This window comes from Budorcas taxicolor, chromosome 6 (assembly GCF_023091745.1).
Source record: "Budorcas taxicolor isolate Tak-1 chromosome 6, Takin1.1, whole genome shotgun sequence".
In the NCBI taxonomy this organism is placed as follows: Eukaryota; Metazoa; Chordata; class Mammalia; order Artiodactyla; family Bovidae; genus Budorcas; species Budorcas taxicolor.
The window spans coordinates 97,147,600-97,426,154 of NC_068915.1; the positions used below are offsets into that span (position 1 = coordinate 97,147,600).

General features: G+C 43.0%; 3 protein-coding genes, 1 non-coding gene and 1 pseudogene across 6 annotated transcripts; 1 reads left to right on the plus strand and 4 right to left on the minus strand.

Annotated features, from left to right (window-relative positions):
• Nucleotides 1-6,885: 6,885 nt before the first annotated feature.
• On the minus strand, nucleotides 6,886-7,763 carry LOC128049553 (growth hormone-inducible transmembrane protein-like; annotated as a pseudogene).
• Nucleotides 7,764-22,531: 14,768 nt separating this feature from the next.
• On the minus strand, nucleotides 22,532-27,738 carry HNRNPDL (heterogeneous nuclear ribonucleoprotein D like). 3 transcript variants are annotated; one of them, XR_008199583.1, is made up of 9 exons: nucleotides 27,151-27,726; nucleotides 26,186-26,354; nucleotides 25,928-26,089; nucleotides 25,330-25,461; nucleotides 25,067-25,181; nucleotides 24,368-24,538; nucleotides 23,977-24,068; nucleotides 23,500-23,604; nucleotides 22,532-22,791 (listed from the first exon to the last, which is right to left on the minus strand). XR_008199583.1 is itself a non-coding variant. In XM_052641614.1 (8 exons), exons 1-7 carry the CDS (start codon nucleotides 27,582-27,584, stop codon nucleotides 23,998-24,000), a joined length of 1,254 nt encoding a protein of 417 aa, XP_052497574.1. In that variant the 5' UTR covers nucleotides 27,585-27,724; the 3' UTR covers nucleotides 22,532-22,791; nucleotides 23,977-23,997. The 3 variants fall into 3 exon arrangements, 2 of the variants coding, with proteins under 2 accessions (XP_052497574.1, XP_052497575.1); XM_052641614.1 differs by lacking the exon at nucleotides 23,500-23,604 and having other exon boundaries at nucleotides 27,151-27,724; XM_052641615.1 differs by lacking the exons at nucleotides 23,500-23,604; nucleotides 24,368-24,538 and having other exon boundaries at nucleotides 27,151-27,738.
• A 793-nt stretch (nucleotides 27,739-28,531) lies between these two features.
• Nucleotides 28,532-64,990, plus strand: ENOPH1 (enolase-phosphatase 1). Its single transcript, XM_052642076.1, has 6 exons — nucleotides 28,532-28,824; nucleotides 53,563-53,664; nucleotides 55,396-55,598; nucleotides 57,371-57,503; nucleotides 60,347-60,470; nucleotides 63,899-64,990. Exons 1-6 carry the CDS (start codon nucleotides 28,741-28,743, stop codon nucleotides 64,036-64,038), a joined length of 786 nt encoding a protein of 261 aa, XP_052498036.1. The 5' UTR covers nucleotides 28,532-28,740; the 3' UTR covers nucleotides 64,039-64,990.
• Nucleotides 64,991-84,995: 20,005 nt separating this feature from the next.
• TMEM150C (transmembrane protein 150C) lies at nucleotides 84,996-201,728 on the minus strand. Its single transcript, XM_052642047.1, has 8 exons — nucleotides 201,705-201,728; nucleotides 106,025-106,121; nucleotides 104,893-104,946; nucleotides 104,732-104,764; nucleotides 104,197-104,264; nucleotides 93,639-93,766; nucleotides 90,706-90,883; nucleotides 84,996-87,179 (listed from the first exon to the last, which is right to left on the minus strand). The coding sequence occupies exons 2-8, from the start codon at nucleotides 106,102-106,104 to the stop codon at nucleotides 86,971-86,973; spliced, it is 750 nt and encodes a 249-aa protein (XP_052498007.1). The 5' UTR covers nucleotides 106,105-106,121; nucleotides 201,705-201,728; the 3' UTR covers nucleotides 84,996-86,970.
• LOC128050120 (U4 spliceosomal RNA) lies at nucleotides 111,732-111,868 on the minus strand. The gene has a single exon (XR_008199631.1). It is a non-coding gene; the product is annotated as a U4 spliceosomal RNA (small nuclear RNA).
• Nucleotides 201,729-278,555: the final 76,827 nt, after the last annotated feature.

Here is a 278,555-nt window from a genome sequence, read left to right on the forward strand (position 1 = left end):
CTTCCCAACCCAGGGATCAAACCCAGGTCTCCCGCATTGCAGGTGGATTCTTTACCTACTGAGCCACAAGGGAAGCCCTGGAATACTGGAGTGGGTAGCCTATCCCTTCTCCACTGGATCTTCCCGACCCAGGAATTGAACTAGGGTCTCCTGCATTGCAGGCGGATTCTTTACTAGCTGAGCCATGAGGGAAGCCCCATTCAATTCGCGGACAGCTCCAAATATTAGTTCTTTCTTAAACAGAGTAGAATCTCCCTTTCCGTGATTTTATGTATCCCAGTCCCAGTCTTTGGTTACAGAGAATAAATATAATTATGCCTCCACATAACAGTCCTTGAAATATCTAAAGATGATTACTCTAGTTCCGATAGCAGTTTTCTTTTTCTACTTTAAATATTCCACAGGCATGGTTTCCATTCTTGGAGGATTAAATGGACCATTTAGGTTATTGGGGTAGACAAAAATTGGATTAGATATTTAATAATTTTCTCTTCCATTAACTAAGAGGAAAGTCAGCATAGTTTTAGCTTGAGAAAACCCATCTGTTATACCCCACAGGGTTATTTTATTAGTGGGTAACTGACCAAACAAACTTAATTATAAATCAATGGGGTAACAAAAGCATTATGGTACAGTCCTAGGATAATTTACTTTGTGGCTAAAATCTTGCTTTGGAAAAATAAGTTGCAGAATCTCAGAATGTCAGCATGGACTCCAATGCCATATTTCTACTAAATAAAAGGTCTAGTATGAAAGTAAAACAAAACCCCCAAAACTTGTTTTTTCCCTATACATCTGAATTGTAAGAAGTATATTTTTGAATTTATTTCACAAAATTGTCACGGGGAAATACAGACAAAAGGAAAAATTAACAAATTAAAATAGTATTTTCTAACCCATTCACCCCTTTCCCCAATGCACATCTAATATGAAATTTAGTGCTTTTTATGCTGCTGTTTTGTGCTTAGTAAATTTTTATTACATATTTTATCAATAAAAATGTTTTAATAGAATGATACTCTGATGAATTATCAATTTTTTTCCTGTAGCTAAATATAAAGTAAATTTAAATCTTTGCTTAATTTGATACGGAGAGCAGGAAATCCATTTTCAGTGTTTTTCATTTTATTTCTATTTCTCTGAAATTATTTAATCAGAGTCAATTCTTTGTTCTGAAGATTTGGTCACATTTTGCCCATATCTAATTTTACCACTGAAAATTTTGCCACTATAATTTTTTTCTTTGTTTGGCCTCGTGTGGGATCTTAATTCCTTATCTAGGGATTGCACTCAGGCCCTCAGCAGTGAAAGTGCAGAGTCCTAACCACTGTTCCACCAGGAAATTCCCTATAATTTCTTTTTATGATCATAATTTCTACCAAATAAAAATTTCCCAGTCATAATTTTGCATACCTAAATTTTGTCAAAAGATTTCACTCTTTTGTTAATATTTAAGTTTTATTTTCTAAGGGTCAACATTCTTATTAATACAGATCTGAATCTGATAAAGTCTGACCCAAGCATGTTAAATATTTCAACTTAGAACTGGTTAAGTCAGAGAAAAAAAATTAGTATTGTATTACATACCCTCAAAAATAATAATTCACTTGATGTGGCCTTATCTGTTTATGATATCAAAAGGTCGATTTTCTTCTTCCAAATAAAGATTCTAAGATACATTCAAGATTACTTTGAATGAAAAAAATGCACCTTCTAAAACAAAACATTATAAAATTATACAAAGATTATAAACATTATAAAACATTGTAAAATAATGTCGTGGATTACTAGGTACATACACTTCATTTCAGTTCAGTTGCTCAGTCGTTTCCGACTCTTTGCGACCCATGGACTGCAGCACGCCAGGTCTCCCTGTCCTTCACCAACTCCCGGAGCTTGCTCAAACTCATGTCCATCCAGTAGGTGAAGCCATCCAACCATCTCATCCTCTGTCGTCCCCTTCTCCTCCTGCCTTCAATCTTTCCCAGCATCAGGCTGAGTCTCAGTGTAAGAGAAAAGTATGTCACCAATAAAGAAACTTGAAAAATTGTAACAAGGCCCTTATTTCATTTACTTCTGATATTTCATGAATACCAGAGGATGAATTGGACAGTTTGTGATGAAATTTAGAAAGCTTTTTCCATGAAGCAAACTTAGACATCTTTGCTTGTGTCTCTGTCTTCCAATCCTCCTTCACTGTGTTGAAGAGGTATCAAGTTCTGCGCAATTTTTGGTTAAATTTTTTCCAAACTGACTGGACTCTCCAGGTAAGGAGTTCCTGCTCACAGTTTCCCGGTCACTAGATCTATGACTCGTCCAGCTTTGAAAATGATCTCAGGCAGTTCGTGTTTCACGCGCTTTATTCATGCGACAAATAAAGCAGTGAGACACACAGTACCCCGGCTTCACACTACTAAAGAGCATTGTGAACGAAGTGGGTTTTTTAGTTACTAAAACACTTTAACGGGGACTTCCATGGTGGTCGAGGGGTTGGGTGTCTGCCTGCCAATGCAGGGGACGTGGATTCGATCCCAGGTTGGGGAGGATTCCACATGCTGAGAAGCGATTAAGCCCACATGCTACCACTTGAGAGCATGTCACCACGACTAAGAGGGTGACGGCAGTCAAAGATAAATAAATATTTTTAAAGAATAAAAAAGAAAATGCTTTATATACACTAACATATGTAAAATAGATAGCCAATGGAAATTTGCTGTATGACTCAGGAACTCAAACTGGGGCTCTGTAACAACTTGGAGGGGTGGAAAAGGGTGGGAGGTGGGAGGAAGATTCAAGAGGGAGGGAACATATGTACAGTTCAGTTCAGTCTCTCAGTCGTGTCCAACTCTTTGCGACCCCATGAATCGCAGCATGCCAGGCCTCCCTGTCCATCACCAACTCCCAGAGTTCACTCAAACTCATGTCCATCAAGACGGTGATGCGATCCAGCCATCTCATCCTCTGTCATCCCCTTTTCCTCCTGCCCCCAATCCCTCCCAGCATCAGAGTCTTTTCCAATGAGTCAACTCTTCACATGAGGTGGCAAAAGTACTGGAATTTCAGCTTTAGCATCATTCCTTCCAAAGAACACCCAAGGTTGATCTCCTTTAGAATGGACTGGTTGGATCTCCTTGCAGTCCAAGGGACTCTCAAGAGTCTTCTCCAACACCACAGTTCAAAAGCATCAATTCTTCGACACTCAACTTTCTTTAATATCAATAACCTCAGATATGCAGATGACACCACCCTTATGGCAGAAAGTGGAGAGGAGCTAAAAAGCCTCTTGATGAAAGTGAAAGAGGAGAGTGAAAAAGTTGGCTTAAAGCTCAACATTCAGAAAACGAAGATCATGGCATCTGGTCCCATCACTTCATGGGAAATAGATGGGGAAACAGTAGAAACAGTGTCAGACTTTATTTTTTGGGCTCCAAAATCACTGCAGATGGTGATTGCAGCCATGAAATTAAAAGATGCTTACTCCTTGGAAGAAAAGTTATGACCAACCTAGATAGTATATTCAAAAGCAGAGACATTATTTTGCCGACTAAGGTCCGTCTAGTCAAGGCTATGGTTTTTCCTGTGGTCATGTATGGATGTGAGAGTTGGACTGTGAAGAAGGCTGAGCACCGAAGAATTTATGCTTTTGAACTGTGGTGTTGGAGAAGACTCTTGAGAGTCCCTTGGACTGCAAGAAGATCCAACCAGTCCATTCTGAAGGAGATCAGCCCTGGGATTTCTTTGGAAGGAATGATGCTAAAGCTGAAGCTCCAGTACTTTGGCCACCTCATGCAAAGAGTTGACTCATTGGAAAAGACTCTGATGCTGGGAGGGATTGGGGGCAGGAGGAGAAGGGGACGACAGAGGATGAGATCGCTGGGTGGCATCACCGACTCACTGATGGACGTGAGTCTGAGTGAACTCCAGGAGTTGGTAATGGACAGGGAGGCCTGGCGTGCTGCGATTCATGGGGTCACAAAGAGTCGGACATGACTGAGCGACTGAACTGAACTGAACTGAATGACTACTGAGGGCTTCCCAGGTGGCACTAGTGGTAAAGAACCTGCCTGCCAATGCAGGAGAGGTAAGAAACTCCGGTTAGATCCCTGGGTTAGAAAGATCCACTGGAGGAGGGCATGGCAACCCACTCCAGTATTCTTGCCTGGAGAATCCTATGGACAGAGGAGCCTGGCGGGCTACAGTCCATAGGGTTGCAAAGAGTCGGACATGACTGAGGCGAATTATAACGCATGCATGCAATGAGTACTGATGTTCAGCATCTTTTCATGTACTTTTGGACCACTTGTATATATTATTTGTGAAAATTTCTATTTGGATTCTTTGCCAGTCTTAAAATTGGGTTATTTGTCTTTCCCCCTAGCTTTGAGTTGTATTTCTTTAATACTCCAGTTATGAGGTTTTTTATTTTTCATCAGACATATGTTTTGCAATATATTCCCATTCTGTGGATTGTTTTCACTCACTTGATGGTGTACTTTGAAGCACAAACATTTTTAATTTTAATAAAATATAATTTATCTGTTTTCTTTCCTGGCTGGACCATTTATTATTTCAGAAATAAGCATCCTATGTAAATTGAAATGGTTAGAATAGTTATTTCTGGATTACTATAATAAATACTTGTCAAAACCACCAACCATGGGTGGAGGGAGGTTCAAGAGGGAGGGGACATATGTATACTTAGAGCTGATTCAAGTTGGTGTACGGCAGAAACCAACACAACACTGTAAAGCAATTATCCTCCAGTTAAAAATAAAGAAAACACCAACCATCTCAATAATCATACAGTTATTTCATTCATAAGAACTTCCAAAAATAACCCTTGTATCAAAGAAAGACTTACAAATTGCACAGGAGAGTTAAGTAATGGTCTATGGAGTAGAGAAGGAAAATTCTGCTATTCGACACTCGAACAAAGCATTTTTCATTTCTTTTTTTTGTAGACTCATTGTTTCTTTTTTTATTTTTAATTGGAGGATGATTGCTTTACAATATTGTGTTTACTTCTGACGTATATCATCATGAATCAGCCATAGGTTTGTGTATGTCCCCTCCTTCTTGAACCTCCCTCCCAACTCCCACCCCATCACCATTACATTTTTGATTGATACAGCTCATGAAAAAAGCCTCACTTTGCCTTCCTTTTTTTAGTGATTCCTCTGAGATGGAATTCAAGAAACCAAATCTGAGGGGAAAAACTGCTTTTATAATCTCAAGTGTAATACAAACAGGCTTTTTGAGAAAAAGATTTAAAAATTGAAGAGAGGAGAAAGGCAAGCATGTATTCCTTTAAACATTTCAATAAATTTGCAAAACTATTCAGCAGTTATGCACATATTGTTTATATACTTTTAAATTTAGTTATATAGTTATAACTTCTTAACTTATAGTTATACAGTTGATATACAATATTATATATTACAATATAGTGATTCACAGTATAATTTTTAAAGATTAGGCTCCATTTATACTTATCATAAAATATTGGCTATTATTTCCTGGATTATACAATATATCCTTGCAGCTTATTTTATACATGATAGCTTGTACCTTTTACTCTCCCACTCACATATTGCCTCTGCCCCTTCCCCCTCCCCACTGGTAACCATTAATTTGTTCTCTATATCTGTGAGTCTGCTTTGTATACTTACAAATGCAAGAATTTTCATGCTTTGAATATTTTTTCCTGAGTGTTTTAAGGATATTTTGTTCTAGACGATTCAAGACTTCAACACACATATATAATATATATTGCTGTTTTTCAGTCACTAAGTCATGTCTGACTGCATCTCCATGGACTACAGCTTGCCAGACTTCCCCACCCTCCACTATCTTCTAGAATTTGCTCAAGATCACATCAAAGGGGAGTCAGTGATGCTGTCTAACCATCTCATCTTCTGCCGCCCTCTTGTCCTTTTTTTGTTTTTAATAAATATTATGTAAGAGGAATTCTCCATATATTTAACATTATGGACTCTCCTAACAGTGTGAAACAATGAGAAGTCAAACATGACCACATCTGTGTTGTAAGGAGAGTCCTGAAAATCGTCTATGTCTTTGTTTTCTGCTCAATGCTTCTGATAAGTTAGCATATGTACAGCCATATCTTATTTTCAAACATCCAGACTCCCTCCCTGGCTCATCACAATTACATATGTTCCAAGTTCTAAGTATTCACAGAAAGACCACAGCTGACCCTTTGCTTCTCTCTTGTCCTTTTACGAAACTCTTATGTCACTTATAACATTACTTGTTAATATCCCACACTCAAAAAAAAAAATGCAGGCACACAAGTTTCCTAAATTTCACTTAACCAAATAAAGTTAAAAATTGATAAAACACTTTAATGCCTGCAACACAAACCTGTTTTCACATTCATCAGAACATTTTAGAAGTATTCAAATATGAGAATTGGAAATGAGTGTGCTATTTGGAAAAGAACTACTGAATTTGTTCTCCAGAAGAAAAAGCAGACCTGAAGCATCACATTGCTGTAACACCTGAAACATGTTGGCAAGTTCTTGTCTTCTAAACTTCAATGAAAGCTGCTTGCACAAACTATGTGTCTGCATGTGTGCTAAGTCGCTTCCGTCCTGTCCTACTCTTTGCAACCCTATGGACTGTAGCTTGCCAGGCTCCTCTGTCCATGAGATTCTCCAGGCAAGAACACTGGAGTGTGTTGCCACACACTCCTCCAGGGGATCTCCCCAGCCCAGGGATTGAACCTATGTCTCTTACATCTCCTGCATGATGGAGGCAGGCAGGTTCTTTATCATTAGTGCAACCTGGGAAGCCCCTATTTAGGGAAAATCTTCCCCTATTAAGCCAGATATCTGAAGTATTAAGGAAGTCAGAAGCTGAGTCACTTCACTTCTTTCTGTTGCCTCCAGTTGGTAGAATACTGACAACCAGCATAAATATATTTAATGTCTCCATGTAGATTCCCAGCATTGAGTTGATAGGGTCATCTTTTTGAACTATATACACTGGTACTACTTCTGCACACTTGATTGATTCCTGTGTATCATACATAAGAAACATGCTGAAAAGAACTAATCTACCATAAATTGCCACCGAGTATACAGTGGCAACAGCCACCATGGTAGGTGGAAGAAACACAGATCCCAGTGAGAACACAAAGAAAAGATCTAGGCCCATGTCCAAGGATGCTCTCATGTTCAGAAACTTCTCATTGGGTGGACATGTGGCCAAGGTGGAAAGGTCCCCCACAATGCCAGCAGTGTACCCCTCTGCTCTGATGAGAAGAGGCCCTCATAATATTTTGAGGAGCCACCACTGCACTAATCACACCTTATAGTAATAACCAAGCAAGATGTTTTGGGCCTGGGTTCCAATAATATGATACTGACTGTACCAGCATTCCAGCTCCAGTTATGGCTGCAAAAGTTGCACCAGTCAACACTGAAGAGCCTTTCATCATGAAGTTCTTGAGAGAAGGAGTTTTGTTCACTGCCAAAGCAGACGAAGCTGTTAAGCCAATATTTCCTGCTAAGAGTTAATACATACAATGGAATGACTTCTTTCACATACTGAGGCCAAATTATAGCCTTTTCAATGGCTTCAATCTCATTAGACATTCCCAAGTCATCAAAGCACAAAGCACCAAGACCAACAGCAGCCCTTCCAGCCATAAAAACATCTTCTCATCTGACCAGTTTTAAATGTTTTTCCAATGATGGTTCCAAAGTTGCCTACTTGAGTTCTTGGCCAGCTTTCCCATCAGTTCAGTCATTCAGTCCTGTCCCACTCCTTGTGACTCCATGGACTGCAGCATGCCAGGCTTCCCTGTCCATCACCAACTCCCGGAGCTTGCTCAAACTGATGTCCATCGAGTCAGTGATGGCATCCAACCATCTCATCCTCTGTCGTCCCCTTCTCCTCCTGCCTTCAATCTTTCCCAGCATTAGGGTCTTTTCCAAGGAGTCAGTTCTTTGCATCAGGTGGCCAAAGGATTGGAGTTTCAGCTTCAGCATCAGTCCTTCCAATGAATATTCCGCACTGATTCCCTTTAGGATTCATTGGTTTGATATTCTTGCTGTCCAAGGGACTCTCAAGAGTCTTCTCCAACACCACAGTTCAAAAGCATCAATTCTTGGGCACTCAGCTTTCTTTACAGTCCAACTCTCACATCTATACATCACTACTGGAAAAATCATAGCTTTGACTAGACCGATCTTTGTTGGCAAAGTAATGTCTCTGCTTTTCAATATGCTGTCTCGGTTGGTCATAGCTTTTCTTCCAAGGAGCAAGCGTCTTTTAATTTCATGGCCGCAGTTACCATTTGCAGTGATTTTGGAGCCTAAGAAAATAAAGTCTCTCACTGTTTCCATTGTTTCCCCATCTATTTGCCATGAAGTGATGGGACCAGGTGCCATGATCTTTGTTTTTTGAATGTTGAGTTTTAGGCCAAAAGACCTCTCCTTGGATCCTTGCAAGACTTTATTTCCAGAGCTCTGAAGAAGTTGATTTTGACAACTTTAGCCACTGTTCTCATTTCTTTTATGGAGTAGTGAGATCTTGGATGGCCTCAATCTGCTATTCTGGCACGGCTTCCATTAATTCATCTGTTATATATCCTTTCCTCTTTTTCTTTTAACTAAAAGTCAATTTAATAATGACTATTTTAGTACTTAGACTCTCTAGGAGAGTTGGAAAGCCACACTGGGAACTCTTATCCAGGAATAATTTCCAAAATCACACCGCAGAATGGGCTCCATAAAGCTCCCCTTGTTTCTCCTGCTGCCGCTCCTGCCGTCCACGAACCTGCTGCTTTCAGCACTGACGCCATCAATGCTGGAATCTGGATGCTGCTGCTAATACACCACTGCTCTCTTGGAAAAGGAGTACCACCATGGCGGCCACCTGTCCTAGTACTGATCCCACTGAATCAATTCCATTCACTTCTGTTTCAACGTCTGCTATAGGAGAACTCTGACTGATAAGGGTTGAGGTCGTAAATCTGTGCACCGGCTGTAAGAGAGGATGGGAAAGTTTTTTTATTTTTAGAGAAACTTTTTCTTAAGACTTATTTTCCTGTGGACCATTTTTTGCATTTATTTATTTATTTTTATTTACACAAAGTTTAATTATGATCAGTGTTCTTTAGAGATAAAATTATAAAGTGACTCAATGTATGATGTGTAGTTCTTTTCTTCCATATTATTATTTTTTAAAAATTTATTCCGTGGACCAGACTTTAACAAAAAGTCTTCACTGAATTTGTTGCAGTATTGCTTCTGTCCTATGTTTTGGTTTTTTGGCCTGGAGGAATATGGGATTTTAGCTCCCCAGTCAGGAATGGAGCTCTCATCCCCTGCATTGGAAGGTGAAGTCTTAACCACTGGACCACCAGGGAAGTCCCAGAAATGCTGTGTTTAATGGTAAAGCACTGGGCATGGCCTGGAGTTGAGCAGCAGGGATAGGTAGGTGACCTCAAGGAATCTCGCATGGTGAAGAAGATGAGGAAGGGGGCCATCAGACAGAAGAGTCTCCTAGCCTCAGACATGGCAAAGCCCAGAACAGCACAGGGGAGAGTTGCTGCTTCAGGGACGGGTTCCTGGCATAGTCAGTGATCAAGCTGCCAAAAACTACTCCAATGCTGGCTCCTGAACCAGCCACACCAACTGTGGCAGCTCCAGTGCCAAGAAACTTGGCCGCTGTGTCAATATCCCGGGAGATAGCACTGGTCTGGGACTCCCGCCTAGCCCCCTGGCATGGGACACTGCTGTAGGAAGGCTGTTCAGATAGGACCGCTGGCTTTCTCAGGAAGGAGTCAGACACAAGCCTGATCAGACCCTTTGGACAAGAGTAGATCGGTCACTGTTTCCACTTTTTTCTGAATCTATTTGCCATGAAGTGATGGAAACAGTGACAGATTTTATTTTCCTGGGCTCCAGAGTTACTGTGGATGGTGACTGTAGCCACGAAATTAAATGACGCCACCTGATGCAAAGAGCTGAGTCATTTGAAAAGACTCTGATGCTGGGAAAGATTGAGGGCAGGAGAAGGGGACTACAGAGGATGAGATGGTTGGATGGCATCACTGACTCAATGGACATGGGTTTAGGTGGACTCTAGGAGTTGGTGATGGACAGGGAGGCCTGGCGTGCTGCAGTTCATGGGGGGTGGCAAAGAGTCGGACATGACTGAGAGACTGAACTGAACTCCTTGGAAGATAAAGCTATGACAAACCTAGACAGCATATTAAAAAGCAGAGACAACATTTTGCTGACAAAGGTCCGTATGGTCAAAGCTATGTTTTTTTCAGTAGTCTTGAATGAACGTGAGAGTTGGCTGAATGCTGAAGAACTGATGCTTTCAGACTGTGGTACCGGAGAAGACTCTTGAGAGTCCCTTGGACTGCAAGAAGATCAAACCAGTGAATCCTAAAGGAAATCAGTCCTGAATATTCATTGGAAGGACTGGTGCTGAAGCTCCAAAACCCTGGCCACCTCATTTGAAGAGCTGACTCATTGGAAAAGACCCTGATGCGGGGAAAGATTGAATCCAGGAGGAGAAGGGGGCAACAGGATGAGATGGCATCACTGACTCAGTGGACATGAGTTTGAGCAAACTCCCGGAGATAGTGAAAGACAGGGAAGCCTGGTGTGCTGCAGTTTGTGGGTTCACAAAGAGTTGGACAGGACTTAGAACTGAGCAACAGAAAGAGCAGATAAGAGCAGAAGGAATGAGTAGTGCCTCAGGGGTCTGCATGTTTTTCAATCTCCCAGCTTTAGCTCTAGGACTTGGAAAGGTGATTTTTTTCAGTAGGACGTTAAGTGGTACTTTTTGCTTCTCACCAAGACTTTTATGATGGGAATTCCCCAAATATGGGGAGGCAGTCTCCATTTTCCATAAAATCCATACTTGTTCAGTCTCTCAGTCATGTTCCCCTCTTTTGCAACCCCATGGACTGTAGCTTGCCAGGCTCCTATGTCCATAGGATTTCCCAGACAAGAATACTGGAGTGGATTGCTATTTCCTTCTCTAGGGGATCTTCCCAGAGGAGGGACTGAATTCCTGTCTCCTGCACAGGCAGGCAGATTCTTTACCACTGAGCCACCGGGGAAACCCATACTATGTCATAATTAAAGAAATAGTGATTTGCATTTTAAATGCTTACTTACCATTTGAACCACCTCCACTACCCAGTTATTTATGTCATTTATTTTTTGAAGATGTGGGACATTCTAATAGCTGAATTTCCCACAATCTCGATTTGGATCATTGCATCCTCATGCTAGTTTAACACGTGTCTCTATTTCTCGTATTTCCTGCTTACTGGTGGTTGGATCTAGATATAGCTGTATTAAGGATTTTCTCTTTGTGGTCAAATATTTTGGTTTCACCATGATGCATCTTTGTAAAGATTTCTCAGTATTTTTTGTTACTTACAGTTTGTTGGTATACTGAACCAGTAGATTGTCTTCCAAAGCTTCTGAAAAAAATGTCAGCCATTTATCTCTTCATTGCCTTTTATTCTGTGCTGGGTCTTTGTTGCTGCATGGGCTCTCCTGTAGTTTCCGGGGAGCAGGGAATACTCTAGTTGCGGTGAGCAGGCTTTTCGTTGTGGTGGCCTCTCTTGCTGCAGGGCTCTAGGGCACACGGGCTTTGGTAGTTGTGGCTTCGAGGCTTTAGATCGCGGGCTCAATAGTTGTGGCACATCGGCTTAGTTGCTCTGAGGCATGTAGGATCTTCCCAGATCAGGGAGTGAACCCACATTTTCTACATTGGCAGGTGGATTCTTTACCACTGAGCCACCAGGGAAGCCCCATATTGCCTCATAATTCTAAACTTCCAATTAAACATATTATATCTATCCACTGTGTCCTTAATGTCACTGGTTCTCTACGGCAATTTTCTTGTTTTTGTCTTTCCATACTACATTTTGGATTGTTACTTCTTATTCATCCTTCAGTTCTGTATTCTTAAGTTGTGCCCAATCTGTGGTTAGACCCACCTATCTTTTGCTTTTAATTTCATTTATTGTGCTGTTTTGTGTAAGTCCTGTTTGATTCTTTATCAGATGTACTGTCGTGTTTTTATAGTTTCCTCTTCCCTGGAGGTATTTTCAAGCTTATATATTATTTCAACATGATAAGCATGGAGGCCTGATGATTCCTGGAATTGTACACTGTGTGTGCTGATTGTCACTTGTGCTGGTTTTATTTATGGGTCATTATGTTTGAATAAATATTTGTAGAAACAATCAGAAACCCAGGATGAAATAATGATTTTCATTTGATTCTTTCAAGCTCTTGAAGCTCTTTACTTTTCCTGCTGCTGCTGCTGCTGCTGCTAAGTCGCTTCAGTCGTGTCTGACTCTGTGCGACCCCATAGACGGCAGCCCACCAGGCTCCCCCGTCCCTGGGATTCTCTAGGCAAGAACAATGGAGTGGGTTGCCATTTCCTTCTCCAATGCATGAAAGTGAAAAGTGAAAGAGAAGTTGTTCAGTCGTGCCCAACCCTCAGCCACCCCATGGACTGCAGCCTTCCAGGCTCCTCCGTCCATGAGATTTTCTGGGCAAGAGTACTGGAGTGGGGTGCCATTGCCTTCTCCATTACTTTTCCTAGCACTATCTTAATCTAAATTCTGAGATTGAAGTTGACTTAACCACCCAGATGAGGAACCTAGGTTATCCCTCACCTGGAAAGTGTAGCCCTTTGCAAGCCATTAGTTTAATGGAGCAATGGAGTATCAGAGTCTCCACTGAGGATTGGACCTACATTTTTGGCTTCTGTGCCCTTAGTCCAGTGAGGCCATCAAACCTAGATTTGAGTGCTATGTTTGCTTCTCTAGGTTTTAATCTTCTGTCAGATTTTAGCCAGGTAAATCTCCCATTACCTTTTCTTTTTTTTAATTTTTTTAATTTTTAATTTTTTTAATTTTTCTCCCATTACCTTTTCAACTCTTCCAGTTCTATTGTTATTCAGTCGCTCAGTCATTTCTGACTCTTTAAGACCTCATGGATTACAGCACACCAGGCTTCCTTGTCCTCCACTATCTCCCAGAGTTTGAGTCGGTGATGCCATCCAACTCTCATCCTCTGTCATCCCCTTCTCCTGCCTTCAATCTTTCTCAGCATCAGGGTCTTTTCCAATGAGTTAGCTCTTCACATGAGATGGCCAAAAGTACTGGAGCTTCAGCTTCAGCATCAGTCCTTCCAATGAATATTCAGGGTTCATTTCCTTTAGGACTGGTGTGAACTCCTTGCTGTCCAAGGGACTCTCAAGAGTCTTCTCCAACACCACAGTTCAAAAGTATCAATTCTTCAGCATTCAGCCTTCTTTATGACTGACTGGAAAGACTGGTACATGACTACTGGAAAGACCACAGATTTGACTAGACGGACTTCCCTGGTGGCTCAGACGGTGAAGCGTCTGTCTACAATGTGGGAGACCCGGGTTCGATCCCTGGGTTGGGAAGATTCCCTGGAGAAGGCAATGGCACCCCATTCCAGTACTCTTGCCTGGAAAATCCCATGGATAGAGGAGCCTGGTAGGTTGCAGTCCATGGGGTCACTATGAGTCAGACACGACTGAGCGACTTCACTTTCACTTTTCACTTTCATGCACTGGAGAGGGAAATGGCAACCCACTCCAGTGTTCTTGCCTGGAGAATCCCAGGGACGGGGGAGCCTGGTGGGCTGCAGTCCATGGGGTTGCTACGAAACGGACACGACTGAGGGATTTCACTTTCACTTTCACCTTTGTCATCAAAGATGTTCCTGCTTTTTAATGTGATGTCTGGGTTTGTCTGTCACAGCTTTTTTTCCAATGTGCAAGCTTCTTTTAATTTCATGGCTGCAGTCACCGTCCACAGTGATTTTAGAGCCCAAGAAAATAAAATCTGCCACTGTTTTCATTTTTTCCCCATCTATTTGCTAGGAAGTGATGGAACTAGATGCCATGATCCTAATTCTCTTAAGACTTAAATTTTTTTTTTATCCTGCTTAATTTTCTTTAGAAGGGTTGAACTATTTAGGCCATAGTTGCTGAATCCAGAGGCAAGTAAATACTTTTTGAAAAATTATACATGAATACCTCATTTTATTCCACTTGTGTTTTTCCAGATGTTATTAATCCTTTTTTTCTAATGGAGTTTGTGGCAACCCGGTATTGAACAACTATTGGTATCATTTTTCCAATAGCATTTGCTCACTTAGTGTCTCTGCATCACATTTTGGTAATTGTCAAAAGATATAAAACTTTAAAAATTACTTTCATATTTGTTATGGTGATCTGCCAACAGTGTTCCTCAATTTAAAAATTGTAATTGTTTTGGGCATTGGGAACCATGCTCATTTAAGAATGCAATCAATAAATATGTGCTTTTTTTTTTTAATAATTAAGTTTTAGCTGCACTGGGTCTTTCTTGCTGTACATGGGTTTCTCATTACTGTGGCTTCTCTTACTGAGGAACATGGGCTCTAGGACATGTGGGCTTCAGCAGTTGTGGTGGAATCTTCCAGGACCAGGGATCAAACCTGTGTTGCCTGCATTGGCAGGCAGATTCTTAACCACTGGACCACCACGGGAGTCCTAAAGTGTGTGTTCTGCTTGCGCCACGGACTATCTAGTCCCCCACCTCTCTCCCTCTCCTCAGGCCTCTCTACTGTTTGAGACACAACAGTATTGGCCAGTTAACAACCCTACAGTAGCCTCTAAGTGTTCAGGTGAAATCAAGAGTTACGTATCTCTCAGTTTAAACCAAAAGCTTAACATGATTAAGCTTCATGAGGAAGGCATGTCCAAAACTGAGATAGGCTTTAATAGTGCACCTCTTGTATCAAACAGCCAAGTTGTGAATGCAAAGGAAAAGTTCTTGAGGAAAATTAGAAGTGCTACTCCAGTGAACACATGAATGATAAGAAAGCCAAACAACCTTGCTGTTGTTACGGAGAAAATCTGAGTGGTCTGGACAGAAGACCAAACCAGCCACAAGAGTCTCTCAAGCCAGAGCCTACTCCAGAGCAAAGTCCTAACTCTCTTCCATTCCCTGAAGGTCGAGAGAGGTGAGGAAAGTGCAGAAAAAAAGTTTGAAGCCAGCAGAGGCTGGTTCTTGATGTTTAAGGAAAGAAGCCATCTCTTGTGATCTATAAATAGCCACAGCCTGGAGGATAGCACATCTATTGACAACATGGTTTCCTATTTTAAGTCCACTGTTGAGAGAACTACTCCTCAGAAGAGACGATTCCTTTCAAAGTATTACTGCTCATTGACAATGCCCTGAGGAGCTCTGATGGAGATGCACAATGAGATAATTGCTATTTTCATGACTGCTAACACAGCACCCATTCTGCAGCCCATGGATCAAGGAGTAGTTTCAAGTCTTACTGAAGAAAGCCATTTGGTAAGGCTATTGTTCAGTCACTCAGTGGTGTCTGACTCTTTGGAAATCTATGGGCTGCAGCATGCCAGGCCTCCCTGTCCTTCACCATCTCCCGGAGCTTGCTCAAACTCACGTCCATCGAGTCAGCAATGCCATCCAATCTCATCCTCTGTCGTCCCCTTCTCCTCCTGCCCTCAATCTTTCCCAGTATCAGGGTCTTTTCCAATGAGTTGGCTCTTTGCATCAGGTGGCCAAAGTATTGGAGCTTCAGCTTCATCATCAGTCCCTGCAATGTCCATCCTCGTAAGGCTATATAGCTGTCATGCTTTGTGATTCCTCTGATGGACCTGGGCAAAGTCAATTGAAAACTTTGTCAGGAAGATCCACCATTCTAGATGCCATTAAAGAACATTTGTGCTTCATGAGGTCAAAATGTTAGAGGCGAGTTTGCAAGAAGTTGATTCCAGCTCTCATGGATGACTTTGAGGGGTTCATGACTTCAGCAGGGAGATGTGGTGGAAATGACAAGAGGGAATTAGAAGTGAAGTCTGAGAATATGTCTGAATTACTGCAGTGTCATAGTAAAACGGAAGAGGAATTGCTTCTTACAGATGAACAAAGAAAGTGGTTTCTTGAGATGTAAACTACTTTTGTTGAAGATTCTGTGAAGTAAAAAAATTTAGAATATGTCATAAACTTAGTTGGTAAAGCAGTGGCAGAGTTGGAGAGGATTGATTCCAATTCTGAAGTTCTACTGTGAGTTCAGTTCAGTTCAGTTCAGTCGCTCAGTCGTGTCCAACTCTTTGTAACCCCATGAATTGCAGCACGCCAGGCCTCCCTGTCCATCACCAACTCCCAGAGTTCACTCAAACTCACATCCATTGAGTCGGTGATGCCATCCAGCCATCTCATCCTCTGTTGTCCCCTTTTCCTCCTGCCCTCAATCCCTCCCAGCATCAGTCTTTTCCAAAGAGTCAACTCTTCGCATGAGGTGGCCAAAGTACTGGAGTTTCAGCTTTAGCATCATTCCTTCCAAAGAACACCCAGGACTGATCTCTTTTAGAATGGACTGGTTGGATCTCCCTGCAGTCCAAGGGACTCTCTAAATGATATTAAATAGCATTAAGAGCTATAGAGAAATTGATCATGAAAGGAAAAATCATTCAATATGGCAAACCTCATTTCTGTTCCCAGCCTTCAACAACCACCACCCTGATCAGTCAGCAGCCATCAACATTGAGGCAAAACCCTCCAGCAGCAGACTACTTGCTGAAGGCTCAGATGATGGTTAGAGCTTTTTAGCAATATTTTTAAATTAAGGTGTACACATTTTTTTAGACATAATGCTATTACACACTTGGTTGACTACAGTGTAAACTTAAGTTTTATATGCACTGGGAAACCAAAGAATCTGTGTGACTCACCTTATTGCTTGAGATAATCTGAAACAGTACTTGTAGTATTTCCAAAGTATGCCTGAGTGCCTTTTATAACTCATGAAGTTATATATATGTATATCTGCATACAGTTTACACTACAGGTAGGAGTGCACTCATGCACAGAAATGTAAGTATGTATTGCAAATTCAAAAAAGAATAGGGTATGATCTTAGCAGTGATTTAATTTTGAGAAACTCTGACATCTTCACATAGTGCTTTTTCTCCTTTCCTATGGCAACTCCTAAATGGAGTTCAACTGTGATGGTTGCTCTGTTTTCCCATGAAGTTGTCAAGAGAACAGCAATTAATGCCTGTATCACTTCCTGGTTGAGAATGTCTGGTAACTTTCCTGGCAGCCAGTGGTTAAGACTCTGTGCCAATGCAGGGGGTGTGCGTTTGATCTCTGGTCATCAGGGAACTAATAGTGGTACGACTACTCCCACCCCCCCCCCCCCCCCCCACGCCAAGAAGGAATATGTGAAGTTATTCATGTGAAGTTACTCTTAGTTATGACAGGCTCTAAGTCCTATTTTTACATAATTGTAACTAAAAAATATATATATGAAAAAATAGACATTTTAAATGAGATCAAAGGTGTAATTTGGGGGTCTGTTTATTTCTGGTCATTCAAATGCATAATTTTTAAAAATTATAATTGTATCTGTACAAGTATTTTATCATTTTTCCAAATTATAAAAAAATTACATACTAAAAAGTGACTTTTCTCTTTCCTATCTCCAATGATGTACTGAGTATATAGTTCTTAAACCCCAGAGAGTAGCAAAAATTATTGGACTTGTTTTCAGTATCTTATTAAAAAAATTTTTTTTTACATCTACACACTGCTTCCTAGCTGTTTTTAGTTATGCTGGGTCTTCGTTGCTGCACTCAGGCAGTGAAGAGAGGCTACTCTCTAGTCACGGTGTCTTGGAGTTTGGGCTTTAGGGTGCAGGGGCTTTGGCAGCTGTCATATGCAAGCTTGCTGCTGGCTTTTTGCAACTTGCTGGCTCTAAGGCACGTGGGCTTCAGCAGTTGTGGCACGAAGGCTCATTAGTTGTTGCTTGTTGGCCATAGAGCATGCAGGCTTCTGAAATTGCTCCCCTGCACATGGAATCTCCCCAAACCAGTAATCAAACCTATATCCCCTGCATTGGCAGGCAGATTCTTACCCCTGGGCCAGCAGGTAAGTCCTATTTCCAGTATTTTAAAAGTCTCACGTAAGTCACGAGGACTTCCCTGGTGGTCCAATAGTTAAGAATCTGCTTGCAGAGGTAGGGTTCAATCCCTGGTTTGGGAAGATAACACATACCACAGCGCCACTAAACTCCTTAGCCACGACTGCTAAGCTGACACTCCTAGAGTCTGTACTCTACAGCAAGTCAAGCCACTACAATGACAGGTCTGCACCACAGTGAAGAGCAGCCCCCACTAACTCCAAGTAGAGAAAACCCTCAGGCAGCAACAAACGCAGTGCCACCAAAAATAGTTTTTAAAATCTTGGTTGAAAAAAATCACATATTAAAATATACGTGTAAAAGCTAATGGAAATACTTATTTTACCTGGCATCAATAAACTGATGGTATAATGCTGAGTATCACTGTACATGTTCTGACAGCCATATGCCTTTAATAGAAATGTCACTACATAATAATGAGAACAGTATGTGACACATAAGCCATTCAACATGTAGGCCATGAGAAGGCTTTCTTGGTTATGAAAAATACTGCAATTACACTATATGTTAGTCTTCACTGACACACCCTCTTGGCCCCTCTGTATGGCCTACGAAGTTCTTCTATGTATCAAATGTCTTGGTTCAAAGGCAACCAAAGTTATCAGTCAATCCCATAGGATAGCTCTCTCACTGGAGTAAGTAGTTGTTCTGGTTTATCTAGGCCCATTTCATCAGAATAAATCAACTGTAATAAAATCTTGCTTTCTTACAAAAGATCTTGGCACCAACTTTAGTAAGATCACTCCTAAACACTGAACCTAAGCCTCAGAGATGCCTGATAGGACTGTAATAGATCCCAAAAGAAATGAGTTAATTTCCTAGTAGCTAACTCCTTCAACTTGAAGAATCAGGATTATTTTCCAGAGGTTACTTTGCAGGCAGGGCTGGGCATTCCTCTCTCATCCACCACCCTGTGTATATGTTCACCAGCCAACAAACAATTTCTGAGTAGATACTTCTAGAGAAACTGCCCTTGGGCAACCTCATCAACAACAAATACTGGCAATTACCTGCCAACCTAGTGGTTACTTCCAGCCATCTTCCCTGGTGGCTCAGATGGTAAAGCATCTACCTACAATGCAGGAGACCCAGGTTTGATCCCTGGGTTGGAAAGATCTCCTGGAGAAGGAAATGGCAACCCAGTCCAGCACTCTTGCCTGGAAGATCCCATGGACAGAAGAGCATTGTAGGCTATAGTCCATGGGGTCACACAGTCAAGACACAACTGAGTGACTCTACTTTCACTTTTACTTTCTTTCCGTGGTTACGGTTCAGCTGTTTAGGATCTGGGTTCAATCCTGGTCAGGGAACTAAGATCCCACAAGTCAATTACAAGTGTATCTTTTTCAGAAGTGTTTATGTATCAATATCTATTTCTTCTGTTGTCTGAAGAGAACACATTTTTTGTCATTCTCAAAAGGAGGTAATTACCGGCTAGGCCAGTGGTTACCTCCAGCCATCTTCCCTGGTGGCTCAGATGGTAAAGCTGCCTACAATGCAGGAGACCCAGGTTCGATCCCTGGGTTGGGAAGATCTCCTGGTGAAGGGAAAGGCTACCCACTCCAGTACTCTGGCCTGGAAAATCCCATAGACGGAGGAACCTGGTAGCCTGCAGTCCATGGGGTTGCAGAGTCGGACATGACTGAGTGACTTTCACTCACTCACTCAAAAGGAGGTAAGCATTCAAACAGTGTGAGAACTTGTCTGTAGTAGTATATCTCATGTATTTCTACCATGTGCTGTTTTTTGATAAACCAAAACCTTAAGCACTGTTACTTGAAATTTTTAAGAAATCGTACATCACTGAATATTCCTTCCCCAATCACACCTAAACCCTGTCACCCTCTGAAATTATGATCTATCTCCCCAAATAGGGTTACTCCTGAGTAAACAAAGTCAGAAATTTAACTGCCATTTAAAGGAACACAAACAATCTTTAGAATGTTCAGCATTTCCCTGAAATCCAGACCACCAGCAAACTCTTCCCTACATTTTTATAAAATGCAGTGGTTGAGCAAAGGTGATTAACTATTTTCGCTTCAACCAAAACTGCTGAAATCTCACATCTAATTTTACTATTTCAAGACAAAAATACATTAAATCTAAATTAAAATGCCATGTGCAGAACAGGGCAGCCACAAAACTAGAAACCACAGTAGATGGCAATTCTATTAAGTTGAAAGTGAAGCGAAAGGCACTCAGTCATGTGTGACTCTTGGCAAGCCCACGGACTACATACAGCCCATGGAATTCTCCAGGTCAGAATACTGGAGTGGGTAGCCTTTCCTTTCTCCAGGGGATCTTCCCAACCCAGGGATGGAACCCAGGTCTCCCACACTGCAGGCGGATTCTTTACTAGCTGAGTCACCAGGAATGCCCTGTTAAGTTGAAAATTCTGAGGTATATTTTTACAGAATGCCATTTCTTGATTTTGCATTACGGGTGGAGAAACCCAAATGGTAGAAACACACCATTAGTTCTACCTCCTGTAACTAAAAACTGCATTAAAAATGCAATTATGTAATTAGCCAAACAGTATCTTATGGCTGACATTGTATCGAATTTTGACAAAGGATCCAGTTCCCTTCACCATTATGAAAAAGATACATGGGAGAGAATGGAATGCTGTTTATCCATGTTAGTATCTCAATGAACATCTTAATTTAACTCTTAACCATGTAAATGTATCTCAGACTACAGAATATTAACATGCTGAGCAATAAAACTGTTAAATTAAGGTGTCTTTTAGGGTAAGGAGCAACACACACAACTTGGTCAAAACTACTCAGGAAGTATATTTAAGAAAAATACAGGCTAATTATGTCTGTGATAGGTACTTCATTTTTCTAAAAGACCTCAGACAATCTCTAGATGTAGTGTATTTCTTCAAAATCATATATATGAAGACTTGACTGAAGAGTATGGATTTTGTTTAAAAAAAGCTTTTATTCATTTTTGATCAGGGAAAGGACAATCTCAATGTCAACTTGTCACCTAATCATATACTTGAACTTACAAGATTTACTGCCCTAAAGACACTGCACCTATTGACTTGACAACATAACTTAAAATGAAAATCTCCTTTCTGTCCCCTAAGGTTGCATGTTGAAAGAATAAACAATCCCTTGCAATAGCCAACACTGGTACTTGGCTTAGGTTTAAGGTCAAATAGCAAAACAGGAGCAAAACAAGGCCAATGGCATTATAACTTGATAGCCCATCAAGTACAAACATCACTGGAATAAAGAAAGTTGCAGGCACCAAAGAAAACAAGAGGCAGGTTCATTAGCATTAAAAAATTTACACTTGGTTGAAGGTGAGGTGAACTATTCCACAAGTAAACATGTATGCCAATCCTAATGGCGAACATGAAACCAAAGCAACAAGACCGAAAACATTAAACTCAGTTAACTACACTGAATGTAAAATTCAAAACCTGAACTTATCTAGGATATCATCCCAAATCTAGAGAGGAAAGGTTTTCTTTTTTTAATGCACCAGGAAGATGTGTTGTAATGACATGACTTGGTCACACTTAAGACTTGCATTTACATAAGAATCAAGGGCTATCCTTCTCCATTATTCTTTTATGTCTGAATGTGAATATGCTCAACTACTCAGCTCATGCACTAACCGCATAAAAAAATGACTGAAACCTACTACCCATACCTTCTAAGAACTCACACCATCTAACAGTTAACACCTAGTACAGCTTCCTAACAATGCCCCAAGAGAAAACATTTTGTTCAGTTTGGTGCTTGCTGTGACATAAAACCAACAGAATAGAATATAATTAATTTACTCAGCTACTACTTTAAATCTTTTAATCTAACTTTTGTTCAAACTTTTAATAACTTCATACCTATTTGCCCAAATTGTTGTGTAAAATCTAACTATATCTGATATTCTTAACCTGTAGCTCCTATAGCACAGTTTTAGCACCCCCACCCCACAATGGGTATATCTGGACATTTTAATCAAGAAAACAAAGTTATGGTATTATGATCGGTCAAAGCTCTTTCTAGCAGACCACTGAATAAAACAAACCATTAAAAAATGCCTTTCCGGAGACAAGAACAAAGCAGAACATTTTCCTCATAAAAGGAGCTACCAGCATGCTTTGTGCCATTAAAAATTTACTTTCCAAAATATAACCAAAGACTCATGGTCTACTAGAAAGCTCCCACTAATCACAACAGTATAACTATGCCACAGAAACTTTCATGACAATGTCTCCAGATAGGCAGAAAGGAAACAACATTAAAGGTTATGATGGAAGCCTCGGTTAGAGAGGAAAACGAAGTCTTTAAGAGCACAGAATGCATCTAACAAACAAGGGGAGCAGAGCAGACACTGTAGCTGGCTATTCACAAAGGACCAGTTCTCTCTTCCTATGGAGCAAGACTCCCTACAAAATAAACTGTGCGTTAATTATTGCTGATTTAAAATTACACTTTTACAGAGCTATTTAGTACCTGACGCAGAAAAACAATCACATAAGGAAGCATTTATTTGAGGTTTAACATGTAATCATACAAATAAAGTCTGTATAAACACAAATCCACAGTCATAACACAGATAGCAAAAGACAAAGTAAAAACAAAGAGAACTAATTGGCGGCTATATACAGTTGGACACAAATTGTGTCTTGTACACTAGAAAGTCTTTTACAAAATAATCATCTTAGATCAACAGAAGACCAATCTTCAATGTCCTCCTGCAAGATGGTTACTTTAGCAATCTCTTCCTAAAAACAAAAACAAAATAGCAATTAGACTTGTGCAACTCCGGCAAGCCTTCTAAGGTCCACTTTCATGAATTGTTTTAAGTTCTCACTTTATTCTTTTCTTCAATAATTAAAGATCACATGCAAATTCATTGGCAAAATGCAGTTTGGGTAATTATAATCATCATCATCTCACTCTGAAGTTCCCATATGATACCATATTAAAATTACTTAAAAATATTAAAATTTACTTAAAACATCAGGGAACACAATCTTTTCATATTCACAGATTGAACTGTGCTAGATGCAAGGTTTACTAGAAGTGTCTCTAGTAAGCCATGTAAAATTCTATTACAAACACGAATTTCTAACACGCTTGTATTTCAAGGCAACAAATTGCTATGTGCATATGATCTTTAATTTAAATCCCAGATTTTAAAGTTCTTGTTTTGGTTTGTAGATTTCACTATTAGCTATAAAAAGAAAAAGCAAGCATTAAATCTTAAAGAATGAACACTTAAAATGAGGCTCCACAATTGAAATACAACACTAAACAGAAGACCAAAATGATTAAGCTGTAAAAAGGCATTTATGTACTTTAACTCCTGTAAAAAACCATTTAAGTTAAGTTTAGACACTTAATCTTCAAAAAGATTAAAAAAGAAGCCAAAGTCTGAAGTTTTCCACTTTAATCTTTACGCTGGTACATGAAGTTGGAAGAGACCATACCACAGGACAGCGTTTTCTGGTGTATGCCTTGCGCTCTGCCCGCAACGTGCGACCCCCAGAGATAGACGTGGTCAGGGTGACACACGGCCTGCAATGAAGTTCCCGCTGGCGGGTACAAACAAGGTATAATGTCAGAGTTAGAAGACAACATTCTTGTTTTCCTTAAGTTGTACCCATTTCAGTACTTTACCTGTTAATAGTTCTAAAAAGTTTAATTATTCCTCTAGACCACCTGGTACACAAAGCAAACAGAAAAACTCTTAAGTTTTTCTGTTATTACTAAAGAAAGTGAGATAAAACTTTAAAGTTAAAGATCTATAGACATTTTAGGCAAAACAGGCTCATCAAGCAAGTAAAAATTTAACAATTTAGTAAAAACACGCTACGTGGTATTTTGTTTTTACTCATTTTCATTTGTCTATTGATCTTTAAATTAAATTAGACATTTCCACTGGTTTCTTGAACTCTGATACACACCTGTTTTCTGCAGTGTCCCCTTTAATACGGCTGGTAATTGTTTTGGTGATTGCCACCCCCTCGGGATGCCTTGCCGTAAGTGCTCTGTTGGCCTATGTGGAAAGACAAAAAATTACACTTAGCTTTTAATGATATGGTTTTGCTATATATTTAAAAGCTATTAGATATGCAAAGTTCTGCATGCCAAATAGTAGAATTAAGACATTTTAAGTTACCATAAATTAGGCACATACCACATTCTAGAATGCTCATAATAACCAGTCACTAAGTCAGTATAACCCCGTGACTATTACATCTCAAAAATTTAACTCTAAACACTTCTATAATACAATCTCAGAATTGAGGTGAATCATAATACCATTGGTTTATGAAGTTAAATAAATATTCTTACCACTGTAGTCTGCATATCCCTGTCCATATCCATAGTTCCCATAGTTATACCCAGTATAATCATAGCCGCCATAGCCACTATAGTTTTGATCACCACCATAGGCACTATTGTAATTTCCATATCCTTGATCATAATAGTTATTAAATCCTTGGTTCCAGTTTTGGCCCTGACCTGAAACAATGCACAATGATTGTTAGGAAACAACTTCTGACCCCCAATCCTAAAATAAAATGATGCATTCCTGTCCCTCACCCTGCAAATCTTAAAAAGGAAGAATGGACATTTATAGTGCTATCTGGTCAAGAAAATGTCACTACAGTTATTAAAAAAAAAAAAAGGGGTGTGTGTGTATATAAAGTCCAACTGTGCCAGTATCAGGCTTCCTAAATCTACTGGGGGATAAAAAAATTCAAGGAGACAGCAAGCATGTTTAGAACAAGCATTCCTGCCACAGAAAACCTGTCATGCCAAGGTGTATCATGTAATCTTATTACATTCAATGGGACTATTTTCCCATCAGTACTGACACTGTCAGAGTGGCTATTGTTTGAAGAAGTGAAACCAGTAAAACAAAAACCCATGGACTAAAATGAGCATGCTCTAACAGTTTAAATTTGGCTTTACTCTCCAATGGGCTTATTCATATTTAGCAGTTGATAGCGTAAACCATTGCCTCATTTTCCTAGAATTAGGTCTCACCTCGGCCTCGACCCCTAGTACCACCTCGCCCACCAGCTGCAGCACCTCTTCCTCCCTTTTGTTGTTGCTGTTGCTGTCTATATACCTCTTTAGGTTGTGCAACTTTGATTTCACACTATAAACAAAAGGTAAAAAGAAGACAAAACTGTTACCACTGTTCTAATGTCAAGTCATTTTTTTCCTTCTCAAAACAGGTTATGAAATTCCCTTAAAACAAAGAAACCCACCCCACTGTTCACTGAATAGAATCCAAATGGCTTTACCTTCCCAGAACCAATTTGATGGTATCTGCTTTCTAACAATTTCTTTACTGGCTCCTCGTCTGTATATGTAATAAAGCAAAATCCTCTTCTTTCATTTGTTTTTGTATCCATAGGAAGTTCAATATTTTCAATCTGAAATCAAGATGCACACTCAAGATCACCCAGTAAAGGTAAAAAGCTACCAAAATATTTTAGAATGACACTCACAAGCTTCAACAAAGTATGTTACTCTTATGAATTGACTTCTGTATAAACTGTTTCATTATCAACATCAAACTAGAGTAACCTGGCTTATCTACAAAGCGTTTATTTAGAGGGGAGAGGAAAACCTCAACAGCCTCTTGTACCCCACAGATGCCACTCCAACCCTGATCACACCAAAGCATCCACCTTTTTGCTGAAATAAATTAGCTATTAATTTCCATTAATTTAGATACTAGTTTCCATTTTAACACATAAAGCAGTGATAAGGGAGGGACTTGAGCAATGATTTAATTCCACCCTGACCGAACTCTTTTTTCTGTAAGAACTGGGCCAGGGACAAAACATTATATAAATGTATCGAATGAGAATACACATAAACAAAAGCACAGCGCACCTCTCCAAAGGCTCCAAAATATTCTTTAATTTGTTCCTCCGAAGTATCTGGGCTCAATCCACCCACGAAAACCTTTTTTGGGGGTTCCTTCCCTTTTAAAGCTTTAGCCCTTTTAGGGTCTATCAATTTGCCATCCAGTTTGTGTTCTTTCAGTTCCAAAACCTAGAAGACAGATTTATATGATCTGACAACATACAATCAACCCTCCGAACGACTTGCAAAACGCACACAAAAAGCACGATGCACACAGGTTCATACCTTATCAACACTAGCAGCATCCTTGAAAAGCACAAATCCAAATCCTCGTGATCTTCCAGTAACAGGATCTGTTTTAATCGTGCAGTCCACAACTTCCCCAAATCGAGACAAATATTCAGTTAGATCTTTCTTGCTTGTATCCCAGCTCAAGCCTCCAATAAACATTTTACTAGAAATAAAAGTTGTTTATTTACAAACAGCAGTAGCTAAAACGGTTAAAGTTACGTTTACTACAAACTATAAGCGCAGGGAAATTCATATCCATGTACAAGTAATTTCACCTGTTTACAAACACACAGGGACCAAAGACCACAAAAAGCCCCAAATTCCATCAAGGTCACTTATCCAAATCTTTGCTCTCCACACTGCATCAGGCAAAGTTTAAGCGAAGCCAACCAAACACGTTAAAAAACCGTTCCGAACTAGTAAAATACAACTTTCTAAACTGAACGCCCACTACTCAGGTTCACCGTCTACTCAGCTGTCAAGTCAACGTTCCACCTGAACAACTCATCATCACGCATACTGGAGATCTGGGCACCAGTCGCGTACAGGTTCCCAAACCAAGGGTCCCCCTACACCCTCCCCAGAAAAACTGCCCGGAGCCCTAACAGACACAGTGAAGAGGCGGCGGCAGCTGCAGCGTGCGGTGCGGCCGGCCCGGCCCCGCCCCCTCAGGCCCCACGCGGCGCCTGCGCACTCTGGCCCCGGACGCCGCCGCCCTCCGCCTCCAAACCCGCTGCCCTTCCCCCACCTTCCGCGGGGCTCTCCAGTCCCCCCGTCCGTCTCCTACTTTCCTCTTCCCTCCGATCTAGTGGGGCCCGGCGGACACGCAGGAGAATCAACTCGGGGCAAGAATGGGGGCGGTGAGGGGGGAGGGTAGCGCGCGGCTCCCGAGGGACGAAGGGCGCGTGCGGCGCGCTGGGGGAGGGGAAAGGAGGGGAGAGGCGAGAAGCGTGCGGTACCCGTCATCCTGCTGGTTCTTGCTCGCGTTGATCTTGGATCCCTCTGCGAATTCCTCTATGTTGCTGTACTCGTTCATGTCTTCCATAGCGGCGGAGTGGTCGGCCGGAAGGTGCTGGCGCGCAGATCGAGTCGCGGCAGCAGCGGCGGCGGAGCGTTGTATGGAGCTGGATTTAAAATGGCGGCGGAAGAGATCCGGGCGCCGCCTGCGCCCTCCCTTTATAGCCGCCCCGCCCGCCAATCGGGAGGGCTGCTGGGCGGTGACGTGGCGCTGGGCCCGGCGCGCCCCCTGCCGGGCGGAGCTGGGAGCGAGCGAAGGGAGGAGCGGGGCGAGCTGCCGCGGCCGCCAATGGGAGAGGCTGCGGGAGGCTAAAGTAGCGGGAGCGGAGGGGAACAATGGCGGCGGCACATGGGAGAGTCGGGGCGGGACCTCCATCGCGGCCCTCCTGAGAAGCGAGGTCGCGAGTGAGGGGACGCGGGCTTGGGAAGGGAGACGCGTCAGAAGAGAAACGACGACGGGGCGAGAAGTCCTGGGGTCAGAATCCCGAGCAACGCCACAGTCCCTCTTGCCTTGAGAGCCTTTTGTCTCTGGCGTCCGGTCCAGCCCACTCCCAGCCAAGAGCCGTCAACCCCGCCTTTTTCCGCCCTCGGTTCCCCCAGCGCAGAGCTGCTGCTATCGATTAGCACCGTAGCCGCGCCGCTCCGGAAAAAGGCGGACTGCGCCCGGCGCCGGCGGCTGAGGCGGCGAGCGCGCCGGCCGTCTGCCCGCCGCGCGCACGCGTGTTTTGTCCTCGAGCTGGCTGGAACCAGCCGAACAGGAAGCGGGCGCGCGGCGGCCTCTCCGGGCGGCCGCGCGGCGCGGACGCCTCTTCCGCTGCCGCCCCAGGCGCGCGGGCCGAGGGGGGCGCGGCGGGCCTCGCGCTAGCCGATCGGCCGACGCTGTCGAGCTGACCGGGACCTGAACGGCCTCTTTCGGTGGCTGAGGAACGGGAGGAGGGGCTCGGACCCGGTCGGATTACTGTAAAAAATGCCAAAGCCGAAGCAGTGGGCGGGGAGGGAGGGGGCTAGGTGCCATAGAGGGCAAGGGGCACTCACATCCCCGGCGCGCCACTCGCGGGGCTCCCGTCTGCACGTGCCCCGAGCCTCTCCCGCTCGCTCAACCAGTCTGCGGAGAGCGCGCGCCCGCGCACCCGTCTCCCGCGTTCGCTTCTTTGTTCCCGCCCACGCGAGGCCCCATTTTGACGGATCGGGTTCGAGGCCCTCTAGCGGCCAATCGACGTCGGCACCGTGCCTCGCCCCGCCCCCTCGGAACCTCGTGAGGACCGCCCTCTCTTTCTGCCCACGTGGTCTGGGCCTCCCGCCCCGGGCAGCTGGCGAGTTCAGGGTCCTTGGGCTGCGGATTTCTCTACGTCCGGAGGCGCTGACCAGTCCTCTCCGTCTCGTGCGTCAGGCCGCGCTGCGGTTATCCGCTCCGGGACCCTTTTTCAGGGCCACCAGAAGCCCAGCCCTTTGCTGGGGGCGCTGCCGGCGCCGCCCTCCGCCCTCTCTACCAGTAGGCCGATTCTCTTGGTAGCAGTCGGTGGGGTGGGGAAATGGTCGTGCTTTCGGTGCCCGCCGAAGTCACTGTGATCCTGTTAGATATCGAAGGTACCACAACCCCGATTGCTTTCGTGAAGGTGAGGGGCGGAAGGGAGCGGGGAAGTTACTTACGCTTTAAACCAAAAATGTTGAAAGTATCGCAGACCTTGCACTAGAGACACGAGGAGTGGGAGAGACGGTGTGGCTTTGCTCCGACTCTGGGGTGGGAGGAGGTAGTCTGCGGCGGATTGCTGGATGCTTTTTCTCCTCATCTTCACCTTGCCCCATCCCTGCCCTCGGTTTTTTGCAGGTGGGTGGGAAGGGACGGAGGTGGTGGTGAAGAAGGGCGGAGGAGGGCAGGTCCGCGGCGGCGAGGTGAAGAGAGGTGGGCGCCGCCCGCGGGGCAGGTGTGCGCCCCGTCGCCCAGGTGACAGCCTCGTGCCAGTGTGGACCTGGGGAGTCGGCGGCCGCGATCTAGTAGTCCCTGAGGCTTCCAGTCTCGCAAAATGGAAAGACTGAAGTGTCAGGATGACTTTTCAGGTAGCCTTGGTGTCTTAGGCAGTAATGGTTATTCTTCGCCTTTTCACACTCTTGCTGTTCGTGGCCGAGCCTCTCACTGAATGTTCCTGGACTAGGTTAGCAACGGTCTAGATTCCGTCCATTTTCCTTTTTTTTAAAAAGGAGACAAAGTTCTTACCCAAAGTTGTCTAGGATAGCAGTGCTAACCAAGTTGTCTACAACTAGTTCACAAACTTAAAACTTTACATTAGAGCAGGTTCCTTTTTTATATATGTTGTATTTGTCAGGATGATTAAATATCAGATATTAATATAATTTTAAAAAGGATCTCTCAGGCCTAGTCTTCTGTTTAATTTGACTTTTAGAGGTTTAAGATAAAAGTTCTCATAGAAGTGCTTGTGTGCAATAATTGAGATACCGTTTACAAAGTAGGGAAAACCTGTCTTCCAGCAAACTGAAAGTCTTAGTTTTAATTTAAAAAAATTTGTAAAGTTACCTGTGAAGAATGTTTTTCTTGATCTAGGTTATAAAATAAAATTGTTGTACACTTTTAGGTCTCCACTGTAACAACCACTTACAAATTCTTTAGAAGGATCACAGTACCTTGACATCCAGTGAAGTGTCTTAAGAAATCTAGGGTTTTTTTCCAAGTTTTTAAGTACACGTGACGCTTTCTGCAGAAATATTCGGAATTGCCCAAATGTTGATAACTGAGTCGACTTTTCTTTCTCTTGTTGATTGTGACAAAATAACTGCTTTCTTGTAGTTTTCAAAGAAAAAAAGGATTCTGCATTTTTATGGTTCATAATTTACAAGTCACAGTCTTGCTTTCCACTGATATCAGAAAACCAGAAATGATGACAAGTAGTAATATGGCATATGTACCATTCTTGGAAAATCTATTTAGGGAGAAGATACCTCATGCAAATCAATTTTATAGCAAAAAATAATACATCTCTCTCTCCTTTTTAAATCCACTGTGTCTTCTGCAAGATGAGCTGAGCCACTTCTTGGAATCTTTGTTTATGACAGACTTATTCTGAGATCTTTCTGAGAATAAAAATGCCTTAATGGTCTAAATAGATTTTTTTTTTGCGTTTGAGACCAGACTGCAAAAAAATCCCTCAAGGATCTTGTTTTAAGGATAATTTCTTAGGCTTTGTCTATAATCAGTTATTATTTTATTCATGTTAACTACTATAATTGTCTATTTAAGTAAAATAAAGTCGCTCAGTCATGTCCGACTCTTAGCCACCCCATGGACTGTAGCCTACCAGGCTCCTCCATCCATGGGTTTTTCCAGGCAAGAATACTGGAGTGGGGTGCCATTGCCTTCTCCAAAAGTTAGACTAGAATGGTAATCATCTGATCTATCTCAAATACATGAGTCATGGATGGCTATAATTTCAAAACTAATGTTTAATAATGGCAGAGTGATTTTAAAGTATGCTAATAAACATTTTGGAAGCATGTATTCTATGAAGATGGTACTGCAAACAGATTCATAGTCCTGTATCATCAGACTGAATCTGTTATGTTTGAGATCAGTTGCTGATCTTGTTTCTCAGTACAGTGAGTGAGTATCATTCATATGTTCCTGCCAGTATTTCTTCATAAATGTCATAACATAAAAATAAATTTAATATCTGCAATATATAATTCATCTTAAAATTTATTATGTAATTCATATCAAGAATAATCTGGGGAATTTTGGTAAAATGTGTTCATGTTCTAAACCTCACTCCCAACCCTCTGAGAGCATTTAGGAGTATGTGTGTGTCAGGATGTTTTTCTGTGAATAATAAAGCCCCATCATTATTGTCTATTTGCTATGCATTAAATGATCAAAACCAGTGTTTCTGAGAGTATGTTCAGAAGAACATTAGGTCTTTGTGGATGTTTATTGTAACTACACAGAAAAAGATTACTAAATGCATTTTGAGAAAATGGTCTGTGCGTATTTAACCAGGTTTCTTTATTGCACACCTTCTCACATCCTTTATATCATACACACACTTGCACACATAATGCTTTGTGAACCTTCAAGAGACTAGCATTTCACAAATTTATTTGAACCAAGAAATCCTTTAACACAGTGTCTGTATCTTTTGAATACCCTTTAAAGAGATGCTAAATTATATCCTTGGACCTCGGTTCTACTTTGGGCTTTAGTGTGGAAAAGATGAAAGGAAACATTGAGATGCAACTGGTATACTTGACTACAAGTCAGGTTGTGTGCACTGTTTGCATATTACTAATAGGAAACAGGCTCTGAAAAATTCAACGGTATGCCTGGGATTTGAAACCAAATTGTCTTGACACAGCACCTCTTAATCTTTCCATTATTGCGCTCCATCTCTGAAATGGGACAGACCCACAGTGCTTGTTCAGTCTTCTTTGCCTGGTCTTGTGGGTGTTAAATGACACAGCTGACACGAGAGCACTTTAATCAGTAAGAAATACCATAAAAGCATATGGTGGCGAATTTTAGTTTACACCACCTCTTGGTGATAGGTTTAGGAGTACACCCTTGGAACAGAGTAACTATACTTTATTTGGGGGTTTGGTTCTGCCATCAGTATACACTATGAAAATTGAGTATTGTCAAAAATTGCTGTAGAGATTGTCATACTAAGTGAAGTAAATCAGAAGGGTATCGTATGACATTCCTTGTATGTGGAATTTAAGAAATGATACAAATGAACTTACAAAACAGAAAGAGACTCACAGACTTAGAGAACAAACAGTTTCGGGCTGGGGAGATGGGGAGAGGGGAGGAAGGGATAGTTAGGGAGTTTGGGATGATGTGTACACACTGCTGTAATTAAAATGGATAACCAACAAGGACCTACTGTATAGCACAGGGAACTCTGCTCAATGTTATGTGACAGCCTGGGTGGGAGGGGAGCTTGGGGGAGAATGGATACAGGTGTATATATGGCTGGGTCCCTTTGCTGTCCACCTAAAACTATCACAGCATTGTTAAAGAAAAGGTTTAAAAAATAAATGCCTTTGAAATACCCTTAGGAAGCCAGTCCTCTCTGGAGACTGATTCCATCTTTCTGTAAATCACATGCAGCCATTTTTCCTTCAGAGGTGAAACATTGCTGCTGCTTCTCTTGAGCACTGGAGGAAGGAGTTGGTTTGGGATTAGGTGACGTAGATGAAAAACATATTGTGTCAAACACTAGGCTCACACTGAACCATTCATGCTGTCAGAGACACTGGGGAACTGAGACTGTCTCAGGGAACAGAATACGTTCTGTGAGTGGAAGGGCAGACAGGTTAGCAGCACTGGTTTTATTTATTTTTTCCCTTTCTCTCTCTTTTTCCCCTTGCTGAGTAGTTAAAGTTGAAGGTGTCTATGATGCAACTTATAACTTTATAAGATGCACTAACTCCTAGATATCTTACAGGATTCCATAGAATCTTCCCAGTCTGGAAATGTGTTCTGTGAGCAGCCTGTTGCTCTGTCAGGGCATGCCTTTAACCCTTAGGCTACAGACAATAATAAACAGTGATTTTACTTAACTGCTAATATATCTTATTTTCTTCGAGTCAGAATGGTCAAATTTCTGGAGCGAGAAGGGTTCCTAGTTTGGGCCATCTAGTCAGTGTCACAACCAGCTAATTAATTTCTCATATGAATCAATGAATGCCTAGAGGCATGTCTTTGTGAGGGTCATCACAACTTGTTGGGGGCAGAGCAGCAGTAGAACCCAGCTTTCCTTCAATGGTTCCCAGTGCATCTGAGTCCTCAAAGCCATCAGTCCTGCCCCTCACTGCAGAATGTGTGCCTCTGGAGGTTCTTTTCTTTTCAAGCACTGACTTTGATCCTCTATGGTGGTGATCACTCAGCATTTTTTGGTTATATAAACCATCAGCGGGCTTTCCCGATGGCTCAATGGGTGACAAATCCGCCTGCAGTGTAGGAGACACAAGAAACACAGGTTCAACTCCTGGGTTGGGAAGATGTCCTGGAGAAGGGCATGGCAACCCACTCCAGTGTTCTTGCATGGAGAATCCCATGGACAAAGGAGCTTGACGGGCTACAGTCTAAAAGGTCACAGAGAGTCAGATATGACTGAGTGACTACACACACAGCATCAGTAGAGTTGGGGCAGGCATAACCAATAGAATTTATTGTGTACTGTTATTAAGTTATAAAGTAAATTAGAATTTAAAGATGAGGTTTAAATGAGTATAAATGAATGGGTTTGTATTTTCTTCCCTTATCCCTTTGAATCATCTTGCCTGCACCCCATGGAGCAGCCACAGGTCTTTGTCCGTGGTGATGTAATACTCATTTTTCTGACTTTTTGCATTGTGTTATTCCAATGATTTTAGTCTGTAAGCTGCGAAATAACACCATTACCAGTCCTGTGGTTATCCTGTCAGGAACCTTCAAGTATTGTTTTTGAGTTGGGGAAGATGATCTCTTGTTTCTGAAAATGCTCTATAATTTGGTGCTTTTCCTGTCATTACACGTCAAATTAGTACTTGTAACAACAGTTGGGGCAGTTATGATCTGTGAAGTCACTGCAAACAACACTTCAGCAAATACTGAAACATTGTCCGTGGAGAAGATGAAGGGAGCGGTTCCTGTGAGCCTCTGGTGGCAGCTGATGGCTAGGTAACCTTGTTTTGTGTGTTTCTGTTTGTCTTACTTAATACATATCGTTGACTCCGTAACACTGAGCTCGCTGCCAATGGCGCTGTAACCTAGGCTTTGCTGGAGCTTCCCTAACCACATGTGCTTTGTCCGGGAGGTAGTCTTCTTGCCTTAGGAACACTAGACAGCGCTTGAGCACTTTGTGGGCAGTCAGCAACAAAAAGCACAAAATGTGAAAACGTAGTGGCAAACACACTCTGAAAAGGGTGCTTGTTTAAAATATGAGAGGTGACGTAAGGCAAAGCATCACCTCATAGTGGGAATGTGTGCAACTGGTTTTTCACAAGTTTTGCTCTTCTGCTCATGTATGTACCTGTTGTCAGAAAAGTGGGAAAGTTCAGTGGATCATGATTTGGAGGTTATGAATAAATTTTAGTAGGTAGAATATGTAAATATAGTATCTTTAAATAACAGGGATTGTCTGGACAGAGTGTAGTAGTTATCAGGATGAGCTTGGTGACTGCACGTGTGGCTTAGCTTCTGGCTCCCTGAATGATTTATGGCAAGTTACTGTCTTCTGAGTCTGGGTACAGATGTCCTGTACAATGTCCTGTACTATGGGGATAGCAACCTCATAAGGCTGATGTGAACATTTAATGAATATTTGTGCTTAAGGATTGTGCTCACTCAGTCATGTCCGACTCTTTTTGACCCTGTGTGTGGACTATAGCCTGCCAGTCTCCTCTGCCCATGGGATTTTCCAGGCGAGAATACTGAAGTGTGTTACCATTTCCTCCTCAGGGGATCTTCCTGACCCAGGGATCGAACCCAAGTCTCCTGCATCTCCTGCCTTGGCAGGCAAATGCTTGACTACTGAGCTACCTGGGAAGCAAGGAATGAATATTTAGCCCCCTGTATAAAATAAATAAATATATTTCCATCAGTATTTCATTCACTATCAACAAACCTTGTCAGAGAGTAGTGGATGAGTGGCAGTTGTGGGGTATGTTTTTCATTTATGCCTTAGGAAGACTTCAAGACTTAGTGCTTGAAGGTAAAGCCTTTGTAATAATTAAGGGACTCGATGGACGTGAGTCTGAGTGAACTCCGGGAGATGGTGATGGACAGGGAGACCTGGCGTGCTGCGGTTCATGGGGTCGCAAAGAGTCAGACATGACTGAGCGACTGAACTGAACTGAACTGAATAATTAAGAACCTTCTATTTAACTGAAAGTATGAATCTGATTAGAATATTTGTTCCTAGAGAGTATATTAAGTGGTTCGTGGTGAGTACCCTTGCCAGTGGCCCTTTATATCTGTGCTTCTCAGACTTGAATGTATAGACAAATAATCCAGAGATCTGGCTAAAATGTAGTTTCTGATTCAGAAGATGTGGAATGGTACTTTTTTTTTCATTTTTAGTGACATTTGTTGTTTTCTAATTTTACAAGCAGTACATGTTCATTGAAAACAGAAATACATAAAAGCATAAAGTAAAAATTGACAATCACGCATAATTCACACTGGCCCCCTTCCCACCAGAGATAAGTGTTATTTGCATTTTGGTGCATTTCCTTCCAGTGTATACATGTTTGTTTGTTTTCTTTTTCTGGCCAGGCATCTTAGTTTCCTGACCAGGGATCGAACCTGTACCCCCTGCATTGGGAGGATGGAGTCTTAACCACTGGACTGCCAGTGAAATCCCGTAGTGCTTTCAGTGGAAGTATAATTGACCTACAGTACTATGTTAGTTACAGGTGTCATAGTGATTCAGTATTTTTGTACATTATAAAATGATCATCATGATATGTCTGGTTAACATCTGTCACCATACAAACATACTGTAGTATAAATGGTTATGTTCCTCATGTTGTACATCTCATCCCCATTTATTTTGTAATTGGGAGTTGGTACCTCTTAATCTCACTCACCTATTTCATTAATTTCTCCAGATTTCTCCCTTCTGGCAACCGCCTGTTTATTCTGTCTATGAGTCTGTTCCGTTTTGTTACGTTCCTTCGTTTGTTTTGTTTTTTAGATATGTGAAATCAGACAGTATTTGTCTTTGCCTTATTTCACTTAGCGTAATACCCTCTAGGTCCATCTGTGTTATCACAGATGGCAAGATTTCATTCTTTTTTTTTTTTAGTGGCTGAATAATATGGAATGGAAGTTGAGATTTGAACAGGTTTCTGTGTGATGTTGATGCTGTTGGTCCATGGACTGAACTCTGAGTAGTTAGGCTGTATCCCGAAACCAAGATCTGTTAGCATCCCTCTTTCCTAATGGCTCATTGGAGGTGACAGAGTACACCAAGATAGTGTAGGTGAATTAAAGGAGGTCTGTCATCATTAACAGAACCAAAACCTCTCAGAAGTCAAGTAAATTGACAAAAGAGAGCAAGATAATGAAATAAACTGGCAAATAACAAAGCAATAAGCAAGTGGCCACTTCCCCAGCTTTTGCAAATTGTCTTCCAGAAACTGAACTGTAATAATAACTTTCTTTTTTGTTGTTGTTTGTGGAACTTCCCCAACCAGGGATTGAACCTGCGGCCCCTGCAGTGGAAGCTTGGAGTGTTTTTTATTGTTATTTATGTGTTTGCCTGTGTTGGGTCTTAGTTGTGGCATGCAGGATCCAGTTCCCTGACCCGGGATCAAACCTGGGCTTGCAGCAGGGCGGGTGTGAAGTCTTAGCCCTTGGACCACCAGGGAAGTCCAAAGCAATTTTCTTTTATTTTTTTCTTAAATATTTATTTACTTATTTGGTTGCATCAGGTCTTAATTGCTGCGTGTGCTTAGTTGCTGTGTGGCATTTGGGATCTTAGTTCCCCAACCAGGGATAGAACTTGCACTACTTGCATTGGAAACACTGAGTCCAGACCACTGGACTGCCACTGATATTATACTTTTTTTTTTTTTTTTTTAAGATTCTGTTTAAGGACTGTGGTGGTGTGGAAGTTGGTAAAGACAATATGTGGGAGCTGGAGTTTTACCTTAGAGTACAGAGTTTTTGGCAGTATTTTGAATAAGACCAAGAGAAAAGATGTCTCAAACTTAATCTTCTGCATTAGAAAATCTGAATTAAGCAGAAAAATCTTTGATCCTATCAGTAGAATTTTTTTGAAGTAGCAGATACTCATTTCATTGAAAATCAAAATGATAAAGATATTGATTCAATTTAACAATGGAATCTTGTTTGTATGGGTTTCCCTGGTGGCTCAGAGGTTAAAGCATCTGCCTGCAATGTGGGAGACCTGGGTTTGATCCCTGGGTCGGGAAGATCCCCTGGAGAAGGAAATGGCAACCCACTCCAGTATTCTTGCCTAGAGAATCCCATGGATGGAGGAGCCTGGTGGGTTTTCTACAGTCCACGGGGTTGCAAAGAGTCGGACACGACTGAGCGACTTCACTCACTCACTCTCATTTGTATGCTTTTCTGATGTTTGTTTCTATTGATGCTGTAATTGTGTCACTTTGCCTAGATTCCTTCAATCTAGAGATTCAGGCTTTTTCATCTCCAAGAATGGGGGGAGTAGGATCTGTCATGCTCACAAGGTAGAGAAGAAGATTGAATGAGATAGATACAAAAATCTTTGATCCCTGGATACAAGAAGGTGAGCTTCCATTAGTTCAGTTCAGTGGCTCAGTCATGTCCAACTCTTTGCGACCCCATGGACTGCAGCACACCAGGCCTCCCTGTCCATCACCAACTCCTGGAGTTTACCCAAACTCATGTCCACTGAGTCGGAGATGGCATCCAGCCATCTCATCCTCTGTCGTCCCCTTCTCCCGCCTTCAATCTTTCCCAACATCAGGGTCTTTTCAAATGAGTCAGTTCTTCGCATCAGGTGGCCAAAGTATTGGAGTTTCAGCTTCAACATCAGTCCTTCCAATGAACATTCAGGACTGATCTCCTTCAGAATGGACTGGTTGGATCTCCTTGCAGTCCAAGGGACTCTCAAGACCACAGTTCAAAAGCATCAATTCTTTGGCGCTCAGCTTTCTTCACAGTCCAACTCTCACATCCATACATGACCACTGGAAAAACCATAGCCTTGACTAGATGGACCGTTGTTGGCAAAGTAATGTCTCTGCTTTTTAATATGCTGTCTAGGTTGGTCATAACTTTTCTTCCCAGGAGAAAGCGTCTTAATTTTGTGGCTGCAATCACCATCTGCAGTGATTTTGGAGCCCCCCCAAAATAAAGTCTTTCATTGTTTCCACTGTTTCCCCATCTATTTGCCATGAAGGTGAGCTTAAGGTCCCATATACTTTTCCATATCCAGTGACCACCATTATACTTGATGACCATTACACTAATCTGTCCTTTTGCTTATGGCAGGAGATGGCTTAAATAAATAACTTAGTCATGAACTGGGAGGGGGCGGACTTTGAAAAATATGAAGCCCAGTAGAAACACTGATTACAATGCAGGAAGTATCAGACTGTTTGGAGACAGAAAGCACTTGTGAAGAGTCAATATGGAAAAGGGGGCGCTAACATGTACTGAAACTCACTGTGGTTGCCTCTGCCTGTGTTTCTGTGGCTCTGGGCAGAAATAGGTCAGGAACGAGGCACAGAACATGACTGCTCTCAGAAAGCTTGCACTGGCATGGCAGGATTTCCTGGTTTGATGACTATTCCCCCAAACCTCCCCTTGCTCCGGATTCCCACAGGGAGATATACTCATGGTGGAATAAAAGAGGATTTTTGTTGATTCAACTTGAAACAAGGGGAGGAGCCTTTGGAGAATCACTGTATTGAGCCTGAGTATATCATGAGATGGATTAGAAAACACCTCCAGCCTTAATTTCTGATCTCTTACTCTTCTAGAACCTTCCATGTTATGGCACATGCGTAATGTTTCCAGCTGATCAGTCTTCCCTTCCTTTTCCCCACATTTATTTGAATACCTTTCATGTGCCAGGCGCTGCCAGGAAACCAAAATTCTTAAAAGATGCAGTTGCCCCCCTTAAGGAATCAAGTAAGGAAGACAGGTACATAAAACAGATTGTCGTTGCACCATTGAAATCCTTTTGGGTTTCCTGTTGGGTCAAAGATAGTTTCAGCTCCTCAACTTGAGTGAGTCAGCTTTTCCAACTTTCTGTTCCTCAGTTCCTTTATGCTCTTTTTTTGTAAATAACTGGTGATGCCCATTTGGGTCATGCCAATCTTTCATGCCACCGCCATTCCTCTAGCTTGGGATGTCACACCTTTTCCTCTCCAAGTGCAGTTTAGTTCCATGTACCCATTGAGTTAAAACATGTTTAAAACATATTTCTCGTGCTAGGCTGTGGGAATATACAGGTGATACCTGCTTCTGCTTTCAAAGGACTTGGGTTTAGTGGGAATTTCCAAGTCCTGTCTCTCCCTGCCCCGCAGTGCCGTGTATTTGCCATCATAGCAGATGCTGCCTTGCGGTGTCGTCTGTGTGTGCTGTCTTGCCGCCGTGCTGAGAGCTCCTTAAGGGCCGAGAGCAGAGCCTGGCACGGTGCTCGCACATACGGCGTTCAGCAAGTGCTTGTTGATGGCGTTACGATGCCTTCCAGGCTGGGCCCGGGAGGGGCTGGCGTTGTTTGCTCCCACTTCTGCTCTCCTTGCTATTTCAGATTCCCTCAAGGTGATATTTTATCTTACTTGCACAGCATGCGATGTAACTGTTGTGTTTCTAGAGTGATATTAGAACTTTCTTTGACCCAGCATTTCTAAAACTGATGAGTTTTAGAGAAACTAGTTAACAATGGAAGTTAAAACACCATAAAGTAAATTTTATTAACAATTAAATATCTAAAGAGCTAAATACACTATTCTTTGGAGACTTGTATCTGTTAATGTGAGGATAGAGGAGTGTTTTTTGTCCCCTTAATTTTTCCACGGAAATTAATTCATGCTTATTATGAACTGCAGACATTACAGAAGAGTACAGTGTAGATAATGAATGCCCCTTTTGCTCCCACCACCGAGCAGTTAGTTTGGTGAATATTCTGATTTTTTTTTTCCCTATGCTTAAAGTCACTTAGATCCTTGAAGTATATGTAGTCAGATCAATTCCGTGAAAGTACCAATTCTAATAAATAACCCCTGTTTTGAAAATACATAGATAGGTAAGCCTTTCTTTTGTTCAGATAAACTTTTTAAGGCTATCCTGTGTTTAGCTCTGAAAGGACCTCCCTTCTTTGGTGGTTCTTAAATTTTCTATCCTTAAAGCTCACCCTATGTAACTCCTCCACACTCACAAAAAAGCTATTCTTTTTACAATAAAGGCTTATTTTTGCATACAGCTTTTGATTTTCACATTTATTAACTCATTTAATTTTCATTATTGGTTTTGGTGGAGGTAGGGGTCAGAAGAAGGGTGGTGGCCAGCTCACCCTTATCTTCCTGTGTCCGGTCCTCCGTCACATGGAAAGTCAGTAATATTGTCCTCAGAGGCCCTTCTGGAACCTCAATGGACCCTTCCCAGGGGACTCCACTTTCAAAAACACGGATTGCTTTTCAAAGACAGAATTCTTTAATACAGAAAAGGGTTCTTTGTCTTCTGGGTATGCACGTGAGGGCTTCATTTCTTAACTTGATTTTCAGTGATTCATTATGTGACCTTCCAACAAGTTCCTTTTTTTAAGTCTTAAAAAAAGTGTGGAGCTGATACTGAATAAAAAGAGACTAACACATGTAGTTTGAAAACTAGTGGGAATCCTGGCACTGGGACCTGGGTGGGATTTCAGAGAGGAGCTCGTGGTCAGACTGGTGTTGGTGCTGCCGCGCTCCAGGAGGCTGGCTGACTCCTGCCCTGGGACCAAGTTGTTGTAACTCTGTAAACTAATCAGACCCCTTTGACCAGAAGATCAGGCTCAGGGGATCTGACTCTGAACCAAAAAAGGAAAAAGACCTGATTGATAAACTATAGTTTCTTAGTTTATACTTAACCTTTATGTACCTTTGTGAAATGGAGGAAATAAGAGCACTTGTTTCATGGGGTTATTTTGAGGATTGAAATGATGTGATTCAGGTTACTCATTAATCAATGCATTGAGTAGATTTGGAGTGCTTGGGAGCAGTGGCAGATGGTGAGAAGTGATTAGATTCTGGGTGTATTTTGAAGATAGGGCTGACAGCATTTGCTGATGAATTGGTGGGATGTGGAGTGTGAGAGCAAGAGGAGTTGAAGAGGACTCTAAGGCTCTCAGCCTGAGCATCTTGGAAGGATGGAGCTGTCACTTGGCTGAGATGGGACATTGTGGGAGGAGCAGGATTAAGGGCTAGAAACAGGAGTTTGAATTTCAGATATCCAAGTGAGATTTGGGGAAGGTAGTTGAAAAAAAAAAAATCAGTCTGGAGTTCAGGGAAGAGGTCCAGGTTCAAGCTGTGGATTTAGGGGTCATTGGCAACAGATGGGTATATGGATGGTGTTGGTGGTAAAGAAAGAGGATGAGATGGTTGGATGGCATCACTCACGCGATGGACATGAGTTTGAGCAAGCTCCGGGAGTTGGTGATGGACAGGGAAGCCTGGCGTGCTGCAGTCCATGGGGTCGCAAAGAGTCGGACACGACTGAGCAACTGAACTAACTGCTAAGTGGTAAAGAACCTTCTTGCCAGTGCCGGAGACAAGAGATGTGAGTTCGATCCCTGGGTCAGGAAGTACACTGGAGGAGGAAATGGCAACCCACTCCAGTATTCTTGCCTGGAGAATCTCATGGACAGAGGAGCCTGGCAGCCTGCCGTCCCTGGGGTTGCACATCATCAGACACAACCGAAGTGATTTAGCACAGCACGGCAACAGATGGCATTTAAAATCATGGATTAGACAAGATCACTGAGGATTGACTGTGGAATGAGAAGTGCCTGGAACGGTGAAGGCTCAGTTAGTGTTGGCAGTTGTTCCCACTATTGCAGTAATTACTCATTATTCCTGTTTATTGGAACAGTTACAGTACTGCCAGGTGAGCCAGAATCTCTCATTTCTTTTCTTAGTGCAAATCTCTTTTGAGAAAAGCTGTATTAGAAATTTCTGTAGGGAATATAATATCGGGATCTGGGGGGTTGGGTGATCCTCCATGAAGTCATGAACCCACAAAGCTGAATAGACTCAAGCATTGGGCTTCAGTAGACCTGGGTTTGAGTCCTGGCTTTACTGTACCAGCAGTGAAACCTTTTTGAATCTCAGCTGCTTCATTTATTCAGAGCGAGTCACCTTGCACCAGTGTAGGTGGATTCAAGGAAGTAAATGTCAGTTCCCTCCCCTCCACACTCAACAGGGGCTAGGACTCTGTCCTAGGGCCAGTCAGGGTTCCTGCTCTGAAACTTATGGGATATTGATGTTCTTTCTCTCTGCTGCTTTTAAAGACCTATCCCAACTACTAGCACTTGTGAATAATAACGACCTTCCCTTGTGAGATGTGATTCATTGCAGTTAATTAGATTACAGTTTATATTTCTTTAATTACAGTTTAATCGTCTTAATGGGATTTAGAAGACAAGTTTGTCTTACAGCATCACATATATTCTTTTTGAATGCAGATGAAGATATTTAGTGTTCATTCCTAAAGGTTTCAGCTTTCAAAGGGGAGTGATTATCTCTGCTTAACCCATGAAAATAGACAGCAGACTTACCATTTCTGAGCCCTCGTGACCCTTTGTAGCAGCCAGAGCTGCAAAACTTCTGTTGGTAGTTCCTCTGGTATGGTCTTCAGGAAGGATCTTTAAGGAGCAATTCTAATACCACAACTGTTGAATCTATCTGATGGATGGTGTGGACCACTTCAAGAAGCAGTAGATTCCTCATTGTTAGAAATGTTCAAGCAGGTGCAAATATCCAGTTACAAAGTAAGTAAGTTGTAGAGATGCAGTATACAACATAGTGATTAGAGTTAATAATGCTGTATCGTATATCTGAAGACTGTGAAGAGAGCAGATCTTAAAAGGTCTCATCACAAGAAAAAAACTTGCTCAACTGCGATGGATGTCAGCAAGACTCACCGTGGTGCCCGTTTCTCAGTATACACAAACACTCAGCTGACGTGTTGTCTTCGTTGTTTAGTCACTAAATCACGTCCGACTCTTTTGCGACCCCATGGAGTGTGGCTCACCAGGCTCTTCTGTCCGTGGGATTCTCCAGGCAGGAATACTGGAGTGGGTTTTTGCCATTCCCTTCTCCAGAGGATCTTCCTGACTCAGGGCTCAAACCCGCATCTCCTGCATTGGTGGGCTTATCCTTTGCCATTGAGCCAGGGGGAGACCAATACGTTGCATAACTCCGTCTAACACAATGTTATGTATCAATTTTGTCTCAATTTAAAAAAAGACTATACTCTTCCATTGTAGAAATAGATATATTAAAAAAAAGTTTTTCCCCTCCCTTGGTATCTCATGTCCCAGAGAAAACCTTTGTAACCTGTTATGTCCATATTCTCTTAGATTTCCTGTTATCTGTTTAGATAGTCCCCAAAATATGATTACCCTGTGTTTTCATTTCTTATTTAAAGAATGTGATTGGTTCTTAGGACCCATCAAGCGACTTGATTTTCCTTTGTTTTTTATCCTCTGGGATTAATACAGAAATAATAGGTCACCAATATTGTCTTTGTGTTGTTTAACTCTCTGCCTGGAAAATGTTAAATTCTCAAATCCTGTAAATCATTTGCACCCTGTGGTCCCTTTGGAAAGCTTTTAAAATAGTTTCTTTAAATAGCTGTAGTACTCTAAGTACCACCCATTACCTTTTTATTGCCCATTTTCTTCAAAGGAGACGTGAGTAAATATAGCAACAATTTTATTTTTATTGATTCTATAACCTTTTCATTAAAACAGCCACTTGATAATAAAGCAAATCCATATCTAGACTTCTAAACATTTATGAGGCAACTTCTTTAATTAGATCTTCAGCAATGTTGTGGCCCTTAATGGAGCTCTTTCAGAATGCTATCAGTGGGCTGTGTAGAGTAATATAAACTGCTGCTTGCATAGCACCCCGACTAGCATTTAGTAGGATTTATTGATAATCATAGTCCCCTGAAAGGCAAATACTGTCGTTTAGTTCTATAGCCTTTTGTCATGTGTGTGTTAGTGTCTTGGTCGTGTCCAGCTTATTGCGACCCCATGGACTGTAGCCCACTAGGTTCCTCTATCCATGGGATTCTCCAGACAAATATACTGGAGTGGGTTGCGATGCCCTCTTTCAGGGGATCTTGCTGACCCAGGGATTGAGCCCAGGTCTCCTGCATTGCAGAGAGATTCTTTACCATCTGAGCCACCAGGGAAACCCCTTTTGTCGTGAAAGTGAAAGTCGCTCAGTCATGTCTGACTCTTTGTGACCCCATGGAGTATACAGTCCATGGAATTCTCCAGGCCAGAATACTGGAGTGGGTAGCCTTTCCCTTCTCCAGGGGATCTTCCCAACCCAGGGATTGTACCCAGGTCTCCTGCATTGTAGGTGAATTCTTTACCAGCTGAGCCACCAGGGAAGCCTTATACATACTGCTAAACTGTAACAACCCTTTAGGTGCCTGGTAGACTAAAAATACTTACATGTTTGTAGAATCCTGGGTTCATTACAGCATTTTTTTTCATATTGTAGAGTTGTGAAATGGTCTATAAGTGGATTATAACTGAAGTTAAAGAATTTATCATTGCTGTTCTCGAATTACTTTTAAAGCCTGAAATTTTTCAGTGGGGAGGTTTGGGCGATAAGCATTAGCTTTATTTATTTATTTTTTGGCCATGCTGTGTGGCACTGCAGGATCCTAGTTCCTTGATCAGGGGTTGAACTCGTGCCCCCTTGCAGTGTAAGCAGAGTCTTGACTGGGTCGCCAGGGAAGTCCCACTACCCGCTTTAAAAAATTTGTTTTTAGAACATTCTTACTTGGTACCATTTTGTTTTTCAAGGCCAAACTTGGCAGTTACTCCAGGTGCCTCTTGATTTCCTACTTTTGTATTCCAGTCCCCAATGATGAATAGGACATCTCTTTTTGGTGTTAATTCTAGGAGGTCTTCTGGATCTTCATAGAACCGATCAACTTCAGCTTCTTTAGCATCAGCGGTTGGGGCATAGACTTGAATTACTGTGATGTTTAATGACTTGCCTTAGAAATGAACTGAGGTCATTCTGTCATTTTTGAGGTTGCACCCGAGTACTGCATTTTGGACTCTTACTGATTATGAGGGCTACTCTGTTTATTCTATGGGATTCTTGCCCATAGTAGTAGATATAATGGTCATCTGAATTAAATTTGCCCATTCCCGTCCAGTTTCAGTTCACTGATTTCTAGGATGTCAGTATTTGTTCTTACCATCTCCTGCTTGACCACGTCCAGTTTACCTTGATTCATGGACCTAACATTCCACGTTCCCATGCAGTGCTGTTCTTTGCAGCATCGGATTTTACTTCCATCACCACATCACAGCTGAGCATCATTTCCGCTTTGGCCCAGACGCTACGTTCTTTCTGGGGCTGTTAGTAGTTCTCCTCTGCTGTTCCCCGGTAGCATATTGAACATCTTCCAACCTGGGGGACTCATCTTTCGGTGTCCTATCTTTTTGTCCTTTTACACAGTTCATGAGGTTCTCGTGGCAGGTATAATGGAGTGGTTTGCCACTCTCCCCTTCTCCATTCCATCCTCCTCCTCCATCTTACCTGAAAAACCCATGTGCGGGTCAGGAAGCAAGTTAGAACCCCAAATGGAGCAGCTGATGGTTCAAGATCGAGAAAAGTGTACGACAGCGCTGTCAGCTGTCACCCTGTTTGTAACCTATACACTGAGCACATCATGAGAAATGCCAGGCTAGAATCAAGATAGGCGGGAGAAACGTCAACAACCTCAGGTATGCGGATGATACCACTCTAATGGCAGAAAGCGAAGAGGAACTAAAGAGCCTCTTGATGAGAGTGAAGGAGAGAGTGAAAGAGCCAGCTTAAAATTAGATATTAGTTAAAAATCTGAGACCGTGGTATCTGGCCCCATTACTTCATGCAAATAGAAGGGGAAGAGGTGGATGTAATGACAGATTTCCTCTTCCTGGGCTCTGAAATCTTTGCAGATGGTGACTACAGCCATAAAATCTGAAGATGATTGCTTCTTGGCAGGAAAGCTATGACAGACCTAGATAGTGTGTTGAGACATTACTCTGCCGACAAAGGTCCGTATAGTCAAGGCTATGGTCTTCCCACTGGTCATGTATGGTTCTGAGACCTGGACCCTAAAAGAGGCAGAATGCCACAGAATTGAGGCCTTCAAAATGTGGTGCTGGAGAAGACTCCTGCAAGTCTCTTGGACCTCAAGGAGATCAAACCAGCCAAGGGAAATCAACCCTGAATACTTGTTGGAAGGACTGATTCTGAAGCTGAAGCTCTAGTATTTTGGTCATCTGATACAAACAGTCAACTCTTTGGAAAAGTCCCTGATGCCAGGAAAGATGGAGGGCAGAAGGAGAAGAGAGCATCAGAGGATGAGGTTGCTGGTTGGCATCACCAATGCAATGGACATGAACGTGGGCAAACTTCAGAAGATGGTGAGGGACAGGGAGGCCTGACTGCAAGGAGATCCAACCAGTCCATTCTGAAGGAGATCAGCCCTGGGATTTCTTTGGAGGGAATGATGCTGAAGCTGAAACTCCAGTACTTTGGCCACCTCATGCGAAGAGTTGACTCATTGGAAAAGACTCTGATGCTGGGAGGGATTGGGGGCAGGAGGAGAAGGGGACGACCGAGGATGAGATGGCTGGATGGCATCACTGACTCGATGGACGTGAGTCTGAGTGAACTCCGGGAGTTGGTGATGGACAGGGAGGCCTGGTGTGCTGCGATTCATGGGGTCGCAAAGAGTCGGAGACGACTGAGCGACTGAACTGAACTGAAGTATGTTGAAAGAAAGGATAAAATCTTCACAGTTTAGTTATTTGCCCCATGTACTTTTATGTTGTACAGTAACACTCACACTAAAATAGACTGTTCAGCCTGCTAACCTCCCAATTCCAGTTACCCTGAGTTCTAACTTCATTGTCTACCTTTGTGTGCTTAGTCAGTGCAGAGGGGAGTTTTACGTATAGAGGAAAGAGGCAGATTGGATGCTCAGAAATTCTAAAGTCGATTCTAATTTCTGAAGCTTCTCCTAAACAGGATCGCTTGAAATCTGGACCTTTTATTTCTGTGAGTTCTCCGAGGAAAAGGTCTGTACAGAAATGTCTGGTGGCACTTCCCTGTTGGTTCAGTGGTTGGGACTCTGTGCTTCCACCGCAGAGGGTCCGGGTTTGATCCCTGGTCTGGGAACTAAGACCCCACATGCCGAGCAGCCAAAAAGTAAATAAAAATAAATATAATGAGAAACGTGTGGCACTCAGTAAGTCCTCAGTAGATGTTGAAGGAATGAATTGGTTATTTTTGTGATTTGTTCTCTGGGGACTTCTCTGCTATCATTTGTCACTAAATTGGGGTAAAGGTGATGTTGCTGTGTTAAAATGTTTGTGCTGGAGTATATAATTAATGGTAAGGAACTGGGTGTTTTCATCTGTCTAATTACCTCTAGTGACCACAGTGACTCTGCTTGGTATTATCATCGCCATTTAGCACATGAGAAAGTAGGCTCAAAGAGGATAAGTTACTCAAACACGGTTAGTGAAAGAAAGAGGTAGAACCCTGGTTTGGCATACTGCCCGGGGTCTGTACCTGCTCTCAGGATTAACAGGCTCTTGATGAATTGTTTTTGGTACCAATAAAGCTGGATATAGGAAATTCGATTTTGTGGAGCCCAAGGAGTATAGCACTGTATGTGTTTAAAAAGCCTTTGAGGACTTCCAACTCTGAGTGGCCCTGAATCTGACCAAAACTTTTCCCTGGGGAGTATTTTCAGTTGCTCAGAAGTTGGGGAATAATGGAGGCAGGATGCTGGAGGAGAAGGACCGGATGAGAAAGGTGTAGCATGAGGGATCAGAGTTGGTTTGTTTTTTCAATTGTAACACATTTAAAATAAGCAAGGATAAAGACTAGTGCAATAACTGTGCACCCACTACAAAGCTAACTAAACTTTCATATGATGCTTATTTCAGATCTTAAAGAAAGAAATCATTACAGCTATACCTGAAGCCCTTGGTACATCCCACTTTGTAGTGGTTTTATTCATATGTTAGAGTTTCTGTTCATATTGATAAATACAAAATTTTAGTACATTCATTGTTAACTGCTAAGTAATGTTATAGAGTGTGAATATGTGCTTATATTCTCTAGCTGATGATGGTTTAGGATGTTTCCATTAATTTGCAGCCTCCCCAGTGTGACAGTAAGCACTTTTTTTGCTTTCCTCTCTGCACATGTGTGTCTGCCTAGGAGAGGAAGAGCTCTGTGTGTGCACCTTGCTTCTGCCACATCTTCTCAGATGGCACTCTCTCAAGTAAGGGCTGGTTTACAGTCCTGCCATGGTGCATGCGTGCAGGAGAGATGCTAAGCCAGAGAAAGGAAGGCATGAGGAGGAACATCCTGGGAAAACTTGACTATTTAAAGAAAATCAGAAATATATGGGAAAGGGTAAAGATTGCCTGCCAATGCAGGAAACACGAGTTCAGTCCCTGGGTCGGGAAGATCCCCTGGAGAAGGAGATGGCTACCCACTCCAGTGTTCTTCCCTGGAGAATTCCATAGACAGGGGAGCCTGGCGGGCTACAGTCCATGGGGTCGCAGAGTTGGATATGCCTGAGTGACTAACACTTTCCCTGGCAGTCTAGTGGTTAGGACTCTGTCTTCCAGTGCAGGGGATGCAGATTTGGTCCCTGGATGGGGAACCAAGATCCCACATACCACAGGGTGTGGCTAAAAAAACCCCAACACAGCATTGTAAATCAACTATATGTCAATAAAAGGTTTTTTTTTTTTTTAAGAAATATATCAGTACAGTAAAAGGAATCTCTTGCAGAAAAAAAAGCTATTAATCTTAGCTTATTTTCCTTCTTTAAGATCAAGAATGAGTTTTTATTGAGCTTAAACAAAGCTTTTATGTCAAATATGCTGAAAATTTTGCCTGATCACACTGTTTGTATGCTTCAGAATCTGCTGAGTGCCACCGGAATGCCACATGAGAACAAACGAAACTGAATGACTTCTTTGTTTTTACTGGGGCAGGTGAAATTTGAATAACATAGTATGAAGAGTCCTACCATTTTAAAAAAGAAAAAAACCCGTAATAATTTTCTTGTGTTGTGTATTTTCATTTGGGAGTGCAATTTAAGTTGAACTTAGAATTGAGTCTTCTGAAATTAAAAAAAAAATCTGGTTATGGAGCCAAGCTTTTGTTCTAGTCAGAAAAATTCTATACCCACCAAAAAAAAAAACCAAAAACCCACATGGTTTTGTTCACAACAATCTGTTAACTATGTCCTAATCATATCATCCCTTGTTAGCAGGAAATGAAAAGTCTACTAGCTTCCTTTTTTTGTTTTTCAATTGAAGAATCACAAACTTACAATATTAAATCAGTTTCAGGTGTACAATGTAGTGATTTAATATTTCTGTACATTACAAAATGATCACCATGATTAGTTTCCATCTGTCACCATACAAAGTTATTACATTAATATTGACTGTATTTCCTATGCTGTTCAGTACTTCCTCATTTATTTGATAACTGGAAGTTTGTACCTCTTAATTCTCTCCATCTTTGTTGCCCATCCTCCACCCCCTCCCCTTCAACCAGCATCTTTCTTCTCTTTTTGCCCTTGTTCACTCTTGTAGTAGTATTACTAGTTAAAATCTCACAATCCAGAAGTAATAAGGAGGAAGTGGGAAGGGAGGGAGAGGACACAGATAGTGGTTTTCAGCACCACGCTGGGTGGCGGGCTGGTACTAGCTAGCACTAATCTGCAGAAGCCAGGCATTCTGTCAGGCACAATGACCCTGTAATGGCACGTGCTGGCGCTTCATGAATTGGAGCCCATTCTTATTTTATGGTAAGTGAGTCTGCTTTGCAGGGACGAGGATTGCTTTTCTTCAGGGCTTCTGCACATTCCCAGGTGATGCAGAAACATTTGAAAACCCCCCGGCTTCTGTCAGGTGACCCTACCGGAGCCTTTTCCTACCCACACCATTCTCTGTGTGGAATCCTCCTCTCGTCTTCTCCGAATTAAGCCTATCTTCTTTTGGTGGGTCTCAGACTTCTTATTCTCAAGAGTTCTTTGTATACTTAACATTTACTGAGGACCCAACTTCCCCGGTGGTCCAATGGTTAGGAGTCCACCTTCCAATGCAGGGGACGTGAGTTCAAGCCCTGACTGGGGGACTGTGATCCCATATGGCTCAGGGAAAGCCTAAGACCCACAACCGAGACCCAACACAGCCAAATAAAAATAATAAATATTTTTTTTAAATTACTGAGGCCCCAAAGAGCTTTTATGTGAGTTATACTGATCAACATTTACCATATTAGCAGTTGAAACAGAAATTTAAAAATACTGATTCATTTTAAACAATAAGCCCCTTTACTTTGTTAACATTAGTAAATAATATATGTGTGTGTGCACTGTTGTGTCCGACTCTGTGTGACACTGTGGACCATAGCCTGCCAGGCTCCTGTGTCCATGGACTTGTCCAGGCAAGAGTACCAGAGTGGGTCGCCACGCCCTCCTCCAGGGGATCTTCCCAACCCAGGGTTGATCCCACATCTCTTACACCTCCTGCATTGGCAGGTGGATTCTTTACCACTAGTGCCACCTGGGAAGCCCCAATAAATAATACATTTTTATGAAAAATATTCCCATTCTTTTGGAAAATGTGGCTAGAAGACTGTTTTAGACAGTGTTTTGCATTTTATAAACTGGCTAGGAAGATGGCTGGATTCTCGTCTACATTGGGTCTCTTGTAGCATCACTCATTGGTAAAGTGGAAAAGGCAAATGATCTTAGTGTTTTTATGAGAATAGTTTGACCTCATGGAGCCCCCTAAAAGGGTTCCCAGACCCCCAGGACTGAATCTCGCTTTGAGGATCAGTGCTTTAAATCTCAGTTCTGGGGTCACTTCTCCAGCAAAGCCTTCCCTGACCTCCCTCACAGGTCAGACTTTCCTGTTTTATGCCTTAATATTACCCCTCTCGTTTGTACTGTTTATTAAAGTACCATCTTTAATGTTCTGTTTCTGCTACTTGGCTCCTTGAGATTCAGGATCCTGTATGGGTTTTGCTCACAATTATATCCTTAGCCCTTATGCAAGGGCCTGCCCCTGTGCTGGGTATTCAGGACATGTTTGAATAAATAAATGAGTAAATCAGTTTAAATAAGCAGACTTCTTGGGTTCAACTTGATTATAGACTTTCCCTTGAAATGTAAGGCCTTGTCTGAATTGTCTACCTGGTGTCTGCATTCACGGCTTCTGTTCATTTCCTTTTTTTTCCAGGCTGATCCTTGCTAAAACTGTTGCAGAGCCATCACGCCCTGGGTCTGCCAAGCATTCTGTTCATGCTCTGTCCTACCCATTGCACCGCATTATACTTCCCCCACCCCCCTCACTAATTTTTTAAAAGTAGTATACATCTTTTTAAAATCTATTTATTTACTTGGCTTCACTGGGTCTTGGTTGCTCCATGTGGACTCTAGTTCCCTGACCTGGAATCAAAACCGGGCCCCGTGCATCGAGAGCATGGTGTTTTAGCCACTAGACCACCAGAGAAGTCTCTTTATTTATTAAAAAAATTCTCTAAAGAAAGATGATCATGAGATTATCATTATTTTTATTTTGTTTCTGTATTTTCCAAAATTTCTGTGAACAGACCTGTGTTAATTCTCAGATGAGAAAAGAGGGTTATTACACCTGGAGGTAATGTATCACAGTGTAGCTGAGGAAGGTTCATGACCCCATCTGTGACTATTTGCATACTCCTCACTCCATCGTAACCACCAATTTAGTATCTGTTTTAGATATTTGCCTTTTTTGTCATTTCATTTTAAATGGACTCATACCGAATATGGTTATGTGTCATGTTTCTCTTACTTAGCATGATGTTTCTGAGGTTCATCCATGCAGTAGCATGTATCAATATTCTGTTGTATGAATTTTCTGTTTACCCATTTGCCAGTTGATTGATGGCCATTTGGATTGTTTCCACTTTTTCACTAGTGTGACTCATTTCCTGGTGACTTGAATACTAAAGAATCTTCCTGCAATGCAGGAGACCCAGGTTTCATCCCTGAGTCAGGAAGATTCCCTGCAGAAGGGAATGGCTACCCACTCCAGTATTCTTGCCTGGAGAATGCCATGGACAGAGGAGCCTGGTGGCTGCAGTCCATGGGGTCACAAACAGTTGGACACGCCTGAGTGACTGACACTTCCACTTTTTCATGACACATTCACATCCAATTCTTGTGAACAGTTTTCATTTCTCTTGGGATGGAACATTCAATGGAATCATTGGGTCATATCATAAGCTGTTGAACTTTTAAAGAAACTGCCAGACTCCTTTATAGAGTGACTGCATCGTTTTATTCCCCCCCCACCCCCGCCCGGCGCCCCCACCCCAACTAGATTCTTGAGAAACTTATTGAGAAAAGGGATTGTGACTTGTTTATCTTTTCAGTTCCCTTCTCCATGGCCCACTAGCCCGTCTTAGCATATGCGTGCATGCTAAGTTGCTTCAGTTGTGTCCGACTCTGTGTGACCCTATGGACTGTAGCCTGCCAGGCTCCTCTGTCCATGGGGTTCTCTAGGCAAGAATACTGGAGTGGGTTGCCATGCCCTCCTCCAGGAGATCTTCCCTACCCAGGGATTGAACTCATGTTTCCTGCATTGACAGGCAGGTTCTTCACCACTAGCGCCACTTGGGAAGCCCCACTTAGCGTATCGTTGACACTTAATTTTTATCAAATGTGTCACATTGGGTTTGAAAAGACACACATGCTACAATTACACGTAAATATAAAAATTTTGACCTAAGAGAAATCACATTCCCAGTGCATGGGTTACTTACAGGTTCTTTATTTCTCAGTTGTTTTCCATCTCAGAACGTATAGGGTGGATGGTGTGGAGGAGTAGAAAGAAAGTCCAAGAGGGAGGGGATATATATACTCATACGCATATGACTGATTCACTTTGTTGTGCAGAAGACACTAACATAACATAATTTAAAAAAAAACATACATAGGCTATTCTGTAGGTATTCTGATTTCCAAACAGGAATTACGGTGATGAGGTATTTTTAAAGTCAGGTATTTTTAAAGGGTTTGTTACATGTGGACATCTTTCTGCCAGCAGATATTTGTTTTGTCCAGGTCCCAGGCACTGCAGTGTAAACTGGATAGTCTTGATCCCTGCCCTCGAGGACGTGTGGTCTAGCCATCTGGTTTAGGAGTCAGCTGACTTTTTCTGTAAAGGACTAAATACTAAATGTTGAGATTTGAAGGCCATATGTTCTTGGTTACAAGTATTCGCCTTCGCATTGTGACCCCAGAGTGGCCACAGACACCCAGTAAACTAGTGAGTGTGGCCATATTCCAATACAACTTCGTTTACAAAAACGAGAGGAGATTGAATTTGGCACATGGGCTGCAGGTGCTGACTCTTGATCTAGTTCATCTGTTTCTCTAACCCTTCTGTCCAGAGCAGCAATTTTCATATTTTCAATGAAACTTTCAGTGTCTTATTTGCTAGACTTAGGTGAGGTGAGATTGTTGAAGAACTTGATCTCATGCAAACAACTAAAAGCTAATGCTTGTTTTTTTCTTTTGCACTTTTATCTAGGACATTTTGTTTCCTTACGTGAAAGAAAATGTTAAAGAGTATCTGCAGACACATTGGGAAGAAGAGGAGTGCCAACAGGATGTCAATCTTTTGAGGAAACAGGTTGGGACGTTTCTGTTCCCTTGCTTCTACATTCCCAAGAGTGTTAGAGCCACAGATGCCTGAAGGCTTAGAATATGCTCTGGGCTTATTTTAAAATAAGCGCTCTAGATTCACGGAGCGTGGAAGTTGCCGTGACTTGTCTGCTTAGGAATCCACATAATTAAACGGCCAGATCATGGCAGTTCATTGTCTCCACAGTCGCCTCTTTCTGGAGCTGTTTCAGTTGCATACACATATCACGTATTTATAAAACTAAGTCATTTCTGGGTGGCATGCAGAAGGGTCTTGTGCCATTTCATCACATTTTCCACGAATGTCTCCTTGTGACCGCACTTCATCACCTCATTCTCCACTGCCTCCTCCCCACGGCATAGGGCCCTGCTGCCCGGCCACAGAACTCCTGGGCCCACACCTCTCACCCCAGCTCACTCTCGGCCCAGTCGTCTTTTTTTTAATTAAACATTTTTAAATCTATTATTTATTTTATTTTGTGGCTGCACTGGGTCTTCACTGCTGTACAGGCTTTTCTCTAGTTGCAGTGAGCAGGGGCTACTCTCTAGCTGTGGTGCGAGAGCTGCTCACTGCAGTGGCAACTTCTCTTGTTGCAGAGCAGGGGCTTTACGGTGCGTGGGCTTCAGTCGGCGCATCTCCCGGGCTCTGGAGCGCAGGCTCGATAGTTGTGGCTTACAGGCTTAGTTACTCCCTGGCACGTGGGCTCCTCCTGACCAGGGATCAAACCCGTGCCTCCTGCATTGGCAGGCGGATTCTTTACCACTGAGCCACCGGGGATGCCCGTCCGCCCAGTCCCTATGCCTGCCTTCCGTTCACATGCTCTGTTCTGCTCTGACTCCTACCACTGTGCTCTGTGGAACTCTTCTTCTGTTGTTTTTCTTGTTAAAACTGCTTCACTGGGAAAGGTCTTACATACTCTGCAGAGCAAACGCTCTGGCAATTCTTTTTGGACTTGATTTTCTACATGGGACAATGTGGGAGGCTGTGTAAGTTCTTCATGTTAGGAGTTTGGATTGAAGAGAATCACACACTTTGGGGCATGGGGCGTTTGGGTTTGTTAAATTTTCCACATAACTCAGGGTTAGTCTGAAACATTCCCCTCTTCACCTTTTTTGGTGTCTCAGCGCTTCTTGTGGAAACATGTATTCCCCCATTGTAGTACATGAATCATTGCGTCTTTAGGGGTTGGGCATACACATTGTCACAGGCTCAGTAGCTATTAGGGTTTGCAAGATGTGGGCTGATTGCAGGAGATTGTATGTAAACCAACCCCAGGCATTGCATCACTAGTTTCTTTTCATTGAATTCTAGGCATAAACTTAAGATTTTCTTGATTTCTTCCGTAGTTAGTTATAGTGCAGAGAAAATGATCGGATTTAACTGAAGCCCTGGTTTGGTCCTAGTAGGTTTGATCCTAGTAAGTGAATCAACAAACCAGGTCTTATTATAACATTTTATCATTTTGTGCTCTTTGTTCTCACATGCAGCATGCCTCTTGGCTTAAGTTTCAGCTTTAGTGATACAGGAAAGCTGTTGTAAACTTATTAATTATAATCCACTGTTTTTTAGGAATCATTCATTTCAGTCCCAAAGCCTAGGATTCTTTAATTTGTGATGGTGCTCGGAGCACATGGTAGCTGGGGAAAGTTGGTCTGCTAGTTTTCAGGTATCGTGTAAGGGATCTCGTCACAGATTTCGTGTTGTTGATGACTTTTTAAGGCTGAAGAGGACTCCCACCTGGATGGGGCTGTCCCGATCCCAGCAGCCTCTGGTAGCGGGGCGGACGACCCGCGGTGGATGATCCAGGCCGTGGTGGATAACGTGTACTGGCAGATGTCCCTGGACCGGAAGACCACGGCGCTGAAGCAGCTGCAGGGCCACATGTGGAGGGCGGCGTTCAAGGCTGGGCACATGAAGGCAGAGTGCGTAGCTCCTCAAGAGAGTCTCAACACTCCCTCCACCCCTAAAGCGAATGCACTTTCCACTAGTTTTCTCTCTCAGTGCAAGTTGCACGACTTGCAAAGTAGCTAAAAAATCAGCATTCTTTTTACTCCAACGAGTGAGTGTGTGTTTTTTTTTTTTCCCCAAACCTGGGATAAATTTAGTTCACCCAGCTAAATTGCCCGGGCCTATATCTGGCTTGGTGTGGTGGTTGGAAACTTTTAACCCCAGGCTTAGAAAATGGCGACTCCCTTGAGCTCAGTCATACCCGATCCTTGGGGTATGAGTGACGGCGCCGTTGGGTGGTTCCCGGGACTGTGAGGATTACCTGCTTCTGCTCTGTTGGAGAAGCAAGATGCTGTGAAATGATGCACCTGCCACTGCGAGGTTCCTCAGTCAGCAGTGCCACTTTTCCACAGACCCTGGGGTCAGAGCACTCCTGCCGGAGGAACCTCGTGAGTCCTGAACTGCGAAGAGAGTCTTAGTAAGTCACATCTATTAGGATTTTAGGGCATTGCCTGATGTAAAGCCTATGATCCAAGACAGTTACTAGCTGCTTATATTTCTTTTTTCTGTCGATTGAGATGCCATTCCTTTAGGTGCTTTACAAGGTGGCTTCCACCTTTTAAGGATGCTTGAGAATTTCAGGATAGGCCAGTGATGTGGAAGTCAACATCAGTCAGTTCACAGTGTAAAACACCCAGAGGAGTGGAGCCAGGAGACCATGTCACAGGAGTCAGCCCTGCCTTCTCACAGAGTTAGTTCCTTAATTATAAAACCAAGAGCTTGAAATAAATCAGCTTAGACTTCTAAGCCCTGCTTTGGAGCAATATCAGTCTGTAGATTCAACATAGAATAGTCCTGCCTCTGAGTGAAAAGTAACATATGCAGTAACTCAGAATTATGGGAACTGGTTTTGAACTAAATCGTTGATCCCTTTCCTTCAGTTTGTGTAATATATTGAGTTGTGTTTCATCCAGCAGATGACTTCTCTGACATTTTCCAGGTGATCCTTTATAACAGACTGGTTACACCTCCCAAGTTTCTTGTGCTTCTCTCTTCACCCATTTCCTCTGATGTTCCCTCCCTGAACAGAACAGAGAATTGGTGAACAAGTTAGTGTCAGGACCCAGAAAACCAGACACAACGCTTTGCTGATTAGCAAATGTGAGGCGGTACATGTCTCTTAACTGATTTGTTCCATAATTTTTTCCTGTAGAGTAAAACTTAAAGTTTTCTTAGTTCTCAAGAAATGTAGTTCTGTTTTCTAGCTAATCGAAGACAAATAGCTTTGATCCTCCAATTTTTTTTCTTTTTTTAGTTGTTGGACTACAGATCTTTCTAAAAGTATTTCTGTGCTTTCTTAAGGCACACTGGACATAACCTTTTCTAGTCATGAGCTAATCAAAGATTACACAGCAGTACAATATTACTTTTTTGCTTTTTTGCATTCCTTAGGGCTTCAAACACTTGCTTTCTTATTTTATCTCTCTGTCCATAATCACTTTTTACTGTCATTAGGGTGACTGTGTGTCAAAAACTCTTCCCCTTTCCACTGAAACTGCTTCTAATCTGTGACTGTGGCACTCTGGGGACACGCTCATGACATCTGCAGGAGCTCACAGCCTCGTGGAGTGCTTTCCCTGGTGTCCGTTTGTACACAAATAGAGAAACTCGTGGCAGCTGTGTGATTGGTTTTCATCCGGCTGGAATAACCTCTTGCTGCACTTTGCCTCCGTGTTCTTCCCTCTAGGTTCTTTGAAGACGTGGTTCCGGCTGTCAGGAAGTGGCGAGAGGCTGGAATGAAGGTATATGTCTATTCTTCAGGGAGTGTGGAGGCGCAGAAACTATTATTTGGGCATTCTACAGAGGGGGACATTCTTGAGGTAGGTGGCCCGATTACTTTGTGTTTTGGACACCATCAAAGCATAAAAAGAGTGACTCTGAGTGCTACAGTTAGAAACTAAGTCAGCATTAGGTAATTGCCTTTACATATGTGGTACAAGTTGGAAAAAGTGGAAAAAACGGGGAATACATTATGGAAGGGTGAACTGTAGCCATGGTCCCAGGCTTTGTACCACTTTGTAAGAAGTTCTTACACTTAGCTGCCTGTAAGGAACCAGGGAAGTTTGTTAAGGATGTAGATCCCTGGGCCCCACTTCGTGGCACATCTTCACGCAGAAGGTCTGGGGTGAGGGTCATGCGTGTGCATTTAAAAATATCCACCCCACGTGATTCTGGTGACTAGTATTAAAACTAGCTATATGTATCCACATATGTATATAGATCAACCTATCTAGCTATATATCCATCCACATACACATTTATTTATTGCAGTTAGATAAGACCTCTGAGTTAGCTTATAAACCAGCTATCTTGTCATTATTAGAAAATTGTCAGCCCAGAGGAAGGGAAACCGATGGCTTTTGGTTGTTGAAGGTGTCAGGTAAGATGTATGATCAGTTCAGTTCAGTTCAGTCACTCAGTCGTGTCCGACTCTGCGACACCATGAATTGCAGCACGCCAGGCCTCCCTGTCCATCACCAGCTCCCAGAGTTCACTCAGACTCATATCCATCGAGTCATTGATGCCATCCAGCCATCTCATCCTCTGTCGTCCCCTTCTCCTCCTGCCCCCAATCCCTCCCAGCATCAGAATCTTTTCCAATAAGTCAACTCTTCGCATGAGGTGGCCAAAGTACTGGAGTTTCAGCTTCAGCGTCATTCCTTCCAAAGAAATCCCAGGGCTGATATTCAGAATGGACTGGTTGGATCTCCTTTGTGGTGGTGGTGTAGTCGCTAAGTCATGTCCAGCTCTGGCGACCCCGTGTGGGGTAGCCCGCCAGACTCCTCTGTCTGTGGGACTTCCAGGAAAGAAATACTGGAGTGGGTTGCCATTTCCTTCTCCAGGGGATCTTCCTGACCCTGGGTCTCAGAAAAGGGCACACAGACTTCTTGAGTGCCTGAGAGGACACGGTGGTTTCATTTGTTTCCAGTACTTTGGAGACAGATTTTATTTTAGCAGAATCCTCATTCTTCTCGAAGAGAACTGGCCATGTTATTGCACAAAATAATTTAAGGCCACCTATGAACGCTTCTTGTACCTGAGAAAGGCCTGGCTACCTTTTCTTTCCCACTGTCTCTGCGCCCCCTGGTGGACAGGATGGTCATTAGGAAAGGGAAAGACATGCTGAGTAACTGAATACAGGCCAAACTTAATGTTACCCAATGATTTACTCAGCTAGCTATTTTTTTTTAAATAAATATTTATTGACCCTTTACCATATGCAGAGAAAGGTTTGGCTTTGGAGATTGTCACAGTCTCATTTTACCTTCCTTCTTTTCATCTCAGTTCTAAATCAAATATGCTTTCATTGATAAAACCCTTTCATTGGTAACTAGTCTCCTCTGAATACAAATTTAAGCTTCTTTTCTGCTATCTCTGATAAAACAATCAGGTCATAGGAGACAGGACATAATTACCTACTAGGTTCAGTAATGAATATTCTCCACTTGCTCATTGTGAGACAGACTTGAGAAAGAAAATATACAAAACCATTCTTAACTTGAAAAATCATAATATTAGTACACCTTAATTTCTCTGAGTGATTGTTTTTAGTTTGAGGGTTTTTAGTTAGGCTTATCTTTAGTTTGTGTAAAGTTCTGAAAATATTCAAGAGATCACATTATATAATGTGTGTGTGCTCAGTCGTATCCAGCTCTTTGTGACCCCGTGGACTGTAGCCCACCAGGCTTTTCTGTCCATGGGATTTCCCAGGCAAGAATACTGGAGCAGGTTGCCATTTCCTCCTCCAGGGGATCTTTCTGACCCAGGGACCGAACCTGCAGTTCCTTCATTGGCAGGTGGATTCCTTGCCAGTGAGCTACCTGGGAAGCCTGCCACTATTACTGCTCAAAAATGCTAGATAAAATACTGGGTTGGATATAATTTCAAAATGTCTTATTTAGAAAATCAAAGTTTCTTGGAAGTAAGATAACAGCTTACTAATAATTATGGCAGGTTAGAGAAATCCGTTCATGCTGGCATCAAAAGGACAATGTGGAGAACCTTGTCATCAGAGGTGAAACCCAGTCCATAGGTTGTTTGAGTGCATATAGTATTATAATGGTAGAAAGTAGGGCATATATCGGAGAAGGCAATGGCACCCCACTCCAGTACTGCTGCCTGGAAAATCCCATGGACGGAGGAGCCTGGAAGGCTGCAGTCCATGGGGTTGCTGAGGGTCGGACATGACTGAGTGACTTCACTTTCACTTTTCACTTTCATGCACTGGAGAAGGAAATGGCAACCCACTCCAGTGTTCTTGCCTGGAGAATCCCAGGGACAGGGGAGCCTGGTGGGCTGCCGTCTCGGGTCGCACAGAGTTGGACACGACTGAAGCGACTTAGCAGCAGCAGCAGCAGGACATATATTTGTAAAAGACTTTGGGTATACAATTGAAAATGAAAGAAAGCTGAAAAGATTACAGAATGATCTTACATACATTGAATCAGTAGTTTTCTTCTTCCAGATGTTTATTTCTATAGAACCTTACTTTATTTTTCATAGCCTCCACAAAGTTCTCTAGGAAGTAGACCTACAGGGAATATTTCTTGAGTGGATGAAGTGACTATGATTGTTGAGTATTTCAAAGAAAAGGGATGAGAACCAGAGGGGCTGGGTTGCACATGTGCTCGTAGCATCTTTGTTTCTCCTCCTGTGTGTTCAGCTTGTGGATGGTCACTTTGATACCAAGATTGGACACAAAGTGGAGAGTGAGAGTTACCGAAAGATCGCCAGCAGCATTGGCTGTTCAACCAACAACATCTTGTTTCTGACGGATGTTTCCCGAGGTGAGTAATCTGACTTCTTGCATTGCACACTCCAGGGTGGGAGCTGAGCCTGGCACTGGAAACACTTTGCCTTCATAAAGAAGGTTTCAATGGGGAGCTATGAGAAATGAGACAGGTCTCTAAAGGAAGCAGTGCAAGTAGATGCTTACAGACAAGACTTGCCCGGTGGTGATCTTGGTAAGAGATGTAATGTAAACAGTCATTGACCTGTGACAAGTCCCACGTGGACAGTGACGACTCAGCTTGGTTGAGAATCTGGGTTGCTGGTCAAGAGGACTGTGCTTGAGGCAGGGGTGCTTGGGAACTGTGCTTGGAAACTCGGGGTGCATGGAAGGCAGCGCCTCTGCTGCTGAGTGAATGCATCTGAGGAGGGGAGTGTGGAGCACTGTTTCTCTGGGAGGTGACAGTCCTTTCACAGAAGGTGGGAACATAGAAGAGACAGCTCTGCCCCATTGACTCTTAGTGCTTAGAGTGAAAGTTTGCGAGTCGCTCAGTCATGTCCAACTCTTTGCGACCCATGGACTGACTGTAGCCTGCCGGGCTCCTCTCTATCCATGGGGATTCTTCAGGCAAGAATATTGGAGTGGCTTGCCATTCCCTTCTCTAGAGGATTTTCCCGATCCACGGATCAAGCCCAGATCTCTTGCATTGCAGGCAGATTTTTCACCATCTGAGCCATGAGGGAAGCCTGTCACTGTTTAATTAATGCACTCTGTTGCTCTGTTTCCCACCGGTTGAGAAACTACTGGGGATTCTTATTACAGCAGATCTGAATTCCAGAGAGCGCATTTCGGATTCTTGCCCTGTCTGCCTGTCTCTGGCCGCAGGCCTGAGTCCCGTCTCTACTCCTCCCCTGTTTGCACGTGGATTTTACGTCCACGTGCAGCGCCGCCGCTCTTGCCAGTTTTCCTTCCTTGAAATTTCCTCACACTCTGTGCAGAGGAGTCATTTGTTAAATTGCAGGTCCTAATTCAGTAGTTGCACATCGAGGACCTGAGTCATTGCATTTTAAACAAGGTTCTAGGTGATTGCCACACTGCTGGTCCGGGGACCACTCAGCGGTAGTGCTCTGGAGCAGGAGTTGATAGTAGTGTTCTGTAAAGGGCCAGACAGTAAATATTTTAGGCTTTGCAGGCCATGCCGCTATTCAACTCTGGTCTTCGAAGTGCAGAAGCAGCCATAGGCAGTACAGAAGTGAGTGGGCCTGGCTGTTTCCAGTAAAATTATTTACAGTAACAAGCGGTAGGCCATCATTTGCTGACCTGCGTTCTAGAGCATAGACCATAGAGGCTGACACACGATTTCAAACTGTAGCTCTGCCTCTGGCTAGCTGTCAGTTTTCGTATCTGTAGAATGGGGATGGTCATATAGTGCTAATTACCTAAGGGCTGTTGGAAGGATTAAGACGGGAACGGAAGCTCCATGAAGACAAGACCTTCGTTTTGTTCCTGTTTCTGGTCTTAGCGTAGTACCTGGCACATAGTAGCTGCTAATTTAATGTAAGGTATTAGCTATTATCTTTCAGATAGAAACAAAAGGAGGAGGGGATTGTAACCCAAGACATGTTGGAGATAGTAGCCCATGCAATATGTAGCTTATTTGGTTTCATTTGACTAGTCCTGTTTGTTTGTTTGTTTGTTTGGGTCTTTGTTGCTTTACTTGGGCTTCCTCTAGTGGCGGCGAGTGGGGGCTACTCTAGTTACGTGCGCGGGCTTCTCACTGCAGGAGCTTCTCGTTGCAGAGCACCAGCTCTAGAGTGTACAGGCCCAGTAGCCGTGGCATACGGGCTTAGCTGCCCTGCGCCACGTGGAATCTTCCTGGATCAGGGATCAAATTCATGGCCCCTGCATTGACAGGCAGATTCTTGACCACTGGACCACCAGGGAAGTTCTGACTAGTCCTGTTTTTATTTCTACCCATCCATGCGGTGGGCGTTCTTGGTGGGTCAGATGGTAGAGAATCTGCCTGCAATGTGAGAGACCTGGGTTCAGTCCCTGGTTGGGGAAGATCCCGTGGAAGAGGGCATGGCGACCCACTGCAGTGTTCTTGCCTGGAGAATCCCCATGGACAAAGGAGCCTGGTGGGCTGTGGGGTTGGAAGGAGTCGGATATGACTGAGTGACTAAGCATATCCATGCTGTCACTGATCTTAAAGCACTCATAGTCCACTGAGAAGAGAGACAGCAGGTAATACGTGTCAGGTCAGATTATCCTGTGCATGCGTAGTCGCTTCAGTCATGTCCGACTTTTGGCGACCCTACGGACTGTAGCCCTCCAGACTCTGTCCATCGGATTCTCCAGGCAAGAATAGTGGAGTGAGCTGCCGTTTCCTGCTCCAGGGGATCTTCCCAACCCAGGGATCGGACCCCCGTCTCTAATGTCTCCTGCATTGGCAGGTGGGTTCTTTACCACTAGTGCCACTTGAGATGTCCCTCATATTGTCCTGATGGAACTAAATACAAGGAGCACCTAGGATGCTCTAATACAGATGGTGGTGGCTCTAGAAGATAGAATACTTGAGCTGAATTTCGAAGAGAAAGAATCCGCCAGGCAAAAATGGTGGGCAGTCTAGCCAGGGGTTAGGACGTCTTTGGGCTCCAGGTATAAGTAGGTATTTTAGCCTGATTAGATCCTGGGGTTCCATTTGTCCCATATCTGTTTAACTGGAATTATTCCTGACAGCCTGCCCTCTGGGAAACAGCTCAGGTCTCTGGAGGACTGATGGGAGGGAACGGAAGAAAGCTGTCGGCAGGACATGGCTCTGTCTTTGTGCTTTCATAAGCACTTAATAAAGCTCAGAAGTCTAGGAGACACCATCCTCCTGGTCTGTCAGTGCAGTTACGTATTTGAAAAAAATGTTTTATGGAAAAATTTAAAGCTATTAAAAACAATAATTCCACCCCCATGTGCCTATTCTTCTTTTTTTGTTTTTTTTTAAGATTATTTAGTTATTTGGCTGTGTTGGGACTTAGTTGCAGCATGTGGGATCTAGCTCCCTAGCCAGGGATCGAGCCCTGGCCCCCGCACTGGGAGCTCGGAGGCTTAGCCACTGGACCGCCAGGGAAGTCCCCCATGTGCCTGTTTTTTAGCTTCAACAATTACAGAATTTGGACCAGACTTCTTTCTTTTTTAAGAATTTTTTTTTTTTTGAGACAAACCCTTTTTTTTATTCAAGTAAGTCTTTGTTGAATTTCTTAACTATATTGCTTCAGTTTTATTGTGTTGGTGTTTTTGGCCACAAGGCATGTGAGATCTTAGCTTCCTGACCGAGGATCGAACCCCCTCCACTGGAAGGCAAAGTCTTAACCCCTGGACCATTAGGGAAGTCCCGAGACTTGTTTCTTGCATGCCCCCCTCCCTCTGATCGCTTTGAAGCAAATCCCAAGCATCCTGTCCTGCTGTTTCCGATACGTCTTTTGCTTCTCGCAGAGGCTGGCGCTGCTGAGGAGGCGGACGTGCATGTAGCTGTGGTGGTAAGACCAGGCAACGCAGGGCTAACTGATGACGAGAAGACCCACTTCAGCCTCATCACCTCCTTCAGTGAGCTGTGCCTGCCCTCCTCAGCCTAGAGGAGGGACCCGAGGGAGACCAGACTGTCTCCACAGCGTCATCCCTGTCGTCTGGTTTCATTCTAATGGTGAAAGGCATCTGCTTGAAAAATACAGATAAACACACACGGAAGGTTTGTTAAGTGTGTGCATGTTCAAATTTCCTTCCACAAGCACATAGTGGAAAAAAAGAATCTCAGTTCAGTGAAAAGGAAACTTATTTTAAAGATGCTCTATATGTAGACATTGTTTGGGACCACAACTCTAACCCTTATGCAGGGCGACGTATAGTTGAGAGAAGAAGTTATGACTGAACAGGTCAAATGTGTTAATGTTTATTAAGTCATGGATCGAAATAGATTGGTTTGAGTGGTTTCTCAGAAGCCTTGTTATTTTGAAACTAGAAGTATTTCAAAGACATTCCTAATAATAATCTACTTCCCCTTTTAAATTGTGAGTTTAAGATTACAACAACCTAATTTGAAACTATTAATCTCTCTGTTTACAAATGACAAAGCTATTTGTTGTTTGTTTCTGCTCCAGAAGAGAGCAGAGTTGGGAAAGAAAATGCATGTGAGTCTTGATTAACCAAGTGTTTATTACTTAAGAAACTTGCTGATCACTGTGGTACCCATAGCAAGCAGTTGTCTTACCAGTGGAAAAGATGCACTAATGTAACAGCTAAAATAGAAGTGTGCTTCCTAAGGTTTAACCAAACAGCCCTAATCCTGCCTGTTGTTACAGATTTCAGAGATGCCCAGCTAACTACTTCTTAGCACAGTTTGAGAACAGATGTTAATTCCTGTTTACTCTTAAAAAATAAATGGTTTACTGAAATTTGTCCAAAAGACCTAGAGCCCTGATATCTAATATGAAATGGATACAAGAAATGTAAATTTTATAACAGCTTTATTTATCCTGGTTCAGCCTAATGGGATGTCATGTCAGTTTCATGTGATTAATAAAAGCATTTTCTTCTTCACTCAGTTTTATGGAAGCTTGCTTACTGCCAGAAGCAGAGAAGTAGCTGAAGAGAGACTGGATAAATCAGAATTTTAGTTTAGCTTTTGCTTTAATTTTGAGTGTGTGTTTGTGATATGGGTGTTTATGTGTGTATGCATTTTAATGGAATGCCAGTAGAAAATCATTGACTATTATTTGAGATATATATATATATATATATATATGTAACCTTGCTGCTGCTGCTGCTGCTAAGTCGCTTCAGTCGTGTCCGACTCTGTGCGACCCCATAGACGGCAGCCCACCAGCCTCCCCCATCCCTGGGATTCTCCAGGCAAGAACACTGGAGTGGGTTGCCATTTCCTTCTCCAGTGCATAAAAGTGAAAAGTGGAAGTGAAGTCACTCAGTTGTGTCCAACTCCTAGCGACCCCATGGACTGCAGCCCACCAGGCTCCTCCGTCCATAGGATTTTCCAGGCAAGAGTACTGGAGTGGGGTGCCATTGCCTTCTCTGATATGTAACCTTAGTAGTTATTATTTCACTTGGATAGTAAACATTCAAGAAATAAGTGGATTTCTTAAGATTTTTGAGAATCTTATGTTTGAGGTATATAAGATAATGCCTGAAGGAGGCAACTGTTCTCCTAATCAAGAAAAATGATTCTGGAGTAATAATTTTAGTAGGCTTGCAAATAGGAGAGGACAGGGAACATAAAAGGTTTTATGTCAATAGTTTCTATGTTGTAGTTAAGAAATCTAAGGACTGTGAAGATATTGTTCAGTCGCTCAGTCATGTCCGACTCTGTGACCCCCTGAACTGCAGCACGCCAGGCTTCCCTGTTCTTCACCATCTCCTGGACTACGCTCAAACTTGTGTCCATTGAGTCAGTAATGCCATCCAACTATCTCATCCTCTGTCGTCCCCTTCTCCTCTTGCCATCAGTCTTTCCCAGCATCAGGGTCTTTGCAAGATATGTGAAGATATAGAAGAGTTACTACTATAAGTAAATCTTAGAAATGGGAGTAATTTGTAAGTGTTAGTAAAGCTACAAATGGTAATTAAAGGATGAACTTCATACAGATTCTGAAAAAGCTTATGAGATGACAAAAGAAAGGGGATCTCTTCATGATAGTAGAGAAACAACTGGAAAAGTAGGGGAGGGATGAGAGAACATTATACACCAGGGACTAGATTAGAAAGAAATGAAAAGGAGTATGCTCAGTTTCTAGCCAGTGGAGAATTAAGCTGGAGAGTCTTAGTCCCTCTAGGCTGCTTTAGCAAAGTCACAGAGGCTAGGTAGCTTCAAAACAGCAAAACTAGTTTTCACAGTTCTGAAGGCTGGGAAGTCCAAGACCGGGGAGCTGGTGAGTTCATCATCTGGGGAGAGCCTGGGTCTTGCTCTGGTGGGCGGGGTCATGCTCAGTAAATCATTAATCCAGTTTTCTGCTGATGGGTGGGGCTGTGCTCCCTCCATGTAGTTGTGCCTGAGGCCGCCCAGTCCTGGTATGAAGCTGCCATATGATACCTCGGTGGTAGAGCTCGGGCTTCCCTTGTGGCTCAGCTGGTAAAGAATCCGCCGGCAACGGGGAACACCTGGGTTCGATCCCTGGCCTGGGTTCGACCTGGAGAAGGGAAAGGCTACCCACTCCAGTATTCTGGCCTGGAGAAGTCCATGGGGTCACAAAGAGTGGGACACAACTGAGCAACTTTCACTTTTCTTTCATGGTAGGGCTAATGGCAACGTCCTCCAAGAGGACTTACGCCAACACACTGTGCCTCCCAGGACGGCTGCTGCCAGCGCCCCTGTCCCCGCAGCAGGCCACTGTTGACCCACGCCTCCACAGGAGATTCCTGGACACTCATAGGCAGGTCCGCCTCAGTCTCTTATGGGGTCACAACTCCTTTCCTCTGGGTCCTGGTGTGCAAAAGGTTTTGTTTGTGTCCTCCAAGAGTCTCTAGCGGGTATGGAGTTTGATTTTAACCTGATTGTGCCCCCTCCTACTGGCTTGTTGCAGCTTCTCCTTTGTCCTTGGACAGGGGAATATCTTTGTTTGGTGGGTTCCAACATCCTCCTGTTGATGGTGGTTCAGCAGCTCGTTGTGATTTTGGTGTTCTTGCAGGAGAAGATGAGAGACGAGGGGAGAGGCCTGTCCCCTCGCCGCTGGCTGTCTTTGTCGCTGTCACCGCATGTAGAAGGGGTGGAGGAGCTTCTTGGGCCTCATTTATGAGGACACTAATCCCGTTCTTGGCTCCAAAGGCCTCTCAAAGGTCCTGCCTCCAGTGCATCACCTTGGGGGTTAAACTTCAATATAAGAATTTGGGGTCGGAAGGGGGAACACAAGCATTCAGTCTGCGGCTAGAAGCATTTACTATGCATAATAAAAGGATACTAGATACCGTATTAACACATATACATGGAATCCAGAAAAATGGTACCGATGAACCTATTTGTAAGTCAGGAATAGGGATGCAGACATCGAGAACAGACTTGTAGGCGTGGTGGTGGGCAGGGCAGGGTGGGATGAACTGAGGGAGTAGCGTTGACACATATATACTACCACGTGTGAAATGGACAGCTTGCGGGAAGCTGCTGCACAACACGGGGAGCCCAGCCCAGTGCTCTGTGACAGCCTTGAGGGGCGGGATGAGGGGGTGGGCGTGAACTTCAGGGGGGAGGGGACACATGTATACCTTATTCACATTGTTGTATGGCAGAAACCAGCACAATATTGTAAAGCAATTATCCTCCAGTTAAAAAATTTTAAAACGGGTACCAGAAACACTGTAATTTATGGTGAGTAGTTGAGGATAGAAACAGATTAAAAAATTAAGAGAAAACTGAAATATCAGATTCAGTTTGTCAGCGTGGGCTGGGAAGGAAGGGGGTAAAAAAAAAGGTGAGTGGGATCTTTCTGAGGTCCTAAGGAATGCATTCATAATTAATGTGATGGAAAAGGATCTTAGAAGAACTTGATTTATCAAATAGGCTGGTTCTGAGGAAGAAAAATGCCTGGAGAGTGGGGAGTGAGCTAGAAGCTGAGTCCGAGTCAAATCATGATCCTTAGTAACAGAAAAAGGAGAAAAATCTCACCTCTGGAATTTCCAGAAAGAGACAAAGATAATAAATTTGCTAAGCATTTTGCCTGCTTCCTTGATAGCTCAGTTGCAGGAGACCCAGGTTCGATTCCTGGGTTGAGAAGATCCCCTGGAGAAGGGATAGACTGCCCACTCCCGTATTCTGGCCTGGAGAATTCCATGGGGAGAAGTCCATGGGGGTCACAAAAAGTTGGACACAACTGACTGACTTTCCCTTTCACTTTTGCCTGCAGAAATATCAGGGGACAAAGGCCTCTTAAAGCTGTGGCTCTTTTTATTCCTGTTAATCCTGATCTGCCTTGTGTTAGTTGCTCAGTCATATCCAACCCCGTGGACTCTAGCCCACTAGGCTCCTCTGTCCATGGAATTCTCCAGGCAAGAATACTGGAGTGGGTAGCCGTTCCCTTTCTCCAGGGCATCTTCCTGACCCAGGGATCAAATCCAGGTCTCCCACTTTGCTGACAGATTCTTTACTATCTGAGCCATGAAGCCCAGTTGTGCTCCCTCCCACAGGAGCACTGATTTTCAATCTTGGGTCGATAAAGTTGGTTTCTTAGAGAAGCCTCACGCAAAAGGGCTTCTCTAATCAGCACTTCTGGGGTAGCAGGGCTTCCTGTTTGGCCTTCTGCAAGGCTGGCTTGAGTTGCGAAGCTTAACTGGTGACTTTTCACCAAGACAGGTGCACGGCAGCCTTTGTCCAGCAGATGGTGCTGTTTCTCTGGGGACTAGCAAGTGCGTCCTCCCGAGAAAACAGCAGATGGCGCTAGGAGGTAGCATTAAGAGAGAGAACGGGGGCGGGGGGGGGGGGGGTGTGTGTGTGTGCGCGCGCGCACGGGAAGGTAGCGTTAAGAGAAAATGAGTGTGTATGTGTGTGTGTGTTGGTCAGTCAGTCGTGTCCGACTCCTTGAGAGCCCATGGACTATCCCGCCAGGCTCCGTTGTCCATGGGATTCTCCAGGCAAAAATACTGGAGTGGGTGGCCATTCCCTTCTCCAGGGGATCCTCCTGACTCAGGGATCGAACCTGGGTCTCCTGAATCGCAGGAGGATTCTGTCTGAACCACCAGGGAAGCCCCAAGATGAGTGTGGCGGTGGTGGTGTAGTCGCTAAGTCGTGTCTGACTCTTGCGAACCTGTGGACTGCAGCCTGCCAGTCTCCTCTGCCTATGGGATTCTCCAGGCAAGAATACTGGAGTGGGCTGCCATTTCCTTCTCCAGGGGATCTTCCTGACCCAGGAATCAAACCCGGATCCCCTACATTGCAGGAAAATGATTTACCAACTGAGCTATGATGGTGGTGTAGTTGCTAAGTCGTGTCCGGCTCTTGTGATCCTGTGGACTGTATGTAGCCTGCCTGGCTCCTCTGTCCACGGGATTCTCCAGGCAAGAGCACTGGAGTGGATTGCCATTTCCTTCTCCCAAAATGAGTGCATTTATCCTTAAAGCCATGACAGTATTTATCCTTAAATTCATAACATGACATTACAGAAGTCAGAGTAGTTTGGGAAAAAACAGCAGTAATACTGAATGAAATCTAGCCACTAATATTTCTCTTCCTTCTTTGTTCCCTAAGTTACATTTTAAAAAAAATCAGTGATTTTGGATAACTTGTTTTTTCTAGATGCAGTGTTAAAATGAACTTGTTTGGGGTTAAAAAAAAAAAAACCTTGGAGTACAAAGTTGAATGTAGTATGTGCCAGTAGAGTTTGTTATTTCCACCACCTGTGCCCAAATGGTAAACTGCTGTTATCTTCAACCTCGTGTTTAAGAAAAATTTGTAGTTTTTGCCAAAGCATTGGAGACACTCTAACAGAAATAAAATTCACTCTGCAGATTTTACCCAAGTTATTCATACAAATATTTATTAAGCATCTGCAGTGTGCTGTAAGGGGATAAAGTCCATCCCTACTTTCAGGGTACATCCATTTTTTAAAAAGTTTAATTGATTGATGTTTGGCTGTGCTGGGTCTTCATTGCTTGCAGAGGGTTTTCTCTAGTTTCGGTAAGCAGCAGCTACTCTAGTTGAGGTGTGCAGGCTTCTCATTGCGGTGGCTTCTTTTGGGGAGGACAGGCTCTAGGGTACACAGGCTTCACTAGTTACAGCTCCTGGGCTCTAGGTGCCTGGGCTCAGCAGTTGTGGGCTTTACTGTCCAGAGTCATGTGGGATCTTCCCTGATCAGGGATGGAACCGGTGTCCCCTGCATTACAACGCAGATTCTTAACCACTGGACCACCAGAGAAGCCTCAGTATGTTCATTTTTGGAGGAAGCAGTCAATAAACAATACATGATAGAAAATTAGACACGAGCAAGTGCCCTGAAGAGAAAATAGCGCACAGTGGCTTTTTATAAGGAGGATGCTAAGAAGGTGACATCTAATCTGAACATGAAAGACTAGACAAGTAAGGAGCTGGAAGGAAGACTATCCCATGAAGATGGAATAGCATGTCGTAAATATCTAGGGCAAAGCTTGGCTTATTTCAGAAATTGAGCGCAGGCCAGTGGCTGGATGGCATCAGAGAAGTGGGTGGAGCTAAATCGTCAGGCCTTGGTACCACAATAAGGAGTTGGGGTTGTTTTCTGCAGGTGGTGGGAAGCTCCCAGAGAATTTTAAATGGGAGATGGCATGACCTGAGTTACATTTTTAAGGGAATTCTCTGTGGGATGGAGAATGGATCGTAGGTGGGCAAGAGTGGACGCAGGAAAACCAGTTAGATGTATCAGAGTTGAATACCAAGGCAGAAGCCACTTTAGGTGTTTTATTCAGAGAGGGATTTAAAACACAGAGCGAGACATTTGTGAAATCAGTGGGAAGGACTAGAGGAGGAGTAGTGGCGGGTGGTACTGCTGGATTACAGGGTGGAAGGAAACCCACAGTAGCTGAGTCCAGAGTTTGAGAATCCTGCCACCACTGACATTGCTGCTCAGGGCTGGCCAGACACTGGAACACCAAGTTAGCCTGTTACAGCTTCTTCCAAACACTGGTAATTTGCCACCTTGCTTACCAACAGCAATACCAATAGGAAGGTTGCCTCTCGGTCTTGCTTCTCTTTATTAACTTTGTGCTAGTACATTTAATGGACAGTATCTAATTCTAACCTAGAGCTCCTACACATTAGGGTGTCTGGGACATGTGTTTAGGTTTATAATGTCTCCAGTTTGTGAATAAAATGGTGCTTGAGAGACAATTTGCTAGATCTAAGACAAGATTATTGCAGTAATACAGGTCAAGGATGGTGGTGGCTTGGCTTAGGATGGCAGAAGTGGAAATAGATGGAAGTGGACACATTGAGAGTGTGTTTTAGAGGCATCAATGATCACACTTGTTTATTGATTGGATTTGGAAGAAAGATCTTTCTATTTTTTAGCTTGAGGAGTTGTAGCATGTAAAGTGTGAAATGCCAGTGTAGACATGACCAGCAAGCAGTTGAAATTAAGCCTAGAACTGAGGGCCTTGCCTTGGCTGGAAATCAGATTAGTGAGTTCATTCTGAAGATGCTATCAAAACTCAAGTCATTTATCCTTTAAAAATATAACATGTAAGAAGAATGTTGATAGAAAGTCTAGACCACGCCCTTAGGCTTTAACATTACAGATCAAGCTAAGGGGAGAAGTCAGAAAAGGAGCTGGAAAAGGATTGGGCATGGAGGAAGGAAAGTCAGGGGAGTGACGTGTGAGCCAAATGAAGAAGAGAGTGCTCAGACGTGTCAAGTGCTGGTCAGCACGTCAGTTGAGAACAGCAGTGGTGCTAGGATTAGGCAGATGCAGTCTCAGGGGAGTAGTAGGAATAAAAATAAGATGAATTTAGGGACTTCCCTGGTGGTCCAGTGGTTAAGAATCTGCCTCCCAATGCAGGGGACGCAGGTTCAATCCCAGCTTGGGGAACTAAGATCTCACATGCCAAGGGGCAGCTAAGCCCACGTGCTGCAATGAAGGCCCCACACAGCAAAAATAAATAATTTTTTTTTTTTAAAGTAAGATTAGATGAAGCTGAAGAGAGGATATGAGGTCTAAAGACTTACCAACTCTGTGGATCTTTTCAAAGAACAAACTTTGGGGTATTTTAATTCTCTGGTTTATCTTCACTCTAATCTTCATTATTTCCTTTCTTCTGCTTGTATTGAGTTTAGTTTGCTCTTCTTTTTCTAGTTCCTTAAGGTGAGTGGTTAGGCTGCTGCTTTGAGATCTTTCTTTCTTTTTTTTAATGCAGTCATGTGTAGCTGTGGATTTCCGTCCGCATGCTGCTTTCACTGTGTCCTGCAGGTTTGGGGTATCTTGTGTTTTCATTTTCATTTATCTCAAAGTGTTTTCTAGTTTCCCTTGTGATTTCTCCTTTGACTTCTTGATCCTTTAAGAGTGTGGTGTTGAATTTCCACACAGTTGTGAATTGTCTAAATTTCCTTCTGCGACTGATGTCTTATTTCATTCCATTGTACTTGGAGAACTCGGTATGGTCTTGATCTTTTAAAATTCATCAAGACTTATTTTGTGGCCTAACACGGGGTCTATCCAGGAGAACGTTCTCTGTGCCCTGAAGAATGTTGTTTTCTGCCACTGTTGGGTGGAGTGAGTGCTCTATGGATGTTCACTGGGTCTAACGGCTGTATAGTATTGAGGCTTCTCGTTGCTTTTTCCATTGTGGAATGTGCAGTATTCAGTTCTCCATCTATTATTGTTGAACCATTTCTTCTTTTCATTGTCTGTTTTTGCTTCATTTACTCTGGTGCTCTGTTTTAGGTCTGTATATGTCTGTAATCTTCTTGCTAGATTGGCTCTTCATTATAGCGAGTAAACGTCTTTTTGTCTTTTCTAACAGTTTTTGTCTGAACCTCTATTTTACCTGACCTTAGTATAGCCACTCCAGTCCTGTTTTGGTTGCTGTTTACATGGCATGTCTTTTTTTATCCTTTTATGTTCAATCTGTTTTTACCTTTGCCTTGAAAATGTGTTTTGTGTAGATAGTGTATAGTGGGGTTATATTTTAAAAATCCATTCTGCCAGTCCTGCTTTTTGATTGAGTTCAGTTCTCCACACTTCATGTAATTACTGGAAGGACTTGCTTCTGTCGTTTTTCTATTGGGTGCAAACTTGCAATTAGAAGATGAATACGTTCTGGAGGTCTGACGCGTAACACTGTGATTATTATGGTCAACAGTATTGCGTTATATACTTCAAAATTCATTTCTGCAGTTCTTGTATCTTTTTTGTTCCTCAGTCCTCCATTATTGCCTTCCTTTGTGTTAAATACGTATTCTCTAGTATGCCATTTTAATTCCCTTGTTGTTTCTTTTACATTATGTTCTTGAGTTATTGTATTTTCCTAGTGGTTTCTCTGGGTGGTTATAATTAACATCTTACAACAATCCATTTCTAATTAGCACTACCTTAATTTTAATAGATCTAAAGCTCTGCTTATATATAACTCCATTCTCTGCCATCCCTCTGCTATATTGCTGTCACAAACTACATCTTTATTGTGTGCCCATGAACACAGATTTATAATCACTTCTTTATGCAGTTGTCCTTTAAACCAGATATGAGAGAAAAAAAAGGAGTTACAAACAACAAATATATTTTTTCTTAATGGCTCAGTGGGAAAGAATCTGCCTGCAACGCAGGGGACGCGGCAGGAGCCGTGGGTTCGATCCCTGCGTTGGGAAGATCCCCTGGAGAAGGAAATAGCAACCCACTCCAGTATTCTTGCCTGGGAAATCCCGTGGTGGGCTACAGTCCATGGGGTTGCAAAAGAGTCAGACACAACTTAGCAACTAAACAACAGCAATATTGTATTAGTTTCCTAGGGCTGCAAAGAACCGCAGGTGGGGTGGCTTAAAGCGACAGAAGTTTATTCTCTCACAGTTCTGGATGCCAAAACTCTGAAATGAAGGTGTCGGCAGAGCTGGTTCCTTCTGGAGGCACCAAAGGAGAATCTGCCCCTTGTCTCTGGCTTCTCCCGACAGCTGCTGATGCTCAGCGTTACTTGGCGTGCAGAGGCATCACTCTGATCTCTCCGCCTCCAGTGGCTTTCTCCCTGTGTGTCTGCGTCTTCACAGACTGACTTACAGGCTCACCAGAAGATTGGATTAGGGGCCTACCCTACTCCAGGATGACCTCATCTTAACTGACTGCATCTGCAACAATTCTGTTTCTAAATAAGGTCACGTCCTGAGCTGTTGGGGATTAGGACTTGAACAGATCTTTTTGGGGAAACACAATTCAACCCATAACACCAGGAACATGTCAGCACTTTTCACAGCCCTTATTTGCTGAAATATCTCATTCTCCATCCTTTCCTCTCAAGCTTTTTAGTCAGTCTGTCCTTAGTCCCAGGTGTTCTACAGTACTCCAGGTAGCGGTGCCTAATCCACTGACTTTAAACTTCTTTTTTTCATCTATTAATTTTTGGCTGCACTGTGTCTTCGTTGGTTCCGGTGTGGACTTTCTCTAGTCGCGGCAAGCCGGGGCTACTCTGTTGCAGTGCGTGCGCTTCCATTGCAGAGTCTTCTCTGTTGCAGAGCACGGGCTCTAGGCACAGGGGCCTCAGTAGTTATAGCACTTGGGCTCAGTAGTTGTGGCACAGGGGCCTGATTGCTCCAGGGCATGGGGAAGCTGCCCAGACCAGGGATCAAACCTGCATTGGAAGGCAGATTCCTATCCACTGCACCACCAGGCACATTTTTTGACAATTGCCCTTGGGTAGGGTAGCTACCTCAACCCTGGCGGAATTCTTAGTTAGGCAAGATAAAGGCGAATGCTTTGAGCCAGTCCCCCCAAGAAGCCACCAGATGGTTGTCATGGACTGAACTGTGTTTCCAGGCCCTCCGCCTGCTGCCCCCAACCCCTCAGATTCATATGTTAAAGTCCTGACTTTCATTGTAACTGCCTTTGGAGATGTGAACTTTAGGAGGTAACTGACTGCAGCCATGAAATTTAAAAAGATGCTTGCTCCTTGGAAGAAAAGTTATGACCAACCTATGAGTGAGTGAAGTTGCTGAGTCGTGTCCGACTCTTTGCGACCCCATTGACTGTAGCCTACCAGGCTTCTCTGTCCATGGGATTTTCCAGGCAATAGTACTGGAGTGGATTGCCATTTCCTTCTCCAGGAAATCTTCCTGACCCAGGGATCGAACCTGGGTCTCCTGCATTTTAGACAGACGCTTTACCGTCTGATCCACCAGGGAAGTCACCTATACAGCATATTAAAAAGCAGAGACATTACTTTGCCAACAACAGTCCGTCTAGTCAAGGCTATGGTTTTTCCAGTAGTCACGTATGGATTTGAGAGTTGGACTCTAAAGAAAGCTGAGCGCCAAAGGATTGATGCTTCTGAACTGGGGTGTTGGAGAAGACTCTTGAGAGTCCCTTGGACTACAAGGAGATCCAACCAGTCCATCCTAAAGGAAATCAGTCCTGAATATTCATTGAAAGGACTGATGCTGAAGCTGAAACTCCAATACTTTGGCCACCTGATGTGAAGAACTGACTCATTTGAAACACCCTGATGCTGGGGGCAGGAGGAGAAGGGGACGACAGAGGATGAGATGGCTGGATGGCATCACTGACTCAATGGACATGAGTTTGAGTAAACTCTAGGAGTTGGCATTGGACAGGGAGGCCTGGCGTGCTGCAGTTCATGGGGTCGCAAAGAGTCGGACATGACTGAGCGACTGAACTGAAGTGAAACTGAAGGTTAGATCAAGTCACCAGGGTGGGGCCCTGGGCTTCCCTAGCGGCTCATTCAGTAAAGAATCTGCCTGCAATACAGGAGACATTGGTTCGATCCCTGGGTCAGGAAAATCCTCTAGAGAAGGGAATGGCTATACACTCCAATATTATTGCCTGGAGAAACCCGTAGACAGAGTAGTCTGGTGGGTTACAGTCCATGGAGTTGAAAAGAGTCAGACACAAATGAGCGACTAAGACACACACACACACACACACACACACACACACACACACACACACACACACACACACAGGGGGGCCCTAATCCAATGGGATTTATGTCCTTACAAGAGGAGGAAGAGACCCCAGAGAGCCCTCACCGGAAACTGAATTGGCCAGAACCTTGATCTTGGACTTGCCAGCCTCCAGGCTGTGAAAAAATAAACTTCAACAAGCAGCCTATGCTTTTTTTTTTTTTTTAACTGCTGCTTGAACTAACACATAGCTCAAAGCAAACAGCCACAATTCTCAACAAATGGGGTCCATTTTTCTGCTCTTACCTGTACCAGAAATACAGGCTGTTACTGTCAAGGCCACCCTTGAGCCTGGGAGCAGGGCTGGGACCAAAGAGAGTTAAAACACCACCATCCTCTCTGTTTTTACTGAGATTCAGCTGTTTTTGCCTTACGCCTTTCCCTCTGGGCTGCTGCAAGGTTTTACTTACTTTCCAGGATTTTGAAAAAGTTGATTCTGACAGGTTTTGCCAGTTTATTTGCGCTTCCTTGGAGGGAAGGACTTGTTTTGTAATTAATTAATGTGTTTCTTTGGCTGCACTGGGTGTTGGTTGCAGCATGTGAATTCTTAGTTGAGGCACGTGAATTCTTAGTAGCAGCATGAGGGATCTAGATCTCTGAGGAGGGATCGAACCTGGGACCCCTGCACTGCATGCTTGGAATCTTAGCCACTGGACCACCAGGGAAATCCCTTGGAGGGAAAGACTTTTGAGGTTCCTTGTGTGTTAGTTGCTCAGTCATGTCTGACTCTTTGTGACGCCATGGACTGTAGTCCACTAGGCTCCTCTGTCCATGGGATTCTCCAGGCAAGAATACTGGAGTGGGTTGCCATGCCCTTCTCTGGGGTATCTTCCCGACCCAGGGATCGAACCTGGGTCTTCCCACATTGCAGGCAGATTCTTTACCATCTGAACCATCGTGGAAGCCCCATACTGTCATACCAAAAATAACACTTTGACCCCAACATGATGTAAACATACAACCTTCTGGTCTGGAGCCAGACACACTATTTTGTTGCTCCAGGAAGCCTTCCCTTACCCTTTCATTCTCACTGCTGTTGCTCCACCGTGCTCTTCAACAATATGACGTCGACACTCCTCCCACCAAGAAGGTGGCGACCTTTGTTCCCTCCTTGAGTCTGGGTGGGAGCTTATGACAGCTCCAACCGAAAGAGGCCCACAGAGGTGACACTCGGACTTTCCAGGCTAGACTGTGAGAAGGATACAGCCTCTATAGACTTTTTTCAGGAGCTAGGGGTTGGACACTTGCCTTGGGGAACCAGCTACCATGCTGTGAGAGCCCAAATTAGCCCAGGTGGAGAGGCCCCTGGGGAGAGGAAAGGAGGCCCCAAGCTGGGACCGCCCTGGTGGTCCAGTGGCTAAGACTCCAAGCTCTCAATACAGGGGGTCTGGGTTCAATCCCTGGTCAGGGAACTAGATCCCATATGCTGCAACTAAGAATTCACATACCACAACTAAAGATCCTTCATGTCAAATAAAGTGAAAGTGTTAGTCACTCTTTGTGATCCCATGAACTATAGCCCACCAGGCTCCTCTGTCCATGGGATTCTCCAGGCAAGAATACTGGAGTGGGTTGCCATTCCCTTCTCCAGGGGATGTTCCCAACCCAGGGATCAAAGCTGGGTCTCCCGAATTGTAAGCAGATTCTTTACCTTCTGAGCCAACAGGGAAGCCCAAATAAATAAATAAATAATAATAAATAAACTAAGACCCAGTTCAGCCAAGTAAATATTTTCAAAAAAAGGTCCCAAGCGGACAGCCAGCCTCAATCTGCAGACATATGAATAAACCAGCCTTCAGAGGCTTTGAGCCTTCAGCCCTCAAGGCTTCCAGCTGAGACCTCAGACCTCATGGAGCAGAAATGAGCTGTCCCTGCTGTGCGCTGTCTGAATTCCTGACCCGCAGAATCGGTGAGCATAATACACAGTTGTTTTTATGCCACTACATTTTGCAGTAATTTGCTAGGCAGCCACAGGAACTGGAAAGTCGCCAAGTGAGTCATACGGTGTCAAGCAGTGGACAGACGACTTGTCCCTTTGCAATGGATTTAAAGGGCCCGTGTTCAAAAGTGTAGGGGGTTGGGGAGGTTGGGGGGAGGGGATGACCAGCAGGATTGTATCACAGGCTCCCTTTTCCTCCCTCCAAACAGCGGCCTCTTGTCTTCCTCCGTTTTCGCAGTGTCCCCACCTCCCCAATCATCCAGGCTTGAAACCTCAGAATGTCTTTGTTTTTTCCTTTCCCTTCACCCTCCTGGGGCTTTCCTGGTGCCTCAGATGGTAAATAATCTGCCTGCAACGCAGGATTAAACCCGGGTTTAATCCCTGGGTCAGGAAGATCCCCTGGAGAAGGGAATGGCAACCCACTCCAGTATTCTTGCCTGGAGACTCCCATGGACAGAAAAGCCTGGTGGGGCCACAAAGAGTCAGAAACAACTGAGCTACTAACACTTCACCCTTCTGGAGTAACAAATCACACCCACTGTCTTTTTCACAGCACCTCACAAATTTGTTCTTTCCATTCCTAACAGCCTGTGCTTGAAATTCCAGGAGTTCATTGTTACCTACAGAATACAATGCAATGAGATGGAAATAGATACCCAGTAATAATAGGCATCGTGCTCTCATACTAGAAAAGGGTAGGGTTTAAAGCTTTCCAGGGGCAAGTGATGATAATACTAATAGACAGTATGTGGAAGTTTGCTGTATTTTGAGAAAGCGCCTCCAGGGCTATTTGAGAAGCAAATCAGTGGGTAGTCTCGGGAGTACTTCTTTTTTTTTTAATTTAAGTTAAAGACAAAAATTTATTTATTTTTTGTTGTTGTTGCACCCTGTGACTTGTGGGATTTTAGCTCCTTGGCCAGGGATGGAAACTGGACCCCATGCAGTAGAAGCTTGGAGCCGTAACTAGACTCCTGGGGAAATCTCTGGAGCGCTTCTAATCCCTGGATCCACTTGGTTCCTAGGTTTAATCCAGGTGCTTTTCCGCCAGCCTCTCTGAATGATCCTTGGCCACACATCTAAACTTGGTTTACAGACATCTAGAGGTGTTAGGTGTTGACTGTTAAATAAATCTCTTAGTTCTAACTTATACCCTTTTCTTTATCTTGACCCAAACAGTATCTGTAAGGAGAGTTTTTGACGAGCTAAATTTAAAAAATCTGAGTATGGGACTTCCCTTGGCAGTCCAGTGGTTAAGACTCCATGCTTCCAATGAAGGGGTTTCGGGTTCAGTCCCTGTCAAGGGAATTAAAATCCCACATGCCATACGGTGTGTGTGGTGGGGGGGGAATAAATTTTTTTTTTTTTAATCTGAGTATGATTTGGAGGCTCATTTCAGCTTCCTGTCTTAAAGCCATGAAATAGAAGCAATTTTCTTCAGGTAAATACCCAGTTATCCAAAAATAATGATTTTATTTTTGAAGCTCCAAAAGAGAAAATCAGGTTCTGACACAGAGCTTGCATGAAGATTACTTCAGGTCCTAATTAGAACCTGGGTATTTAATGTGTCCTACTTGCTGCAGACATCATAAGAAATAACCCTTTTTATAATCTAGAATTTCCTCCTTAAGACACAGGAAAGCTGTTTGCTAAGAGAAGTGGAGGAACAATTGCATCCTCTGAAATCTGACCCTGTTACCATTGTTTCCTAAGTGTCTTGAGCACTGAGTAGCTCGTATTTACAAGACTAATTATTAAAAAAAAAAGAAAAAGAAGAATGAAAATAAAACTAAAAGAGGGGGCAGGGTTGTCGCTAACAGCCACTTACTTAAAAAATACTTGCTAAGCACTTAACTGTGTGCCAGGCACTGTTCTAGGAACCAGGTATGTGGCAGGCAAAAATCCCTGCTCTCATGGGGCTTGCCTTTTAGGGGTAGAGAGGACACGATAATAAAATAAGTAAAATGTGTTAGTGTTATGCATGTTAAACATTTTCATAATTATAGGACCATGTTTTTTAAAAAATGCTGTGGAGCAAAATAAAGCTGAAAAGAGGGACAGTGCTGGAATGGACTTGAAGGGGGTGGATGCTAGAGGCCAGAGAGGCCCCGGTGAGAAAGTAACACTAGAGGAGGCGAAGAAGGTGAGAGTTTTAAACATCTGGGGGAAGATTGTCAAGCCCGAGGTTTTAACAAATGCAAAGGCCCTGAGGTCAGAGCATGCCTGGCTCTTAGGGGAACGTATGGAATCAGAGGGACTAGATCAGAGAGAATGAGAAGTGGAGAGGCAAGGACCTCCCTGGTGGTCTAGCAGTTAAGACTTCACGCTCCCAGTGCAGGGGGCCTGGGTTCCATCCCTGGTCAGGGAATTGGGTCCCACATGCCATAACTAATCCCTCATGTGGCAATAAAGATCCCAGGTGCTGCAACTAAGACCTGGCTTGCAGCCACATAATTTTTTTTTTAAGGTGAGGAGGCAGGTCCTATTGGCCTTTGTAGGGCATTTCAGTGAACTGGGCTTTTAGTCTAAGTAAAAGAGAAGCCGTTGGAGGATTTTAAGTGGAGTGTGATGATCTAAGATCATTTTGAATGCTGTGTTGAGGACGGTCTGAAGGAAGCAAATGAAAAGGCAGAGAAACTAGTTTTTGTAGGCTATTATAAAAATCCAGGAGAGATGGAAGTGGTTTGGACCAGATGGTAGCAGGGGATAAACTCTACTATAATTTGAAGATAAAGCAGAATGAATTTGCTGACAGATGTGGGTGTGAGAGAAGGAAGAGATAAGAATGACTTCAAGGTTTCAGTCTGGCAACACAAAGGTGAGTTGTCTTTAACTTATACGGGAACATGCCTGAAGGAATGACTTTAAAGGGATCAGATCAGGACTGTTAAACTTGAGGTGCCCTTGAGGGGAGATGCCACAAAGTAGTGGAATATATAGGCCTGGCATTTAGGATAAAGGTCTGGGCTGGAGAAGCTGCGAGAGGTGAGTAGATGGCAACAGTCCAAACTGGAAGACTGGACGAAGTCACCAAGAGCAGGAGCATAGACGAGAAGGAACAGTTCCAAGGCCCGAGCCACGGAACCTGTGTTAGGATGCTCATCCGACATTAGGATGTCTGGGAGAAGGCGGCCCAGGAAAGGGGTCTGAGGAGTGGACAGGGGCAGGAAGGAGACTAAGAGTGTGATGTTCTGGAAGCCACGTGAAGAAAGTGTGGGTGATCCAGTTGTGAAGCTGTGTAAACTATTGAAAGAACGAACTGTGTCTACAACATGACAAGGAGAACTTGAGGGAAGCAGGCCCAGTGAAGTGGTACAAGCAACAGCGTGATTGGCGTGGGTTCAGCGAAGAACTGGTCCCACTGTGTAGCACAGGGAACTATATTCAGTATCCTGTGATAAACTGTAATGGAAAAGAATATGAAATAAAATATATATGGATAACTGAGGTCACTTTGCTGTACAGCAGAAATTAACACAACATTGTAAATCAACTGTATTTCAATAAAAAAAAAAGTGGGAGAGGGGCTGGGAACAGCAAATATGGACCTTTTATTGTTTCTTTGTTTGCTTTAAAATTTATTTATTTATGACTGAGCGGGGTCTTCATTGCTGCCTGGGGGCTTTCTCTAGTTGCAGCCGTCCGGGGCTCCTCTCGTTTCGGTGCACCGGCTTCTCACTGTGGCTTCTCTTGTTGCAGAGCGTGGCTCTAGGGCACATAGGCTCAGTAGTTGTGGTTATGGGCTCAGTTGCTCCGCAGCATGTGGGATTTTCCCGGACCAGGGATTGAACTCATATTCCCTGCATTGGCAGGTGGATTCTTAACCACTGGACCACCAGGGAAGTCCCTGTTTACTTTTTAAGATAGGAGAAATAAAACAATATTTATGCTCATGAGAAGATCTTTGCTTTTCCAGCGACGGACCTAACCTCACTCACCTTCCCTTCCTTGCGCTTCAGATATGGATGTTTAGTGTTTCTTGGAACCCTCACTTTGAGGAATGTTAATAGGGAATCTGAACAGATAGAGAACTAGTTATCGTTGCCATGATAACTAGCAAATTGCAAATTTCAGGATATGCAAGTTTTGCTTTTCTATACCATGTGAAAATCAACTTGTTTCATATGTGGAATTCTCTTTCTCCAAACTTCCCACTACTTTGGAGGACATGACACATTTTAAGTGTGGCTGAGAGTCCTTAGACTTGGTGGAATTGCACTTCTGTCATTTAGCTGCTGTTTGGATGGTTCTTCACACTTGTAATAGGTGTTTAACCAACCCCACAGTTGGCCTCCTTCCTCCATTTCTGTATCATGATGAGTCTCATTTTTTTGGCTGCACTGGGTCTTAGTTGCAGCATGCAAGATCTTCCATCTTGGTGGTGGCATGTGGGATCTTTAGTTGTGGCATGCAAACTCTAGTTGCAGCGTGTGGCATCTCATTCCCTGACCAGGGATCAAACCTGGGCCCCCTGCACTGGGAGCGCGGAGTCTTAGCCACTAGAAACCTAGGGAAGTCTCTGTGATGAGTTCTTTAACAATTCTTCTCCCATTTCAAAGGAAGGACAGTAACTCAAAAAGTCTTTAAAACTTAATGTGAATCAATTAGATTTCAATAAAAGTAAATCAATAACATCCCACCTCCAACCCCCCTGCTGCTGCTGCTGCTAAGTCGCTTCAGTCGTGTCCAGCTCTGTGCTACCCCATAGACGACAGCCCACCAGGCTCCCCCGTCCCTGGGATTCTCCAGGCAAGAACACCGGAGTGGGTTGCCATTTCCTTCTCCAGTGCGTTAAAGTGAAAAGTGAAAGTGAAGTCGCTCAGTTGTGTCTGGCTCTTAGTGATCCCATGGACTGCAGCCCACCAGGCTCCTCCATCCGTGGGATTTTCCAGGCAAGAGTACTGGAGTGGGGTGCCACTGCCTTCTCCCCAACCCCCCTAAAAACCCTAAATATGAATCTTGTGGCAATAAGTACAAGGTTGTTCACAGAGGCTTCTCCCACTCTGGGCACATGGCCAGAGGGCCACTCTTGGCTATGGGGATTTGCTCTCACCAGCGAAATGTAAGCTACGTGATGTTTGTCCCTTCATAGTGGTTTTAAGACCAGTGAGCAGTCTCCCACATCTTCTTGGCTGTCAGCAGCTATGGAAGCAATGTCAAGTTGAAGACTTAGAAGTTCCCTGGCAGTCCCATGGCTGAGCCGCCACGATTCCACAGCAGGAGGGCTTGAGTTCAATCCCTGGTCAAGAAACTAAGATCCCACATGGTCTGTAGTTGTGGCTAGGGGAAAAAAAAGAGGAAGCCTCTATCAGCCAGTATTTGAGTCATAATGATGAGCAGAGCCTCCTTGCTCATCCAGGATAGACACCTAGTATGAGAAATAAACTTTAGTTTCGTTAGTTTTATTTTGGGAAGGCAAAAACCTAATTCATCCTGACACAGTGCCTAAGGACAAAAATAAGCAGTGATGTACCAGTCTCCACGATAACTAGCAAATTGCAAATTTCAGGATATGCAAGTTTTGCTTTTCCGTCCCATGTGCAAGGAAAATCCAGTAAATAACCCAAGTAACACGACTTGACCTCACTGTCAGTTCTCCACTGAATCAAAAACTATTGAACCTTGAATGCTGTTTTAAAAATATTTCTCTCCTAACCAAGAAGGGTACTTTTCAAGAGACTTAGCTGCATTACCAGAAACACAGTGTAGTGTATTTCCTATTGTGTTCTCTGGGTCGTCTGCATTAGCTCCTCTAAGAATGCTCACTCCAAATGCAGGCTCCCTGGTCTTGTTCTAGATGAATACTGTGGCCTTAACTCCTAGGAGGTTCTGTCATCTGGGTCTTTAAGGGTCTGTGTGCTCTGATACAAAATTTTATTTGGTCTTTGTCTTTGGTTCCTGCCAAGAGCTCCTAAAACTCTTGGGATTTTCCAAGTGATAGGGGGAGCTTTTGTTTTTCATAATGAGCCCCTTTGGCCACACTTGAGTTTATGCTCCTGAGATCACTATGGGTGGGGGCCTCTAGATGGCCTCAGGGTGAAGCTGGTCACCAGGAAGACCAAGTGGCCAGATCTCCTGCTGGACCTCCAGGCAGGGGTTGGGGAGGGGGCTGAAGGGGAAGGTCTATACCCACTTCAGCAGTTGAGATTCAGAGAGCTTCTGTGTTGGTGAGCACATTGAACCCCGGGAGGATGGTGTGCCCCTGAGTCCCTCGCTTTCCTTGTCCTTTGCATCTCTTCCACTTGGCTGTTCTGAAGCTATAGCTTTTTTTTAAAAAATTGGTTTCTTTATCTTTGGTAGCACTGGGTCTTTGTTGCTGCACCTGGGAGACTGGGATCCACTCTGCAGTTGTGATGCACAGGCTTCTCATTGCAGTGGCTTCTCGTGTTGCAGAGCACAGACTCTAGGCACACAGGCTTCAGTCCTTGCAGCACGCAGGCTCAGTGGTTGTGGCGTACAGGCTTAGTTGCTCTGAGGCATGTGGAATCTTCCTGGATGAGGGATCGAACTTGTGTCCCCTGCATTCATAGGCGGATTCCTATCCACAGTGCCACCAGGAAAACCCAAGTGATATCTATTGTGATAAACCAGCAAATTGAAGTAAACTGTCTTCCCAAGTTCTGTGAGCTGTTCTCAGGAAACCACTGAAGGGAGTTGTGGGAGCCCTCTAATTTTATTACCAGGTTGAACCTAAGGTAATCTGGGGACCTGACGCTTGTGACCAGCATAGGAAGTGAGGGCAATTTTATGGGGCTGAGCCTTTAAGCTGGTGGAGTCTGACAATAACTTTGGGTAGTGTCAGAATTGAACTGAATTGTAAGACACCCAGTTGGTGTCTGGAGAATTAGAGACTTGGTTGTTAGTGTTGCCAAACACCCTAGAAATATGCTATCGGTGTAACACTGAAGTTCATTTTCAACATAATGTCTCATTGGGTTTACCTATGCTTCAGTATTAGAGAAGAAATGTTCTTTGAAGAGGCCAAAAAAAAAAAAATCACAATTCTGCATAAAAGAATTTTATTTAGCGATCAGATCTCGATGAATAATGCCAGTCATTGCTTGATTCTGTTAAAATGTGCTATTAGATATACTCTTAAAAAGTGTACAGTGCATCACCAAAAGCTATTTAACTTGGATTGTGTAGAGTAAAAGAAAACTTCATAAATCTTTGTTCTTTGATAAAATTTTTAAAATATAAAAATGAAAAAAAAAACCCTCCAAAGCAGTATTCAAAAATAACAAATGTCACCTTGGACTATTTACAGTAAGATGCCTTTCTAATAGGAGAACACTCTTTTTCTCACATTTTACTTGGCTGTTAGAGGCATTCTCCCTGCACCACCTCATGATTTCTTCCATTCCTATCTTGCAGGAAATGGTTATCTTCTCTCTCATTCATCTTTGAGTCTTTCTCTGATACACCCTTTTCCTACTCTAAATTACCAGGAATTCTAGTCAACAGATGTTGGTTGAGCACCTAATGTGTGCCAGGCACTGTGCTAAAAGTGGGGATAAATACAGAAGTGAAAAGTGATTGAACCCCCCTCCTCAAGAAGCTCAGAGTTTGTGTTTAATTAAAAAACATTGTTCACATTATAGTCCTTGAAATCTCAAGTCCCTGCGAAGTGAATTTGGGGATTTCTTGAAACAAAGTGCACTCACAGCGTCTGTCAGCTTGGCCTACTCCAAGACATTTTGAATTTAGAATTCTGCTCATTTTTATGAAACACAGCCTCTATAAAGCCCAGGCCTACAGTTTGCGTTCTAAACTCTTTGCAGGTGGAAACTGCATGCTGGGTTGTAGGGGACCAGCTGAACCAATTTGTTTTTTGGGGGGAGGGTACCCTTCTAATTGGCTCCTACAAATTCTGAGTGTGAAAAGCCCTTAACCTCCCCCACCCCAATACAAAATTTAAGCGATAGGTACATTTGAGAAACTCCCCTCTTATGTGAACCTCCAACAAGATGCTCTAAAACTCCTATCTTTGACAAATGTCCAGAAGGAGTTCTTTTTCTTACCTTTGTGCTTTTCTGTGAATATTCTTAGCTTCAAACATAAAATTGAGCCTACAGGTGACCTTTCCCCCCCGCTTTATCATGGTTGAACCCCAAACAAGTTTATCTCTGGCATTTGGTCTAAACCTTCTTTATCCATGAGACCTCGAAAGACCCATGGTAGTTACTTACGGAAAAAAAAAAAGGCAAATCATGAAGTAGAAAATAAAAACCAAACATAGCGTACTATGGAAGCAAAAACGAAACCACACCCTGGCTGCCCCCATCTCTCCATGCCTGGCAGACCTTGGTCCTGCAGATATTCACACTGGCAAATATTTCTCAGTCACAGGAAAGTCCAACTCACGTGGTGGGCTTCCCTCTCACAGCTTATAGCGTTGAATCTGGTCAGCTGACCGCTGAACGATGATGAAGGGAGTTTCTTTGGGAAAGTTCCATCCTTGATCCCACATCGTCTGCAGGTTACGAGGGGTCACATCTCTATACAGTGCCTGTCCAAGTAAATGATACTCGGTCCATTCAAGAGCCAGATTCACAATTTCTTCATGAGCTGGTTCCAAGCCCTTTGGGTCTGAAGGCAACGTTGGGAGTTGGCGTTGTTCCCACGTCACATTTGGCCTGCCCTACCCAAAGTAGGGTGATCACGGTGGCTGGAGTACGTGAAGAGGACAATAAGAACGCGGGTGTTGGGAGAGAGGGGAAAAGACGTGATCATGCACAAGCTTCTTGCTCTGTCGTGCGTTATATTTTCAGTGTAACAGCATGTGTTTCGACACACAGGGCTTGTGCTTTTTCGTTAAATAACTCGCCCTGAAAAGCTCATTTGGCAAATGTGGCCACGAATGTGTGTTTCTGCGGGGGTGTGTGTGTGTGGTGTGTCACGAGGTTATGTGTCAAGTCCTATGGGTGTGTCCTGGCCCCTCCCTCGCTGCCACACCCACCTCCCCAGCAAGGAAAAGCTGAAGGGTTACACTTGGTCGGTTTGATATTCGGAAGCTTCAGACAGGCTTTCTGAGAAGCTTAGGAAGTTCTCCTGGTATTCGGAGCAAACAATCTCGTAGCGATAATGCCGGAACTCCACAGCAAAGGTGCCAAAGTAAGACAGGAAGCACATGACCAGGCCCCACTGAACCCTGGCGGCGTACATGTGGATGCCTTGCGCCATGAGGATGAAGTCTGGGGAGAAGTGGTCAAGGAAAGTACCTCTGTCGGCCACGTTAAGGCTGGGCTCTTCTCTGGGCAGAGACAGGTTACAGAAAAGAGCCAAAGAACTTGACAGGGCCAGCTGAGCTCTATCTACATAAATAATACATCATGCTGCCCTTTGTGCCAGACATGCTTCTAGGTGCTTTCATGGAGCACCTAGCTTGGTCCTCACACCATCCTATTATCTTCATTTTGTTTAAAATAGGGAGCACAGACTGATGAACCTATTTTCAGGGCAGTAGAGGAGACGCAGACATAGGGAACAGACGTGGCGGACACAGCGGGGGAAGCGGAAGGAGGGGGTGGGACGAATGGAGAGGATAGCATGGAAACATCTACACCACCATGTGTAAAAGAAACAGCCAGTGGGAATTTGCTGTATGGCTCAGGTTAACTCAAACCGGCGCTCTGTGACAATCTCAAGGGGGTGGAGGGAGGTTCAAGAGGGAGGAGACATAGGTATACCTATGGCTGATTCATGTTGATGTATGGCAGAAACCAACATACTGTTGAAAGCAATTATAATTAATTATTTAATTGTCAATTAAAAATAAGTAGATTAAAAAAATTAGGGAGTACAGGGGCACGTGTGCATGCTCAGTTGTATCCAACTCTTTGAGACCCCAGGGACTGTAGCCTTCTATCGCTCAGTCACGTCTGACTCTTTGCAACTCCATGGACTGTAGCTTGCCAGGCTCCTCCATCCATGGAATTTTCCAGGCAAGAATACTGGACTGTGTTGCCATTTCCTACCCAAGTCTCCTGCATTGCAGGCAGATTCTTTACCTATTGAGCCATCAAGGAAGCCCTTAATATAAGGAAATGGAGGCCAAATGGGTAACACACGTATTAACTGGTAGAACTGGGGTTCAAACACAAGAACTCTGACTCCTTGCCCATGCATTTCACCAGTATTCTCCATGGCGACCTAATAAACTGTGAGACTAGCTAAAGACTTATAATTCCAAAGTAATTATTTGGCCCGAAAAATAATGTTATATTTTTAAAAGACACTGCAAATGACTATGGAGCAATGTGTACTTACCAAAGAGTGAACTACATCCATATAAGCTGTGTCTGTCTTTGCAATGCTACTAACAATGTTTAGGTGGCTTTCCTTCCTCTCTCTAATTTTTATTATTGTTTTTCAGACAATATTATGTAGGCTGCTTTCATTCCTGGTGTTGTATTTAAACTTGTGCCCAAATAAAAATAGGCAACTAAGAAACCAAAGGAACAGATGATCTGTCTATGCCTGAATATATATGAAGTATATGCATACACACACACACACACACTTCAGGATACATAAAGGTAGGCGCTTGGAAAAAGAAAGGTTCACAATATTTTTTTGACTGTAGGAGTTTGCAACCCCAGGTGATGGACTGCTGCTGGTCCATAGCCTGTTAGGAACGGGGCTGCACAACAGGAGGTGAGTGGCAGGCAAGGGAGCGAAGCTTCATCTTTGTTTACAGCTGCTCCCCATTGCTCTCATTACACCTGAGCGCCACCTCCTATCAGATCAGCGGAGGCATTAGATTCTCATCAGAGCGTGAACCCTATTGTGAACTGCCTGTCCAAAGCATCTAGGTTTGGCACTCCTGATGAGAAGCATCCTGAAACCATCAGCCTCCCCTCCACCACTCCAGTCCATGGAAAAACTGTCTTCTATGAAATGTCCCTGATGCCAAAAAGGTTGGGGACCCATGCTCTAGTGAAAGGCTAAGAGGTCAAGGACTAAATAAAGTTATTTAGAAAGTCAGAAATGTCCCCTTAGAATTAGTTCTACCTTCAGAACTTAGACTTAAAATCTTGGGTAATTTTCAGAGAGTAAAAAAGTATGTAAGAACTACTTCAGCTAAACTTTGCTCTCCTGACTAGACTTGAATCCATTCATCAGGGAACCAAGAAATCGTTCCAAGTCTTCAGAAATAACATGGATCAGAATTATTTAGTATAAGCTCAAAATTAAAAATAATTCAAAACCCTCACATACTCTTCTGACTGAGGGTTCAAAATATTGCCAAAACAATATTATTATTACTTAATAGGGAAGGGATACATCTTCAGATCTCACACTGGCAGAATTCTGATCTGTTTACTCATAAAATCATTTTGACTTGTTTACTCAGATTGCTAGTAGTAAACAACTTTTTTGGCTGGAATTTCAAGTCCTTTGATGTTCTTTATCTAATGTGAGCATAGAACTTCAGAAAACCCCTAAAATGACTGAATGGCAGTTTGGAAAGGAAGAAGAAATAAACACTTCCAAATAATCCACTAACTAAAGAACATCTTTGAACACTAAATGTTTTCATATTTTAGAGCCACTCTAAGTAAAAAAACTGAGCCTGAGTTTAAAACAAACTGACACATTCCATGTGTGATCTTGGGTAACTAACCTCTGTTACCATTCTTGTTAAGTGAGGATTAAAAGCGTAGACATATTTAAAGTTGCTTAGAATAATGTCTAGCACATTATAAGTGCCCAGTAAATACTGGCTATTCATGAAGACTGTAACAGTGTTAGTTTAGTTTGCCATCTAGGAACCTTATTCCCTTCGCCATGGTTTCCAGAGGACCTATTGGAGTGAACACTTAGGAATGATTGACTGATCTGATTGGTGGGCTCAGAACTGGCCTGCTTCCACTGGGCTCTGCTATAGCAGGTGGGGTCACTGTGCTCCACCCTAGACTAGTCTCTCTGCAATCTATTTGGGGTTCAACTGAATGAAGTGCTGTTCTCTGTCTTTCCCTGATTTCTCTACTTGTTACTGGGTGGATAAGTTGAATTCTAACGTGTGAGATAGGAGACCTGCACAATTCTTTCCAAATTTACTAGGAATAAAGGCTGATTTCTTCACACCTATTTGCCACCCATTTGGCTCCTTGTGACTGTTCTCCATTGGTTCAAACTCCAAGGGAGGAAGGGAAATAGCACATCAAAATCTCAAAATTATTTGGGATAACAGTGCATGCCCTGGTAATCTAGATCTTGAATTTCTTTTCCAGAAAAGCTTATTTGTTTTTCTGAAAGATAGAAATGTATTTTTGTCTCTCGAAATTCATTTTTACAGTTTAATAAATTAAATGAAATAACAGAGCCATGATAAAGTCACAAATGAAAAAAATATTGTCAAGATGGAAGAAATAAAGCACAATTCTCTCTTGGATTATGCATTCTATCTATTTCACAAAAGGAAACCTTACGCCATTTGTGATAAGGAGGATGCATGACACCATTCCTACAGATTGAAACAGTTTTGAGCAGGCAGTGCTTGTTTTATTTTTAGTTATCCATCTCTTCTTTGGCACGAAAAGTAGGTCTGAGAGTTTTCAGTTTTTACTTTTACTTTTTGTTTTTGTCTAATATTCTGAGATGATCTGACAGTATATCCTAAGCAACTGAGAATGGCAGTGTTCTCATCTTCTACAAGGACAACTCATCTGTGTTTTAATCTCACGGGCAGAGACCCTTTTCACACTCAAAGGATACAGAGGACCACGCAGAGAGTGATAGACGCGGAGAGAATAACTCGTGGAATTCCAACCTTCCGTCCTTCATTCTTGATGTTGACTTTGAGCGTCAATGCCGCCTGAATCCAGCAGGTCAACGTGCCAAACCCAAAAGTCAAGGAAGTTCCGACATTATGGATTTCTTCATCATTTGTGAGCTAAGGGATGAACAGACAATGACCTGTGGAGGCCCATTCAGAAAACACATACAGGCCAATGGAACACATGAAGGAGAACGAAACAGGTAGAGAGATGTTCTAAGAGCGGGCTAACAGGTTGTAGAGAGAGCCAAATCCTTTCTCTCCACTAGCCCTCTGTGTCTATTCTCCATTGGTTTGAACTCTGAGGGAAAGAAGGGAAATGACTGGTACCCTCAAACCTCAAAACATTTGCTTAGATGAGCCAATGAATGAACAGGCAGCGGTAATTTAATTTTTGAATTTATTTTCCAGAAAAGCTTTGGAGAAAAGTAAAAGAATAAAAACAGGAAAGTTACCCATAAAAAGAGAAATGTCAAGTTTCTACAGACATAAACCCCAGACTCTGTTCTCTAGATTAAGAAATGAGAACAGAATCTGGCTGTGTATTTACTGATTGAGCATGGTCAATTCTAAGCAGGTCAAGATTTCATTGGCCTGGACAACTAACAATGCTGGTTGTTATCTATTCTTATAGAATTGTCCATTTTCTGTAATATAGCCAATTATTGTTAACGGGGTTGAACCCGTGCCCCCTGCAGGGGAAGCATGGAGTTCTAACTACTGGACTGCCAGGAAATTCCCTTTTCTCCCTCATTATAATAAGAAAAATGCACTTATGAGCTTTCGCCATATCTGGAGACCCGTTAAAAGGCAACAGTGTTTGAAGATTCCTGGTCAAGACCTTCATACAGTTAATAGGTTAAAGGAGACCCATTTGGGTTGTTTCAGTTGGAAGTCAGAGATGTAAACTGCTCAAATCATTGTCCACTGATTAAAAAAATATACAGTCCTGCAATAGGATTTTTTTCTTCTTTGAAAAAAACCACCAGCCCACAGGTCAAAACACATATTTTTAAAACATTTTAAATAATGATTCCCTAAGTCAAATTTTACTTCTAGAAAACTGGCTTTCCACGCTATACACTATCTGTTTATTTATTTTAAAAATCTAATTTTAAAAATAGATGGTATATTTAATTACATGGGTCAAATTTTAAAAAATTACGAAAAGAGTACAGGCAACTGCATTATTTGTTTCCCATGTAATCTCTGTAGATACTCCAGAAAATGTTCTATGAAGAACATGTAGTGTCATCATTGATGGTTTTGAATATTTGTGGTTCAATCAAACAACCCCATCAATGGAATTCTTTAGGGAACTTAAGTGAAAGACAAAATGGCTACTCAGTAACTTCCATCCAAGACCCAGTTGAAAGAAATGATAGTTATTGAGCATTTTACAACATGCCAGCCCTTGTAGCACAGAAGCATAAGTGGAAGGAAGATTCCCACCAAAATCTCAATAAAAAACGCTCTGTGTCCTAACATTTTGGAGCTCAACAGATAAACTCTCAAATATTCTCCTGATAATTCACTGTCCAAGGCAATAGGTTCTAAGAATGCAGCTTTCTCATTATTGAGGTTGATGAGACCTTGGATAATTAGAGGAACTGGTGAGATTGAATGCCTGTCTGTCAGATGACCCATTAAGTAAAAAAAAATACTGTACCAGGGGATGTCCAGGGGAATGAGATACTAATTTAATGGATTATCAGCACTGAGGACTCAGGGCAAGAGTCAGTCTTAGAAAAGCCACTACCCTATTTTCAGTGAGAACATTACGAAATGCTCACTGGAGTGCTGAGTGTCTGGAATGCCTTCACCATTTGGATTTCACTCAGTAGACAAGGGAGAAGTTTAGGATCAGCGTTTAATTGCAAGAAGGAGGTTTCTAGTAGCAGTATTTAGCAGGGGCTGGAGGATGCTGGGGAGGAAATGGAGGCAGGGAAAACAGACAACCACTGTAACAATGCAGTGGTCTCCATGACTTAAAAATGAAGTCAAGAGTTGGGTGATGGTGTTGACAAGGGAAATTATGCTTAAATGACCTTCGGTGTGTGTGTTAGTCACTCAGTCGTGTACGCCTCTTTGCGATCCCGTGGACTGTAGCCAGCCAGGTGCCTCTGTCCATGGGATTTTCCAGGGAAGAATACTGGTGTGGGTTGCCATTTCCTCCTCCAGGAATCCCTCCTCTAGGGATCAAACTTGAGTCTCCTGCATTGCAGGCAGATTATTTACCACCTGAGCCACCAGGAAAGTCCCTAAATGACCTGGCATTTTTATACTTCTGGGAAGAAGAGTTAGGGTTAGTACATCTTTATACACGTCATATTCTAAAGAAATTCTAAAGAAATTCTGGATTTTCAAACTAACTCCCACGTGAGCCTGCTAATCTGAAATACAAGCTTTCATCCAATAAGGATGTTCAGTGTTTAATTATAGAAAGGCAATGGTCCTATTAGTTTTCTAGAAAGACAGATTAGGTTACAATTTATTATGAAAAAAGTATACAGTACTTTGAAAGCCCTTGTAGAAAATACACAGCTATTTTAGTAGCTGCATTTCCCAGCAGCTGTGCTATATGTCTGAGGTACAGTGAGGACTTTCCCATGTATGGACAAGGGAAGCCTGGCATGCTGCGGTCCATGGGCTTGCAAAGAGTTGGACATGATTGAGCGACTGAACTGACTGAGGTGAGGCTCAATGATCAGACAGGCTGACTGCTGGAGAACCTGTGCATATTAGGAACCACTGTAGAATGTTTAAAAGTTCATGGAGAATTTTATGGGCCACATAGTGACTATACCTCACTGGCTGTGATAATCATATAGGTGAAGCATGAGATGGAGATGAAAAAGGCCAAATGAAGTACCTGAAAATTACCAAGTAAGGTCATTCCAAAGGAAGCCAGACAGAGAGCCACCAAGCCACTAATATTCAGCCACGGATTTAAAACCTTTGGTTTCAGTTGTATGAAGCGCAGAACAGCTACCACAAGAGCTGGGAATAAAACAAAAGGTTATAATTGAAAAACTGAAATCACACAGCCAGACTAGGAAATGGCATTCTAAAGCCACAATGTGCAAAAGTAAACTTCTTGCCATTGTACATTTTTAAATCTCTGAAACGACCATTTTTAAAAGAAAACTTGCAGGCAATGTTTCTGATTATTGAGATGTTTTATTCTAGCTAACCTGGGGAAAGCAGAGAGGAACTGAAGCAGCAGTGTTACATGTTACTTGGGTGAGGCAAGATGATAGACTGGTAATAGTGTTTTTCCCAGAGTTTTCAAAAACAAGGTCAGCACAAGACAGACTGGCGTAGGAGAGCATTGCAGAGGCTTGGCACATGACAAATCAGATGCAGAGAGTCGGCCCATGGCACAAGAATTCACTGATTCAATCACCCTTTAATTGAGAACAGTGTTAGGACAGATGGGGCAAGAAAAAATGGGGAAGAAGACATGGTTATCAGTCTAGACAAACCTGCTGGTGCCTGTGCCAGAAATCATTCCTGGGTATGGGAAGGAAGATAAAGCAAGTATACAAATCCCTGCGTTACTAGTTTACTCCCCCTCTCCTCTGATTCTACCTGTGGGTGTTCATTGTCAAAGGACAAAGATAGTTCATCCAAATTAGGGCACTGGCAGTAAGAAAATCATGGAATCTGTATGTTAACAGAGCAGATCTGGGGGTTTGGTATGTATTAAAAATCATACTGTGATTATATTAAGAAAGCTCATTCTTCCAAATGATGTTAATTACTCATTTTAAAAGCCCACTCTTTTCAACCAAATTGTCATCAGAGAATCTGAAGAGAGATGAAGGAAGTTACTTAGATTTCAAATCTGGCTTCTAATAGTGACCTTGAGGCTAGTCCATACTCAAGCCATTAATCTAAGAATCCCCTTTTATTAATTGCTTACTGCAGGGATATTTTCATATTTATACAAAAAGTTGGGAGAGCCTAGTTTACAAATGATTTTTAAAAAGCACTTACAATTAATATGTTATAGCTAATATAAGGAAAGGCAGTTACTACTTCCTAAGGCAATTTATTTTGACATTAAGGTCTGGAGAAGGAAATGGCAATCCACTCCAATACTATTGCCTGGAAAATCCCATGGACAGAGGAGCCTGGTAGGCTACAGTCTAGGGGGTCGCAAAGAGTCAGACACGACTGAGCGACTTCACTTCACTTCACTTCACTTCCTAAGGCAATTTATTTTGACATTAAGGTTTAGCAGGGAAGATGACTAGGAATTCAGGAATTATCCTATTTATACAGCAATTCAGTAGGTAGTTATTTGCTAAAAGTCTACCTTGATTACTGGCCAATATTCAGTTCAGTTCAGGTCAGTTCAGTTGCTCAGTCGTGTCCGACTCTTTGCGACCCCATGAATTGCAGCCAGGCACGCCAGGCGTCCCTGTCCATCACCAACTCCTGGAGTTCACTCAGACTCAAGTAGCCATTAATAAGAAACCATCCACAAATTTGCATTTCTCAAGTCTGCCGAATTTAACAGTTTCAAGCTACGAAGTTAGTTCATCGAATTGACTTTCAGTTCCAAGTACCTTTGGTGAAAGAGTGGTATACAGCTTGGATAATATTTGGATTTTAGAAGCAAAATAGAAATAAACCATAATTTATGAAATCGTAAATTGTTTGGCTCTGATTTAGCTTTTAGTATATTTATATTTAGCCCACGATTCATCATCAGATTAATAGATTATACTTGAGTTGATAATAGTTTTCCAACCTAATGGTTTGAGAGATCCAGTTGGGAGCTACAGTGCAATATTTTCAGAAGTCTATTAACAGTGACAACAGTTACCCTTGTTTAGTCGCAAAGTCGTGTTCGACTCTTCTGTGATCTCATGGACTGTAGCCCACCAGGCTCCTCTGTCCACATTAGGAGAGGAAAAATTTTCTATTACTTTGGGGATGGAAATAGGAGGAAGAAGTGGGGAGAGGAGAAATTCACTATAAGCGCCTCAACACAAAGTGATCTTCAGAAAAGGAAGCTATTAGATTTAGACCAGAAATCTCCACACAGGCCATCCAGGAGACACTTTCTGGTTACCTGTGTGTGGATATTAGTCAGGGCATAATGACAAAATCAATCCTAAAGGAAATCAGTCCTGAATATTCATTGGAAGGACTGATGCTGAAGCTGAAACTCCAATACTTTGGCCACCTGATGCGAAGAACTGACTCATCGGAAAAGACCCTGATGCTGGGAAAGATTGAAGGCAAGAGGGGAATGTGATGACAGAGGATGAGATGGTCGCAAAGAGTCGGACACGACTGAGCGACTGAACTGAACTGAATGACAAAATACCAAGGCAAATATGACAAAATGTATTTGAAATACATTTCAAATGTGCTTTTAAAAATGACCAGTGAGGGGTATGACTCTGGGAACTCTCTGGCTGTCATTCAGTTTGGAGGGCTAGGATGGTGCTGGAACTCTGGCCGAAGCCCTGACTCACTGCTGAGGCAGACACCAAAATGGCTCTTCATGTTGGCCAGCCAGATAGTTGGTGCCACTGTACCCCCAGGGACACAGTCACTGCCACTCTTTATGTTACTCATTTCTCGCCAGTGAACTCCGGACGTGTACCATTCCCCTGGCTCCAGTTATTCTAGCCTTCTCTTTTGTAATCTGGGTGGTAAATCATTTCATCAAGAATAGATAATGAAATTAAGCAGGAAGCAGAAATCTTTCTGAAGACAGGAATCAACCCAAAACTTCCAGAATTGCATTCCAAACACCACACTTTGCCCTTTTCACCTATTAACTCCAAATCAGCTGAGGGCTTCCCTGGTGGTCCAATGGTTAAGAATACTCCTTGCATGCAAGGAATACCAGTTTGATCCCTGGTCTGGGAAGATCCCACATGCCATGGGGCAACTGAGCCTCTGTGTCATAACTACTGCGCCTACGTACTGCAACTCCTGAAGACCATGGACCTAGAATTTGTGCTCTGTAACAAAAGAAGCCACTGCGATGAGAATCCCACGCACACGAGAGAGTAGCCCCTGCTCACTGCAACTAGAGAAAAAGCCAGAGCAGCAACAAAGACCCAGCACAGCCAACAAATAAATAAATGTTTAAAAAAAAATCAACTGAGACAAGGCATACTTTCCTTTTAAAATAAGATCTAGTTGAAATTTTATGGTTGTGGAAATAATAAAGTTTCTGGTCTGTTAAGAATTTTATTAAGAGGTTTAAATGGAGGCAGATTCAGACTCTCTGTTATGAAGTCCACTTACAACCAAGTAGTGATTTAATTATAGCTTCTTGAGAGGGTCTTCTGGGCAGTAGGGCAATTTCAAAGCTATCTTTATATATGCAAACCAATTTTTACCACATTAACATTCTGCTCAACAGATCTTTTTAAAGTTTCCTTAAACTTTTAAAATTTTACTTACAGTTTTAGAAAAGATTTAAAAAACCCACCCATCTGTGGTTTTTGATACTTAAAACAGTTCTTTGCTATAGAGATGCTCTTTTTAATTTATCTCTCTGTTAAAAAATACAAATACTAGAGAGTAATTGCTTATTTTCTTTGTTAAATTTTTTATTTTGAAGCTGATAGGGTTCTTCAAGTTCAAACTCAAAATAGCAGCACTTCACTGCAGTGGTAGACTGGTGCTTGGCCAAATTCTTCTTCATTTTGTTTAGTTTTACTGTTTATGCATCAATAATACCTATTTATTGATAGAATCTGTGCTCTAGGAATGGCAAACCACTTCAGTATTCTTGCCTTGAGAACCCCATGAACAGTATGAAAAGGCAAAATGATAGGATACTGAAAGAGGAACTCCCCAGGTCAGTAGCTGCCCAATATGCTACTGGAGATCAGTGGAGAAATAACTCCAGAAAGAATGAAGGGATGGAGCCAAAGCAAAAACAATACCCAGCTGTGGATGTGACTGGTGATAAAAGCAAGGTCCAATGCTGTAAAGAATAATGTTGCATAAGAACCTGGAATGTCAGGTCCATGAATCAAGGCAAATTGGAAGTGGTCAAACAGGAGATGGCAAGAATGAACGTCGACATTCTAGGAATCAGCGAACTAAAATGGACTGGAATGGGTGAATTTAACTCAGATGACCATTATATCTACTACTGCGGTCAGGGATCCCTTAGAAGAAATGAAGTAGACATCATGGTCAACAAAAGAGTCCAAAATGCAGTACTTGGATGCAATCTCAAAAATGACAGGATGATCTCTGTTCATTTCCAAGGCAAACCATTCAATATCACAGTAATCCAAGTCTATGCCCCAACCAGTAACGCTGAAGAAGCTGAACGGTTCTATGAAGACCTACAAGACCTTTTAGAACTAACACCCAAAACAGATGTCTTTTTCATTATAGGGCACTGGAATGCAAAAGTAGGAAGTCAAGAAACACCTGGAGTAACAGGCAAATTTGGCCTTGGAATGTGGAATGAAGCAGGGCAAAGGCTAATAGAATTTTGCCAAGAGAATGCACTGGTCATAGCAAACACCCTCTTCCAACAACACAAGAGAAGACTCTACACATGGACATCACCAGATGGTCAACACCGAAATCAGATTGATTATATTCTTTGCAGCCAAAGATGGAGAAGCTCTATACAGTCAACAAAAACAAGACCAGGAGCTGACTGTGGCTCAGATCATGAACTCCTTATTGCCAAATTCAGACTGAAATTGAAGAAAGTAGGGAAAACGGCTAGACCATTCAGGTATGACCTAAAACAAATCCCTTATGATTATACAGTGGAAGTGAGAAATAGATTTAAGGGACTAGATCTGATAGATAGAGTGCCTGATGAACTATGGAATGAGGTTTGTGACATTGTACAGGAGACAGGGATCAAGACCATCCCCATGGAAAAGAAATGCAAAAAAGCAAAATGGCTGTCTGGGGAGGCCTTACAAATAGTTGTGAAAAGAAGAGAAGTGAAAAGCAAAGGAGAGAAGGAAAGATATAAGCATCTGAATGCAGAGTTCCAAAGAATAGCAAGAAGAGATAAGAAAGCCTTCCTCACCGGTCAATGCAAAGAAATAGAGGCAAACAACAGAATAGGAAAGACTAGAGATCTCTTCAAGAAAATTAGAGATACCAAGGGAACATTTCATGCAAAGATAGGCTCAATAAAGGACAGAAATGGTATGGACCTAACAGAAGCAGAAGATATTAAGAAGAGGTGGCAAGAATACACAGAAGAACTATACAAAAAAGATCTTCATGACCAAGATAATCACGATGGTGTGATCACTCATCTAGAGCCAGACATCTTGGAATATGAAGTCAAGTGGGCCTTAGAAAGCATCACTATGAACAAAGCTAGTGGAGGTGATGGAATTCCAGTGAAGCTATTTCAAATTCTGAAAGATGATGCTGTGAAAGTGCTGCACTCAATATGCCAGCAAATTTGGAAAACTCAGCAGTGGCCACAGGACTGGAAAAGGTCAGTTTTCATTCCAATCCCAAAGAAAGGCAATGCCAAAGAATGCTCAAACTGCTGCACAATTGGATTCAGCTTACACGCTAGTAAAGTAATGCTCAAAATTCTCCAAGCCAGGCTTCAGCAATATGTGAACCGTGAACTCCCGGATGTTCAAGCTGGTTTTAGAAAAGGCAGAGGAACCAGAGATCAAATTGCCAACATCCACTGAATCATGGAAAAAGCAAAAGAGTTCTAGAAAAACATCTATTTCTGCTTTATTGACTATGCCAAAGCCTTTGACCATGTGGATCACAATCAACTGTGGAAAATTCTGAAGGAGATGGGAATACTAGACCACCTGACCTGCCTCTTGAGAAACCTGTATGCAGGTCAGGAAACAACAGTTAGAATTGGACATGGAACATCAGACTGGTTCCAAATAGGAAAAGGAATACGTCAAGGCTGTATATTGTCACCCTGCTTATTTAACTTCTATGCAGGGTACATCATGAGAAACGCTGGACTGGAAGAAGCACAAGCTGGAATCAAGATTGCCGGGACAAATATCAATAACCTCAGATATGCAGCTGACACCACACTTATGGCAGAAAGTGAAGAGGAACTAAAAAGCCTCTTGATGAAAGTGAAAGAGGAGAGTGAAAAAGTTGGCTTAAAGCTCAACATTCAGAAAATGAAGATCATGGCACCTGGTCCCATCACTTCATAGTAAATAGATGGGGAAACAGTGGAAACAGTGTCAGACTTTATCTTCTTGGGCTCCAAAATCACTGCAGATGGTGACTGCAGCCATGAAATTAAAAGACGCTTACTCCTTGGAAGAAAAGTTACGACCAACCTAGATAGCATATTGAAAAGCAGAGACATTACTTTGCCAACAAAGCTCCATCTAGTCAAGGCTATGGTTTTTCCTGTGGTCATGTATGGATGCGACAGTTGGACTGTGAAGAAAGCTGAGCGCCGAAGAATTGATGCTTTTGAACTGTGGTGTTGGAGAAGACTCTTGAGAGTCCCTTGGACTGCAAGGAGATCCAACCAGTCCATTCTGAAGGAGATCAGCCCTGGGATTTCTTTGGAAGGAATGATGCTAAAGCTGAAACTCCAGTACTTTGGCCACCTCATGCGAAGAGTTGACTCATTGGAAAAGACTCTGATGCTGGGAGGGATTGGGGGCAGGAGGAGAAGGGGACGACAGAGGATGAGATGGCTGGATGGCATCACCGACTCGATGGACATGAGTGTGAGTGAACTCTGGGAGCTGGTGATGGACAGGGAGGCCTGGCGTGCTGCGATTCATGGGGTCGCAAAGAGTCGGACACGACTGAGCGACTGAACTGAACTGAACTGAACTGAATTGAATACCTATTTATCACAGCAGTAAAAGATAATCAATATGTTTTGGCTGAAGGAGGGAGAGAGGCTGGTGTTAGGTGACCGAAATCATCCAGCTATTAACTTCATCCTCACAGCCTCTCCAGGGAAGAAATATTTCTGTTAAGAAGTGTGTCTTACAGCAAAAGAGATGCAGATGTAAAGAACTCTGTGGGAGAAGATGAGGGTGGGATGATTTGAGAGAGTAGCATCGAAACATGTATATTATCATATGTGAAATATATCACCAGTCTAGGTTCGATGCATGAGACAGGGTGCTCAGGGCTGGTGCACCGGGATGACCCTGAGGGATGGGATGGGGAGGGAGGTGGGAGAGGGGTTCAGGATGGGGAACACATGTACACCCATGGCTGATTCATGTCAGTGTATGGCAAAAACCAACACAATATTGTAAAGTAATTAACCTGCAATTAAAATAAGTAATTAAAAGAAATGTGTCTTAGATAATAAAAGTGCACTTTTAGGACAAAGAATATAAATAATTCTGTAAAGAAAATCACTGAGCATTTATTGGATCTTTGCTTAGTCCATCAAAAAACACAAGATTTTTGCTAACTGATTTTAATAAATACCACCCCAACTCATTTGTAGGTTGTAAATTATAATCTATATGGCTGCCAACAAGCAGTGACTTATATGAGGTCTTTGTTGTTTCTTAGGGCTTCTTCCATGCCTCAGTAGTAAAGAATCTGCCTACCCTGCAGGAGACACGGGAGTCACAGGCTGGATCTCTGGGTTAGGAAGTCCTGCTGGAGGAGGAAATGGCCACCCACTCCAGTATTCGTGCCTAGAAAATCCCATGGACAGAAGAGTCTGGCAGGCTACAGTCCATGGGGTCACAAAGAGTCAGACACAACTGAGTGAGCACACAGGATGCGGGCTGTTTCTTATAGTCAGTTACATCATCTGAAACCATACTCTGAGATCTAAAAGGGACAGGCCTGGGGAGACAAAACCAGCCACAGTGCAAGGCAAGAATTATTAGGAAAAGGATTCTTTTTCCCTCCCAGATAAGTAAATAATAGATGGTTCACTCTCACTGAACACTAATCTTACTCAGTTTTGTGTCTACCAGATGGCACTAAAAGTGATGAAATATAATAAACACCGGACGCTGCAATACCTTAGAGCAAAAGCCAGTAAAAACTTAATTGCTTCTTGATGGAGCAGGGGAGGACTGGAGAATCAGATGCTGACAGATGTCATTTGCAAGAGGGGAACTTGTTTTCATGACTATGTTTTTGGAACTGCTTTTATAACAAGTTTACCATCAGCTTTGTAAAGGGATAAATTTGTGAGCTGGGAAAACCGGCATATTTTAGATGTTGCGCTAAGGACTATTGGGACATATCAATTTGTCTTAAGAATACAAAGGGTGATCTGTGGCTTCTAACATGTTCACTGGTTTCTTTAAAGCCCCATGGAGGACAGACATCCTGTGACATTTCCTTGTAAGGGAAGTCTCCAGTGTATTACGATTAAAAGAGGTAATGTTTGCAAAGCACTTAGCATTGTGCCTGGAATATTAAGGGACTGTCATTAATTACTGTTATTGCTGTGCTCCGTGGGGATGATGGTATGAGTTGGTACCAACCTGCCTATGTGGTGTGATTGCTGACGGACTGGGAAAGGTCTCTAACCCTGTGAGCCCAGAGTCACTCTTGGGACTTTGTGTTCTATTAGATGCAAATATCTCCTTAGAGGTCATTTACACCTTAGCATGAGTACATTTATTACATCTTTTCAGAAGGATGGTATGAAGAATAGGAAAAAAGAGTGAGTACTGAGTTCCTGTGCAGGAGATGCGGGTTCTATCCTTGGGTCGCAAAAATCCCTTGGAGAAGGGAATGGCAACCCACTCTAGTATTCTTGCCTGGAAAAAACCATGGACAGAGGAGCCTGGCTGGTTACAGTCCATGGGGTCTCAAAGAACTGGACACAACTGAATGACTAACATGGAGACTGAAGGCAGTGAGGACAAAACCAGGCTGGCTAGCGTTTCCCCTGGGGGCTCAAGGGAACATTCCCCATGTTTCTCTGCCTTCTGAACCAACTGAGATTCTGTTTGTGGTGCAGGTTGGACCAACCATCTCCCTTGATTTTCCAGGGAATTTTATAGGTCTTCCCTTTTCCTATAGCAAAAATTTAAAAGAAACATGTAAGAGCCAGTAGAAAATTTTGGGGGTAGGAAAGTTATAAATCAATGAAATAACAGGCCACCTCTTTGGGGGACAGGTGCTACAAAGGTCAAACACTCCCTCAGTAATAACATCATCATTAGCTCTCACTTGGAGTGGAAGTTTCAGTATCCAAAAGGACCATGTCCAGAAAACTGCTGTTGAAGGATTTAGCTATCACTGACTGGACCCAACAAAATGCCAATGGTGATAATTGGTTGACCTTTTTTTCTTTTTTTTGGGCGCACTGCACGGCATGTGGGATCTTAACTTTCAGACCCAGGATCAAACCTGTGCCCTCTGCATAGAAAGCATGGAGTCTTTAACCATTGGACCACCAGGGAAGTCCCAGCCTGTTGAAAGACACAGAGGAGTCCTTGGCCTGGATGAGATGAGCTCTGCAATTTGAACTGTGGTGCTGGAGAAGACTCCTGAGAGTCCCTTGGACTGCAAGGAGATTAAACCAGTCAATCCTAAAGGAAATCAACACTGAATATTCATTGGAAGGATTAATGCTGAAGCTGAAGCTCCAATACTTTGGCTACCTGAGGCGAAGAGCCAACTCCTTGGAAAAGACCCTGATGCAGTCGGTGATGGCATCACCGACTCGATGGACATGCGTTTGAACAAACTCTGGGAGATGGTGAAGGACAGGGAAGCCTGGTGTGCTGCAGTCCATGGGGTCGCAGAGTCAGACACAGCTGAGCGACTGAACAACAAGGCTGATTTGGAGGAAGACACAGAGTATGGCTGGTTCCCACAGCCCCTGGAGAGAAGCACTCACAGAACAAAGAGGACAGAATATTAAATGAGAGCTTTAGTCCCTGAAGGAAAAGGGAATTAGGGCCGGACATGAGTACAAAAGGTTTCTGTCTGTTTTTTATAAACCTGTGTTCCCATTTGCCAGCTTGATATGTGTATAGGAACAGGGGAGGGCATGATCCTAATGATAATGCCAACCTTTAGATTGAAAGATGATGTCTATACACATCAATATTTATCTCAGACCCTATGCATTTTTCATGCTTGCCAGTGAAAGACTACATAAAGCATTCTTTTTAAAGAAAACATATTGTACAATATTATAGTCTCATGCAGGATTTTATGGCACATGAAATATATTATTTCATGCAGCAAGAGAAATAAAGTCAAGAATTTGCTGTAATGATTGAAGATGGTAAAGGGAAAAGAAAATGGAAGGTAAGCAGGTGAATATAAAGGGATTTATGAAAAAAAATGACCCTCAAAACAAAAAAAAGCCCACTTTAGCATACTGACATGATACAACACTAAATTATCAGCTAAGCCCACCATACTTTTGATATGAGTTTTTGGAGACTTTAAAATAAAAAAGAAATATCCCAAAGCACGTAAAGCATTCTTCATGCTCTTCTTACCTAGGAATGCTGCCATGTTGATAACTTGACTAAACACGCAGCTTGCAGGAGGTTCATCACCTGCAATGCTTGAAAAATATGAAATGTTTTATTATTTCTGTAGTAAAATCTATGACTGTTTGGAAGGGACTGAATGTCTATGTCCCCTCAAAATTCATATGTTGAAATCCTAACCTCCCACGTGATGGTATTAGGAGGTGGGGCCTTTGGGAGGTGATTAAGTGATGAAAGTAGAGCCTCAGTGAATGGGATTAGCGCCCTTATAAAAGGGCCCCAGAGAGCTTTCTAGTCCTCTTTCTGCCATGTGTGGACACAATGAGAAGACAGAGTCTGAAACCCGGCAGAGGGTTCTCATCAGACCCTTGACCATGCTGGCACCCTGATCTTAGACTTCCAGCCTGCAGAGATGTGAGAAATAAGTTTCTGATGTTTATAAGCCACCCAGTCTAGGCTACTTTATCCTAATAGTCAGAACTAATATACTCTGCCAATATTGCCTAAGATACAGCAGATCAGAAGAGAATTATCAAGTTACCTTATATATGGTGCATGCTTCACACCAGGTTTCCTGGATGACAGAAAAAACCCAGAAGCTCAGGTTAACACACAGTTACTTTTGCATAGTTTAACTTTACTAGTGGCAAAGGTTTGCTAAATCTACTGATGAACAAAGAGTTACCCAGAGATAAACCTTACCTTTCAGCTGAATTTAATGGGAAAATTTTGTCATCTTCCACAGCTATGAAGTATCTAGGAAGAAAAAACAATAAACTTTATAAAACAAAGAAATTTAAAAAAAGAATTATCTGATTCCCAATATTACTGGACTAACCACATTAAATCATATTTGCTTGTTTAACAGTCATTGAGTATAAGGATGTCAATGACTATTAAACAAGCAAATGTTTGAGTATACGTATGTGTGTGTGCTCAGCTGAGTCCGACTCTTTGTGACTCCATGGACTGTAGTCCGCCAGGCTCCTCTGTCCATGAAATTTTCCAGGCAAGAATACTGGAGAGGGTTGCCATTTCCTTCTCCAGGGAATCTCCTCGACCCGGGACTGAACTCTCATTTCTTGAGTCTTCTGCATGGGCAGGCAGATTTTTTACCACTGCATCAGCTGGGAAGCCCGAATCTGTAGCAGGTTAGTGTCAAATTAGCAAATCTTGCAAATAATGAGTCCATACCACCAGTGTTCAATATATGCTCTGCATAATTTATTACTCATACTTATTATTTACTTTGGGTGATAGAATAAAGAAAGGGAAACGGGGACTTCAGGAAGGCTGAGTTAGCAAACATTATTTTACAGTGTTTACAGATACATTTATGAGAAGATGACATAGACAGTTGTCCATCTGTATTTGCAGGGGACTGGTTCCAGGATGAGCAGTGGATACCAGAATCTGTGGATTTTCACACAGTCAGCTCCACATCCTCTAACTCAACCAACCATGGACCACATAGCACTGTAGTATTTATTGAAAAAAAAATCCACGTATAAGTGGACCCTCACAGTTCAAACTACTGTTGGTCAAGGGTCACCCGTACTCTCTGCACATCCTCTTGTATACTTTCATTTCTAAGTTATTGATGACACTTAATACAATAGTTGTAAAGATAAAGTAAAATGCCATATAAGTAGTTGCCAGTGAGCAGCAAATTCAAGTTTTGCTTTTTGGAACTTTCTGGAATTTTTTTTTTTCCTGAATATTTTTGATTAGGAGTTGGTTGACTCTGCAGACACAAAAAACGGGGGCTGTACTATCAAGACTTAACTTTTTTTATCTACATTACACCTGAGTCCTTCAATAAGAGAATACTCACACTATCCACAATCCAGCAGATGTAAACAAGGTAAAAACAAGAGGTAAAAACATCCATACACTGCATTTCTTCCCATCCATGCCTGATGCCTGTACCCCTGAAATAAAACAAACAAGTGTTAATAACTAAGGTAAAACTTGATCTCACTCTTTCAAGATAGAAAGGAAGCTTACTTTAATGAAGAAAACAAAAGCATATTTTATGAAACAAAGATTCACATGAGTATCATTACTGTCAACTACACAGGAGGAAATCCCTTGAGCAAGTAACATGTTTTCTATCATTACCTTAAATATTCCAGAATTTTAGTTGAGAATTGATGGAAAATTTCTCCCAAAGATGTGCATCCTTATACAAGCATTGGTGTATTCAAGAAAGGACCAAAGAGTCTGAGTTATGACTTCCAGGAGAAAATCTAGATACCAAAGGCATACAACCTACTTTTAGTGCTGTTAATATTACTTGATATAGTTTTCTTTTTAAAAATGTTTATGGATTTATTTGTCTGTGCTAGATCTTAGTTGTGGCATGTATGATCTTTGATCTTCCTTGCAGCATGTGGAATCTTTAGTTGAGTTATGCAAACACTTAGCTGCGGAAGGTGGGGTTGAGTTCCCTGAGCAGGGATTGAACCCTGACCCTCTGCACGGAGAGCGTGGGGTCTTAGCCACTGGATGACCAGGGAAGTCCCTAACATAGTTTTCTAGTAATATGACGTTTTGAAACTATCTACATTCATCATCTTTTTATTTATTTATTGGCTGCGTGGCATGTGGGATATTAGTTCCCCAACCAAGGATCAAACCCATGCCCTCTGCATCAGAAGTGCAGAGTCTCAACCACCGGACCACCAGTAAGTCCTAGCACTATTATTAACATTTATGGATTTATAGAGCTATGGACCTGGCATGCACATGTCTACAACTTGGCAGACAAGAGTGTGAGAAATGGTTACTAAACAAATCAGCAGCACAGAAAGAAATGACAAATGCTTTACAAATCTGGACTTTCCTCATGACATGTTATTGAGCAACCATCTTAGAAGACTCTGAAGATGAATGCTCTAGAAAACAATGTGTTGTGGATAACTTTAAATTTGCTTCAACCAACACAACAAAAAAAAAATACAGATGTCAGGCATTTTGGATATTGTATTTTAAAGGAAAAATATGTGAACAAAACATTCTCCACAAAAATGAAATGAAAACCAGAAGCTTCAGATATATCTGTGAGAAGTTATTGATATAGAACAGAAAGAAGTAACTAATTATCAGTTTCCTTCTTTGCCCAAATCTATCAGACAAAATTGATTTGAGACACTGGATGCCAACAATCCTTAAGGCAAATAAGAAAGCTTGTTCCAAGAAACTAAAATGTCCTAAGTGACCTCCACAGGTGACCTGACAAACAGGATAATGTGATTAAATGCACCTCTAACAGTGGCTATTATTTTTGTTTGGCAAAGAGGGATGTTCACAGGGAGCTAAAAGCTCTGAATGCAGGTCTCTTGTTTGAACTGGTAGAAGGTAATGGAAATTTCCACCACCATCATCTTGCCTGCTTTAGCGACACTGTATAGAAGACATGATGACAACTAAAAGTCTCATGGCCCAGTAGTAAGAGTGGATGGCTCAGACAGTAAGGAATCTGCCTGCAATGTGGGAGACCCAGGTTCAATCCCTGGGCTGGGAAGATCCCCTGGAGAAGGTAATGGCTACCCACTCTAGCATTCTTGCCTGGGAATTCCCAAGGACAGAGGAGACTGGCTGGCTATAGTCCACGGGGTTGCAAAGGGTCAGACACGACTGAGCAACTAACACTTTCACAAGGAAATATCGCTGCTCATTATTAATATTTCGGGTTTTATAATTAACCACAAAAAGTTACTTACTGGGTTTGAACCAGCGCTGCCACATTTCTGATACCTTCATGATACCTGCTTTCATGTGCTGAGATCCCCTGGCTCTTCCGAGAGAGGGAAGACAGACATCCCTTCCAGGCTGCTAACCTGCGAGGACTCAGGAAGATCCTAGTTCTCAGAACTGACCTACCTGATTAGGTACGTCTTTCACACTAAGGCACAGACGACTGGCCTAACACTGTGTCAGTGAACAATCATGTTGTTGTCTAAACATCTGTCTGAGTAGGGGTGTTAAATAAATTACAGAATCTAGAAGTTGAAACACATTAGAGCCACTTTCAATCAATTCAATTCAATCGAATCCAATCCAAACCCGTTCATAACTGTTGACAACCTACTTGTGACAGGTACTATAACAGGTGGTGGAAATACGCTAATGAATACAGCTATTTATAGGTAGTAGTCTGTGTAATATATAAAAGCTGTCCTATGAGCCAGTGGTGCATAGCTATCCAGTTAATATAATATGAAAAATGATGAACGTTTTAAGCATTCACAATACAGTTTTCAGTATCCATTCATTAATTTATGTACAGACTATTGTGGGCTCATTATAAAGCTACAAATAATGCTAACAAAAATAACTCCACCAGTACTCAAAATGCAGAGGGAGTACAGAAAATAAGGACGTTAACTGAGCATGTAAACCAATTTTTCTGGATCTGCCCCTGAAATAGGGTGCTCCGTCAGGAAAAGTAGAGCTGAAATGGTTATACCAGAGTAATGGGTAGGAGACCTATTTCTCAACCTTAGCTTTGCCAATAACTGATGCTGTAAGCCTGGGACAGTTACTTAAATCAGTAATACCATATCTCCATCTTGAAGACGGAATTCTGACGCCCCACAGGGTGGTGGAATATCTTGGAAGTTAACCCAAGTTCAGTATCTTATATTTTTACAGTAACAGAATTCTCCAGTATACCCAGAATTATCAGCCATAGAAGAACGCACGCCTATTAACCATTGTTAAAATGGACTGGTGACGAAATCACAATGTCAACCGATTCATGTACAGTGAGAAACTCAACTGCCTAAAGGACAAACACTCACACTGGATCCCCTTTTAAGAACATCTATATGAGAAAGCAAAACTTGCAAGTGAGAAGAGCGAGGAGAGTTAACTAGACGATTCCAGGACCATGGCATCAAGCATGGCAGCTTCGCACACTCACTCCAGTGTGGTGGGCAGGAGATGGCATGGCAGGCAGGGGAGCGAAGCCCAGGCCTGGCATCTTGTAGCTGCGTGATCTCTAGCAAGTTTTTCCGACTCTCTCTTTTTATGTTTTTTATTTTATTTATTTATTTTTATTATTTACTTATTTTTTACTTTATTTTGTTTTACAATACTGTATTGGTTTTGCCATACATTGACATGAATCAGCCACAGGTGTACATGAGTTCCCAATCCTGAACCCCCCCTCCCACCTCCCACCCCATATCATCTCTCTGGATCATCCCCGTGTACCAGCCCCAAGCATCCTGTATCCTGTATCGAACATAGACTGGCGATTCGTTTCTTACATGATAGTATACATGACTCTCTCTTTTTAAAATTTTGGTCATACTCCGAGGCACGCAGGACCTTGGTTTTTCCCAACCAGGGATCAAACTCGTGCCCACTGCATTGGAAAGTGACATTTTAACCACTGGACCACCAGGGAAGTCCTAAGTTATCTCACCTCTTAAGCCTTAGTTTCATTATGGAGATAACTATTTTGTAGGGTTGTTCAGAGGATTAATGACAAGGCAGGTAAAGTACCTCATACATAATGCATGTTCTGTAAGTGGCATCTCTGTCAACTCTACCTGCCAAGCAGGCCAATACTCCTATAAGGACAAAGTACTCTCCCTCCAGGGCTGGGTTGAGGACGGGTTAATGCTTTCTGCTCTGGGCTCATGTTTTTCTAGAACAATACAGACACCCTTCCTGGTAGTAATAGTTTCTTTCTTCAGAGGACTCTTCAAAAGTTAGTTAACACCTTTTCCTTGCATATATATTGAAGGCCCACCTTTCTAAGTGTTTACTCTTTGGCTATCTTTAAGAATGCGTTGCTTTTCTTATTTTGTTTTGGAAGCAGTTAAGGTGGCTAATGGCTACTCTCCTGAACTTTACTAGCTTAATTCTCACAGGAAAACCTTATGTTCAAATTAGGAAAAAACCAGACTGTATCCTTTGTCTAACAAGAAATGAAAATTTCCCTTTTTTAACCAAAGAGATGCCTTGGGAGGTGGTAAGAATAAGTTTATGGATAATTGTTTTACTTGCTTCTAATGGATCTACTTTGTGCTTCTTCATAATGTTTACTTTGGTTATTTTTTCGTCTGTTTTAGAAAATTCCAAGTTCATGGGCAGTTGTAAGAAAGAATAGAGTGATCCTGTATATCCTTCACTCTTTATCCCCATCCTGTATAACCACAGTACAATATCAACACCAAGATACTGACACTGATACAATGCTTCACTTTATTCAGATTCCATGAGCTTTACATGCTCTCCTTTCTGTGTGTGTGTATTTTGTTGCTGTTCAGTCACTCAGTTGTGTCTGAATCTTTGTGACCCCATAGACTGCAGCACGCCAGGCTTCCCTGTCCTTCACCATCTCCCAGAGTTTGCCCAAACTCTTGTCCATTGAGTCGGTGATGCCATCCAATCATTTCATCTTTTGTCATCCCATTCTCCCCCTGCCTTCATTCCTTCCCAGGATCAGGGTCTTTTCCAGTGAGTTGGCTCTTCACATCAGGTAGCCAAAGTATTGGAGCTTCAGCTACAGCATCAGTCCTTCCAATGAATATTCAGGGTTGATTTCCTTTAAGATTGACTAGTTTGATCTCTTTTCTGTCCAAGGGATGCTCAAGTCTTCTCCAGGACCACAGTTCGAAAGCATCAGTTCTTCGGCACTCAGCCTTCTTTATGGTCCAACTCTCACATCCATACATAACTACTGGAAAAACTATAGCTTTGACTAGATGGACCTTTGTTAGTAAAGTGATGTCTTTGTTTTTAACATACTGCCAAGGTTTGGCATAGCTTTTCTTCCAAGGAGCAAGCGTCTTTTAATTTCATGGCTGCAGTCACCATCTGCAGTGATTTTGGAACCCCCAAAAATAAAGTCTGTCACCGTTTCCACTTTTTCCCAATCTATTTGCCATGAAGTGATAGGACCAGATGCCATGATCTTAATTTTTTGAATGTTGAGTTTCAAGCCAGCTTTTTCACTCTGTGTCTTTAGTCTATGCAGTTTCACATGCGTAGATTCATATGACTACCACTATAGTCAAGGCATGGGGCAGACAGTTTCATCACCTCAAAGACCCCTAGTGCCACCCTTTTATAGCCACACCCACTTCTCTCCTCCACATCCTTCTTAGTGATCTCTGGCACTCAATAATCTGTTCTCCAATTCTATAATTTTATCATTTCAAGAAAATTATACAAATGGGATCATGTAGAATGGAGCCTTTAGGACTGAGTTGTTTTTTTTTTTTAAACTCATCATAATTCCCTGGAGACCATCTAAGGTTTGTGTTGATCAATAGTTTGGTACCTTTTATTATTGGGTAGTATTCCATGGTATGGATGGACCAAGTGTGTTTATTCACCCCTACAAGATACCTGGTTTATTTCAAATTTTTGGCCATTGCAAATCAAGAAGCTATGAACATTAGTCTACAGGTGTTTGTGCGAACATAAGTTTTTATTTGTCTGGAATAAACTCCCAAGATTGCAATTGCTGGGTCATTTGATAATACATGTCTAGCATTTTTTTTTTTTCTTTTTAAATTTGGTCTCCATAGAGAGTGTCAGAAATTGACATTGGTATATTTCAAGTCATCACAGTGGGGTATTGGGAAAAGCGTTCAATTAGCAATAATCACACCTTGGATAAACCTCATTGCCTATAAAACTGCCACTGTGCAAAGCTAATAAGCATTTAGTTCTTTCTTAAAAATAATATATTTATCTTAATTTTATTTTTGGTTGTGCTGGGTTTTTGTTGCTATGCTCAGACTTTTCTCTAGTTTTAGTGAATGAGGGTTACTCTCTAGTTGTGGTGTGGTGGCTTCTCTTGTTTCAGAGCACAGGATCTAGGCACACGGGCTTCAGTAGTTGCAGAACAGAGGCTCCAGAGCACAAGCTCAGTAGCTGTGGTGCACGGGCTTAGTTGCTCTGTGGCAAATGGGATCTTCCCGGACCAGGGATCGAACCTATGTCCCCTGCATTGGCAGCTGGATTCTTATTCACTGTATTACCAGGGAAGTCCTACATGTTTAGTTTTTAAGGACTTGGTCAAACTGTTTCCAGAGCAGTTGCACCATATTATATTCTTACCAACAATGTATGATTGATCCAAGGTCTTCATATCATCATCAGTACTGGTGATATCACTCTCTGGTGTTATCATTAAATAATTGGTGTTAGCCAGTGCTGTCACTATTTGTTATGTTAGCCATTCTGATAGTTATATATTTGATATTTCATGTAGTTTTAATTTGCATTTCCTTGGTGCTAGTGATGTTGAATATCTTTCCCTGTGCTTGTTTGCCATCTGTATGCCCTCTTCAGTGAAATGTCTATTCTTTTTACCCATTTTCAATTTGGATTTCTTTTTTTTTTAACAGTTGAGAAAAAAAAACAGTTTGAGAGATCTTCATATATTCTAGATACTAATCTTTTTTGGGAGGATACATGGTTTGGAAATCTTCAAGCCTGTAGCATCTCTGTTCTCTTAAACAAAGTCTCTTATTAAAGAATCATTTTAAGCTTTTTTATGTATGTATGGTAAAATATACATAACACTAATTTTTTTTTTACCATCTTAATCATTGTAAGTGTACGATTCAATGGCATCAAGTACCTTCATATCATAATGTAACCATCACCACTATTCATCTCCAGAACTTTTTAAGTACCTTCATATTGTTATGTAACCATCATCACTACTCATCTTCACAATTTTTTCATCTTCCCAAACTGGAACTATATACCTATTAAACAATAACCCTCTTTCCTCCTGCCCCAGCCCCTGTTGCCCACCATTGTACTTTCTATTTCTATGATTTTTACTAGTCTAGCTACCTCATGTGAGTGAAATCATATATTCATCCTTTTGTGTCTGGCTTACTTCATTTAGTATAAAGTCCTTAACGTTCATCCCTGATGTGGTGTGTATCAGAGCTTCATTTCTCTTTAAGGCTGAATAACACACCATTGGATGTATATACACACACCTATTTTGCTTGCCCATTCATCTATCAATGGACACGTGGGTTGCTTCCACTTTTTGGCTGCTGTGAATGATGCTGCTATATATTACATATAAACAAACTCATGTCCCTGTTTTCAGTTCTTTGGGGTATATACCTAGGAATGAAATTGGTCACATGGTAATTCTATGTTTAATTTTTTGAGGACCCCTCATGACAGCCGCACCATTTTACACCCACACCAGTGATACACAAGAGTTCCAATTTCTCCATATCCTCACCAACTCTGGCTATTTTCTGGTTTCTTGATAGTAGCCAACCTAATGGGTGTGAAGTGAAGTGAATGTTGCTCAGTCATGTCTGACTCTTTGCGACCCCATGGACTACACAGTTTATGGAATTCTCCAGGCCAGAATACTGGAGTGGGTTGCCGTTTCCTTCTCCAAATGGGTGTGAAGTGGTATCTAACTGTGGGTTTGATTTGCATCTCCCTAATGATCAGTTTTCATTCCAATCCCAAAGAAAGGCAATGCCAAAGAATGCTCAAACTATCGCAAATTGCACTCATCTCACGCTAGTAAAGTAATGCGCAAAATTCTCCAAGCCAGGCTTCAGCAATACGTGAACCGTGAACTTCCTGATGTTCAAGCTGGTTTTAGAAAAGGCAGAGGAACCAGATATCAAATTGCCAATATCCGCTGGATCACTGAAAAAGCAAGAGAGTTCCAGAAAAACATCTATTTCTGCTTTATTGACTATGCCAAAGCCTTTGACTGTGTGGATCACAATCAACTGTGGAAAATTCTGAAAGAGATGGGAATACCAGACCACCTGACCTGCCTCTTGAGAAACCTATACGCAGGTCAGGAAGCAACAGTTAGAACAGGACATGGAACAACAGACTGGTTCCAAATAGGAAAAGGAGTACATCAAGGCTGTATATTGTCACCCTGCTTATTTAACTTATATGCAGAGTACATCATGAGAAACGCTGGGCTGGAAAAAGCACAAGCTGGAATCAAGACTGCCGGGAGAAATATCAATAACCTCAGATATGCAGATAACACCACCCTTATGACAGAAAGTGAAGAGGAACTAAAAAGCCTCTTGATGAAAGTGAAAGAGGAGAGTGAGAAAGTTGGCTTAAAGCTCAACATTCAGAAAATGAAGATCATGGCATCTGGTCCCATCACTTCATGGCAAATAGATGGGGAAACAGTGGAAACAGTGTCAGACTTTAATTTTGGGGGCTCCAAAATCACTGCAGATGGTGACTGCAGCCATGAAATTAAAAGACGCTTACTCCTTGGAAGGAAAATTATGACCAGCCTAGATAGCATATTCAAAAGCAGAGATATTACTTTGCCAACAAAGGTCCGTTTAGTCAAGGCTATGGTTTTTCCAGTAGTCATGTATGGATGTGAGAGTTGGACTGTGAAGAAAGCTGAGTGCCGAAGAAGTGATGCTTTTGAACTGTGGTGTTGGAGAAGACTCTTGAGAGTCCCTTGGACTGCAAGGAGATCCAACCAGTCCATCCTAAAGGAGATGAGTCCTGGGTATTCATTGGAAGGACTGATGCTAAGGCAGAAACTCCAATACTTTGGCCACCTCATGCGAAGAGTTGACTCATTGGAAAAGACCCTGATGCTGGGAGGGATTGGGAGCAGGAGAAGAAAGGAACGACAGAGGATGAGATGGCTGGATGGCATCACTGACTCGATGGACGTGAGTCTGAGTGAACTCCTGGAGTTGGTGATGGACAGGGAGGCCTGGCGTGCTGTGATTCATGGGGTTGCAAAGAGTCAGACACGACTGAGCAGCTGAACTGAACTGAACTGAACTGAATGATTAGTGATGTTGAGCATCTTTTCATTTGCTTACTGGTCATTTATATTTCTTCTTTGGGGAAAAGTCTATTCATGTCTTCTGCACATTTAAATTTTTTTTTAAATTGTTGAGTTGTAGGAGTTCTTTATATATATAAATATTAATCCCTCATCAGATATATGACTTACAAAATTTTCTCCCATTATGTGAGTTGCCTTTTTACTTTATTGATAGTGACCTTTGATGCACAGAAGTTTTAAATTTTCATGAAGTCCAGTTTATCTATTTTGTTATTGTTGTTGCCTGTGGTTTTGGTGTTCCATCCAAGAAACCACTGTCAAATCCAGTGTCATGAGACCTTCTCCTTTGCTTTATTCTAAAAGTTTTATGGTTTTATCTCTGCCTATTCAAATCTTTGCTATATCTTGATTTAATTTCTGTATGTGGTACAAGATAACTTCATCTTTTTTTGCATATAAATATCCAGGACCATGTATTTAAAAGAAAGTCTTTTTCAATTTTGATAAATTCTAACTTACCAAGTTTTCCTTGTGTGGATAATCATTCCAATGTCAAGCCTAAGAACTCTCTGTTTAGTGCTTAATATAGAAGATCTCCTTTTGAAGTTTTTTCTGAAAGATGTATAGTTTTAGATTGAAATCTGTGATCTGGTTATGTCTTTAAAACTATGGATCTTTACTGTTTTATTCAATTGGATTAGACTCTCAAAATCACTTTGACAGGAGTCAGGAAATAGGTGACGAGCTAAATCAGTCTTCTGACCTAGTAATACGTCGTAAAGAAGATTCTTACAATGAAGAACATCTACTCATCCATAATATATCCTAACGTCACTACGTTCTTTGGCAATTGATGAGTATAGCTTAAGGGCAACGATGAGGTGTATGTGTGTAAATAGCGGAAGCTCCCTTACTTCCTTCACCTCCCTACCCACTTTTGAGTTAACATGGAGGCCAGAAGATCAAAGTAAAAAGCTTTTTTAGGACCAGCTTCAGTTTTGTGCTGACTCAGATGGTAAAGAATCTGCCTGCAATGCTGGAGATTTGGGTTCAATTGCTGGGTGGGGAAGATCCCCTGGAGAAGGAAATGGCTACCCACTCTGGTATTCTTGCCTGGAGAATTCCACGGACAGAGGGACCTGGCTACTACAGTTCATGGGATCGCAAAGAGTAGGATGCTACTGAGCAACTAACACCTTCGGGTTTTGTCAATCTACCAATGCCGCATCTCACATATCTTGATCCTTTTCCTTCTTTCTCTTTCCCTGGTTAGAGAACAACTGTGGTAACTGAACCTGGTAACTGAACAGCTATGCTGTTGCTCAGTCACTAAGTCCTGTCTGATTCTCTGTGACCCCATGGACTGTAGCACACCAGGCTCCTCTGTCCTCCACCATCTCCTGGAGTTTGCTCAAACTCATGCCCATTGAGCTGGTGATTCTATCTAACCATCTCACCCTCTGCTGGCCCCTTCAATCTTTCCCAGCATCAGGATCTTTTCCAATGAGTTGGCTCTTTGCATCAGGTGGCCAAAGTACTGGAGTTTCAGCCTCAGCATCAGTCCTTCCAATAAATATTCAGGATTGTTTTCTTTTAGGATTGATAGGTTTGATCTCCTTGCAGTCCAAGGAACCCTCAAGAATCTTCTCCAGCACTACAATTTGAAAGCATCAATCCTTCCTTGGTGCTCAGTGTTTCCTTATGATCCAGTCCTCACATCCTTGACTATATGGAGCTTTGTCAGCAAAGTGATGCCTCTTCTTTTTAATTCACTGTCTTGGTTTGTCACAGCTTTCCTTACAAGGAGCAAGTGTCTTTAAATTTCATGGCTGCAGTCACTGTCTGCAGTGATTTTGGAGCCCAAGAAAAGAAAATCTGTCACTTTTTCCCCTTCTATTTGCCATGAAGTGATGGGACCAGATGCCATGATCTTAGTTTTTTAAATGTTGAGTTTCAAGCCAGCCTTTTCTCTTGCCTCTTTCACTCTGATCAAGAGGTTCTTTAGTTCCTCTTCACTTTCTGCCATTAGAGTGGTACTACCTGCATATCTGAGATTGTTGATATTTCTCCCAGTAATCTTGATTCCAGTTTGTGACTCATCCAGCCCAGGATTTCACATGATGTATTTTGCATAGAAGTTAAATAAGCAGGGTGACAATATACAGCCTTGTCATACTCCTTTCCCAATTTTGAACCAGTCAGTTGCTCCATGTCCAGTTCTAACTGTTGCTTGATAGTCCATGGAGTGCAAAGAGTCAGACACGACTGAGTGACTAAGCACAAGATACCCACATAAAGCACAAGATACCCACATACAGGTTTCTCAGGAAGCAGGTAAGGTGGTCTGGTGTTCCCATCTCTTTTAAGAATTTTCCACAGTTTGTTGTGATCCACACAGTCAAAGGCTTTAGCATAGTCAGTGAAGAAGAAGTAGCCATTTTTCTAGAATGCCCTTGCTTTCTCCATGAGCCAATGAATGTTGGCAATTTGATCTCTGGCTCCTCTGCCTCTTTGAAACCAGCTTGCACATCTGGAAGTTCTGAGTTCGCATACTGTGAAGCCTAGCTTAAAGGACTTTGAGCATTACCTTACTAACATGTGAAATTAGCACATCTGGTAGTTTGAACATTCTTTGGCATTGCCCTTTTTGGGGATTGGAATGAAAACTGACTTTTTCCAGTCTTGTGGCCACTGCTGAGTTTTCCAAATTTGCTGACATATTGAGTGCAGCACTTTAACAGCATCATCTTCTAGGATTTGAAACAGCTCAGTTGGAATTCCATCACCTCCACTAGCTTTGTTTATAGTAATGCTTCCTAAGGCCCACTTGGCCTCACACTCTAGGATGTCTGGTTCTAGGTGAGTGACCACACCATTGTGGTAATCCAGGTCATTAAGACCTTTCTTGTTTGGTTATTCTGTGTATTCTTGCCACTTCTTAATCTCTTCTGCTTCTGTTAGGTCCTTACTTTTTCTGTCTTTTATCATGCCCATTCTTGCAAGAAATGTTCCCTTGATAACTCCAGTTTTCTTGAAGAGATATCTGGTCTTTCCTATCCTATATTTTTCTTTTATTTCTGTTCATTGTTCATTTAAGAAGGCCTTCTTATCTTTCCTTGCTATTCTTTGGGAACTCTGCATTCAGATGGATATATCTTTCCTTTTCTCCTTTGCCTTTCTCTTCTCTTCTTTCCTCAGCTATTTGTAAAGCCTCCTCAGACAACTATTTTGCCTTCTTGTGTTTCTTTTTCTTTGGGACGGTTTTGGTCACTGCCTCCTGTACAGTGTTACAAACCTCCTGTCGTATCAGGAGGTAATTACCTATAGTGCCTGTAAGGAGTTCTTCAGGCACTCTGTCTATGAGATCTAACCCCTTGAACCTATTTGTCACCTCCACTCTATAATCACAAGGGCCTGTGTTATACACACCCAAAGAACGGGACTCTGTTGTAAGGCCCATTTTGTCCAAAATAACCTGTCTTTCCTTAGCCCATACGTAGCTGATAATGTGACCAAAAGAAACTGCAATAGAAAAAACACTGATGTGCTCTGTTCTTTCTGTGCTGGAAGAGGATTCCTGGAGGTGCCAAGAGATGAAAGTTTGATTTCTTTAAAAAAAATATTTCTTTATTTGGCTGCACCGGGTCTTAGTTGCGGCACATGGGATCTTTAGCTGTGGCACGTGGGATCTAGTTCCCTGACCAGGGATGGAACCCGGGCCCCTTGCACTGGGAGCCCAGAGTCTTCGCCATTGGACAACCAGGATAGTTCCTGGTTTGGTTTTATAAGCTATTCTGACTTGGTAAGTTCAGATATTGACTGCAAATACCTTTCAAAGAAAAAAAATGAATAGGTCTATTCAATCAACTCTCTTCACTGCCTCAGTGTTACCTGAGAGGTGGTTCCCTTTTTCTCATCTTTCCTGACACCATTAAAATAAACTGGCCCAGTACTTCCAGTCACAGAAGCATCACAGAAAGTTTACTTACATTTCCTAGTAAGGACAAGTTCCACTCTTTCCCTGAGTTGTATCAATGTGGTACCTACCAGCTAGGAGGCCACTTTTTTTTGTTTGTTTGTTTTGCCTTTTTAAAGATAAGAGGGGAAGAAGGAAGGACTACGCCATACTTCTAAGATAGCTTTATCTTTGCATTCTGAATTATGTTTCTATTTAATGTAATATTTACTCCATTGGTATTAACCTTCCAATAATATCTCACAGGAAAAAAACAGGATAATTGCTCCCATGTCCCAAATAGTAAACTATATCTGGAACAATGTCACCCAATATATTTCTGACAAAAGGAAGAAAAGAACCAGAATTGCGTAAACCTTCTCAAAAGGGTTCTGGCATTTAGACTTGGTTTGGAAGATTCTCCTCCAAATGGTGTCATTTATCCAAATGATTTGCAAAGCTGTTATCCAGACGGTCAAATCCTCCTCATGTGCCAGTACTGTTAATCCTCTGTACATTTCTACTGGGTGTTTGTTTCTTTCAGTAAATAGCAATTCCTCGACCTAACTTTAACTTTGGAGAAGGAAATGGCAACCCACTCCAGTATTCTTGCCTGGAGAATCCCATGGATGGAGGAGCCTGGTAGGCTACAGTCCACGGGGTTGCAAAGAGTTGGACACGACTGAGTGACTTAACTTTAACTTTGGAAGATTGTCCTCCAAATGGTGTCAATGATTTGCAAAACTGTTATCCAGACGGTCAAATCCTCCTCGCGTGCCAGTATTGCTAATCTTCTGTACATTTCTACTGAGTGTTTGTTTCTTTCAGTAAATAGCAATTCCTCAAGTCTGAGGCTTCCCTAGTGGCTCAGACAGCAAAGAATCTGCCTGCAATGTGGGAGACCTGGGTTTGATCCCTGGGTTGGGAAGATCCCAGAAGAAGGGGATGGCTACCCACTCCAATATTCTTGCCTGGAGAATCCCATGGACAGAGGAGCCTGGTGGGCTTCAGTCAGAGGGGTTGCAAAGATTCAGACAGAACTGAGCGACTAGCACACAAGTCTGAGGAGTCTTCACTGTCTTTCGTGGCGTCTGTGGTAGGAGGGACTGCACAGCGGGGACTGTCGAACACTTGGAGTCAGAGGCTGAACACTTCAATCTGCTCCCTGATCCCCTGAAGCTCTCCCTCTTCCTCAGAGAGAAAAATGAACTGTCAAAGGCCTGCAGTGGCTCTGCCATTGCCACTTTTATTCCTCAGTAAATCTGATAGCTTTTTAAAAAATCTTCTGGCTGTGCCATGGCATGCAGGATACAGGATCTTAGTTCCCTGTGTGTGTGCTCAGTCATGTCCAACTCTGTGCCCCAGTGGACTGCCGCCCGCCAGGCTCCTCTGTCAGTGGGATTTTTCCAGGCAAGAATACTGGAGTGGGTTGCCATTTCCTTCTCCAGAGGATCTTCCCCACCCATGGATCGAATCCACGTCTCCTGAGTTCCCTGAATTGGCAGGCAGATTCTTTACCACAGAGCCACCTGGGAGGCCCTCTTAATTCCCTGACCAGGAATCAAACCCTTTCCCCCTGCATTGGCAGCGCAGAGTCTTAATCACTGGACCTCCGTGGAAGTCCTAAGTCTTCTAGCTTTAATGCTCAAGGAACATCTGGTCACTTGAACATTTACAGTCTCATGGAAGCAAATAAAACGTTACCTTAAGCCCAAAGTAGCTTGGCACCCAAGCCTCCAACTATGTAAACGTGATCTGAAGAGGAGGTCTTGATAATGGTCGTATATTCATATTTTTTATCATCAAATTCCAAACAGACGGCTCATACAGTATTATCTACTGAAGCTACTCAAGTCAAAGACTATAGTGTACTGTTACCATGATAACCTTTGAAGACAAGCTTTCTGCTCTTTCAAGTGGTGGTAAAATTCCTCCAAGCCACGAATGGGAAAAAGTAAAGCCTACTAGATCACCTTCATTCATGGATTTTATAATTTTACTTAATGAGAAACTACTTATGACAGTGAAATGTCTCAAAAGTTAAGATAATATCTTCTGGAGCTGGAAACAATTTTCTTGTTATGAATTAGAAGGATTTTATAAAACGGAGGTTAGTGGAGAGATGCAGCTATAATTCATGGACTTGGGAGCCAGGTTACCAGAGCTTGGAATCCCAGCTCTGCCACGTATTACAGTGGTTGTGTGAATTCAGTTGTTCAGTCCCCTGTGTCTCAGTTTCTTCATCAGTAAAGTGGGTACAGTAATGGTACCCACTTCATCGGGTTTTTATGAGGATTGAAAATACATCTAAAGCTCTAATAGCAGTGCCTAGCATCTGATGTCTTTTCAATGTCGTAACTACATACTACTGCAAGTGATATTCGGGGTCTTCAGTTATCTTTTCTTTTTAATTTTGTAATTTATCAGGAAGTAAGCTCTCTGCCAAAGCAATTTTTTCATTCTGCTTTTAGGGCCAGCTGGCATGGAGCAAGAAAGATTAACAAGTCACTACTAATGACCAGGATTGTCACAGTGTCTATGAACCCAGCGCATCTTCAATTTTTTTTTAACCTTCAGGGAATCTTGAGTTATTTTTCACATGTGTCATAGACAAATGTGGAGGGTTTGTGTTATTTCGTAATTCATTTACAATTATAAATTGTAATGACAAGGACTATTTGTTTTGTTTTGTCTTTAAAATGTTTACAGAGTCTCAGATATAAGCCAGCATAGACAGACATCTGCAAAACAACAAACTCAATATGCTGGTGGTTAAAATTCTGCTTTCAATATTCTAAATCTGGGAAAGCATGATAGCTTGAGTGACCTGGTGTCACCCTAAAAATACACGACTTCCTCTAATCATAGAGATATAAACAATACTATTCAGGCTATGCAGTCAATTTCCAAAATAATTTCTCTGAGCACTGGAAAGAAACAATATATTAGTTAAAAAGGGAAATCTGTGAAATATTACCATCTCCAAAAGAATAGGATAATTTCAATATAGAACCAATGGTGATTGGTTTTTTCCCCAATGTACTCTTGATTTCAAAAATCAATCACTTTGGGACTACCCAAGTGGTCCAGTGGGTAAGATTCCAAGATCCCAATGCAGGGGGCCCGGGTTTGACAGCTAGGTGGGAGACTAGATCTTGCAAGCTGCGACTAAGACTCTGCATGCCACAGTGAAGATCCCGTAAGCTGCAATGAAGACCCAGTGCAGCCTAAATAAATATTAATAAAGAAATATTTAAAAAGATAGTCAATCACTTTCATTCAATTGACAGATAACTTATAAGGATCCTTTTATGTCTGTGGCCCAAATGATTCTTTTTCTCAGAAGTAGATGGAACATACTGACCTCACGTCATTCATGGAATAATCCCAGAAGGAAGTCTCTTCTTCCAGTATTTCAATTCAACAATATCCTCTTAGAGTTTCTATGCCAAGAACCTCCTCAGAGGCCATTTATATCTTCAATAATATTAAAAATATTCCCCATGTGTGGCAGATATAATTGCCAACCCAACAGTCATTTCTCGGCTTTGTCTTAGCTAACAGAATCTAGTTCTACTCAGGACACCAATGTGTTCAACCCAAGGGTCTAAGTCATGACCAGTCTAAGCCCATCATAGGTATCTCATTTTCCTATATTTCCAGACTTCCTTGCACCTAGCCAATGAGATGCAAATGGGAAGGATTTGCATCCCTGATAACAGAAAGTTTCTTTTCTGCCCGCTCTCCTCGTTTCCCATTTGCGATGCTGTTGTGAAAGTATGATACCCAGTGCTATGGCATCCATCATGTAACCATGAGACCACAAATACAACGAGCCAAAGCCAACATACTGAGGATGGCAGAGCAGCAGATGGGAAGAACTGACCCCTTGATAGTATCATTGAGTGTCGAGGTCCAGCCTCAGCAGAGTCCAGGGAAATCCTCAGGATGGATGAGGTCGGCGAATGAAGAGACAGAGAAAGCGATAAGGAAAGAATGACACGGGGTGACCAAGCTTCAGTGAGCAAGGCCCATTACTTTATTTTCAGAGAGGGCTTTTATACCCTGAGTTGTACATACAGCAAGGTAAAAAATGTAGAGTCAACTCAACATTCCATCAGTATTAACTTTTATCGATACCAGGTTCCTTCCTGCAAGAGTCTTATTTTTTGTACATTATCTTCTGGCCCAGAGGCCTGTTGATATTTTATGACCTCTTTTTGATAAAGGTTGGTCAGCCAGAACAATAATTTTCCCTTAAAGTGTTTTTTCTTAAATTCTTAGCCTGCATCACCCTTAAAGTACAGAGTTACATTTTTATGGAGCAAAGATTTAGTGGGTTATAGCAAAGAAAGAACTTATTAACTCAAAGTCTAATGTTGCTAATGCTAAAGCTACTGCTTGTTATTTCTACATCCTGACCATATGCACTCCCAGGAACACAATGGATAAGGGATGTGAGAACTTGGCAGCAAGCATTGGCTCAACAATGTTGCAAGAGTCTGGATAAACCTGCCAAGTAAGCTAGAATGCTAACAGAGGGTTTGAATTGGAACACTCTTTTCATGCCCAGGAGATTTATTAGCTAGAGCCCTAAGTTGCTTTTTTTCAGAGAAAGGTGGTCGGGGATAGCCCCCTGTTAATGTCGGAGGAGTTGGTGAAAGTCATGAAAAAACAGACAGATTTTGGTTTTGGGGTAGATGCTTGAGAAGGGGGGCCCCTCGAGGCCTGATCTCGCCTTTGCCCATCAGGCCTCTTCCTCATGACCTTTGTCATGGGCAGGATTCTCCATGCTGGCTCCCGGCAATTGAGACACTGCACTAAATTCTAGCTATCACCAGCTTCCAAATCTTTTGTAATGTGAATCAATGAAGTCTTTATTGTTTTACTACTATAGGTTGGTATAGCATCAAAATCTATCCTCCCTTCTTTCATTATAGCTAGGCAAATGGCCAAGACATGGAAACAGCCTAAATGTCCATTGACAGACAAATGGATAAAGATGTGGTCCATAGATATAATGGAATATTACTCAGCCATAAAAATGCCATTTGTAGGCATACAGATGTACCCAGCGATTACCATACTAAGTGAACTAAGCCAGACAAAGACAAATATCATATGATATAACATATATGTGGAATCTAAAAAAAAGAGATACAAGTGAACTTATTTACAAAACATAAAGAGACTCATAGACATAGAAAACAAACTTATGGTCATCAAAGGAGGATGAGAAAGGGATCAATTAGGAGACTGGGGTTAAAATGTACATGCTACTGTATGTAAAACAGATAAATTACAAGGTCCTACTGTATCACATGAGAAACTATATTCAATATTTTGTAATAAGTGAATCATTTTCAGGTGCTGTACACCTGAAATTAACATGGCATTGTAAATCAACTATACTTCAATAGAAATAAAATAAGATAATTAGATAAAACTGTTTAGAAAAAAAGAACAGACACAAGAAAATTGTCTTCCAAAATTTGGTCTGTGCCAAGAAAGTCCCTTGATTCTTTAAAAGAGAAAAAGAAAACAAAAATCATCTGATATGTCTGATGGTGATTGCAGCCATAAAATTAAAAGACCCTTGCTCCTTGGAAGGAAAGTTATGACTAACCTAGACAGCATATTAAAAAGCAGAGACATTACTTTGCCAACAAAGGTCCGTCTAGTCAAGGCTATGGTTTTTCCAGTGGTCATGTATGGATGTGAGAGTTGGACCATAAAGAAAGCTGAGCACTGAAGAATTGATGCTTTCAAACTGTGGTGTTAGAGGAGACTCTTGAGAGTCCCGTGGACTGCAAGGAGATCCAACCAGTCCATCCTAAAAGAGATCAGTTCTGGGTGTTCATTGGAAGGACTGATGTTGAAATGGAAACTCCCATACTTTGGCTACCTGTTGCGAAGAGCTGGCTCACTGGAAAAGACCCTGATGCTGGGAAAGATTGAGGAGGAGAAGGGGATGACAGAGGATGAGATGGCTGGATGGCATCACCGACTCAGTGGACTTGAGTTTGAGTAGGCTCTGGGAGTTGGTGATGAACAGGGAGGCCTGGTGTGCCTCAGTCCATGGGGTCACAAAGAGTCAGACACGACTGAGCAACTGAACTGAACTGAACTGACAGGTGGGAAATGCCAATGGCTTCTCTATCTCAGACATCAGGAGATTAGAGATGAGAAAATGCATGTTGCCTTTCTCCTGAAGTCTATTGTTCCAGAGGCCTGCATAGAACTGCCACTGATTTCAGTGTGGGAGGCAAGGAAGTAGAGAAATAAGGCTCAAGACCCAGGGCTTGGAAAGGATTTGCGAAGAGACTTCTGGTCTGTGAACTGCCAAGAAAGTTAATACATCACAAGCCAGCTGAGTCTCAGAGGGATTTGTATTTGCAAAGGTACTGCAGCCAAGCCAATAAAACTTTGACTGCTGTGCTGAGACCTCCAGCTGTCAGTGTGTAGAGAAAATAGCAGAGCCACTAACAAGGGCATGTCTCTAACGCCTGCTTCAGATGTGGCTAAAGGGGGAACTGAATAGGAAGAGCCTCCCCTCCCTCAAAGACGATGCCAAAGGACACACAAAGCCACGGACAAGAGGGTCCTCCTGAAGAAGAGAGCCAGGGCCTAATCAGGGAACCCCCTCCTCTGCCAGGGCAGGGGTCTTGCCCACCACCTGTTCCACGGTACCAGCATTGCTATGGGCCAGGGGCTGCTATGTGCATTTCTTTCTCCTCTTTTTCAAATGGGAGTTCCAACTGAGGTTTTCTAACCCCTGTTCCATCATTGTATATCAAGTGTGAGTATGAGTGTACTTGAGTTCACAGGTTGCCAGGCCATTAGAACCATATCCAAACCTGATGGAAGCGACTGTGCATTCCCCAGAGACCATGGAGTTTGAGCGGGTATGTCTACTGTGTGGGCTCTTGTCTGTCTCCCTTGGGATGAAGCAGCTGGGTTCTATGTGTTGGAAAGAGGGTATTCAGGATACTTGGTGGCCAGAGGGACTGACTGTGGCAAGGCTTTAGCCATCAACCTAGGTGTCCATCAACAGAGGGATGTATAAAGGAAATGTGGTATATATACACAATGGAATATTATCTCATCCGTGAAAGAGAATGAAATGCCATTTGCAGCGATACAGATGGACTCAGAGATGATCCTACTATGTGAAGTAAGTCAGACAGAGAAAGACAAATAGACGATATCACTTATAAGTGGAATTTAAATAAATGATACAAATGAATTTATTTACAACACAGAGACAGACTCACAGACTTAGAGAATGAACTTATGGCTACCAGGGGGAAGGATGGGAGACAGGGATAGATTGGGAGTTTGGGATGGATATGTACACACTGCTATATTTAAAATGGATAACCAACCAGGACCTACTGTATAGCACAGGGAATTCTGCTCAATATTATCAACCTAAATGGGAAAAAAAATTTGAAAAAGAATAGACACATGTACATGTATAATTGAATCACTCTGCTGTACACCCGGCACTAATACAACATTGTTAATCAACTATAATATAAAGTTAAAAGTTAAACATTAAAAAAAAATGATACAAATGAAATTATTTACAAAACAGAAAGAGACTCACAGACATAGAAAACAAACTTATGGTTACCAAAGGGGAAATGTTGGTGGAGGCGGGAATAAATTAGGAGTTTGGGAATAACAAATACACAGTACTGTATATAAAATATTAATAGATAACCAACAAGGACCTATTGTATAGCATATAAGTAAGTGTTAGTTGCTCAGTCATGTCCGACTCTTTGCGGCCCCATGGACTGTGGCCCACCAGGCTCCTCTGTCCATGGAATTCTCCAGGCAAGAATACTGGAGTGGGTTGCCATTCCCTTCTCCAGGGGATCTTCCCAACCCAGGTAACGAACCCGGGTCTCCTGCATTGCAGGCAGACTATCGTCTGAGCCATCAGGGCCATAGCTGTAAGGCATAAGGAGCTATATTTAATATCTTGAAATAACCTACAATGGGAAAGAGTCTAACAAAGAACACACACACACACACACACTATATATATCTATCTATCTATATCTGTATCACTCTGCTGTACAAAGGTAACTAACACAACATTGTAAATCAACTATATTTCAATAAAAATTTTAAAAAGACTAGCTGTCTATGAAAATCCATTCTCCCTTTCTTCCATCGTGTTAGAAGAACTAGGCGTTTGGCTGCCCAGCCTCCTCTGCACTGGGAATTATCCACCGGATGAAACTCCTGCTAATGGAATGTGAATAGAGGACTGTGTGCCACTTCCTGGCCCAGTGCACACCTTTCAAACACTCCTTTCCCATGGGCTGAGCCGGGGATGATCAGAAGTAAGAAGTTATGTTGAGCATGGCTTGTCATGAAAGCCTCCTCTCCCACTGATGTGGGACACCCACCAGGGATACATGAGGAAACAGACCTTCATTTTTAAGGCACATTGTTGCTGGGTTTCTTTTAACAGCAGCTGAATCTTTTACTATAGCTAATACATTCAGATACTCTGTTAACCCCAGCCCAAATGTCTTATCTGATACCTGCCATTATTTCCCATAAAAATAATGAAGTGACTGTTCAGAGCTCCTGGAGAAGCACATGGATTCTGAGGTGATGATAATTTAACAGAACTTGCCCTGATGAATCAGATCATACCCAAGAGCTCCAAGTGACCAGGTGTTTTCTCTAAGTACAGGAAATAATTAAGGCCAAGGAATGGCTTCCTCACTTAGCAGTGATTGATGTTATATATAATTTTTTTAAAAGACCTTACACATACTCAAAACATGTTTTTCCTAAAGAGTTAGTTGTACTTTATAGATCTGAAATCAAATGAATCCTCAGGACATCCTGGGAGGTATAATAAAGGTTGGGTAACATTATTAATTTTATAGATGACAATGAAGTGATTACTTTTAACATTTGTGATTCACCAGTTCTAAAGAATCTTCTCTAGACTTTTCGCCACATGCAATTATTTTATGAGTCTTTTGGTCCCTAAGGCAAAAAACAAACACATAAACAAAAAAAAAAAACTATAAAGCAGTCTGATCACAGGCTAACTGAAAATGAAATCCTTGTGGTGGGAAGTCCCTGATTCAGAGCTTTGAAATAGCATCATAACAAGCCTTTCTAACCCAAAGTCGCAGCTCCAAGAACCCAAAACAAACGACTCTTCACGATGCTGGCACTCTCTTGCCAGGCTCTGACACCAACGCCTCAGGCCTGAAACAGACGTGAAACAAACCAGAGCATAAAAGAAATCCAGGAAGATAGGTAAGTTCAGGAAGTTCAAGATCTGAGAAGGAAATGCAGGGAGAATCTTATGTGGCTTGCGGTAGGATGCTATGGCTAAGAAATGCTAGGTTACTACTGCACATAATCGTCAAGTCCTAAGCACGGAGCTTGGATCTCTTCATCCAGCAAACAAGCTGCTCATAGAATAAGGCCAAAAGTGATGGTCAAAATGGTCCTTCTTCCACTGCCCATTACAGTGGGGACACAGAACTGAGCTAGATTCCTGAGAATGTGTCCCTGATCCAGAGACTCTGGTTTTAAATCTAGGCTCTGCCACTGAGTTGCTGGGTGGGTGAGGGATAGTTGCTCAGTCATGTCCGACTCATTGCAACCCCATGGACTGTAGCCCACCAGGCTCCTCTCTCCGTGGAATTCTCCAAGCAAGAATACTGGAGTGGGTAGCCTCTTCCTTCTCCAGGGAGTTGCTGGGTGATGCTGTGCAAATCCCTTAACCTACCTAAGCCTTGATTTTCTCATCTATAGAATGGGATCATAATAGTACCTCCTTCCTCGCGCTGCCATGATAATTAAGGAAGTTAATCCACATCAGGCTCTTTGATAAATATATGGCAAGAGCTCAATAACTGGAAGCCCATTTTTATAAATTGCTGTCTTACTGTCACTATAGCCCACCCATTTGTGGTTGCGAAAAAAAAAGTAGAAATGCAGATTTATTCCAGCTTAACAGTGACTGCTTAGGAATTCAGTGAGGAGCCTGAAAGAGAAAGGAAGATAGGCTTTTAATGTTCTCTCAGTGGAGCAGGGTATGACCTTGTACAAAAATCCTTCAAACAGTCTCTTAGAAATTATGCTGATGATTTCTTTGGAAGGACAAAAAAAAAACAACATAAAATATCTGAGACCAGAGGTTGCTTTGCAGAGTTCAGACAGGCACCAGTAAAGGTCATATATCATCCTGCATCTTTCTCAAGGCCAGAGGAACTAATCAACAACTCAGAACCTGAACTCCCTCGAACACTCAGAACCGCTACATCACCAGAATAAAAATCAGTGAAACCAAGGACTTATAAAATGTCGTTAGCTTGCCTGATGCCTAGTCTTCCACAGCCAGCTGGTGTTACACACACACTGTGTGAACAGTGACCTAAGGCAGTTTCTCATTTCATACAGTTCCCTTGCACAAAAAACAACCTGGAACAGACCTCAAAAATCATCAACTTTGGGGCTTCTCGGTGGCTCAGTGGTAAAGAATCCGTCTGCCGATGCAAGAGGTACAGGTTCGATCCCTGGTCCAGGAAGATCCCACATGCCTCTGAGATATTAAGCCTGTTTGCCACAACTACTGAGCCTGAGCTCTAAAGCATGGGAGCCATGACTAGTGAGCCCACATGCTGCAACTACTGAAACCCGTGTGCCCCAGAGCCTGTCCTCCACGACAAGAGAAGCCACCACAATAAGCCTGCGCGCTACAACGAAGTGTAGCCCCTGCTTGCCCCAGTTAGAGGAAAGCCCGTGCAGCAATGAAGACCCAGTGCAGCCATAAATAAATAAATAAATAAAATTATCAGTTCAGTTCAGTTCAGTCACTCCATCGTGTCCGACTCTTTGCGACCCCATGGACTGCAGCACGCCAGGCCTCCCTGTCCATCACCAACACACGGAGTTTACTCAGACTCATATCCATTGAGTCGGTGATGCCATCCAACCATCTCATCCTCTGTTAATTTTAAGCACTTAGAAGGCTACCCTTGTGGCTCAGACGGTAAAGAATCTGCCTGCAATGCGAGAGAACCGGGTTCGATCCCCAAGTTGGGAAGATCCCCTGGAGAAGGGAAGGGCAACCCACTTCACTATTCTTGCCTGGAAAATTCCACAGACAGAGGAGCCTGGCGGCCTACAGTCCACGGGGTTGCAAAGAGTCAGGCTCAGCTGAGTGGCTAACACTTTCACATTCAGAAGGCTACAGGGTATACTTAAGGGGCATGATCGCAGAATTCAGAGCAAAACTAGGAAAATCACCAACAAAGGTGGCTCCATAGTGAACAATGACTTTAGCATTTAGAGGAGTAACACATCTGTCCAACCGTACGATCTGTACACAATCCATACAACCTAGAAGCTAAGCGAAGCGAAGTCGCTCAGTCATGTCCGACTCTTTGCAACCCCGTGGACTGTAGCCCACCAGGCTCCTCAATCCATGGAATTTTCTAGGCAAGAATATTGGAGTGGGTCACCATTTCCTTCTCTCTGGATCTTTCCGACCCAGGGATTGAACCCGGGTCTCCCGCATTTCAGGCAGACGCTTTACTGCCTGAGCCACCTGAGCCCTCCCTAGAAGGCTGGAAGCATCTGCTAGCCTAGAAGCTAGAAGCATCTGCTAAGAGACTGGTCTGCTTCCCAACTCTCAGAAAGTAATGACTGGCGTGAAACTGGAACTCTAAACTGCTCAAGAGGGACTTCCCTGGTAGTCCAGTGAACTGCACTTCTAGTGCAGGGGATGCAGGCTTGATCCCTGGTCAGGGAACTAGGATTCCACAGGCTGGGCGGCCAAAACAAACAAACAAACAAACAAAATTCAAATTACCTAACTTGCACAGTATGCTGGGCCCAACGGCTGGTCGTGCCCCTTGGTGGCTCTCCAAAGGCGCCAATGTCCTTCACCACACCAAGGATGCTTTGGCTTGGGTCCTGGGTTACTTTTCCAGGTCAGTGCTCTCCCAGCTGCCCACTTCCCAGCTCAGATGCCAGCTCCCTTCTGTGGTCCATCTCTACTTCTCTGTGAAGATGGGTCAGATGTATCCTGCATGCTATCCATTTCCTGAGAGTGAGAGGGAGGGGCACGGTGGAGGAGGGGAATCACCCCCTATGACACTCACACCATCCCTCCCAAGTGCTTCCTTTTGGTTTTGTTAAAATCAAACACAAATGGGACCAGACTTGAAAATGCCCTGAGCAAAATCAGTTTAGCTACACAAGCAGAACTTAATTTGGTGTGTTTTGCAAGACAAGCAAGGCTAACGTGACCTGAGTCACTTCACGCTTCTGCCTGTGGGAAACTCAAAAGTGAAACTTCAATCGTTCTCTGAAACTGATAACGAGGTCATCACTAACCAGTTCCCTTTCATTTAAGAAAATTCTAATACTGTAAACAACCACTGTGAAGAATAAACAGCCAATACTATATAAGTTGGGCTTCCTAGGGGCATGGTGGTAAAGAATCCAACTGCCAATGCAGAAGGTGCAGAGGACTCAGGTTCAATCCCTGGGTCGGGAAGACTCCCTGGAGGAGGAAATGCAACCCACCCCAGTATTTTTGCCTGGGAAATCTCACGGACAGGGGAGCCTGGCGGGCTACAATCCATGGGGTCCCAAAGAGTCAGACACCACCGAGCACACACATCACACTGTGTAAATTGCTTTATAACAATATGCCTCTGAACCTTGTTCCATGTTTTGGTTTGAGGGCTCCTATCTTACAAACTCTTTATTTTTGGTATGTGCACAATAAACTTAAACTAATACAACTACTTCAGTGATTCACTGGTTTTACTTCTGCTTTTTTCCTGAACTTTGGACAGTTCACAGCATCCGAAGTAGAATCCAGAGAAGATCCCCAATGACTTCGAGGTCGATGAGCAACAGGTGCCGGGACCCAGGGAGCCCACTGTGTCTGCTCCTTTCTCACGGACCCTGCAGTCTCAGGGGTAGGTCTCTCGGATCTGAGCTCTTCTCTCTGCATGCTGAGTTCTCCAACTTGACTGTGCACTATTGCTTTCTGTTTCTGTATGTGTAAGCTTCTTTAGAAGTCTGACTCGGAGGGGCAGAAACCTGTGATTCCCCCCGGGGTTTAGGCAGCAGTAGGATTCCTGGGCTCCGTATAGATTATTTGTTTCAGGAAAGTTCCACCTGATCTGAATCTCCTTCTCCCTTTAAAGACTTCCTCTTTTATATGTACGCCCACTATGGATCAGGATCTTGTGCCTTTCCGGGAAAATGAGTGAACTTTTAGATGATTTAGAATGATAGTGGCCACTATGGGGAAATTTCAATTTAGACAAGTCCACCTTAAAAGACACTCTTGCAAAGAGAAAGTTCCAAACTTCTCAGGGACAATGGAATGCATTCTTTGACTGGCATGAAGAAGCGTCTAAAAGACAAGATGACTCCAAAAGTATCTTCTCTAAAAGAATCCTTACAGGATGCCCCAGAAACCTTTTGCAAAAGAAGACTTTGTCCATCTAAGCAGGCTATCTTTGGAGAAGGCAATGGCACCCCACTCCAGTGTTCTTGCCGGGAGAATCCCAGGGACGGGGGAGCCTGGTGGGCTGCCGTCTATGGGGTCGCACAGAGTCGGACACGACTGAAGTGACTTAGCAGCAGGTTATCTTAACTTAGTCCACCTCCCAGAAACACAGTTTGGATCCAGTTTTTCTTTTGAGTTTTGTATCTGAGATATGGCTAAAAATTTTAAATGAAGGCTAAAAGATCTGTATTCATGTCTGTCTATGTTTATGTGTGTGTCCGTGTATATTATTTTTGTGTGATATTTTAAAAAGAGTTATATTTAGTTGAGTTAAAGAAAAGTAATGTTTATATAAATTAAATTTTCCTAAACTTCTCAGAATATAAAATCTAACCCAAATGTTTTTCAGGCTAACATGATATGGGATAATCTTTGATAAATGGAAGCTAATTTAACTCCTAGAAGAAAACATAGGCAGAGCACTTTTTGACATAAATCACAGCAATATTTTCTTTTTGGATCCATCTCCTAAAGTAAAGGAAATAAAAGAAAAAAAAAAGAGACCTAATAAAACTTAAAAACTTTTGCATAGTAATGTGAGCTATTGACAAAAGAAAAGGTAACCTACTGAAAGGGAAAAATATTTGCAAGTGATATGACTGAAAGGGGATTAATATTCAACATGTATAAACAGTTCATACAACTCTACATAAAAAAGCAAACAATCTGATTACAAAATGGGCATAGAACTGATTAGACATTTTTCCAAAGAAGAAATGCAGATGACCAACAGACACATGAAAGGATGCTCAACATCACTAATTAACAGGGAAATTCAAAATCATAATGAGATATCACATCACACCTGTCAAAATGACTATTGTCAAAAAGAACACAAGTAACAAATGTCAGTGACGATGTAGAGAAAAGGGAACCCAGTGGACTCATTGATGGGAATGTACATTATTGCATACACTGTGGAAAACAGTATGGCGATTTCTCAAAAAACTAGAAATAGAGCTACCATATAACACAGCAATTCCACCCCTGGGCTATATATCAGAAAAAACCAAACACACTAGTTCAAAGATACATGCACCCCAATGTTCACAGCAACATGATTTACAATAGCTGAGATATAGAAGCAAGCAGAGTGTCTGTCCCTCAACAGATGAACGTGTAAAGAAGATGTGGTGCACATATACAATGGAATACTACTCATCTATAAAAAATGAAATATTACCAACTGTAGCAACGTGGATGGACTTAGAGGACATTATGCTAAGTGAAATAAGTCAGAGAAAGACAAATGCTATATTATATCACTTATAAGTGGAATCTAAAAAATATATCAAAAACAGTTGTACTGAACTGTTACAGTGAATATAACAAAAAAAAGGAGTCTCAGAGATAGAACAAATTAGCAGTTACCTGTGCACGGGGGAGGGGCAACATCAGGGTGAAGAAGTGGGAAGTCCAAACAATTAGGTATAAGAGAGGCTACAAGAACGTATGGTACAACTTGGGGCATGCAGTCAACATTTTGTAATAACTGTAAATGGAAAGTAAGTTTTAAAAATTGTATAAAACTAAAAAAAAATTTAATAAAAGAATACTTTGGAAAAAATGTAGTTTAAGTTTATTGGTTCAATAAAAACAGACATGTCTTCAGAGTTGTTGACATTAAATGTAATAAAAACATACAATTTTTCCTACCTGGGTTTGCTCTGTCACATAAGCTCATGCTATCTCTATGTTACAAAATTTGTCAATAAGAAAAATAACTTAAGAGGACGTTTAGTTGTTTGATGTCTAACAACTAAGAATGATTGTTAAAAACAAGTAATTTAAATAAACAAGATAAAAGTTTATACTAGGTTAAACTAAATAATAGATATTCATTGAATATCTAGATTATTTCCAAATAAGATAATATACTGAGACATTGCTCATTAAACATGTTCATCTACTTTTGGCTTTTTAATTTTTACAGACAGACTAAAGATAATTGGGTCTATTAATAAATGTCTTTTACCACCGTAAAAGTTATACTATAAAAAACATATCTTTAAAAAGTACAAGTTTGTATAATTATACATTTATAAATTGGCTAAACTCCTGGTGGTGGTGCTCAGACGCTCAGTCACGTCTGACTCTTCGTGACCCCAAGGACTGTAGTCTGCCAGGGTCTTGTGTTCCTGGGATTACTGGAGCAGGTTGCCATTTCCACCCCCAGGGGATCTTCCCAAATCATTCCCAAATCAGGGATCGAATTGGTGTCTCTTACTGTTCCCTCCATTCTAAAGGAGATCGGTCCTGGGTGTTCTTTGGAAGGAATGATGCTAAAGCTGAAGCTCCAGTACTTTGGCAACCTCATGCAAAGAGTTGACTCATTGGAAAAGACTCTGATGCCGGGAGGGATTAGGGGCAGGAGGAGAAGGGGACGACAGAGGATGAGATGGCTGGATGGGATCACTGACTCGATGGACGTGAGTCTGAGTGAACTCCTGGAGTTGGTGATGGACAGGGAGGCCTGGTGTGCTGCGATTCATGGGGTCGCAAAGAGCTGGACACGACTGAGCAACTGAACTGACTGACTGACTGTCTCCTGCATTGTCAGGCATGTTCTTTACCACTGAGCCACCTGGGAAGCTAATCCCCCACAGGATGCTAACATGTGATAGACAATTGATAAGTACCTCTTTCCTAGCCTTCACTGGAAGGCAAAAGCTACTAAAGGTTAAATTTTATAATTAATATGTAGGACAAAACTATAAGAAACAATGGATGAAGGGAAACAACTTTCCATACAAAATATGGGAAGAAATTGGGATGTATTTTTAAATTCAGAGTATGCAAGGAATATAAAATGTGTTTTTGTTAAGGAAAAAGAGGGTAAAGGTGTCTAAAATAAAGTAACTACTTGTTCCAGAGTAAGAAAGGAAACGAATAAGACAAAAGCTAAAGGAATATAGAAAGTCACAGGTTTGTAGAAAGGAATTTTATATTGTGAAGTGAAAGTTGGGTGAAATTGAATGGACTTATTATAAAGGTTTTTAAAATAATCTTTAATAAGTAATGTCCTTATGTAAAACTAAAACTTAATATCCTTTCATCTGCTAAAAGGACAAAATTGTATTAGACCATTGGTCTGCTCCTAATAAGCTTCTGCAAGGTCTTTCTTATCCTTAAAGTAACCTGCCTAGAAAACAAGGATTCTGTGTTTTATCAAAATAATTTCTGGGGCTTCACATTGTCTTCATCACATTTTTGATTAAGAAAACTGAGTTCTCTCTATTAAAAGAGCTAAGGTTTTTTACAACTATATAACTTCCTCGATTATTCTTTGAAATCCTTTGTCACTGTGGTTGAATAGATAACTAGGTATTGTTTACAATGACCTGTAATCCTATTTGTTCAAGTGTTTTAAACCTTTTGACATTTTGGATAAACTTCCCCAAATCAAATTCTGAGTTGTCTTTTTGACCTTAAACTAACTTTGGGATTTTCCAGAGGGCCCATGGAAGATCCCAAGAGATACTCTCTCTCTCCTTATAAAAGAAAAATGTTAATTTATTTAGGCTTATTTGATATGTTAAGTTGCATGGGAAACATGGTAAAATAAAAAGTAATGTTGTTTTAGATTACATCTTAGATTATATTTACATGGCTATATAAGTGCTCCAGAAATTACACAAAATTCCTAAAAATCTGATATGTCCTGGTACAATGCTCTTAGTCATAATTCCAGTTATTATTTTATAATACTGTATATCATAAAAATAACAATTTATTTCTCAATTGTATCATTCAGGTGAACTTTCTCTCAGGAGGTCCTGAAGGATGGTTATTTTTAAACCTTTTAATGCTTCATTCTTCTCTGAAAGCGTTTACAGTCGACTACAGCAAAATGAATCTGCAAACAGATTCATGGAAAAGATGCTGGCAAGAACTTTAGAATATAGGTTTCTGATAACTTTAAGATCATACTCCTGAACTGAGCAAGAATTTCTGAAGTTTAATGGAAAACTGATAGAATCATAAAGCTTCAAACCCAAGATGAAGCAAAACAACAATTAATTATAGGAGACTGAATGAACTGATGAAGATGATTATAATTTTTATGACTTCATTTAAAACACGTTGGTTCTTTAATGTTTTATTTTCCAGATTTAAAGGACCCTTTTTCTCTTCTCTTAAAAAACTATTTATACTCATACCTGTTTGATAAAGCATACTTCTGTAAACAAAGGTTAAAACATTTTTTTCTCTCTATCCAAACACTCCAGAATTCAAAAACCTTTATTTTCATGACAATATATGTGTTTATAGAAGTCCAATAAGAATCTTTTCTTCTTGTAGTAGGACACAATTAGACAAGTTCTTAGCTTGGTTTCTTATCCTAAAGAAACTTTAAAAATTTAATCTGAGATTCCTTATTACCAGATAGTGTTAAAGAACTAAGGTTGACTTTAATCAATAAAACTTAGGCTAAAATGTTATATTTGAGAATTTGCATAGAGTTACTATTGTTACTACATTGATATGAATACTAAGACTAGACCTTTTGTTTTAACAAACAAATTAGTTTCACTGTAAATATCTTTGGCAAAAATGGGTAACTATAAAAATTGTATCTCAGTAGAAAACTCTAGCATACCCTTCTCAGATTCTGGTCCAGTTTGTTGTCTTGGGGGCTGTGTTATTGACTTTAAACTTCAGAGACATCAGCACAGTAAATTTCACATGGACAACCTTCAGGCCTGTTGCTGTGTGGGCCACTCAAGAAAGTTCAACAGAACAGCTGACGACTTCACCAAAGATAGTCAAACTGCTTGATGTATGACGCAGGGAACCCAAAGTCAGTACTCTGTAACAACCTGGAGGGATGGGGTGGGGAGGGAAGTGGGAGGGGGGTTCAGGAGGGAGGGGACAAATGTATGTCTGTGGGCCGATTCATGTTGATGTATGGCAGAGGCCATCACAATATTGTAATTATCCATTAATTAGCATATATATATAGTCAAACTGCAAACCAGGAAATCCATCCAACTGAGACTGCCACCCTCATTCCATCTGCTAAGGATGCTTTGAACTCAAACCTAGAAATATTCTCAACTAGCTATTCTCCAAATTTCAAAACTGAATATATAATTTGCTGAAACTATTACCCTTGGTTTTCTTTCTGTTTCCATAGAAACACTTCTTATTAAATTACCTGACAGTTCACATTACACAGACACCCAATTTAGGTGAAGACTCACCTGTAACACTCCCTCCTGAAATAAAACACCCTCACATTCATCCTGTTCTACATAGTCAAGAGAATATGTGATTGCTCATACATTATGTTGGATTATGTGAATCACTCAAAAACGGTAGAGTGACTTAGAAAGGTAAAGTTTGAATCTGATTATAACCCATTCGAGTTGTTTCATTGGTGAATCTTGGCCTCTGAAAACCTCTGCTCTGGGGAATTTTTCAATCCTTGGCTACTAACCTCCTTATAGTCATTATATTAACCTTTCTAGTGTGTTGTATACTCTTAAGGGTTTTAAATACCTTTCGGCAGCCACACACACATCAGTGATATCCATCAGGATTAGACAACTTGAGGAACACAACGATCTGACCTCCCAGGTCTATGATGTTGATGCAACTGTTGGTAACAGCAATTACAGGACCCTCAATCCTGATGACTATTGGATTCAGTGAATATGTGAATCAAAGATTCAGTGAATCTTCAGCCTGGCTACACCAAGAGTGGTAATCAAAAGTTACCAATTTGCTCATACTCTGTGCTATACAAGTTGCACACATTCTGTGGCATACAAGTTGCTAGACAGGTTGCTCAGACTCTGAGCTTGCTGACAGAAAGAACAAAGCGGGTAACTGTTAAAATCAAACACAAATGGAAACTAGACTTGAAAATTCCTTGAGCGGACAAAACCTGTTTAGTTATAAAAGCAAAGATTAATTTACCTCATTTTGCAAGATGAATGACACTAACTTGATCTGGGTCACTTCTTGCTTATGCCTCTGGAAACCGTAAGTAAAACTAAAACTGTTTCCCTAAATTGATATGAGATCATCATGAACCAATTTCTTTCATTTAAGGAAATTTTAATATTGTCATGAAACACTGTGAAGAATAAACAATCACTGCCTCCACACTGTATAAGCTACTTTATATTAATAACAATATACTTCGGAGCCTCATTCCAAGTCTTGGTTTGTGTGCTCTTGTCTTGCAAACTATATTTTTGTGGTGTGTGCACAATAAACATACTAGTGACTGCTTCAGTGATTCATTGGTTTTACTTCTGTTTTGGCCCCTCCTGAACTTTGGACAGTTCCCTTTACCATACGTAGACCAAGTCTCTTCCCAACTGTGGTTGGCTGCTCAGTTTCTGGATAAGTACTGTTCTGTCTTTCAGGATGTGAGTAACACTTGCCTGTGTTACTTTTCCTTTTGCTATGGTATCTGCAAAATTCTCCTTTAAAGGTTCTGCAGTGCTTGGCCCCCTTAGAAAAAACAGGTGGAAAAAAATAGTTTTCTTTTAGAAAGAGCTCATCAGCAAATAGACAATCTATTCTCTCTTTATATAACTAATTTCTAGCATATTATTTACATTTTCAAATCAGTTATATGTCCCTTAATATCTTGAATTGTTCCTTGCCCGGTGTAAATTAAGGACAGATTCTTTAACTGAGCAACTTGAACCATTAGAATTCTCAGTATGTCTCAGTATGTCAAAGTTTCTTTGATTCTAAAAGTGATTAGTTTTCCGGGGAGAAACAGCTTGACAGCAAAAAATAGCAATTTGCCAAAGTAGTCTTTTTTGATAGAAATATCCTCACTTCCATTGTTCTAAATCTATATTTACCAAGTCACATTTTGGCTTAGAATATGGTATTCTGAATGGAGTTACAAGAAAGAATTTTCCTAAGCAAACAATTAATGCCACTTTCACCCCATTGTGCATACATTTCTATTCTGATTTAGAAACGTCTTATGAATTTGTTGATGTGAGTTGCCTTCCAGAGTTTGAGCACTTTCTGGTGAATGATGAAGGAAACCTGCAAAGTTGAGAGCTTAGATCTTGGTCTGATGGCCCTACCTTATCCATCTTTGCTGTTCGCCTTCTCACATGCACTGAGGGAGGGGCCACGTCATGCATTTTATGCTCCTCATATCACTGGATTTGTGGATTATATGCACATGAAAAATAGAAGGTGAAGTCCCCAATAATGCCACGCCCTAAACAGTTAATTGGTGGCACTTAAACATATGTTTTCCCAGGCTCCCCACCCCCATATGTCTAAGTGTGAAATTTTTTTACTTAATATATTGTGGGCAGCTTTATACATCAGTAGACACAGATGTCCTCCTGACCTTGTTCCCCCAAACCTGTGGTCTCCACTCCTCATTATCGGTGGCTCCACCCTTTCTGATTCTCGGGCAAAATCCTCAGGGTCTCCTTCAACGGCGCAATTTCTCACCCACCCTACACTCTGTGAAGAAAGCTGAGCGCCGAAGAATTGATGCTTTTGAACTGTGGTGTTGGAGAAGGCTCTTGAGAGTCCCTTGGACTGCAAGGAGATCCAACCAGTCCATCCTAAAGGAGATGAAGGACTATTTTATCAGTCCTGGGGGTTCTTTGGAAGGAATGATGCTAAAGCTGAAACTCCAGTACTTTGGCCACCTCATGCAAAGAGTTGACTCACTGGAAAAGACTCTGATGCTGGGAGGGATTGGGGGCAGGAGAAGGGGACGACAGAGGATGAGATGGCTGGATGGCATCACTGACTCGATGGACGTGAGTTTGAGTGAACTCTGGGAGTTGGTGATGGACAGGGAGGCCTGGCGTGCTGCGATTCATGGGGTCGCAAAGAGTCAGACATGACTGAGCGACTGAACTGAACTGAACTACGCTCAGTGTGCCAGGAAATCCTGATCCGAAACCTAGCCACTTCTTTCCACAGTGGTCTGGTCATTTTAAAACATAGATCAGATCACTGTTTAGCTCAACTCCTGCTCAGGGTAAACACCAGCCCCTACCCTGAATGCTCACTCTGCTCTGACTTTGTCCATGTCTTTCTCCTGGCTCCAGACACGCCAGCCTCCAGGTGAACCTTGGATACCTTCAGCATTTCCTGTGCTACTCCCCAGAGATGGACATGATCGCCCTCTTACCCCCATAAATCTTCACCCAAATGGGACCTCCTTGGGGAGAAAGTGAAAGTGAAAAAGTGCAAGTGTTAGTCACTCAGTCCTGTCTGATTCTTTGTGAGAGTAGCCTGGATTGTAGCCCGCCAGGCTCCTCTGTCCATGGGATTCTCCAGGGAAGAATACTGAAGTGGGCTGCTATTTTGTCCTCCAGGGGATCTTCCTGACCCAGAAACTGAACCTTGGTCTCCTGTATTGCTGGCGGATTTTTTACTGCCTCCCTGAAAACCCATTTTAAATTACCCTCATGCCTCACCTCCAGAATTCCCTGAATCACCTTGCTCTATTTTTCTCAACAGAACACAGAGTGATAATTAATCTATTTTATTAACAGACTTTCTTTGTTGGCTAAATATAAGCTCCATGAGGGTAGGTTTTTTTTTCTTTTTGGCCTGAATGTTTGTCTTTAAAATAGTAGCATAGTTGATTTACAACGTTGTGTTAATTTCTGCAGTACAGCAAAGTGACTCAGATATACGTATGTTCTATGTACATATATGCTCTACATATATTATATATATATATATATTCTTTTTAAAATATTCTTTTCCATTATGGTTTATCCCAGGACATTGAATATAGTTTCCTGTGTTGTACAATAAAACCTTTTACCCATTCATTCCATATGTCATAGTTTGTATCTACTAACCCCAAACATGAGGGTAGGAATTTTTATATTTTATTTCTGGCTTCATCCCCAGTGTCAAGAACAAGGCCTGGCCCATGGTAGGGTGGATACTTGGTAAAGAGTGAATGAAAGGCACTCTGCTAGGAAATGGGAAATATAAAAATTTTTAACGGCAAACAAAAGCAGAAGCCTTGGCCCAAGAAATGTAAGTGTGAAAACAAATAACTACACTCTAAGGAATAACCTGATCACTGCTACATACAGTTGAAAACAAAGATCTATACCCATACTACAGAGAAAGTGCTTCATGCTGACGATAGCGATCAAGACCATGGTGGAGAGGGAGGCATTTGAGCTGGGTCTTGATGGGGCATAGGACTGCAATATGCTGGAAGGAAAAAACGGTTATCAAGCAAGGTAAATTGTCTAAAAAGGACAGAAAATATTTGTGGAGAAGAACATGTGAGGCAGTGGGGCTGAGGAACAGAGAGGTGGAAAGTGTGGTCCCGGAGGGTCTGCAGCCAGGCTGTGTGGGCTGGAAGGCACACTTGGGAGGGGACTACATTCTTGGGTAATGGGGAGGCACTGGCGGGTCCTCTATTAGCAATAATACGGTAAGTGAAAGCATTAGTCGCTCAATCATGTCAGTCTTTGAGACCCCAGGACTCTTGCCCACCAGGCTCCTCTGTCCATAGGGTTCTCCAGGCAAGAATACTGGGTAGCCATTCTCTTCTCTAAGGGATCTTTCTGACAGTGGTTTAGGAGGATGACGTGTGCTATTTGTCCACAGTATTCTCCAGAAACATATGCTTGATAACCTTCCTTTTCCTTCCAACATCTTGCAGTTCTATGCCCCATCAAGACCCAGCTCAAATGCCTCCCTCTCCACCATGGTCTTGATCACTATAGTCAGCATGAAGCACTTTCTGTAGTATAGGTATAGATCTTTGTTTTCAACTTGTGTGTAACAGTGATCAGGTTATTCCTTAGAGTGTAGTTATTTGTTTTCACACTTACACGGGAAAAAGGCTAGAAGGCTGTAGGAAGGGCTGCTATTCCCATTTCTAATCACACTTCTCTGCCTTGGGAGTTGTCTGGTTAAGAATGGTGAGCTAGGGACTTCCCTGGTGGTCCAGTGGTTAAGACTTCGCCTTCCAATGTAGGGGGTGCAGATTGGGTCCCTGGTTGGGGAGCTAAGATCCCATATGCCTTGGGGTCAAAAACTCCAAACATAAAACAGAAGTAATATTGTAACTTTTCCAGTAGTCATGTATGGATGTTAGAGTTGGACTACAAAGAAAGCTGAGTGCCGAAGAATTGATGCTTTTGAACTGTGGTGTTGGAGAAGACTCTTGAGAGTCCCTTGGACTGCAAGGAGATCCAACCAGTCTATCCTAAAGGAGATCAGTCCTGAGCATTCATTGGAAGGACTGATGTTGAAGCTGAAACTCCAATATTTTGGCCACCTCATGTGAAGGGCTGACTCATTTGAAAAGATCCTGATGCTGGGGAAGATTGAGGGCAGGAGGAGAAGGGGCCGACAGAGGATGAAATAGTTGGATGGCATCACTGACTCAATGGACAGGAGTTTGGGTAGGCTCTGGGAGTTGGTGATGGACAGGGAGGCCTGACATGCTGCAGTTCCTGGGGTCACAAAGAGTCGGACAGAACTGAGCAACTGAACTGAATTGAACTGAATATTGTAACAAATTCAATAAAGATTTTAAAAAAATAAGAATTGTGAGGCATACCCTGTCCTTGTTACCAAAGTCCATAACTGACCAAATGAAACAATATGGAGAAATCAAACCATCAAATATTCTAGAAATGGTTCTGACATAATGGAAGTAAGCACCAACAAAACACCCCATAATATATCCTGAAAGTTAGTGGGGGTCACAGCACATAAACTTTTACTTCCTGTTGCATTAAATGATGGATTTACAAAGATAAAGAGGTACCTCTAGGTTTATTTGGGGTGCAAAGAAAATCTGACATCTTAGTGCATGAAATCAAAGCGTGTACTGTCCTGAGAGGCATCAGATAGCCAACTGTAGGGTCCTGAGCATTCTATATGATGATGACAGCGTGGCAGGAAGGACTTCCCTGGTGGTCCACGTAAGAAATAAAAAGACTTAAAGTGGCTCATTTTCAAGAATAGCTAGCTTTGAGTGACAGAGTGCTGATGTAATAGCCGATAGCCATACGGCTTACAAAACTGGAAAGTCGGGGCAAAGAAAGGGAAGGAGGGATGCGTAAGATTTTGGTGTGGGTTCATTCTATTGGTGAATTCAAAACATAAGAAGGAGAATAGGTGCGCAGGAAAGGGGAAACAGGATGTCAGGCAGGGGGCAGCCCATAAAGAGGGAGGGAACAAACTTATGCAACGTCTGGCAAGATTTGTTCACCCCATAGAACTCAGCCATTGAGGAACTGGGGGAGGGACCTGTGTGCTAGGGATAAGATGCTCTGTGGAACTGCTGTGGGTGTGCCTGCCCATCAGACACCTGACCTTGCAACACCATCATTAAAGCCTCATTTCTCGCTGCACCTCATGTCTCCAAGTCCATTCTTTGAGTTTGGGCTGGTGAGCGTGTTTCTCACATCCAGAAGCTAAGACTTCAAGCTCCCAATGCAGGGGCCTGGGTTCAATCCCTGGTCAGGGAACTAGATCCCACAGGCAGCAACTAAAGACCCTGCATGCCGTAATGAAAATCGAAGATCCTGCATACAACAGCTAAGACCGGTGCAGCCAAACAAATAATTTTTTTTTTTTTTAAAGAGAGCAAAGAGTGGGTAGGGTCAAAATAACCTACTTTATTGAAACACAACACCTAAAAACATGACCATAATTCAAAATCGGGTCACAGAAACCAAGATTATCTCAGATGTACTATTTTACTCTTTGATCTTTTTTGAACAAAAACAAAATCTGATTTTTTCTTTCTACAAAGACATTCATTGTATATTTAGGCAGGTATTACCCATTTCTAAAAAGAGTGAAGTATATCTTGGGAGCTCTGCTTTTTATCCTCTGACTGTGAAAGAATAACCCATTTCTTTTAAATTGCAAACAAGTTACTTGCAGCTTTCTCTAGTTTCTTCAGAAAAATATATAAGCAATTGTCTCCTTTATTCTTTCTTATTTATATACCAACCTAAAAAAAAAGGAGTTTTTTTTTTTTTTTAAGGAGATTTTGTTTTCATTTGCTCAACAAGTATTTACCAAGCACCTTCCCTGGGTATATTTATGAAGAAGGCAAGGATTCTGTTATCAAGGTGTCTAGAGGAGGAGTGGGACAGCGTCAGATAATTAGACACGCAAATGTCATAGCTTTCATAATACAAACAAGCTCTACAAGCCCAAAGTCAGGCATGCCTAATCCCCCTGAGGAAGCTAGGGAGAGATGAATAGAGAAGGTAACATTTAAGATGGCCTGGACGGAAAAGGCAGACAAAGCTGAAAGGGAATCCTGGGCAGAGGAACAAAGCCATGGAAACATGATTAGAAAATGAACTTGTTTTACCACCAAAGAGGATTTCGGTATGGCTGTGGTACTGGGGGAGCCGAAAGCTCTTGTACTTGTCTCTCCAAGAGAGACACAGATCAGTTCAGTTCAATCGGTCAGTCGTGTCCGATTCTTTGGAATCCCACAGACTGCAGCACGGAAGTCTTCCCTGTCCATCACCAACTCCTAGAGCTTGTTCTGGAGACACAGATATCTTGAACCAAAGCAGTAGCAGTTGGGGCATCGTGAAATGCATGAATTCAAGATACTTTTTAATAAAATTTTTGGCTGTGTTGGGTCTTCATTGTTGTGCGCAGGTTTTCTCTAGTTGCAGTGTGAGGGCTTCTCATTGTGGAGCATGGGATCCAGAGTGTAGGCTGAGTAGCCTCACAGCATATGAGATCTTCCCAGACCAGGGATCGAACCTATGTCCCCTGCACTGGCAGGCAAATGCTTAACCACTGGACCACCAGGGAAGTTCGAGAAATATTCTGAAGGTGGAAGGTGAAAGCAGAAAGAATGCTTGAGGCATTTCATTCTTGGAAACAGCTGAGATAGGGTCTGCAAAATACACCTTTCAATGACTTGGAAACCTTTATTCTACTGAGGGTATTTTTGTAATTGGAATCAAATCAATTTGGGCTTAGAAAAGATATGATTTTTTTTAAGAAGAAAAAAATGATTTCTTTGAAAGGATCCATAGATTTTGTTTTAAAGGAGAAGTATATAAATGAAAATACATTCTGGGGATCCAATCAATACTGAGTTAGCTTAAAACTCAACATGCAGAAAACTAAAATCATGTCATCCAGTCCCATCACTTCATGGCAAAAAGATGGGGAAACAGTGGAAACAGTGTCAGACTTTATTTTCTTGGGCTCCAAAATCACTGCAGATGGTGACTACAGCCATGAAATTAAAAGAAACATCCTCCTTGGAAGAAAGGCTGTGACCAACCTAGACAGCATATTAAAAAGCAAAGACATTACTTTGCCAACAAAGGTCCATCTAGTCAAAGCTATGGTTTTTCCAGGAGTCATGTATGGATGTGAGAGTTGGACTATAAAGAAAGCTGAACGCTGAAGAATTGATGCTTTTCAACTGTGGTGTTGGAGAAGACTCTTGAGAGTCCCTTGGACTGCAAGGAGATCCAACCAGTCCATCCTAAAGGAGATCAGTCCTGGGTGTTCACTGGAAGGACTGATGCTAAAGCCGAAAACTCCAATACTTTGGCCACCTGATGCAAAGAACTGATTTACTGGAAAAGACCCTGATGCTGGGAAAGATTGAAGGCAGGAGGAGAAGGGGATGACAGAGGATGAGATGGTTGGATGGCATCACTGACTCTGTGGACATGAGTTTGAGCAAGCTCTGGAAGTTGGTGATGGACAGGGAAGCCTGGTGTGCTGCGGTCCATGGGGTCACAGAGAGTTGGACACAACTGAGCGACTGGATTGAATTGAACTGAACTGATACTGAAACTAAGTAATAAAACCAGAAGGGACTGTATTTCAAATTCCACTGCAGTGATTTTTCTCCAGTTAAAATGGTCACAAACCAGGAAATCTAATTAAAGATGGTGCGGGGTGGTGGGAGGGGGGTGGGTGGATGGTGGAGGGAGCGGATGAGACTGAAGATTTGCAGGAGATAAAGATTTATGAAAACTCAACGATAATCAAGTAAAGAAAGAGGTTAGGATAGCTCTTTAATTAAAGGATAATATTTTGTTTGTTGTTTTTTATTGTTTAACAAAGATAAAGAAATATGCAGGTCTTTCTCTCAAGCAGAAAAAGGCTTAACAGTTTCTAATTATGGTTGTAAATTGAAACCCACGGCTGTGGGCGGACATTAGTCTATTTCTCCACGGCTCCACAGAACAAATCTCTACACTCTGCTTCAGGGAAGACCTACGACTGCTTTATTTTTGTTTAATTTTTAGTTTTTTTTTATTTCTTAATTGGAGTATAGTTGCTTTACAGTTATGCTAGTTTCTGCTGTACAGCAAAGTGAGTCAGCCACACATATACGTAAATACCCTCTTCCTTGGATTTCCTTCCCATTTAGGTTGCCACAGAGCATTGCCCTTCAATAGCTTTAACCTCATCTCATTCCTTTCTGCTAGCACCTGAGGGTGGGTCAAGTGACCAAGTATGGGGGGTGTGCACATGAACACCTCAGTCGTGAACAGGCCAGGAGGCTGGGGCTCAAGCCATATTAACTGCTGCACTTTGGGCTCTCAAACCATCCTTGCCCAAGGCTTTGTAGAGCAGGTTGTAGAGAAAGGTTGCAAAGCCCATGACTTAGGCAAAGGAAAGAGAAGGTTTACAGGAAAGCAGAGGGATGAATTTTGGGGTTGAGCTGAAGAGACAAAGGCAACAACATTTAAATCCAAAGGAAAGATAAAAATAACAAGAGCAGATTTCTTCTGACAATAATGATCTTGTCTGCTGAGATCAAACGTATCACTGAATCTTTGAAATCAGCCTGCCTGGAAAGTTTTTCTTAAAGAAACAATAGCAGTATCGGTAATAACAGCACCAACAATGACAATGAGATATTGGCAGCAGTTAACATACTACATGCCTAATATTCTGCCAACCAAGTACTTGACATGCATTCTCTTATTAAGTCCTCACAACAGCTCTGTGAGGTAACTGGCACCATTATTAGTGCCAATTTACAAATGAGAACACAAAGGCTTACAAAAGTATAATGTCTTGCTTCAAGTCACAGGGTTATTAAGTGAGGAGTCCAAGCTCTCACCCACTATATTCTACTAAACTCTATTATCCTTTATTACACTCACTAGTATTCGGAGAAGGCAATGGCACCCCACTCCAGTACTCTTGCCTGGAAAATCCCATGGACGGAGGAGCCTGGTAGGTTGCAGTCCAACACGACTGAGTGACTTCACTTTCACTTTTCACTTTCATGCATTGGAGAAGGAAATGGCAACCCACTCCAGTGTTCTTGCCTGGAGAATCCCAGGGACAGGGGAGCCTGGTGGGCTGCTGTCTATGCGGTCGCACAGAGTCGGACACGACTGAAGCGACTTAGCAGCAGCAGCAGTAATAAAAAAAACCTCACTAAACTATAACGCATAAAGGATATTCTAATGAATTAAATTTAGATGGCTTTGTTTTAACTTTTACTGATAATCTTTCTAAAATCTGGCCTTCCTCAATAAAGATAATGTCCTCAGCATAATTACGCCTTTCACTGGTGACTGAGGATCTTGTGTTAAGAATCATGATTTGTCTCCCCTGGGACGTCCTCATCTTCCCCTATGTAATTCTTATCCATCTTTCTGGGACCAGTTCCACTGCCAGCCAATCTAAGCAGGGTTTTCCTTTACAATCCAGCTCACAGTGTGGTTTTTCTTGCAAAATATTGCCAATATGGCAGAGTTTTCAGTTCGGAGAGTAAATCTCAGGTATTTCAGAATCATGCAGAGTACATCATGTGAAAGGCTGGGCAGGATGAATCACAAGCTGGAATCAAGCATGCTGGGAGGAATATCAATAACCTCAGATTTGTAGATGACATCACATTTATGGCAGAAAGCGAAGAGGAACGAAAGAGCTTCTTGATGAATGTGAAAGAGGAGAGTGAAAACGCTGGCTTAAAACTCAACATTCAGAAAACTAAGATCATGGCATCTGGTCCCATCACTTCAAGGCAAATAGACAGGGAAATAATGGAAACAGCAACAGACTTTATTTTTCCTGGGCTCCAAAATCACTGTAGACACTGACTGCAGCCATGAAATTAAAAGACGCTTGCTCTTTGGAAGAAAAGCTATGACCAACCTAGACAGCATATTAAAAAGCAGAGACATCACCTTGCTAACAAAGGTCTGTATAGTCAAAGCTATGGTTTTTCCAGTAGTCATGTATGGATGTGAGAGCTGGACCATAAAGAAGGCTGAGCACTGAAGACTTGATGCTTTCAAACTGTGGTGTTGGAGAAGACTCTTGAGAGTCCCGTGGACAGTAAGGATATCAAACCAGTGAATCCTAAAGGAAATTGGCCCTGAATATTCACTGGAAGGACTGATGCTGAAGCTGAAGCTCCAGTACTTCGGCCACCTGATATGAAGAGCTGACTTACTGGAAAAGACTCTGATGCTGGGGAAAATAGAGGGCAGGAAGAGAAGGAGGTGACAGAGGATGAGATGGTTGGATGGCATCACCGACTCGATGGACATGAGTTTGAGCGAGCTCCGGGAGGTGGTGATGCACAGGGAAGCCTGTCGTGCTGCAGTCCATGGGGTCGGCAAAGAGTCAGACACGATTTAGCAACTGAACAATAACAACAGTTTCAGAATCAGACTCATGGATACTGTGGTGACTTTATAAGGTGTCAGCTTGCTAGCCTAAACTAAGTTTTCCCGAATTTCCTTCCTGGTCTGTTCTTGGTGAGAATGGGGCACAAGGCATATTTTCACATGAGATTTGGAGGCAAAAGTGAAAGAGCAGCCATTTTAAAAAAGTTTATCTTGAAGTACTTTTAGAAGCACAGAGGCATTTTATTTTCACTCTCAGAAGGTCACGGCAGGTGTTTTTTTTTTTTTTTTTTCATTTTTGGCCCCGCTGTGTGGCATACAGTATCTTAGTTCCATGTTAGGAGGTGAACCCATGTCCCTTGTACTATGGGTGGGAAATCTTAACCACTGGACCACCAGGGCAGTCCCTGAGGCAGGTGCTCTTACAGCTCCCACCTGAGGTTGTTTATCTGCTGGCCTTCTCTTCAGTGAGGGGCACCCACTGGCCAAAGCTGCCCCCCTTTCCCGGATTCTCCTTTAGCGCCTCCGACTGCTGGGTTGGGAGTGTGTTCAGCTCCATGGCGGCGGCACTTGCTACACACGTGGGACATCCATATCATCAAGGTCTGAGGCGGAACTGTCCTGTTCCAGTCTGTCCTTAGGTTCAAGTTCATGCTCATGAGTTCCACCGTGCACTTGTGGGGTCTGGTTTTCCTTCACTTTCCCCACACACTCCCTTTATAGCTCTCTCTCCCTTCCCAAATGTTGGCCCAAATGGGCTCAAGTTCCAGCATGCAAGTGAAGACAGTAGCTTTGCACAGTTAGTTTAATTAGCTTATACTTGTATGAGCTCAAATCCCTGTAACAATTATCCAAACACACATACACACTCACACACCACCCCCCCCCCATGTATATCTATCTGTGGTTCTGCTCTCTTTGAACTCCAGCTGATAGATATGAACAGGTTAAACCCTTGAATCCAATGAGAACATTGCTTTTAAACAGTAAGATCTCACTGTAATGATTTATTCATACCCAGAAGCCAGGTTCAAGGCAAGGAGAGAAGAAAAAGAATGGGTAAGAAGGGAGTGACAGGATAATGAAAGTAATTTGTGATCAAGTAACATGTTTGCTTCATACCAGGCACCATGCCTCGTGCTTGAAATATGAAGATCAGTAGTAACCCTGGACCTTATAATCTGTTGAAGAGGAAGGATTCTTAAAAAGCTAACTAAAATAGAATAAGTGCTATATAATTGGCATGGATAAAGTACTATGGGAAAACAGAGGAGGAAGTAATTAATTTTGTCTAAGAGGATTGGGGAGGGCTCTGCAGATGAGGTAACACTGATGCTGGGCTATGAAGGATGAATAGGGAATTCACTAGGTCAAGGATTTTCAAACCTTAGCAGGCCTCAGAATCTCCTGGAGAGCTTATTTTTTTAAAATATATTTACTTATTTACTTACTTACTGGCTGCGCTGGGTCTTAGTTGCAGCATGCAGGATCTTTAGTTGCAGCATGTGAGATCTAGTTCCCTGACCAGGAATTGAACCCAGGCCCCCTGCACTGGGAACACAGAGTCTTAGCCACTGGAACACCAGGGAAGTCCCTGGGGATCTTATCCAAACACAAAACATAGATTTTTGGACCTGACCTCTGAGTGTCTGATTCAGTAGGCCTGGTGTGGGGCCTGAGAATCTGTATTTCTAACAAGCTCCCAGGTGAAGCTGGCTGGGAGCCTAGACACTGAAAACACGGCTCTAGTGTGGAAAAGTGGGTGGGGTGGTGAGCATCCCCAACACAGCAGGGGCAAACAGGAGAGGCATAAAAATTCATTGACAATTTTTTCCTTCCCAAGACCCTCCTTCTTCTGTTCTCCCATTTCTCTTACTATTTCTACTTTCTTTGCCCTCTCGGCCCATTATCTTGGACACGTCAAGTTTTATGGAGTCTCTGAGGGATGAAAGCAGAGTTTTAAGAAGGCAGGAGATGATACAGGCCTGGCGTTCAGGAAAGCAGGCAGTCTGGACATATTGATTTGGGAGTTAAGCCTCCTGGTGATGGGGGAGCCATGAAAATACAGGGGAGACGTCACTTAAGGAGAGTGTGGATGAGGGCAGGGGATGAGCGAGCGGGGAGGGAGTGGGAAGAGGGCAGAGCAGAGGCTGAGCTCAGCAGGGCCAAAGACAGAGGACCGGGGCACATCAGCAGGCGAGGACAAAGTGTGAGTCATCAGCCGGACAGGAGGACAAGGGAGAGTGTGTTGCAGAAGCCAGGAAAAGGGTTTTTGTTGTTGTTGTTGTATTGGAGTGTAATTGCTTTACAATGTTGTGTTAGTTTCCGGTGTACAGCAAAGTGAATCAGACAAGAGTAGCTGAAGGAAAATCAAAATGCCCAAGGAAACGAACAAGTATAATATGGAAAAGCTGCATCTTAAGAGGCCTTTGGGACATTCAGAAAAGAAATACACAGCTCAGAACAGAGGGTGAAGTTAAAGACAGAGGTTTGGGAGTCAGGTCCGCACAGGTTCAAGTCAAGGTTCAAAGTTCAAGCCAAGCCAGCCACTGCAGTAATTCAAACAGCGTAGGATGAGAAGAGTTGACAGAAAATTAGCTGGTCTGTCGAAAAGAAATGAAAATTTTAATTTGAGGGTTAAAATCTGGGAACAGCATCTCAGAAAGTTCCCAGAACTGTTCCACCCCTTACAAGTCAAAACACGGTTATGGAAGTTTTCTGAGACAGAAGGCTGAACATTAGATGACATATTGACAGTTTGCACAATCCAGATCTAAGCATCATTGTGGTCTCTTAAAAGTTCAAGGAGGAATGTTATGTTTTAAGGAGTTGTCTTGTTGATGCTGGGAAAAGGTTGCTGTTTATGGTTGAACAGGTATTTCTGCCAATGGGGGAGGTTTGGTTCTTGTATAATGCAGATATACAAGGTATGGTAGGGGAAAGAGAGGAGGCCAAAAGGCAGACAAAATGTTTCATGTTTAAATTTTTTTTGTCTTGCTATAAAATATGAATTTTATTTTATGGAAAAAAGGTTGCAGAACACTCATGTTTAGAGGCAAGGGAGGAAGGGAAGGTTGCTCAGTGGGTAAAGAATCTGCCTTCCATGCAGGAGACGCATGAGACATGAGTTCGATCCATGGGTGGGGAAAATCCCCTGGAGGAGGGCATGGAAACCCACCCCAGTATTCTTGCCTGGAGAATTCCATGGACAGAGGAGCTTGGCGGGCTACAGTCCACAGTTGAAAAGAGTCAGACACGACTGAAGCAACTGAGCACGCACACACAGAGAAAGAGAGGCTGAGAAAACAGTTACGGAGGTTGAGCATAAGGAAGAAAGAACATATTGTTAGAAAAGATGGCCAACAACATCAAATGTTTTGAGAGCTCAGCCAAGACCAGAAACAAGATGAGATCATTGGATCTGACAGTTCAGAAATCATTGATGACACTGGCATGAATGGTATTCAGAGCATGGCTCAGAAGCTAGAGTGCAATTGGGTTGAGAAAAGAGTGGGGTGGGGAGTACTGTTTCAAGAGGTTTGGCTCTAAGTAGACAGATGGAGCAATAGTTCCAAGAAAAGCCAGAATCAAAGATCTTCTGGGATGGGAACTATGGCAAGATCAGCACAGTGGATTATATAAGCTGAGAATAAGAAGCCAGTGGAGAACATAAAAGAGGAGTATAATTAAGACAATGAGATAACATGCTTGCTTCTTAAGTCAGAAAAATTTTAATAAAAATGACAAGAATTAGTGCTGGTGATAATGCATACTGGCATAATCTTTATGAATTTGTCAAATATTGTATGTAGGAAGGTGCAGGTCAGGTTATACTCAGGAATAAATGGGTGACCTTAAATATTTTCATTATAATAACAAACCGTAGAAAGAATAAAAGAAGCAGTCTCTTCATGAATTTAGGGGAAAAAAGACAAATATAAGGAAACTAAGAGGGGGAATTATAATAAAGCTAAAAGCAACAATCAATGCATTATAAAAAAAAAAGAGCAAATTAGCACAAAGAAAAATCCAAGAGCTGGTTCTTAAACCACCACTACCTCCCCCGCAGAAAATTAAATAAATCAAATATCTTAAGAATAAAAATATGCAAAACTACTGCTGGAAAATGTCTACAATATATATTTACATTGATGTTACCAACTAAAGAGTATCACTTCCCACCAGGCTCTGAAACCTATAGCTCTATTAAGCAGTTCAGGCTCTGTCCTCCAACACATCCTGAAAGGAATTCAGGGCAGAGATCAGGTCATTCTGTGTTCTGGGGGAAACTGGCAGAACAGGCCTTCGGAGGGTTTCATATTTTCAGAAGAAAATTTTATGGACCCAAATTCTTTCACCTTCTCACACGTAGAAAAGCACTAAAATCATTAATGGTGACATCTGCTCCTTGTGACTAGCAGGAAGTCTCCGCCAAAATGTGTGCTTGACTGCACATACCCCCTTTGCCAAAGTCATATATATACTGACCTCACACCACCCCCACCTCTGCAAAGCAGGTCCTTGGACCTATTAAAGAGGCTGTCAGTTTACCCCCAATAAAACTGAACTCATAGCTCTTGGTTGTGTGTCTTTTTTCCCACTGTACACTGGGTATATATATGTGTGTATAGTTTTATATACACACACCATATATAAAACAAATAGTAGTTGTTGGGAGGAGTGGGAATTAGGCAGATAGAGGACATAGATGAGAGGGCTTCCCAGGTGGCACTAGTGGTAAAGAACCTGCCTGCCAATGCAGGAGACGTAGGAGATTCGGGTTCGATCCCTGGGTCAGAAGGATCCCCAGGAGAAGGAAATGGCAACCCACTCCAGTATTCTTGTCTGGAGAATTTTATGGACAGAGGACCCTGGCAGGTTACAGTCCACAGAGTCACACAGAGTAGGACATGACTGAAGCCACTTAGCACGCATGCATGAACATATAGGAAAGACATACATCACTATATAACTTCATAATTTTTGATACTTGAATCATAGGACTTCAAAAATAATTTAAAAGAAAATTCTAGAAGATAGAGAAGAAAATACCATAAGCAATTGAAAACTAATACATTTGAAAATCTCAATGAAATGGACTATATTCTGGAAATACACAAATTTCTAAAACTGAATCTAAATGTAGGCAATCCAAATGGGTCAAATTTAGAAAGAACTAGTACAGCCACTATGGAGAACAGTGTGGAGATTCCTTAAAAAACTGGAAATAGAACTGCCTTATGACCCAGCAATCTCACTGCTGGGCATACACACTGAGGAAACCAAAATTGAAAGAGACACGTGTACCCCAATGTTCATCGCAGCACTGTTTATAATAGCCAGGACATGGAAGCAACGTAGATGTCCATCAGCAGATGAATGGATAAGAAAGCTGTGGTACATATACACAATGGAGTATTACTCAGCCATTAAAAAGAATACATTTGAATTAGTTCTAATGAGGTGGATGAAACTGGAGTCTATTATACAGAGTGAAGTAAGCCAGAAAGAAAACACCAATACAGTATACTAACACATATATATGGAATTTAGAAAGATGGTAATGATAACCCTGTATGCGAGACAGCAAAAGAGACACAGATGTATAGAACAGTCTTTTGGACTCTGTGGGAGAGAGCGAGGGTGGGATGATTTGGGAGAATGGCATTGAAACATGTATAATATCATATATGAAATGAATCGCCAGTCCAGGTTCGATACATGATACAGGATGCTTGGGGGTGGTGCACTGGGATGACCCCAAGGGATGGTACAGGGAGGGACGTAGGAGGGGGGTTCAGGATGGGGAACACGTGTACACCTGTGGCAGATTCATGTTGATGTATGGCAAAACCAATACAATATTGTAAAGTAGTTAGCCTCCAATTAAAATAAATAAATTTATAATAACAAAAAGAAAGAAATTGACACTGGATAGAAATTTAAACTTTTGTTGAATAAATGTATTTCTTTAGCTTTACTAATGTGTCACTTCTGTAGGAAAAAAGTTGTGCTCAGTGGAAAACTGTATCATCTAGAGGATGGCCTTCCGGGTTTTCTGATTCTATGAAAGCTATTTTATAATCATAAATTATAGGTAATTAAGAGTAACACAAAATAATTCTTATCAACAGACATGCATATTCTGTTGTGTCTGGTAGAAGCTCAACTGATTCCCCTCTTATCTGTGAAAAAACACTTTGTGTTTTCATTTGTACATTTATACATTCATTTCAATATTGAATATTCATTCAATATTCAGTACATTCATTTCAGTATTCAGTATTGATCTGTAAATGTGTCCATTTGAAAAAGTTCACTTTGAACTGGTTATAACATCTGCCTGGCTCCCTCACTGACTACTGAGTATGAGTGAGTGAGTGACTGAAGTCGCTCAGTCGTGTCCGACTCTTTGCGACCCCATGGACTGTAGCCCACCAAGCTCCTCTGTCCATGGAATTTTCCAGGCAAGAATACTGGAGTGAGTTGCCATTTCCTTCTCCAGGGGATCTTCCTGACCCAGGGATCAAACCCAGATCTCCTGCATTGCAGGTAGATGCTTTACCACCTGCGCCATCATGGAAGCCCCCTTTATAACAAGGCAGGGATATAATAAAGTCCATAACACATGTTCATTTTTCTATCTGTGTGAGTCAAATTTTTCCTTTTTTCTGAATATTATCCCTTTAACGGTTGCAAAATTTTAAGAAAAATCCAATTTTAAAGCTGAATATATTATATCAGAACATGAAAACTATGAGAAGCTACTCAAAGCTTTTTGAAAATTGGGTATTTTTGATACCAAAAACATTATCTCCAAGAAAAACTATAGACCAATTTCATTTCTGAATAAAAACAAAAGACATCAACTCTCAGTTTTGAATTGATGACATTTTATAATTCTTTACCAAAAATTATTAATTCTTCATTTTTCCACATATCCACAGTTTATGCCCTTATACCCCCCCCCCCAAAAAAAAAAAAGGAGAAAAAGAAAAGACAATAATCATTTCTGTCCCTGGATCTTGTGTGTGAGTCTCCTGAGTGGACCAGAAAGATCTCTTTAGCTCCATCTTCCCAATCCATAGATTGGCCATTAGGGAACCACCCCAAAACATGCCAGTAAGTATTCTGATAATCTTCTCAAATGACCACAGTTTAAGAAGTATTCAGCTAAATTTATAGAAACAAAGGAGACTCCAAGTCCAAAGCACACTCAGTTTCTCAATGAATCAGGAAACCACAGAAATGTTTTCTGATTAGATGGCGCAGTGGTAAAGAATCCACTTGCCAATGCAGGAGACACAGATTTGATCCTTGGATCGGGAAGATCCCTTGGAGAAGGCAAGGGCAACCCACTCCAGTATTCTTGCCTGGGAAACTCCACGGACAGAGGAGCCTGGCGGGCTACAGTCCACGGGGTTGCAAACAGTTGGACATGACTGAGCATACTCACAAACACACACAAAGAATGTGAATCAGGAAAAAGGTTTATCAACACAGGTTTTAGCATCAACAAATCTGGTTTGTGGTAGAAGAGGTTACCACCTAGAACTTTCCCTTTGAATTTGGCTCCATATTCAAAACTGAAGTTGATGCCTTGCTTCAGTCTCCCTTTTTTTTTTAACCCCCAGCTCTTTTATTTATTTTTTTACTGCAATCTGCTTTTAAACCTTGGTCTTGACAACTGTAGTTGTGCCAGGCAATGAAAATTCTCACAGTTGGAGAGATTGCTTTTGTAAGGAATAAAATTCAGAGCGCAAGAAAAGAAAAAGCTATAACTAGATATGAATTATTTCAGAAGAGTGGGGATGCCTTAGGAGTTATATTAACATCCTTTTTCTTTAAAAAAAAAAAAAGAAAATAATATTATCACTTAAATAGACACTAAAAAGGCACTGTGTGAGATTTGAGGGGATCAGGATATGCCACCCCCAAATCTGCCCCTTTGACATAGAACTATTGTGAAGTAAAGGTTTTGGAGTTCCTGAAATCCTTCATCTGCCTAAGGGATTTCCCAAGGAACTCGATTGTCCTAAATCCTCTCAGAAGCAACTGGAATCTTCTTTATGCACAGTAGAAAAGTCAGGCGTTGTCACACCATCTGCTCTCCCAAGGAAGGGCCGATTCAGCCAGAGTCATTTGCTTTTCCCTAAGTTCCCCTTCTCCCCTCCCCTTGGAAGTTAGGTATATATTCCAAATTCTTCTTTTTTTAAATTGAGGTGTAATTGACATACAACAAAATGCTTTTGTTCAGTTGCTAAGTTGCATCTGATTCCCATGGACTGCAGCATGCCAGGATCCCCTGTCCTTTACTATCTTCTGCAGTTTGCTCAGATTCATGTCCATTGAGTGACGCTATCTAACAATCTCATCCTCTGCCAGCCCCTTTCTCCTTTTGCCTTCAATCTTTCCCAGCATCAGGGTCTTTTCCAATGAACTGACTTGTCACATCAAGCGGCCAAAGTATTGGAGCTTCAGCTTCAGCATCAGTCAGTCCTTCCAATGAATACTCAGGATTGATTTCCTTCAGGATTAACTGATTGGATCTCCTTGCCATCCAAGGGACTCTCAACAGTCTTCTCCAGCACCACCGTTCAAAAGTATCATTTCTCTGGTGCTTAGCCTTCTTTATGGTCCAGTTCTCACATTTGTACATGACTACTAGAAAAATCATAGCTTTGACCATGCAGATCTTTGTCAGCAAGTGATGTCTCTGCTTCTTAATACGGTGTCTAAGTTTGTCACAGCTTTTCTTCCAAGAAGCAAGTGTCTTAATTTCATGGCTGCAATCACAATCTGCAGTGATTTTTGAGCTCCCCAAAATAAAATCTGTCACTGTCTCCATTGTTTCCCCATCTACTTGCCATGAAGTGATGGGAACGGGATCTTCGTTTTTGGAATGTTGTGTTTTAAGCCAGCCTTTTCACTCTCCTCTTTCACATTCAAGAGGCTCATTAGTTCTTCTTGGCTTTCTGCCATAAGGGTGGTGTCATCTGCATATCTGAGGCTATTGATATTTCTCCTGGCAATCTTAATTCCAGCTTGTGCTTCATCCAGCCTGGCATTTCACATGATGTACTCTGCATATAAGTTAAATAAGCAGGATGACAATATACGTCCCAATTTAGAATCAGTCCATTGTTCCATGTCCATTTCTAACTGTTGCTTCTTGACTCGCATACAGGTTTCTCAGGAGACTGGTAAGGTGGTCTGGTATTCCCTATCTCTAAGAATTTTCCACAGTTTGTTGTAATCCACACAGTCAATGAAGCAGAAGTTTTTCTGGAACTCCCTTGCTTTGTCCATGACCCAGCAAATGTTGGCAATTTGATCTCTGGTTCCTCTGCCTCTTTGAAATCTAGCTTGTACATCCGGAAGCTCTTAGTTCACATACTGCTAGCTTGAAGGATTTTGAGCATAACCTTACTAGCATGTGAAATGAGCATAACTGTATGGTAGTTTGAATGTTCTTTGGCATTGCCCTTCTTTGGGATTGGAATGAAAACTGACCTTTTCCAGTCCCATGGTCACTGCTGAGTTTTCCGAACTTCCTGACATACTGAGTACAGCACTTTAATAGCATCATCTTTTAGGATTTGAAATAGCTCAGCTGGAATTCCATCACCTCTACTAGCTTTGTTCATATTAATGCTTTCTTGCGCTTCCCTGGTGGCTCAGACAGTAAAGAATCTGGGTGTCGATGCAGAGGACACAGGTCCAATCCCTGTGGTGGGAAGATCCCCTGGAGAAGGGGATGGTTACCCATGAGCAACTAAGCAGAGCAGCATGAATGTTTCCCAAGGCCACTTGACTTCACACTCCAGGATGTCTGGCTCATTGGTCCCTAGATCCTAACTACCCTTGTGAGTTATTCATCTCTGCTCACTCCCATGTGTAAGCAGGATGCACATGCTAATAAACTTGTTGGTTTTCTCTTGTTCATTTGTCTTTTGTTAGTCCAATTTATCAGGCCTCAGCTGAAACCTAGTAGGATAGAAGGAAAAAGAATTTTTTCCTTCCCACAGATTCTATACCCATTTCTTAATTTTTTTTAAAGGCAGCTTTAAGACGAGTAGGAACAGAAGGCTATTTCCTTATCATGATTTTGTAAAGGTCCATAGAACAGCAACCTGGTGGCTCAGATGGTAAAGGGTCTGCCTGCAGTGCAGGAGACCCAGGGATTGACCCAGGTTCGATCTTCCTGGGTCAGGAAGAAGGAAATGGCAACCACTCCAGTATTCTTGCCTGGAGAATCCCATGGAAAGAGGAGCCTGGCAGGCTAAACCTCATGGGGTCGAAAAGAGTCGGACACGGCTGAGCAACTAACACACAGAAGAGCAATGGCCAAAACCGTTCTTAACCACGAAGCCATAGTAGAGACATTCCCTTTAAAATCAGGAATAAATTAAGGGTGAATCCTATGAGTGTTCGGCTTCCCTTGTAGCTCAGTTCTCTGCAACAGGAGATCTGGGTTCAATTCCTGGGTCAGGAATATCCCCTGGCGAAAGAAATGGCAACCCTCTCCAGCTGGACGTGACTTTGTGACTAAACCGCCACCTAAGAGTGTTCACTTAGCATTGTTCTAGAAACTCTAGGCAACGCAGAGACACATAAACTAGACAGAATAGTTTATGCTAAATTTAATGTTGTAAAGAAGGAAGCAAAAATCAAGTGTTCCCAGGTGCTGGGCTGGTTTACCAGTCTCACTCTCCCCTTGTCCTTACAGAAGATTTAACTGAAAAACTATCAGGCTTAACAAGAGGACTCAGCAAAGTGGCTGGATAAAAAGCAAACATCTAAGAAATTAACAGCTTTCCTGTGTACTAGCAATAACAATCACAAGATATAATAGGAAAAAACCCACTCACAATGAGCAAGATGTAACATACGGAGGGAAAACTTGACTAAAAGATAAAAAGAAGACCCAAATAAAGGGAGAGACAGTAAAAAGTTGTCAATTTCGTGTAAATTACTCCCAGCAGTGCATCTTTAACTGGGGTCTATGGATTACTGCTTTACAATCCCTCAGATGCTTATTAAAATTCAGACTCCTTGGCTGAGCCCAGACTTAAAAGAAAAACAAGAGGAGTAGTAATTTCAAGAAAATTATCTTCTTACCAAGCCCCAAGTGATTCTAATACACATTAAAGTTTACCAACCACAGTTTTATGCAGGTTTCATAAAACTTCAAGAAGATTCCAACTTCATCTGGAATGAGAGACAAGAAGGGGGCGCCCTGACATATGTTACAGTGTATTACAAACTTAAAAAGTACACATAAAAACATCAAAAATTTCAATAATAAAAATAATGTGGCCTTTTCACCCCAAACACAGCAATATAACCAAGAGGAAGAGACAGAGGAATACTCAGCAGGTAAAGGAACAGGAGAGTTGCCCACCAAACCAAACAAAAGAGGAAGAAGTAGGGAATCTACCTGAGAAGGAATTCCGAATATTGATAGTGAAAATGATCCAAAATCTTGAAATCAAAATGGAATCACAGATAAATAGCCTAGAGACAAGGATTGAGAAGATGCAAGAAAGGTTTAACAAGGACCTAGAAGAAATAAAAGAGAGTCAAAATATAATGAATAATGCAATAAATGAGATCAGAAACACTCTGGAGGCAACAAATAGTAGAATAACAGAGGCAGAAGATAGGATTAGTGAAATAGAAGATAGAATGGTAGAAATAAATGAATCAGAGAGGAAACAAGAAAAACGAATTAAAAGAAACGAGGACAATCTCAGAGACCTCCAGGACAATATGAAACGCTCCAACATTCGAATTATAGGAGTCCCAGAAGAAGAAGACAGAAAGAAAGATCATGAGAAAATCCTTGAGGAGATAATAGTTGAAAACTTCCCTAAAATGGGGAAGGAAATAATCACCCAAGTCCAAGAAACACAGAGAGTTCCAAATAGGATAAACCCAAGGCAAAACACCCCAAGACACATATTAATCAAATTAACAAAGATCAAACACAAAGAACAAATATTAAAAGCAGCAAGGGAAAAACAACAAATAACACACAAGGGGATTCCCATAAGGATAACAGCCGATCTTTCAATAGAAACTCTTCAGGCCAGGAGGGAATGGCAAGACATACTGAAAGTGATGAAAGACAATAACCTACAGCCCAGATTACTGTACCCAGCAAGGATTTCATTCAGATACAAAGGAGAAATCAAAAGCTTTACAGACAAGCAAAAGCTGAGAGAATTCAGCACCACCAAACCAGCTCTCCAACAAATTCTAAAGGATATTCTCTAGACAGGAAACACGAAAAGGGGGTATAAACCCGAACCCAAAACAATAAAGTAAATGGTAATGGGATCATACTTATCAATAATTACCTTAAATGTAAATGGGTTGAACGCCCCAACCAAAAGGCAAAGACTGGCCGAATGGATACAAAAACAAGACCCCTCTATATGCTGCTTACAAGAGACCCACCTCAAAACAAGGGACACATACAGACTGAAAGTGAAGGGCTGGAAAAAGATATACCACGCAAATAGAGACCAAAAGAAAGCAGGAGTGGCAATACTCATATCCGATAAAATAGACTTTAAAACAAAGGCTGTGAAAAGAGACAAAGAAGGCCACTACATAATGATCAAAGGATCAATCCAAGAAGAAGATATAACAATTATAAATATATATGCACCCAACATAGGAGCACCGCAATATGTAAGACAAATGCTAACAAGTATGAAAGGGGAAATCAACAATAACACAATAATAGTGGGAGACTTTAATACCCCACTCACACCTATGGACAGATCAACTAAACAGAAAATTAACAAAGAAACGCAAACTTTAAATGATACATTAGATCAGTTAGACCTAATTGATATCTATAGGACATTTCACCCCCAAACAATGAATTTCACCTTTTTTTCAAGTGCTCATGGAACCTTCTCCAGGATAGATCACATCCTGGGCCATAAATCTAAACTTGATAAATTTAAAAAAATCAAAATCATTCCAAGCATCTTTTCTGACCATAATGCATTAAGATTAGATCTCAATTACAGGAGAAAAACTATTAAAAATCCCAACATATGGAGGTTGAACAACACACTTCTGAATAACCAACAAATCACAGAAGAAATCAAAAAAGAAATCAAAATATGCATAGAAACGAATGAAAATGAAAACACAACAACCCAAAACCTGTGGGACACTATAAAAGCAGTGCTAAGAGGAAAGTTCACAGCAATACAGGCATACCTCAAGAAACAAGAAAAAAGTCAAATAAATAACCTAACTCTACAACTAAAGCAACTAGAAAAGGAAGAACTGGAGAACCCCAGAGTTAGTAGAAGGAAAGAAATCTTAAAAATTAGGGCAGAAATAAATGCAAAAGAAACAAAAGAGACCATAGCAAAAATCAACAAAGCCAAAAGCTGGTTCTTTGAAAGGATAAATAAAATTGACAAACCATTAGCCAGACTCATCAAGAAGCAAAGAGAGAAAAATCAAATCAATAAAATTAGAAATGAAAATGGAGAGATCACAACAGACAACACAGAAATACAAAGGATCATAAGAGACTACTATCAGCAGTTGTATGCCAATAAAATGGACAACGTGGAAGAAATGGACAAATTCTTAGAAAAGTACAATTTTCCAAAACTGAACCAGGAAGAAATAGAAAATCTTAACAGACCCATCACAAGCACAGAAATTGAAACTGTAATCAGAAATCTTCCAGCAAACAAAAGCCCAGGTCCAGACGGCTTCACAGCTGAATTCTACCAAAAATTTCGAGAAGAGCTAACACCTATCCAACTCAAACTCTTCCAGAAAATTGCAGAGGAAGGTAAACTTCCAAACTCATTCTATGAGGCCACCATCACCCTAATACCAAAACCTGACAAAGATGTCACAAAAAAAGAAAACTACAGGCCAATATCACTGATGAACATAGATGCAAAAATCCTCAACAAAATTCTAGCAATCAGAATCCAACAACACATTAAAAAGATCATACACCATGACCAAGTGGGCTTTATTCCAGGGATGCAAGGATTCTTCAATATCCGCAAATCAATCAATGTAATTCACCACATTAACAAATTGAAAAATAAAAACCATATGATTATCTCAATAGATGCAGAGAAGGCCTTTGACAAAATTCAACATCCATTTATGATAAACACTCTCCAGAAAGCAGGAATAAAAGGAACATACCTCAACATAATAAAAGCTATATATGACAAACCCACAGCAAACATTATCCTCAATGGGGAAAAATTGAAAGCATTTCCCCTAAAGTCAGGAACAAGACAAGGGTGTCCACTTTCACCGCTACTATTCAACATAGTTCTGGAAGTTTTGGCCACAGCAATCAGAGCAGAAAAAGAAATAAAAGGAATCCAAATTGGAAAAGAAGAAGTAAAACTCTCACTGTTTGCAGATGACATGATCCTCTACATGGAAAACCCTAAAGACTCCACCAGAAAATTACTAGAGCTCATCAATGAATATAGTAAAGTTGCAGGATATAAAATCAACACACAGAAATCCCTTGCATTCCTATACACTAATAATGAGAAAGTAGAAAAAGAAATTAAGGAAACAATTCCATTCACCATTGCAATGAAAAGAATAAAATACTTAGGAATATATCTACCTAAAGAAACTAAAGACCTATATATAGAAAACTATAAAACACTGATGAAAGAAATCAAAGAGGACACTAATAGATGGAGAAATATACCATGTTCATGGATCAGAAGAATCAATATAGTGAAAATGAGTATACTACCCAAAGCAATTTACAAATTCAATGCAATCCCTATCAAGCTACCAGCCATATTTTTCACAGAACTAGAACAAATAATTTCAAGATTTGTATGGAAATACAAAAAACCTCGAATTGCCAAAGCAATCTTGAGAAATAAGAATGGAACTGGAGGAATCAACTTGCCTGACTTCAGGCTCTACTACAAAGCCACAGTCATCAAAACAGTATGGTACTGGCACAAAGACAGACATATAGATCAATGGAACAAAATAGAAAGCCCAGAGATAAATCCACACACATATGGACACCTTATCTTTGACAAAGGAGGCAAGAATATACAATGGAGTAAAGACAATCTCTTTAACAAGTGGTGCTGGGAAAACTGGTCAACCACTTGTATAAGAATGAAACTAGATCACTTTCTAACACCACATACAAAAATAAACTCAAAATGGATTAAAGATCTAAATGTAAGACCAGAAACTATAAAACTCCTAGAGGAGAACATAGGCAAAACACTCTCCGACATAAATCACAGCAGGATCCTCTATGACCCACCTCCCAGAATTCTGGAAATAAAAGCAAAAAAAAACAAATGGGATCTAATTAAAATTAAAAGCTTCTGCACAACAAAGGAAAATATAAGCAAGGTGAAAAGACAGCCTTCTGAATGGGAGAAAATAATAGCAAATGAAGCAACTGACAAACAACTAATCTCAAAAATATACAAGCAACTTATGCAGCTCAATTCCAGAAAAATAAACGACCCAATCAAAAAATGGGCCAAAGAACTAAATAGACATTTCTCCAAAGAAGACATACGGATGGCTAACAAACACATGAAAAGATGCTCAACATCACTCATTATCAGAGAAATGCAAATCAAAACCACAATGAGGTACCACTTCACACCAGTCAGAATGGCTGCGATCCAAAAATCTGCAAGCAATAAATGCTGGAGAGGGTGTGGAGAAAAGGGAACCCTCCTACACTGTTGGTGGGAATGCAAACTAGTACAGCCACTTTGGAGAACAGTGTGGAGATTCCTTAAAAAATTGCAAATAGAACTACCTTATGACCCAGCAATCCCACTGCTGGGCATACACACCGAGGAAACCAGAATTGAAAGAGACACATGTACCCCAATGTTTCATCGCAGCACTGTTTATAATAGCCAGGACATGGAAACAACCTAGATGTCCATCAGCAGATGAATGGATAAGAAAGCTGTGGTACATATACACAATGGAGTATTACTCAGCCATTAAAAAGAATTCATTTGAATCAGTTCTGATGAGATGGATGAAACTGGAGCCGATTATACAGAGTGAAGTAAGCCAGAAAGAAAAAGACCAATACAGTATACTAACACATATATATGGAATTTTAAAGATGGCAATGACGACCCTGTATGCAAGAGAGGAAAAAAGACACAGATGTGTATAACGGACTTTTGGACTCAGAGGGAGAGGGAGAGGGTGGGATGATTTGGGAGAATGGCATTCTAACATGTATACTATCATGTAAGAATTGAATCGCCAGTCTATGTCTGACGCAGGATACAGCATGCTTGGGGCTGGTGCATGGGGATGACCCACAGAGATGTTATGGGGAGGGAGGTGGGAGGGGGGTTCATGTTTGGGAACACATGTAAGAATTAAAGATTTTAAAATTAAAAAAATAAAAAAATAAATAAAAAAATAAAAAATAAATAAAAATAAAAATAAAAATAAAAATAATGTGGCCTTTTGCAAGAAGCAACAAACAAATCAGCTGAACAGAGCAGTCCCAAGAGAAATTCCTGCATTAAGTTACAGAAGTATAATTGTTTCTGTGTGTTAAATGATTACATCACCAGAAAACTGCTGCTTTTTTTTTTTCCCACCCACTTTGGAGGTTTTGTTTGTAAAGATCCGATGCTATGAGCAGAAGAAGTGACTTGGTTGGGGAGGCCACAGGTACCTGGGTTGTAAGGAATAATTGTGACTTAAAATGGGTTTTTGCTGATGATCAGTCTGGTGCGAACTGGTTTAACACCACAAGGAAGGGTTTGAAGAGACGGATTATATTCACATGTTCTAGAAGGGGGAGGCATGGCAGAGGACTACAAGGGAGAAAGGGGCCAGCAGTCAGTAAGTGGGTTCAGTCAAGCCAGGGAGGGAGCAGAGAGGGGGAAAGAAAGAGGGCACCTTAGGCAGATGACTTTACTGGGGGCTAGGGGAGTGCGCACAAGCAAAAGATATGAGGGGTATCATTGGCGCTTTTGAATGTCACTAGGCCAAAAGCGGGGGAGAGGGTTTCCCTGGTGGTTCAATGGTTAAGAATCCGCCTGGCAATGCAGGGGACATGGGTTCAATCCCTGCTCCGGGGAGATTCCACATACCGAGGAACAGGTAAGCCCATGCACCACAACTACTGAACCCCATGTACCCAGAGCCCGTGCTCTGCAACAGGAGATGCCACCGCGATGAGAAGCCTGCACACCACAACCAGGGACCAGCCCTGCTCACCGCAACTAGAGAAAGCATGCTTGCAGCAATGAAGACCCCAGCACAGCCAAAAATGAAGAAAATGAATAAAATTTTAAAAAGAAACAAAATGAAATCAGAAGAAAACAAGAAGAAAGAAACTTGCGGTAGGCACCAGCCTATTTCTAACCTGGCCACCTGGGCAGGGGTGCGCATAGCCTGTTTGTGGGGATGTTGAGGCAGTAGGAAAATATGAAGTTTTATAAATTTATAATAGTATACAATCGGCCTTGTGACGCTGCAACATCACTGACAATACCAGGCAGGCTGGATGACGTTTGCTACCTGGGCTGTGGAGACGTTAAAGTGAGTGGGACAGCTTGACTTGGCCATGGAAGGCTAACTCTGCTATAGGTGACAGTATATGATAAGAGTGTGGAACCCAGTCCCACAACCAGGCATGTCACTTTGTTAGCAATAGCCAAGAAGAGAATAGGACAACATCTCTGATTCCAGAGAAATCTTTTAGAAGATGCTGGTATGAGAGAACTTTACCTCTTGGCCCATGCCTTGTAGTCTGGCCTGTATCTGAGTTAATGCCATACAGTAGGAGGTACTATGTGTGATGAGAAAACAGCTATTTTGAGTTGCTGCTCAGGCATTTTATAGCATATTTTATATTCTGATAGTAGGCATTTGGGGCTTCCTAGGTGGCTCAGTGGTAAAGAATCCACCTGTAAATACAGGGAGATGCGGGTTTGATCCCTGGGTCGGGAAGATCCCCTGGAGAAGGAAACGGCGACCCATTGGCCTCCTGCACTGCAGGCAGATTCTTTACCATTTGAGCCACCAAGGAAGCCCCAGATAACTAGTGGGACGCTGTGATATAATTCAGGGAGCTCAGCCCAGCACTCTGTGATGACCTAGAGGGGTGGGATGGGGGGAAGGTGTGAGGGAGGCTCAAGAGAGAGGGGATATATATATATAATATATATATAGTTACAACTGATTCTCATTATTGTACAGCAGAAACCAATACAACGTTGCAAAGCAATTATCCTGCAGTAAAAATAAATAACCATTTAGAGTTGAGCCCCCAGAAAAGTTAGTAACCTTGGCCCCAACCATCTTATCAGAGAAAGGTGCTTGCTACCCTGCTCTCTATCTTCTTTCTGCTCCCCACAACCACCCCACTATGGAGGGCTGCCCTTCCCCTGGCTCACTGCCGCCCTTCAACTCCCCCTCAAACACCCCCATTTCTGGGGTCTGTAAGTAACAAAGCTTGTAACTTTACTTTCATTGTGTGAGTGTACTGAACCTTTCATTGTGTGTGAAACTGAACCTTCAAACAAAAGAACCCAGGCTTTCACCTTCCCAGCGTGGCAGCTCAGATGCTGAGGAAGTCACCTGTCAATTTGGTATGGGTGGCCTGTGCCTCCTTGTGATTTGCATGTTTCTTTTAAAAGTATTTGTTTATTTCTGTTTATTTATTTCACTGCGCTGGGTCTTAGCTGCAGCATGCGGGGTCTTTTAGTTTCGGCATGTGGGATCTAGTTGTCTGACCAGGAATTGAACCCAGACCCCTGCACTGGGAGCATGGAGTCTTAACTGCTGAACCACTAGGGAAGTCTCTGATCTGCATGTTCTTACTTTAAGACAACAGGTGGGAAGAAAGGCGCAAACCCTTCCCTGGCTAGTAAGTAGTCAAGAGCCAGTCTGTCATCTATCACCATGTGGGTTAGGGACTCACGGGCTTGTTGCCTAAGGGACAGTATTTTGTCCAGCCTCTGAGCAATCTGAAAAGGCCAAAGAAAGGTGCTGGGTGGCAGTCAGGACTTGACTTTGTTTGAGAATGGCCCCTATACTGGTGCCAAGGTTGGGTGCTCCTGAGGCGATGACAAATCTTATCAGGGTAGCAATCAATATGGTCCTTGGGTTGACGGAAGCCAGAAGCACCCAGTGGATAAAGAACTTAGAAACCCTAGTGTAACCACTGCACCCTGGGGTATGGTTTCCTTAGGAAAAATGTTGGTGGGGGAGCCAACCAGGAAAAATATATAAGGTGCTGTGCCTATGAGTCTGGGTCACAATCATACCTGAAGGTGCCACTATTTAGAGCACAATGTACTGTGTTTGACCTCCCTGGTGGCTCAAACTGTAAAGCGTCTGTCTACAATGCGGGAGACCTGGGTTCGATCCCTGGGTTGAGAAGGTCCCCTGGAGAAGGAAATGGCAATCCACTCCAGTACTATTGCCTGGAAAATCCCATGGACAGAGGAGCCTGGTAGGCTACAGTCCATGGGGTCGCAAAGAGTCGGACACGACTGAGTGACTTCACTTTCACATGGGGAGGGGAAAGAAGGTCACGGTTGGAGAAAGAGGCTGTGGATGCAAGCTGGGTGTGGGGAGGGTATAAGAAAAGGCATTAGGGAGCGGGTGGTCCTTTCCCCAGGAAGTCAAAGAACTGGCTGACATGAGAAAAGTGCCTCTTGGAGAAAGTAACAATCTGTATCAATTTAATTGTTTTTTTTGTTTTTTTTTTTTTCTGTTTTTGGCTGCACAGCACAGCATGTGGAACTTCCCTGATCAGAGATTGAACAGGAGCCCCCTGCAGTGGACGCATGGTCTTAGCACTGGATCACTAGGGAAAGCCAAAGATTCTCTTTTTGGCTGTGCCACTTGGTTTGTGGGATCTTATTTCCCAGACCAGGGAACAAACCCCAAACCTCTGCATTGGAAGTGCAGAGTCTTACTCGCTGGACCACTAGGGAAGTCTCTCTGTTAATATTAGTAACCTCGATCTCGTCCTTTAGCCATGGGGGCACAGGGTGTACATTTTAATAGAGAGGAAGGAGTACACTAGAATCGAGGGCTAAGCAGACAACAGGCTCAGGAAGGAAAGGAAAATGTCCCATGTCCACTTTGTGCCACAGGAGAGGTGGTCCTTGGGTGCCCCTGGGGTGGAGGTTTTAGTGTAAGAGGTGAAGACTTCTCAGACACCGAGGGTGAAGTTGTCTCCAATGCTGTGGTCTTGGGTTGGGGCGATGTCATCTCCAACCATGAGACTCTGGGCCAGGACAATGTTGTCTGGGATGTGGGACTGGGGGGACACTTTCCAAGTGGTTACACATTTGAGTTGCTGAGAACTTCCAGACTGTAAACCAATGGAAATGCCTAGAACAGTAGTAATAAGACCAACAGTCAACAGAGTGGTGTGTGGCTATTTTAGTTTTGATGAAAGTTTTGGTTCAAATGAGTCCTATATCAGGCGAGCAGGGGCCTGGCCTGTGGAATAAGCTGTGGTTAATGACTCCTAGGAAAGTATGTGCCCTTGATCTGGCCTCTAGCCTGAAGTGGTGAGAGGCAGATTGAAAATTTATAAAAATAAGTTAAGGCTTGGGGCAACATAGAGAACTTGAGAGTTTACTATTGGTTGTACTAAAATTTGAAAAGGGGTTGTTTGAGAGACCAAAAGCTGAGTGCTCAGTCGTGTCAACTCTTTGTGACCCCGTGGGCTGTAGGCCCTCAGGGTCCTCTGTCCTTGGAATTTTCCAGGCAAGATTACTAGAGTGGGTTGCCATTTCCCAACCCAGGGATCAAACTCGTGTCTCTTGTGTCTCCTGCACTGGCAGGCAGATTCCTTACCACTCCTGCCACCTGGCAAGCCCATTTGAGAGACCAAATGTCTCTCAATTAAACTGTTACTTGAAATCTCTCAGGGACATAAACGTTCTATGGGAGACTTCCCTGATGGTCCAGTGGTAAGGAATCTTCCTTGCAATGCAGTGGACTTGAGTTCGATCTCTGGTCAGGGAACTAACATCCCTCGTGCAGCGGGGCAACTAGGCTGGCAAGTTGTAACTACTGAGCCTGTGCTCCACAAGCAGAGAGTCTGTGTATCCGTACTGAAAAGATCCCACACGATGCAATGAAGATCCCATGTGCCACAGCTAGGATCCGACAGCCAAAAAACAGGACCTCTCGGCTAGTTTTCCAAGTGTCCCACGTTGCGAATTTTGAAATGTGAAAATGTGCATCTTGGTTACTGCCAGTAACGTCTGTAACTCTGAAGGCAAGGAGTGTCCTGGCAAAGCCTTGTATTGTGGCCTTAGTATACGCAGTGTGTGCGTGTGCTAAGTCACTTCAGTCACATCAGACTCTTTGCTTCCCTATGGACTGTAGCCCACTGGCTCCTCTGTCCATGGGATTCTCCATTCTCCAGATGAGAACACTGGAGTGGGTTGCATCCCCTCCTTCAGGGGATCTTCCTCTCTTGCATTGGCAGGCGGGTTCTTTACCACTAGTGCCACCTGGGAAGCCTCTTAGTATATGCAGAGACCTGTGTAATTGTGGTTTATATTCTGGGTTATCAGTGAGGCAAGAGATTTCTAAACTATTTTACCCTGAAGGGGGTAATTTTTAGGCTATAGCCCAACAGTTTGTAATAAATATGAGGTGGAGCCATTGTTGGGCTGGGTTTCCAGACAGCGAGATGACCCCCTGGAGTGTGGCTGAGTATGCTGTTGCCTGGGGCCCCTCCTTTATTGGGGACAATCTGGCTCAGAACAGTCTGGAAAGGAGCAGCATCCCACTGAACTCCATCCTGTCTGAAGCGAGAAGTGCCGCCTGTACAGCACGTGAACTCCCACTGCTCTCCCCTCAGTTAATCCAAAGACACCTTCCAGGTAGCCAAGTGGTCTGGGGGTGACCTCCTCCAGTTCCCTGGCATCTGGCAAGGGACAGAGGTATAGGGAAACCACCCCATTCTCTAGGTGGAATATACCAAAGGGCCCAAGTGGGGCTCCATCTTGTCTTAAGGAGGCCTTGGGAGCCCTGCTAAGCTTGTGGCATGCTTAGGATCCAAGCAGAAGCACTCACAGTGGCTCAGATGGTAAAGAATCTGCCTGCAATGCAGGTGACCCAGGTTTGATTCCTGGGTTGGGAAGATCCCCTGAGAAGGAAATGGCTACCCACTCCAATATTCTTGCCCAGAGAATCCCATGGACAGAGGAGCCTGGTGGGCTACAGTCCATGGGGTCGCAAAGAGTCGGACATGACTGAGCAACTAACGGACACATACAAAGCAGTAGGGACAGCTGGGTATGGAGAGGTCTGTGAGAGCCTCTGTTTTCAGGAAAGCTCAGTAAGTAGCCATCACTTGTTTTAATGGTGTATAGCAGGAGACCAAGGGGCAGTTTCTGGCATCAGAAGCCCTGGGGCAACCAATGGCCATTATATTAATAAGTGGTCTGGAGACTTTCGAGAGGCATGAAAAGAGGCTGCCAAAGCCTCTATAGTGAAGGAGTTTTTGAAGACACCAGTAGGAATGCCTGTAGATTTCAATTTGTAAGCAAAATTCATAAATGAGAAGTATGTTGTCATCAGAATCCAAAGAGGACGAGATGATGTTTAGCTATTAACATACACTATAATGTGTGTCCTGTGCATGTCCTTGGAGGAGGCTGTGATTTATTTTTCCTCTACTTAGTTCTTTGTTGTCACTGTTGGTTTAATCAGTAAGTACTCTTGGACTAGGATGATACTCGCTGCCTCTGGTTTTTGCTGGGTTGATAAGGTTTGCAGCTCCTCTCCTCCCTCCCTCCCTCGTTTCCTCCCTTCCTTCCTTTTCCCTTGGGCTTGCAGCCACCAAAAGTGGCAGTTTGTCTACCCAACACTTTATTTATTTAGCTTCCTGCTAGCACCGGTCTTCAGTCGTGATAAAGGGGAAGGGAGAAGAGGAAGGACCAGCTTAATTCCAGGCAGAAGCCGCTCTCTGGGACCTCCTTCCCCTTCCGCCCCCAACCAACCACAGGATAATCAGCGCATTTTTTTGTTCCCTCTTTTTTTTTTTTTTTTCTGTTTTGTTAAAATCTTTTTGAGTGTTTTGTATCTCCCAGCAGATATTTTCCCCCCCTCTGTCTTTGGACAAATTCCTGGTGGTCTCCAGTGACTGCAGCTGTGAGGAAGGGGGTGGGAGATGTCCTCTCTTGGGGTGGGAGTTCCCATCTACCTCCCTCCACAGGGGTTGGGGTCTATAAGCAGGAGATCTGGAGCAGCCTCAACTTCTTTGTTTTGTGCCAATTTAATTCTAAGGAGACTTCTAGCATGTCAATAGCACTTAAGTGGACCCAGAGATCTCAGGCAAACTGAGGAACAGCCTCAGGTATTTTGGGGGAGGTAGGATTAAAGTGGTCCTCCCCTCCCCCTACACACCCCACAGCCCTTTTTTTTTTCCCACTTGGGCCACCTGTCTGCATAAACAGGATCCCTGATACTCTATGGGCTTGGGGGCTGAAAGAGGGATGCTGCAGATGGGATTGCCATCCCCAGCAGGGCGGATCCTTACAGGACCTCATGGCTGACACTCTGTCGGGGGGGTCTCCCAACACCAAATGAGAAGGGAGGGGTACTCCTGGTGTCACTCAAAGCCACAAGGGCAGTGTGGACAGGGTCATGAGCCAATACCATGGGACACAGTGACCCCTCGGCTGTGGGCGCTGACTTTCAGCCCTTGGCACCACTTCACGGTGCCTTAACCAAGATACGGCTAGTAGAAGGAAATGGCAGCCCACTCCAGTATCCTTGACTGGAAAATCTCATGGAGGAGACTGGCAGACAACAGTCTATGGGGTCGCAAAGAGTCAAACATGACAGAGCACAGCACAGCCCTTCCCTACTTAGTCTGAGCTCCGTCTAGTCAAAGCTATGGTTTTTCCAGTAGTCACATATGGATGTGAGAGTTGGACAATAAAGGAGGCTAAGCGCAGAATTGATGCTTTCCAACTGTGGTATTGGAGAGGACTCTTGATAGTCCCTTGGATAGCAAGGAGGTCAAACCAGTCAATCCTAAAGGAAATCAACCCTGACTATTCATTGGAAGGACTGATGCTGAAGCTCAAGCTCAAGCTCAAGCACTTTGGCCACCTGATGCGAAAAGCTTACTCTTTGGAAAAGACCCTATTTCTGGAAAGACTGAGGGCAAGAGAAGAAGCGGGTAACAAAGGATGAGATGGTTGGAAGGCATCACTGACTCAATAGACGTGAGTTTGAGCAAACTCAGGGAGATAGTAAAGGATGGGGAAGCCTGGCCTGCTGTAGTTCATGGGGTCACAAAGAGTCAGACACGACAGCAACTGGACAACAACCACCAGGATGCAGGCAAAATGACAGGCTAGCTGCCCAGCGGCTCTGCTTACCTGCAGCCCCAAGATGACCAGCCTTCTCCTGTGAGGCTTGCGACTGGGAAACGAGATCCTGGGACCTTCTACTGGGCTCAGGGCACGGTCTGCACTTTAGCGTGGGGATTCTTGGAGTCTAGGTGGTGCCTGCATGCCAAGACACAGAGCCTTCCAAATGCCTGAGCCCAGGTGCCACAGCCCATTCATCAGCCAGAGCTGTCCCGGGGCATCTCCGTGGGGCTTTCCATCCCTGGCTTAGATCATCCCATCCTCCAGGCCAATTGTGTTGCAAGGAGTCATAACATTACTTAAACTGTTGTTGGGGTGTTTTTTTTTTGTTTATGGAGGATCAGTTTGACAAGGACATGGAATACCACCACGGGGAGGGGTATGAAAGTGAAAGAGCTAGGTCAAACGCAGGAGTCCTAGAAGAGGGCGATGTGGAGGGACATGGAGGGGACCACGTGGGAGGAGCGCCCAGGGAGTGGCTCAGCCAGGCAGGTGGCAGCCGAGACAATGAGGCCCCAAGGCCAGTGCCTTCACAGGGGCTCGGGGAAAGTGCACATGGCAAAGGCGCCAGCGGATTTCATTGGTGTGTTTGAAGATCACAAGGTCACAGTCAGGGGAGGGTCAGAGGGGAGCTTGTGGCACCACCAGCCTATCACACTGACTTGGTCATTCAGGCAGGGTGCCCACAGCCTGTCTGTGGGATGTTGAGGCACCAGGAAAACATGAAATTTTAAAAATTTACAATACAGTACACCTCAGATAGAGAAAGGAGTATGTCAAGGCTGTATATTGTCACCCTACTTATTTAACTTATATGCAGAGTACATCATGAGAAACGCTGGGCTGGAGGAAGCACAAGCTGGAATCAAGATCGCAGGGAGAAATATCAATAACCTCAGATATGCAGATGACACCACCCTTATGGCAGAAAGCAAAGAAAAACTAAAGAGCCTCTTGATGAAAGTGAAAGAGGAGAGTGAAAATGTTGGCTTAAAACTCAACATCCAGAAAACTAAGATCATGCCATCTGGTCCCATCATTTCATGGCAAATAGATGGGGAAGCAATGGAAACAGTGAGAGACTTTATTTTCTTGGGCTCCAAAATCACTGCAGATGATGACTATAGCCATGAAATTAAAAGACACTTGCTCCTTGAAGGAAAAACTATGACCAACCTAGACAGCATATTAAAAAGCAGAGGCATTATTTTGCCAACAAAGGTCCGTCTATTCAAGGCTATGCTTTTTCCTGTGGTCATGTATGGATGTGAGAGTTGGACTATAAAGAAAGCTGAGAGCCAAAGAATTGATGCTTTTGAACTATGGTGTTGGAGAAGACTCTGAGAGTCCCTTGGACTGCAAGAAGATCCAACCAGTCCATCCTAAAGGAAATCAGTCCTGAATATTCATTGGAAGGACTGATGCTGAAGCTGAAGCTCCAATGCTTTGGCCACCTGATGCGAAGAACTGACTCATTGGAAAAGATCCTGATGCTGGGAAAGATTGAAGGCGGGAGGAGAAGCGGATGACAGAGGATGAGATGGTTGGATGGTATCACTGACTCTATGGACATTAATTTGAGCAAGCTCTGGGAGTTGGTGATGGACAGGGAGGCCTGGCATGGTACAATCTATGAGGTTGGTCGCAAAGAGTCAGACATAACTGAGTGACTGAACTGACTGACAAACTGGGGAAATATTTATAAGCAGCGCAACCAAAGGATAATGTTCTTCATTTATAATGACTGTATAAATAAGAAAACAGCAAATGCATTAAAATAAAAATGGGCAAAGACATTACAAAAGATTTTACAGAGGTATTTCTCTGGTGGTCCAGTGGTTAAGATTCGTGCTTCCAATGCAGGGGACACAGATTCAATCTCTGGTTGGGGAACTAAGATTCCATGTGCCACTTGGCCAAAAAAATTTTTTTTAACAGATAAAGAAATTTCCATGTTAAGTACACAGAATTTTGTCAAATTTATGAACAATTCATGAAATGAACTTTTAAAAATCAGTTTCCATTTGTACCCAATCCAAAAACGGGTTTTTTTTCAATGGTAATACTTGGGTGAAGCTGTAGGTAAATGAGTACTCTACAATGCTGATGAACCAGGCCATCTTACGCATTTTGGAAAACAATTTGGTAATAAGTATCAAGGGATACTTTAATACTTGTTTTTTACGTTTATATTTCTACTCAAAAAAAGTGTAGTGGGTTAAATATTGTCCCTCTCAAGTAAGATAAGCCCAAGTCCTACCCCTCGTTACCTCTGAATGATACCTTATTTAAAAACAGGCCCTGTGCAGGTATAATTAACAAAGCATCTTAAAAACAAATCATCTTGAATACATACTGACGGCCAACAGGCAAATGCAAAATTGTTCAACATGCTAATTATTAGGGAAATGCAAATCAAAATACACAATGAGATTTCACCTTATGCTCGTTAGAATGGCCATTATCAAAAAGATAAGAAATAACAAATGTTGGAGTCTTGGAGAAAAAAGAATCCATGTACCTTGTTGATGGGAAGGTAACTGATGCAATCACTATGGAAAACAATTATGGATATTTCTCAAAAAATTGAAAATAAAGCTACCATATGATCCAAAAATTAAAAAAGAAAGAAATCATCATAGATTTAAGATATGGCTTAAATTCAGTGACTGATGTTCTTATAAGAAAAGGAGGGGACACAGAGAGACATACATTGAGAAGGCCATGTGAAGACAGGTAGAGACTGGAGCGATGATACCATGAGGAACGCCAGGAGGTGCCAGAAACTGGAAGAAGCCAGGAATAATTCTCCCTCTAGAGCCTTCAAAGGGAGCATGGCCCTGCCAACACCTTGGTTTTGAATTTCCGGTCTCTAGAACTATGATAAAATAAACTTCTCAGTAGCTGGATTAAGCTACTGTGCGGGCATGCTCAGTCCAACTCTTTGCAACCCTATGGAGTATAGCTCGCCAGCCTCCTCTGTCCGTGGGATTCTCCAAGCAAGAATACTGAAGTGGGTTGCGTGCCCTCCTCCAGGGGATTTTTCCAATGCAGGGATCCAACGCATGCCTCTTACATCAAACCTGTATTGGCAAGCAAGTGCTTTACCACTAGCGTCACCTGAAAAGTCCTAGTTAAGCTACTGCTGCTGCTCCTACTGCTAAGTCTTCGGTTCATTTCAGTTCAGTCACTCAGTCGTGTCGACTCTTTGGGACCCCATGAATCGCTTTGTATAATTTGTAGCGGTAGCCTTTGGAAATGAGTACACTACAGAAACAATCAGCAGTAAGAACAAATGTTTACACATAAAGATGCTCATCTTTGCATGACTTATGCTTTTGCTGTTCAGCCGCTAGGTTGTTTAACTCTTTGTGATCCCATGGACTGTAGCCCAATGGGCTTCTTTGTCCTTCACTATCTCCCACAGTTTGTAGCAGTCCAAAATTAGCAAAAACTTCAAGCAATGAAAAAACTAGGAAGATTAAGGAAGTTATGATAAACCATAACATATTGTGCAGCCATTGAAATATGTTTTGAAGAACTTCTAATGCCATAGGAAAATGCTATTGTATTTTAGTGTAAAATTCAGGATACAAAAGCATATGTACAATGTCATTCCCAAATACAACTGTATATAATACACATACTTATTTTTTGATGAACAACATGAGTAAAAAGTCCTAAATAGAAAATGGCACATAAAGTCAACAATAAAGAAAAAGAAAAGCAAATCATGCCCTAGGAGAGTTTATCTCAGGAAATAAATGGTTATTATTATGAAGATAATGCAGTACACTATTGAGTCAAATAAGATTAACCCTACGAGGATGTTGAAAAGGCTGACCACATTCAGTGCTCACTCCTTGCAAAATATCTAGGAAAACTAGGGTTAGAAGGATTTTATAAGGGTATCTCTCATAAGCCAACAGCCAATATTATCTTTTTGGCATGAAAAGGAAGCTTTCCTATTAAAACTAGGATGAATGATAACGATGTTAAAAAAAGAGACAACAGTCCCAAAATGGAGTCTCTTGTACTAAGCCCACATCACTAAACCAAGAGTTAATACCAAAGCTAGCTGCTATTTCAACCTCTCCCAGGATATAACCTTTAACCAGTCAGTCTGGAATTACTTGGTTAGTACTAGCACAGTAAGCTGCTTGACAGACCCCTGTCTTCTCCCCAAAGAAGGGGACATTGCCTGAAACAATCGACCCTGTGCTAGAATAAATTTTGTGTCCTGCCTCCTTCTGCCTATAAAAGTCTTCCATTTTGTACAGCTTCTTGGAACTCCTTTCTATCTCCTAAATGGGATGATGCCCAATTCAAGAATCATTAAATAAAGCCAGTAAGATCTTTAAATTTTACTCGGTTGAATTGTTTTTTTGAAAAAACAACTATCAACACTGTTTGGGCAGGTTTTACCAATTCCTCAAAAAAGAAACAGAAATAAGGGTCTTCATTATAAGAAATGCAGAAATGGAATTATCTGCAACAATAAGGCCAGAGAATTGATTAAAATACTATTTAAATTAATGAGCATTCATATAAAGGGTTGGATAAAAGATGAAAATTCAAACAGTTTTTTATTATACAGTAAAGAAACAGAAACATAATAGGTTTACAATAGCAACAAAACCCATAAACTATCTAGAACTATCTGTAATGAGAAATGTACATGAAAAAACTCACAAAATTCTGAGAGACAGAAAAGCTTGAATAAACACTTCCGCAGAGTTAATTAGAATGCTGTGAAGAAAGTCACTCTCACCAAATTAATTTAGAGATATCAAAGAATTCAATAGAAAAAAATTCAAGGGGATTAATTTGGAATTTGACAGTGTTTTTAATGTTCATCCAGAATAATTGCTGAAACACACAGCTATATATAAAAACTGTGTCTAAGTCCCCTTTTGCAATCTACTTAATAAGCCTAAAGAAAGTTAGTTTTATTTGCAGATTCACAAAATAATCATTCAACATCTCTACTTGCTCTTTTAGTGTCAAATTAATAGAGAAGATATTACCATTCATTACTCGGGAGGTTTCAAAACTGAAGGATATTTTCTTTAAAGATTTTTTTTCCCCATGTGCATTATATCTTTTATACTTTATCCCCTTTTATCCTGGCTAATTTCCTCTAGGGAAATGCCAACCTCTGCAAAGCTTTGTGGTTATTTTGAAGTATCCAACAAAACATTTTTATTTACATATCAAACTTTATTTTTATACTGGCATAAAGACAGGCTGTATAATAAAAGACTGGGCTATATTTGAATTATAGGCATGCCTCTTTCACAGTTTGCTTCAATTTACTTGTTTTTGAAAAGTAGATTAATATATCCAACTCAAATATTTGTCAGGAGGATATATTAATAGTAACATAACTATGACCTAGCACAGAGCTTGGCACACACTAGAAAATTAGTAAGTATGATTAACTATGTTTATATACTTTCTAAGCTTGGCCTTCTCTCTCTGTATTTACCCAGTTTTCGAATGAAACTATTTACCCTTGTTTAATCCAATCTCATCGTTAGACCACCGTTGTTCACATAGGTTTCCAGTGCTGGGCTGTGATCTCTTAGCAGGAGAAGGCCATGTTTTACGCACAGAGCTCCGTCGAGACCAACGCTGTCTGCATTTCAGATGCCCATTGATTGAAAGAAAAGAAAAATGAAGGAGGGAGAAAGGACAGAAGATGAAGTTGATTCTCACAATGTATGTAGTATGTTTGCACTCCAGCAATAAAATTTTATTTCAGTATGGTGGTGCATGGCGCTCAGTCACTCAGTCGTGTCCAATTCTTTCTGACCCCATGGACTGTAGCCTACTAGGTTCCTCTGTCCATGGCATTTCCCAGGTGAGAACACTGGAGCGGGTTGCCATTTCCTTCTCCAGTGGATCTTCCCAACACATTATATCTTAAGTTTAATAAAAGTCTAATATTTTAGCAGATCTACTAAATTAGTATGGAAAGGTAAACTGACACATACAGACCAGACTAAATCATTGAAGGGCCCCAAATAAACCACAGACCAATCTGTCCATAACAATTATTGAACTCCCACTATGTATTTAAGTGGTTTCAGGGTTCTGGCTCTTTATTCTATCACCTGTCCATGGCTGAATAGTGAATAAATGTTGATGTACTGAAACAGCCAAAGTCTCATGTATTATAAAAGTCAAGAACTAGAGACTTATGAGTCCCATAATAGCAATAGCAGTCCTGCCTTGCTCTACAATATTATTTTGTTTTACTGCATATGGCCTGGACTCCAGGGCTTTATTTATGAGCAGTGGGGTGGAATTACAGCTGCCAAGAGGAGAAGGTTACATTTTTTAAAAACGTATACTACATATAAAACAGGTACAATTTTCCTGAATGCCTAACTGATAAGCTTACAATAATTTTAATATTATCAAGTTAACGTCTGAGTCATTATGAGAAGATACTAATTTTCAAAATGGTACCTAAGAAAGCTCTAAATTAAATATAATCAAATGCAAAAATACAGGAGATGCCAATCAATGTTCAGGAGGAGACAGGGTTTAGGGAAAAGGCGGGGAGAGGGCCTTAAAGCTACAGGCACATGTCAGGCCTTCCCTGGTGGTCCAGTGGTTAAGACTTCTCACTTCCACTGCAGGGGGCATAAGTTCGATCCCTAGTCAGGGAACTAAGATCCCGAGTGACAAGTGGTATGGCCAAAATAAAAAATAAAAACAAAATAAAAATTTTAAAAGCTATTTAAGTGTAAATAGAAGGGACAGGGAGGGCATTTCAGTGTGGGGACCTTGAAAACAAAAGACCACAAGTGAACGTGAAAGAAAGTGTTAATTGCTCAGTTGTGTCTGACTCCTTGTGGCCTCATCGACTATAGCCCACAAGGCTCCTCTGTCCATGGGATTCTCCAGGCAAGAATACTGGAGTGGGTTGCCATCACTTCTCCAGGGGATCTTCCCAACCCAGGGATGGAACCTGGGTCTCCTACATTGCAGACAGATTCTTTACTGTCTAAACTACCAGGAAAAAGAAGATTAGAACCCAGTGAGTGGGAAGTAAAATTCTACATTAGAGAGGAACTGCAAGTAAAGCATGGGTAGATAAAATGGGCTCAGATGATGTATGGCCTTGAAAGGCAACACCGGGAGCTTGGATTTAATCCTACAGTAAGATACTGTCTCAAGAGCGTTCTTGGCCTGGGGAGACCTGACAAGAATGAAATAATGGGGAGATGAGGCAGACAGCACTGTGTAAAGGAGACTCTAGTGGCCAAGAGGCAGAGAAACCAAGGTGGAAACTACTGCAGTGTTTGCACGTAAGAAACCAGTATTATTTAACATCATCTTAAAAATCTCTATTGCCTCGGAATTGACCAGTTATTTATACATAGCCCTTCCCTGGTGGCTCAGACGGTAAAGAATCGGCCTGCAGTGTGGGGGACCTGGGTTCAGTCCCTGGGTTGGGAAGATCCCCTGGAGTAGGAAATGGCAACCCACTCCAGTATTCTTGCCTGGAGAATTCCATGGACAGTGGAGCCTGGCGGGCTACAGTCCATGGGGTTACAAAGAGTCGGACACGACTGAGTGACTTTCACTTTCACTCATTTCCCACAAAGCTGACAGTGGAACACAGAGCAGGCAGCAGTGCCGGGCCGGGGCAGCCCCAGGTCAGGCTTTCTCTGAACTTATACTTTGCATCCAGTGGTCATGGGTGTCACTAAAAGGGTCCAGGTGAAAGACACCCTAAGTGGGCTTTAGAAACTGTGCAATGGAATGACCACTAACTCAGTTAAGATAAGGAAAGATCCAGCACTAGTATTTCATAGTGTGTCCAACGCTCGGTAGGCATGCATGCATGCTCAGTCATGTCATGTGACTCCATGGACTGTAGCCCACCCAGCTCCATGGGATTACCCAGGTAAAAATATTGGCGTGGGTTGTCATTTCTTCTCCAGAGGATCTTTCCAACCCAGGGATCAAACCCGAGTCTCCTGTGTGTCCCGCACTGGCAGGTGGATTCTTTACCACTGAGCCACCTGGGAAGCCCCCGACACTTGGTAAGACATTATCAAATAAGTAGTACCTTTAAGTGAGTACAGAAAGGTGAACTGACCTTTCTAGGGCTCGGGCGGTAGCAGGCATAAGGTTCGCAGTTGTGCAGACACAAAACTGCTCCATGTCTTCAGTGCCTGTGAAATTCTTTATGAAATGAGCCACCTGCGTTAAACTTATTTAAAAAAAAAAATCAGACTAAATCATTGAGGAGCCAAAAATAAACCACAAACTGATCTGTCCATAATAAGTACTGAATTCCAACTCTGTCCTTCAGTGATTTCAGGGTTCTGGCTCTAAATTCTATTGCCTATCCATGGTTTAATAATGAAGAAATGGTGATATACGGAAATAGTCAAAGTCTCATGCATTATAAAAGTCAAGAACTAGAGACTTATGAGTCCCATAATAGCAATAGTAGCCCTGCCTTGCTCTACAATTCCCACTGATTCAGTTAAGGTAAAGAAAGACCCAGTACTTTCTTTAGTGTAAAATACAAGTATTTCACAGTGTGTCCAACACTTGGTTAAGACTTCAGCAAATAAGTACGTTTATGTGAGCGGCACTTTGCAAAGGCCATTCACATGTTATATCAATAGCTGGTACGTATATAGCACTTATGGTGTTCAGGCACATTGATTGCAACCCTTGGAAGCAGGTAGCATCATCCACTTTCACAGATGCCCAGCGGAGAGTTACTGCTCCTTCCTGGAGCCAGAACTGGGGCCCAGGGACTGTGCTCTTAACACTACACTATACTGCTGCTCATCCTACTTGCTCTTTCAAACAACCTATGAAATAAGTAAGACAAATCTGATTTGTTTGAAAAATATTTATAGAGTTCTTACTCACCAGGCCTCATACCACACACTGAGTTTCCAATGATGGATGAACCATACCACCCCTACTCTGAAGAAGTTTACAGTCTAGTAAGCAAAACTGACAGATAATCCACGTTTTCCTGATGAACAACAGAAACTCAAAGCTTCCATAAATTAAATATCTTATCCAAGCACACAGCCAGCTAGAGAGTGGTCAGGCCAGGGCTTAAATGCTGACACACATCTCTGAGTCTAATACTTACTCCAGGTAATGGTATTACTTCCTTTGCTGGCCTATTGGGCAAAAACAAAAGAAAACAAAACAACAATATCATAACCAGGACAATCTAGTCTAACTCAACTTTTATAAAAAAAAGCCTGATCTTGGTAAGAAGAAAACATTAAACCCAGCTATTGTGGTTCTGATGCAAACAGCACAGACCACCTATGCCAATTTACAAATCGTTTCAACAGCTGGAAAACCTAGCATGTCAACATTAATTGTCCTGTCATCAAACATTTTGCCTAAACATATTTCAGATACTTTGGGTGAATCGCTTACATTGGGCCCCTTTTCTCAAGAAAAATCAAGATAAATTCTTGTGGTCTGCGAAGCTAAAGAGGACCCCAAAAGATTCAGTTCCACAGTAATTATAACTATTTTTCATTTTCCCTTCTCTTCTTTTAATGCCCCCTAAAATTCTGAAAGAGATGAGAATTCCAGACCACCTGACCTGCCTCTTGAGAAACCTGTATGCAGGTCAGGAAGCAACAGTTAGAACTGGACATGGAACAACAGACTGGTTCCAAATGGGAAAAGGAGTGCGTCAAGGCTGTATATTGTCACCCTGCTTATTTAACTTCTATGCAGAGTACATCATGAGAAATGCTGGGCTGGAAGAAGCACAAGCTGGAATCAAGATTGCTGGGAGAAATATCAACAACCTCAGATATGCAGATGACACCACCCTTATGGCAGAAAGTGAAGAAGAATTCAAAAGCCTCTTAATGAAAGTGAAAGAGGAGAGTGAAAAAGTTGGCTTAAAGGTCAACATTCAGAAAACGAAGATCATGGCATCTGGCTCCATCACTTCATGGGAAATAGATGGGGAAACAGTGGAAACAGTGTCAGACTTTATTTTTCTGGGCTCCAAAATCACTGCAGATGGTGACTGCAGCCATGAAATTAAAAGACGCTTACTCCTTGGAAGGCAAGTTACGACCAACCTAGATAGCATATTGAAAAGCAGAGACATTACTTTGCCAACAAAGGTCTGTCTAGCCAAGGCTATGGTTTCTCCAGTGGTCATGTATGGATGTGAGAGTTGGACTGTGAAGAAAGCTGAGCGCCGAAGAATTGATGCTTTTGAACTGTGGTGTTGGAGAAGACTCTTGAGAGTCCCTTGGACTGCAAGGAGATCCAACCAGTCCATTCTAAAGGAGATCCGTCCTGGGTGTTTGGAAGGAATGATACTAAAGCTGAAACTCCAATACTTTGGCCATCTCATGCGAAGAGTTGACTCATTGGAGAAGACTCTGATACTGGGAGGGATTGGAGGCAGGAGGAGAAGGGGACGACCGAGGATGAAATGGCTGGATGGCATCACCGACTAGATGGATGTGAGTTTGAGTGAACTCCGGAAGCTGGTGATGAACAGGGAGGCCTGGCATGCTGTGATTCATGAGGTCACAAAGAGTCGGACACGACTGAGTGACTGAACTGAACTGAACTGAAAGGAGGCCTAGAACCTTTCTTTCATATGTAAGAGAATTGTCCCAAATGACCTAACTGTACCAGCCTGCAAAATCTGTTTCACAAAACTTGGCCCATTACAGCTTTCAGAGTGAACATTACACAATAAGACTTTAAGCCCCTCTTGGCCCAGGAGTAACTGGCAACAGCGAGTACAGCAGGGATTCATTAGCTGCTTTTACACACGGGATGTTTAAACACTGCACTCAAGCCATGCCAGTAGTAGATCTTTTAACTTCTTTGTTTTTTCTCAAAAGGGTCCTGACTGGGATCAATCATACATGCGGTGTAGGCAGCTAGTCACGATCATATGACTTGGAAGGTGATAATAATGGCTTCCCAGGCCCCTAAATAACCCCCCTCCCAGCCTCTCAAAGTAGCCAAATTTAAGAAAGAGAAGTTTGATCACAGGGAGCTACTAGGGTTATTAAGGAGGTTAATAGGTATTTGTCCTTGTGATACTGGAGAAGACCCCTGAAAGTGCCTTGGACAACAAGGAGATCAAACCAGTCAATCTTAAGGGAGATCATCCCTGAATACTTGTTGGAAGGACCGATGCTGAAGTCCAGTATTTTGGTCATCTGATGCAAACAGCCAAATCATTGGAAAAGTTCCTGATGCAGGGAAAGATTGAGGGCAGAAGAAGAAGAGGGCATCAGAGGATGAGATGGCTGGATGGCATCACTGATGCAATTGACATGAACTTGGGCAAACTTCGGGAGATGGTGAGGGACAGGGAGGCCTGGTGTGCTGCAATCCATGGGGTTGCAAAGAGTCAGACATGACTGGGTGACTGAAAAAAAACAGGTATTTATCAAATGTGTGTTATGAGCCCAAGACAACAGGAGACCAATATCAGTAAGACATAAATGCAGTGCATTTCAATAATTTTAATATCTATTTTTGTTGTTGTTTGTTTAATTGCTAAAAGTCGTGTCTGACTCTTTTCTGAATCCATGGACTGTAACCCACCAGCCTCCTCTATTCATGGGATTTCCCAGGCAAGAATACTGGAGTGGGTTGCCACTTTCTTCTCCAGGGGATCTTCCCGACTCAGGGATTGAACCCACAACTCCTATGTCTTCTGCACTGTTCACGAAGGGTATAGTAGCATGAAGGGCCTGGAGGGAGCCTTCCAGCCTCATTTCTGAGCAGCCAGGGAGCCAGCCCCTCTGAACAACCAGTGGCTCCCCAAGCTGCCCAGCGTAATTGCCCAGGGTCCGTGCTACGGCCTGCAGATACAAAGATGTAGGCACAGTCCCCACCCCCAGGTGGCCCACAGACAATCAGGAAACAAGTGCAGTGACAGATGGGTACAGGGATTAGGGAGCTCTGAAAGGAGGAAGCTGACTCTGCACTGAGGGCAAGGGAGGGCAGGTGAGGAGGAAATGGCCCTGAGCTATGTCTCCAGGGATGCGGGGGGTTCCCATGCAGCTGTGGTGGCCTGTGCAGGTCATCCTACCACTGTGGGCACAGGAAGCAGAGTTCCGTGGTGTTCAGAGCAGAATGGGTCAGGCTGTGAGTGGTGAATGAGACGCTGGGAGGAGGGCAGCACCTGGCACTGCGGGGATGGCTACAGTGAGCTGATGCGGCTCCACTGAAGGTTCCTTCAACATTTACAACAGGGAAGTGTGCTCACTGCAAATACTTTAAAAGGTACACATCAGGAAAAGGAAGATGGAAAGGGTTCCAAATCCCATAGTCTAGAAGTGAAAAACCAATCATTTCAAACATTAAATACCCTGTCATCAATCACTTTGGCTAAACATTTCAGATACTTTGGGGGAATCATTTACACTGGGCCACTGTAAGGAGGGCCTGTTAACATTTTGATGTACAATCTTTTATACATATATGTATGTATTAATATGTTATATATTATATATTTACCTATGCTGTGCTGTGCTTAGTCACTCGGTCATATCCGACTCTTTGTGATGCCGTTGACTGTAGCCCACCAGGCTCCTCTGTCCATGGGATTCTCCAGGCAGGAATACTGGAGTGGGTTATCATGCCTTCCTCCTGCATTACAGACGGATTCTTTACAGTCTAAGCCACCAGGGAAGCCCAAGAATACTGGAGTGGGTAGCCTATCCCTTCACCAAGGGAACTTCCTGACCCAGGAATCAAACTGGGGTCTCCTGCACAGCAGGTGGATTCTTTACCAGCTGAGCTACCCGGGAAGCCCGTATTCACCTATACTAACACACATTTTTCTTTAAAAATGAAATCATTTAAAGTGTGGTGGACTTCCCTGGTGGCTCAGACAGTAAAGGATTTGCCTGCAATTCAGGAGACCTAGGTTTGATCCCTGGGTCAGCAAGATCCCCTGGAGAAGGAAATGGCTACCCACTCCAGTATTCTTGCCTGGGAAATCCCATGGAAGAAGAGCCTGGTGGGTTACAGTCCATGAGGTTGCAAAGAGTTGGATACAACTGGGTGACTAACATACACACACACATACATACAACGAAATATTATTTAGCCTTAAAAAGAAAGAAAGTTCTGGGACTTCCCTAGTTGTCCAGTGGTTGAGACTTCACCTTCCAATGCAGGGGGTGCAGGTTTGATCCCAGGTTAGGGAGCTAAGATTCCACAGGCTTCCGTGGACAAAAGAACAAAACATAAAACTGAAGCAATACTGTAATAAATTCAATATAGACTTAAAAAAATGGTCCAAGTCAAAAAAAACCTTAAAAAAGAAAAAAGGGAAAATCCTGATATGCTACAACACAGACAAACCATCACAACATTGTGCTAAGTGAAATAAGCCAATCAGAAAAAGACAAATGCTGTACAACTCCACTTATATGAGTACCTAGAGTAGTCAAATTCATAGAGGCATAAGTAGATGGTGGTGACAGTCGCCTGGGGGAGGAGGGGGAGAAAGTCAGCAGTTGTTTAATGGGTAGAGTTTCAGTTTTGTGAGATGGTAAGATTTTGGAGATTTGGCTATACCTATGTGAATATACTTAACACTCCTGAACTGAAGTGAAGTGAAGTGAAATGAAGTGAGCTCACTCAATCGTGTCCAACTCTTTGAGACCCCATGGACTGTAGCCCACCAGGCTCTTCCATATGGGATTCTCCAGGCAAGGATACTGGAGTGGGTTGCCATTTCCTTCTCCAGGGGAACTTCACAACCCAGGGATCGAACCCAGGTCTCCTGCATTGTGGGCAGGCGCTTTACCCTCTGAGCCACCAGGGTATACTTAAAAATAATTAAGATAGTAAATTTTATGTTATCTGGTTTTTTTAACCACACAAAAGAAAAATAAATAAAATGTGAAAAAGAAATTCACTCAATAAAGCTATTTTAATACTTTTTTCACTTATTTTTTTGTGATCGCCTTTCCATGTGAGAGATATATATATATACATATATATATACACACTGCTATACATATTTCAGATAACTCTATAGTATTCTAATGTTGTTCAGTCGCTCAGTTGTATCTGACTCTTTGCAGCCCCATGGACTGCAGCACACCAGGCTTCCCTGTCCTTCACCATTTCCCAGAGCTTGCTCAAGCTCATGTCCGTTGAATCAGTGATGCCATCCAACCGTCTCGTCCTCTGTCATTTCCTTCTCCTCCTGCCTTGAATTCTAGTGTAGAGATCTACCTTAATTTACTTAACCCAGGAGAATAACTTTTTAAGATGGATGAAACCTGCAAAGTCTTGGTTGATAGGAAGGAGCCGCGATAGCCAATGGGAAGGAGCCAGTAAAGAGTCTAGAAAGATGCAAGACCACAGAAGAGAGAGGAATATTAATAGAGCAAAAGTTCCAAAGAAACCATGAGGGGACTCCCCCGGGGGTCCAGCGGTTAAGACTCCCCACCCCCAGTGCGAGGGGGCATAGGTTTGTCCCTGGTCAAGGGACTAGATCCTGCAGCCTCACCTAGGAGCCTGTGTGCCACAACTAAGACCTGGTGCAGCCAAATAAATTTTTTTAAAAAGACCACGCTTATTAAAAAAACAAAACAAAAGTGAAACAACAACAACAACAACAAAACCCCACAAAGACAGCATGAAAAGACGGCATTCAGGGTTCAAGTATTGGGCCAACCTTAAACATGGGTCAAAATGGACCACATATCTTGAGGAAAGGAAATGAAGATGAGTACGAAAATATATATTTGGGTTCGATTCCTGGGTTGGGAAGACCCCCTGGAGAAGGAAATGGCAACCCACTCCAGTATGCCTGCCTAGAGAATCCCATGGACAGAAGAGCCTGGCAGGCTACTGTCCATGGGGTCGCAAGAGCCAGACATGACTTAGCAACTAAACCACCACCACGAATATATTTGCACGTGTAGAGAAAAGTCTGGGTAACTGAAGAAGTCAAGAGACGACATCTTAATGAAGATAAAGAGGTAGAGAAGTAGGGCATGAAAGAGTTGGAAGGATACATGGCTATGTTCAGAAATAAGACACTGAGGTTAAAATTCCTGAAGGTGAAAATCTACCAGCTGGACAAGGATCTGGGTGGAGGGTTGGGAGTGAGTAGCTGAGGCTCTCAGAGAACTCACTGAGCAGGTCTAGTGATTTTGAGGCCAGATTCACAATTAGATCACCTGGGATGGTGCTGTCCCCTAGGGTTATGACCAGTCAGGAAAGGGAGGTTCGGGAAGACCGGGTATTCAGTTTTCCAGGCAACAAACGAAAGTGACTGGAAGCTGGATGCAGAGTAGCGGTGGGAAACAGTGAAAGGTGATTGACCACATTTAGCCTCAAAGTCGAGGATAACAAGCCTTTTCATTCAGTGACCCCTGGAAGAGGGTGACAGAGCAATCAGCCAAAAGGTCGAGAACTTTACTCACCCAGGGGCAAGGAGGAAAAGCAGGAGGGAGGGAAATCAACAGAGGACAGAAGAGCTGATGCTAAGAGACAGCGAAAATATAAGACATGACGCATGGTGGGGGGTGGGGGCAGGTGGGTTTGAGAGGTTGTGTTGGCACAAGTTACAGTCCTGCAGAAGCACATAGGGTTATGGACACAGGTGGATGGCCAGGTTTGAGCAAAGGAGGGAAAATGACTATGGAACCCAAATCCAGTCTCAGAAAAGTGGTAAGAACTGTTACTAACGGACTTCCCTGATGGCTAAGATGCTGTAGAGCAGGGGGCCTGGGTTCAAGCCCTGGTCTGAGAACTAGATCCCACATGCCAAAACTAAAGATCTCTAATGCCACAGCTAAGGCCCAGTGCAGCCAAATGTATACATATACATACATACATACATATATATATATATACACATATATATATATATGAGAAGGAAATGACAACCCACTCCAGTACGCTTGTCTGGAAAAACGCATGGATGGAGGAGCCTGGTAGGCTACACAGTCCATGGGGTTGCAAAGAGTCAGATACGACTGAGCAATAGGTTCTACATATATATATGTATACATATATATATATATATATATATATATATAGAGAGAGAGAGAGAGAGAGAGAGAGAGAGAGCAAGCAAGCTGCTACTAAGTTCATAGAGAAATGTGATGTGACTTCTGGTTCTCAGAGCACAGTCTCCAGAATCCCCAAGTTCCTCACCATGTTTAATTTCTTCTCTCTACCACGTCAGCCATATACTACACCATTTCCTTGTTTACTTCCGGCTAGCTTGCTCCATTAGCAGATAAAGTTCCCTGAGGGCAGGAATGCTGTCTGCTTTGTTCAGTGCATCCTCACCAGCACTTAGGTCATATCTGCACACAGTAATGCCTCCATAAGTCACACTTATTAACAAATAAATGATAAAGGCCAGTTAGGATAAGGATATCCCGTGAGGTTTGCTAAAACAGCAGGTAGGGTTTCTGCCAAGAGGAAGCAATCTTATGGTATTCAGTCCTAAAGGGACAGAAAATGTTGGCCAAACTCTGCTCCCAAACTCTATCTGCTCTTTTTTTTTCCATCTCCTCTTCTCATGACTACTTCTGATCCTTCAAGACTCAGTTTGGTGTCACCTCCTCCAGGAAGCCCTCACTGATGTCTCCTCTTGGGTGCTCTCAAGGCACCCTATAATTCTTCTATTACTGTGCTTACCCTCCTGTATGATAACTGTTTACCTGTTGGTCTCCCCCACTAGACTGAGCAAGGATAGAAAATCTCATACACTCAATAGGAACTCCATACACGAGGGCCAAATATACAAATGGAAAGTACTGGCCATGTGAGTTGGTCAATAAAAGCCTGTACTTTTCCTCCTTTGAAGTTCAACTCGGCCACACACAAATTCATACTTTGATACCACTGAACAAGAGGGCCCTTGTTGCCAGGGCATCCAGGTGGGAAAACAGCTCAACTTCCAACACTAAAAGTAAGCTGGAGCTTTTCTGTTTAAGGTGAGATGGAGTTCCACTGTCTTTCACGCGTCTGTTCCCCTCTCTATCTGATTCTGGGCATCCCTGTGATACTATGGGTTGCCTTGCTCATCTGTGATGCTTCCCAAGTGAAACAGTATGATAGAACACCTGGTGAACCTTGTAAAAATGTCTGCTTTAACAGACCTGGGGCGCAGCCTGCATTTTTACAGATTTTCAGGTGATTCTATTGCACAGCCAGAGTTGAGAACCATTACCCTCTGGCTCTTTGCCATTTTCCCCTGGCTTGTGGCGCTGTCCAAGGTAGCAGTTCACCAAGAGCTTCTTCACCCCACTGTCTGCCCAAACCAGCCATGGGCAACGGTCAGTGATCTTTTGACTAACCCAAGGGAAGGGTGCTGCACCTTAGGACTTAACACAAGCCAAATTTATACAGTTAGCTGTGCTGGAGAAGGCCACCATTGGGTGTTCAAACTAAAACTAGGCTATCCAATAACCACACATGACAACTTAAATTTAAATTAACACAAATTTGAAATTGCTCTAATTAAAAGTCCAGCTCCTCGGCTGCACAGTCAAGTGCTCAATAGCTAGTGGCTGCTGCACTGGATAGTTCAGAAACATAACATTTCCATTACTGTAGAAAGTTCTGTTGGAAATGTAGAAAGTTCGTATGCTGATACGAAAATATTCCTTTCTTCAGAAAATGATCTATGTGGTTATATTCATCTTCTGCTAATTATGGGCAAAATGAGCCACACAATAGGCCGAGTGTGAACACACTGAATCGCTGGTCATTCCTTTTCAGATGAGTGACAGTGGCCCTTTACCTATTTTCTTTCCTTTTTTCTTTTTTTGGCCACACGATGTGGCCTGTGGGAACTTAGTTCCTGGACTAGGGGTGAAGCCCATGGCCCCTGCAGTGGAAGTGTGCAGGATTAATCACTGGACCACCAGGGAAGTCCACCCCTTTCCGAGAATAAGAACAAAGAAAGAAGTTCTATGCTCTCTTGAACAAAAGTTTTTCTGGACAGTTCCACCTATGTATTAGGGCAGCAATGGCTTTCCAACTTTTTTGACTGCAACTGACAGTAAAAAATACATATTTCACATCATAATCTTGTATACAGATACATACATATATAACAGAAATTAAAAGTTTTACAAATCAATATTTATCCTTACTACATATTTTGCACTTGGATACTTAATTATTCTATTATTTTCTTTTTCTGTTTTATTAAAAAAAATAAACCTACTTAACTGAAACTCCAATACTTTGGCCACCTCATGGGAAGAGTTGACTCATTGGAAAAGACTCTGATGCTGGGAAGGATTGGGGGCAGGAGGAGAAGGCGATGACCGAGGATGAGATGGCTGGATGGCATCACTGACTCGATGGACGTGAGTTTGAATGGACTCCGGGAGTTGGTGATGGACAGGGAGGCCTGGCATGCTGCGATTCATGGAGTCACAGAGTCGGACACGACTGAGAGACTGAACTGAACTGAACTGTTCTCATAGCTCTGGTGCCCAGTATTTTGAAAAACTACTACCTTAAAACATAAGTGCTCCACACAAAACTGGGACTGAATTTCACACTGCCAGCTGGATAATAATAGTTAACATTTACTGGGCACTTACTATATGCCAGGCACTGTGTTAAATGTTCTATATTCATTGTTCAATTCTCATAATAACTCCATAGAACAGTTGTCCAAGAACTGTGAAAGGGCTGAGATTTTACTTGCAGAGGTTAGCAGAAGACACAAGACTCCCGGGGGGGAGACAAAGGACTTTAGCATCCATAGCAATAGCAGTAGCCAAAGCACCAGCATTTCCTTGCACTAATTTCCCAGCTCCAATTCCCAGGGCATTCAAAGAGGGCCATAACACCTGCATATGCAGTGAGTAGCTTTACTGGAGAGGAACTCTGAGCTGCAAGAACTCAAGTCCATTATACTGAATATTAGCAAGCTTGCTCTGCACTTCTGAGGGCAACAGTATTCAATCATCAAGACTGTTTACTACATAAACATCCTTGTAAAGACAATATAGACCGAAAGGGCAGTCAGTGCCTCACTTTGTAAGTCCTGTCGAAATGCACGGGACGCAAGAACTGTCTCCCAACAGCAGGTACCATACTTATCCCCACTTTGTACATGAGGAAACAATGATTTAAAAAGGATTAAGTAGTTTATTTAAGGTTACACAAGTCAACTTGACATCTAAGTGTATGCTGATAACACCTTCTTTCGCAGCCACTGACAATGAAACAGGAAGAGAGAAGAGAGATGTCATTCATTTAGTCATGCAGCTGTGAAATTTGCCCCTACAGAAAGTAATTCATTATATATAATTTGTAATAAGCTATTTTTTTTCATCTTTTCTTCCAGAATCCCATAGGAAGAGTATCAAATGAACAAGTCTTGGAGTATCAAATGAAAGGGCCAAGGAGTAGAGATTTTCTGCTTTATGGGCCAGATGGATTCTGTTTCAGTTGCTACTTAACTCTGTAGAGGAAGTGCAGAAGTAGTCACAGGTAATTCATAACCAACGGGTGTGGCTATTTTCAAAACAGTGCAATTTGCGAACTCCTGTTCTCAGACAGCTCAGTGGGATACCAAAAATATTTGCATAGTAATTTCTACACACAATGATTTAATTGGAAAAAGATGATAAATAAGCAACAAGCAAGCAAACGAGTCATATGGAATGGAAGCGAGCCTGGCTTCTATGTTAGAGTCCTCTTAAGTCACCCTGGATAAACAGTGTGTCAAGAACTAATGTAAAATATTCACAGATTAAAAGTAGAATAGAGTCTACACAAGGGCTCCCCTGGTGCCCAGTGGTAAAGAACTCGCCTGCCAATGCAGGGGACATAAAAGTTGCGGGTTCCATTCCTGTGTCGGGAAGATCCTCTGCAGAAGGGCTTGGCAATCCACTCCAGTATTCTTGCCTGGAGAATCCCAAGGACAGAGAAGCCTGGCAGGCTACAGTCCATAGGGTCACAAAGAGTCAGAATCGCTGAGCAACTGAGTACGCACACATGCAAAATCTACACATCACCTCTCAGTGATGACTGTGGTCATGCCAAGACAAGAAATAAATTCTGTGACTTCCAAAGGCTTTTTCTAGCTCTTAGATGCTCAAGAGGGGAGCAGTTATCATCCAGAACAATCCTCTTTAATTTTCCATGTGATGACATTAGTTAAAAAACCTATGTTATAAATAAGGGGGAAGTAACATTACTTTGCCGACTAACGTCCATCTAGTTAAGGCTATGGTTTTTCCTGTGGTCATGTATGGATGTGAGAGTTGGACTGTGAAGAAGGCTGAGCACCGAAGAATTGATGCTTTTGAAGTGTAGTGTTGGAGAAGACTCTTGAGAGTCCCTTGGACTGCAAGGAGATCCAACCAGTCCATTCTGAAGGAGATCAGCCCTGGGATTTCTTTGGAAGGAATGATGCTAAAGCTGAAACTCCAGTACTTTGGCCACCTCATGCAAAGACTTGACTCATTGGAAAAGACTCTGATGGAAGGGATTGGGGGCAGGAGGAAAAGGGGACAGAGGATGAGATGGCTGGATGGCATCACGGACTCGATGGACGTGAGTCTGAGTGAACTCCGGGAGTTGGTGATGGACAGGGAGGCCTGGTGTGCTGCAATTCACGGGGTCGCAAAGAGTCAGACACGACTGAGCAACTGAACTGAACTAAACTGAACTGAACAGTGAAAAAAAAAATGGTACTCTGGGCCAGGGACCATTCTAAGGATTTCACAAGTAAGGCCCAGTAACTAATAAAGAAAACCATTTCTGAATTGCCAAAATTTATGGCTCAGTGAGTGAACACTCACATGACCTGATCTTAAAAAACAAAAAAAACAAAAAAAACAGACACACACACAGTGTGCCGCTATTTGATCACAGTGGTATTTTTTCCCCAAATCAGTTTACTGGAAAATTTTTGTCTTTATTTTTACATGCATACATATACAATCAAAATTTTGTTGGTTCTTCTTTTTCTAATTCTTTTAGACGGTAGACTAGGTTGTTTATTTGATATTTTTCTTATTCATACAATGAAAATTTTGGTATACAAAATAGAATTTTTATGGAATTTTCATAGAGTCAATTTTTATGTCACATATAAGCTCAAATTAAAATGGAAAAACACCAATCAAAATGTCACAGAAAAGATACTCAGCTTTCTCAAGAACAATTCTATTAGCTGTTAAAATTATAGGGAGATAAATACAATTCTTGTAAACACTGTGCTGTTGTTGACAAGACCAGCAAATTTTTCAAAATGACATAATTTTAAAGTCTAGGCTATGTGGGAACATAATACCACAAAGAAGAAAAACTGTCATCCATAAGTTAATATTCCTGTTATAACAGTTGGCACAATTTAGATACTATTGTTTCTATGTAAATATACTTTAAATTTTAGTGAAAAGTAGAACTTACAAATTCCAGGAGATAGATTGCCATTGAAATTCCAGAACAATTACATTTCATAATTCTAAGTATAATTCACAAACAAAACACTCCAAGTTCAGTAAAAAAAAAAAAAAAATTCATATTTCTATTTGGTTTGCTTTACCATGGTATCAGCACCTCTTAATTAACACCTTTCACTCATGAATCGATAGAATGAAAAATCATTTGAACACTATTTTATTAACCAGCCCAGTTAAAAAAAATACAACACTCATTTTAGCTATGTACAGTCAGTTTTAATTTATGTTTCAAAACTTCCAGTTATTACCATTTAAAATATCTCTTTGGCAGCTAAGTCATCAGGAAGACATCTACTTTGTTAATACATGAAATGCTTGACGAATGCTAAGGCTATGCTATTTTTGGAGACATTTATGTTTACATTTAGTTGAAAGCCATTATAATTCATTATAATTACTTCAGAGTTAAATAACACCAATTAAACTACAGGCTAATTTCCACTACTGCCATAGTTAATCACAATTACTTCTTAAGCTTTGTCTACATTAGCCTAAAAATATTACATGACTTTCAATGTCTTGTCAAAGACACTTCATCTCATTCCTTTGCATTCCAAAGATAGAGCCTGCATCACTGTCCTCGAAGATGGACAGTTCTGAAGCCCTGAAAAAAATCTGCATATCTTATGGGTTTTTAGGATGTTAGACACAGCCTCTGTAGTTTTTAAAAAAGAAAAGTAACCATGATGACAAGCTGTTGCCTTTTCTATTCGACCTGACAAAGTCTATGAACAAGTGATTGCTCATATTTAGTTTGACCTTTAAGAAAAACTGAACTCTGCTTCTAAAGCGAAATTAGTTTTACTTTTCAGATTGTTCTGGAGCCAAGGAAGGGTGCAAGGAGATTCCTAGCCTCAGTTTTAGGACATCTCCTTTTATATGAAATTCTTAAAGCAACATTGTTCTCCTTTTATTATATTGAAAAATAGGTCATGAAGCACAGGCAGAAAGTGATTTTGAAAAAGAATTAATTTAGAATCAAGTAAAAAAGTCGGGGGTGTGTGGGACGGACATATTTAGACCTGTTGTGACTATTTGCTACAAAGTAGTGTGTAGAAGTGAGGAGGTGATCAGGAGGGAAAGAAGACTGAGTCCTCAGCTTCTGGGACGTCTGGGTTTCTTTGGGCCCCAGACTGCCTGTCCATTAAAGAGCGTTCAACTTTAGAGGCCACAGGCTGGCAGCAGTGAGTTCTCTTCCAGCCAAAATGTACAACGACTCCCCTCTCACTCATCAGGCCTCGTCTTACACAGAAAACCACTGCCGTCAGCTTGTTTCCAGGCTTGTGCAATGCTGTACAATGTTGGAGTCTCACAGGTCTGCAGACATGCCTCTGTGCCTCCCTACTGCATTGTAACATGCGAGCCAAAACAGTTGAACTTTATGGACTCTGTCACCAGACACCCAGGTTCAGCGTTCCGCGTGGAGTCCTGTCTTAGACGGGTGTTTCCCAAAGTGAATCTCAAGCCTAGTTTCAGAGGCAGTATTTTACATCACAATCCAGTATATATACATACATTTACCCAATAATAAAATGCACAAGGCTTCCCTGGTGGTGCAGCCGTTAAGAGTCCATCCTACCATGCAGGGACAGGGGTTTGATCCCTGATGGTGGAAGATTCCATATGACAAGCAGCAACTAAGCCTGGGCATCACACCTACTGAGACCATGCTGAAGAGCCTGTGACCCACAACACGAGAAGCTACTGCAATGAGAAGGCCACGCACCATAACCAAGAGTAGGTCCTGGTAGCCACAACTGGAGAAAGCCCACTGGCAGTAACAAAGACCCAGTACAGCCAAAAATAAATAAATGAGTGAACAATGAGTAGGTTTACACAGTGCTTACTGCACAGAGAGTCAGAATTGGAACCCAGGGGCCTTGATTCTGTAGTGCTTTTGACCACTACTCTCCATTGTCTCATGGCCTTGCACTTACATACACGAGGGAACCAAACACTTCACCAAACCCCAGTAACTTCCACTAAGAGGGATGCACAGTGATAATTCCTATTCTAATATATATCCTATCTCATTCCCTGGTGGTTGAGTGGTTAAGAATCCGCTTTCCAACACAGGGGATGTGAGTTCGACTCCTGGTCAGAGAACTAAGATCCCACATACCATGGAGCAACTAAGCCCGAGCGCAGCAACTACTGAGCCTGTGTCCTCTAGAGCCTTTGAGCCACAAGGGAAGATCCTGTATCCCAAATCTAAGACCTGACAGGAAGTGAAGTGAATTGAAAGTCACTCAGTCATGTCCGACTCTTTGCAACCTACAGTCCATGGAATTTTCCAGGCCAGAATACTGTCTTGGATAGCCATTCCCTTCTCCAGGGGATCTTCTGAACCCAGGGATTGAACCCAGGTCTCCCAAATTGCAGATGGATTTTTTTTACCAGCTGAGCCACCAGGGAAGCCCAAGGCCTGACCAAATAAATAAATAAATATTTTAAATGCTGATACAAACCTGTTAAATTAGACTCAGAACATGTGGCTTGAAAAATACTATGGTAAGTGCTATATGAAAATGTTTTTGAAAAACCTCAACAATAAAAAAGTTAAATAAGTATATGCATCTCATCTTAGAAACTTAACATGAGGTAGTGCATTGAAAATCTCCGAAAAGGGGGTGGATTATATGAAACAGTTCCTAAATTCACTCGAGCATCTCTGTCCTCTCGTGGAATGGACACTAATTTGGGAAATTTTATCCTATAGTGTTAAGACCTTAAGGGCAGGGACAAATTGGGGGTTAATTTACTTTATATTTTGTGCATTCTTAGTCACACAGTCTCTTCTGACTCTGTGACCCCCTGGACTGTAGCCTGCCAGGCTCCTCTGCCCATGGGATTTTCCAGGCAAGAATACTGGAGTGGGTTGCCATGCTCTCCTCCAGGAGATCTTCCCGATCCAGGGATCAAACCCGTGTCTCCTGCATGGCAGGTGGATTCACCATCTCTATGCATGAACATTTGTGTCACATTTTAAAATAACTGATTGCTATTCCAGAGAAGGGGAGCACCCAGGACCTTGAGCTCTGGCCTGGGGAGAAGTATTCCAGGTGCCTAGGCTGGGTGAGGCAGCAACTTTCTGCCTCTCTAAATCCCCGTCCCCTTGGACTTCCCTGACAGTGCAGTGGATGGTAGTTCATCTGACAATGCAGGGGATGGGGGCCACAACTACCGAGCCTCAGTTCCGCAGCTACTGAAGCCCCCATGCCTAGAGCTCGTGCTCCCCAACAAGAGAAGCCCACACCCAAGAGTAGACCCCTACTTGCCACAACTAGAGAAAAGCCAGCGCAAAACATTGAAGACACAGTGCAGCCAAAAATAAAGCAATAAATAAAATTATTTAACCCTCACCTTGCAATACTGAAAAGAATAGAAAGTGACTCTAAGAATGAATGATTCCATAATGGGTAAATAAGCAAATAATAAAACAAGTTTAAGAACTCAGACACATGGGGCCAAGTATCTAAACAAATCTGAGTGATGCTTATTTTTGTGGCCAGTAGACATATGGAAATTTAAAAAGAAAAACTACTTCTAGAATAGAGTTGAACTTCAGCTTGACACACATTCTTTGGGGTAACTGTGAGTATTTTTTCATAACAACAGGATTAGAGTCAAATCTTAATTTCTGGTTCTACTAAGGCTGATCTCTACTTTCTTCTAATTAAGGGTAATTGCCATTTGGTACTATCGCTACAGGAAATGGTGGGGGGCAGAATTTAAAGCTGCAGGGTCCAGTATGGCAGCCACAAATTAATTTAAATGAAATAAACTTTAACATTCAGTTCTTCAATTATAATTGACACATTTCAAGGATTCAACAGCGACATGGGGCTCTTGGCTACCATGTTGGGCAGACTATAGCACATTTCCATCACTGTGGGAAGTTTTATTGGACAGTACTGATCTAGAGAAAGGCCATTTGCAGATGTTAAAAAGAAAATTATTCATTTCTCCCTTCATAAAGATCCAAGTGCTACCTAATGGCGCTGGCATGACTTAAAATACTGTGAAGTTGACTGTGAAGGCTACTGCCAAAGATTTCATTATTATTTCAAAGTATCATTCCAATTGGCCAAATATCTCTTTGCATTAAGATTTTCCATTTCTACAAGTTATCTTTCAAAATTCATACATGCCAGGAAATGATATGTGGTGATAATAATAACTTGTTAAAGTTCTACTAATTTATGAGCTAGTGCTAAGAGCAAATTATAAAGGAAAAAAATAAAACCATACAGATACATGGCACCATTAGCTCTCAGAATAAAAGTTTATAGTTAAAACAAGTAGGGATGCCCTTAGGATAAAGAAAATATTTATTACACACATGGGTCTGTTTCTAGCCTTTTCATGAGTTTAGACTCAGATTCTGTAACATTTGTTTTTTGCATCACATGTTGAGAACTTTAGCTCATATATCATCTGAGCTTCACAGCACCTAATCAGCACTCTAGTGTGGATTCTGAATGTTGTAGATTCTTCTCCTGAAGGGGAAAACAGAGGTCATGCATTATCTTGTCAGTGTCTGTCTTGCTTAGTCAGTTACTGAACTGATCCCAAGCGGCCAGATTACCCTGAAACCAAATGGCTAGGATTGCAGGGGCCAGCTAGCTTTTCGTCCTTCATGTCTCCAGGCTGCCCTGCTAATCTGGCCACTGTACTGCACAGGTACGCATAGGTCACAGGGAAAACAAAGCAGAAAGGCACACCGGAGTATCAAGTCAGGTGCCATCACTCCTGATGATCACACGCTGATAAAGTGAGTACAAGAAAACCCTGCAAGGTCATCATAAGCATGACCGTGGTGGTTCTAGAACAAAGCCTAAATGTAAGGCATTACTATGTTCATGCCAAAAAAAAAGAAAAAAAATTACTCCACAGAGTAACCTATCTCCCCTACAAAGCAACTAGTGAAAGGCATTTGATGAGAAATACATGAGTTAAGCAACTGCTATAAAGACACTTTAAGGTCAATTTAAATAATCCAAACAAATTGCCTTCAGCTAAATGGCAGGTTATAATAAACATGCGTTTCCCAAATACTTTAATATGTTTGTTCAGTGTCATAACATCTACCAACTGTCATTATTGTTAGCAAAACTTCTTTATCCTTTTATTTACCATGTCTAGTTTATGAACTTCCAACTTGAGGAGCTCTCAAAATATTTATTAAATACTGTATAAATAAAAACCACGATTAAAATTCTTATGCTTATGCCTCGAAGATGAAACTCACATTTCTAGCTCATTAAGAGACGGTAGCTATAGTTAATCTTTGAAACATGGTGTTTCTGGGACACACAGAAGAAAAAGTTTGGGATTTAATGCACGAGAGCTGAAATTGTAAAATTCTTTGATCTGCAAATATCATATTTTGTATGATTAAAAAAACTAACAATTTTTCCTTGAAAACTTTAAGTAGGTCAACTTATTAACTGTTGCCATGGAGTTTATACATTCACATTTGCCTATCCTTTTGATGAACTGCAGCCCAGGATGGAGTTACAGCCCTGCATTATTAAAAAACCTGCCTTTGATTCAAGCACAGAAACGGAGAAGCAGAAATTAATATTACCGTTTAGGCTGTGTTATTGTAATTCATCCAAGAACTTAAAAAAAACCCACATTATTAGTATATTTGGTTGCCTAACAGGACGTCTCCTGGTCTCCCACAGGAAGTGGGAACCGGTTCACTCCAGGAGAAGGGTTTCCATCCCAACTGGGCTGTGTTCTCACATTTGTAGTCACAATCCTGGCTCGACCGGGAAAGACAGTCTGGTTGGAAAAAAAACCTGACCAAAAAAAAAAAAAATCGGGGAAGTGTCGGGAATATAATAAAGTGCTGTGGAGCTAGGGGTGGACGGAGGAGAGGGATGAGTAGAGAAAAGGAATATGGATTTAGAATGGGAAAATAACCCGCTGGTTCTCCGCTGGATTCGTTTAAGTAGAGAATCGTTCCACAAAGGCTCTCTCCATAATCCACAGCTAATCACTCTTTTATTGCAGCGAATGATCAGACAGCCTCGGTCGTCACCCACTCACCGGCGTCTCGCCGGAGAAACCGAAAATCCTATTTCTTTCTCAGGGCGCACCCGGGGAAGGACGGCGAGGCTGTGGGTTTTCGAGTGGAGGGCTGCGCACAGGGCAAGGCAACTTAGAGCCCCTGCCCGGCTCCCCGCGCCAGCCCGCCGCGGCGAACGGGAAAGTGAAGGACGGCGCGCGGCGCGGAGACCCGGGAGGCCGAACTTGGGGTCGCTTCCCACCCGCGCGCCCCCGACCACCTACCGAAGGCCTGGGCACCCGATGGGGCGGCGGGCGCGGACACCTGTCAAAGGAACCGGACCCGAGCCGCAGCCGGCGGGCGGCGCCGGGGCCCGGGGGACGGCACTGCGGCGGCGGCGGCGGGGACCGGGAGCGCCGGCGGCCACCGCGCCTCGCTCGGGGCGTGCGCCCGCGGGGGAGCGGGGGGCGGCCTCGCGCCCAAGGCGCTCCGGGGAGGGGGCGTAGCCGAGCAGGGCCCCGCGGCCGGGTGGACCCCGCCGCCCGAGCCCCTCTGCGGCGCCCGCCGCCCCCGGGGTCTCCGCCTCGGGGCTGGGCGCGGAGCCGAGCACGATGACCCCGGGCTGCCCGGCGGCCCCGCGCGGAGGAGGGGGCGCCGCGCCTACCTGCTCCCGGTGCGGCGAGGCCGCGGTCGCCTGGCGGGGCCGTGACCTGCGGCGGCGGCAGCAGCAGTCGCAGCGAGGAGGGCGCTTCCTTCAGGAAGGGGTGGGATCTGCCCGCCCGCCGCGCCGCGCCGCGGCCCGCCCCCGACTTATTCTGGGGTCCCGGCTGCCAGGCCACCGGGAGAGACTCCCTCCACCTCACCCCGCCTCTCCCCACCCCCGGGTCTCAGACCTCCACCACCGCGCGGGGCCCCGCGTGGTTACCCGGGGCTGGAGCCGAGCGGCGCCGGTGGGACCGCTTCTTTCGCCTTTGTGGACGCGATCGCCTGGCGCTCGCCGCTCACCCAACAAAAGGAAGGATGGAATCTGGGATCCTCCGCCTGGCGGTTATTTATTCCTGACCTGTTGTAACCTTCTGGCCGGCTCCCTTCGGTCCACACACCTAGGGCTTTTGCACAGAGCAGCTAAAATTCATTTTCGTGCCCATCGACTGAATGCAGTTCGCAGCCGCTCGGCGCTCTCCCGCGGTTTCCTTTCATCGGGAAGAACAAACACAGGGCCAACTTCTGACCCTGGCGATGAGCGGCACTCCAAGGCCGCCCTCCCAGCGACAGCTTGCTGTTTTCCTCCCAGAGTCTCATCTCTTTGAAAACTGTCTTCATCGGTATTTGAATAGCTTTCCCCACCCGGGATCGCAGCCTATCAGGGGACCATGTCGGTGACCTCTGGCAGCGGCGTGGATCAACTATTTTTATCACACGCTCACGGGTTAACTTCTCTTCCAAAGGCATCCTTCCGGTGCTCCCACAAGAGAACCCTCTTTATTAACCTGCCGTAGGCTGACCTCCGTTCTTTTGCGGGGGGAGGGGGTCTCCCCAGGCGCTCCCTACCACACCTGCCTCTTCTCTGCTGCCTCTCAAAGCACATAGTTCAAATCCTCCAGTTCAACCTTCCAGAACTGTTCCTTCACCCATGATATACTATTCCCCGACAATACACCATTATCCGTGTATTGATTTGTTTTTGCTGATTTCTCCTGGCTACTAAACTGTGAGCTTCTTGAGGCCAGGAACCTGGCCTCTTCTCTTTCCCTTCCCTTAAGGCAATGGCACCTCACTCCAGTACTCCTGCCTGAAAATTCCATGGACGGAGGAGCCTGGGGGGCTGCAGTCCATGGGGTCGCTGAGGGTCTGACACGACTGAGCGACTTCACTTTCACTTTCATGCATTGGAGAAGGAAATGGCAACCCACTCCAGTGTTCTTGCCTGGAGGATCCCAGGGACGGGGGAGCCTGGTGGGCTGCCGTCTATGGGGTTGCACAGAGTCGGACAGGACTGAAGCGACTTAGCAGCAGCAGCAGCAGCAAGGTTAAAACATCTGGTTAAAACAGCTAAACCAAAAACTTGAAGTCCTCTGCTGCATTTTGTAAGGGTTAGTCTGCCCATTTTTCTGAGGAGAGTGATTGTAGCTTTCATCATCTCCTCAGTGATCTCTCTTGAGAGTTCAGAATTGCATGAGGCCAGTTCCTAAATGAACCCCAGCTCTGAAGGGAGGACCTTCCCCCCAATTTCATCTCTCCTAATGCCAATCATTTCTCTCTGGGATAACTGAAGGAACCTTCTAGTTACACTTGATTCCAGTCCCTTCTTTGAAAACTTCTGAATTCATCCAAACAGTTAGTGGTCCCTTTCAAAATTTTCTGCACATTTGAATCACCAGTGGGAACTGTAAAAAACAGAAACACCTTGATCTACCTCAGACTCCCCCTAAGTCTGAACCTGGGTTGGGGAATGTTGAGCAGAGAAGAGCAAACTCAGCAAGGCTATGTTTTTTAAAAAGAGCCAAAGACGATTCTGACATGCCCAAGACTAAGTTATTGCCTTTCTTTGAAGCATTCCCTATTTGTAAAATGTCCTGACTTTTCTTTGTCTTTATGGAAGGATTGAGAACCCTTGCACTACGTTAAAGTTATTTGAACATTTTCATTTTCACTTAAAGCCAGGCCCACTTGTGCTTAAGAAACAAACTTGAATTTGTGGCATCAGGCTCAGTGCCATTTGTCAGCAGCACTAAATCATTGCCAGTTTCATCTCTAAAACATCCATCCAAATGTTAACTCAAAGAGTGGAATAAATTACCTTCCAGACTGGGATATTGACAGCTGAAATATTATGTTAAGATACTGGCTATGAAGGAGAGTTGGTTGTTATAAGCAGATTCCATTAATGTCACGAGAGTTCTAGTGAAGCTTCAAGAGAACCGAAGACAAACAAAATAGAAGTTTATCCATGCTTTGATCTTTCTTTTATTGGTCTTGGTATCTCACTTGTGAAAAATTCATCCACAATGTACTCAATATAATCTAGATATATTAAATCATCTACAGGTATACGAGAAAAATCTATCCTGGAGCTGGTCCTCTTTTTAAAAAGTATATTTAAAGATCCATTCTTGGGACTTCCCTGGTGGTCCAGTGGTTAAGAATCTGCCTTCCAATTCAGAGGACGTGAGTTTGATCCCTGGTTGGGGAACTAAAATCCCACGTTGCCTCATGGCAATTAAGCTCATGCAAGAGAAGGTCACATGCCACAACAAAGACCCAGTGCAGCTAGGGAAAGAAAAAAAAAATCCAGCTTGTATTCCTTTTTTTTTTTTTTTTAAAGTTTCTTTAGTTGTTAATTAGTTAATTTTATTTTTATTTATGTATTTTGGTTGTGCTAGGTCTTTGTTGCTACGAGCGTGCTTTTTCTGGTTGCAGTGAGCAGGAGCTACGCTGTTGCCTCACACAGGCTTCTCATTGTGGTGGCTTCTATTGCAGAGCGCAGGCTCTAGGCTCACGGACTTCAATAGCTGCAGTCTGAGGGCTCAGGAGTTATGGCACACAGGCTTTAGTTGCCCACAGCACGTGGAATCTTCCCAGACCAGGGACCGAACTCGTGCCTCCTGCATTGGTAGGCAGATTCATATCCACTGTGCCACCAGGGTAGTCCCATCCTATATTCTAACACAATCTGTTGACAACAGAGCAAACAGGGCTTAAGACCCAGGAATTAGAGGCTGGCATAAACTTGGTGAGTAAGATGGTGATTGGTACTCAGGGACAGGATCATATCCCAGGGCCACTACATAGCACCTGTGATTCTGACCCCGTGGTGCTCTACCAGTCCTCTGACCTGACTCACAGCATAGGCATCCTGCATCTGAGTAGGGTGGTGACTTTCCAGATATAAGAGAACTTGTTATCTAACTGAAACCACTACAGAACATTTAGGGGGAAAAAAAAATTCTATATTCTCATTTTCTTTCTCTCATCAGCCAATTTATTGTTGTTTAAGATTCAGATCATTTTCTTCATTCAGTTGGCAAAACAGACTTGAGAAGCACAACTCATAAATAACACTCCCAGGATTCTGGGAATCCTGCTGCTGGTTCAATTGCAGTGAATCTCGTTATAATAATAATCTCTGTATAACAAAATCATTGCCAAGCCTTATTTGGCCACTGATCATTCAGGTCATCTTTGGTGAAAAACACCACCATACAAAGTTCATCGAAATGGTATTTGATCTTTACCAACATCTATTTTGGCCACCAGATAGGAAGACTTGACTCATTGGAAAAGACCCTGATGCTGGGAAAGATTGAGGGCAAGAAGAGAACGGGGCAACAGAGAATGAGATGGTTGGATGGCATCGTTGACTCAATGGATATGAGTTTGGGCAAACTCCAGGAGCTAGTGAAGGACAGGGAAGCTTCAGTCCATGGGTCACAAAGAGTCGGATACAACTGAGAGACTGAACAACTAAAACAACCTATTAAAGAAAATCTCATGGGGTAATTGGAAAGCCAATGAGAAAACATTGGGTGACAGGATGTTAATTGCAAGCTATTATTTCCACTTTGACAGTGGCCCCAAATAATAGTTGCCAACCATTCTCACATTCCAGACAAGGTGCAGAACCACCAAGTAGGGCTTAGAAGGAGTGTTCCCTGAAGTTCTCACTCACCTTGAAGGTATAAAAGGGTTGAGGTGGAAGCTGCTGAAGAAGGGTTTCTGTGGAAGGAGTTGTTAAGTGTCCCAAGCAGCCCTCCTGTGCAGCTGCTAGCGGGAGGACAAAGAGGGCTCTTCTCTCACCTTGAGTCTGATGAGAGGGACTGAGAGCTTGAGGTGTGATGCCTGCAATTTGGGGAACGCCATGGACCATTGTCTGGCTCATGCCTGAGAAATCTAAAGGGCCAGCGTTGGCAAAAGTGGCCTGAACACAGGGTAGGGAGTCTGGTAGGGGAAGTAATTTACACCCACGGAAGATAAGTCTAAGATAGTGAGACAGACAGTGTGGGCTTGACTTTGATCAAGAGGACTGCTTGGAAGGGCAAAGAGACCTCAGCAGAAAGAAGCTAGAGGTTTGCCTCCGGAAGTTCACAGCCCAGGCGAAAGACTCTCAGGCAGCCAGTCAGAAGCGAAATGAACTTGCCTGTGCCAAGGATATGAGTGGTGAGAGGCTGCCCAGTAGGGTGGTGGTGGTGAGGCTGGTTCTCACAAACGCACGAAAGCACGAATGAGAGACAGTGTCACCTCCGCGTCCAGAGGAAGCTCTGCCCACCTGGAGCCAGCTTTCTGCCTCCTTAGCTCTCTCTCTTCCCTGCTTTCCTCCTGGAGGAGTCAGACAGCCTCCCTCAGGTGCAGGAAGGGGAGAAACCAGGCTTGAGAAATAGAGATAGAGCCTACCATTACTCCCCTTGGCCACAAAAATGTGGGGTTTTTATCATTACTCTATACCAGACATATTAATTACTGTTATAAGACTATTTTTTAAAACAACATATGCAATCTGTTTTAGCAGCTAATGACTTTTAAAAAAAATATATGTATTCATTTGGCTGCCTCGGATCTTATTTGTAGCACACGGGACTCCCTAGTTGTGCCACATGGATCCCAGAACTTAGTTCCCCGACCAGGGATAGAACCTGCATTCTCTGCATTGGAAGGCAAATTATTAACCACTGGACCACCAGGGAAGCCCTGGTATAAGCCTATTTTTGGCTATAAGTAATGAGAGGCCTTTTGTTTTGTGTGTTTTTTAAATTGAAGTATGGTTGGTTTCCAGCAGCAGCATGGTTGTTTTCCCTGATAGCTCAGTTTGTAAAGGATCCACCTGCAGGAGACCCTGGTTCAATTCCTGGGTTGGGAAGGTCTGTTGGAGAAGGGATAGGCTACCCACTCCAGTATTCTTGGGCTTTCCTTGTGGCTCAGCTGGTAAAGAATCTGCTTGCAATGTGGGAGACCTGGGTTCGATCCCTGGGTTGGGAAGACCCCTGGAGAAGGGAACGGCTACCCACTCCAGTATTCAGGTCTGGAGAATTCCATGGACTGTATAGTCCATGGGGTCACAAAGAGATGGACACGACTGAGTGACTTTCACTCACTCACTCATGGTTGATTTACAATGTTTCAGGTATACAGCAGAATAATTCAGTTATACATATTTATGAATATTTTCCAGATTCTTTTCCATTGTAGGTTGTTATAAGTTAATGAATATGGTTCCCTGTGCTATGCAGTAATCCTTGTTGGTTATCTATGTTATATTTAGCAGTGTGTATATGTTCATCCCAAACTCCTAATTTATCCCTCTCCTCCCTCTTTCCCCTTTGGTGACCATGAGATTGTTCTCTATGTTTGTGAGTCTCTTTGTGTGTTATAAGTAAGTCTTTTTATATCATTTTTTAAAGGTTCTACATATGAGTGATATCATATGATTATTTGTCTTTTTCAGAGGCTTTTTTCTTAAATTTATTTTTTAATTGAGAGTGACCCCAAAGTTACCAGACCTACACATTAATTTATACAAGGGGCAGGAAAACAACTAGCCCAGACAGAGCAGGTTTCAGCAGGCATGATAGAAGGGAATCAGGCTGTTTTCTGCTTATACCATGAGTCCCACTGGGTCAATATATCAGCTATATATTCAAATATAATGTGTTCCCTATTATGTCTTAAAACCTCTGGGAATGTCTCAAGTGGCCATCTTATCTGAATTACAAATAACTGGTATGTGTCAAGAAATTCCCTTCATGTATAATAAATTATAGTTAAGCTTTCCAACAAGAAAGAATTAAGGATACTGGATTAAAAGATCCAAATGGATCTAAATGTTGGTTTAACCTTCGCTGTGGTTTCCTCTTCGAGGGACCTGGGGTTCGATAAAAGGTCCCTTTTAGTCAGGAAAGTCTGGGTTTTGAAAAGGCTATGGCCACATACAGCATGCCCTAGATCAGGGACCAATTAACTCTTCGGGAGATTTTCTTATTGGTCCAGTGGTTAAGAAAACCCCCCTCTCCCCCAGTGCAGGGGACGAGGTCAACTCTTGGTTGGGGAACTGAAATCCCACATGCTGTGGGGGAACTAAGATTTGGGTGCCACAACTAGAGAGAAGCCTGTACATGACAACTGAGACCCAATGCAGCAAAATAAATATTTTTTAAAAAATTAATTCTTTGGGTCCTGTTCCACCAGTCCAGCAGCCCTCAGGCCAGCATATCTTGTGCTAGAGGACTGCAATGCTTTGGAGTAAGGAGGGAGAAACATTTCTGAAACGCAGACAAGTGAAGGGAGATCAACGTGTGGCTGAGGATGACGTGATTACCTTGGCGATGGTTTCCATACCACGCGCTTGGCAGCCGTGATCTGGGAATCCCCAAGCACTTTCCTGTATTCTCTTGAGTGCGAGGTATTATCATCTTGCTCTCCTCCACCAGTAGGAAGGCGGAGTTGCAAAAAGGTCTGTGGCTGGTGTTCAGAGGAAGAACCTCAAATAAACACCAGATTTTGCGTCCTGAAATTCACCCCATTTCCCCCATTTGAACTATGAGACTGTCCTTCACTATGAGAGAATCAGCCGAAAGAGTGTGAACAATTTTTATTTCAATTCATCCTCTCTCTTTAGACCGTTTGCCAACACACATTGTGTTTGTGAAAGGCATCCATTATTTATTTGATTAAAAAAACGAACCAAAAAACCCTTCCTCAGTCACAGAGCTAGATATTCATCATACGATGGTACGATATTCTTTTTGTCACGAGCGACTGGTTTTGATCACTTGTATTCACTCTTTTAGATTTCCAACTAGGAGATGTTGCTTCAGCCCCAGTGATCTGTTCCTGCCTTGGCTGCTTCCCCGGCCTCCACCCTGAGACCTCGCTTTGCCCAGTAACTAAAGAGTTAACGCAGATGGAGGAGAGGGCTTCCATGTGGTGTCTGGACACTTGGGGTCCACCCTGCCCTCATGGCTAAGTATTTAAAATTTCATCCCTGGGATGGAGGCTCAACTTCTCTCCACCAAAAAACATCTTTTTATTTTCTATAATTCTTCTCCTTGTCATTTTCTCTTAAAAAGGAAATTCTTCACTTTATTTCCAAGCCTATCTCTACCATTGGTTATTCTTTATTCTACTTCCAAGACTTTCTTAAGGGTATCTAACCTCTCCCTCTCAAATGGCTCATTCTCTTCATCTATCAATGTGGACATACTTCACATTATATATGCACAATGTTTTAAACGTTTATTATTTACTGTTAATTGAAACGTGGAACAACAGACTGCTTCCAAATAGGAAAAGGAGTACGTCAAGGCTGTATATTGTCACCCTGCTTATTTAACTTATATGCAGAGTATATCATGAGAAACGCTGGGCTGGAAGAAGAACAAGCTGGAATCAAGATTGCCGGGAGAAATATCAATAACCTCAGATATGCAGATGACACCACCCTTATGACAGAAAGTGAAAAGGAACTAAAAAGCCTCTTGATGAAAGTGAAAGAGGAGAGTGAAAAAGTTGGCTTAAAGCTCAACATTCTGAAAACTAAGATCATGGCATCTGGTCCCATCACTTCATAACAAATAGATGGGGAAACAGTGTCAGACTATTTTTTTGGGCTCCAAAATCACTGCAGATGGTGATTGCAGCCATGAAATTAAAAGATGTTTACTCCTTGGAAGGAAAGTTATGATCAACCTAGACAGCATATTCAAAAGCAGAAACATTACTTTGCCAACAAAGGTCCGTCTAGTCAAGGCTATGGTTTTTCCAGTGGTCATGTATGGATGTGAGAGTTGGACTGTGAAGAAAGCTGAGCGCTGAAGAATTGATGCTTTTGAACTGTGGTGTTGGAGAAGACTCTTGAGAGTCCCTTGGACTGCAAGGAGATCCAACCAGTCCATTCTAAAGGAGATCAGCCCTGGGTGTTCTTTGGAAGGAATGATGCTAAAGCTGAAACTCCAGTACTTTGGCCACCTCATGTGAAGAGTTGACTCATTGGAAAAGACTCTGATGCTGGGAGGGATTGAGGGCAGGAGGAGAAAAGGATGACAGAGGATGAGATGGCTGGATGGCATCACCGACTTGATGGACGTGAGTTTGAGTGAACTCCAGGAGTTGGTGATGGACAGGGAGGCCTAGTGTGCTGCAATTCATGGGGTTACAAAGAGTCAGACATGACTGAGCGACTGAACTGAACTGAAGAATAGTTGCTTTACAATATTGTGGTGGTTTCTGCCATACATCAACATGAATCAGCTATAGATACGCATATGTCCCCTCCCTCTTGGACCTCCCTTTACAATTTTTGTTTTTAAAAAAGATCCAAAAATAAGTAGTAATAAAGCTGAAAAAAATGTAAAAACCACTCAGTGTTCCTATTAATATTCATAAATAACCTATATGAGAAAAGAAACCGAAAAAGAATAGATACATGTATGGGCTTCCCAGGTGGTTCAGTGATAAAGAATCCGCTTGCAATGGAGGAACATGGGTTCGATCTCTGGATTGGGAAGATCCCCTGGAGGAGGAACTGGCAACCCACTCCAGTATTCTTCCAGAGATAAGCATATGGACAGAGGAGCCTCGGGGGGCCTATAGTTCATAGGGTTGCAAAGAGTCAGACACAACTGAAGTGACTGAGCATGCAAGCACATATGTACAACTGAACCACCTTGGTGCACACCCAAGATCAATACATCATTGTAAATCAACCACATTTCAATCTAAAATAAAAGTTAGCTTAAATTTTAAATATGTAAAAATGATTCTCAGCTTGCACTCAGCCACTATTTTAATAGTAATTGCATTGAACCTATAGATCAGTTGAGGGGATATTGCCGTCGTAGCAATATTTCTTAATTAATCATCTATTTTATACATAGTATCAATTGTGTATATATGTCAATCCCAATCTCCCAATTCATCCATCCCCCTTTCCCTGTTGGTGTCCATATGTTTGATCTCTATGTCTGTATCTCTGATTTTGCTTGGCAAATAAGATCTATATTATTTTTCTAGATCCCACATATACATAGTAATATACAATATTTGCTTTTCTCTTTCTGACTTACTTTATTCTGTATAATAGTCTCTAGGTCTATCCACGTCTGTACAAACTGGGTCATTTGTAGAGAGATGGAGAGGGGACTTTCTTGTGGAACTAAACCCTTAACATGTGAAATCTAACACTACCTCCAGGTATATCTATCAGTTCAGTTCAGTTCAGTCACTCAGTCGTGTCTGACTTTTTGCTCCATGAACCACAGCATGCCAGGCCTCCCTGTCCATCACCAACTCCTGGAGTTTACCCAGACTCATGTCCTTTGAGTCAGTGAGGCCATCTAACCATCTCATTCTCTGCCATCCCCTTCTCCTCCTGCCTTCAATCTTTCCCAGCATCAGGGTCTTTTCAAATGAGTCAGCTCTTCACATCAGGTGGCCAAAATATTGAAGTTTCAGCCTCAAACATCAGTCCTTCCAGTGAACACCCAGGACTGATTTCCTTTAGCATGGACTGATTGGATCTCCTTGCAGTCCAAGGGACTCTCAAGAGTCTTCTCCAACACCACAGTTCAAAAGCATCAATTCCTCAGCACTCAGCTTTCTTTATAGTCCAACTCTCACATCCATACATGACTATTGGAAAAACCATAGCCTTGATTAGATGGACCTTTGTTGACAAAGTAATGTCTCTGCTTTTTAATATGCTGTCTAGGTTGGTCATAACTTTCCTTCCAAGGAGTAAGAATAGAGTTAATAAGACTGGTGTCAGAGGACTATTTAATGTGTGGAAACCCACATGTCTGGTATCAAAAGTGATAGTGCTGAAGAGTATTGAGAGTACAGGGGACACACCAAGGGAGGAAAGGGTGTAGATGAATTGGGAGATTGGGACTGATATACATACACGATTGATACTATGTATAAAATAGATGATTAATTAAGAACCTACTGTATAGCAGAGAGAATTTTACTCAATACTCTGTGGTGACCTAAATGGGAAGGAAATCCAAAATGAGAGGGGATATATGCATACATATAACTGATTCACTCTACTATAAGCAGAAACTAACACAACATTGTAAAGAAACTAAACTAATAACAATTAATTAAAAAAAAAAGAAAGTCCTCCCTCCCCACTTCAGATGCCCACCTCAAGTCCAGGTTATTATCAGTGCTTCTGACCAATAAACTATAGATTGGAGATTCCAGTGACCCCTGCCTCAGGTTCAGTTAATTTGCTAGAGCTGCTCATTGAACTTAGGAGAAGAGTTTACTTACTAGGTTATTGGTTATTATGAAAAAGTGAAAGCGTTAGTTGTGTCTGATTATTTGTAACCCCATGGACTCGCAGGCTTCTCTGTCCATAGGATTCTCCAGGCAAAGATACTGGAGTGGGTAGCCATTCCTTGCTCCAGGAGATCTTCCTAACCCAGAGAATGAACCCAGGTCTTCCACATTTCAGGGATATTCTTCACCATCTGAGACAACAATTGTTGTTGTTCAGTCCCTCAGTCATGTCCGACTCTTTGCGACCCCATAGATTGCAGCTAGCCAGGCCTCCCTGTCCTTCACTATATCTGAGTTTGCTCAAGCTCATGTCCATTGAGTTGATGATGCCATCCAACCATCTCATCCTCTGTCATCCCTTTCTCCTCCTGCCCTCAATCTTTCCCAGCATCAGGATCTTTTCCAATGATTCAGCTCTCCGAATCAGGTAGCCAAAGTGTTGGAGCTTGAGCTTCAGCATCAGTCCTTCCAATGAATATTCAGGGTTGATTTCCTTTAGGATTGACTGGTTTGATCTCCTTGTAGTCCAAGGGACTTTCAGGAGTCTTCTCCAGCACCACAATTCTTCGGTGCTCAGCTTTCTTTATGGTCCAACTCTCACATCCATACATGACTACTGGAAAAACCATAGCTTTGAGTAGATGGACCTTGGTTGGCAAAGTGGTGCCTCTACTTCTTAATATGCTGTCTGGGTTTATCATAACTTTTCTTCCGAGGAGGAAGCGTCTTTTAATTTCATGGCTGCCATCACTGTCTGCAGTGATTTTGGAGCCCAAGAAAATAAAGTCTGTCACTGTTTCCATTGTTTCCCCATCTATTTGCCATGAAGTGATGGGACCAGATGCCATAATCTTAGTTTTTTTGATTGTTGAGTTTTAAGCCAGATTTTTCACTCTCCTCTTTCTCAAGAGGCTCTTTAGTTCCTCTTCACTTTCTGCCATTAGGGTGGTGTCATCTGCATATCTGAGGTTATTGATATTTCTCCTGGCAATCTTGATTCCAACTTGTGATTCATCCAGCCTGGCATTTCATATGATGTACTCTGCATATAAGTTAAATAAGCAGGATAACAATAAGCAGCCTTGACGTACTCCTTTTCCAATTTTGAACCAGTCCATGAGCCACCAGGGATGGATATAATACAGGAATAGCCGTAGGGAAGAGACAGATAGAGTAAGATGTATGGGAAGGAAAATGGAGCTTCTGAACACTGTTTTGTAAGCTTCATTACATAGATGTGATTGATTATATCACTGGCCATTGGTGGCTGATTGAATTTTCTTCTTCCAATTTTTTTCTAATGCTTTTACTGTTTTGTTTCTTACTGTTGGCTTTCTGATACGCTTGGAATTTCTTACTTATGTTGCAATGTCCAGGGATCTAACTTGATCTCTTTCCAGTTCAATTGATAATTATATCAATACTTTTCATTAAACAAGCTGCCATCAAATTGCAGCATTTGTCATGGGACTAATTTTAAAGCCAATTTGGATTTATTTCTGCATTCGTTGTGCCAACATCATTCTATTTTTGATCATTTTAATAAAGTAAAGCAAATTCTTCCTTGCTGTCTTCTTTTACATAAATTCTGTCCTCATAATTAGACATTTATTTTGTCATATTGTAGTGAACATTGTTGGTTGCCTTCTCAGCTTTCCAAACATCACTCTCCTGTGGAGACGCAGCCATGAAGTTCGGATGGATTGATCCACTCTTGGCCATGAGGGTGGCCTCAGTTGTCCTAGGGCATCAGTTTAATTCTGTTTCTCTGGCTCTGCATCATGAATTTGTTTACGCAAGAATGAGAACTGTATTGGTCTAATCAGAGTGAAACTTTGGACTTTTCACTAAGTGCTGGGAGAAATAGCAACTAGCCTTAGTAGCAGTGGTCTTGCAAGCATAATGATAAACTAGTTTGATAATGATGACAGTGCATGGAGGAAGACAAGGCCAAGACAATCATAGAGAAATAAAACTGGGGTCTAATGAAAGTGTGCCTGTAATTTGCCCTACCTCTGGAATTTTCAGCCATATAAACCACTGAATTCCCTTTTTTTTATGTTCATGAGAATCAGGATTTCTGTTATTCTCAATGGAAAGCCCCCTAACTGATACACATATGGGCTTTACAAGAATTTTCTTTTTAAAAACTGAAATGAAAATGATCTTTTATTGATCCCCAAACCCTTCAGTTTTCCCCTTGGATACAAAACTAGATTCCATCTGTTTAGCATGGGCTTTCAGTCTCACTGCAATCTGACCCTATCCCACTTCCCAGGCTTCTTTCTCATTACTGCTGTCCCTCCCCCAAACCCCCACCACCTAAATCTCGAATTTATCACCCATTCCCCATCACTCTATTGGCACCTTTGTTGGCTCAGCCTCCTAGTAAACGTGTTCCACATTTTGACATACAGTCTCCAAATATGTATTGAGTGTCTAATCCTATGCGGATGGCCCGTGTGATGTGTTGGAGACACAGGCCTGAGACATGAATGCTGCCTTGTGGAGTGGGGCTCAGACTCACATGCAGATGGTTTTCACACAATGTGCTGATGACTCTTATAGACACCTTCGGTAAACCTCATGCATGGTAGTGATGAATAAGTATTTGTTAAATAAAATGGCATTGAAGGCCATGTTAACTAACACAAACATGGATTCTAGATCCCTAAAATTATAGGAAAAGGAGTACGTCAAGGCTGTATATTGTCACCCTGCTTATTTAACTTATATGCAGAGTACATCATGAGAAACGCTGGACTGGAAGAAACACAAGCTGGAATCAAGATTGCCGGGAGACATATTAATAACCTCAGATATGCAGATGACACACCCTTATGGCAGAAAGTGAAAAGGAGCTAAAAAGCCTCTTGATGAAAGTGAAAGAGGAGAGTGAAAAAGTTGGCTTAAAGCTCAACATTCAGAAAACGAAGATCATGGCATCTGGTCCAATCATTTCATGGCAAATAGATGGGGAAACAGCAGAAACAGTGTCAGACTTTATTTTTTGGGCTCCAAAATCACTGCAGATGGTGACTGCAGCCATGAAATTAAAAGATGCTTACTCCTTGGAAGAAAAGTTATGATCAACCTAGATAGTATATTCAAAAGCAGAGACATTACTTTGGTGACTAAGATCCGTCTAGTCAAGGCTATGGTTTTTCCTGTGGTCACGTATGGATGTGAGAATTGGACTGTGAAGAAGGCTGAGCACCGAAGAATTGATGCTTTTGAACTGTGGTGTTGGAGAAGACTCTTGAGAGTCCCTTGGACTGCAAGAAGACCCAACCAGTCCATTCTAAAGGAGATCAACCCTGGGATTTCTTTGGAAGGAATGATGCTGAAGCTGAAACTCCAGTACTTTGGCCACCTCATGTGAAGAGTTGACTCATTGGAAAAGACTGATGCTGGGAGGGATTGGGGGCAGGAGGAGAAGGGGATGACAGAGGATGAGATGGCTGGATGGCATCACTGACTCGATGGATGTGAGTCTGAGTGAACTCTGGGAGTTGGTGATGGACAGGCAGGCCTGGCATGCTGCGATTCATGGGGTCGCAAAGAGTCAGACACAACTGAGCGACTAAACTGAACTGATTCCAAGATAAAACTCTGCAAAGAAAAGCCAAGTAAACAGGAAATGAATAGGACCGTTTAACAAAGTATGGTCATTTACAACTCTTTCTAGTGATGTCTTTGTCTGGTTTTGATGTTAGGATAATCTGGCCTCAAGAAAGGTAAGTTGAATATGACAGAAACCGGCACAATATTGTGAAGCAATCATCTTCCAATTAAAAATAAATAAATTTTTTAAAAATTAAAAAAAACAACCATTGACCTAAAATATTTTCCCAGGGGATAGTTATCATCATCTGATATGATCACTTAAACACATTTAATAGCACGTTTCAATAACACCAAACTTTGAATCTTGTGACACCATGGTGAACTCTCAGTGCTAAATTAGTTGTGAAATGTAATAAAATAATAAAATTTAAAAAAAAAAGAGAGTTGAGCAAAGTTTTTTTTGACAGCCTTATAATATTCCATAATTTGCCATCACAACTTCCCCCTCTTCCTTTCGGGACTGTGGAAGACCCCAGACTGTTGAAGATTGCAGTAGGATGAGTAGAACCAATTGATACACAGGAGAAAGTATGCCTCAGACACACGCGTTCAGAGTAGAGTGTGGGCCAGTGGAAGGGGGGACCTCTGCTTTGTTCACCTTACTAACCTCAGGTGCCCAATACACCCCATTGCTTCAGCACAGCTCCTGACATATGAAGCAGGCACCCAGGTATTGCTCTCCAAATTGCAAAAACACTTCTATCTTCCCCCTCAAAAAGCTGGGCCCATCTCTTGCTAATAAAGCCGTATTTTCTCCAGGCTATTTGTTTCCTTTTCCAACATTTTTTTCTTCTTTTATTTTAATTATTTATTTAGCTGCACAGAGTCTTCATTGCAGCATGCAAGATCTTTGATCTCCATTGCAGCATGTGGGATCTTTAGTTACAGCAGGTGGTAGCTAATTTCCTGACAAGTGATCAAACTTGGGCCACCTGCATTGGGAGCACAGAGTCTTAGCCACTGGACCACCAGTGAAGTCCCACCAAGGGAAGTCTTCCCAGTAGGGAAGTCCCCTCCAATATCTTTTCTTGCCCTTTTCTCCTGAAGGCTGCCTCTACCTTCATTTGAACCACAATGACCAGTAGAAGAAGCTGAACAGGGCCAGTCCGCACAGAATCTGACCCATCCTGGATTCCAGACTCACCAGGGCCCATCTCCTAGGATGAAGTTACTATCAAAACTTCGACTGTACCTTTCTGGAGAACAGTTTCCTGAGAACCAGACCATGCTGTCTCAGGCCACAGCTACCACTATGTGAATCTGTCAGGTTTTTATATGCAGCTCAGCTCTGCAAATACACACCTAATTACTTCCTTCACCTTTTGTTCCTTTATATGTACTAACTGATCCTGGTGGCTTAGACGGTAAAGAATCCACCTGCAATGCAGGAGACCCCAGTTGGAACCTGGGTCGAGAAGTTCCCCTGGAGAAGGGATAGGCTACCCAGCCCTGGAAAAGGGAGAGACTACCCACTCCAGTATTCTTGGGCTTCCCCTGGTGGCTCAGACGGTAAAGAATTTGCCTGCAATGAGGGAGACCTGGGTTCAATCCCTGGGTTGGGAAGATCCCCTGGAGAAGGAAACAGCTATCCACACCAGTATTTTTGCATGGAGAATCCCCATGGACAAAGGAGCCAGGCAGGCTCCATGCAGTCGCAGAGTTAGACAGGACTGAGCAACTAAGCATGGCACATGTGCTAACTGAAAGTTAGGTATCCAATGCTGCCCTCTGGCAGTCTTGGCTGCTGGCTTCCTCAGGTCCTGTTTCCACAGCACCAGTCTTCCAGATTCCCCTCAGAGAGCTCAGAGCCTTGGAGAGGCAGGCTGGCCCGATCATTGCCCCAGGAGTGCTGGCTAGACCTCTCCTTGGCTGCCCGTTGCTGTCAACAGTTTGTGTCACTATAGATACAGTACTTGGAAGTAACAGAACTGTCCTTGTTCTAATATCTTCTACAAATTCTTCCCTTTGGCTCTCCTGCTACTTTTAAGTTCAGTTCTCCATGAGCACAACTTAGCAAAAGGTCATTTTGCATTATAAACAGGTATGGGAGTTCTTATCCCTGGTGGCTCGGACAGTAAAGAGTGTGCCTGCACTGCGGGAGACCTGAGTTAGATCCCTGGGTTGCCATGATCCCCTGGAGAAGGGCATGGCAACCCACTCCAGTATTCTTGCCTAGAGAATTCCATGGACAGAGGAGTCTGGCGGGCTGCAGTCCATGGGTCGCAAAGAGTCAGACACAGCTGAGCAACTAGCACTTTCACTTTCAGGCTCCCAGTACCTGGTGAGAAGGACGTCCCGGCTGGAGTCAAGCCAGTTCGATTAAACTCCACCCAACAACCTCTTAGTCTAAGATGGTTCTCGGGCCATCAGCTATTTGTGTCAACTTGAGTCAGCTAAATTCTCTGGGCCTCACTGTAAAATTAAAGTCTTATAGGCTATGATTGTATTTATTTTTATTTGTTTCATTTAAAACATTTTTTTTTGTTGTTGCGCAGTTGCTAAGTTGTGTCCAACTCTTTGTGACCCCATGAACTGCAGCACACCAGGTTTCCCTGTCCATCACTATCTCCTGGAGCTTGCTCAAACTCAGTTCCATCGAGTCAGTGATACCATCCAACCATCTCATCCTCTGTTGTCCCCTTCTCCTCCTGCCCTCAATCTTTCCCAGCATTGGGTCTTTTCCAATGAGTCGGCATTTCATATCAGGTGGCCAGAGTATTGGAGCTTCAGCTTCAGCATCAGTTCTTCCAGTGAATATTCAGGGTTGATTACTTTAGGATTGATTGGTTTGATCTCCTTGCTGTCCAATAAAACATTTTTATTGAAGTATAGTTGATTTTCTATATTGTGTTAATTTCTGCTGTACAGCAAAGTGACTCAGAGGCATAGATATATATATTCTTTTCCATTATGCCTTTTAACAGGATATTGAATATTGTTCCCTGTGCTATACAGTAGGAGTTTGTTTCTTCTATCCATCCTATATATAATCGTCTGTATCTGTTAATCCCAGACTCCCAGTTCTTCCCTCCCACTTCCCATCCTTTCAACAACCACAAGTCTGCTCTCTATTGTTTAGATTAGCATCACCCATTTGGTATGGAGTAGAGGCAATGGCACCCCACTCCAGTACTCTTGCCTGGAAAATCCCATGGACGGAGGAGCCTGGTAGACTGCAGTCCATGGGGTCGCTGAAGGTCGGACACGACTGAGCGTGTCACTTTTCACTTTCATGCACTGGAGAAGGAAATAGCACCCCACTCCAGTGTTCTTGCCAGGAGAATCCCAGGGACGGGGAAGCCTTGGGGCTGCCGTCTCTGGGGTCGCACAGAGTCGGTCATGACTGATGCGACTCAGCAGCAGCAGCAGCAGAGGTAAGTCACTCTGGGATCCCTTGTCCTTTCCCATTAATAGATTTACACACATGGAACTTGACTAGAAATAACATCAAGAGGAACTTGGGTGATTAATTAAAGCTTCTAATGCTAAAAGGGGAGGGAGCATCATGGTTACCAGATGGCTATCAGACATCCTTTTTGGCAGAGGGGTGGGACTGGCTTGGGTCTTTTTTTAGCTGCAGTTGGTGGAGCCATTCTGTGGCTTTCTTCCTTATCTTTGAATCCTGTGGAGCTCCACCCAAACCATCCTCTTGGGAGTGTAGAGACACTCCTACTTCCTCCCTAATCCCAAAGATTTCAGACTACAGCAATGGAACTAATTTAAATCTGTATGCAGGTCAGGAAGCAACAATTAGAACTGGACATGGAACAACAGATTGGTTCCAAATAGGAAAAGGAGTACGTCAAGGCTGTATATTGTCACCCTGCTTATTTAACTTATATGCAGAGTACATCATGAGAAATGCTGGACTGGAAGAAACACAAGCTGGAATCAAGATTCCCGGGAGAAATATCAATAACCTCAGATATGCAGATGACACCACCCTTATGGCAGAAAGTGAAGAGGAACTAAAAAGCCTCTTGATGAAAGTGAAAGAGGAGAGCGAAAAAGTTGGCTTAAAGGTCAACATTCAGAAAACGAAGATCATGGCATGTGGTCCCATCACTTCATGGCAAATAGATGGGGAAACAGTAGAAACAGGGTCAGACTTTATTTTTGGGGGCTCCAAAATCACTGCAGATGGTGACTGCAGCCATGAAATTAAAAGACGCTTACTCCTTGGAAGAAAAGTTATGACCAACCTAGACAGTATATTCAAAAGCAGAGACATTACTTTGCCGACTAAGGTCCGTCTAGTCAAGGCTATGGTTTTTCCTGTGGTCATGTATGGATGTGAGAGTTGGACTATAAAAAAAGCTGAGCACCGAAGAATTGATGCTTTTGAACTGTGGTGTTGGAGAAGACTCTTGAGACTCCCTTGGACTGCAAGGAGATCCAACCAGTCCATTCTGAAGGAGATCAACCTTGGGATTTCTTTGGAAGGAATGATGCTAAAGCTGAAGCTCCAGTACTTTGGCCACCTCATGTGAAGAGTTGACTCATTGGAAAAGACTCTGATGCTGGGAAGGATTGGGGGCAGGAGGAGAAGGGGACGACCGAGGATGAGATGGCTGGATGGCATCACTGACTCGATGGATGTGAGTCTGAGTGAACTCCGGGAGATGGCGATGGACAGGGAGGCCTAGTGTGCTGCGATTCATGGGGTCGCAAAGAGTCGGACACGACTGAGCGACTGAACTGAACTGAACTGAACTGAACTGATAAGAGCAGGCCTTTGATTTCCCTGGTCCAGTGGTTAAGAATCCACCTTCCAATGCAGGGGACTTGGGTTTGATCCCCAGTCCAGGAACTAAAATCCCATGTGTTATCGGGCTACTGAGTTCACATGCCTCAACTAGAGGTCCCCTGGGCCATAACTACAGAGCCCATGTGCTCTGGAGCCCGGGCACCACAGTGAAAAATCCTGTGTGCTGCAAGTGAGAGCCGCCACAGCCAAAAATAAATAAATAGATATTAAAAAGAAAAGAGCAGCTCTAGCCATCGTCCTATCATATGTGTATATATGTGTCTGCTTACTGTTTGAAAGAATTAATGCAGCCTTCCCCATGGTATGGAATTCTTCCCCATTTGCCCCTGAGAGCCTGTCCCTGCCCTGGGTAGAGACAAGGGTCAACGACTTCTGAAACAGCAAACCAAGATTGCAAATACTTAGTTATTAAATCTACTTGTAAAACAGAGATTCAAATGCCTCTTTGTGCAGCAAATTTCCTATCACTACTGTGGGCCTGGGGCCTTCACTGGTGGCTCACACAGTAAAGAATCTGGGAGACTCAGGTTCGATCCCTGGGTCAGGAAGGTTCCCTGGAGGAGGGCATAGTTACTCACTCCAGTATTCTTGCCTGGAGAATCCCACGGAGAGAGGAGCCTGGCAGGCTACAGCTGATGGGATCGCAAAGACTTGAACACAGCTGAGAGACTAGCACTTTCATTTTATTTTCACAGTGAAAATAAAGGCTCCCTGAAAAAGAGGAGGAGGGGCAAGGATAATGAGGACAGAAGATTGTAAGTCTGAGAAACATCAATCCTCTTCCAGAGGAAGCCTCATTGCTCACCAGCGCCAGTGGGTCTCTAAGTCAGCGTCCGGCCGTCTTCCCTGAGCTTCCCCAGTTGTCAGTGATCAGCACACACACATCCATCTTTCAGCCAGTGATGCTTGCCTCTTCTCAGACCTCCTCAAGCGGACAACTCCCTCCCTGTTCAATAGCCCTGGACCCTTGTTGGCCATCCGGAAGCAGTACTTAGAGGTGAAGGGGGTCTCTGGATATGTCAAGGAGGGATGGTGGGTTGAGAGGGCAGTCAGCGACCCCTGACCCAGGTGAGAAAATCTGGAACAGTTTGAAATCCTCCACTGAGGCAGCATAATGGTGGAACACATGGTTCTTATTACACAAACAGTTCCCTGGACTTTTCTCTGTTTTCTTTGCCACTATCCTCATTCAATCTATCATTATTGTTTACAACTGGTCTCCCTGAGGCTACTGTTGTCTCCCTTCAACCCACAAAGCAGCTGGAGTGATTAAAAACAAACAGATTATCACAGACAGAGAAAACAAGCTTATGGTTACCAAGACAGGGCGGGGCTGGGGTGGGAAGGCGTGGAGAGGGGTAAATGAGGAATCTGGGATATGCAGTACTCTGTATAAAACTTCCCAGGTGGTGCTAGTCGTAAAGAATCTGCTTGCAAATACAGGAGATGCAAGAGACACAGGTTTGATTCCTGAAGTCAGGAAGATCCCCTGGAGAAGGAAATGACACCCTACTCCAGTATTCGTGACTGGAGTCAAGAATCCCATGGACAGAGGAGCCTGGCAGGCTACAGTCCATGGGGTCACAAAGAGTTGGACACGACTGAGCAACTGAGCACAGCACATGTCTAAAACAGATAACCAGCAAGGACCTATTGTATAGCACAGGGAACTCTATTTAATATCTTTTAATAACCTATGATGGAAAAGAATCTGAAATGCTGAATCATTTTGCTGTACACCTAATTGTAAATTAACTATATTTTAATTTTTAAAAAGTTTACAAAAACACCACATTATACCAACCATTTCTGTCTTTAATGGTTTCTCCCTGCACTAAGACTAAAGCTCAAGAACCTTCCGCTGCCTACAAGGCACTATGCGGTCTGGGCCCTGGCCTCTTCTTCAGCCTCACCTAAGCCCCATCCCTCTTGCTCATCTTGTCCTAGCCATGTTGGGTCTATGAACCAGTTTAGAACAAGCTAAATTCTTTCCTTCCCCAGGACCTGGCACTAAGTGTTTTTACTAGATGGAAAGTTCTTCTCTTGGTTGTTCATATGACTCCTCATTCTCACTGGTCAGATCTCAGCTCAGTTGTTCCTTCTTGCTCTAAGATAATTGTTTCTTCTAGTCTCTATCTCCTCACTCTGTTTATTTCCTTCATAGCATTATCACAATCTAAAATCTTATGCATTTATTGATATTTATTATAGATTTCTTTCATCAGAACCCAAGCTCAGCAAGTTCAGGAGTAATCTATCTTGTTTTATCCAAGTGTCTAGCTCACTGCCTGGCACATATCAAATAGTCAATAAATATTTGTTGAATAAAAGATGTGCTACTGCTGCTGCTGCTGCTAACTCACTTCAGTCGTGTCCAACTCTGTGTGACCCCATAGACGGCAGCCCACCATGCTCCCCCATCCCTGGGATTCTCCAGGCAAGAACACTGGAGTGGGTTGCCATTTCCTTCTCCAGTGCATGAAAGTGAAAAGTCAAAGTGAAGTCGCTCAGTCGTGTCCAACTCTTAGTGATCCCATGGACTGCAGCCTACCAGGCTCCTCTGTCCATGGGATTTTCCAGGCAAGAGTACTGGAGTGGGATGTCATTTACATGCATTTGCACACATAATATCACTCATACCGTGCTTAGCTTTGCAGGTGGCTTGGCGGTAAAGAATCCACTTGCCAGTGCAGGAGACATGGGCTCAATCCTCGGTCATGAAGATCCCCTAAAAAAGGAAATAGCAACCCACTCCAATATTCTTGGAAAATCCCATGGACAGAGGAGCCTGGTGGGTTACTGTCCAAAGAATCGCAAAAGAGTTAGACACGACTTAGTGACTAAACAACGACATCAAATAAAGTGCTTATTATACACCAGGCATTGTTCTAAGAATGTTCTACCTGTAAACTCATTCAGTTCTCACATAACTCTGAATAGGTGTTATTATTATCTCCAGTTTATAGCAGAGTCAACAGGCTGATTACTGAAGTCCCCTAAGTTCACGCAGTGAGTTAGGTAAAGCTGGGATTGAAGCCTAGCAGACTTTCTCGAGTCTGTGCTTTTAACCTATATGCTGTAAAACCTCTGAACAAAGAATAACATATTTAGCACATTTTTAGTTTTCTCGTGTGGAGACACTCTTAGCTGCCCACTCAATATCCACCACAACCTCCTGCACCCTTGACTCTTGCCAACAGAACCCCGCTTTAGTCCAGCAAGGCGGTGTGGCCAGCCCCAGCACTAAGCCAGTCCTGGTAACTCAACTCCATTCACACTGTGCTCATATACTCAGCCTCTTTTTGCACATTGGGGTGGCATGTGATCTGGTTCTGCCCAGTGAGAGAACAGGTGGAGTCGACTGGGGGACATCCTCTTATAAAAGAGACTGGTGGGAGCTAAGAACTTACAGACAATTTTTTTTTTCTTGCTGTATATATGGATTTGTTTTCAGAGCTGCGGCAGCCGTTTTGGGGCCATGAAACTATGAGCATGAGGATCAGAGGCCAATGAGATCAGGCCAGCAAACTTAAAACACAGTAAGAGCATGAGTCTGACGACATCGTGAAGCTGCTGGATGAAGCTGAGAATCACCTACTTCAGACATCCAGTTATAAGAGATAATTAAATATCCGTAGGCAGCTGTTTTTTTTTTTAATAAACAGCTGTATTAAGGTATAATTTAATTTCGGCACCATAAAATTCACCCATGTTAAGCATACTATTCTAGTTAATTTACAGAGTTGTGCAACCACTACCACAATCCAGCTTTAGAACATTCTCATCACCCCGAGAAGATTCCTTGCACCTGTTTACAGTCAATCTTCATTCTTACCCACAGTTCTTGGCAATCACTAGTTTGTTTTTTGGTCTCTATAGATTTGCCTTTTCTGGACATTTCATTAAATGACATATGGATGTACAGATGGTAAAGAAATCCACACCCAGGTGACAGTGAAATGAAGGAAAAAGGATGGCCACCAATATGGTGTAATAGAAAGAGCCCTCAATATCAGGACGCCTCGTTCTGGCTCCAGCCCTTCTCCTAATCAAATGTGTGCTTTGGGTAAGTTTTAAAATATCTCTGAGCTGCTTTTTCTCATCCATGAAATGAAGGGATTCCAGTGAATGGTTTTTGAACTCTCTTCCAGGTCTTAGTTTCTAAACTATTTTCTTGAGAAATGTAGTTGAATTATTTCAGATAAAGCTGTATCATTCAATAAAAACTGACAACTCCACTCTTCTATGAATGAGTTAATCATGGTAAGTTCTATAAAAGAGTTAATCATGGTAAGGTGTATAATTATGTAACTGGGAGAACTGAAGGTGTTATGAAATATCTATCAAGAAAGAGATCTGTGTTGGGCAGGAATGTAATTGTATGCAGGAGAGAATGAGTGAATTGTTACAAAAGGATCATGTTGGATAGGACCACTTGTTGGAGAGAAGGGTGAAGAATGCTTAGAACATGTTCTGTTCATGCTACATTTGAATGCCTAGATATGAACATTTCTATTGTAAAAGGGACATTGTGAATTAGAGTGTTGTCTCTTGATTATAGATAAATAGGATCATGTTTATCTTTAAAAAAATCTGTTTATTACTGTTTTTAAAGAAGTGGTGGTAAGATTGTGGTTGTAGATAAAAAGCCTTCTGGGATAATGAGACTATTCTGTATCATAACTGTAATAATGGTTACATGAATCTACACATGCATCAAAATTCATGGAAACATACACACCTCAGAAAGGCAATTGTGCTGCGTGTTCATTTAAAAAATAAAATTCAGAAAGAGACTTTACCTTTCGGAGATACATATTGAAGTATACAGTATCTAGAATTTGCTTGAAAATAATGTGGGAGGGAGGGGAATGGTAGGCTACAGATAAAAGAAGATTGGCTGTGAGTTGATAATTTTTGAAACAAGGTGTTTTGTGCTCTCCAGGGGTTCAGTATGCTCTCTTCTCCCTTTCTGTGTCTGTTCAAAGATTTTCATCATAAAAAGTAAAAATAAAAAGCATCGGTGAGCAAGAATAAATTTTCTTCCTGCTTGCATGTTTAAAAGAAGCTTATTTTGATTTCCTGACTGATGATTCTCTCTAAGGAAAGATGTAGTCTATAGAGGTAAAGTAGTGTCAAAAATATATCATCTATTTGTATAATCTATGCTCATTTCATGATGTGAGAATGGATATTTTTATGTATATGATCCAGCTGGGCTGAACACATTTTAAAAATTGCCTTTACATTAAATCAGAATTAAAAACTACCATCTGGGGGCAGGAGAGGACGGGGACGACCGAGGATGAGATGGCTGGATGGCATCACTGACTCGATGGACATGAGTCTGAGTGAACTCCGGGAGTTGGTGATGGACAGGGATGCCTGGCATGCTGCGATTCATGGGGTCGCAAAGAGTCGGACACGACTGAGCGACTGAACTGAACTGAACTGAACTGAACTGAACTGAACTGATTTATTGAGACTCTTGAGAGTCCCTTGGACAGCAAGGAGATCAAACCCATCAATCCTAAAGGAAATCAACCCTGAATATTCATTGGAAGGACTGATGCTGAAGCTGAAGCTCGAATACTTTGGCCACCTGATGCAAAGAGCTGACTCATTGAAAATGAGCCTGATGCTGGGAAAGATTGAAGGCAGCTGGAGAAGGGGATGACAAAAGATGAGATAGGTGGATGGTATCACTGACTCCACAGACATGAGTTTGAGCAAATTCTGGGAGATAGTGAAGGACAGGAAAGCCTGGTGTGCTGTGGTCCATGGGGCCACCGAGAGTTGGGCACAACTTAGCGACTGAACAACAACAGCAATTTATTGAGCACCTGAACATCCCAGGTGGCACAGTGGTAAAGAATCCACCTGCCAATGCAGGAGCCATAAGAGATGTGAGTTCGATTCCTGAGTTGGGAAGATCCCCTGGAGAAGGAAACGGCAACCCATTCCAGTATTCTAGCCTGGGAAATCCCATGGATAGAAGAGCCTGGCGAGCTACAGTCCATGGGGTCGTAAAGAGGCAGACATGATTGAGTGACTGAGCATACTTACATGCAAGTATTGAGTACCTGTCTATTATAGTCATCAAAATAATTCTTCAAATAAAATACCTCGAATTTTTACTCCTCCCCCAGAAGATACTGTTCCCACTTCATGAAGGAAAGAACCAAAGTCTAGCAGGACTTGGTTGCATGTCTTATGAATGAAGTTGGGATGCAAATCCACATCTCCTTCTAGAGAATGTGCTGACTTCCTGGGCAGTCAGATTTCCCAACTGGATGCTGTTCCAAGCAGGATGCTTTGTCCAGGGTCTGTGTGTCCCTCCTCCACTTCTGTCTGCTTCTGATCTAGCATCTCACACCTGGGACTTTCTTCAGAGAGTTTCAGACTCCCAAGGGTTTGCTCTGCTGAAGCCCAGAGACCCAACAGTTTGCAGAGTTTATTACATCCCCATAAACTGGCCCAAAGGCAGTGATTCTGTGCACTGGAGTACAAAAGTTCACCTTCCCTGCTTTGACGGAGACAAACTCTGAGGAATAATGAACCTATCTGAGCTCCCCTGGGGATCGGGTGTGAGCAGAAGCAGTGTCTGAAGTCAGGTCCTTGCTCAGCATCTTCCACATTCCTGGCCCGCTTCCCCCACTCCCTCACTGGTTTCTTCTGGAAGGGTTTCCCTAGTAAATCACTTGTTCATGAACTGTTGTGTCAAGGGCTGTTTCTTGTGAACCCAAGCAAGGACAACTTGTTTTTCCTATTTAGATGCAGAGGTTTTGCTAATAATTTCTTACCTAGGAAACATTTATGAGACTATGATGTGTTTTCATAGAGTTAAGTTCCTAAAGTTAAGTTCTTTTGTTAGAGAAAAAGACAGTAAAACTATTATTTATTTATTTATTTAGCTGCTCTGGGTCTTAGTTGCTGCATGTGGGATCTAATTTCCTGACGAGGGATAGAACCCAGGCCCCCCGCATTGGGAGTGGAAAGTCTTAGCCACTGGATGCCCAAGGAAGTTCCCATATATATTTCTGTATGCAGTTCCTGCAGTGACTGGAAAGAGACATGTCAAAGATAAAATATATTACCTGCTGTGAAGATCATGTGTGTGCCCGTGTGCTGAGTCACTTCAGTCATGCCAGACTCTATTCAACCCCATGGACTGCAGCCTGCCAGGCTCCTCTGTCCCTGGGATTCTCCAGGCAAGAATACTGGAGTGGGTTGCCATGCCCTCCTCCAGGGGTTCTTCCCTACCAAGAGATTAAACCCGTGTCTCTGTCTCCTGCACTGACAAAGGTATTCTTAACCACTTGTGCCATCTGCGAAGTCCTATGAAGATTGTTTTGACCCATAATGAGAGGCTAAAAATATGTGCCTTTTGTTGCCGCAGCATCCACACAAGTGATCTAGCGGCTGATTCAGAATCGGCTTCCGGACAATCATCCAAATACCATCCGCTGAACCAGCACAGCTTTAGCCCCTAAAGTTGGGGTGAGGGTTGGGAAGAGGGCCTGTTATTGTGGGTTGAAAAGAAAAGACAGAACGGTTTGAGTAGACTCAACACTCCATCCTTGGGACTTCCCTAGTCCAGTAGCTATGACACTATACTCCCAATGCTGAGGGCCCAGGTTCAATCCCTGGTCAGGGAACTAGATCCCACATGCTACAGCTAAGAGTTTGCATGCCTCAACTAAAGAATCCACGTGCCACAACTAATACCCAGCGCAGCCAAATATATGAATAAATATTTAAAACAAAACCAAAAACCTCATCCTCGAGACCTCCAAGCACAACAAGAACAATGCTTTCCAGTATGCTCCTTGTTGGAAAGCAGCAACTGCTTTTATGGAGAATAGAGCTCAACTGAGTCCCATCTCCAATGAGAAAGGGCTTTCCATTGGTAAAAGAGTCTCCTGCTGCGGTGTGGTGCAGGAGCAAACTGTGGTGATTAATAAGAATGTGATTCCACATCTCAATTGTGTGAATCCATAGACTGGCTCCTTCACACCTTTGAGGCTCTGTTTCTTATTCTGTACAATGAGACAATAATAATAAAGACTCATATTGCTGTTGAGGGAATTGTATTAGGTCCATAAGCCCCCAGAACGTGCTGAGAGCTTAGTAAGTGATTCTTACATTAGCAGAACTGCAAATGTTCTTCTTTGAATGTCTTTATTAAAGACACTGTGGTTGGAGAGACTGGAATGTACGCCATGTATGCTGGGGGCAGGGACCATCGGCATCCTTTTAGAAAGAAATGCAGCAAATCAAGCATCCTCTGGACAAACCCCACCTGGGCTTCCGCAGCAGTTTGTTCTTATCTATGTTACAGTGTTTGACGGTGGTGTATTCTCATTTTTCTGTTAATGTGTCTCTCCATTATCAGGAAGAAAGCTTTTGGAGGGGCAGGCATCATTTCCATCACTGTGTCCCCAACATTTAGCAGCTGAAGCAGTAGGTGCTCAGTAAATATTTGTTGTTCAATGAAAACAGAGCCTGATCCCAGTAACTGGGCTGTGGGTGGAATTTTTCTGACTCAAACCAAAGAAGAAAAGAATTTATACAAAGATGTCCAATGTAAGAAAGGAAGGAAGAAAGAAAAAGAAAGAGAGAAAGAAAGGAAGGAAAAAATGAAGGAAGGAAAGAAAGAAGGAAGGTGAGAGAAGGAAGGAAAGAAAGAAAGAAAAAGAAAATATGTGATTCCACAATAGGAAATTTTAAGCAATTTAAAGCATATCTAATCAATTCTGGAACAACAACAGACTTGTTCCAAATGGGAAAAGGAGTACGTTAAGGCTGTATATCGTCACCCTGCTTATTTAACTTCTATGCAGAGTACATCATGAGAAACGCTGGGCTGGAAGAAGCACAAGCTGGAATCAAGATTGCTGGGAGAAATATCAATAACCTCAGATATGCAAATGACACCACCCTTTTGGCAGAAAGTGAAGAGGAACTAAAATGCCTCTTGATGAAAGTGAAAGAGGAGAGTGAAAAAGTTGGCTTAAAGGTCAACATTCAGAAAACTAAGATCATGGCATCTGGTCCCATCACTTCACAGCAAATAGATGGGGAAACAGCAGAAACAGTGTCAGACTTTATCTTTTTAGGCTCCAAAATCACTGCAGACGGTGACTGCAGCCATGAAATTAAAAGACGCTTACTCCTTGAAAGAAAAGTTATGACCAACCTAGATAGCATATTGAAAAGCAGAGACATTACTTTGCCAACAAAGGTCCGTCTAGTCAAGGGTATGGTTTTTCCAGTGGTCATGTATGGATGTGAGAGTTGGACTGTGAAGAAAGCTAAGCGCCGAAGAATTGATGCTTTTGAACTGTGGTGTTGGAGAAGACTCTTGAGAGTCCCTTGGACTGCAAGGAGATCCAACCAGTCCATTCTAAAGGAGATCAGCCGTGGGATTTCTTTGGAGGGAATGATACTAAAGCTGAAACTCCAGTACTTTGGCCACCTCATGTGAAGAGTTGACTCATTGGAAAAGACTCTGATGCTGGGAGGGATTGGGGGCAGGAGGAGAAGGGGATGAGAGAGGATGAGATGGCTGGATGGCATCACTGACTCGATGGATGAGAGTCTGAGTGAACTCTGGAAGTTGGTGATGGACAGGGAGGTCTGGTGTGCTGCGATTCATGGGGTCGCAAAGAGTTGGACATGACTGAGCGACTGAACTGAACTGAACTGAATCAGTTTTGAAATTATAATGTATATATTTATCCATTAAAACTTAGAAAGTCTCTGTAACAACATGGAAAAAATAATGATGAATTACAGGGTTCTTTTTTCTTTTTTAGGGGCCATGACAGAGGGCAAGATGGTTGGATGGCATCACCAACTCAGTGGACATCAGTTTGAGCAAGCTCCAGGAGATGGTGAAGGACAGGGAAGCCTGGTGTGCAGCAGTCCATGGGGTCACAAAGAGTCAGACATGACTGAATGAGCAAATGTGGCTCATGGGATCTTAGTGACCTGACCAGGGATCGAACCCAGGCCACCTGCAGTGGAGGCAAGGAGTCTTAACCACTGGACTGCCAAGTAAGTCCCTAATTATGATGAACTGTTCAGTAAAAAGAAAAACATGCTGTTATCTTAATGATGACATTACCTCAGTAAAAGTTACATAAATGCATACAGACAAGGACTGGAAGGGAAATATGTAGACATATGAAAACAGGCTGTTTTATGGTCATGATGACATCATGGGTGAATTTTTAAATTTTTTAGTTTTTCGTTAGTCTTGCTATAATTTGTGTGTGTGTGTGTGAAGTCAAATAATATTCTTAAATAAAGACAGTAGCTAATCTTTCACCGCAGAACTCTCAGTTTTCCCAGAACAATGGCTTCTCCAGGTCTCTTTCAGCCTAGGAGTCTGGGATTTTCCAGCTCCTAGCTCTGCACTCTGAGACTCCCAGGACAGCTTCAGAAGCAATTGTTCATACATATTGTCTGTGCTGTCAAAACCCTGTGGAAAAAGAGAGTTACAATAAGGCAGAATCAATACAAGTGGTGGAAAGGATGACCCCTGCCTCTGAAGTACTCTCTAAACATTTACTGAATATTTGCTAGTATGCCCATCACTCCCCTAAGTGCTGGGGATACAAAGAATGAACAGAGAACAGGATGAAGTTCTTGTCTCAAGGGAGATCAAAGCCCAAAAGGAAAGGGAGACAGCAAATAAACAGCTATAGTATAATACAGTAATTGCTATGGCAGAGCGTGGACTAGGTGTGTGGGAAGTTTCCTTAGGGGAAAGCATAGGAACGGCTTCAGACTAGCTGAAATCAAGGAGGGCTCATATAAGGATGCGGAGAAGGCAATGGCACCCCACTCCAGTACTCTTGCCTGGAAAATCCCATGGACGGAGGAGCCTGGTAGGCTGCAGTCCGTGGGGTCTCGAAGAGTCGGACACGACTGAGCGACTTCACTTTGACTTTTCACTTTCATGCTTTAGAGAAGGAAATGGCAACCCACTCCAGTGTTCTTGCCTGGAGAATCCCAGGGATGGGGGAGCCTGGTGGGCTGCCGTCTACGGGGTCGCAGAGTCGGACACAACTGAAGCGACTTAGCAGCAGCAGCAGCAGCATGTAAGGATGTAGAGAAATGTCATGGAACCCAAGAAGGAAGTGTATAGTGGATCCTTAGGATTCAGGAAGCCCATTTTCTAGTTCTGAAATACCTTAGGAACCAGAGCAGCTTACAGTCTCGCCATTTCTTTCTCTTTCTCCAACTCTTCAATTTCTTTGAGGATAACGGGGTCTTTTGTCTCCACTTCCCTTGGTGTATCTATTCCCTTCTCCAGACTCACCTCATTACTTGGTTTTCACAAGGTTCACCTTGGATGACGCACCATGTCCAACTCTTTGTGACCTTGTGGACTGTAGCCTGCAAGCTTCTTCTGGTCCATGGGGATTCTCCAAGCCAGAATACTGGAGTGGGTTTCCATGCCCTCCTCCAGGGGATCTTTCCAACCCAGGGATCGAACCCAGGTCTCCTGCATTGCAGGAGGATTCTTTACCATCTGAGCCACCAGGGAACCCCGAAAATACTGAAGTGGGTAGCCTATTCCTTCTCCAGGGGATATTCCTGACCCAGGAATTGAACCAGGGTCTCCTGCATTGCAGGTGAATTCTTTATCAGCTGAGCTACCAGGGAAACCCCTATGGCTTCCCTGAAATGGTGCCAAGCTCTAGACTTTGTGACCTTCAGATCTCACACTTACAGGTAATTATAGTCATTGGGTTCCAATGTCAAATTCCTAAGAAAAAGAATGTAGTAGGTGAGTGCTGAATCAGGGCCAAATATAGTTGAGGGCAGGGTCATGTAGCCTACCGTCTACTCAGGAAGGGCCCTGGTCCTGCCTCGCTAGAAAGGGACGTCTGGAAGCACACTGACCAATGCATATCATTTGTTGGAAAGCGGGAGACCTAAGATTTAGACTAGGGATGCTGTGGTCAATAAGGTGTTTTTGAATTGAGTTTTGGGGTGACAGTGAGGGGTTAGACTAGAATAGGATGTAGATTTCAAATATAGTTAGGAGGAAGAATCAATAAATGTGATTGGATGACAGAAGGAGGGTTGTAAGGTGAATCGCAGTCTGTCTCATCATTGCTTTAGCTCATCCTATTTATTAAGGAAACTTTTCAACTTCACTGTCCTTGGGAATACCAGAATTTTTTTCTATAGACAAAAACAGGGAACTTCCACCTACCTCAGCAATAATACATTGTATTAACCACCAACTTCAACTGGAGAAGGAAATGGCAACCCCCTCCAGTACTCTTGCCTGGGAAATCCCATGGACAGAGGAGCCTGGCAGGCTGCAGTCCATGGGGTCGCAAAGACTTGGACATGACTGATTGAGCACACACGCATGTCAACTGCAATAAAAGCAGAGTTACAGGAAACAGCCTGATTCCTCAGAGGAACTGGAGAATCCCACCTATTGTCCACGCTTTTTGCTGTATTCCAAATCCACACACGTGTGTACACACACACTATATCCCACACATATATCCCAAACACTTTCATGAAATGATGCAGAACGTCTTTGTCTGGCTATATTTGTTTTATTTGTTTTGCATAATGTATGGAATAAATTCACCACGCTATTTGTTGGAGAGAATTACAGCCAGCATATGTGGTATGTTATCCTCTGTATATATGTAAATACAGCCCATTTATAAACACAATGATGGTGTACATATGCATGTTTAAAATTAGATTTTTTTAAACAGAGGATCCATAAGTTTACAAACTATTATTTTGCACATTGGTCCTTTCCATTCCCACTATTATCAGCCTAATTCAGGACATTCAGCTCATCCTAAGTTATTGCAGCAGCCTCATGGACCATTCTATCCATGACCACCAGATTCAACATCTTGAAGCATCACTTGCATGAGAACACTCCTTGTTCACAAACCTTCCATGCTTCCCTGTTATGTACTAAAGTCCAGTCTATGTCCTAGCACGAAACACCAAGGGAGTTTAGTACTTGCCAACTGCCCAAGCTTCTCTGTTTCTCTCCCATGCATCAGCTAAATTGAACTACTTTACTACGAGATTCCTAAATACACATGAATCTTTTCGATCAGGATATAATTCTCCTTTGGCCTGGAGTGATTACTTTTCTTTCCTCTTCTCCAATGGTCAAGCTAATTCTATTTCTTCCACTGCATCTTTGCTAATAAACCCAGTAAGAAGGGATTGTGGGGATTTCCCTGGTGGTCCAGTGGTCAAGAATTCACCTTCCAGGGGCTTCCCTGGTGGTCCAGGGGCTGAGAGTCCACCTGCCAATGCAGGAGACACCGGTTCCATCCCTGATCGGGGAAGATCCCATTTGCTGCAGGGCAGCTAGGCCCGTGAACTGCAGCTACTGAAGGCCTCGCCCCTAGAGCCTGTGCTCTGTAGCAAGAGTGGCCCCTACCTGATGCAGCTAGAGGAAGCGCACAGGCAACAAGGACCCAGTGCAGCCCAAATAACAATATCAATAATAATACTAAAATAAATTAACTTTAAAAAAGAACCCACCTTCCACACCAGGGGACTCAGGTTTGAAACCTGCTTGGGAAACCAAGATCCTACATGCCAGGGTGGGGGATTTGGGAGGATGTGGGGGAGTGTGGGGGGTGGGATGGGGTGACAGTGGTTGGGGCCCTAAGCCTACGTGCAACAACCAGAAAGAAGCCCACTCCTTGCAACAAAGACCTGATGCAGCCTAAATAACTAAATAATTGTTTTTAAAAAAAGTGATCGTGCTGTCTTCTGCATTTCCAAAATATTTCACATGGATGTTTTTCCCTACCATGGTTATATCTGAGTAGATATCTCATCTCTCCTTCTAGATGATACTACATGTGTTCTTTCTCCATCTTTGCACACGCTGTGATTTACACCTATCTCCTCCACGCGCCCCCCCCACACCCGGCACCCCGCCTGCCTAACCCTCACCTATATCAGTCAGTTGCTTCAAACAACAGAACACAAGCTTGGCTTTCCTTAAGGAATTTATTGGCAGGGACTCATGGAATAACAGGAAGCTAGAGGACCAAGATTGGAATGCAGACATGAGCAGGGAACCAAGGAGGACCAAGGCCCGAAAGTACAGCTGTTGGTTACAGGATTCTGCCATCGCGGCTGCTGGGCACTATCACCATTAGCCAGCAGTGTTGGTACCATCACCCACACTGGCTACAGATCAGTTCTATCCAGTTTGCTCCTCTGCCACCAGATTCAATATTGTGGGCAGGGAGGCTGACAGGCTGAACCCAGGGTTTGTTCTCCTGCCTCGGCTTCCAAGAAGGAAAGAAGTCTAAATGGAGCCTCTTACCTGGAGGAGACAAAGCTCTAGAGACTCAAAAGTGCACACACAATAAAGATTTTCTCTCAAATAAGAGAGCCAGGCAAGGTTATACCCCACAAAACACAAAGGTCAACCGCAACTTCTATTTCCCCTTCAATCCGTGACTTTGAAGTCACCTCCTCCACATAAACTTCTCTCTCCTCCTTCCAGGAGAGGCTAGGGACTCCCTCTCAGCTTGCAGAACATCCTGGAATTTCTCTATTACAGCACCACATTGCACTTAATATAGGTTTTATTGTTTTCTATTTGAAAATTCATTTCTTGAAAAAGTAAAAGTATAAAGCAAAAACAAAAGCTCACTCATCATCTCATTCTTAACATTTTGGATTATTTCGATTTTTTCTTCTATTATACAGATATTTTACTTATCATTTACAGAGTTTGGATCACACTTGCCACATGACATATCTATGTTCATCTCTCACCTTTACTGGACTGTGAAGTCCATGAAGGCATCTTGCACATAGTAAATATTTTAACTTAATAGTTTTGAATTAAATCATTTGTCATATGTCAATCTTAAATTTTGAAGTTTTCAGCTTCAAATATATATATACATATGTACATTTTTTTCCCCTTGGCTTTACAAATTTAGGAATAAGACCAAGAGTGTGAATTACAGTAGCAAGTAATGAAACCGGCCTTTGTCTCTTCTTCCTCCTCAGCAAATTGTCAGGAATATTGAAGTCCCAAAATTTCTTTCTCCTTCCTCCTGGTAGGACCAGACAACTGTGAAGTTCTACTTAAACAGCCATTTGCTCTAACATTCTATAAATGATCTTTCCCATGGTCCGTCCATGTAGCACATTAAAGATGGCAGCAGGGACTTTCCTGGAGGTCCAGTGATTAAGACTCTGTGTTCCTAATGTAGGGGGCCCAGGTTCGATTCCTGGTCAGGGAACGAGATCCCACATGAGACAGCAAAGATCTTGCACTGCAACTAAGACCTGGTGTTGTCACGCACACACACAAGGCAGAAAACTCACTGTCACTTCTGACACTGAAAAGTAGGAGCTATTTCTCTGCAGCTCTGTATGCTGGGCCAGGCTGGTGGCTGTTTTGACCAAAAGAATATAGCGGAAGTGACTCTGTTCCAGTTTCCTCTTGGAACCCAGCCTCCATATTGTGAGGGAGCCTGAGCTTGGACACTTGCCAAGGTCCCTCTGGAAGAGAACTGAGGCCCCCGGTGGCCAGCCCAGGCTGAGTGCTCAGCTGATAGTTAGCTATGGGAGGAGGCTGGCTTGAGAGTAACCCTCCTCCCAGTCAAGCCGTCCCAGCAGATGCTACATGGAGCAAGGATGAACTGTCCCAGCTTTAATTCTGTTGCTGTTGTTCAGTCACTCAGTCGTGTCCCACCCTTTGTGACTCTGTGGACTGCAGCACAGGTGAAGGCAGGCTTCCCTGTCCTTCACCATCTCCCGGAGTTTGCTCAAACTCATGTCCACTGAGTCGGTGATGCCATTCAACCATCTCATCCTCTGTCTTCCCCTTCTCCTCCCACCTTCAATCTTTCCCAGGATCAGTGTCTTTTCCAATCAGTCAGCTCTTTGCTTTAGGGGGCCAAGTATTGGAGCTTTAGCTTCAGCATCAGTCCTTCCAATGAATGCTGCTGCTAAGTCGCTACAGTCGTGTCTGACTCTGTGCGACCCCACAGATGGCAGCCCACCAGGCTCCACCATCCCTGGGATTCTTCAGGCAAGAACACTGGAGTGGGTTGCCATTTCCTTCTCCAATGCATGAAAGTGAAAAGTGAAAGTGAAGTCACTCAGTAAGTGTCCAACTCTTCGTGACCCCATGGACTACAGCCTACCAGGCCCCTCCGTCCATGGGATTTTCCAGGCAAGAGTACTGGAGTGGGTTGCCATTGCCTTCTCCGTTCCAATGAATATTCAGGGTTAATTTTCTTCAGGATTGACTGGTTTGATCTACTTGCAGTCCAAGTGACTCCGAAGAGTCTTCTCCAGCACCACAGTTCAAAAGCATCAATTCTTCAGTGCTCAGCCTTCTTTATGGTCCATCTCTCACATCCATACATGACTACTGGAAAAACCATGGCTTTGACTATGCTTAATCCTGACTTGATATCAAAATGGTGAGCAAATAAATGGTTCTTGTTTTAAGTCACTAAATTCTGGAATAGTTTGTGACATAGCAATGTATAACTGATACAACCCCCAGAGTTGACCCTGCTTCTCTCCTAGAGATAGAAGGGAGATCACTTGCCTCTAGGGCAACAGCAAGAAATTTGCTATTCCCATTTCTAATTCCTTCCTGAGTTATATCAGGGAAATCAGAAGTTGAAGTGGCTCTTTTAAGTGTCTCATTTTAAAAAAAATGATATTTATTTATTTGGCTGTGTTGGGTCTTAGTTTCTGCATGTGGAATCTTTAGTTGTGGCATGCGAACTCTTAGTGTGGTATGTGGGGTCTAGTTCCCTGACTAGGGATTGAACCCTGGGCACCCAGCATTGGGAGTGTGGAATCTTAGCCACTGCATCACCAGGAAAGTCCTTAAGTGTCTCATTGGGAAGAATTATTCAACAACTGACCAGTGCTTCAAGAGAAACCTAGGGCCCTCAGCTTTGCCTCCCCCAGAGTCATCTCTCTAAACCTCCAAGGCATTGCTCAAGAGAGCCAGAGTGGCCTTGATGACCCCTTCTTGTTTAGAAGTCCTCATTATGGCTTCTAGGAGCCCAACTAGCAGTCCTCCGAATCATCTCTGTTTTTTCCTCCAAAAGATTCATCAGATCTCTGTGAAATTAGGATTCCACTTAGCCCTGGTAGATAGGCCCAGCCCCCTCTGATGTCCCCACCTTAGTTACATTTGCGTAACATCCAAAGTGCCTTACTAATCCCAAGCAAGCTACTTAAATTCTCAGTAGCTCATTGTAGAGACTCAGTGTCTTTCTTTCCCTTGGTTTTTGTGATCCCTTATTTCAATTTCTCTTGCCTGATGCTTTGGCTGTCTGTGTCGGATGTCACCCCAGCGTCCTAAATCCAGAGCTCTCTTCTGCTTCAGCAGCCCCCACCATGTAATTTCCTCTTTTAATTCTGAAGGGCTGAGGTAGGATATCAGGGCATCCTGGGGTTGGGGAGAACCCCAGGGGAATGATTTCGATCACTCCTCTGCTTTCAGGTGGGATTACATGCATAAATAATTCAACACATAAAAATAACAGGAAGTATATATCTCACTACAAGATATCTGAGACTCTCTTGTAATCCACAATCTTTTACCCTAATCTAAAGCCTCCAGGGTTGGGACTGCAGCACTTATTAAACAGTGGACTGGGTCCTCTGCAAACTTGGGTCTCTACCAACACTAGGGGAGGCACACATTCATTTAAATAGGGGAGGGAGGGCTTCCCTGGTGGTCCAGCGGTTGAGAACCCGCCTGCCTATGCAGTGGACATGGCTTCCATCCCAGTCCAGGAAGATTCCACATACCATGGGGCAAGTAAGCCTGTGGACACAACTACGGAAGCCCGTGTGCCTAGAGCCCATGCTCCGCAACAAAAGAAGTCATGGCAATGAGAAGCCCAGGCACTGCAACTGGAGAGGAGAACCCACTCACAGCAGCTGGAGAAAGCCCGTACACAGCAACAGAGATCCAGCACAGCCGAAAGTAAATAAATAACATTTTAAAAGAGTACAATAGGAGAGCGGTGGTGTTACGGCTCTTGATTAAACTAGTTCCACTAAGAATCCTTTTAGGTAAAACAGTCAATCATACAGATGGGGACATTTTTAAGAGTAAAAGGATTTGCTTTTGATAATTCTGTCATGGCAACAGTTACAAACTGAGGCTGTCCCAGTCAAACTCAGATGTACGGTCACCCTGTGCTTGGGGGTTCCTAAGAACACAACCTAGATAGCATATTCAAAAGCAGAGACATTACTTTGCCAACTAAGGTCCGTCTAGTCAAGGCTATGGTTTTTCCAGTAGTCATGTATGGATGTGAGAGTTGGACTGTGAAGAAAGCTGAGTGCCGAAGAAGTGATGCTTTTGAACTGTGGTGTTGGAGAAGACTCTTGAGAGTCTCTTGGACTGCAAAGAGATCCAACTAGTCCATTCTAAAGGAGATCAGTCCTGGGTGTTCTTTGGAAGGACTGATGCTAAAGCTGAAACTCCAGTACTTTGGCCACCTCTTGCAAAGAGCTGACTCATTGGAAAAGACTCTATGCTGGGAGGGATTGAGGGCAGGAGGAAAAGGGGACGACAGAGGATGAGATGGTTGGATGGCATCACTGACTCGATGGACACAAATCTGAGTGAACTCCGGGAGCTGGTGATGGACAGGGAGGCCTGGCATGCTGCGACTCATGGGGTCGCAAAGAGTCGGACACAACTGAGTGACTGAACTGAACTGAACTGAAGAATATGTGGGATGGGAGGAGCAGTAGGGCAGGACAGATGTAAGAAGGAAAAAGGGTTCTAACACCCATCTTCTGCGTCCTTTGGAGTTTTTAGGCCCATGGTTCTTGCATTAAAATTGTCCAAGGAGCTTTAAAAAAAAAAAACAAAAAACCCCAAACTCCAGCCTAGACCAATTGAGCCAGAAACTCTGCTTGTGAAGACCAGGCATGAACATGCCTTGAACATTCCCAGGTGATTTTAATGCACAGGCAAGCTTGAGAACCCTGCCGGGGACCTTTGAGGAGAGCTTCAATTCATACCTGTAAAGTTTGACACAATGTTTAGGTTATGTTGAGTTGCAAAGAACAGAAGACCCCAGTAATCAATAAGGAGGTTTGCTCATTTAAACAAAAGTCTAAGGTAGGTTGAAGCTAGGCTTGGTTAAGTCAATGGCTCAATGACATCATCAAAGTCTTAGATTCTTGAAACTTTGTGCATTTTGTCACTTAGTAATGTCTGGGAACAACAAGGGCAGGTTGGGGAAACATGTGTTCATTGGGACACATGTTCTTTGTGTTCCAGTGAACAGCAAGGTCTTGACTTAGCAGGCACCCAGCAATTGTTGATTGAATAAATGTTAGTTCTTCCTATTAAAAAAAAACAAAAACTTACATCCTTCTGCCTTTTCAAACTCTGTCATCCTAATTTGTGGGTTTATTTCTGGGGTAGTTACCTGAACAGTCATGAGATGGCTTCCACAGTCCTAGACATTAAACTCAGCCATGGAGTCTTGAAGGACTGCTTCATCCCTGTGTCTTTCTAATATCTAAAAGACTTTCCTAGAAGCTCCCCAGCAGACTCGTCTCCTGTTGCATTAGCTGACCTGGGTCATTTGCCCAAAAACAATCACTGGCAAAGAGAATCAAGTCACCATGATTGGCTCGGATAGTTCAGGGCTTTTGCCACTGAACTGGGGGAGGGTCTTCTTGCAGGGAGGGACACTTGGCAAAGCAGAGTTCTGCGGCAAGTAAGGAAGAGTGTACAGGAACCAGGAGTGTCTGCAGCACCTAACTGCCCCAAGTCAGAACAACTGCAGCAAACCCAGTCACGCTGGCTTGTGGATAGGAACACCCACCTCCTTGGGTGGTTTTGTGCATCACATTGAGATTGTGTAAGTTGAAGGGCTATACATTATGTACTATTCTAAAATCATGTATTTTTATTTTATATTATTTTTGAATTGAAGTATAGCTGATTTACCATGTTGTGTTAGTTTCAGGTGTACAGCAAAGGGACTCCATTATACATATATAATTATATATATATGTATATGTTCTTTTTCAATTCCCTTATAGGTTATTATAAAATACTGAATATAGTTCCCTGTGCTAGGCAGTGGGTCCTTGTTGGTTACTTATTTTTTTGTCTAGCAGTGTGTATCTGTTAATCCCAGACTCCTAACTTATCCCTCTCCCCTCCTTTCACTTTTTGGAAACCCCAAGTTTGTTTTCTATGCCTGTGAGTCTATTTCTGTTTTGTAACGAAGTTCATTTGCATCGTTTTTTTTAGATTCTACATATAAGTGATATGATTTTTTTCTAGAATTTCATTTTACAGAAGGAAAAATGAAAGTGTTAGTCGTTCCAACGTGTCCAACTCTTTGTGACTCTATGGACCATAGCCCACCAGGCTCCTCTGTCCATGGCATTTCCCAGGCAAGAATACTGGAGTGGATTGCCATTCCCTTCTCCAGGGGATCCTCCCAACTCAGGAATCGAACTCGGGTCTCCTGCATTGTAGGCAGGTTTGTTTTACCTCTTTACTGTTGGAGCCAGAAGGGAAAATGAAGGCACAGGAAAATGGGATGCTCTCATCAAGCTTACCCAGGCAGTCCAGAAAGCCATCTGAAGTGCTGGCTGGCATGCTCCACAGGTGATGGTTCTGCCGGCACTTCCCACCATCCGGTCTCCTGGGGCTCAGCCAGGGAGTCTTCCAGGAAGGGGGTTAGAAGGAAAGTGAAGTAGCTCAGTCCTGTCCGACTCTTTGTGACTCCGTGGACTGTAGCCTACCAGGCTCCTCTGTCCATGGGATTTTCCAGGCAAGAGTACTGGAGTGGGCTGCCATTTCCTTCTCCAGGGGATCTTCCCGACCCAGAGATTGAACCCGGGTCTCCCATGTTTCAGGCAGACGCTTTACCATCTGAGCCACCAGTGATGTGGGTAAGAAGGAGGTATGATGTAAATATAAAGCAGAAATTGAATGGACTCTTGCTGGAGGAATACTATTTATGATGTGTGGGGGAGAATGGAGGAAGTACTTGCAAGGGTCAGGAAAGGAAGAAACACTTAAATGAGGGTGAAATATTATGAAAAACAAAATGGAGACCCAGAGAAGATGCACGATGCTGAAAGAAGCGCTAGCAGGAGGCATTGGAGAAATCAGATGCTGTTGTTTAATGTCTGTCAGGCTTACACAGTGTTCAGTGCTCGTGGTGCTACAAGATGGTTTTTTTTTTTTTTTTCCTTTCTGATTCCTAGAAGTTGATCTGTCAAAACACAGATGTTGCATTAGGCTGCTTTGTCATTAGTAGGGCAGCCCAGGTGGCCCTACTGGTAAAGAAACTGCCTGCCAGTGCCGGAGATATAGAGACAGGGGTTCAGTCCCTGGGTGGGGGAGATCCCCTGGAGGAGGGCATGGCAACCCACTCAAGTGTTCTTGCCTGGAGAATCCCATGGACAGAGGAGCCTGGCGGGCTACAGTCTATGGGATCACAAAGAGTCAGACACGACTGCAGCAACTTAGCATGCATGCAGGCATGCATGGTGCCTTGTCTTAAAGACTTCACTTGGAGAGTCTTTGCAGAGGACAGGAGACTGAGGTGTGCATGAAGCTAAGATTCTTTTTTTCTCAGGTCATCTTAGAAATAATTAACTTGGTTCTTTGAAAATGTGTGTATTGCTTCTCTTCCCCCCACTCCATTCCTCCTTAAAAAACTTTGCTCCACCCTAAGTAGTTTCTTCGTGTTCTTGGTGTGGGTGTAATAACATGTTTGAGAATTTTGAAATGCAGACCATGAAACAAAATATTCTATGGTTAAGCCACAGTGCCGGTGGGGTAGTGTCACTGAGAACATTGCTGACCAAATAACCTTATATACCAGTATTTACTTTCTGGTGGTAACTTGTTCTGTCACCTCTAGATGCTAATTTATATTTGGAGTAGTAAACCAGGACCCACAATACAGAGGAAATAGCCAAAGTCAAGGAACTTAATGCATTCTTGGTTAACATGTCCTAACAAGCAGGGCGACTCTTGAGTAAAATTGCAAAGATGATCATGTCCCTTTGGGGGCTACCTAACTTCTCTTCTGCATGTCTCTGTTCCCTGCTGCCTTTCATTCCTACTGATGGAATAATAAGTGTTCTCCAACACTAGCATCCCAGAATCCTCTGGGATGAATTCTTCCCACTGGTCTCCACGAGCCTCCAGCCCTCGCTCTAGTTCATAAATTATCAGAAGCACCACCACCTCTCTCCTTGCAACCAGCTCAGCATGGTTAATCCACACTGGGTGTTAGGATGGGGTGGTTGGGTAAATCAATTTACTTCAAGGCATAAATGACCAAAGATATTTGCCATCTATTTGTTTACAATATTTATTTGGCTGCTCTGGGTCTTAGCCGTAGCATGTGGGATCTTTAGTTGAGGCTTGTTGGATCTAGTTCCCTGACCAGGAATTGAACTTGAACCCCCTACATTAGGAGTGCAGAGTCGTAGCCACTGGACCACCAGGGAAGTCCTGATAGTTACCTTTTCAATGAGAGGCTTTTAACCCAAATGGGTCTGCAATTGGTAGAACTCTAGGCAGTGACAAAGAACAATGAAAGTGAAGACTTAGCAAACGGTGACAAAGGGTGGTGAAGGAAGTCTGGGGACATCTTTGCTATTACCCGCTTAAGCCACAACAAACAAGCTACTTAACTAATCAGCAAGAGGGTCACACCTCCTCAGCTAGGAGAGAAGTAGAGGGGGAAACAGGAGATGTTCTTATAAAGCCATGGGATGCTTCCCCCTTTGCCTTGGGTGTTGCCTACTCTTTTTATGTCACTGGTCATGATTGTCTCTGGCCTATGTCCTTAGTCAATCCAGCTGGGCTTATAATTGTACAAACTGTGATAAAAGAAACACATATCCCAGGATACCTTTCCTTAAAAGCAGTTCTTCTAAGGTATCAGACTTTGGACCAGCATGTTCACAAGGATCTATAAGCAGAATTTTCGAGAAAGCAAACCCAGAAAAGCTTGATAAAAAGGGACAATGATAATGCTATATGTATGGGCTCTCATTCTTCGGTCCCTGGGGATTCCCTCATACAAAGACTCCAAAAGAAATGTGCAGATTCTTTAGTTAGGCCTGATGAACTTCTTGTGTTAAATGTCAAAAGCAGTTAAGTAATCACAACCCTGAACAGATGTCAAAAGCAGGTAAGTAATCGCAACCCTGAACAAAACACTGAACTAGCAGGCTTTGCTACTGACTGTCCCTCTCATAATACTGAGTTGGCCAAAACGTTCACTTGGGGTTTTCCATAAGATTGCAAAGAAAAACCCAAGCGAAAATTTTGGCCAACCCAATATATGCACATAAACACTCCATTTCTTAGTTTAAAAAAAAAAAAAAAAGAAACAAAAGAAAACTTTGTGCTTGATTATCTGCAATAGCAAAAGGTTGGGGGAAAAACTCTAATGTCTATCAACAAGGAAGTTGTGAGATAAACGATAGAATGTCTACACAATGAGGTATTAGGCAGCTATCAAAAAGGACAAGGAGGCTATTTTCTGGCACAGGAATAACTCCTATAGAGATTGAACATATAAAGGTGTTACCCACTGTGTTAGGAGCCGCCATACAGTGATATACTTCTTCATATTGTTGAATTTGCATAAACAAATCAGAATTAGACGGTTACTCAGACTTCCATTGTGGCTCAGTTGGTAAAGAATCTGCATGCAAGGCAGGAGACCCAGGGTCAATCCCCCAGTGGGGATGATCCCCTGGAGAAGGAAATGGCAGTCCACTCCAGTATTTTTGCCTGGAAAGTCCCATGGACAGAGGAGCCTGGTGGCCTATAGCCCATGGTGTTGCCAAGAGCTGGACACGACTTAGCAGCTAAACCACCTGATGATTACTTGTACAGAGAAAATGGGAGGGGAATCAAAATAATGGGAACCAGGGTGACAGGCAGACTCTTCACCATTTTCTATTGTTGGGATTTTTGAGCCGTGAAAGTGGATTACCTGTTCCAAAGTTCTGTGATTAGAATCTGAAATATTTCCAAACTGGTCTGTTGAGAGCATTTGTTATATTATTCTCCAGAGAAGTAGGTTGAACTTGAACAGTATTCTCCATTGGACGGAGGAGGAAACAGAGCCTCCAGGTGATCTGGCTAAGATCCCTCCTCTGCCATTGTTTGATCTTGAGCCAACCGCTTAGCTTTTCTAACCGATCTGTGACCTTGGAATAATAATAGAAGTGAAATGCTGAGTGTGGAGTGGCAGACGAGGCCTCAGTGAAAGTTAGCTGCTGTTTTATGGCTGGTCAGTGTCTGAGATCCTTGAACCCAGGTCTCCTGATTCCTAGTCCAGTGTGCACTTCACCAGAAGCTCTGTAAGAAAGTGGCTGCTCTGTTTCTCTTTTAAGATTTTAAAAAACATGGACCTTTTAAAAGTCTTTATTGAATTTGTCACAATATTGCTTCTGTTTTGATTTTTTGGCCCTGAGGCACATTGGATCTTAGCTCCCTGACCAGGCATAGAATCCACATCCTCTACATTGGAAGGCTCAGTCCCAACCACTGGACCCCTGGAGAAGTCCCAGTGGCTGTTCTTTACTGTTTAAATATTTCAAGATTTCTTGGAAGGAAGGTATCTTCTAAGAGGTAAGAATCATTTGGTAGTAATAAAGGAAAGCCTCTGAAAAGGATAGATTTTTCCCTTTAAAAGTTGCTCTGTTTTCTGGTTGTTATGACGCTTTAACCATTGATGGATGAATTAATATGTCTGAGGTTTGATTAAAAACACTGTAGGGCTAGAGGAGGAGAAGGCAATGGCACCCCACTCCAGTACTCTTGCCTAGAAAATCCCATAGATGGAGGAGCCTGGTAGGCTGCAGTCCATGGGGTCGCTTGGAGTCGGACACAACTGAGCCATTTCACTTTCACTTTTCACTTTCATGCATTGGAGAAGGAAATGGCAACCCACTCCAGTGTTCTTGCCTAGAGAACCCCAGGGATGGGGGGAGCCTGGTGGGCTGCCGTCTATGGGGTCGCACAGAGTCAGACACGACTGAAGGGACTTAGCAGCAGCAGCAGCAGCAGGGCTAGAGGAAGAAGGTGGGGAGTGTAGATGAAACAAATTGGCTGTAAGTTAAAAACTGTTGAAGCTAGGTGATGTGTACATGGAGGTTTATGTACTATTTTGCCTACTTTTAGATATTTTTAACATTTTCCATAATAAAAGGTAAATATATATACACATATATACATACATACATATAGTAGCAGAATAAAGAGGCCTACAAATTCTCTGATACTCCCTCTTTTTGAGTGGTGGGGTCTATGTCTCCTCCCCTTAAGCTGGTGGCTGTTTTGATCAACAGAATACAGTAAAAGGGACCCTCTCTCTGTTAATTTACTGACTTTGGCTTTAAGAGACTGGCAGCTTGTAGCCACTGTCTCTTGGGACACAAGCCTGGCTCCTGGAATTGCCATGTACGAAGTCTGACTTTCCTGCTGAAAGACCACAAGGAGCGGTCTTGAGACCACAAGGAACAGTCTCGAGACCACATGGAGAGGGAAAGGGGCTCAGCTTTCCAACTGGTGCCACTGAGGAGCCCAGCTTCTTGGGAATGAAGCTATCTTTGTCCCCACCAGCCCAGCCCTGTGACCAACTGGATACCACTGAGTGACTTAGTTCTTGCACCTCATAAAATGCACCTTTTTGCATTCTCGTAAAGCAGGAGAATTGCCCAGTTAAACATGCTCAGTCAAAATTCCTTCCTCACAGAGAGTGAGCATAGTGGGATGACTGATGTTTTAAGCACCAAAATTTATGGTTGTTTGTTACACAGCAGGAGAGGGATAACACACACATGGACATACCTACTTTTTTATATTATTATTTTTTATTGAAGTATAGCTGATTTGTTGTTGTTGTTGAGCTGCTAACTCACGTCTGACTCTTTATGACCCCATGGACTGTAGCCCACCAGGCTCCTCTGTCCGTAGGGTTTTCCAGGCAAGAATACTGGAGCAGGTTGCCAGTACCTTCTCCAGGGGATCTTCCCACCCCAGGGATTGAACCCGTGTTTCCTGCATTGGCAGGGAGATTCTTCACCACTGAGCCACCGTGAAGCCTCAATATTGTTCTATTTATTGCTTTGCAGCAAAGTGATTCAGTTATTCTTTTTTTAATGTTCTTTTCTCAGACATACTTACTTTAAAAACTAAGCGTGAGACATTTAAACATCTGGCTACCTAAAATGTTGCAGCATGATCAAACTAAGGTATAAAATTATGAAGAGCTTGGTTCTCAGTGTGACAAATTTATTTAAGTATTTGAAATTCAGAACAGTATTATAAAAGCAGACTGGGTCTTTTGAGTAAGTAAATTGTAATGATAGGCTGTGAAAGACTTGCAGAGTCTGAGAAGTTCTACTAGTCTTCATTTGGTACCAGTTTTGCTGACAAAACTAAAAACTGTCAAAGGGACAAAAAACTCATAAGTTCTTAAGAAAAAAGAACACAAACAGCTTACAGATAGATGCAGCCATATCTCAATTAAATGTGACTTAGTGGTCACTTTTCATAGTTTTCAGTGTCATCCTTTCATTTGGTAATATGCATGTTTCACCAAGTAGATAAATCAATCATAACCTTTTGAGCATCCATTGATTTTTAAATCCAGTTTATTCATCATCTGCTTGTGCAAATTGCACTTAGGTTGACTTAAGTGGTAATTTCAATTGACGGAGACAGCTCCAATTTATTTACATCCATACATGATGTAGAAACAATAAAACCCCAAAAGACAGAACTTCCTGTGTCCCAGTGCTTTCTGTAGAACATTTTCCAGCTCTTGGATTGGGCAGATCAAACCCCAGCTTTTCAGGAAGACCCCTCCCGCTTAACCCTATTGCAGAACAGCGTCCCAGGTTACTAACTGACCCCTGGCTCTCTTTTACTTTGTGCTCACTCTGAGGGCATTATATTTTACATTGATTGTTGCTGTCTTTCTCTGCCGTGTATAGGTAAGACCCTTTGGACCTAAAACATTGAGTGGCACCTAGTAGATATGTAATAAATATTTGTTTAAGTGAATATTTTTATCCCAATTGATTTATGGTGAGAAACTACCCAAATGTATTGAAATATGGGGACAATTAAATAAGTTACATTGGGATTGGCCAAAAAGTTCGTTCAGGTTTTTACTGTAAGCTGTTAAACCAGAACAAACTTTTTGGCCAACCCAATAGTATAGCCAAGTGTTAGAATAATGTGCGAATTATGATGCGGTGCTAAGTTCCGAAGCAGTACACTGTGGGAGGACTTCAAAATTATGCCAGGTCTGCAGGAGGAGACCACCGGCCTCTTGACACACAGTTTCTCTTCTCTGGGAAGAATGATTAATAGTCATTAGCTTGCTCTGAAACATAAGAAGGCAGTTAGGCATCTGCTGCCCGAGGGAAGGACAGAGTATTTTCTGTGGCTGAGCCAAGTTCTCTGTCGGGTGCTTCTTCGTGCAAATCATTCTCAGGAGGGAAGTGCTCTTGTTTGCATGAGGAGCCCAGGACCTTCTGAGGGGAAGTGACTGTCCCTGAAACTCAAAGTTAAACGAGTCTGTTGGGTCAGGCTGGACGGGCCTTAAGGCTTGCAGTTGGCATAGGCAGAGGGTCTTCTGAGAAAATTACCTTGAGGGTAGAAAGAGATAGGACGGGTAGCCTATTGTGCCCTGAGCTGGCACGCATCAGTGACCATTCTAGGCCCATGAACATGAAAGTAAGGGAGTGTACCAGGGCACAGAGTCTTGGAGGCAGGCCCGTGCCAAGGATGTGGTTCTGAGAATGCTGACCTCACCAAATGGTCCATCTAGTGGCCAACTTCTCAGCCATGCTTAACACTGCAAGGTGGTTAAATACAGGCTGTAGTCTCTGGGACCCTAGGGAGATTAACTCTTACTATCTCCCCTGGGCCCTCGATGACACCAGAGTCACCCCACCTGATCCTAGTAAGCAGGAAGACATCCCTGGAGTGACAAGTGTGCAAGGAAGCCAGACTGAATTTCCCGTGAACCTTGGTAAGAAATTCAAGTACTTCTCTTTGGGAAACCAGGGGATGGAGGGACTGTGTTCCGTCTTATACTATGAAGTCAGATATCTGCATTACAGGTTCTACTGGGTTAAAGGGTGACCTGCTCCCAACATTCATGTCCACCTGAGACTATCACTTTAAAGTCAGAATGTGACTTTATTTGGAAATAGGTTATTTGCAAAAGGAATTAGTCAGGATGAGGTCATATTGGACTATGTTGGAGCCTAAATCCAGTGACTGGAGTTCTTATAAGAAGACCAGGTGAACATACAAAGAAGCAGACTCACAAGGAAGAAGGCCATGTGAAGACAGAGGCAAGGTCTGGTACTTTGTTCCAACAGCCCTAGGAAACTAATACACATGCATTTATAGAATGATCTTAATTTTGAAAAAAATGGTAGATAATTACCTGTATGTGTATTCACAGGGGAAGGCATACAAAAAAGTGGGATCTTACACAAAGAACCTGTAGCAAAATTTTAGCTGTGGTTATTTTTAGTGGTATAAAAATGATCAACTTTTATTTCCTTCTTTTTTCTCCTTCAGTTTTTCTATAACCAGCAGTTATTGCTTTAATAATCAGAACTAAATTAACTGCTCCTCTAATGGATGCTCCTGGCACATTAACACCCAAATCTGTAAATCGGATTGCTTTAAATCCCACGTTTAAAAGTACTTACAGGGACTTCCCTGGTGGTCCAGTGGCTAAGGCTCTGTGCTCCCAATGCAGGAACCTGGGGGTCACTCTCTGGTAGGGGACTAGATCCTACATGCCACAACAAAGATTGAAGACCCATATGCCAAGACCTGGTGCACTCAAAGAAGTAAATAAATAAATATTAAAAATAAAAAGTACTTTTACTGGTTTAATCAATATTGCCCACCAAATGTATTTGTCTTTCTAAACATAGCTATGGTTTGCCTTTGTTTAGTTTTTTATTTCTTTGTTTTACGTTCTGTCAAAAGATAATCCTCTTCAAGTTACAAAACTCCACAAGCCGGTGAAGTTTATTTCTCAATTCTTCCTTCTAACCATGTTGATGTTTAAAATTAGCTGGTGTTTCTAGTCTTCTAAGGAATAAACGAAAGAACCTCGATAATGATAATGATCAGCCTTACTCTGTGCTGGGCATTATTCTGTGCGTTTACACATTGACCTGGGCTAGAACCCTCTTCACCTCCAAAATGTGACTTTATGTGGAAATAGGGTGTTTAGTTAGGATACCTAAATAAAAAGTAATTAGTTAGGATGAGGTCATATTGGACTATGTTGGAGCCTAAATCCAATGACTGGTGTTCTCATAAGAAGACCATGTGAACATACAAAGAAGCCGTCAATAATCAATGATGCGATTACCCTGACTCTGAAGTCCTATTGTGCGTGCAGGTGTATGTGAGTGTGTGTGCGTGAGCACTCAGTCGCTTGTTGTGTCTGACTCTTTGCAACCCTATGGATTGTAGCCCCCCAGGCTCCTCTGTCCATGGGATTCTCCGGGCACGAATATGGGAGTGGATTGCCATGCCCTCCTCCTAGGGGATCTTCCCAAACCAGGGATCGACCCTGAGTCTCTTGCATTTCAGGCAGTTTCTTTACCACTGAACCACCAGAGAAGCCCCATGAAGTCCTATTACTATCCCCCATTTTACAAATGAGGAAACCAAGGCACAGAGCAATTCAAGAATCTGCCCAAGCTCACACAAGGAAGTAAGGGACAGAGCTGAGATCTGAACCCAAACTCCAGAATCCATGCTCTCCTAAACACTAAACAACACATTTGCACTACATCTGGTAGAAGAATATGGAAGAGTAGAGATACCATAAGTGAAATACAACGTTTTGCTAAGTAATTATGTGCTTTAGATGTTATTTTTTTAGTATTTGTTTTGATGTGGACCATTCTTTTTTTTAAAAGTCTTTCTTGAATTTGTTACAATATTGCTTCTGTTTTATGTTTTGGTTTTTTGGCCATGAGGCATGTGGGATTTTACCTCCCCAACCAGGGATCAGACCTGCACCACTGCATTGGAAGACGAAGTCTTAAACCCTGAACCGCCAGGAAAATGCCTTTTAGGTGTTATTTAAAATCTGTTTTTATCCTACAAATAAGCATGATCCAAGTAAAACAGATGTAATATATTCCCTTAAAGTCCTGGAAAAATGAGTCTGAAATTGTTTTTACATAAGAGCACAGCCGTTAGGCAAGGACATGGTTAGAAAATCAAAAGGCTGCAGAGACCAGCTGACCCCAGGGCACAGGGCAAACTGATCCCTGACTTAAAACTTTTCACTGCCTCTGTGCCCTCAGGGTCAAGTTTAACAGTCCTTACCCAGACTCCAAGACTGTTCACCTTTCCAGTCTTACAGGTTTTCCTTCTGCTTCTGGGACATTCTTTTCTGCTACTTCCAAGTTTTTCTCTACACAAGCTGTTCCTTCTGCCTGAAGAGCCCTCCTTTCTTCGCCATCTTTGCCAAGGAAGTTCAAGGTTAAACTCCACATTTCAGAGAAGTATTTCTTGACCCTGGTCCCCACACCTCCACTCACTCTACCACCCCCGCCCTGGACCCTCTGTGCGTTTTGGTCCCTCAGTTACACACACCAAGGGCTTGCTTTGCTCGTGTTTGTAACACTCACGGCTCCAGTCCAACCTCTGTCTTCTGCATTCTGCTGGAGGGCCCTTATTCAGCTTGCTTAATGCCACGTCCCCAGCATCAACACACAGGGAGTCATCTAGAAATATTTGTAAACTGAATTCCTGACAATCACACAGACTAAAAGAAACAGAAGACTCCCCTCTACACACACACAAGCTTTGGGCTTGAAAAGTTTGCCACTAATGAAAGCAATCGACAAGCAATCATGAGTGTGTGCGTGCTAAGTTGCTTCAGTTGTGTCTGACTCTTTGTGACCCTATGGACTATAGCCCGCCAGGCTCCTCTGTCCATGGGATTCTCTAGGCAAGATTATTGGAGTAGCTTGCCATGCCCTACTCGAGGGGATCTTCCTGACCCAAGGATTGATCCAGCGTCTCTTATGTTTCCTGCATTGGCGTGTGTGTTAGTTGCTCAGTCGTATCCTACTCTTGGCGACCCCATGGACTGCAGCCCTCCAAGGCGCCTCTGCCCATGGAATTTTCAAGGTTTTTTTTTACCACTAGAACGACCTGGGAAGCTCACATCAATCATAAGACTGCAAAATTAACAGAATGGGGTTAAGGCCATGGTTGAGGTTGTCCTATTTATTTACCTCTAAAGCTGATGGTTAAATTCATCAAATAGGATTTTGAGAAGATGTCTTGCCTGTATTAAGTTAACTATGATATGTTCTAATTTGCACGTAAGAATTTACATTTCTCAAATCTCATCTTGTACTGAAAGATGCAGCTTCCATCTGATACTAAGATATGCTCCACATTAGGAAGATAAATCAGCAGACCTGGAACTAACAAATGATTAGATGTCATAGCGGCTAATTTTTTTTCCTGCTGGAGAAATGAGTCATGACATATATAAATATCAACTATAGGTATTTATAGCAGGAAACTAAAAGTGTTAGCCGCTCAGTTCAGTTCAGTTCACTTCAGTCGCTCAATCGTGTCCAACTCTTTGTGACCCCATGAACTGCAGCACGCCAGGCCTCCCTGTCCATCACCAACTCCTGGAGTCCACCCAAACTCATGTCCATTGTCAGTGAGGCCATCCAACCATCTCATCTTCTGTCGTCCCCTTCTCCTCCTGCCCTCAATCTTTCCCAACATCAGGGTCTTTTCCAATGAGTCAGCTCTTCTCATCAGGTGGCCAAAGTATTGGAGTTTCAGCTTCAACATCAGTCCTACCAATGAACACCTAGGACTGATCTCCTTTAGGATGGACTGGTTGGATCTCCTTGCAGTCCAAGGGCCTCTCAAGAGTCTTCTCCAACACCACAGTTCAAAAGCGTCAATTCTTCGGCATTCAGCTTTCTTTATAGTCCAACTCTCACATTCATACATGACCACTGGAAAAACCATAGCCTTGACCAGACAGATCTTTGTTGACAAAGTAATGTCTCTGCTTTTTAATATGCTGTCTAGGTTGGTCACAACTTTCCTTCCAAGGAGCAAGCATCTTTTAATTTCATGGCTGCAGTCACCATCTGCATTGTTTTGGAGCCCCCCAAAATAAAGTCAGCCACTGTTTCTAGTTTCCCCATCTATTTGCCATGAAGTGATGGGACCGGATGCCATGATCTTCGTTTTCTGAATGTTGAGCTCTAAGCCAACTTTTTCACTCTCCTCTTTCGCTTTCATCAAGAGGCTTTTGAATTCTTCTTCACTCTCTGCCATAAGGGTGGTGTCATCTGCATATCTGAGGTTATTGATGATTCTCCTGGCAATCTTGAGTCCAGCTTGCACTTCTTCCAGCCAGCCCAGCATTTCTCATGATGTACTCTGCATATAAGTTAAACAAGCAGGGTGACAATATACAGCCTTGACGTACTCCTTTTCCTATTTGGAACCAGTCTGTTCTAACCATTGCTTGCTGATGCTCAGTCATATCCAACCCTTTGCAACCACATGGACTATAGCCCACCAGGCTCCTCTGTCCATGAAATTCTCCAGGCAAGAATACTGGAGTGGGTAGTCACTTCTTTCTCCAGGGGATCCTCTCGATCCAGGGATCGAACCCAGGTCTTCTGCATTGCAGGCAGATTCATTACCATCTGAGTCACCAGGGAGAGGTAATCAAAAAGAAAGACAACTGATTTTTTATGATAGTTATGAATTCTTTTGTTAGTTTATATAACTCAGAGATCAGCTGCCTGGGTACACCCCAGATATTCCAGAATTGTGGGAGGCACTCTGTTAGATAATATTTAAATAAAAATTTTCAACTACATAGGGTATCAGATGGTGATGAGTTGCCAAATTCTATGGAGGAAGTTAAGCAGGAGAGAGGACTAGGGAGTGAGGGGACAGAGCAGTGTTAAGCATCCTGGATAAAGCCTCCCCAAGAATGTGGCTTTCGAGAAAAGACTTGAAGTTGGTGCAAGAGGGGTGGAGGTAGGACAGAGAGAGTGCAACATTTCCAGCAAGTTCAAAGGCTCCCATGTCTGGTGAGTTCAGGAACCCAGAGGCTGATCTGCCTGGAGCAGAGCCAGCAAAGTGGAGAGAAGCAGAAGGTGGAGACTGAGCAGCTTGGGGTAGAAAATAAAACGTATATAAGGTCTCGGCTTTTAACCTGATGAAGTGGGAAGACACTGGAGGGTGTGGCAAGAGGTATCATATAATCTGACAGCTTGTTGAGTAGAGATTGAAGGGTCAAGCGTGAAAGCTCAGTGAAGAATCTGGAGGCTTCTGCAGAACAGCAGACCAGAGAAACATGGTGACCTGGATCAGGGAGCTGGCCGTGGTGATGAAAAGAGGTCCGCTTATAAACATATCTGGAAGATGGAACCACTTGTCTGATGACTTCCTTTTCAGTGTTGATACAATAGCCACAGTTTCTTCCAGAAAACTTAAGCCAATTAGTACTTCCTATGGGCAAATTATAACCTCAGATATGCAGATGACACCACCCTTACGGCAGAAAGTGAAGAAGAACTAAAGAGCCTCTTGATGAAAGTGAAAGAGGAGAGTGAAAAGTTTGGCTTAAAGCTTAACATTCAGAAAACGAAGATCATGGCATCTGGTCCCATCACTTCATGGCAAATAGATGGGGAAACAGTGGAAACAGTGGCTGACTTGATTTTTTTGGGCTCCAAAATCAGTACAGATGGTGACTGCTGCCATGAAACTAAAAGACGCTTACTCCTTGAAAGGAAAATTGTGACCAAACTAGACAGCATATTAAAAAGCAGAGACATTACTTTGTCAACAAAGGTCCGTCTAGTCAAGGCTATGGTTTTTCCACTGGTCATGTGTGGATGTGAGAGTTGGACTATAAAGAAAGTTGAGAGCTGAAGAATTGATGCTTTTGAACTGTGGTGTTGGAGAAGACCCTTGGGCTGCAAGGAGATCCAACCAGTCCATCCTAAAGGAGATCAGTCCTAGGTGTTCATTGGTAGGACTGATGTTGAAGCTGAAACTCCAATACTTTGGCCACCTGATGTAAAGGGACTCATTTGAAAAGACCCTGATGTTGGGAAAGATTGAGGGCAGGAGGAGAAGGGGACAGCAGAGGATAAGATGGTTGGATGGCATCACCAACTCAATGGACATGGGTTTGGGTGGACTCCTGGAGTTGGTGATGGACAAGGAGGCCTGGCGTGCACCAGTTCATGGGGTCACAAAGAGTCAGACACAACTAAGCGACTGAACTGAACTGAACTGAACTGATGGGCAATTTAATGGGATTTCTTGGTAGCACAGTTGGTAAAGAATCTACTGACCATACAGGAAACTCAGGTTTGATTCCTGGGTCAGGAGATACCCAATATTCTTGCCAGGGAAATCCCATGAACAGAGGAACTGGCGAGCTATAGTCTATGGGATCACAAGAGTTGGACACGGTTTAGCAACTAAACCACTTTACTGTCACCAACAGTGAATTAATGTATTGCTTAAAATTTTAGAAGTGAAAGTTAATTCACATTATTTCTCTTTGGAGGGAGTCAGTTATTTCATGAAATGACCAAACTACAAGAAATGCCTTGGAGTTGAGAACCCCTCCCTTAGCAGGCAAGAGCTGTGAGCTGCATACCATCAGCCTACTGGGATTGCTGAGCTGGCCTCGTGTTACATGCAGACCCATCTCTGCTCTCTCAAACCACATTAGAAAAGTGACAAGGTCAAATCGCACAACCGGAAGTGGCTCACCACCTGGACATTCCACTTTGCCCTCCCACAACGAAAGGACTCTAGCTTATTGTAGATTTGCTGTTGCTGTTGACACTGAGGAATAGTCGTTTGTTTTGCTTAGGATGAAATGATTCAAAGCAGTTTTCTAAGGCTCAGTCTTTCAAAGACTTATTGAATTTCCCACATGACGGTCCACCCGGGTGACCAGCAGAGCCTGCGCCTAGCGCCTAGCGACTGCCCTCGATTTCTGGGTTTGCACTCATCCACTCTGGGGTGTGCACATTGCCATTTCATTTCTCACTTCGTTCTGCTGTGATAATTGCACGTTTGGGAAAAGGCAGCTAAAATATCACCGAGAAAATATGAGAAGAAAAAGGTGACTTGTTGGGGTGCTTCCATTAATTTAAGTCTTTATTCTGGTTTGCTTTCTGTCTGGCTTCTCATTTTAGGTATTTACTCCTCAGGGCTGGAGTAATTGCATTCCTGGACTTTCTTCTTCAGAGTTGGCTTAGTAAGATTCTTTCAACACCTCAGAGGTTTTGTTCCAATATATTCAGTTCCTTTGGACTGTTTGTCCTGAATGTCTTTCATCACTTCTCTGCCCCCTCCACCGCTTTGCAGATTTTCTATTGTTCGCACGCTAGTTTCTTCTTGCACCTGGAATTGTTTGCCGAGACGTCTCCGTCTGCAAGCAAATTGAAAAGAGGTTGTTTCAGTAGGAGTGTCGCCTGCTCTTTCTCAGCGTGTGCTTCCATTTCTGTGACAGTTTGGGCGATGAACTAATTTCCCAGTGTTTGGCAGCACACCAGGATTGTTGACGCATCCGTTGCATCCTCTCCCCCCGCCCCAAAACACACACACATGGAGAAAGCGTTCTGATTAAATCTCCCCCAAAGTCCCTCCCATTTGTCACTCACTTCCACCTGGCTCTCCTGCTGCCCTTTGGTGGGAATTTTGGTTTTACATGAGAAAGAATTATTTTTTAGGTTAGATTTTTCCAAGGTAGCAATTTAACTGTGGTGGTTATCCTTTTTAAGAAGGGATGTCTTATTTTGGAACTGAGAAAGAAGCAGGGGGAATTCCACGAAAAATAACAGTGAAAGAAGAGAAGTAAGGTTGAAAATACACTGCCACCTAAATTTCCATTTAAACTGAGAAATAGTTCGCAGGATACCATCCAAACGCAAGCCCTCCTTAGACGTGGGAGTCTGATCACCAATTAGTCTTCCTCATTGCTTGGTTGGAGTTTATCTTTGAACTCCGGGTTCTATGGAAGCAGTTGTCAAGGCAACCTGGACTGCAAGGCACTTCCTGAGTTCTCTGCCTGGGTCCCGCCGCTGAGGGCTCCGGCGTGCCCTGAGGGCTTCTGTCTGCAGCTTATTATAGTTTTATCTCGATTAATATGAACAATCACTTGGTGACTCAGGGGGAAATTTTTTTTGGCATCTCTTGATGAGGCATTGAAAAAAGTGATACTGTCATTTTGTTCACCAGCTGGATTTTAATGGATATTCCACCTAACAGTTAGTCACTAATACTGTGTACAATGCACCATCCTCGAAGACTTTCATATGTGGATTTAGGATGGTGTCCTAATAAAAATATGAGTCAGGAAAACTACCCAGATTTTTAATTCTGTGAAGATGAAAATTGTGATCTAAACATTATTCATAGTCTCCGTTTCCCTACTGATGGGGATGTAAGACTCATGGATTAAGAGAATCTTCATCTGTTCAGTGTGATTCTTTAAATGTTTCTTTCAGCACAGTTTTTAGATTTTCCTTTGCTTAAGCCCTTGTGCTGTAATGTGAGGGCTTTTAAATAGATAATTTTTTGTTTGTTTAGTTTAGGGAAAATCCATAATACTCTATTATTTGGCTCTATTCTGAACTTAGCTATTCCCTAAAGTCATCTTCTAAATGAAATGAGGAACTTGGAAAAATGATTTTGTTTGCAATATAGTAAGAAATCAGCAGATCATCTTTCCTAGCTGAGTCCATTGGGCTGCTATCACAAAATAACTTACAAACAACAGGAATTTATTTCTTGTATTTCTGGAGGCTAGAGGTCTGAGATCAGGCTACCCACAGGGTTGGGTGATGAGCTATCTTCCTGTGTCTTCACATGTGGAAGGGACGAAGGAGCCCATTCAAGAGGGCTCTATTCTCATGACTTAAGCCCCTTCTAAAGCCCTCGTCTCTTAATACTATATTAGCATATAGTAATATAGTACACTATATGTGTTCAGTTGCTCAGTCATGTCCGACTCCTTGCAACCCTATGGACTGCAGCCCTCCAGGCTCCTCTGTCCATGGGATTTTTCAGGCAAGAATACTGGAGTGGGTTGCCATTTTCTCCTCCAGGGGATCTTCCCAACTCAGGGATCAAACCCAGGTCTCCTGAATTACAGGCAAATTATCGTCTAAGCCCCCTGGGAAGCCCCCTATAATCTATATATACTATGTATATTAGAATATATATACTATATGTGTGTATGTAGTAGTATAGTACACTATAATATGACCTTCCCTGAGGCTCAGAGGTAGAGAATCTGCCTTCCAATGTAGGAGATGTCGGTTTGATCCCTGATTCGGGAAGATCCCTTGGAGAAGGAAATGGCAACCTACTCTAGTATTTTTGCCTGGGTAATCCATAGAGTTACAAAGAGTCAGACATGTCTTAGTGACTAAAAAGAACCCAAATATTATAAATAGTAATATAGTATATCATCTTTGGGGGTCAAGATTTCAAAATATGAATTTTGGAGGTGGGGCAGAAATATTCAGACTATAGCACTAGCTCAGCAACTTTGTACTATTCATAATACCTGTGATCTAGTAAGTTCGGGTCAAAATTAGATGGCTAATGTTCATTCATTCCCTCGTTCATTCATCTAGCCACCCAACATTTACTTTGAGGAGCCTCTGTTACTAACAATGTAACTTCAGTGAAAGGCCACGTGGCATAGCAGATTGATGACTCATCTGAGCTAAGGCTGTGTGTAGATGTACTACAGCCAGCTCATATACAGTAAGAAAGGGCTTGGGTTTGTTTTTTTTTTGTAGCAAATGAAATCCATTGCAAGATTGCAATCAGAGGGATAATGAGTGGCTGACGGCAACATGGAGGATAAATCAGGGTGGAAGAAAGGTGGCAGGTGAGAGCTGAGGAGTGTGTTGAGTGGTCCAGGCAAGCCTGATCTGGTCATGGGACACCCAGGGTGCAGATGGGAGAAAACGTGCTCTAGAGGTGTTTATGAGGAAGAATTGTAAAGATCTGATCGATTATCCCAGAGGCACTAGGTGAGGTGACTTTGACTCCCAAGCAGGAGAGGACAGATGTCAGAGGTAGGAAGATAAAATTGTGGGTTTGGGAGGTGCTGAGTGCGGGCTGCCTGAAGGGAAGTTCAAGAGAGCTCTGCAAGCTGAGCCGGAAGTTCAGGACACCTGAAGTACATCCTACTGCCAACAAAACATCCTCACTTTTGTTTTGGAGTCTCTTTGTTATTCTCACTTTCCCAAGCCCACTGTGACAATCTCTTACTAGCTCTTCTCCTGGCCTCAGCTCTGGTCTCTGCTCCATGAAATTCTCTCTTCATCCTGCCCCCAGAGGGACCCAAACGAAATGCTAATCCGCCATTCCCTGATTAATTCCTTAAATGACATTTTCATGCCATTTCAGTGGCTCACTCCTCCCCACTGTGGGATGAAGCTCTAGCTCTTGGGCAGAGCCCTCAAGCCCTCTCCGTGTGGCCCTTGCTGGCATGATGAAGGATGTCCAGCCTCGCACATTTTTCTTCAGCCCTACCAGCCCCTGGCAGTTCCCTGACCTCGCCCTGTGTTGCCTTATGCTCCTGCTATCATCTCTTGCTGGTAGGGTTGAAGAAGCAGGAGCAAACGGACTAAGGAATGAGGCAAGAAGCTGGAAGACATAGAAGACAAGTGATCAGAGACACAGGAAGACAGGCAGGAGAGCTCTGCTGGGATTTCAGGAGAGGTGTAGAAATGGTAGGGGATGTAGATGAAGGCGTGGGCAACCCAGGGGACTGGAAGATGAGTGCAGGGGACACACTGGATCTGGGCTGCTTCTGCCAAACACAGGGTCCCTCTAATTGGCAACCTTGGCTTCGGGACTTTCCAGTGACCTGATGGAGATTTTCTCAGACCTGTGCTACAGTCAGGACCTGCCTTCCCTATCTCCTTTCACAAGTGTCACACCGGCATCATGGCTGAAAACCTCTCCTTGATGACTGCCACTCCCTCCCCCTTTATCTTTACAGGCATTTCTCTCAGTAAATCTCTGGTACATCTAATTCCATCTTTGTGTCTGGCTCGTCAAGGGTCCAAAATGATGTGACAGTTTGTAAGTTTCCCAAATGCAGGGGCAGGGGTAGGAGGTAAAAGGATCAAGGGAGGGACCTCGCTGGTGGTCCAGTGGTTAAGGCTTCACCTTCCAATGCAGGGGGTGCTGATCTCCAGCTAAGATCTAACATGCTTTGTGGCCAAAAATTCAAAACATAAAACAGAAGCAATAGTGTAACAAATTCAATGAAGACTTTAGAAATGGTCCACATGAAAAAAAATCTTAAATGGACCAAGAGACTTAATTTGATGTGGTGGAAGAATAGATCTGAGAGCATGGGGGTTGCAAGGGTAGACAGTAAGGATCAGAGAGGAGGATGTGTGTGTGTGTGTGTGTGTGTGTGTGTGCTCTGTCTCTAAGTCATGTCCAACTCTTTTCAACCCCATGGATGGTAGCCCAACAGGCTCCTCTGTCCATAGGATTTCCCAGGCAAGAATAAGTGAATGGTCTGCCATTTCCCCCTCCCGGGGATCTTCCTGAACCAGGGACTGAACCCACATCTCCTGGGTCTCTGGCATTGGCAGGCAGATTCTTTACCACTGAACCACCTGGGAAGCCCAGAGAGGAGGATATGAAAACTTAGTTGATCAGGAGGCGAGGTGTAACAAAGTACCAAGAATGGTCATGAAGAATAGGGTGGGTGAAGCAGAGTAGAAGTGAAGGTCAATGATATTGGACAAAAACTATTAGGCAAGAATATTAGTTTTCACTGATTTTACTCCGAACAGCTAAAAGACCGCCCTTCTCAGCTTCCTCTGCAGGTGGCACAGCAAAGAATATAGTAAGCAGAAGTGCTCAGAGGGGAGGGGGATCTGGGAAAATTGCAGTGAGCAGCCATCCGGAAGGTGCACCCATTTGCCGTTTTGTTTCCCCCTTTTTTTCTTTTAGCCTTTCAGTCAGTTTGAACCCTGAGGCCACTTGAAGGATAGAAACCCAGGCTAAGAACAGAAAGACTGAGTTCCCAGTAACATGGATTCACCCTTCTCACCCTGTTCCGCCTAGTTTCTAGACTTGTTTTATGTAAACGAACTCTGTATTATTTAAGCCACTTACTTGGGGATTTTAGGTACAGCTAAACCTATGCTTCCCAGACGGCGCTAGTGGTAAAGAACTTGCTTACCAACGCAGGAGACATAACAGACTCGGGTTCGATCCCTGGGTTGGGAAGATTCCCTGAAGAAGGGCATGGCAACCCACTCCAGTATTCTTGCCTGGAGAAACCCACTCCAGTATTCTTGACTGGAGCCTAGCAGCCTTCAGTCCATGGGGTTGCAAAGAGTTGGACACAACTGAAGTGACTTAGCATGCACATAGACTTATACAGAGATGCTGTTCACACAGACATAACAATAGGAACTTCTGCTGAACATGGTGTAGAGAGAAAGAAAGTACGTAAACAAGATGGCAAAGCACTTTGTGTATAAGGGGGCGTGACTTGGAGGTCACAGATGAGAGGAGCAAGAGGGCGGTGGCAGTTATGAGAATGTGTGAATGTTGGGGGAATCAAGCGAGCAGAGTTTTCGCACGAGAGTGGAGAAGTAATGGATTGGAAACATCAGTGGAAGGCAGCCAGCGGGAGAATGTTTACATCCCCTGCCTGGCCCCAATGATTGTGGGGTGAAGCAGAGGAACAGCTTATAGGCTAGAAGGCTGAAATGGAAGAGTTTGTTTCCAGTGGGAGTTTTGGAAAATAATTGAAATGGACAGGGGAGCTCTATCAAGTGAAGGGAAGAGTCAGAGGAAATAAATCAGAAAATGAGATTGAGGTAAAGAGAGAGGAGAGGATGGGGGGAAGTGTGGAGTGCTGCCTCTGGGGGCAAAGTGTCCGAGGATTAGAAAGAATAGAAGCACAGAGAGAAAGGCTTGCAGTGTTTCAGCCACTGATCGAGGCTTAGTGGTTGAAGGCAGCACGGCCCCATGGGTTAGAACTGGAGCCTGAAAGGTTTTGCATTTTTGCTGCTATTCAGGGACACACTTGTGCATGGTAGCAAGGATGAGTCTAGTCACAAATGTTGATTCTGACTCCAATATCATCTAGGTGGCATGCTGTGTGCTAAGTTGCTTCGATCACGTCTGACTCTTCGTGACCCCATGGACTGTAGCCTGCCAGCCTCCTCTGTCCATGGAATGCTCCAGGCAAGAATGCTGGATTGGGTTTTGCCATGCCCTTCTCCAGGGGATCTTCCAACCTAGAGATGGAACCCACGTCTCTGATGTCTCCTGCGTTGGCAGGAAGGTTCTTTACCACTAGCGCCACCTGGGAAGCCCCTACATGTGGAAGCTCAATCCAAAAACGGAAGATTCTCGGTGAAGAACCTCAGGATCAGAAAGTTGCCTGAAGTTGAGGTATCTGAGAATTAGGGTTTTTACCAGGCTCTTTGGAGAGAGGTACAGTTTCTTCCTTACTTGATATTTTCTTAGGCACCCCTGTAGTCAAAAGAAAATCAAGGAAAAATCACAAATCTAAGGATTTGGGGGTGGAGGCCACAAGTGGAGAACTACTTGGCTGCATGTATTACATGAAAGAGCCAATGTCTGATGTGATTAGCATTTCTGAAGTTCAAGAGTATTGCAGCCATATTTCCTCTTTCCTTGTCCCTTTCCTCTCCTAAAAATGATGCATGAACAATAGGACTAAATTCTCTGAACCCTAAAGATAATAAAAGCTCTGATCATAAGTGTATTTTTGATAATAAGCCAGAATTCTTGAAATTAGACCTGCCTCCCCACCCCCGCTTCACATGTAGGCTCTCTAGGACATACTCACTGTTTAGAAAAATATTTATTTATTTTTGGCTGTTCTGAGCATGGGCTTTCTTTAGTTGTGGAGAGTGGGATCTACTCTCTAGTTGCAGTCATGGGTTTCTCATGATAGTGGCTCCTCTCATTGCAGAGCGTGGACTTTAGGTGCCCAGGCTTCAGTAATTGCAGCACATGGGCTCAGCATTTGTGGCATATGGCTTAGTTGCCCCATGGCATGTGGGATCTCCCTAGACCAGGGATCAAACTGGTGTCCTCTACATTGCAGGCAGATTCTTTTTATACATTTATTTGTTTTTAAATTAAAGGATAATTGCTTTACAGAATTTTGTTTTTTGTCAGACTTCATGAATCAGCCATAGGTATACATATGTCCCCTCTCTCTGCAAAGTAGATCTTAACCGCTGGGCCACCAGGGAAGCCCCCATATTCACTTTCTATAACTAAGTTAATTCTGTTTTTAGGATTTCATGACACTCACCCCATCTTGAGAGAATTAGGAAATATGTGGAATGTTGCAAAGATAGGGCTAGGAGTGACTAAGCCAGATATTGCCCCAAAGTGCCTTAGTCATCACAGGTCCTAACCCAAGCCATGCACAGTCTCCTCCCTGCAGAGAACACCCAGTTCTTAACCTTTTCTTTATAGCACCTATCAGGCCTAGGATGTCCAAACAGTCCAGCTCCCAAGACGTAACATGTTTGGATTCCAGGGAAGATGAATAGACTTTGGAGGTTTCTGTTTTTGGCTCTCTGTCTTCAATGACTTTGGATGCTTTCTTCCAACTGGTTAAGACTGAATGAATGTGAATGTGAAAGTCACTCAGTTGTGTCTGAGTCTTTGCAACCCCATGGACTGTACAGTCCATGGAGTTCTCCAGGCCAGAATACTGGAGCAGGTGAAAGTCAAGCTGCTCAGTCGTGTCCGACTCTGCAACCCCATGGACTGTAGCTTACCAGGCTCCTCTGACATGATATTCTCCAGGCAAGAATACTGGAGTGGGTTGCCGTTTCCTTCTCCAGGAGATCTTTCCAATCCAGGGATTGAACCTGGGTCTCCTGCATTGTAGGCAGATGCTTTACTGTCTGAGCTACCAGGGACGTTCCCTTCTCCAGGGGATCTTCCCTTCTCCAGAGGATCTTCCCAACCCAGGGATCAAACCCAGGTCTCCCACACTGCAGGCAGATTCTTTACCAGCCGAGCCACCAGGGAAGGTTAAGATTAAATGTGCTTTTCTAAGGTTCTTTTGAGAAAACCCAGAGACCTGCACTTCCTATATCTGTCACTGCTGTATCCCACATTCCAGGAGATTCTCCCTGTCACTCCAGCTTGTTGTCTTGGGACGCTATTCCCAGGCCTGGAGGAGCGAGGATGGAAGCACAGCAGTGGGTGCTGAGCAAACGTGGTGGGGAAGCTGGGATGTGATGGGAACTGGAGCCTCACAGTGTCATTTCCCTTTGTCCACTGTCATGGGCCGGGCAGTCCTCGAAGCTCTCAGGGGCTTCTCCCCACCCCCATGTCAGTTTGTGAACCCAAGGTAAACGTATTCAGTGAATACTAAGGGATGTCCATCGAGGGCCTGGGAGGGAAGAGGGGGTATAATCAAATAGGGTCATCTGAAGAGAGTGTTAAAAAGGGTGGCTTAGCTGGATTCTCCAGGAAACAGATGCTAGGGTGGAGTTTGGGTGTAACTGACTTATTGGAGGTAATGTCTGTGGAAGATGAAGGGGAAGGAAACAGGAATGAACAGGGAAACGCTGTGCTCTTTGATGCTGATCTGATCCCTGTGAAAGAACACAGAGGAGGAAGCAGGACTGGGCAGGGAAGCCTCAGAGCACCATTCAGATCTGACAGTCTTAACTGATTCAGCAGGGACAGTGAGCAAAGACTGCCAGTTAGTGGAGTCCCTCTTGTTGGGCAGAAACAGCCAGGCTTACCCACGATGTTTAGTCACCGTCTGGGGCTGTTCAGGAAGATGGAAACAACAGCAACAATTCTGATCTCGAAATCTGAAGGCCATTGGTTAGCTGCAGCCTTGCAGCTCAATGGCTAATTCTTTTTTTTTTTTTTTTTTTGGCTGCACTGGGTCTTAGTTGCAGCACGTGGGATCTTTGATCTTCATTTCAGAAGCTGGGATCTAGTTTCCCAACCAGGGACGGAACCTGGAACCCTGGCACTGAAAGTGCGGAATCTTAGCCACTGGACCACCAGGGACGTGCTGGAAAATCATTTCTTGAGAAAAGATTTGAGAGACACACCTCTATGGCTGTCATCCGTGCTACTCGAAAAAGCGTGGGGCATGGGGTTGTTAAGCCACTGGAAGCAACAGTCGGAGCTAGTGAGACAGGGGCACCACTAGCCCCCTTAGCTCCGAGGACAGAGAGACTGACCATGACCATCAGTTCGAGGATGCAGCAAGGATGGAGGGAATCGGGGCACCAGTGCCTGGACCTCACTCACCATCCCCCATCCTGCTGGTGCTCCCATTCTCCAGTCCCAGCCAGCTCGCTGACATCACGCGTGCCCGTCAGCCTCCCCAAGAAGAGAGTGGGGTGGAGGGGCAAACAAGTGCATCCAGCATCCAAGGGCAACTTCCGAGGAGCAACTACAGAGGGAGAGAGAACACAGCCTTGGAGAAGGCAGGAGTCAGGACAGGCCGTTGCCTTGCTGAGCTTCTCCCCACCTGCGTGCTTCCTGTGATTGCTGGCTAGGTTCTAGACCGCGGCTCTCCAACCCTCAGCAGCTGCAGTTCCCAAAGCAAGGTCCTCAGTGGCAGATGGCCGAGTAATTCCTTGGATGGGTGGATGGCATCATCGACTCAATGGACAGGAGTTTGAGCAAACTCTGGGAGATGGTGAAGGACAGGGAAGCCTGGTGTGCTGCAGTCCATGGGGTTACAAAGAGTCAGACACGACTGATCAACTGAACAACAACAATTCCTTGGAAGTGGAGGAAGGAAGGGAGGCAGAGAGATAGAGACAGAGATGAGAGAGAGATAGAGAGAGGGAGAGAGAAGCAGGAGCAGGAGAAAGAGGATGGTGATGATCATGGTGCTGGGGAGGAGAAGGAAGAAGGGGAGAAAGACAGGGACTGAGAGCGCGCCCTCACACACACCACACATCTTGTTCGATCAGTACTTTCCTAGATCTTACATCTGAGTATGAGGCATTGAGGGAACCAAAATCTGAAGTCACTGACACGCCCTGGACTACTTATAAACCTGTGTGTGTGGTCCAGACTCCACAAATCAGTCCATCTTTCAGAGGTCTGGTGGCTTCTAGGAGTACCCTGTGGCCATCAGCACACGTGTCCCCTTAGGTCTTTCTTATCAACTCCTACAGAGGGCTCCTCTCCATTATCAGCTCACTCTCTCCAGCTGCCTGTAGGCATTTATTTTGTGATGTTATTTCACAGACATTCACAGCCACAGGAAACATTAGTTCTGCTTCCGAGGAGTGGACAATGCTAGGCAAATTACTTTTGGCAGCGAGCAGTTAAGATAATTTTTTAATGATACAAACAGGCCTCAGCCAATGGTGTTCGACACAGGCCTGCTGGAGTTGAACCCGGAGTGGACAGATGGTTTCTCTCCTAACTTAGTTTGATTGAGTGAGACATTTGATTTGAGCTTCTATTAAAGGAAAATAATGTATTTAATTGTTTGATGATGCTTGGCCTATTTTCAGTGAAAGCACGTAACTCTTTTTGTCTATAATTCCAAGCACCTCCCCCCACCCCCACTTAATCATCAAGGGTCAAATTCTCAAGTGAAGGCTCAGGACTTACTAAGTTACTTCTTTTCCTACATTTAGAAAAGTGATTGTGAAAGACGTCCAAGCCATGTGACAGTACTGGGATCATGGGATGGGAGATGGGGAAGATTCCTTCCTTTCCACAAGAATTTGTTTCCTTCTTAAGAGTAAGAAATAACTGGTGCAGGCACTGTGGAGAACAAAAACTAACAATAGAACTATTATATGACCCAGCAATCCCACTCCTGGACATATACTGGGAGAAAACCATAATTCCAAAAGATATACGCAGCCCAGTGTTCATTGCAGCACTATTTACAATACCTACGACGTGGAAGCACCCTAAATATCCACTGACAGAGGGATGGATAAAGAAGATGTAGCATATTTACATATATATATGAAATGGAATATATATCCTGTGTATATATATATATGTGTGTGTGTGTGTGTGTGTGTGTGTGTGTGTGTGTGCATATATACACACACTGGAATATTATCTTCAGCCATAAAAAGGAATGAAACTGTACAATTTACAGAGATGTGGATGGACTTAGAGGCTGTCATAAAGAGTGAAGTAAGTCCAAAAGAGAAAAGCAAATATCTTAACACATATGTGTAGACTCTAGGAAAAGTGGTACAAGAAAGTGAAAGAAAGAAAAAAAAAAGTGAAGTTGCTCAGTTGTGTCCTACTCTTTGAGAGCCCATGGACTCCTCAGGCTCCTCAGTCCATGGAATTTTCCAGGCAAGAGTACTGGAGTGGGTTGCCATTTCCTTCTCCAGGGGATCTTCCCAACCCAGGGATTGAACCCAGGTCTCCCGCATTGCAGGCAGACACTTTACTGTCTGAACCACCAGGGAAGCCCTCTAAATTCCATATATATGCATTAATATACTGTATTGGTGTTGAACCTATTTGCAAAGCAGAGAGATTGGGATGTAGAGGACAGACTTACAGACACCAAGAGGGGAAGGAGGGTGGGATGAATAGGGAGTTTGGGGTTGACATAAATATATATACTACTGTGAATTGTCTTCTAATTGATTTTGAGTAATGGAGTATTTCCTGCCATACCGGTAAACGAGGATGTCACCGCCGGCTACTACGGATGGAGAGCTGGTGCGCCCTGGGGGAACTCAGGAAGGAAAGAATACCTGTCATGTAGCAGTCATCAGACTACAGCCACTCCCAATGGTCAGCCCTGAGGAAGCTCAGGATGTGAAGACAGGATACTGCCCACCTCCCCCGGCATAGCTGAGGGGAACGAAGGAATGATTTCAGTGAGCCCAGGCTCCTGCATCTTCGTACATAGAAAAATGTTAAATTCCTGAAGTTGAGCTGTCTGGTTTTCTTTAATTAATAATAATCTTTTGCTTTCAGACTACCTTCCCTTCCTTGTAAAACTTCTGTGTAACCTAGCTCATTCCCTCACCTCTTTTCTCTCAGGGTTACCTGAGATGCCATCTCCCAGGCTTGAAGTGCTAAAAATTCCCACTGAAGAAAACATAACTTTCTTGCCTGGGAAATCCCACAGACAGAGGAGCCTGGTGAGCTACACTCTTTGAGGTTGCAAACAGTCAGATACAACTTAGTGACTAAATAGCAACAAGAAGTGACCTAAATGATGCCCACTGACAGAGAAATGGATAAAGAAGCTATGGTTCTGCTAAGTCACTTCAGTGATGTCCAGCTCTTTGCGGTGCTATGGACTGTAGCCTGACAGGCTTCTCTGCCCATCGGATTCTCCAGGCAGGAATACTGGAGTGGGTTGCCATTAATAGAATATTACCCAATAAAAAGAATGAAATAATGCCATTTGTGGAAACATAGACCTAGAGACTGTCCCACTGAGTAAAGTAAGTCAAACAGAGAAGGAGAAATTTCCTCTGACATCCTTTGTATGCAGAATCTCAAAAGAAATGATACAAATGAACGTACTTAGAAAACAGAAAGAGACTCACAGGCTTAGAGAATGAACTCATGGTTGCTGGGGTGGAGGGAAGGATGAGGGGAAAGGAAAGTTCGGGATTGACATGTATACACTGCTGTATTTAAAACGGATAACCAACAAGGACCTACTGTATAGCACAGGCAACTCTGTTCGATGTTATGGCAGCCTGGATGGGAGGGGAGTTTGGGGGAGAATGGATGCATGTATATGTGTGGCTGAGTCCCTTCGCTGTACTCGAAATTATCACAACATTGTCAACTGGCTATACCTCAACTGGGAGGTTGTGAATATTTTTTAATCCACAATTTACTTTTGTAGGTTGTATTGCTGCATCCCATCGGTATTCACAAACAGTGGCAGCTGGACCAACAGTGTTGAGGCCTTGGTACGTGGTAAGCTCTCTGCTGGGAGCTTAGGATACTGGTGTGCACACCACAGACTTGGGATTGCCTGCCTGGGGTTTCACCTTTAACAAGGTAAAGAACGGAATGAGTTACAAACCTAAGACAGCAATACTAAATAGTCATCTAATGCAAAAGAAATTTTAGAAATGCACTGCAATCATTGGCCTAGAACTTGTCATAAAGGATGTTCCTTTCAGTTAGAAATAAATTTAAGTAATATATACCCATAAGCCAGGAGCATTCTCCTATTTCGAGCTGAAAAGACAAGTGAAATGGGAGTAGCAAAAAAATAGATACATATGCATACTTTCAAAGAGTAATTATATTTTTACACCTCCTCAAGCTGTCCTATTTTCTCTCTCTCTCTCTAATGTGCTCAAGTTAAAGCAAATGGGAAAACAACAGACTGACTGTTACAACGGAAGACATTGTAAAAATCAGATTAGCCAAGACAAGTTGGTTGGAAGGTTTAAACCATCTCTGAGCAGCCCGATTCCAACATGGAGTAGGGAGCTTTGGCAGCCAAATCCCCATGGCATACGATGGGTGGTGACCTTATTCTGAAGAAAGTTATTGTTTCCAAGTGTTATAAAGCTGCAATTTCCTGGACACAGCAACGCTCATTTTAAGGGCATCTCTTCTTGCCTGGAGAATCTCAGGGATGGGGGAGCCTGGTGGGCTGCTGTCTATGCGGTCACACAGAGTCGGACACGACTGAGCAACTTCCCCTTCGATTGGAACTTCAAACAATTCAAAGAGAAACAAAGAGAAACAAAAAAATCCCGAGATGGTGCATAAGTATCTAGCCACCCCAATGATGCCTCATGAATATCTCCACCAGCTGTTCACATGGGTTTGGAAAGAGGGTCAGTTTTCTGAGTGATGCTGTCTTTGAGACTTGTCCCTTCTTTCTTTTTTTAGGGATACACAACTAGGATGGCTTCTGGCCACATCTTCTGCTTGGGTATAGCTGAATCGAGTACTTCCTAAGCTTGCTTGCAATTGATTCCTGTAGTTTCTGGCCTAAGAATGGATGCACCAATCATTGTTCTATTAATAGCTCTTACACATGATGGATGGAGAAGCAGCGATTTTGCATATTTTTCCTTGGGCTGTTTGTCTCCCTGCTGACAATGCAGCCATCCCTGGGTTGTATGAATGTAGGCCAAGGAGTCAAGTAATGTTTAAACAAAACCACATGAAAATGGCCTGTCCATTTCAGTGCCTTTAAATGGATTCAGGCCCCTGGCTTCAAAATGAACAAGCAGGTAGTGGAAAAGGCTCCAAAGTATCATTGCTTAAAAATCTCCCACATCAAGGCAAAAGCAAGGACTTCACTTTTTAAAAATATATTTGTTTATAGACTGCACTGGATCTTAGTTGCGGCATGTGGGATCCAGTTCCCCAAGCAGGGATCAAACCCAGACATCCTGCACTGGGAATGTGGATTCCTAGCACTGAACCACCAGGGAAGTCCCAAGGTCTTCACGTTTAGAATAGTGCTTTGAAACCATCCAGGCCAAAGTATATATAAGGCTTCCCTGGTGGATTAGACAGTAAAGAATCTGCCTGCAATGAGGCAGACCCCTGTTTGATTCCCTGGATCAGAAGATCCCTTGGAGAAGGAAATGGCAACCCACTCCAGTATTCTTGCCTGGAGAATCCCACGGACAAAGGAGCCTGGCGGGCTACAGTCCATGGCATCAGAGTCAGACACCACTGAGCAACTAACACTAAAGATAAAGTATCCACTTGGAGATCATTTTTCCCATTCCACCTCAGTTGTACGTATTGTAATAAGCTGACTCTCAGAATTCTGATACTGTGTGTTACAAATGGCTCGGTCTAGCAGGAGGTGAAGAGAACAGTGCAAACAGCTGAGCTCGGTGCTTGGCACACCTGGAACAAACACTCTATGACGTCAGGAGCACTTACGTGCCTTTTAGTCCACAGAAGGGATTTGTGGGAGCCCCTCTGGCTCTCAAGGAGCTGTGTGTGCGTTCAATGGATGGTTCCTCTGGGGCCAGGAAGGAGCTGAAGTGGGTCTTCCCATCCTCTCCCCGTCAGGTGTGAGAAGCCTGCTTACTGGAACAAGAACGGCATCACCCACATCGTTCATTCACTCTTGCTTTAAGACCCTGGATATCCTAGTGAGCAGCCCAGGTCATCTCCCAGCAGTGATCACAATGACCACAACGTGTACCTGGCGTGGACACCCACCCTCACACACAGCGTCGTCACAGTGAGACAGGCTGGGAGGTGGGGCCCTGTGCTGCAATGCTGCCATGCTTGCTCCTGGACACACTTCTCCTCCAGCAACAAAATACAAAGAAACTATATGGAACTAAAAATAACTGCGTGTATGCATAGTGGGGCAAATTTTGGCAAAGAGACCAAAAAACCTAACTGCTACCTTTGAGGAGCCTGGAGCAAAAACAGAGTGTCAGGAGCAAAAGCAAGTTATGGCCCATGTCCCCTGCACACTGCATGACCCAAAGGGTGGGCAAACCACCTAAGCCACTCCTCCGCCAGACCCCTGGGCACATCCCTACCCTCATCCCTACCCCATATAAGGACAAGCTGCCCCTCCTAGCCAGGAACAAGCAAGTCAGGGAACCTGTTGTTTCTTCTCCCACCCCTCCACTGCCCCCCTGACACACACTGCAGCAGGGCCCCAGTAAAGCCTTGCCTGAATTTCTTATCTGGCCTCTAGTCAATTTCCATTGATTGGGGAAGGCGAAGAACCCTGGTCCCAGGAGAGGAGCACTGTCCACACGCAGCTCCTCTCTTTCCATAGGTTGTGAGCACAGGCTTAAGCAAAATCTGGTGTTAAAAACACAACCACACCCCATCCAGTGGGAACCGGTGGTTTTGGCCACGGGCCACAGGGTGGGTGGGGTGGGGACGGAGGGGTGGTGCCCAGCAGTTGGCGCTTCTATTAGAAAAGCAACTTGGGAGATTTCTTTCAGTGACGGGAAGGGAGGAAAGGGCGGTGGAGAAGGGATGCCGAGGTAGTGAACCCCGACTTGTAGGGATCTGGAGAGATGGTCGCAGGCAGAGTCTCTTTCCACCAGCAACTGTGGTTCAGGAAGGGTCCTTCCTGGTCTGACTAGCCTTGTGAGGAAGGGCACTTTCTGGGGCCAAAGCCTGCACAGGCCAACCGGCTCTGGTGCTGCCAGCCACTCTGCTCATTTTGCATCCTGTGAGGAGGCAGGAGGTAGCTGGCTGATCTTCCACATGGGGGGTCAGAAGTGTTGTGGTGGGGGTGGGGGATGGAAGTGGGGGTGAGGGGTGGAGGATGGGGGAAGGGGGAGGAGAAGGAAAAGGCCACTGTCCTGGAGCCCACAGGAAGCTGCTCACGGGCTTTGTGTCTCACGGGCATTCCTGGGCAAGCATGTGCCTTCCTCCTGTGATGGTGCAAACTTAGAACCAGGAACATTCCTGGGGCAGTGGAGAGGGAGGATGGGGAGGTGGACACCACAGCTCCCCAGGGAGAACAAGAGGAGTTTCCCCACCAACCCCCAACGTCGAGAAAGGGTAAAGACAGGTCTGTGGGGCTCATCAGTTCAGTTCAGTTCAGTTAAGTCGCTCAGTCATGTCCAACTCTTTGTGACCCCATGAATCACAGCACACCAGGCCTCCCTGTCCATCACCAACTCCCGGAGTTCACTCAGACTCACGTCCATTGAGTCAGTGATGCCATCCAGCCATCTCATCCTCTGTCGTCCCCTTCTTCTCCTGCCCCCAATCCCTCCCAGCATCAGAGTCTTTTCCAATGAGTCAACTCTCTGCATGAGGTGGCCATAGTACCGGAGTTTCAGCTTTAGCATCATTCCTTCCATAGAACACCCAGGGCTGATCTCCTTTAGAATGGACTGGTTAGATCTCCTTGCAGTCCAAGGGACTCTCAAGAGTCTTCTCTAACACCGCTGTTCAAAAGCATCAATTCTTCGGCGCTCAGCTTTCTTCACAGTCCAACTCTCACATCCATATATGACCATTGGAAAAACCATAGCCTTGACTAGACGGACCTTTGTTGGCAAAGTAATGTGTCTGCTTTTGAATATGCTATCTATGTTGGTCATAACTTTTCTTCCAGGGCGTAAGTGTCTTTTTATTTCATGGCTGCAATCACCATCTGCAGTGATTTTAGAGCCCCCAAAAATAAAGTCTGACACTTACCTTGACCTAAAAATGGGGACATTTTAAAAAGGATTGTAAAGTTTCTTTCTTCCTTCCCTGTTTTTCACATGAACAGCCACGGAGAACACAACTGGCTTTCAGTCTCCTGTGTAATTGGGGACAGGATTGAAATGGATAAATGAACCTCCCAGGTAATCCCCAAGCTCATTCTTTTCCATTAGCTTCAACCTCTCCCCTGAACAAATCTATCCCAGCTCCTGATGAGGAGAAAAATGAGCTACCGAAGCATAAAGGACATTGCAAGCCAGACCTGTCCTCTGATGGGAGTGTGAAGGCTCAGGAAAGAAGGCAGAGGTGCAGAGGGAACCACCTGGGGCTGGACAGAGCCAGCCTGTGGGGCCTTCTGTCTGCAGAGAGGACAGACTTACAGAACTGGACAGGATAACCCATGGATAACCCAATCCCCCAATCCAGTTGGTTCCTATACAGTGGAGGGAGTGAGGTGGACACAGAAGCGCTGAGAGGTTAGAATTGCAGGGAAAGCAAAACTTTTCTTTTACCCTCTTACTGTCAAGGCAGAGTTAAGTTGACATAAGATGGATTGTGGTGCTGGAGAAGACTCTTGAGAGTCCCTTGGACAGCAAGGAGGTCACACCAGTCAATCCTAAAGGGAATCGACCCTGAATATTCCTTGGAAGGACTGATGCAGAAGCTGAAGCTCCAATATTTTAGCTACCTGATGCAAAGGGCCAACTCATTGGAAAAGACCCTGATCCTGGGAAAGACTGAGGGCAAGAGGAGATGGGGTGACAGAGGATGAGATATTTGGATGGCATCTCCATGGACGTGAATCGATGGACATGAATTTGAGCAAACTCTGAGAGATCATGGAGAAAGAGTCTAGTGTGCAGCAGTTCGTGTGTGTGTGACCACCAGGTTACTCTGTCCAAGGGATCTTCCAGGCAAGAATACCAGAGTGGGTTGCCATTTCTTTCTCTAGGGGATATTCCTAACCCAGGAATCGAAACTGTGTCTCCTGCATTGGCAGGCAGATTCTTTACCAACTGTGCCACCTGGCCATGCCATGTGCAGCAATCCCTGGGGTCGCACAGAATCAGACACGACTTAAGCAACTGAACAAATCAAAGATGGATTCGCAGGAGAAAAGCATACCGATTTTTATTCTTACATGGACATGGGAGCTTTCACAGAAAAAATGAAGACCCCCCATTCTAAATGGATAAATAACAAGGTCCTACTGTATAGCACAGGGAGCTATATCCAATCACCTGGGATAGACATGATGGAAAAGATATTTTAAAAAGAATGTATATGTGTGTCGCAGTCACTATACTGTACAATGGAGACTGGCACATTGTAAATCAACTATACTTCCATAAATAAATTTAAAACAAGACCCCCAAAATGGTTGGGTCTGAGAGCTCATATACTAGATTGAACTAATTTCCCTGGTGGCTCAGATGGTAAAGAATTCGCCTGTAATGTGGGAGACCTGGGTTCGATCCCTGGGTTGTGAAGATACCTTGGAGGAGGGCATAGCACCCCACTCCAGTACTCTTGCCTGGAAAATCCCCATGGACAGAGGAGCCTGGTGGCCTATGGTCCATAGGGTCACAAGGAGTCGGACACGACTGAGCGACTCAGCACAGCACTAGGTTGAACAGAGAGTAGTAACTGTGAAAAGGTAACTGAAATATATGGGGCTGCTCAAGGAAGATAAGGGCTATTTGAACAAAGTTTGTACTGATTTCTCTTGGCACCTTCTCCCTGTCTGTGGAGATAAGAATGTTTCTTTCCTCTTGGTACAGAGAGGGCATCTTTCACACTGGAGTTTTGTCTTCTGCTTTTAAGAAGGAAAAAGGAAGTCAGAGCGCCTTCTTGCATTTGCTGTTTTAAAAATATCTCTAACTCAAAATAATCTTATGTCAAACTAGCTTGTTTGGCCATATTCTACTACCTTTTACCATCCAGCTAGTTAGTAGCAAAACAAGAACTGCAAGCTGGTCCTCCTCACTTCTGGTCTGTGGTTATTTGACTACATCTCAGTTTCCTTCTCACGACAAGCACTCACCCATGGTGATTGTTTCCTTGGTGGTCTAGGAAGCACCAGGCCCTATGCTCGAGGCCTCTGGGGTTCGAACATAGTATTACTCTTATTTTGTGGATGAGGACTCAGGTTCAGAGCGGCTCTGTGGATTAGTAAATGGCAACTTCAAGTGTGTGCTAAGTGGCTTCAGTCATGCCCAACTCTTCCTGACACAGTTAATAACATTGTATCCAACCAGTCCATCCTAAAGGAAATCGGTCCTGAATATTCATTGAAGGACTGATGCTGAAGCTGATACTCCAATACTTTGGCCACCTGATGGAAAGAGTTGATTCATTTGAAAAGACCCTGATGCTGGGAAAGATTGAAGGTGGGAGTAGAAAGGGATGACAGAGGATGAGATGGTTGGATGGCATCACTGACTCAATGGACATGGGTTTGGGTAAACTCCGTGAGTAGGTGATGGACAGGGAGGCCTGGCGTCCCTGTCTGATTGATTGTATATATAAAAAAAAAAAAACTGACTGATTGTATATTTGAAAGTTTGTAAGAGGGGAGATCTTTAAAATTCTCATCACAAGAAATAAATTATTTAACTATGTGTGGTAATGGTTGTTAACTAGACTTACTATGGTGGTCATTCTGCAGTACATAAAAATATCAAATCACAGCGCTCTACACCTGAAACTAATATAACGTTATATGTCAGTTGCATCTCAGTTGGGGGGAAAAAAGTGAATTCAAGCTCAGGTCTCTGAAAGTGAAAGTCTTAGTCGCTCAGTCGTGTCTGACTCTGCAACTCCATGGACTGTAGTCAACTGGGCTCCTCTTTCCATGGAATTCTCCAGCAAGAATATGGAGTGGGTTGTCATGTCCTTCTCCAGGGGATCTTCCCGACCCAAGGATCAAACCTGGGTCTCCTGCATTACGGGCAGATTCTTTACCGTCTAAGCCACTAGGGACTCCCACTTTCTGGTCTCTGAGTCCGGTGCTATTTCTACTACTATACTAAGCTGGGGCCTTTGGCAGTACTTTCTTCTATTATTTTTCATGGGTTATACTTACTTTTACTGCTTCACTATATGTTGGAAATAAATGAGACACATACACTGTTTTATTTTTACTGAGAACACTCTTTGCTTTTGGCCTCAGTCTGTGGTTTCCCACTCAGACTCAATTATTTCCCCTCAATTTTGACCTCCTAGGTTCTGGGAAGGCTTGAGAGGTGCTTGCAATCTGGACACAAGCATATTCCTGTGCTGCTGCTAGTGAACGTTAGGGCTGGGTGGGACCTGAGACAGTCTCATTTCATCCCTTCTCCTTACAGATGAGAAAGCTGCATCCTTAGATGCTGCAGAGGCCTGGGGGAAGGTGAGTATGGAAGCCTCTGGTGTGCTCTAACCTTCATCCACTCCATCAACAGTCCTTGACGGGGGTGGGGGGGGGGGGAGAAGGGGAGGGTGGGATGAATTGGGAGAGTAGAACCGACAGATATACACTGCTACTGCTGCTGCCAAGTCGCTTCAGTCGTGTCTGACTGTGTGACCTCATAGACGGCAGCCCACCAGGCTCTTCTGTCCCTGGGATTCTCCAGGCAAGAACACTGGAGTGGGTTGCCAATTCCTTCTCCAATGTATATACTACCATGTGTAAAGTACATAGCTAGTGGGAAGCTTCTGTATAGCATGGGGAACTCAGCTTGGTGCTCTATGACGACCGGAAGGGTGGGATGGGGGTAGGTGGGAGAGAGATTTAAGAGGGAGGGGCTATATGTATACATATAACTGACTCACTTCATAGTACAGCAGAAACTAACACAATGTTGTAAAGAAATTATCCTCTAATAAAAAATAATAATAAAATGTGTAATTTGGGGTTGATTAAAAAAAAAAAAAACATTGCAGTCCTTATCTCATTCCTGGGTAAAAATGTGGCACCCAGGACTTCCCATGGGTCCAGCAGGTAAGACTTCTCGACACCAATACAGGGGCTCAGGTTCAATCCCTGGTTGGGGAACTAAGATCCCACATTCCATGAAGCACAACAAAAATAGATTTTTTAAAAATGTGGCACTCAAGTTCAGAGGAGTGTAAATCCAGAGGTTCTGGATTTACTTGGATTAGCTGTGAAACAGCCTCCTTTCATGAGAAGATTACAAAGATTCCAAGTGTAATCTTTTCTATTAATAGACAAGCAAATAAGTTTAGTACTTTGAGAGCTCAAAAATTCACAGAAATAAGGCCAATCAGAAACATGGCCAAATATGGTGGATATAGATTCGTCTTGGACAATATCTACACTCTACCAACACTGTATTCAAAGTCTTAGCAACATATGGTTAGGGTATGGAGCAGCTGAACAATGCCTCCTCATAAGAGTCCTTATGAATGAAATCCAGTCTGGCCGCCATTGAGGGCTGGCCTCACTCAACTGCAGGCAGGCTAGGACGTTGACAGCTGACGGCCAGAGCACTGCTTTGGGGCAAAAGACGGGCAGAGAGTGAGGAGCATGGAATGGAGCAGAGCTGAGAGGCAGGGCTGGAGTGAGAGTTGAGTCCATCTGCCCGCCTCGGCAGGGCTGTGGGGAGGAAGGGATGCTTCGTGATGTTTTGATGACATATAGGAGTTGGGTTCCCGTGTGTCAGCTCGAAGCAGTACAAGCAAAGGTGTTGATGAGTGAGAAATGACACCACTGGGGCAGCAGGGGTCCCCAAACTCTGGGATCTAATGCCTGATGACCTGAGGTAAAGCTGATGCAATAAAGTGCACAATAGATGTAATGCACTTGAATCATTCCGAAACCACCCCCCCACCAACACACTCACCCCAAGTCTGTGAAAAAATTGTCTTTCACAAAACCAGTCCCTGGTGCCAAAGGTTGGGGACTGCTGCTCTACAGTCCAAATAAAACCTGCTGATTTTCCCTCTGGTTATACGTAAGACTGATGGGATAGGAGAGGTTCCGTCTTAGGGGCTGTTGTTAGCCCAGAGCCCAAATCAAACGTGCATTATGTGGTCATCACAAAGCATAAGGCACCCTTGAGGGACATTCAAACTGGGTTTAAATATCAGGTCAGGAACACCAACGAATTCATAATCATTTATTGTGAATCACTCATAGTTTACACATTATTAATGGCAAAAATAACACCGTTAAACACCTGCTGGATGAAGAACTTTATTATGACAATTCCTTACCGGCGTCACTTCTTTTCAAAAATGTAAATTTAAATCCTACATCTTCCCTATCTTTGCAGCACTATCTTCGAAGTGCTCTGATGCCAAACTATAAGGCTCTCTTTTGCTCTAACATCTAACACAAAGGGCACGCTGTCCCATTAATTCGACATGCTCTTTACAAGGCGACTTAACACACAAATTTTTTTTAAAATCCAGAGGCTACATAATGATCACTTTATGTCTTGCTGCAAAATCAATGAAGGCCGCATGCAGGTGAAACATTTGTAGACACTGAGTTCTAGATAACTGTTGGTTATTCAGATCTGATGACCTGGTGTGGA

Coding starts and splice junctions, on each gene's coding strand:
- TMEM150C (XM_052642047.1), bottom strand. CDS start 106,104: ATGGATGGGAAGAAATGCAGTGTATGGATGTTTTTACCTCTTGTTTTT. Junction 104,765..104,892: donor CCATTAAATTCAGCTGAAAG/GTAAGGTTTATC, acceptor TCTGTCATCCAG/GAAACCTGGTGTGAAGCATG. Junction 93,767..104,196: donor CAACATGGCAGCATTCCTAG/GTAAGAAGAGCA, acceptor TTTTATTCCCAG/CTCTTGTGGTAGCTGTTCTG.
- HNRNPDL (XM_052641614.1), bottom strand. CDS start 27,584: ATGGAGGTCCCGCCCCGACTCTCCCATGTGCCGCCGCCATTGTTCCCC. Junction 26,355..27,150: donor AAGAACCAGCAGGATGACGG/GTACCGCACGCT, acceptor TTTTATTTCTAG/TAAAATGTTTATTGGAGGCT. Junction 25,462..25,927: donor ATTTTGGAGCCTTTGGAGAG/GTGCGCTGTGCT, acceptor TCTTGATTTCAG/ATTGAAAATATTGAACTTCC.
- ENOPH1 (XM_052642076.1), top strand. CDS start 28,741: ATGGTCGTGCTTTCGGTGCCCGCCGAAGTCACTGTGATCCTGTTAGAT. Junction 28,825..53,562: donor CCCCGATTGCTTTCGTGAAG/GTGAGGGGCGGA, acceptor ACTTTTATCTAG/GACATTTTGTTTCCTTACGT. Junction 60,471..63,898: donor TCTGACGGATGTTTCCCGAG/GTGAGTAATCTG, acceptor TGCTTCTCGCAG/AGGCTGGCGCTGCTGAGGAG.